The sequence below is a fragment of the Schistocerca cancellata genome, chromosome 1 (genome assembly GCF_023864275.1).
Source record: "Schistocerca cancellata isolate TAMUIC-IGC-003103 chromosome 1, iqSchCanc2.1, whole genome shotgun sequence".
Lineage (NCBI taxonomy): Eukaryota > Metazoa > Arthropoda > Insecta > Orthoptera > Acrididae > Schistocerca > Schistocerca cancellata.
In genome coordinates this window covers 860,589,263-860,877,620 of record NC_064626.1, presented here as the reverse complement: position 1 = coordinate 860,877,620, position 288,358 = coordinate 860,589,263, and the positions used below count along the sequence as shown (strand labels likewise).

The window sequence follows — 288,358 nt, the reverse complement described above, 5'->3', positions numbered from 1 at the left end:
TAGAGTGGCTGTCTTTTTCTTAAAAAACTTTCATGTAGTTATTGGAACGCAAATGGCAGTAATTATCTTTAAAATGTGCAGGGCACATATGTGTTCAGTCTAATAACAAAATTGATACACGTAAGTGAAATTATACGTGGTAACATAAGCTTTATATTAGATGTTAGACATAATAAATATATAATAACTAGGATCGTAGTAACCAGTGTTTAAATGTCCTTCATGATATAACTTTTACTTAATAACATTTTTTAATGTTGACCAATAGGCTCAGAGCTCTACAGATTTGTAACTTATTGTATGGCAATAAGATGGAATGGCATATACAGCACACTACAGAGACAACAGCCAATAACAGACAAGCTGAAGGGTTAGTGGGGAGATGGCGTAGTTTAGCTGGGAACTGATGTAAGATATGAAGGGTACTCGTTTGGGTACTTGAGAGAGTCAAGATGTCGTGTTTAGCAGGAGCTGCATATCCTCGACTGGAGGTCTTGTGTCTGAGACTTGAAATTGTCAAGACGTCTGGTTGAGGGACGCCGAGTGGCAATCGGCCGCACAGTGAAAGTTTCTGATTATTTCAAGTGTACATCTCAATTTGGTTTCTGAAAGTATTTGTATGAAGTGTAGCCATGTATGGAAGTGAAACATGGACGATAAATAGTTTGGGCAAGAAGAGAATAAAAGCTTTCGAAATGTGGTGCTACAGAAGAATGCTGACGATTAGATGGGTAGATCACATAACTAATGAGGAGGTATTGAATAGGATTGGGGAAAAGAGAAGTTTGTGGCACAACTTGACTAGAAGAAGGGATCGGTTGATAGGACATGTTCTGAGGCATCAAGGGATCACCAATTTAGTATTGGAGGGCAGCGTGGAGGGTAAAAATCGTAGAGGGAGACCAAGAGATGAATACACTAAGCAGATTCAGAAGGATGTAGGTTGCAATAGGTACTGGGAGATGAAGAAGCTTGCACAGGATAGAGTAGCATGGAGAGCTGCATCAAACCAGTCTCAGGACTGAAGACCACAACAACACATCTCAATTTAGAAGATTTACATCTTGTGTGATAGTAGAAGCTTTGATCATTCAGCAAGTTCATCTATACACAAGCAGTAAAGCTGTATTGGAAAGTCTGTTCATGCACATAAACAGTTCGAACAGTTGCTCGCAATTTGTGAACGGAACCTTGAGTTGACTTTGTGAACTGACTGTTGCTAAAGTGACAGAAATAATTAGTGCTAATAATAAACTAATTTTAGTAAATAAACAAGAAGAATTCAAACATAATGATTGTCTTGCTTAGCACATTTGGTAAAAAAAAGAAAAACAGCTCCAACTACATCCTTTTAACTAAAACACAGCTAACAAGTCCGCAAGGAAATTATAAACTTGTTATCATCTCAAAAGGAAAACTGTATTGCAGTGATGTGCGATTGGACTCTAGATGATAAGTGACAGGCAAAAATTCGGGTAAAATCCGATCCTACATTTATGTTCCCCTCTTAAGGAACAGTTTTAATACGCAATGAGCAGTCAAATCTCGCAGAAGAGGGCTCATCAATAATTTATTGAAATTTAGTGAACAGACCTGTGGATAGTAGCATGGAGCGCTTGGATGACTTTAAAAAACAAAAAAAGTGAGCGGCAGTAGACATCGCCTGGTGTCTGAGACACAACAACACTGCAGCCAACACAGCGGCTGTTCGAGATTTCGCATAAATGCAGTCATAATTTCGTCAGCACGAGACAACACTTCACTACAGTCATAAGTCCAGGACTTAACATTGTGTTCCAGTTCACAGAGGCAGTAGCAGACATCCAAACTCACTGATCCAGTGCCACGACCGGATCAGTGCTCATTTTGGAGGCTTACATCAGCACACACTGCAAGCTACCACGAGAACTTCTAAAAAAGCCAAATACAGGCAGCAACAGCATGTTGTGTATTGTGAGTTTGTGTTGTCAACCATGGCAGACTAACTTATAAAACGCCAAGTGAACGTTGTTCAGAGCAGGAACCTAGTGAGTTGTAACTTGTAGGTCGGGTATGGAAGAGCTGACTGAAGCTAATCCATGACATCTCAGTTTAAATTACGTGGGGATGTTAAATTCATGGCTTGGGTATAAAATCAAAATTTGAAGATTTAAATTCAAAACGTGAAGTTAAATTTGGAGAAATGATATTGGAAACGGAAGCATTGAACTCAAAATCAACACAAAATTCCAAGTGTTGGAAGTTTGGTTTGCTGAGGCTGCAAAGCAGTTTTCTGCCATCTTGGAAGCGTTCGAGGGAAATTTAAGGGAGATACGAGATGTAATAAGTAGCAGTGCGACAGCTTGGAGAAAGAAGTAAAATCTGCTGATAACAAGCTTAGCGTGATGTTATGAACCTCAGATCTGAATTAAAACATGCTGTGGAATCTCACATTAATAATTTTGATTCTAAGTTATCAAAAGTGGCAAGTCATGTCGAAGATACTGAAAGTTCTATATGCATTTGTATACCTAAGCTACTCCTATACCCCTGACGGCTGAGGTACAGTGTGCACAAAATACTGGGGCTACAGTGGGTGGGGGGTCAACAGTAGTAGCGAGTTTTCCGTTGTGAACGACCATCGCGCAATAGGGGAGTTGGTTTTGGCAGCTGAAACCTATGCACAGATGCGTAACTCGCATAACTCGTAAGCTATAGGTGGCGAGTGTGAAAATGACCATAATGATAGCGTTCGTCATTAGGACCAATACTCTAACAAATATAGATGTTGGAAGTCAATACTTTCTTGCTATTAGAGTACCGAAAAAGAAATGTTTATTTATTTGGCCTTTGGCAGCCAATGGCCATTTAACCCAACTAAAAGGTAAGTAACTGACATACAGTACGAAATGTAAACTGATGACATAATATGAGAGCAAACAGATACAAATTTAACAAAGGGATATGAAACACTGCTGTTGATTGATTTGCATGTAAGATACTGAACAATAAATTTACGTAATTTAAAGGAACAAATAGAAGAAAAATATGATAACATGAATGATTAGCAAAGGTGTCTGACATGCAGAGTGAAACTTTTGCAGAGTAATTTAGCAGAGTTAATTGTTCTGGTATCTCAAATTGAAGAAATAAAACGAAAAGAATAGGAACAATAGAGATACAAGCGTTCAGAGCTTAAATAGAATTAACTATACATATAAACATGAACGACTCTTGATATACACTACTGGCCATTAAAATTGCTACACCAAGAAGAAATGCAGATGATCAATGGGTATTCATTGGATAAATATATTATACTAGAACTGACATGTGATTACATTTTCACGCAATTTGGGTGCATAGATCCTGAGTAATCAGTACCCAGAACAACCACCTCTGGCCGTAATAACGGCCTTGATACGCCTGAACATTGAGTCAAACAGAGCTTGGATGGCGTGTACAGGTACAGCTCCCCATGCAGCTTCAACACGATACCACAGTTCATCAAGAGACTGGCGTATTGTGACGAGCCAGTTGCTCGGCCACCATTGACCAGACGTTTTCAGTTGGTGAGAGATCTGGAGAACGTGCTGGCCAGGGCAGCAGTCGAACATTTTCTGTATCCAGAAAGGCCCGTACAGGACCTGAAACATGCGGTCGTGCATTATCCTGCTGAAATGTAGGGTTTCGCAGGGATCGAATAAGGGTAGAGCCACGGGTCGTAACACATCTGAAATGTGACGACCACTGTTCAAAGTGCCGCCAATGCGAACAAGAGGTAACCGAGACGTGTAACCAATGGCACCCCATACCATCACGCCGGGTGATACGGCAGTGTGGCGATGACGGTTACACGCTTCCAATGTGCGTTCACCGCGATGTCGCCAAACACGGATGCGACCATCATGGTGCTGTAAACATAACCTGGATTCATCCGAAAAAATGACGTTTTGCCATTCGTGCACCCAGGTTCGTCGTTGCGTACACCATCGCAGGCGCTCCTGTCTGTGATGTAGCGCCAAGGATAACCGCAGCCATGGTCTCTGAGCTGATAGTCCATGCTGCTGCAATCGTCGTCGAACTGTTCGAGCAGATGGTTGTTGTCTTGCAAACGTCCCCATCTGTTGACTCAGGGATCGAGACGTGGCTGCACGATCCGTTACAGCCATGCGCATAAGATGCCTGTCATCTGGAATGCTAGTGATACGAGGCCGTCGGGATCCAGCACGGCGTTCCGTATTACCCTCCTGAACCCTCCGATTCCATATTCTGCTAACAGTCATTGGATCTCGACCAACGAGAGCAGCAATGTCGCGATACGATAAACCGCAATCGCGATAGGCTACAAACCGACCTTTATCAAAGTCGGAAACGTGATGGTACGCATTTCTCCTCCTTACACGAGGCATCACAACAACGTTTCACCAGGCAACGCCGGTCAACTGTTGTTTGTGTATGAGAAATCGGTTGGAAACTTTCCTCATGTCAGCATGTTGTAAGTGTCGCCAACCTCGTGTGAATGCTCTGAAAAGCTAATCATTTGCATATCACAGCATGTTCTTCCTGTCGGTTAAATTTCGCGTCTGTAGTACATCATCTTCGTGGTGTGCAATTTTAATGGCCAGTAGTGTAGTTCCCAGTATTTTGACAGCTTGTAAAAATGTAAAAAGCAGTTTATTATGTGTGGAATTACTCAAAGTAGAATGGCGGCGCTTGTAACAAACTCGACTTTCAGATGACTTAATTGTTGAAAAACAATAGTCTGGGCCTCTCCTCTTCTGCAGATGCAAAGAAGATGTGATTGACGTCACCTTCTGTAGCGTTTGTGCAGTCCGGTTTCAGAGTTGGAGTAATTCCAATGTGGCGATAGTGGAACAGTTGCATAAACAAAGGATAAATCAACACAAAACAAGTACAACCATACAAAGCCAAAAGGAAATCTCATAAAACAAGAAAGAAGTAAAATTTAGCTTAGTGGGTAATATTACATCATACAATACTGACAATGTAAAATAAAGAACATGTATCACACGGAAATTATACATCATTCCTCCAACAGTCCTTTCGGTAATAATACCTAAAAATAAAATTTCTTTCTCCTGCATCTGCATCTTTTATTTATAGTGATAATGTGGCAAGTACTTGTACGTACTTTTTGTTCCTAATTGTCTAGTGTCTTTACTGGGTGACTGCAATAACTAGTAGTTTCTGCAATCCTTTCAAGCATTCTTTTTGAGATTTTTACTTCCTCATTTGCCTCTCCTGACAAAAATTGAATAGCGTTACTTATAATCGCGCCTGAAAATGGTTCAAACGGCTCTAAGCACTATGGGACTTAACATCTTAGGTCATCAATCCCCTAGACTTAGAACTACTTAAACCTAACTAACCTAAGGACATCACACACATCCATGCCCGAGGCAGGATTCGAACCTGCGACCGTAGCAGCCGCGTGGTTCCGGACTGAAGCGCCTAGAACCTCTCGGCCAAAGCGGCCGGCTACGTGTGTCTGATTACAAAGAACTTTCGCTGCTCCTATGCGGCACAGAAGACTATGTGGTACATTGCTATGTAGTAAAGAGGCAATGGCGAGAGCACTCGGGGTTCACAGTTCGGCAAACGACAGTCAACTGTGGCGGACGCCCCTTCGGAACATACGAATGGACTAGTCCAGCGCTCACGACGAAAATGCCACGTTATTTAGCACTAGCCCTACCAATGGAACGTTAAGAGTAATTTCATCATTAGCGGCATTATTATTCCACCGAGCGAACTGGTTGACTAAACAACAGAACTGTAGCTCGAAAACTCTGCACAACCCTGTGATGTCCCGTAGTGCACATGCATTTTCAAAGTCGTCTAGTGCTCGTTGTTATCACCATACACTGTGTGGCGTAGAGCGCAACTGGACAGACGACCTCGCTTGTCACTTGTCTCTTGTCACTCAGCACCCAGAGGAAATGTAGGGCTCAAGCTAGTAGAACATAACATGCCAAGATATGCTGATAGCCTGCACCTCATAAAGTGAGGTACCGGCAGGAGACCTCTTGCAGACCTTAAAGACTTGCAAGGTTGCAAATTAATGTAAAAGCGATGACGAATGTGTGCCTGAAATTTGTGATAAAACTGCCACCATTGCTTTTTGCAAGCCCTCGAGTCTTAGAGCTGAGACCTGTTTGACATGTGAACAATGCCTCACCCATGTTTGATTGTCTCTGACAAACTGCAGTAACCTTAGGAAAGTTGCGATGTGCTCTTCGAAGACATACTGAGGAATCAACAGTTACACATATGTACAAATAACAATCAGTGTCGCTGTCTGTACTTCTATTGATGCCGAGAATGATTATTCGTTATTAGAATTTTCCGAAACATTTCTGTGGTTATTTTGTATTGAATTATCTGGAGATGAGGTGAAAGCTCACTTTGGCCATGAGAACTCAATGCATATTTAATATTGAAGCTATATTTAATCGAAACTGCATTTCATTGAAACTAGTGTTCACTAGCACTGTAGAAGAATTTAAAACTGCTGTCAGTCACAAGTGTGCAGGCAGAAGTGACCACATACGCACAGCTGGTACGCCTGGGAACAAGCCACGTACAATAGTTAGACATGTTTCAGTGATTTTGGTATAGTACCAGTGCTCCTTCGGGACAACTCTTCAGGTAAGTAGTTTCTAGAGGTTTCTTTGACTTTTCTCATAGAACAAACTTCATTTATTTTGGAAAATGTGGTTGTATAGCTTCTTCTATTGGTCATGCTCTCCACTGGTTTAGAAATATACATTATTTCAATTTTCTTGTCACATTTTTCAAAAATTTGAATAAGTAGTACCCACTGTGACGAAGTGCCACTAGGACCTTCGCAGTAGACTTCGATATTTAAGCAAACTGAGGATTACACACCCTGTACGTCTGTGCTCTTTAACATCTTAAGATGACTGTATAGACAAAACCGGTACCCCGTTGAAATAAACCAAAATGCGGCCGAGAATGTGAATTATGCAGTTTATTCAAGTACCAATAGCACCGAGAGCAGAAGTATTTGCTCCAGATGGCGAATGTGTCATCTGTTCTGAGAAAACAAGATCGGAGGTATGTGGCTGAGATCATCTCAGACGAAGAGTAGCTCAGATGGGAAATAATGCTGAAGACCTGTAGTGGCATCGACTGAGGAGATGCCAGGACCTTCGCGCATTAAGTTATACTATCTGATCTAAAGTAACCAGACACCAATATACAATACGGAAGTGACCAGCAGATGTCACGAGACACGGACTTGTGAGTATAAAAGAACTCGAGGAATACTGTGTTGTCAGTAGAAAAGTAGTAACAGCAGATTGGATCAGTCAGAAAGAGCTCAATGATTTCGAACTTTTAATTGGACGTCACGTGAGTAACGCCATCATGTACATTTAAACCCTTCAAGTCGACTGTTCAAATGGCTCTGAGCACTATGGGACTTAACATCTGAGGTCATCAGTCCCCTAGACTTAGAACTACTTAAAGCTAACTAACCTAAGGACATCACACGCATCCATGCCCGAGGCAGGATTCGAACCTGCGACCGTAGCAGTCACGCAGTTCCGGACTGAAGCGCCTAGAACCGTTCGGCCACCGTGGCCGGCCAAGTCGACTATTGCTGATGTGATTATGGAGTGGAAACGCGATAGAACAAACACAGCTAAACAAAGACCAGCCAGACCTCATGTACTGATAGGCAGAAACCGTCGAACATTGCGGGAGGTGGTTGTAAAAACGCATGAAATCTGTCTAAGGAATCACTCGTGAGTTGGAGAGTGCTACCAGCAGTACAGATATCACAATGATTGAGCGTAGGGAGTTGAATGGGATACAGTGGTGGAGCAGGTTCTTGCAAGCCACACGTTTCTCTGGGCAATGCTAAGTGATGCTTGAAGTGGTGTAAAGAGCATCGCCACGTGACTGTGGATGACTGGAAATGAGTGTCTGGAGTGATGAATCACACTGTTCCTTGTAGGAATCCGATGGAAGGGTCGGGATCTGGCGAACACCTGGAGAGTATTACCAGCCATTGTGTGTAGTGTTAACAGTAAAGTACAGAGTAGGTGGTGTTGTGGCACTGGAGTTTTCTTCGGGGTTACGGCGTGGTTCCCTTATTGTGGTCAAGAAAAAGCTATATATGGAAGTATATGTACATATTTTCGCACCGTTGTGTGCTGCGTGCAGCAGAGGAACGGTTCGCAGACGATGATTGCATCAACATGAGAGTGCACCCTGTCACATAGCTCCGTCTGTGAGTCAATAGTTTGTGACCGGTAACATTCATGGAATGGACTGATTTGCCCAGAGTCCCACCTTAATCCTATGGAGAACCTTTGGATGACTCAGAGCGCTGACTTCAGTCCAGACCACAGCATCCAACATCACTACCAGCTCTGGTTTCGGCTCTTAAGTGGGAATTTGTTGCCAATGCTTCAGGTGTTCAGACACATCACCGTAAGTTTTCTCACCATAGTTCAAATGTGGTGCTACAGAAGAATGCTGAAGATTAGATGGGTAGATCACATAACTAATAAGGAGGTATTGAATAGAATTGGGGAGAAGAGGAGTTTGTGGCACAACTTGACCAGAAGAAGGGATCGGTTGGTAGGACATGTTCTGAGGTATCAAGGGATCACCAGTTTAGTACTGGAGGGCAGGACGGAGGGTAAAAATCGTAGAGGGAGACCAAGAGATGATACACTAAGCAGATTCAGAAGGCTGTAGGCTGCAGTAGGTACTGGGAGATGAAGAAGCTTGCACAGGATAGAGTGGCATGGGGAGCTGCATCAAACCAGTCTCAGGACTGAAGACCACAACAACAACAACAGTTCAACACATCACAAAAGTTAAGACTGGACACACCCCATATTAGAGTCTATCAATAGGTTACTTGTGATCAGTATGCTTGACGAAGGCTAGAAAATAAGTAGACGCTGCTTTTGACGCCTACGGTCTGGACTATAAGGATTTTTCTTGACACTGCTGCGGTATGATGAAGACGCGTTGTTCGCGTGGCTCGTGGAGGCCGCTGCTGTTATGTTGTAGGGAGAGCGGCGCTGAGCTACAGCAGGGCTATCAGCTGCACCATCACCGCTCACAGCACGACGATGCTGGCTCCCGCACTGTTCCAGTTGCCAGCGCACGCTGCCGTAGGGGCGCTTAAAAGAGTCTGGCTTTTAGGTTGCCAGTTACTAAAAAAGCTGACAATGTGTTCTTGACTAACGGTCAAATATCTTCGTAGCGCTGTAGAGGACTCTGAGACAAGCAACTTGATATGTTATTCAGAGATGTTTGCCATGTGGTTTTATATAAAGCACATGTGGTCTTCAGTACGTTTTTAGCGACTACTCTGATGCTGTCTAAAATAACACGTCCTGCAAAGGCGTCTTTTAACACCTTGCAACTCTTAAACTCACTTCGCAGTACGTTTGCTCCTTAATGGTATCTTTTGTTGATAACAAAAACGAGTTTCGAGTGAACTGTCATTTGCACAATCACAGTACAAGACTGTCTGCTGCTCAGTGTGGAGCTAACGTATTCCGGCTTTCTCGTGCAGAAGCTGCCGGCCGTGGTGACCGAGCGGCTCTAGGCGCTACAGTCCGGAACCACGCGGCTGCTACGGCCGCAGGTTCGAATCCTGCCTCGGGCATGGATGTGTGTGATGTCCTTACGTTAATTAGGTCTAAGTAGTTCTACGTCTAGGGGACTGATGACCTCAGATGTTAAGTCCCATAGTGCTTAGAGCCATTTGAACAATTTTTTTTAGGGCAGAAATCTTCAACGAGCTTCCATCCTAAAGAAAACAATAAATTAAGACCCACTACCATTTCAAAAGAAAATCAGAAACTCACCTTATTAGCCAAGTCTTCTACAAGTTATGTAGACTGGTTTTAAAAAGTTCGGTTAAATTGGATGGCAAGAAAGAAAAAGAAAGATTGTGTGTAACGTCCCGCCGACATCGAGATCATTACAGACAGAAAACAAGGTCGAATGGTGTCAGGAATGGGAAGGAAACGTACGATGCCCTTTCAAAGGATCCATCCCGGCATTTGCTTGGAGAGATTTAAGGAAATCACGGAAAACCTAAATATGGATGGGCGGACGAGGTTTTGAACTGTCGTCCCCCCGAATGAGAGTCCAGTGTATTAACCACTGCGCCACCTCGCTCGGTAATTGGATGGAAGCATAAATGTGCATTGTATAGCTCCACGGCAAGTAATTATTGTAAACGGGCCCCTGTTGTTTTTTCGAAAACAGTGCAAATGTTTCCTTGTAAATACTAAGCTACCATTAGGTGATAAACAACAGCTTTTGAATAAAACTGAAGAAGCAGCAGGTATTATCCAAGTGGCAGCTTTGTGCTAACTTACTTGGTTAAACTTAATTGCAGTAAGCACATGCGGTATGAAGCAGAACACTGCCTCTTACTGTTAATACAGTGTACAGATTAAGTTTCTGAAAATTACTTTTTGTTATTATGTGCTCTGGATATTCTCCTTTTTGATGGAATCTACAGAATACAATGTACGAATGAATGAATGGATGAAGGAAAGTGAATGAATTAATGCTATGGTGCTAGACATGTTTCGTATGAGGGCTCCTGAGGCCCTGTAATCATACGTATGAAGTAGTCAACTACTCGCAATAATGATATTGCAGGCAGGCAAAACACATTACACGAGTAATTCGGCAATTTTCAAGAAAACAAATTTTTCATATAATACTGTTCGACCTCTCTTGTGTTATTGCACAACACTGTGTCGTCGAAGTAGTTTTTTAAAGTCTATCACGGAAATCGATAGAAGAGCGGCTCACGGACTGTTGAACACGCTCTGGCATCCAGGAGATTCGAGCGCAACGGATGCGACAACCCAGAGAACCATATCCATGTGAGTAACGCCTGGAGTCTCCAAAGGTTGTATATATTGACCGTGCCAGTCTACTGGTGTCTACTGACCACTCTGGCCGCGCAACAAGAGCACCGTGACCTAATTTGTCGCTGCACAGTGGGTCCATGAAGCTGGTCCGTTCACTGCGTTCTAGAAGGTCGGCGCACCGTCATGCTGTGACGACATAAGTACGCCTCGAAAGATCAGCGGCGCAGCCCTCAGGATTTGCACGAGGAACGTTTCAACGAATCTTCGTTAGATGTCTCCCTGCACTTATCCGCTGTCAGTGCGTTTTTTATACACTCTGTATGAAAGTGAGGGAGTGAGGGAGAACGGCAAATAAATGAAGTATGTTTTGCAATTGATACTGAAACACTTAGATGTCATCACACTCAAGAGCAGCTTTTATCTCAGAGATTAGTTGGGACTGACCGAAATTCGCGTTGCGTAATAGATCTTATTGTTGCACCTGAAAAATAAGATAGGAGTATGCCAGTGCGATACCAGAGCCAGAATGAAGTAGAGGCCCGAGCGATCAGCGCTGCTCAAGGCCATTCGACTGCAGAACTGGAGATAGAGATTTTTCAGCCAGCCATATGTTCTTGCTGTCTCGATACTGCTTCCCATGTTAACATCTCATAGAAGATCGCAGACACAGAAGTAACAGTTTCATCGTTCACCGACGTTAACGTACTTCAGACCTCTGGCTTTTCGGGCAAAATGTCCGGAGTCAGTTTGTCCTTTTCGGTACATATGCTCACAAAGAACAAGTAGTAGAGCCCTCTTGGCATGCGTAATGATTTAGATACCTGTATATTTAGAAAGCTCCAAGTCCAGACGACAACGGCCCCAAAGCGATCAGTAGGTGCAACTTGATGTAAACGAGAAAGTAGAGCTTAATCTTAACAAAGTTCTCATTCTACTCTACTGAGGGCTAAAACTAGCTATGCTAAGTGCAATTTATGCGTCTATACGCTCACACAATTTTCTACAACAAGTAAAGCCTTAACTGGTGATATGTTCCAAAAAACTGTCGAAATGGCCTCTCTGCGACGTTGATAATTTTCCATATTACCTTTGTTCGTCTTTCGCCTGCTTCTTTTATATGAAGCGTGAAGTTTGTGTTTGGCCAGCAGTGCATCTAGCTATAAGGTTACTACTCTTCCTGCATACTGCCTGTGAACTTATTTCGTGATTTCAGGTTAGTCTGCTTCTCAGCAATATGTGAATGTCGTCTGCGATGATAAAACCACCTTATCAGTTGGAAACTATTCCTCTAACTCACTAATCACAGCCTGACGACAATTTAATATACCATCCTGAGTCACCTTGCATAGCACATCATCTGAATATGTCACTAAACTAACACATTTCAGCAATTATGTAACTTCTGTAGTGCAATCTTCATGTGGGTTTCAAAAATTTAGACCATAAATTAGTCCCGGAACTAGCGTTTCCTGATATGCTTCGTTAACTGACATCGTAGACACATTAGCATTCCTTGTCCACTATGAAACAGCCTTTGAAGTAATTTAAGTTGTGGAAATCCGTCATTGTTGTGGAAGTGGGTCAGCAGCTGATGATATGAATAAAGATAACGAGACACCACAGCCATTATGACCCAAGAAATTTATTTCAGACAACCAGTTTCGGCGCAACAATTACGCTATCTTCAGGTTCACTATAAACCAAAAGAGTACTTTCATTCCTTAGCCCACGTGTCTTAGAAACCATATAATACTAGTTGTATGCAGTCCAAGACAACCAGTATTACATGAGTTGTGTGATACGTAGACCAAGGCGCCGAAACTAGTCGTCTGAGATAAATTTCTTTGATGATACGGCTGTGGTGGTTCGTTTTTTTTAAGTAATTGTACGACACTTCGAGGCAGTTGCATTCTTCTCGCTAGTCTTCAACATAAAAGCCTGTTTAATACATTGTTCAGAAAGTACAGCGGTCGAAAAAACATATACGTCTTATGGGATACTTGTCCTTCTCTGAAGCACAGCTTTCATCCCAGGAGTGGACACTGGTTTAGTGTGCAATCGCTTACCACCTGTTCCACTGGTCGTGTGGAGTGTAATTATTATGCTGCTTTGCATATCATTTTTGGTGAACAATTTGCTTTTTCCTCATTAAATCTCAAAGAACAACCCGAACGTAAAATAGAAGCCTACTGAGGGGAAAATAATTCTTCAGTTCGTTTTATCGTCTCTCTCAGTTACGTGGTACAGGGTGGAGAAAGACAACCCAATGGTAAGACCAAGTAGGAGAGTGGACATCCAATCCAGCAAAATTTTCCGGATAACCATAGGTGGAAAAGGCACCGTTGTGGAGCATTGGCCAGCAGACGACAGCCCATCAACGACAAATGTGCGGAAGTTTGTCCGGTAAGCGAATGTTATTCGAGTGTGTCTAGCAGTGCCGTTTTGCCCGACTAAGCGGCGTGGTTATCAGCCTAATGGCGATGTTGGAGGTACGAGTTAGGAGCATTTGTTGTGAAATACACTACTGGCCATTAAAATTGCTACACCACGAAGATGACGTGCTAAAGACGCGAAATTTAACCGACAGGAAGAAGATGCTGTGATATGCAAATGATTAGTTTTTCAGAGCATTCACACAATGGTGGCGACGGTGGCGACACCTACAAAGTGCTGACATGAGGAAAGTTTCCAACCGATTTCTCATACACAAACAGCAGTTGACCGGCGTTGCCTGGTGAAACGTTGTTGTGATGCCTCGTGTAAGGAGGAGAAATGCGTACTATCACGTTTCCGACTTTGATAAAGGTCGGATTGTAGCCTATCGCGATTGCGGTTTATCGTATCGCGACACTGCTGCTCGCGTTGGTCGAGATCCAGTGACTGTGAGCAGTATATCGAATCGGTGGGTTCAGAAGGGTAATACGGAACGCCGTGCTGGATCCCAACGGCCTCGTATCACTAGCAGTCGAATTGACAGGCATCTTATCCGCATGGCTATAACGGCTCGTGGAGCCACGTCTCAATCCCTGAGTCAACAACAGATGGGGACGTTTGTAAGACAAGAACCATCTGAACGAACAGTTCGACGACGTTTGCAGCAGCATGGACTATCAGCTCGGAGACCATGGCTGCGGTTACCCTTGACCCTGCATCAGAGACAGGAGCGCCTGCGATGGTGTACTCAACGACGCACCTGGGTGCACGAATGGCAAAACTTCATTTTTTCGGATGAATCCAGGTTCTGTTTACAGCGTCATGATGGTCGCATCCGTGTTTGGCGACATCGCGGTGAACGCACATTGGAAGCGTGTATTCGTCATCGCCATACTGGCGTATCACCCGGCGTGATGGTATGGGGTGCCATTGGTTAGACGTCTGGGTCACCTCTTGTACGCATTGACGGCACTTTGAACAGTGGACGTTACATTTCAGCTGTGCTACGACCCGTGGATCTACCCTCCATTTGATCCCTGCGAAACCCTACATTTCAGCATGATAATGCACGACCGCATGTTGCAGGTCCAGTACGGGCCGTTCTGGATACAGAAAATGTACGATTGCTGCCCTGGCCAGCACATTCTCCAGATCTCTCACCAATTGAAAACGTCTGGTCAATGGTAGCCGAGCAACTGGCTCGTCAGAATACGCCAGTCACTACTCTTGATAAACTATGATATCGTGTTGAAGCTGCATGGGCAGCTGTACCTGTACACGCCATCCAAGCTCTGTTTGACTCAATGATCAAGCGTATCAAGGCCGTTATTAAGGCCAGAGGTGGTTGTTCTGGGTACTGATTTCACAGGATCTATGCACCCAAATTGCGTGAAAATGTAATCACATGTCAGTTCCAGTATAATATATTTGCCCAATGAATACCCGTTTATCATCTGCATTTGTTCTTGGTGTAGCAATTTTAATGGCCAGTAGTGTACATGACATGAGTATAAAAGTGTTTCAAATTTAATGTCTAGTTTCTTTTTCACCATTGTTTAGATTACACTTATTAATCTACTGTACTCTTTACGATGAGGGTTCATTTATGCTCTCTGTATATTAACAAACTTTAAAATATGTCGCCTTTAGATTTAATTATTTGTAACATTCACCTCCCATCACCACATGTAGGATATCTTAATGCAGTGCCGTTTCTGCAGTATAGCTTATTATCATAACAGATGAATATTACGGTACTTGTAGAGTAGTTCAATTATCAGCTTTAACCAATAAATACCACAGAATATTCGCGTCAGCCGGCCGCTGTGGCCGAGCGGTTCTAGGCGCTTCAGTCCGGAACCGCGCTACTGCTACGGTTGCGGGTTAAATCCTGCCCAGAGCATGGATGTGTGTGATGTCCTTAGGTTAGTTAGGTTTAAGTAGTTCTAAGTCTAGGGGACTGATGACCTCAGATGTTGAGTCCCATAGTACTTAGAGCCATCTGAACCAATATTCGCGTCTAACGTAACAAGCCGAGGACAGGAATTTAAAGTGCGCTTAGCTTTTGAGTGTTCAGCTGAAACTACTGACTTCAGCGCGCTCGTCGCTGGCCGGATGTCATTTCATGGCCGCAGCTCCACTACGGTGCCTTTCCGGCCTGTGATTGTGTGAGAAATGTCCGCTTCGAGTCCCCTATCCTGTTCTGGCCTCACTGTAAAGTTATTCATTTTTTTACTTACTAAGGCATGTTATTAGAAATAGATACTCTCGATGTAGCGTAGCGACTCAAATCAATAAAGACAAATTCTCCGGCCCAGATTGTATGCCAGTTAGGTTGCTTGCGGAATATGTCGATGAAATATTTCCATACTCACCAATCACGTACAACCTCTCGTCCGACTAAAGATGTGTACCTAAAGACTGGAAAGTTGCAGAGGCCATACTCAAGAAAGAAAATGGGAATAATCCGCTGAATTACAGACCCACATCACTGACGTCGATTTGCAGCGGGATTTTGGAACAAATACTGTGTTCGAACATTATCAATTACCTCGCAGAAAACGGCTTATTGACAAATAATCAGCACGGATACAGAAAGTACTATTCTTGTGAAACTAGCTCTTTATTCGAATTAATGAGTGCTATTGACCGGGTATCTCAAATTGATTCCATATCTCTAGATTTACAGAACGTTATTGACACAGTTCATCACAACCGACTTTTAATCCAATTAAATGCTTACGCAGTATCACCTCACTTATGCGAATGACTTTGTGATATCCTATTAGAAATATCACCGTCTGTAGTAACAGACGGAAAGTCATCGAGTAGAACAGAAGTGATATCTGGTGTTTCCAAAGGAAGTGTTACAGGCCACCTGTTGTTCGTATTTTAAATAAACGATTAGGAGACAATCTGATCAACTCTCTTAGGGTGTCATTTACTGTCTCTTAAAGTCACCAGAAGATCAAAACCAAATGATTTAGACAACATACAATACGCATGGTGCAAAAAGAGGCAATTGACTCTAAATAATGAAAACTGTGTAGTCATCAGCATGAGTTCTAAAAGCAGTCCGCTAAATTTCGGTTACACGACAAAGTACACAAATCTGGGAAATTTGGAAATTGGTAAGTTCCTATGGGGCCAAACTGCTAAGGCTACCGGTCCCTAGGCCTACACCTTAATGTAATTTAAACTAACTTACACTAACGACAACATACACACCCATGCCCCAGGGAGGAGTCGAACCTCCGACGGGAAGAGCCGCGCGAACCGTGGCAAGGCGGCTGAGACCGCACGGCTATCCCGCGCGGCCTCAAATCTAACGTGTGCAGATCACGGATAACTTGAACAGGAACGATCGTATAGATAATGTTGTGGGGAAAGCAAATCAAAGACTGTTTTATTGTCAGAATTCCGAGAATATGCAACAGGTCTACGAAAGAGACTACCTGCACTACGCTTGTCCGTCCTCTTCTCGAGTACTGCTGTGTGATGTGGGATCCGGATCAGACAGGATTGCCGGAAGACGTCGAAAAAGTTCAAAGAAGGACAACTTGTTTTGTATTATCACAAAATAGGGTAGAAAGTGTCAAGATATGATACGCGAAGAGATTGGCAATAAAAAAAAGGCGTTTTTCGGGCCGCAGCTCGTGGTCGTGCGGTAGCGTTCTCGCTTCCCACGCCCGGGTTCCCGGGTTCGATTCCCGGCTGGGTCAGGGATTTTCTCTGCCTCCTGATGCCTGGGTGTTGTGTGATGTCCTTAGGTTAGTTAGGTTTAAGTAGTTCTAGGGGACTGATGACCATAGCTGTTAAGTCCCATAGTGCTCAGAGCCATTTGAACCATTTTTGAAAGGCGTTTTTCGTTGTGGCAGGATCTTTTCACGAAATTTCAGTTACCAACTTTCATCCTCAGAATGCGAAAATATTTTGCTGATGCTCATCTTCATACGGAGAAATTATCATCGTAATAAAATAAGAGAAATCAGAGTTCACAATCATAGATTTAAGTGTTCGTTTTTCCGCGCACTTTTCGAGAGTGGAACGTTACAGGAATAGCTTCGAGTTAACTACATGAACCCTCTACTAGAAACTTAATTGTGAGTTGCAGAGTAGTCATATAGATGTAGATTTTTCTCCACCCTATATAGTTACAACACAGGCGTTTTGCTTTCTACTTCCTAACCATCACTACTCTGCAATTACAAACGTGTCATTAACTTTCCATGGTTGTTTTGGATTGAAAAGTTGCATGTGTTTGTTAACTCTTCGGATCTGGTACAGTTAGCTTGGATTGTTCTTCATAAAGAATACTAGCAGCTTTTCTGTCCTTCCATTACAAGAACTAATCATTGTATTTGCGTAGAGTATGTATGGAAATATACAGCTTAGTTCATGCTGTACGTGCATTTAACATATAGTGTAGCATGAAACTGGTCAGACACTGTAATATTTGGCGAAATTCTCAACTCTTTAGGATCCAAAAGGCGTACTCCGCTGTCGTAAAAATGCATCATCAATTTAAGTTGTGCAAGAGACAGTAGCATTAACTCAATGAACTGTTAATCCTGATTTGAGGTCTCGGGTCATGAGCGCACGAAAATGATACGGAAGACAGCTTAAAAATTATACTTAACTGGTGTGTTGTGTATACTCTCCTATATCCTCAAGCCGGTGTACATGGGAGAGTGACGACATTTTATAAGGAAGGCCTTCTAACTGCAAAACAGTTAGTGAACAGATGAATCTAAAACGACGAGCCGGCCGGAGTGGCCGTGCGGTTCTAGGCGCTACAGTCTGGAGCCGAGCGACCGCTACGGTCGCAGGTTCGAATCCTGCCTCGGGCATGGATGTGTGTGATGTCCTTAGGTTGGTTAGGTTTAATTAGTTCTAAGTTCTAGGCGACTGATGACCTTAGAAGTTAAGTCGCGTAGTGCTCAGAGGCATTTGAACCATAAAACGACGAAAGTTATAACACTTGTGGTAAGGTCTTTTGGGACCAAGCTGCTGAGGTCATCGGTCCCTAAGCTTACACACTACTTAATCTAACTTAAACTTACTTTCGCTAAGGACGACACACACACCCATGCCCGAGGGAGGACTCGAACCTCCGACGGGGGGAGCCCCGCTGACCGTGAAAAGACGCCCGAGACAGCGCGGCTACCCCGCGCGGCGACGAAAGCCATGAACTAAAGTTATCACCAGTATACACAGGTGCTTGTTTTTGCTCCCACGGCTGCATCTAATTTTGTCTGAACTGCTGTATATGACAAAAGGTACTTTTGTCGTAGTTATTAGTCTGTTGAATTTTTCCTTGGCCTGCCCCGGGTCGTGTTGCCAACTGGCTTATCTGTTTCCTTGTTTACTTTTTATGTATTCAGCCCTTGGCATCAGTGCATTTAGAGGAAGAGCAGCGTCTCAGAGATACTAGCTAAGCTCTTTTTTCTTACTACAGTCGAGAAAAGTCGTTGGCAAGACATCTTGTAGGTTGAACCTAATTGTCGTGAACACTGTGTCTTCCATTCGTCTGATAATCTGGGTAGTATTAATAATATCAATTCGCGAAGGAAGTTTAGCCCGCCACGATGTGCGACTGCTATTAGCCTTCCCGCTCCATTCACAAATGAAAACGGAATAGATTACTTATATGCCTATATCCTTTTTTATATATTTACTCTGCATTACAATCTGTTGCCCAATATTCTACAGGCCGTATTTACTGTTACAGTTTTATTTCTACACTCCCTGTAAACAAAATAATAACGACTCGACGGTTAAAAATGCAGCAAATGTTATTATGGCTGTCGCCATCAGTATTAACAGTGCAAAAAGTACCAACATATTACTACTACTACATCAACCTTCTCCATTATTATCTGTGCTACTGTCATGATATTGAAAGGGTACAGTATCGCTCGACATTGAAAATAGGTACATTCTTCGTTATTCTTGTCAGTACAACATATTTTTTCTAATAATAACTCAATTTCAATTAATACAGCGAAGCCGGATACCAGTGTGGGAAAGAATGACAATTTATTTATTTAATTGATCACATGTGCACTCCCACAAAATAAATCCCTGCATCCAGTTTGGTGAGATCTGCGAAATGAATGAATGTATGGTCGTCTGCTAACGGCAGATAGTGAATGTGAATATATGATCATCTTTGAGACGGTTCTTTGGCCACCTTTGGTGGAACCAAAGAAGAGTAATTTGGAATAATAATTTCTCTATTTCAGGAACTTTTGTGGGGAGAATTAAATGTCAGACAGGTAATATTAAGGGGATCGTAGTAATCTTTGGAAGTGACCAACAGTCACAATGAAACCACGTGTAGCAATAAGTTGAAATACTTCCGAGTGCTTAAGTTAAGCTGAATTACTAGCGTGTGTACTGTAAGTTGGAAATATTTAAGAAATGGCGTGTGCAGTACTTGAAATTAGAGACGAGTACTTCCACGTGGTGAGTACTGTGTGAGTCTCAATCTGTGTATGAGACAAAGGATAAAGAGAAGTACTCGTCCATGGTATCAGTTGAGGACTCGCATGTGTGATGAATATGTTCTTAATATTACTTTGCGTGTTATGTTTCCGTGTGACGCTTGATTCAAACTATAATACTCTGAGAGAGAAGCAAGGTGAGTCAGCTGTCTACCCAGCAACACCACTTGGCTTGCATTGCGCATGAAGACGTGCATATATCCTCCAGAGTTCATAGTAGGAAAGAAAAATTACGAAGTGGGGCAGTGTCGTGTGAACCTGGGATAAATACTAATTGAAGTGGGGAAGCTGAAAGTGATGTGATTATAACGTTGTGACTATTCTTTGTATTGTATGTTGCCAGTGTGATGTATTTCATGAAATTTAAGTTTGTTTCGTTGGCATGGGAGAGTAACAAGATAGTTTCAGAGGCAGTGGGTTATGCATGTTCCTTTTTGTACCACTCGGTCTGGAGGAAATTTTCGTGATGATCGATGTGAGAGTCGAAGTGTGAGATATAGCAAAAGATCCACCATCCTATCCAGAAAGTGTACTGTAGCGTTAAATAATTACGAGACCATAAGATAGAGAATCACCAATGTAAAGCCATGCCCACTGGGCGGAACTTCTCATGTGTTATTGTTGTAGGTTATAGAATTTGTGTGTTTAGGTCTAACATCCTGCGTGGTATCTGTTTGTTCTATATCGTGTCTCCCTACCACTTTCGCGCAACGACGCTCTGAGCGTGTTTTTTAGGGAATTGACTAGTTTGAACCTGGGACCTGTTGCTGGTAAGGAGACGCCAGACCACACATGACATGTAGAGTTCAGAAGAGTTCAGTGAGACTAGCGATGATATAACCAAATACTTAATGATTTCAGCGTCAGCTCCACTGCACTCCCTGTAAAAGAATCTTAATACTAACTAAATTTAGTGGAAGGGGTTCAAGGCTTTCCTATTTTTAGTTAGCTCGTAAAATAACGTCGAAAAAGCAGTTAAGTTTACCATTGGAAATTTTATTCTACTCACAAAACATTGTTTATAAATTCCACTATTGATAATAAGAAATGTTATAATACAGGATGATAAAAACCAACTGTGTTCAACAAAAATGTGAAAGAATATTCCCTGAGTGGGTTTCCAAGTTCTACAATGGATCGAAGGATGACCTATGCCATATCACATCTATAATCTAGGTTTAAATTAAGTTTCACAAGAGAGAAAACTATCAAAATGGTCTACAGAGACCCTCAATTATCTTTAATTACTTATCTAACTTGTCGTAAATTACAGTGGCTGATGAAAAATCATCGCATTTCAGATTTTTACTTCAAGTGGCAAATGTGAACACCATGAGCTTTAATTGACGATCGACACTAGTATTATGCAAAAAGGGGGTGTAACAGATGAGACGTCTGCAGTTCTGAGTGAAGCTTTATGTGCTGTTATGCGACATTGCGTGCGTTCATTACCTTGTCGGTGTTCGTCAGGGGGCGGCGGGCAGCACAGCTCCGCTCACCTCGCAGTCTCGGAAGCAACTCTCTCCTAACTTCTCCTTACTACAATTTACCGAAGTTGGTTTAAAAAAAACTATCTGGCTGTGTTTTCATCTGACCAATCAGGGTCTCAATGTTAACCTTAAGCTCCGCCTACCAAAAATTCTGTCCATCCAATGAGAAACGTTATACTTTTCGTGGTGGGGCAATGTTTTTAAAGTTTGCAACGTAACAGAGACGCGAAAAAGTCTCACGCTAAAACTTGCAGCTGGTGTGGTCCTTTTAGTGTTATTGTAAGATCTATACTGTTCTTCTGGAGGGCTCTAGCTTTTAACATGGGCTGGGCGGTGGTCCTAGCGGTTAGCTGGCGACGTGGGTGTCCGTCCCTTATCGTAGGGCCTTCTAGCTTAACACGGTTCTGCTCTCGGCTTCTGTTCTCGTTTCTCCCCTCGGAACTGCGTCTGTCTCACGGTGGGACGGTATGACATGCATTTAGGCATTCTTGTGTTAGTCTGTGGTATTCCATTTGCTCACTCGTTACTCGTATTACTTTGGTTAATTTAATGTCACGATTTATTCGGAGCTATGTGACATACTACTGGATTTGCTTATCATGTCAGGGTTTTCATGGAAGGTGTTGGATTTGCCTGACACCTTACGTATCACCACCCTTCGAATTCAATTTTTGCACTGAAGTTAGGCAATAATTGAATCGTTGTCTAAGTCAGCCAAAAATTATTCTGTTGTCTAAATTTTGTTGCCTACTGTTCAGCCATGTTATTCTGTTCTATGCTAGTTTGTATTACTAATTTATATTTTTATATTCTTCCACATTATTATCAAAAATATGTTTATATTGACAAGGGAAGAATATTTTTATTCTATTGTAATTATTATTTTTAATTATTTTCTTTCTTAATTTAATTGTGAAGTTTGTTTTTTTAAGAAGTTTGTTATCGAAAGTGAGGAGTCTTTCACATCGATTTTCTTATAAATATTGTTTTTATAAATGTAGTAATTAAGTAAAATCTATTCCTAACACATTTTCTAAATATCATTTACAAGTAAAATGTTTTTGTTTGTAGACACTCATTTCAACATTGTTACACTAACAAATAATAATTATTTCCAAGAATTGCTTTGACAAAGAAATATACATACATAAGTATTGAGATATTATCCTAACAAATGGTACAAATGTTAAAAAAAAGGGATAACATCCAACAAGATAATTTTTTATTCTTTGTTTTTATAAGGAGAAAATAAGTAAAATATAGTTATTCTTTTATTTTTATGAGGAGAAAATAAGTGGCATATAGTTTTAGTGTTTATTATGCCTTACTTTTGTTCTTTATATACTGTCCATTTCAGAACTAATGACTTATTTTTATCGATAGTCTATTTTTTACTTAAGTCCATAGTCAGTGACTGTTACTTTTGTAGTTTATTAGCTGTAGGGTGTGCTTAACTTATTTAGTTTTTCACACGTTACTTTTGCACAATACCTACATCACATAATTTGATTTCACACATTCACGCAATCCTATGAATGTTTAAGCATGAGGTTGGCGAATGTTTTTGCATGAAGGTGATGGACTTGAGCGAGATGGATGTGGCCAAGTCTTCGATGTACAGCTTCGTTTGTCGTTCCTTGTTGGCTTTGCAAGTGTGTGTTGCTGTTGTGGAGGTCCCATAATGGAATGGAGCTGCGAGTGCTGAATCTCGTGGTTTACTGGCTTTGTATGCGTGAAAGTCATCGTTATGTGTCGCTAAAAGTGGTCGTTTTTCATTGTAATACTTCGCAGACGACTAGTTTACTATAGGATAGGGATTTGGGAAGGTATGTCGTCTATTCTTCACCCATCTTCTTTGTTGGTCTCAATCTTGCGAATCTTCAACTTCTGTTCTTCCTACTTTTTCTCTGCTTCTTACTTGCTTCTTGGTTCTTCTCTGGGCAGGATATGGAAATATTTATTGATAACTAGTTGCTTTGAAGTTCTCCTCTTAGTAAGAGTTTGATAAATTGTTTGGGCGTGTCATTTTTACTTTGTGGAATTTTTCTTCAGTTTCGTGCATCAGCGTGCTGTTTAATAGCAGTAGTGTGACTTATACACATTTTTTTTTTTTTTTTGCCAGTGGTGGCTTGCCCAAGTGGTCTTCTCGCGGGCCGTTTTTTGCTCGCTCCGCTGAGTCGGGGCGTTCAGAGACCCTTCTGGCATTCGGTGTCATGTCGTGTCTCTGCAGGGTTCTGCCACTGTGTGGTTCTGTGTTCTGTCCCAGCAGGGTTCCGCCACACTGTGGTTCAGCTTGGCAGCAGATTTATTTAGTGTCCACTTCGGCTACAAGGGCCTTCTGTTGGTCTCGCTGTCCTTTCCCTTCTCTCGACGCTTCTGCCTTGTAGGAATCGTGTCTTGCTAATTACGTCATTTTCTTTCTTGATACTTCTCACGTTGCAACTTGTGGGTCGTTGCATCTCGTCGTTGCTGGAGTTTTTACAATGGTTCTTACAAAACATTTTACTTATAATCATCTAACATATGTCTAGTACCTACATTCTTTTACATCTTCTTAAAAGCTTTACAAATTTCGGCGCCCTTTCCATGTTACAATTGTAAGATATTTTGAGTCTTAACGTCTACAAGAATCCTCAAATTCGTTTTTTATTTTTGTGTAGTGTCGTGGTGTATAGCATTTTCGTATTTCATGCTGTTAGACTATCTACGCTTTATCCCTTCACCTTAATCTATGGTACTATTGGTGTTATTTTTGTTTTTATTTTTATTGAAACTACTTTCTTTTTCCCTCCTTCCTCTCTCTTCATTCTTCTTTCTCCTGACGATCTTATCTGCAACACAATCTTGAAATATTGTGCTGATTATTTACCAGTAATAAAATTAATCTTCAAACTTTTTGATATGGCTCACATGGTGAAGTCCTAAGGTTTTGCCTGTTTTTGGGTTCATTAGTCCCACAGCATTATCATGAGCAATTCGGCTAATTATGACAGGTCCTTTGTATGCAGCGTAAAACTTATGTATTTTGTGTTTCTGTTTGCTGGAGAGATGGTGTGTTTTTACAAATACTTTCTGGCCTACTGAGAATGTTCTTTTAATTGCTGTTCTATCTCCTCTTTCTTTTCTTTTAATGGCTGCCTTTCTGATGTTGAAGAGTGCTGTTGCTATGACTTGTTTGTGCTGTCTACGTGGTACAATAGGAAATCTAACATTTTCTCTGGTTATGTTTGGGGGTTCAGTGTTTTTAAGTACAGTAACTGGAGGTAGTAGTGTAGTGCTATGTGGCATTTCATTTATTACTTCTTGAAAATCTTTAAGGTATATATCCCAAGTGTTGTGTCTTTTGCCTGCATATACTCGGCATAAAGTGCCTATGTCCTTCATAGATCGTTCTGCTGGATTTACGCTAGGTTTTTACTTAGATATGTAGATGGGTTTTATTTTGTGTTGTTTTAACGTGTTCTGCCATTACACTGATTTGTATTGTGGGCCATTATCCGAAATTATTCGTTCCACTCGACCTACTTGTCTGAGAAAATCTTGTCTAAATGCTTTACTTATAGTAAGACCTGTTGCCCGTTTTAATGGTGTCAAGGTAACATATTTAGAAGTAAGTTCCAAAACGACAAATATGAAAATATATCCATTTTTTGTGCGTGGGGGGCATCAAATCTGTTGCAGCTATTTGTTTTAATCTTTTAGGGATTATTGGAAACATAGATGGTTTGGTTTGGAAAGTGAGTGTTTAGCCCTCATACATTTTTTTGCATTTGACTAATACTGTTCTAATTCGTCTTTTCATATTAGGAAAATGGCTTGTTTGTTTTATTTTTAAAAAGCATTTCTTTGGTCCAAAGTGGCCATTACTTAATGTGTATACCATATGTACTTATTAATTAGTTCATCTGGGATATAAATTAACCGTTCATTCGTTGCAACATTTCGTCTAAAAAATAAAACATTGTTTTTTACGAGATAGTGCTGTCGAATGTCTGGAAAATCCTTTCTTGTCCACTTGTGTTTGATTCCTAGTATTTCGGGATCCTTGTCCTGTTCTTTGCCTATGTTTTTCAATGCTGTCGTAATGTAGTTTTCGAAAGGTTCTTGTTTCATATAGTACATTGTAAACTGGTCTTCTGCTGCTTCCAAACCTATGTTATTGGATGCACCCTGTGGACATCGTGATAAAGCATCTGCTAATACATTCGCTGGTCCTGGTATGTGTGTAATAGTGAAGTCAAATTCTTGTAGTATTAACATCCATCTGGCTAACCTCCCATGAGTTAGTTTGGCGGATAACAGAAATTCTAATGCTTTGTGATCAGCGTATACTTTTGTTTTTCTTCCGAATAGGAAGTGTCGAAAACGTTGGAAGCCCCATACAATGGCCAATGCTTCCAGCTCCGTGACTGAATAGTTTTTCTCGCTTTTTGTGAGTACCCGACTGGCAAATGCAATTGTTCTATATGATCTTAGCCCTGCCTGTTCGTATTCTTGGAATAAAACAACTCCTAAACCTGTTTTCGCGCTATCAGTGGCCATACAAAAATTTTGTGTTAGATCAGGATGTGCTAAAATCGGTGCTGTTGTTAGTGCGTTTTTCACTTTTAAAAATTCTTCATTGGCTTGTTGATCCCATACCCATGGCGTGTTTTTTCCAGTCAATGCACATAGGCGTGGTGTTACGAGAGAGTCGATCCAAATAAATTTTTTATAGAATCCGGTGAGACCCAGAAATCCTCTGAGAGTTTTCTTATTATATGGAGTCCAGAATTCTTTGATTGCCGTTAGTTTTTCTGGGTCGGGCATTACCACTTTCTCTGAAATTATGTGTCCTAGAAATTTGACCTCTCGCCTTCCAAATTTGGATTTTGTTATATTTACTGTGACCCCATGCCCTTTCATGAGCTGTAAAAACTGATTTAATGTGTCGTTGTGATGTTCCCAAGAGGGTTCTGCTATAATCACATCATCAACATAACACGTGATTTTTTGTAAAATTTCAGGACTGAGTATAGTATTAAATCCCCTAATAAACGCTGCTGATGATATGTTTAAACCAAATGGCAATCGTTTAAACAGGTAACATCTACAGAATACGATAAATGCTGTAAATTTTCTACATTCTGGGGCCAATTCTATTTGCCAGAAACTACTCCGTAAATCAATTGATGAAAATATCTGGGCGATCTGTCTCAGTGATTATGATTGTGTTGATCTGTCTGGAATCAAGCACTAACCTGATGCTCCCATCTCGTTTTTGTACAATATGGAGCGGGCTGTTATATGTGGAGGTAGCTGGATCAATAATATCATCATCTAACATTTTAGATATCTCCTGGAATACTTTTTTCCAGTAGCTTAATGGGATTGTATAGGGCGGCACTCTAAATGGTTTGTGCTGTTTTACTTCAAACTTGTACTGAAAGTATTTAATACTGCCAGTCATAGGTAAAAATACCTCTGCTTTATCTCGTAAAATACGCTCTAATTCTCTTTTACTGTGTTTCGAAATACCTTGAACTTCTTGCAATTTTTCGTCGATTTCTTTATGGACTAGTTGAGGCGATTCCCCATTTTGTGCATACCATTCTAATTTTTCATCCTCTTTATCTCGCGTCATTCTTAATTGTTTGTTTATAACTGGTATTTCTTCTAATTTTAGCTTTTGCTCAAAGAGAAGTGTGACATTCCCGAATGTTACGCTACCTTTCCCCATATCTATTATCGCTCGTCTCTCATTTAAAAAATCTGCACCTATAATCAAATCTACAGTTAGTTTAGGTATAATCACGAAGTTGGCTTCGATCTTTTGACCTTGACACGAAAGAGTTAACCTTGTTTGTCTCGTAACTTCCGCAGCATTGTTTCTAATAGGACCTCTTACTATAACCTTACGTGTTTTCAGAACTGGCAATTCCTCATTGGCATTACACTGCATGAATAAATTTTCTGAGATCGCAGTCAGTTCACTTCCGCTATCAATTACAATATTGACTGGGATATGCTTTACCATGGCCTTCACAATTGGTTGAATTTGAAAGGGTTGGTTCTGTTCTTCTTTTTCTTGCATCAACGAATCCTCCACTGAATCATACATGAGTCGTTTTAGGAATTTCCCTTGTGAATTCGAACTTTCTGTAGGATAAGCTTCGACTTCTACTTCTCTCTCTTTTATTTCCTCTTCTCTATTTCTTTCTTCATTTACGCTTTCTTCAACATCCTCTACTTTTTCCTCATCCTCGTCTATCTTCTCCTTCTTCGTCGCTACTTCCACATAATCGCATCTAAATGCTCTAATTATCGTTTCATAACTTCCTTCATTATATACGTTGGGTTGTGTGCCCACTCGTAACTTATTTTCAACTTCTGTCGACTGCGCATTATCCTCATTGAACTCGCTTTCCTTGGTTTCCATCTCAAATAGCTCTGCAATACTCATTACTTCGTCCTTTCCTCCTACAATCGTTGTGCATGCCTCTGGTAATTCATCTTCCTCGTCAGTATTCTCCCAATTAATTTCGTCCCAACACGATATTGTTATTTTCTTGTCTTCGTTTTCATCTGGTCCCTGCGGATTTGTTTCTTCCTTCTTCTCTTCTCGTGATAAGATTTTTACTTCTCTGTTCAAGGTGCTGCAATTGTCCTGGGTCGGTGCGTCATTCTCTTTGGCATGGGCGCTTAGCTATCAATTCGAACGTTTATCGGGGTTTGGTGGTCTTACCTCCACCTCTTCTATCTGTATTCTCTTTTCTTGTTCAGCTTGTTGATAGTGGTTTCTTTGTTGATAATTTGTCGGTCTATTGGTTCTCCAGTACCCGTTCCGGTTGTCGTTATTCCCTCTGTAATAGTTGTTGCCGTTCCTGGGTGAATTATAGTTATTGCCATATTCTCTTCTAAATCCATAACCGGTTCTTTGTTGAAATCTATTGTCGTTTCTTGGTGCGAAGTTATCACATGGTTCGTAATTATTGTTTCTTCGTACTGTGTCTTGTGGATTCCACTGCTTTTTGCTTTCGTTTTCACGTGCGCTTCGTCTTTTTCTTGCGTCATCTTCCGAAAATATGAACTCTAGTTCCCTTAGAATACCTTTAAATGCTTCGACGTCATTGCCTCCGCGACCTACTAATGATTGCTGGTATTTCAATGGTAGCTTCATCGCGCATAATTTAATCAACTCTCCGTCACTGTATGGTACATCTAAGCATTGATTTTTCTTTGCCATTAATTCGAAAAATTTCACGGGACTCTTCTCTCCTGAATTTTCAAAATATGGGTTCTGTAATAATTCGTACTTCACTCTGTTCTGTGCTTCGCTGGACCAATATCGTGAGAGAAACTTCTCTCTGAAATCTTCGTACGATCGGCATGTCGCTGTAACATTCTGCATGGTTCCTGCGACTGTTCCTGACATGTGTGCACATATAAAGTCTAATGTGGTTTCTAGCGTCCAGTGTTCTGGTAATCCTACTCGGAATTGATCAATAAAAGTTCGTGGATGTAATGAGTTTCCTTCTCGAAAGTGTAGAAATTTTCTGACTGTGAGGAAATGATCGTTGTCGTACTTCGTCATAGTTCCGTATGAAATTCGCGATTCTTCGCCACTTTTGTTACTGATCATTTCTCCCGTCGTTCTTTCCGGTTGTGGTAGATCCATTGGATATTGTCCACTGTAATTTTCGCCTACCCTTGCGTAGTATCGTTGGAGTGGTACGCAATAATTTTCTTCTATCGGTTGTGAACGTGTAGCTGAATGCATTGCACTGTACTCTTCGCGACCTGGCTTTCCATTGTCAGGTATTGGTTCGGTATCTTGTCTGGCTAACCTTGCTGCTTCATTGCACGATCCAAACTGTCTTGAAACATACATTTGTGGTTCCGCATGTGTTTGTGATGACGTTTGTTCATCAAGAATTTCGAAACGTGTTTGTTGCTGTGCAGGCTGTCTGATTTCACGTATGTTACTTTCCGCCTGTGACTGGAATCGCATATGCGTAATATCTTCCGGTGCTGTTACAGATACGGATGTGGTTGCAGACTCTGTGCTTGTTCGATTCTGTTCACTACGCTTTTCAATGGTTTGCAACAACTCTGTTCGCAATTTCTAAAATTGTCACTTCGTTTGCGCTTCTACACTCCTCGAAATTGAAATAAGAACACCGTGAATTCATTGTCCCATGAAGGGGAAACTTTATTGACACATTCCTGGGGTCAGATACATCACATGATCACACTGACAGAACCACAGGCACATAGACACAGGCAACAGAGCATGCACAATGTCGGCACTAGTACAGTGTATATCCACCTTTCGCAGCAATGCAGGCTGCTATTCTCCCATGGAGACGATCGTAGAGATGCTGGATGTAGTCCTGTGGAACGGCTTGCCATGCCATTTCCACCTGGCGCCTCAGTTGGACCAGCGTTCGTGCTGGACGTGCAGACCGCGTGAGACGACGCTTCATCCAGTCCCAAACATGCTCAATGGGGGACAGATCCGGAGATCTTGCTGGCCAGGGTAGTTGACTTACACCTTCTAGAGCACGTTGGGTGGCACGGGATACATGCGGACGTGCATTGTCCTGTTGGAACAGCAAGTTCCCTTGCCGGTCTAGGAATGGTAGAACGATGGGTTCGATGACGGTTTGGATGTACCGTGCACTATTCAGTGTCCCCTCGACGATCACCAGTGGTGTACGGCCAGTGTAGGAGATCGCTCCCCACACCATGATGCCGGGTGTTGGCCCTGTGTGCCTCGGTCGTATGCAGTCCTGATTGTGGCGCTCACCTGCACGGCGCCAAACACGCATACGACCATCATTGGCACCAAGGCAGAAGCGACTCTCATCGCTGAAGACGACACGTCTCCATTCGTCCCTCCATTCACGCCTGTCGCGACACCACTGGAGGCGGGCTGCACGATGTTGGGGCGTGAGCGGAAGACGAACTAACGGTGTGCGGGACCGTAGCCCAGCTTCATGGAGACGGTTGCGAATGGTCCTCGCCGATACCCCAGGAGCAACAGTGTCCCTAATTTGCTGGGAAGTGGCGGTGCGGTCCCCTACGGCACTGCGTAGGATCCTACGGTCTTGGCGTGCATCCGTGCGTCGCTGCGGTCCGGTCCCAGGTTGACGGGCACGTGCACCTTCCGTCGACCACTGGCGACAACATCGATGTACTGTGGAGACCTCACGCCCCACGTGTTGAGCAATTCGGCGGTATGTCCACCCGGCCTCCCGCATGCCCATTATACGCCCTCGCTCAAAGTCCGTCAACTGCACATACGGTTCACGTCCACGCTGTCGCGGCATGCTACCAGTGTTAAAGACTGCGATGGAGCTCCGTATGCCACGGCAAACTGGCTGACACTGACGGCGGCGGTGCACAAATGCTGCGCAGCTAGCGCCATTCGACGGCCAACACCGCGGTTCCTGGTGTGTCCGCTGTGCCGTGCGTGTGATCATTGCTTGTACAGCCCTCTCGCAGTGTCCGGAGCAAGTATGGTGGGTCTGACACACCGGTGTCAATGTGTTCTTTTTTCCATTTCCAGGAGTGTATTTTGACTATGCGGTTATCATATCTTTTCAGCGCTGCTTTTGTGATACATTTGTGTAACACACTGTTTTCAACAACTTCACGCGCTTTGCCTGCTGCTTGTCTAGTAATTTCGTTTATCTGTTTCTCTAGTGTCTTGACTTCTCCCTGGGTGTTGTTACGTAATGTTTTGATCTCGTCCTGAATGTCATTACGCAATGTTTGTACGTCCGCTTGTACCTTGTCAATGTCTGTTCTCAATTGATTGCGATTATTAAGTTTCCTATCACTTATCGAGATTCTTTTGCCTCGTCTTCAATATGACTTAGGTGTAACTGAATTTTTTTTGTTTTGTTCTTTAATCGCACGCATTTGTCTCGTGGTTTCTGCAGCCCACATAAGGTAACTGTCATCCGTTTGCTTCTTCATGGCCGACCGAGGTGACCGAGCGGTTCTAGGCGCTACAGTCTGGAACCGGGCGACCGCTACGGTCGCAGGTTCGAATCCTGCCTCGGACATGGATGTGTGTGATGTCCTTAGTTAGATTTAAGTTGTTCTAAGTTCTAGGGGACTGATGACCTCAGAAGTTAAGTCTCATAGTGCTCAGAGTCATTTTTGAAGCTTCTTGATGACGATTGAAGACCTCGGTGCAAAAAGAGGATAACTCACATTTTTCATGAGGCACAAAAAAGTAATTAAAAAAATGTAGAGATGGTATTTCGTGCTATCAAAAATGGTTAAAATGGCTCTAAGCACTATGGGACTTAACATCTGAGGTCATCAGTCCCCTAGACTTAGAACTTATTAAACCTAACTAACCTAAGGACATCACACACATCCATGCCGGAGGCAGGATTCGAACCTGTGACCGTAGCAGCCGCGTGGTTCCGGACTGAGGCCCCTAGAACCGCTCGGCCACCACGGCCGGCCTATTTCATGCTATCATTTGTACAAGTTGAGTAGGGGTCTAAAGCTTATTTTGTAGGCACAAAAGAAAGAAACGCAATTTTTTTCCTTTAAACAGCGTTAAAAATTGGTTTACGACAAAAATGGTGTTATCCCCTTCTAACACCGAGGTCTTCAATTCTCGGCAGTACACTTCAGGTGCAACGAAGACACTCCTGCAGCGTTTTCGATGGGACGTGTTTGATCACCCACCATACAGTCCTGACTTCTCTCCTGATTTTCAGCACTTCGCTCACATGAAATGGCTCTCAGCACTATGGGACTTAACTTCTAAGGTCATCAGTCCCCCAGAACTTAGAACTTATTAAACCTAACCAACCTAAGGGCATCACACACATCCATGCCCGAGGCAGGATTCGAACCGGCGACCGCGCTCACATTAACCGCTGGCTGTGAGAACAGCATTTTTCGACAGACAACGAACTACAGAACAGCGTAAGGAGTTGGCGGTAATCACAGGGGGCTGTCTTTTATGACGAGAGCACCGGGAAGTCGGTACCACGCTACAACAAATGTCTAAGTTCGAACGGTGACTAAGTAGAGATGTAGCTGGAAGGTGTACCTTAATTCTGCGAATGAAACGTTTTTTTATTTTAAGTGTGTTTTCCATTTCGCGACCGATCGGAGGTTGGAAACAAACAAACATAGCCCTCGTAGATCGAAACGATAGTTAAGTCTAAACAGAACTTGAAACTTTTATATCTCTTTAAAAACCCGCACGTCGTCCCTTACGGTTCAAGTGCCGGTAAAACACGCATCGCGAATGCTTAACGCAGGGTTGAACGGACTCGGTTGCTGCCTGTGGAAGACAAACAGTCCGTCCTCCGTGCCTCGCTAAGTGGTCGCCGGCAGCAGCGGTGAACGGCGCGCCAGACGGAGCGTGCGGCAAGAGGAGTGACGTCACGGCGGCAATGACCTCTGGCCGGGCGAAAGCGCCGGATGCGGAGCTTCCTGAGGAGGCGGGGGGGCGCCCACGCCCACTCCGTTCCCAGGACCAGCGAGAGCTGCGCCGTGACTCAGCCGCGCTCCCATTTCTCTGCTGTTCCGCTTACGATGGCAAGAACTGGCAGCGTGTACACGAAGCGATGCTTCATCTACAAGGTGACAGAGTGAGCCACTGTATGGGACGAGAACGGTTCACTTTGTGCATTGAAGAAGACACGAAAACGTAAGTGAAAGCTAGCCCACAATCAATACCGAAGGTTACCGACTATCTGGGAATCCCGCTTGGCTACCCTGTGCAGGAAAGGCGTGGGTGCTGGGTTCGGTTCTGGCGGTTGCAGTTTGCTACTACACTGCCCCCCTCCCCCCCTTTTCCTCACCAAATCTAACTTTTCTTCACACCCACTATTAACGTGATACATATGCCTTCAACTTTATATATACGACGGTTGGAACTTTAATAGTGGCAACTTTTCATTTACAGCTCGTACAATATAGATATGTGTTTCAAAGTTTTACTGACCTTCAAAGTAGTCACCGGCACTGTGTATAACCCGTTGCCAGCGTTGTGGAACTAGTAGGATGATACTCTTAGCAGTGCCAGTTGTGACAATTCGAGCGGCGCGGTCTATTGCCCGACGAATTCGTAGCAGTTCTGAAGTGAATGCCGTGAAGTGTTTCCTTCAGTTTAGAAATCGAGGGCGCTTAAGTCAGGGGAGCGCAGTAGGTGGTATAGCATTTAGCAGCCTCATCAGTCAAATAAATAAGTAACAGCTTGAACTCTACGTGGTTGAGCATTGTCCTGCAAAATAATGGTCAGGTCCCGCAGAAAGTGTCATCACTTCTGTCTCTAAGCTGATCGCAGGTTATGTTCCATATATATATATAGGGTGGTCCATTCATCGTGACGGGGCCAAATATCGCACGAAATAAGCGTCAAACGAAAAACTACAAAGAACGAAATTCGTCTAGATTGAAGGGGGAAACCAGCTGTCGCTATGGTTGACCCGATAGATGGCGCTGCCGTAGGCCAAACGGATATCAACTGCGTTTTTGTTTTTAAATAGGAACCCCCATTTTTTATTACATATTCGTGTAGTACGTAAAGAAATATGAATGTTTTAGTTGGACCACTTTTTTCGCTTTGTGATAGATGGCCCTGTAATAGTCACATACATATGGCTCACAATTTTAGACGAACAGTGGGTAATAGGTAGGTTTTTTAAATTAAAATACAGAACGTAGGTAAGATTGAACATTTTATTTCGGTTGCTCCAGTGTGATACATGTACCTTTGTCAACTTATAATTTCTGAGAACGTATGCTGTTATAGCGTGATTATCTGTAAATACCACATTAATGCAATGAATGCTCAAAATGATGTCCGTCAACCTCAATGCATTTGGCAATACGTGTAACGACATTCCTCTCAACAGCGAGTAGTTCGCCTTCCGTAATGTTCGCACATGCATTGACAATGTGCTGACGCATGTTGTGAGGCGTTGTCGGTGAATCACGATAGCAAATATCCTTCAACTTTCCCCACAGAAAGAAATCCGGGGACGTCAGATCCGGTAAACGTGCAGGCCATGGTATGGTGCTTCGATGACCAATCCACCTGTCATGAAATATGCTATTCAATACCGCTTCAACCGCACGCGAGCTATGTGCCGGACATCCATCATGTTGGAAGTACATCGCCATTAACCTGCCAAGATCGCTGATGTTCCACTTGTCGCAGCCATCGTGGATTTTCCGTTGCCCAATAGTGCATATTGTGCCGGTTTACGTTACCGCTGTTAGTGAATGACTCTTCGTCGCTAAATAGAACGCGTGCAAAAAATCTCTCATCATCCCGTAACTTCTCTTGTGGCCAGTGGCAGAACTGTACACGACGTTCAAAGTCGTCGCCATGCAATTCCTGGTGCATAGAAAGATGGTACGAGTGCAATCGATGTTGATGTAGCATTCTCAACACCGACGTTTTTGAGATTCCCGATTCTCGCGCAAATTTGTCTGTTACTGATGTGCGGATCAGCCGCGACAGCAGCTAAAACACCTACTTGGGCATCATCATTTGTTGCAGGTCGTGATTGACGTTTCACATGTGGCTGAACACTTCCTGTTTTCTTAAATGACGTAACTATCCGGCGAACGGTGCGGACTCTTGGATGATGTCGTCCAGGATACCGAGCAGCATACATAGCACACGCCCGTCGCCCATTTTGATCACAATAGCCATACATAAACACAATATCGACCTTTTCCGCAATTGGTAAACGGTCCATTTTAACACGCGTAATGTATCACGAAACAAATACCGTCCGCACTGGCGGAATGTTACGTGATACCACGTACTTACACGTTTGTGACTATTACGGCGCCATCAGTCACAAAGTGAAAAAAGTGGTCCAACTAAAACATTCATATTTCTTTACGTACTACACGAATATTTAATAAAAAATGGGGGTTCCCATTTTTAAAAAAAAACGCAGTTGATATCTGTTTGACCCATGGCACCGCCATCTAGCGGGCCAACCGTAGCGCCATCTGGTTTCCCCCTTCAAGCTAGACGAGTTTCGTTCTTTGTAGTTTTTTCGTTTGATACTTATTTCGTGAGATATTTGGCCCGGTCACCACCCTGTATTGGAATACCGTTGACATAAAAGTTTTGTAGGTATGGTGCTGCGTCCTGTTGTAAAATAACTGTCACTGGATAACACCGAAGTTTCAGACACGACTATAGTGACCCTCTTCTGGGTGAGGAGAATGCACGGTTACACGGCTGCAGTGGCCTTCTTCTGGATGACGGGAAGGCCACTGTACGCGTGGCTGATATGTCGGTTTTATCCACTGACAGTAATTTTACAATACGACGCAGCAACATAGCCAGAACACTTTTAAGTCAGCTGACTCTGCACGCGGAAGCATACGGAAGTAAGTACAGTGGTGTCCAGAACATAACAGGAAAGTAACTTACTCATGATGTGTCACTGCGAGGTAACATAGCTCGATGAAACTTGTATCATACATACAAGGGACTGCCACTGTATAGTACAGTACAGAAGGTAACTGAAAGAAAAAACGCAGTGAGACGAACAGAAATGACACTTATATTCAAAGCCAATACCTACACTGAAGTCACCACAATTCATGATGGCATCTGCACATTAAAAAGGCAGGACATCGTTCTTAATAAGGTGTGTGTTCACCACCGACAACAATGGACGCTTCCATACTGGCCACAAGATTAGTGAAGAGTTCTTGTGGTAGAGCGTACCATTCCTTCACTAGGGCAGTTGAGAGCTGCTAGATGGTCGCTGGTGCATGTGGACCTGTTGCAGTACTCCTCCCCAAAGCATCCAACTTCCGCTCGATGAGATTTAAGCTGGAGAAACGGGCAGGTCAGTCCATTCACCGATATTCCTATCGTTCCAATAGCTCCTACATTTGCGCCGTTCGTGGCGGTAGCACATTGTCATTCATAAAACTAACGCCAGGATAGATTGCATCCCAAAATTAAACACATGGGGAAGGAGTACAGTGTTACAATAACGTTGACCGGTTAGTTTTCTACACTACTGGTCATTAAAATTGCTGCACCAAGAACAAATGCCGATGATAAATGGGTATTCATTGGACAAATATATTATACTAGAACTGACATGTGATTACATTTTCAGGCAGTTTGGGTGCTTAGATCCTGAGAAATCAGTACCCAGAACAACCACCTCTGACCTTGATACGCCTGGGCATTGAGTCAAACAGAGCTTGGATGGCGTGTACAGGCGCAGCTACCCATGCAGCTTCAACACGATACCACAGTTCATCAAGAGTAGTGACTGGCGTATTGTGAAGAGCCAGTTGCTCGGCCACCAGTGACCAGACGTTTTCAATTGGTGAGAGACCTGGAGTTGTGCTGACCAGGGCAGCAGTCAAACATTTTCTGTATCCAGCAAGGCCCGTAGAGGACCTGCAACATGCGCTTGCGCATTATCCTGCTGAAATGTAGGGTTTCGCAGGGATCGAATGAAGGGTAGAGCCACGGGTCGTAACACATCTGAAATGTAACGTCCACTGTTCAAAGTGCCGTCAATGCGAACTAGAGGTGATTGAGACGTGTAACCAATGGCACCCCATACCATCACGCAGGGTGATACGCCAGTATGGGGATGACGAATACACGCTTCCAATGTGCGTTCACCGCGATGTCGCCAAACACGAATGCGACCATCATAATGCTGTAAACAGAACCTGGATTCATCTGAAAAAATGACGATTTGCCATTTGTGCACCCAGGTTCGTCGTTGAGTACACCATCGCAGGTGCCCCTGTCTGTGATGCGGCGTCAAGGGTAACCGCAGCCATGGTCTCCGAGCTGATAGTCCATGCTGCAGCAAACGACGTCGAACTGTTCGTGCAGATGGTTGTTGTCTTGCAAATGTCCCCACCTGTCGACTCAGGGATCGAGACGTGGCTGCACGATCCGTTACAGCCATGCTGATAAGATGCCTGTCATCTCGACTGCTAGTGATACGAGGCCGTTGGGATCCAGCGCGGCGTTCCGTATTACCCTCCTGAACCCCCCGACTCCATATTCTGCTAACAGTCATTGGATCTCGACCAACGCGAGCAGCAATGTCGCGGTACGATAAACCGTAATCGCGATAGGCTACAATCCGACCTTTATCAAAGTCGGAAACGTGATGGTATGCATTTCTCCTCCTTACACGAGGCATCATAACAACGTTTAACCAGGCAACGCCAGTCAGCTGCTGTTTGTGTATGAGAAATCGGTTGGAAACTTTCCTCATGTCAGCACGTTGTAGGTGTCGCCACCGGCGCCAACCTTGTGTCAATGCTCTGAAAAGCTAATAATTTTGCATATCACAGAATCTTCTTCCTGTCGGTTAAATTTCGGGTCTGTAGCATGTCATCTTCGTGGTGTAGCAATTTTAATGGCGAGTAGTGTATGTTCAAAGATTTGTGGGTCTGTATGCCGTGCAACATTATGCCTCCGCAACCATGACACCTGGATCACCAAAACAAGTATGCTATACAATGTTGCACATATGAAGAGAGGTAGGAACAGGTAATGCACCGACGAACGTTGTCTCGAATCTGATCGTTTTGGTGGTCCAGATGTTATGGTGATGGGAGACATTACGTCGCATGAGTGTACAGACCTCCTAATCTTTGACCACGGCACACTCACTGGTCGACACTATTGTAACACTGTACTCCTTCCCAATGTGTATCATTTCAGGTGTGAATTCAACCGTAATTTCATTTCTATGGAAGACAATGCGCGACCGTATGGAGCACCGCAGGTGAAGGAACTCATGGAAGGAGAGGATATTCGGCGAATGGTCTGCCTTGCTGTTCCTCCGACTTAAATCCCATCTAGATCGTATGGGATGTGTTGGGGAGACGTATTGCAACATATCCACATGCACCAGCAACCACCCAGCATTTGTTAAGCACCCTAGCGGCGGAATGGAACTCCCTACCACAAGAAATGCTGACCAGCCTTGTGGCCAGAGAAGGAGCACGTTGTAGAGCATGTACAGATGTCCGTGGTGAACACACATCCGCTACAGAAAAAAGTCCAGCCGTTTGTAGCGTCCAGAGGAGCTTTATGAATCATGGTGACTTCAGAGTAATTATTACCTTTGAATAAAAGTGTCTCTTCTGTTCGTGTCATTGCGTATTTATTTTAATTACCTTCTATATTATTCTATACAATGCTGTCGTAGTTCTTTCTTCATATGGTCCAGATTTCAAAGCGATATTTTATTTGGCAGTGACACATCATGCGAAAGTTACGTTCGTCCTTAACTTCTGCGTCTCAGTGTACCGGGTGATCAAAAAGTCAGTATAAATTTGAAAACTGAATAAATCAATGTAAATAGAGAGGTACAAACTGACACACGTGCTTGGAATGACATAGCATTTTATTAGAACAAAAATAAAAAAAAAAGTTCAAAAAATGTCCGACAGATGGCGCTTCATCTGATCAGAATAGCAATAATTGGCGTAACAAAGTAAGACAAAGCAAAGATTATGTTCTTTACAGGAAATGCTCAATCTGTCCACCATCATTCCTCAACAATCGCTGTAGTCGAGGAATAATGTTGTGAACAGCACTGTAAAGCATGTCCGGAGTTATGGTGAGGCATTGGCGTCTGCTGTTGTCTTTTAGCATCCCTAGAGATGTCGGTCGATCACGACACACTTGCGACTTCAGGTAATCTCAAAGCCAATAATCGCACGGACTGAGATCTGGGGACCTGGGAAAGTGGCGGCTGAGCGCACGATCATCACCAACGCGTCTAGCAATATGGGGTGGTTCTAATAAAACCCCATGTCATTCCAAGCATGTGTGTCAATTTTTACCTCTCTATCTACATTATTCGGTGGTTTATTAAGTTTTCAAATTTATACTGACTTTTTGATCACCCGGTATATCCGCTTAGCATAACTTCTGAGACATTGCAACTAAGAGAAATACAGTATTCGAAAAACACTTCTCAGAAAATGTCCGGAGTACATGTATAATGCAATTTATTAAATAGCAACAAGCACTCAACTTTGACAACCTCATAATTTTGAAACGTCCCCTTAGAAAAATTATACACGTGACTGTGCTTAAACTGACACACAATATTTTTTAGCGCAACGCAATCTGACTTTCAATAATCCCTACAAAACAATGGCCCTGACTAACATTAACCTATACCTTTCACAAATCACTTACCTCACAAAAATCTTCGTTACTCGAACTACTGCAATACAGCGAGCGCCACTACTGCCAAGTGAATAACAGATTCAAACTACGGAAGGCACTAACTACTGATAGGCATAGTTAGCAAATGAAAGATTTTAATAGAGAACAAACAATGTATTTACCTTAATATTCATAATTGACATCCAGGCTTACAAATTTCAAAACTCCGTCATCTGTCTCCCCACATCCACCACTGCTGGCGGCTCACCTCCAACTGCGCAACGCTACACGCTGTTAACATCCAGCTGCCCAACACTACAATGGCTGACAACAATGCAAACTGGACACAGACTGCACACAGCACAGCCAGTGATTTTCATACAGAGAGCGCTACGTGGCGGCGGCGTTACCAATATAAGAACCTAAACAGCCTACTTACATAGCCCCCATGCTCCCCACAAAAATTTTACAAATTGTTTTGGGCAGTGGCCAATAATGATTTGATAAAATTTTTCATAATTACAATAACAAAGAAATCAAATGCCCACACTTATCAATACAATGTTGGTCAAAGGCTAAAATTTTCTCACACTCCATAAAGATAGTTCTGATCATTCAACATAATAGTAATTACAGTTTTTTTCACGAAGTCTCATTAGTAAAAGAAATTTGCACACAGAAGTAGTGGATTTCCATGCAGTCATGAAGAAGTAGTGTTGTCCTTCCAACGGAAAGACAGTGCTGACTCTTGACATGCAGACAGGTAATGGGCCACAACTGACCAAACCCACAGCAGAGTCAGTCGAAGTTTTGAAGAATATTGGTAGGTAGGTCATCACAGAGTAGACCCACTGTAGTCCTGGTAGAGATTACGGTATTGGTGGGCCACAAGAGGTGCAGACCACTGCAGTCCTTGTAGAAATAATGGTACTGGTAAGTCAGCAAAGGTGTAGACCCACTGTAGTCCTTGTGGAAATAATGGTATTGGTGGGTCATCAAAGATGCAGACCCACTGTAGTCCTTGTAGAGATGGCCAGCACCCATCTGTTGCGACTGTGCAGGTGCACAATCACCATCGAAGAGTCTTGTGGAGAATATAGCAAGTTCATAAACCACCACTTGTCCACTCACAAAAATTTGTTTGAAATGTCCTTAGAACCAGCAATGCTGTTATCCAGTCCCTTGCTGAATTATTAACACACGTGGAAACACTATCAGTCCCTACTTCTCACGTATTGTCCATATACTATGACCAACAGAAAGGTGTGCAGTGAAATGTAACTTACAAGTTACTTAATTTGATGAACTGGTGTCAATTACAATTTTATAACATAAGAATACAATAACAAAGGTACAAAATACATCATTAAAGAACATAACAATACAGATAACATTTGTAGTAAAAACAGGCTTTACAAAAGAATAGAAATAGACATATACATCAGTGTTACAGGAATTATGACATAAGTAAATATATAAAAGATCAGAATAATTATTGAAACATCAACTTCACACATGAGCATTAAAACAAAACAGAATAAATAATGTCTAAACATCTTTACAAGGTAAATAACATATTATTAATGCCAATTATATTCGAGGATAACAGTATTCCTCATCATAGTGAATGTAGCTTAGTATTAGAAGAAGAAAAATTCTATGAAACTACACAGAGACAGGAAGAAAACAAATACACAAGGGTACACAAAAACATAGTGGGATAACACAAAAGGATAGGACAGGGTTTGTTTTCAGTGTAACATTTGGTACTGCAGTCGAACCCAAAACTTCATTCCATAGATCTTTTGTCTTATTTCAACCTTTGCTTCCACCAAAAAAATCCTATCCAACCATGCTTTCTGTATTTATTTCACATATTTCTTACCTCATTATTTATTTCCATGAAAATCCTACCTATACCTGTACTTTGTTCATACAACTTCTCAGTGCATTTCTTCAAATTCATCGCAACTCATTCTCTTATATAGCCTACCCCATCTTAAGCTAACTTAAATCTACTGAGCCCAGATGCTAAACTAAGGAACGAGGCAATGCAGCAGCACAAAACAATTAACACAAAAATCAATGACAAAAAATTCAAATTGGCAAAGCAATTGCAATATTACAACTAATATAAGGCACTGTGCAGCAAACAAGAAAAATAAATCAGTAGTAAACTGGCTTAGAAGAGTAACACAAAGTCAAATTCAGTAACATTATGCCTGGCAAACAGCAGCAGTAAATGGAAGAACTTATATCTAAACATGATATAGCTCAAGCAGAAAAAAACATTACACTAAAGACAACAGTGCAGACAAGGGAAATGTAAATTCACATCTTAATGTCTATGTAATTAAAGTGGTGCACCACAAATTATTCTACAAAAGAAATTACCAAGTACTTGAAAAGAAAATTATATATGCAGTTATTGTTATTAGTCCATTCTTATTGTTCTTTCCATTCCAAGACCTCCTTTTTCGAAGAATGTGGATCAGAAAATAATTATTTAATAGATCTGTTGACAGAAAATGTTCACATTAGCAAATGCATCTAAGTTGATTTTATAAAACTAATGCTGCAACACAGCTGGAAACCAGATATTAAACAAAATGAGCAATCTCTCAACTACAAAGACAATAGATGTAAAATGTTTCTGATCATTTCATTGGGGATTTTAGTAAATATCATAAATTAATAGCTCCACAGTGTTATCATGTTTTCAAGTTTGAGGGTGTCGTATTTACCATGCTTTCTACAAAGGAATGTCAATAGCGAGGATAATGGCCTCCCCTTTTTTTTTCTACCTGTGCCTCTGAAAAGGACACACTAATGGCTTTTTCTCCAGCCGTCTGACACAGCTGGGTGCCCACGACGTGCAGATGGTCACTTAACTTTCTTACGGAAATATTTACGACAGCAGTTTCCGCTACAGTGACAGTCTCATATAAAAATATTTCACAGGTCAAGAATTTGCGTTGCAAGTGTGTAGAAACAAAATCTTATGAATATAACAGTATCCAAAAAATTTTCGCCGGCATTGTGATACATTCACGCATATACACACACATTTCATAACTCTTAAAGTACGATTCTTGGTTTCCAACATCCTTTTTCACAAGTCAGAGTCCCTAACCACTACTCATTATTCCTTACCTTATTACACATATACATATTCGTCGACACTTCTTCAATATTTCATCATAATAAATACGTAGCATAATCAAATTCCTCATATAACATCGGCTTATTGATCATAAACATACCTCAACAGCATAATACACATCGTCGTCATAATAATAACATCATAACACCTCAGTCAAATCTCAAAATCGTCGTAGCTTCCTCCAATAATTTCAAAACCTAAAAAAAATTCTCTGCTCTTGTCAAAAGTGTCATCTGCCTCAAACGTACTTTAAAAATCGTGATCCCATACCAAATATATCATTCAAAGCTCTCATAATATCACAATGGTTCCGAAAAAATATGAGCAGTTCACAAAGTACAGACAAAATACAATTTCATAAGTGTGAAGTTATCCAACTGTGTAATTGTGTAAACATGTGTCACTGATGTAAAAAAAAAGTTTATCGCTCAGTTAAATGATCAGATAGCTATGTAATTTATGTGTTATAGGAATATGGTACCGATGTGTAAAGTTGTATAAGCAAATACCATATTAGCTAGGGCTCCTTGTGCTTGCCAAACACATGATACACAAAGTAAGCATGTACCCCACTGAGGATTAATGTAATTATACCCTCAGGTGTTACAGATTACAGCAATGGAATGAAATGTATCACGTAAAACTTTCTTTGTAATTCAAAAATCTTGAAAAATAAATGGTTTAAGTACAAAATTAGTCACTCAAATGCGTGTCCTGTAGCGCTAAATGTGCGTCTTGCTGTAAGATAATTCTGTGGAACTGTCATAGTTATCGTCCTCTGTAAGCAAAGTTCTGCTGAAGTCAATGTACTTACCTCATCACAAACGAAAGTGAAATGCTTTGCGTATGGATACCGTAGTTATTACATACCTTACTATGATCAAGAAAGTACTGTGCTGTAACGTATTGTTGTGCTACGGAAAAGGCAGTCTCATTGTAGCTATACCACTAAAGTTACTACTAAAACATGTTTTACTTTCCAGAATAATTCAGAAAAACTGTGAAGATATAAAACAGAAACACCGCAAAAGCAACATTGTAAATTGTCTCTCATTAGTAGCGTCGTGATGAAATTGTGTAGCTGTCACATAAACTAACCACTGTGTCATCTGGTATCTCACAGAAAGTACTTTAAATCCAGAATGTATTTTCAAGTGAACCAAAATGTTCCATTAAAATCTCATTAGTAGTACCAGTATATGTTCTAAGTATGTGAGCCTTATAGTCGTTACGTAATCGTGCAACTAACAAGCAAGAATGTACACACACAATAACACTGTGTCGTCTGTTCACTATAACAATGCATTTGTAATTACTGTTTAAATAAGTTCTCTTGGTTCTTGACTGGATATTTAACTTCAAACATTGTTGCATGGTAACAGTTTCTATGTCTGACAATGCATACTAGCAATGTAAAGTGAAACGTTTTATGGCAAAGACAAAGTTAAAAAGCAGATTATCTTTCAATAAACGGTTTTACATGTGAAATGTGGTGTAAATCTTTACTCTTCCTAGTACGCAGAGGTTCAACTTGAACGGAATTATCATGCGGTATTCGTCTGTAAAGAATCCTGGAATTTTGCTCAAGGGTAGCGTCAATGTTATTTTTCCCTGAGCCAGCAGGTGCAAGTGGCTGCCTGCGGTGCGAGTCATTGTCTGTTTCTTTGTTGGCGCGCGTCGTTATTGGGATTAGGAGACCTAACTTCTGCAAATTCGCCTTGCCGAGAGGTCCCTGCTCTGTTTGAATCCCGCCAGTTCTGATGCAATTCAGGTCTGTCGTTACGATCATATCGTCTGTCGTCATGTCGGTAGATTCCATAGTTTCTTTCTTGTCGGTCACGTGGTGGAGAATTTCTCCTGAATCGTAACTGCGCGCTGGACCGTTGTGTCTAAAGTTATTCTGTCTCCCTTGATAATAATTATTTTGGTTCTCATATTATCTGTTTCTCTGATTGTCTCTGTGATATTCATTACCACGGAAATGCGATCTTTCTCTGTAACTATTACTCTGCCAGTGGTTGTCATACGGGTGGTGTCTGTTTTGGTCACGATTTACGTTATAAGAAGAGCCTTGTCGTGTATTATTTCTGTCATCGCGGAATTGTGACGGATGTGATCTGTAGTGATTGTTTTCCTGTTTTCGCATCCCGTGACTGCCTGTGTCAATTTCTAATTCTTGTAACAGTCCCTGAAAAGCTTCAATGTCGTCTTTGCAACGTCCTGCCAAAATAATATGTCGTAAATGTTCAGGTAATTTGATTAAGCAAATGCGGATGAGTTCTGAGGGGCTGTATGGGTTTGACAGGTACTGATTCTTGTGCAACATGTCTTCAAAATATTTCACAAGACTGGAAAATTCAGATTGTTCGAAATGTTTCATCATTATGATGCTATGTTTTACTCGGTCTTGTGTAGTTTGAGACCAATATGCTGAGAGGAAGGCATGATAGAATTCTCCTTCACTGTGGCAATCGTGAATGACCGATCGCATTCTTACAGCTGGTTCATTCTCTAAATAGCCACACATGAATTCTAACCTATGCTCTAATGACCAGTTGGGAGGAAAACAATGAGAGAATTGATGGAGCCACGCTTGTGGATGAATGTCGTTGCTAGAATTCTTAAATGTTTTGAATTTACGTGTAGTAATGAACAGCTTATAGTCAAAATCATCATGTCGGCGAGTCACATGTCGGTCATTGTTACGTCGTTTTGGCGGTTCCATTTCAAAATTCGGTGCACCTTGCCAATTTCTTTCATAATCTCCAAAATGCCCTGTGTTATTATTTTGTGGTTGTTCCGTATTTCTATGTCCCTCTTCCCGTACTGGAGCGCGAGTGTCCTCTGAAACATGTAATTCTTGTATTACCTGCGTCAACTGATCTTGTACTTCCCGGATTTCTCTTTTGTACTGTGTGTTGATTTGATTTTGATTTTGTTTGAATTTTCTAATTTGTTCATACTCTTCTGTGTCAGTGAAGGCTACAAGTCTTGTGTCATTCAGAACATCATCTACCTTTGTAGATAAGTTAGTGACCTGATCCGAAAGTTCGGCTACTTTCTCCGATAGTGAACACATTTCCTCAGTGTGTTTTTCTGAACCAAGTTTCAGAGTGACCATTTGTGTTGAAATCGAATCTACTGTGTCCTTTAAGTTTTCCTGAGTTTTTGCAAGTTGCGTAACCGAATCGGTAGATGCAACTGAGTCAATTTCAGCCAACAAGGTCTCATGATTTTCATGAACAATGGTTTGCAGTTCTTTTATGGCTGCTTTGTGATTCTGTAATGCATTTTCATGCCGCGAAAAAATAGGTTGAAAATGCTCACAAATTTGTGTTTTTACGTCATTACAGACTTTTTGACATTTCGATTCAGTGTTATGTAACTCAGTAGTTAAATCTTCACGTGTTTGTTCAAGTGTGGTGTCTAACTTTTGAAGCCTTTGCTGTGTTTGTCTCTGATTTTGTTCCATTGTGTCTAACTTTTGAAGATTTTGTTCCATTGTGTCTAACTTTTGAAGCTTTTGCTGTGTTTGTCCCATTTGTTGTATTAATTGTAATAACAATGCTTTAGTGTCTGGAATCTGTTCCTGTATGCTTTTCGGCAGTGCATTTGCACCGGCTACATTCACATTTTGACAAGCAGAAAATGTGTCTTGACTTATTTGAGAAAACGGTGAGGACGCTAAACCTAAGTCTACAGTATTTGCAATATTGTGTTCTGTCATTTCGGATTCCTGAGGCGAGCTGTTGCCGACCGATCGATCGATAATGCTTCCTTGTTCACTACCTGTTTCACTGTCTACACCATTATTTGCCGCCCGCTCCATTTCGCTATGCACAATTACCAAATTACTACTTCGAATGTCTGTTAATTCACTACACAGTGGTGCTGATAAGCTACGCTCGTCATCACTATTATTTCTCAGTTTACTTTGGAGCCTAGTATTACATTTTTCACACGCCATTATTGTCACAATATTTCACACGACAACACAGAAAAACACAATTTGAAGAGCAAAAATAAGAGAACACATTAACATAGCACTGAAAATGATATCTAATTAATTGCAAGCGCAGCTACGAAATACTTGGTGCAAATTTACATGCGTGCCACACCTGTTTTACTGTACAACAATGAAAGACTGTAACCACAAAGGAGATTCTCTCTACAATTACGCAATAGCAATAAACAAAATCTACACTAATTACACAAACTACAAGAAAAAATCAGAAGATTCCAGTGAGGTATCCTAGGCTAAGGGTCGACATATGAAACGTCCCCTTAGAAAAATTATACACGTGACTGTGCTTAAACTGACACACAATATTTTTTAGCGCAACGCAATCTGACTTTCAATAATCCCTACAAAACAATGGCCCTGACTAACATTAACCTATACCTTTCACAAATCACTTACCTCACAAAAATCTTCGTTACTCGAACTACTGCAATACAGCGAGCGCCACTACTGCCAAGTGAATAACAGATTCAAACTACGGAAGGCACTAACTACTGATAGGCATAGTTAGCAAATGAAAGATTTTAATAGAGAACAAACAATGTATTTACCTTAATATTCATAATTGACATCCAGGCTTACAAATTTCAAAACTCCGTCATCTGTCTCCCCACATCCACCACTGCTGGCGGCTCACCTCCAACTGCGCAACGCTACACGCTGTTAACATCCAGCTGCCCAACACTACAATGGCTGACAACAATGCAAACTGGACACCGACTGCACACAGCACAGCCAGTGATTTTCATACAGAGAGCGCTACGTGGCGGCGGCGTTACCAATATAAGAACCTAAACAGCCTACTTACAATTTGTACGAAAAGAAATAGAAGTGTGCACCCATCATATTTATATTTCACTTAGCGCTAACACTGTGAACACAGGTCTGCAGAGTTTGACGATAAGAGTGGGTAAATGGTAGGAGTGCTGTTTTTTTGCCTTTGTTTGGTGAAGTCAGTCATTTTGCTATTTTTTTGTTTGTAGAAGTTGTAAATATCTGCTAGCCCCTTGTGGCCGAGTGGTTCTAGGCGCTTTAGTCTGGAACGTTCTGCTTCTACGGTCGCAAGTTCGAATCCTGCCTGAGGCATGGATATGTGTGATGTCCTTAGGTTAATTAGGTTTAAGTAGTTCTAAGTGTAGGGGACTGATGATCTCAGATGTTAAGTGCCATAGTGCTTAGAGCCATTTGAACCATTTTTGTAATTATCTCTTTCTGTCTTACCTTAATCAACATTCTGTACTTGTAGTTTATCCTTTCCATCTGTGGATTGAAGGGCCAAATGTGATATGCTGTTGGCAGCTGGTATAGTGAACCTGCGAACTGGCGTATTGATCTCGCTTGAATGCAATATACAGCTGACCAGGTGACGATCCCAGTCACATAGACAAGCCTCCCAGACAAGCAACTGGAAAGTATCCTCTATTAATCGTAACTTGTAAGTTTCTAGAACTCCTTTCTATTTTAGATACTCTGTTTTCATATTACTTTGTTTCCCGGAAGTTAGATGAGAAATTTGGGATGATATAAGTGAGAATATAAGCGCTTTTAGTAAAACGTTGCTTGGACGGTGGGGGGAGGAGAGCTCCCCTCTACCTCTTGGGTATGCACTTTGTACAAGTTTCTATAATGGAGATGATTTACTACTCCTTCCTATTATTCTTTTATGAAGTTATGTTTATCTCCGTAGTGTAGATACCTGGTATGAGTTGTGCACTGCTATGATGTGTTTCTGTGGGCGAGTGTGGTTTCAGAGCGATAGAGTACGTATGAGCCGGTTCCGCACACAGCCCTTCACTCCTGAATAACGCCAAGCATGTCGCTAGGCTTCTTCCGGCAACGCGGACGTCTTTGGTATTTGTCACAGGACTTCGGTATAGAAAAAAAATAATGCGCGCAAAATGCCGTGGCCGCTAGATGCGCAGTCGGCTGGTGAAGCGTGGGGAGAGTGGTAGTGGTGGGGGTCGCTCAGAGCGCTGTAGGGGAAATGGCGATCGCTGGAGGGAAGGTGCCGTTGTAAACTGAAACCTACGCTCACATTTTTTGTAACTATTAAGCGGAGACGCTTGCATGGTGACTATTCAAAATCATCTACTGTCACCTTTGATTTCGATAATATCTGAAAAGTATTCCAGCGCAAATGCACCTCTTTATTTTCGCCTGGCCTGTTAACCATTTGTAACTTTCAGAAAAGCGTCATGAATGGCGAATTTTCAGTAAAACCTACACATTTCTCCGGTCCATGTCAAAATTTGCTTCTTTTTCAAAACACAGTAGAGTTTACACCGTCTCACCTTACTAACATGGCCGGCCGCGGTGGTCTGGCGGTTCTGGGCGCTCAGTCCAGAACCGCGCGACTGCTATGGTCGCAGGTTCGAATCCTGCCTCGGGCATGGATGTGTGTGATGTCCTTAGGTTAGTTAGGTTTAAGTAGTTCTAAGTTCTAGGGGACTAATGACCTCAGATCTTAAGTCCCATAGCGCTCAGAGCCATTTGAACCATCTTACTAATATGTTGTGTAGGCACAACTGCGAGAGAATTCTGAAACAGTGGTTTATTAAGTGAGGAACTGAGGAAAAGCAAGGTCAGTAGCTTATGAAAAAGCAAATCCGCGGTATAAAAAAACGTGTAATGTCTTCACATATGTTGTTCCAAAACCCATAGCATTTTTCGTTTCACAAGATACCGATTGCCGTAAAAAATTAGTCTTTCTTCAAAAACGTCTGTTACTGGACTGACACGATGGATAATAAGTTTTACATAATATTGATATGGTAAAATACTCTCCTCTGTGCGCGCTATCATTTGCCAAAATCTCATTTCGATACCTGAAACCGTTTATGAAATATGAGGAGTGTTGTGAATATTTTACTCTGGCTTTATCGCTGGTGCGGCGCGATCACAAATGACTGTGCTACACCAGATCAGTTTTCTCGAGATCAGTGACAAAGAGATACCTCTGCCCAGATCTAAAGAAAAATTCAAAAAGCTAGCTAAATTTCATACACAACAACATAATGTGTAATATCACGAGACTCAAAATCATAACGACCTCTTTTTTCCATTGCATACGTTTCCGAACATCGCCCAGTGTCTTACTTTCACGTAAATATCGCAATAAGTATGACCATTAACGAAATGATGGACACATCATCATAAACCTGATATATAAAGGTACCAGTAAAGCAAAAATGATTTTTTTTTACGGACTAGTTTCTGTAAAATCGTTTACCGGCTGAAAAGTGGAAAACACTTAGCGGCCTCCCCTTCCGAACAAACGAATGAACTCGCCCAGCGATGTGGACGAAAACTGGTCACTGCGCATCGGCCACCGTATCATGCGCGAGCTGTACACAGTCGGATGTCAGGAGCTGTACACAGTCGGATGTCAGGGACTTGGCGTAGCCAACTCTCCTCCACCATCCGTCCAAATACTAACAGTGTTCTGCCCTCAATGACTCCAAATCGAGGGTCAGCGACCTAAGTTACTAACAAGTTTGTAGAAAATGGGAATTAAAAAATAAAACAGATACATTATACCGCCAGTAATGAACGGACATGTGCACAAAATCGCTTATTGCATATCTTACGACATCAGTACGACGTGTTCGCTTCTCTGAACTACCACAAGTGTTACTTTTCCGATTAGAATTTTCACAAAGCTGCCAACACAATTCGGTAGCTATTGTCATCTTTTAATCTTGCCAGACAATGCAATAGCGGGTTTTTGTCTTTTTGAGACGGCTGTGAACTAGCATTACACTTAATCACAAAACTGCCTGTCTTATTTGAAATACGCTGAAAACCTACACTATTTGAACAAAAGTATCCGAACATTCCTGCCGGCAGGAGTGGCCGAGCGGTTCTAGGCGCTACAGTTTGGAACCGCGCGACCACTACGGTCGCAGGTTCGAATTCTGCCTCGGGCATGGATGTGTGTGATGTCCTTAGGTTGGTTAGGTTTAAGTAGTTCGAAGTTCTAGGGGGCTGATGACCTCAGAAGTTAAGTCCCATAGTGCTCAGAACCATTTGAACCATTTTGAACCGAACATTCCTATGTAATGCATAATTGACCACTGGATGTCATGAGAGGCGGATCTGCCAATTTAATGGGAGGCGAAGAGTATTGCGTTCTCAGTAGAGTGGCAGTAACAGCAGAATGGGTCGCACAGGAAAGGTCAGTGAACCAGGCATTTGATGTCATCTGAGTAACAGATCCATTAGGGACATTTCAACTATTCTATAGTTGCCCAAGTGGACTGTTGGTGATGTAATTTGATGGTGGAGTGGAAACGCGAAGGGCAACCATAGCTTCATCAAGGTCAGGCAAACCTCCTTTACTGACAGACAGACTGTAGAGAATTGGAGTAAAAATCACATGAATCAGTCGAAAGAATCACAGTGCATTCCTGAGTGCTACCAGTTGTCGTCGAAAACAGTAATTGTGCTCCTCATAAGCCACACATTCCTATGGTCAGTGCTAAATGGTGCTTGAGACGGAGTAACGAGCGACGCCACAGGACGACGGATGATTTACACTGATGAATCACGCTTTACGCTGTGGAAAACAGGCGGGAGGGTTTGGGTTTGGCGAATGCCTGGAGAACATCACCTGCCTTCATGTGTAATGCCAACAAAGAAGTACGGAGAAGGTGGTATGGCGGTCTTGGGGTGTCTTTCGTGGTTAGGGGTTGGTCCCCTTACTGCGTTTAACAAAACGCCAAATGCGAAGAATACGAACCCATTTTTGATCATTGCGTGTTGCATACAGTAGAGGAACAGCTCCGAGACGATGATTGTATCAGCTTGACAACGGACCATAACATAAAGCAACATTTGTGAGGCAACGGATTTTGGAGCATGATATCATGAAATGGACTGCCCTGCCCAGTATCCTGATCTTAATCCAATGGAATATCTTTGGGGTGTTATAAAACTACGACTTTGCTCCAGACCCCAGCTTCCTAAATGAACCCTCCTCTGCTTTCGATTCTTGAGGCAGAATGGGCTGTCATTCTTCCACAGACATTCAGACACCTCATTGAAAGAGTCCTGAGCTGAGCTGAAGCTGTCAGAAAGGCTAAGGCTGAACACACCACATATTAATGTCCACTAATTCACTAAAGCGCCAAAGAAACTGGTATAGGCATGCGCATTCATATACAGTGAAGTGTAAACAGGCAGAATACGGCGCTGCGGTCGGCAACGCCTGTATAAGAAACAGGTGTCTGGCGCAGTTGTTAGGTCGGTTACTGCTGCTACAATGGCGGGTTAGCAAGATTTAAGTGAGTTTGAACGTGGTGTTATAGTTGGCGCACGAGCGGTGGGACACAACATCTCCGAGGTAGCGGAGTGGGAATTCTCCCGTACGACCGTTTCAAGAGTGTACCGTGAATATCAGGAATCCGGTAAAACATCAAATCTTCGACATCGCCGGGGTCGGAAAAAGATCCTGCAAGAGAGGTATCAATGACGACTGAAGATAATCGTCCAGCGTGACAGAAGTGCAAACATTCCGCAAATTGCTGCAGTTTTCAGTGCTGGGCCATGAACAAGTGTCAGCGTGCGAACCATTCAACGAAACATCACACATATGGGCTTTTCGAGCCGAATGCCCACTCATGTACTCTTCATGACTGCACGACGCAAATCTTTACGCCTCGCCAGGGCCCATCTTCACCGACACTGGACTGTTGGTTACTGGAAGTATATGGCCTGGTCGCACGACTCTCGTCTCAAATTGCATCAAGCTCTAGTGGATGGACGTATGCGGGTATGGAGACAACCTCATGAATCCATGGACCATGCATGTCAGCAGGGGACTTTTCAAACTGGTGGAGACTCTGTAATGGTGTGGGGTGTGTGCATTTGGAGTGATATGGACCCCTGATATGTCTATATACGACTCTGACAGGTGACACATATGTAAACTTCCAGCCGGCCGCTGTGGCCGAGCGGTTCTAGGCGCTTCAGTCCGGAACCGCGCTGCTCCTACGGTCGCAGGTTCGAATCCTGCCTCGGGCATGGATGTGTGTGATGTCCTTAGGTTAGTTAGGTTTACGTAGTTCTAAGTCTAGGCGACTGATGACCTCAGATGTTAAGTCCCATAGTGCTCAGAGCCATTTGAACCATTTTTTGTAAACGTCCTGACTGATCACCTGCATCCATTAATGTCCACTGTGCATTCCGACGGACTTGGGCAATTCCAGCAGGACAATGCGACATCCCACATGTCCAGAGTTGCTACAGAGTGGCTGCAGGAACACTCTTTGGACTTTTAAACAATTCCGCTGGTCACCAAAGTCCCCAGCCATGAATATTATTAAGTAAATCTAGGATGCCTTGCAACATACTGTTCAGAAGAGATCTACACCCCCTCGTAGTATTACGAATTTATGGACAGACCTGCAGCATTCATGGTGTAAGTTTCCTGCAGCACTACTTCAGATATTAATCGAGTCCATGCCACGTCATGTTGCAGCACTTGTGCATCCTTGTGAGGGCCCTACACGATATTAGGCAGGTGTACCAGTTTCTTTGGCTCTTCAGTGTAGTTGTCCAGGTACTTTTGGTTAGATCATGTATATAACCTTAAATCACGCTCGTTTCATCACAGCTCTCGGCAACGATTTTCGACTTATGAATGGGTGCACTATTATGTTTCACAATAAATTGGTCCGACGTTGGTTATTCGATAGACTAAATGGAGAGGACTGGGTTCACACCACCAATATAGGGCTGTGTCATAACGCTGGCTCAGGAAAATTATACAGTACTCAAAATGCCATCTGGTTAAGTATTATTCAGTTGGCAATCACCAGGCTCAGTTAGTCAATCTGATGCCAGAACGCATGGTATCGTTTGTCACTCTCTGTGACATTTGGCTACTGCTGTAGATTCTACAGGCGATGTGTATTGTATTTTTCCAATCAGTGGCGACAGTTAATTTTTGTAATACTTGAGCGATGTAGTCCAAGTACAAATGCTTCTCAGCATACAGTATGAATGCTAGATTTCACCCAGATGGCAATTGTATGCATGTCTCCTTGATTTCTAATTAAATTTGCTGGTCTGACTTCACAGTACATGGAAGACAACGTAAGTTATTGGACTCTTCTAATTGAGGATGTAATCTGAATATAAATCTCTGCTGTTCATAGTTCATTACTTCACCACACCATGTTCGAGACTTGTGAATCATGTGACCACTGATATGTAACACCAGACTTTACACCAATATTTACCTTCATTGTCGACAGTTTTGTGGTTAGCTAATTCTTTCAGATACCGCAAAGAACTTGGAAGATCAGTTGAACGGAATGGATTATGTCCTGAACAGAATTTGTAAGATCAACATCGACAAAAGTAAGATAAGGATAACGGAATGTAGTTGAATTAACATGGATGACGCTGAGAAAATTAGGTCAGAATACCAGACACAAAAGTAAGAGATGGAGTTTGTTATTTTGGCAGCATAATAACTGACGGTGACTGAAGTACAGAGGATATAAAAGGCAGAATTGCAGTAGCAATTAAAGCTATTAGAAATAGTGAAATCTGGTAACATCTGATATAAATGTATTAAGAAGTATTTTCTGAAGGCATTTGTCTGTAGTATAGTCTTATTCGAGAGAGAAGCATGGGCCAAAAACAGTTCAGACAAGAAGAGAACAGAAACTTTTGAAATGTGGTGCTACAAAAGGATGGTGAAGATTAGATGGGTATGTTGGGTAACTAATGAGGAGGTACTGAAATGAAATAGGGAGAAACGAAATGTAAGGTATAACTTGATCAAAAGAAGAAATCGATTGATAGGACATATAACGAGGAATCAAGAGATCGTGAATTTGATAATAGAGGGAGGTATGGGACGTAAAAATTGTGGGAGATCGAAGCTTGACTACGAAGGTTGAATGAAAAGTAATGCCTCCACCTTCGTTCACTGGGTTTGGATGGGAATATTTTAATAAATCAAACGCAGAAATAATCCTTAGAATGTGATATTTAATTACCAATATTCACATTTCCACACAATCACCAGCCAATTGGATACATTTCTGCCAACGGTGAAAAAGTTTTCTGAAGCCATCACGGAAGAAGTTGGCACTCTGTTTCCGCAACCACAGTCTCACAGTTCTCTCAGCGTCTTCATCCGTAGCTTAACGATGTCCCCGCGGATCGTCTTTCATTATTGGGAACAGAAGGAAGTCAGACGGCGCTAAATCTGGACTGTATGGAGGATGCCGTACGGTGGTGAGATTCAGTCTCTGTGCGCTTTCATTTCAGGAGTCAGCATTCAGGGTACCCATCATGCACGGATCTTCCGATAGCGAAGCAAAGCAATAATGTGACTCACACGTTCTTGTGAATTGCCGATTGTGTTTGGCAGTTTCTCTCTGAGTGATACGACGATCGTCCTGAATCAATCTGTCAACATTTTGCTAGTGAAAACTCGGTGGTTGATGTCACAGGACGTCCAACTCTTTGTTTGTCACGCAGGTCAGATGTTCCCACCTCAACATCTTTAAACTTACTCGCCCAATGACGCACAGTACTCACATCAGCACAATCACCATAGCCTACTTTCATTCTCTGATGAATCTCCTTTGGGGTGACACCTTGTGCTGTCAAGAATTTCATGACTGCACGTTGCTTAAATGGCATTGACCGACCGTCTACGCGGGGTTCCATTCTTTACAATGTAACAACACAACCGTTCAATGCTAAGGCTTCCTATCAACTGGAGCTGTAGAGAAGAGGTTGCGGAGCAAGCCAGTATCAGCCGCATAGCAATGCTGCCAACTGTTGAAGCGTTACGAAGGTAGAGGCATTACTTTTCAGCCAAGCACATTCAAATGGGTGCTGGGTGTCGGAGTTACGCAGAGATGAAGAGACTTCCACAGGGTGCATAGCGTGGAGAGCTGTATCTAACAGTTCTTCAGATTGAAGGCTACAACAACAACAATAAACTTCAAAACCACAAAAGCTTGTCCAGTTGTGGGGGCCGCACTTGAAACAAGACGCCATCTGAATGGTTCTGCAGAAAACTTTTTATGGTTAGATCCAGTAGGACGTACTGAATCATCTAACAGGCAGGGAATGAATCTGATTCGAACCTGAATATCTCACATTAAGAAGTGTGCACCTGAGCGATCCTAATTCGCCTGACAGGCCAGTTCTAGATACCAGTGTGCCACCACTCTGTACGTACTACATTTTAATGTTTTTCAGACAACCTACACTTAATGTAGGACTATTGCTAATAAGAAACAGCATGTGACGTAGAATGGTTTAGGTACCTCCCAGAAGATACACCCAAAATGGTACTTTACAGATTTGTGGTTTCGATTCCTGTTTTCTTGTCTCGTAGTATTTTAATTTGTGTCGAGTCTCTTTCCAGCGCATTTTCTGATGAATTTCTGGAAATTTTATTATGCGTTTACCTCATTTTCTCCAACTTTTAATTAAAAAGCAGTAACTGCATACAGCAACGTAGAAGAAGCAGTCTCATTGCACATACATTTCGTAGGCTTATTTATTAAGTACTGCTCCATAAATGGGCTGGCGTACCCCGAGAAAGCAAATGCTAAGTGGACTGAATATCTCTCATTACACAATTTGTTAAGTATTCAGATTCTCTGCGTAATTTATAGTGCCACAATTACGCAATACCGTAGCATATTGTCGAGACATATTTTTCTTTGCAGAGATCAAATACTGAGTGGAGATGTTATTCAGTTACTCAGGCGTGTTTGTGTTCTAGAAAAACGGATATTTCCCTGTATAAACTCAAGTAAAGTAGAAGTCGACGTCCTTCATCATAGCACCAGCTAGTGACTTAAACTTCTTTTAAAAATAATGAGAGTGTTTTCTTTCTCCAAATCGTTTTCAGTAACTACATTCAAATGAAATTAAAGTATGCCACTTCGGAAAACATATGACAATTAACTAGTGCTAATAAACAGCGAATTTGAAACATAGTGCTTGGCAGTGAATCAACATGTTGCTCACGCCGGGATCAACAATTCGCGTTGTTAGCACTTAACACGCAAACTAAATTTTCAGACGTGGGTATGTGTTAATGCTGAGTACCGTTTCACATTAGGACGTATAGCGGTATCCCTGGTTGCTTGCCAACTCCGCGAGGCATCTTGGTAGAGCATTGACTCGCAAGTCCCTCCATTGCTATCACAGCGTTCATTTTAAGCATTAACACATTCGAAACGTCAACATGGGTAGCAGAACCTCGTTCTTTTGCACGTTCCAATAGCCCCGCAAACAACGACCTTGTTTAATGGAATTCTGAACATGAAAAAGTTGCAGTGTCATACTTCGGTGCACGGATCCCTAGGTTGGTAGTTACGATGAATAAAGACCGATTCCCCTTGGGATGGATTTGCGACCCCACGTATGTATGTGTAAATGTTTTGATCGACCTACACTGGCGAGACGTACGGCATCGCGGATCACCCATCGAGTCGAGATTAGAAACTGAGAAGGAGATAGGTTGTGTCGTTTTCAGTGGAACCTTTCCAGCATTCCAAAAACCTAAATCTGTGCAGTTGGATTGAGATTTAAGTCCTGCTTCTTCCGATTTGGAATTTAGTATCTTAACGACAAAGCCAGCTAGTTCGGTAAACATTACAGTTTAGCATCTTGTCGAGGGCGTGATGATTATGGAAGGAGCACTATCTGGGCTGAGGAAAGAAATGTTAGCGAAGGAGAACAGTGTGCCATACGTAGTAATTTAGTAAAATAACGGAGAACGCAAATCAGGAAGTCCGGGTGCGAATTCGAATTTTGCTACTTCCTGGAGTGTAATCACTATCTTCGCCTCTGCGTCACCTTAGTCTTAAACACATAATAACTCTTGTTAAACGGAGACGGAATTTATAATGTAGATCAGCTGAATTTTCCATTTAATATAATTGAATCTCTCCCTGCAAGTCATAGTTAGGACTAGGTCCGTTGGAGAATGGTAAGAACGGAAAGTATAAAGTATGTTAGAATTTATGGTTTTATTTACAGGTCTGTCGGAGAACGACGAGAACAGAAAGTGTATTTTAATAAACAATTTCATTTGGTCCGGGATACCGTACGCGAAAAGTGAAAGGCAGTGATGGATTGGACAGAAATTGAAACTTGTAGGACACCCAAAGCAAGCTACGACATGTTTAGAATCAGAGAGAAGTAAGGTTTTCCTGAGCTAAGTAGCGGTCATAACTGTCGTTGTAGGTGCGTACAACCTTTTTTTCGTGAATTGCGAAAAATGTCGCAGTAATAACAGTAACTCACAAAGACGTGTAGAAATACAATGGCGGTCTTTACAATTTGTGTTTAATTTTGTTTAAACGTTCCGATTGAGAGGCCGGTAGTCGATATGCCCCGTCAGTCCACGAAGTTTTCAGAATAAATTGATACAAAATAGAGAAACTTTAAGATGTTGGTTTGAATGTTTGAGGTGTTCCAAATGGCCTCTCCGCCCCATTGAAACATTAAATTTGAGCACAGGACATAGAACGTTCCTACAGATACGTGAAACTGTCGGAAAAGTTCTTCTTTGGACGTTGTTTAACACAGGTGTGACAGTGGCTCGAATCGTATTGACAGAACCAAGTCTCGACACTCTTACGACTTTTTCCAAAAACGTATTGTCCGCGGTTTGCACGTCACCCACGTTGCAGCAGGCATCCACGCGTTGTTGTTTTTGCTCGGCAGTCAAGGCGTGCGGGGGAAACTTTGCACTGAAAACATTCTGGAGAATGCCTTGAACACGTGGTTTAGAGACATTGCTCCATTGCGAGTTGTGACACAACAACGTTGACACATTACGGTCGCACGCCCACATCGTAACACTACCTGCTGGTCAAATGCACATCTGTTGCTTACAGCTATTAGTTCAAACGGAACGTTTAGGAAAGATGGTGTACGATGTCTAAAGTTATTCACTCATTATAAATGCAGGACATCTTAAGCTTCCTATGCAGTTCCGAATGTTGTATCTCTGAAGACTTCGCCGGCAGACTGGGATGAAACTTTAGTGACTAATTTTAAGTACAGACCATGGCCTCTAAGCCTGGACGTTTTGACAGAAAATGTCTAGCGTTTGACACCATAGTTGATAATGTTAATGCTACGGTACTACTACACAAAACTGCCCCATACAAACCAGAATCATTCCACTATGTTCATAGTGGCAAAACATTAGGTTGGTGCATAAGTTCGTAGCTTTTCTCAATAAGTTTAGTAAACACAACAGATACATAGAATAGAGACTTTAGTCCTTCAATGTTTACAAAAGTATGCCAACCCTAGGGAAACTTTTGTATTCCACGACTGTAGAAACCACGTAGTTTTGAGGCGAAGAACTCATAGAGTGATGTTCGGAGTGCGTTTTCATCCAGAAAGGAAGTTCCTTGGAGGTTGTTCGACAGAGAGCGAAAAAGGTGAAAATATGAGAGCACAAGACCTGGTGAATAAGCTGGGTGCGGAGTGACTTTCCAACCCAAGTCCCGTATAGTACACTACTGGCCATTAAAATTGCTACACCAAGAAGAAATGCAGATGATAAACGGGTATTCATTGGTCAAATATATTATACTAGAACTGATATGTGATTACATTTTCACGCAGTTTGGGTGCATAGATCCTGAGAAATCAGTACCCAGAACAACCACCGCTGGCCGTAATAACGGCCTTGATACGCCTGGGCATTGAGTCAGACAGAGCTTGGATGGCGTGTACAGGTACAGCTGCCCATGCAGCTTCAACACGATACCACAGTTCATCAAGAGTAGTGACTGGCGTATTGTGACGAGCCAGTTGTTCGGCCGCCATTGACCAAAGCACTCCGTATTCAGGCCATAAGTGGCCCATCGGGACCATCCGACCGCCGTATCATCCTCAGTTGAGGATGCGGATAGGAGGGGCGTGTGGTCAGCACACCGCTCTCCCGGTCGTTATGATGGTTTTCTTTGACCGGAGCCGCTACTATTCGGTCTAGTAGCTCCTCAATTGGCATCACAAGGCTGAGTGCACCCCAAAAAATGGCAACAGCGCATGGCGGCTGGATGCTGCCATTGACCAGATGTTTTCTAATTGGTGAGCGATCTGGAGATTGTGCTGGCCAGGGCAGCAGTCGAACTTTTTCTGTATGGAGAAAGGCCCGTACAGGACCTGCAACATGCGGTCGTGCATTATCCTGCTGAAATGTAGGGTTTCGCAGGGATCGAATGAAGGGTAGAGCCACGGGTCGTAATGCATCTGATATGTAACGTCCACTGTTCAAAGTGCCGTCAATGCGAACAAGAGGTGACCGTGACGTGTAACCAACAGCACCCCATAGCATCACGCTGGGTGATACGCCAGTATGGCGATGACGAATACACGCTTCCAATGTGCGTTCATCGCGATATCGCCAAACACGGATGCGACCATCATGATGCTGTAAACAGAACCTGGATTCATCTGAAAAAATGACGTTTTGCCATTCGTGCACTCAGGTTCGCCATTGAGTACACCATCGCAGGCGCTCCTGTCTGTGATGCAGCGTCAAGGGTAACCGCAGCCATGGTCTCCGGGCTGATAGTCTATGCTGCTGCAAACGTCGTCGAACTGTTCGTGCAGATGGTTGTTGGCTTGCAAACGTCCCCATCTGTTGACTCAGGGATCGAGACGTGGCTGCACGATCTGTTACAGCCATGCGGATAAGATGCCTGTCATCTCGACTGCTAGCGATATGAGGCCGTTGTGATCCAGCACGGCGTTCCGTATTACCCTCCTGAACCCACCGATTCCATGTTCTGCTAACAGTCATTGGATCTCGACCAACGCGAGCAGCAATTTCGCGATACGATAAACCGCAATCGCGATAGGCCACAATCCGAGCTTTATCAAAGTCGATAACGTGATGGTATCAATTTCTCCTCCTTACACGAGGCATTGCAACAACGTTTCACCAGGCAACGCCGGTCAACTGGTGTTTGTGTATGAGAAATCGGTTGGAAACTTTCCTCATGTCAGCACGTTGAAGGTGTCGCCACCGGCGCCAACCTTGTGTGAATGCTCTGAAAAGCTAATCATTTGCGTATCCCAGCATCTTCTTCCTGTCCGTTAAATTTCACGTATGTGTACGTCATCTTCGTGGTGTAGCAATTTTAATGGCCAGTAGTGTATTTTTGTCAGTCGAGCAGAATGCGTGCTAATTTTATCGTGAAGTAGCATCACTTCACGCCATCTTTCTGGTCGTTGTTCTTGACTTCCGTCTGCAAGACGTGTCAGTTGTTGCCAATAAATGTCAGCAGCGATGGTTACACCTCGGGGAAGCAATTCGTAGCGCACCACACCGTCGCTGTTCACCAGCTGCACAACATTATCTTTTACAGATACGCGCAGGTCTTTTCTACAGGAGCTGCTGCTTTCTTTTCCATGTGCTAGCATAAAGACACATTTCTCGTCGACAGTAACGATACAGCACAGCAGGAATGGTCGAAGTTGTTCACGAACCAACTGATGACGAACATGCAAAAAATATGCAGATGTGACCATCCGCTGATTTGTGTGATATTGGTCTAGAGAGTATGGTTCCCATTACCCGATTTTTGGACCTCCATTGCATGCGAATGTCGCACTGTGGCGGAATGAACACGGTTCATCACATTTGCCAGTTCTCAAGTACACTGACGTGGATCATTGTGGATTCAGCAAACCCCGAAGGTGTTCCTCAACGCGGAGGGTCACTAATGTCAAAGCGACCCACCTTAACACGAGAAAACCTATGAAACGTCCCCTTAGAAAAATTATGAATGACTGTGCTAGTAAACTTCTACGTTATTTGATACAAAGACAGCTGAGTAAAACTGAACGTACCCAGACAGTTGTCTCTTTACTTATTCTAATCATCACTAAACTGACACACAATATTTTAGCGCAACGCTATCTGACTTTCAAAAATCCCTACAAAAGAATGGCCCTGACTAACAATAACTTATGCCTTTCACGAATCATTTACCTAACAAAAATCTTTGTTACTCGAACTACTGCAATACAACGAGCGCCAATACAGCCAGCTAAATAAAAGATTCTGACAACTGAAGGCACTAACTGCTGATAGGCAGAGTTAGCAAATGAAAGATTTTGATAGGGAACAAACAATGTATTTACCTTCATAATGTTCAAAAGTCATCATATATATATCTATCAATTCATGACATCCATCTCTACAAATTTCCTTTTCTGGCGGACACACGTCCAGGTCGTCCGCTTATAGTAACCTCTCAAAACTCTGGCATCTCTCTCTCCACATCCACCACTGCTGGCGGCTCACCTTCAACTGCCCAACGCTACACGCTGTTCACATCCAACTGCCAAACACTACACAAGCGAATATTCCAACAGTGAGTCCAACCGGCCACAGACTGCACACAGCACAGTCAGTGATTTTCATACAGAGCACTACGTGGCGTTACCAGCATAAAAACCTAAACAGTCTGCTTAAAAACCGTTTTCCTGCCGTCCTCTGTCCAATGGCATTATCCCCATACAGGGCGCAAATGTATCTGGCTGCCTCCCCTGCTGTCACCTCTCCATTGAAATCAAATAGAAGAATATGTCGGAAGTGTTCCGATTTGTCCACTTATTACTCTACTGCCCAGCGTCCACAGCTCCACTCAGTATCTCCAAACGACAAAATGACGATTTGTAAACTCAAATAGCAACAGTGAACTACAAATAAGAGATGACGTCAATAAATAAATACATAGCAGCCGGAATACCAATACCCTAATATGTTAGAGTATAGGACGGCAGTTTGCCTTCGAGAGTGGCGGACGACAGTTCTACATCTACATGGATACTCTGCAAATCACATTTAAGTGCCTGGCAGAGGGTTCATCGAACCACCTTCACAATTCTCTATTATTTCAATCTGTTATAGCGCGCGGAAAGAATGAACGAACACCTGTATCTTTCCGTACGAGCTCTGATTTCCCTTATTTTATCGTGGTGACCGTTCCGCCCTATGTAGGTCGGTGTCAACAAAATATTTTCTCATTCGCAGGAGAAAGTTGGTGATTGGAATTTGGCGAGAAGATTCCGTCGCAACGAAAAACTCCTTTCTTTTAATGATTTCCAGCCCAAATCTTGTATCATTTCTGTGACACTCTCACCCATATTTCGCGATAATACAAAACATGCTGCCTTTCTTTGAACTTTTTCGATGTACTCCGTCAATCCTATATGGTAAGGATCCCACACCGCGCAGCAGTATTCTAAAAGAGGACGGACAAGCGTAGTGTAGGCAGTCTCCTTAGTAGGTCTGTTACATTTTCTAAGTGTCCTGCCAATAAAGCACAGCCTTTGATTAACCTTCCCCACAACATTTTCTATGTGTTCTTTCCAATTTAAGTTGTTCGTAATTGTAATACCTAGGTATTTAGTTGTATTTAAGGCTTTTAGATTAGACTGATTTATTGTGTAACCGAAGTTTAAAGAGTTCCTTTTCACACTCATGTGGATGACCTCACACTTTTCGTTATTTAGGGTCAACTGCCACTTTTCGCACCATTCAGATATTTTTTTCTATATCATTTTGCAGTTTCTTTTGATCTTCTGATGACTTTATTAGTCGATAAACGACAGCGTCATCTGCAAACAACCGAAGACGGCTGCTCAGATTGTGTCCAAAATCGTTTATATAGATGTTGTTGTTGTCTTCAGTCCTGAGACTGGTTTGATGCAGCTCTCCATGCTACTCTATCCTGTGCAAGCTTCTTCATCTCCCAGTACCTACTGCAACCTACATCCTTCTCAATCTGCTTAGTGTATTCATCTCTTGGCCTCCCCCTGCGATTTTTACCCTCCACGCTGCCTTCCAATACTAAATTGGTGATCCCTTGATGCCTCAGAACATGTCCTACCAACCGATCCCTTCTTCTGGTCAAGTTGTGCCACAAACTTCTCTTCTCCCCAATCCTATTCAATACTTCCTCATTAGTTATGTGATCTACCCATATAATCTTCAGCATTCTTCTGTAGCACCACATTTCAAAAGCTTCTATTCTCTTCTTGTCCAAACTATTTACCGTCCATGTTTCACTTCCATACATGGCTACACTCCATACAAATACTTTCAGAAATGACTTCCTGACACTTAAATCTATACTCGATGTTGACAAATTTCTCTTCTTCAGAAACGCTTTCCTTGCCATTGCCAGTCTACATTTTATATCCTCTCTACTTCGACCATCATCAGTTATTTTGCTCCCCAAATAGCAAAACTCCTTTACTACTTTAAGTGTCTCATTTCCTAATCTAATACCCTCAGCATCACCCGACTTAATTCGACTACATTCCATTATCCTCGTTTTGCTTTTGTTGATGTTCATCTTATATCCTCCCTTTAAGACACCATCCATTCCGTTCAACTGCTCTTCCAAGTCCTTTGCTGTCTCTGACAGAATTACAATGTCATCGGCGAACCTCAAAGTTTTTATTTCTTCTCCATGGATTTTAATACCTTCTCCAAATTTTTCTTTTGTTTCCTTTACTGCTTGCTCAATATACAGATTGAATAACATTGGGGAGAGGCTACAACCCTGTCTCACTCCCTTCCCAACCGCTGCTTCCCTCTCATGCCCCTCGACTCTTATAACTGCCATCTGGTTTCTGTACAAATTGTAAATAGCCTTTCGCTCCCTGTATTTTACCCCTGTGACCTTTAGAATTTGAAAGAGAGTATTCCAGTCAACATCGTCAAAAGCTTTCTCTAAGTCTACAAATGCTAGAAACGTAGGTTTGCCTTTCCTTAATCTTTCTTCTAAGATAAGTCGTAAGGTCAGTATTGCCTCACGTGTTCCAGTATTTCTACGGAATCCAAACTGATCTTCCCCGAGGTCGGCTTCTGCTAGTTTTTCCATTCGTCTGTAAATAATTCGTGTTAGTATTTTGCAGCTGTGGCTTATTAAACTGATTGTTCGGTAATTTTCACATCTGTCAACACCTGCTTTCTTTGGGATTGGAATTATTATATTCTTCTTGAAGTCTGAGGGTATTTCGCCTGTTTCATACATCTTGCTCACCAGATGGTAGAGTTTTGTCAGGACTGGCTCTCCCAAGGCCGTCAGTAGTTCTACTGGAATGTTGTCTACTCCGGGGGCCTTGTTTCGACTCAGGTCTTTCAGTGCTCTGTCAAACTCTTCACGCAGTATCGTATCTCCCATTTCATCTTCATCTACATCCTCTTCCATTTCCATAATATTGTCCTCAAGTACATCGCCCTTGTATAGATCCTCTACATACTCCTTCCACATTTCTGCTTTCCCTTCTTTGCTTAGAACTGGGTTTCCATCTGAGCTCTTGATGTTCATACAAGTGGTTCTCTTATCTCCAAAGGTCTCTTTAATTTTCCTGTAGGCAGTATCTATCTTACCCCTAGTGAGATAAGCCTCTACATCCTTACATTTGTCCTCTAGACATCCCTGCTTAGCCATTCTGCACTTCCTGTCGATCTCATTTTTGAGACGTTTGTATTCCTTTTTGCCTGCTTCATTTACTGCATTTTTATATTTTCTCCTTTCATCAATTAAATTCAATATTTCTTCTGTTACCCAAGGATTTCTACTAGCCCTCGTCTTTTTACCTACTTGATCCTCTGCTGCCTTCACTACTTCATCCCTCAAAGCTACCCATTCTTCTTCTACTGTATTTCTTTCCCCCATTCCTGTCAATTGTTCCCTTATGCTCTCCCTGAAACTCTGTACAACCTCTGGTTCTTTCAGTTTATCCAGGTCCCATCTCCTTAAATTCCCACCTTTTTGCAGTTTCTTTAATCTACAGGTCATAACCAATAGATTGTGATCAGAGTCCACATCTGCCCCTGGAAATGTCTTACAATTTAAAACCTGGTTCCTAAATCTCTGTCTTACCATTATATAATCTATCTGATACCTTTTAGTATCTCCAGGGTTCTTCCATGTATACAACCTTCTATCATGATTCTTAAACCAAATGTTAGCTATGATTAAGTTGTGCTCTGTGCAAAATTCTACCAGGCGGCTTCCTTTCTCATTTCTTAGCCCCAATCCATATTCACCTACTACGTTTCCTTCTCTCCCTTTTCCTACACTCGAATTCCAGTCACCCATGACTATTAAATTTTCGTCTCCCTTCACTATCTGAATAATTTCTTTTATTTCATCATACATTTCTTCAATTTCTTCGTCATCTGCAGAGCTAGTTGGCATATAAACTTGTACTACTGTAGTAGGTGTGGGCTTCGTATCTATCTTGGCCACAATAATGCGTTCACTGTGCTGTTTGTAGTAGCTTACCCGCATTCCTATTTTCCTATTCCTTATTAAACCTACTCCTGCATTACCCCTATTTGACTTTATGTTTATAACCCTGTAGTCACCTGACCAGAAGTCTTGTTCCTCCTGCCACCGAACTTCACTAATTCCCACTATATCTAACTTTAACCTATCCATTTCCCTTTTTAAATTTTCTAACCTACCTGCCCGATTAAGGGATCTGACATTCCACGCTCCGATCCGTAGAACGCCAGTTTTCTTTCTCCTGATAACGACATCCTCTTGAGTAGTCCCCGCCCGGAGATCCGAATGGGGGACTATTTTACCTCCGGAATATTTTATATATTTATCATCATTTAATCATACAGTAAAGCTGCATGCCCTCGGGAAAAATTACGGCCGTAGTTTCTCCTTGCTTTCAGCCGTTCGCAGTACCAGCACAGCAAGGCCGTTTTGGTTATTGTTACAAGGCCAGATCAGTCAATCGTCCAGACTGTTGCCCCTGCAACTACTGAAAAGGCTGCTGCCCCTTTTCAGGAACCACACATTTGTCTGGCCTCTCAACAGATACCCCTCCGTTGTGGTTGTACCTACGGTACGGCTATCTGTATCGCTGAGGCACGCAAGCCTCCCCACCAACGGCAGGGTCCATGGTTCATGGGGGGGGGGGGGGGTTTATATAGATAAGGAACAGCAAAGGGCCTATAACACTACCTTGGGGAACGCCCGAAATCACTTATGTTTTACTCGATGACTTTCCATCAATTACTGCGAACTGTGACCTCTCTGACAGGAAATCGCAAATCCAGTCACATAACTGAGACTATATTCCATAAGCACGCAATTTCACTACGAGCCGATTGTGTGGTACAGTGTCAAAAGCCTTCCGGAAATCCAGGAATACGGAATCGATTTGAAATCCTTTGTCAGTAGCACTCAGCACTTCATGTGAACAAAGAGCTAGTTGTGTTTCACAGGAACGATGTTTTCTAAACCCATGTTGACTGTGTATCAGTAGACCTTTTCCTTCGAGGTAATTCATAATGTTCGAACACAATACATGTTCTAAAATCGGACGGAGAGCTTGTGCAAATGACAAACTATGGAGAAGTGTTGTGTTGTGGCAGATTGGAGGCAAATCAAACTCAAGCAGAGTTGACCAGACGGTTGACTGCTCGTCTTGTCTTAGATTGTTGGAACTATTTCCAACCACAGGTTCTGTATACTGAAGTTTTCGTGCAGGATAGCCGAGGACTGAGACACTCGTCTGTTGCTGTATTTGGTGTTATTCAAGAAAGGAATCCTTCTGCTTATTCTGGAGCTACCGTAAGTGAGGTATTGAAGACTGTGTGCGGAATAGTTTCTGAAAGTGGTTTCTATGCGAGGCGGTGAGCCACTCTGTGCCGCTCGGTGCTGCTCGTGGAGCGGTCGCGACAACGCACACACTTGAATACAAATCAATAGAGTCCCACTCTCTTGACGGACGAGCACTGCTTTAACATGCAAAAGGGGACACACGTGTACTGATTCGCCAGGAACTCGGAATATGTTACCATCCATCATACATTGCAAAAGCCTTCTGAGAACGCCGTGCCTTTGTGCGCCGTGCTTTTGTGCGGAGCGATAATTTTCAGGTGGACTCACAGATATCCACGTCTTTCGGCATGGAAACTGCAGCTGCGAAAGTAGGACACGCTTTCACTGTAAAGTACTTATGATGGTGGTACAAGACGACCACCTGTGAGTGTGCTGTACGAATATTTGCGATAGCAATGAATTCAGCATACGTAATGATTCACTCGCATCCTAAGGTGAATCCCATCGACTATCTTTGAGATATTGTTTAGAGGCTTTTGCTTCTATTACATACTAGACAGATTTGAATAAAAATAATCCGACATCATCCCCAGTAATGTGATACTTGAATATTTTTGCATTAATAAGTAGAATGGAAAGTAAAACAATGGGTTTTATAAAGGAAGAAACGATAGCCGAGTTACTGCAAGGTTTCTAGCAACAGTGACGACCCATAAATTTATTCGGCAGTTGAGTGGTGCTGAGGGTGTCATGGTCCCCTCTGGCAGACAGAAAGAAATACTTAGCCATTCGGTGACACGGAGACACAGCTCCAGCTTTCCTCTGGGAACACTTTCTCGGCAAACGCTTTCTAGAGACATTTTATATTCATTTCTCTCTCATATATATATATATATATATATATATATATATATATATATGTGTGTGTGTGTGTGTGTGTGTGTGTCAGTCTGCTTTCCTTGCTCCGTGCGCCTGCGTACTGGGTAGTAAAGTGCTTGCCTCCCATGCAGCGGGTCCAGGTTCGATTCCCGGCCGGGTTGGAGATTTTCTCCGCTCGTGGACTGGGTGTTGCGTTATCATCATCACTGGCACGCAAGTCGCTCAATGTGACGTCGCTGAAATGAAACTTGCACTTGGCGGCCGAACTTCCCCGAATGGGGCCTCCAGGCCAACAATGCCATACGATCATTTCATTTCATTTTTCCTTGCTCCTATTTATGTTTACCACAGATATTAGTCTGCAGAAAATGACGGTATGAACAAGGTAAATCACAGAAATTGTAGACGGGAAACTCTCTATTGGTTAATTTCAACTCTCCTCGTATTGAACAGTGCCTTAGATATGCAGTTGACAGTAGGGTGTATTAGCGCCTCGGGAAAGCAATTTGCTTATGTTTTCTGTTTCGTACGGGGCGCGTTTCGGTTTGAAACTGGTATACAGACCTGACTAATGATCATATATTTCACGTAATCGAAAATGAAACTGTGTGTCCTTGTAGTTGTGGCAGGCACCTCTGACCGAAAAGAACATCTATTTTAGTAGTGGTTTTGATACAGAAAACTGAAAACTGATCTCACGAAAAAGTATGGCTTTCATTTAGGCGTCGATATATTATTCTGGAAGTGGCGCCAGATGCCGCGAGCGGAAGTAATTGCAAGAAGCTTCGGGAAGTTACTTCACATTATTATCTTGATGCACAAAAGTCAAGGTGATGACTGCCCACGTCGATTCATGTCTGCAGATAAGAAAAGTGTTAGCGTCTCGCTACATTATTGAGAATAACTGGTTATCTATCCATGGCTTGAAAGCAATTGTGATGAAAGCTCGAGGCTTTTGCGACATTGTGATTATGATCTGTTTCTTCAAGATAAACATGTGCTTGAATGTTTGTCGAGACGCTGCTGATGATAAACGATAGTGTAATTTAAAACTACCAGCCACCACACTTCATACTGTAATCAATACATCCAGCTTTCATTCTACTGCATAGCAGCACGAAATTCTCTTTTACGTAATGAGGTGCTCACAATTTACTAATGAAATAGCATACAACCAAACTCATCTAGAGCAGCATGAACATTTAGGCAACAAATAAATACGACAGTTTTTAAACCACAGATGCTACAAAATTCATGGCAAACTTTTATTCTGTTAAGAATACTTTTATTCGGTTTATTAAAGTGTCAAGAGTTCGAAACCTGTAAGAATAACTAGTGGTGTATCTGTTACAGTTAAAGCCGTATTAAGTTAGAACGCATTCTTACTCGTTAAAACTAGTTTATACTGAGCCACTACGTCAAAAAGTCAGTTAAAACTAGTTTTAAAACTAGTTTTAACTGACTTTTCTTATGACCAGCAGTAAATTCTAGTTGTAACTAAGGCTATCAGTATCAACTAGTTTCATCCAGTAAGAACGAGGTCTAACTAAAATAGACAGAACTAGTTTTCACCAAATTTATTTAGGGGCAAATATTAAAATTAAGAGCAACTACGTGTTGATTGAAATAAAAACCAGCATTTTTGTATTGTGCAATGCAATATTTATTGAGAATATTGATCATACATCTAAGTCATTAATATTAACTATAGCAATACAAAAATAACCATACACTGAAGAAACATTTTAAGGAACATTACAGAGCCATATTAACAGTATTAGATACGAAAATGAAAACAAAATAATCATACAGTAGAAGTATATTAATTACTCATACATTTGACAAAAGTTGCTACAGTCTTAATAAAACAGAAAAGTACCAAAAAAATTTAACAATTGAATTTTGATTATTTGTTATTGCAAGGCAAACTGTTGTGACATTTTGAGTTACACAGGTTTCCTTTTTTCCTACAAAAGCACCTTGTTGAAATACATACCTTCTTACACACACAGCGAACAAATCCTTGTCGTGATTCTAAGGCTGCCATATTGGCAGCAGTTCTTAATGAAACCTTTGTCTCTGGCACATCATCCAGCAGTAAGAACTTCTCTTTGGACACGTCGAATTCGTATCTGGAAGAGAACTTTAATTAGCTTGTTTGAAAGGAGATTAGGTACTTAATACATATTATAAAATGTATTACAATTTATGTATTAAAATCTAAAATATTAATTAGTTACTTGGTAGTTAGCAACATTTTCAGAGCATTAAATCAATGAAGTAATGAATATGTCTGACATTTGTCCTTAATTATTGAAATCAATTCAGAAAAACATAACTGCAATACAATTTGTCGAGTATCTCATATTTCGGTCCAATCTTGTGCAAGCCCTGTTCATCTTTCTGAAGAACAACTCCAATAATATTGGGGAGATCTGCTTTTGCTCTGTCCATAACAGGAATCGGAATAATTATATTGTCACTGATTTCTACAGTGGCGTGTATTGAATCTGAAGCCATCTTCATTCTTTTTCTAGTTGAAACTAGTTGATACTGATAACCGTTGTTACAACTAGAATTTACTGCTGGTCAAAAGCGAAAGTCAGTTAAAACTAGTTTTAACTAGGGAAAAAGCGTTTGGGCGAAGTGGCTCAGTAAAAACTAGTTTTATCTAGTAAGAACGCGTTCTAACTGTAAACGGGTTTTGACTGTATCATACCCATGTGTTCCGCTTTGCTAGGTGAATTCCATTCAAATAATTTATACGTTTGGAGTCAGAGCCATGAACTTTGACTAGGACATATGTGTGAAGCCTCAATAATCGATACTGATAGAGCCGGCCTGAGTGGCCCAGCGGTTCTAGGCGCTTCAGTCTGGAACCGCGCGACCGCTACTGTCGCAGGTTCGAATCCTGCCTCGGGCATAGATGTGTGCGATGTCCCTAGGTTAGTTAGGTTTAAGTAGTTCTAAGTTCTAGGGGACTGATGACCTGAGATGTCAAGTCCCATAGTGCTCAGAGCCAGTTGAACCATTTTTGATACTGATAGATGAAAACCTGGGAAACCCGAAACCGTAGAATACTGAGATTTTCGGTAAATTAAGACGGATTCAGAGGACTACTACACAGCCTAACAATCTCGATGAATTATACTCAGATACACTAATAAAAAAAAGAAACGACGCACCTCGAAGGAATTATTCCGATGGGACGGAAATCGGCAGATGTGCGGTACATGTATAGACAAGCAAATGATTACAGTTTCGCAAAACTTTGCCGATTTGTTCAAGAGAAAGAGCTTGACAAACTGAGCAAGTGAGTAACGCGATAGTCCACATGTGGACCTTATGCAAGCAGTTATTCAGCTTGGCATTGATAGACAAATTTGTTTGATGTCGTCCTGAGGGATACGGTGCCAAATTCTGCCCAAATGGCGCGTTAGATCATCAAAACCTCGAGCTGGATGGAGGGTTCTGGGCATAATGCTCCAAACGTTCTCAATTGGGGAGAGATCTGGTGACCTCGCTGGCCAAACAGGGTTCGGCAAGCACGAAGCCAAGGAGCAGGAACTGTCTCCGCGTGCAGAAGGGCGTTATCTTGCTGAAATGTAAGTCCAGGAATGGTAACAAAACGTGGCGTCGAATATTGTCGACGTAACGCTGTGGTGGAAGGGTACCGCGGATGACGTGCAAAGGAGTCCTGCAATAAAATGAAATTTCACCCAAGACCATCACTCCTGGTTGAAGGGCCGTATGGGCGGGTGACAATCAGCTTGGCATCCCATCGCTGTCCGGGGCGTCTTCAGACAGGTTTCTGCTGGTCATCTGGGTTCCGTTCGAAGCGCAACTCATCACCGAAGACACTTCTAATCCAGTCAATGAAATTCCAGGCGCTGTGTAGTTTTTTTTTGATCTTAGAATGTATACTGATGCATGTTGTCTTCTTTGTTTTTCGGCCTCTTCTTTTCTGCAGTTGCAGATGTAGTAGTTGTACAGGTTTAAATACCGTCTTTCGAAAATGTAATGAAATTTTTATTAGGAGCAAACGCGTTTCGTTTTATTCTAAAACATCTTTACTGCTCATTGTACCAATGTGGTTTTTTTTTTCTTTTACAATTTTGTTTGCTGGCATCGTAAACAATTCGCATACTTTAACTTACTACTATAAGCAGCACTGAAACTTCCGCAGATTAAAACAGACTGCCGGACCGAGACTCGAACTCGGGACCTTTGCCTTTCGCGGGCAAGTGCTCTACCAACTGATATACCCACGCACGACTCAGAAACCGTCCTCAGAGCTTTAATTCCGCCAGTACCTCGTCTCCTACCTTCCAAACTTCACAGAAGCTCTTCTGCGATCCTTGCAGAACTAGCACTCCTGGAAGAAAGGATAATTGCGGAGACATGGCTTAGCCACAGCCTGGGGGATGTTTCCAGAATGAGATTTTCACTCTGCAGCGGAGCGTGCGCTGATATGAAACTTCGTGGCAGAGCACTTGCCCGCGAAAGGCAAAGGTCCCGAGTTCGAGTCTCGGTCCGGCACACTGTTTTAATCTGCCAGGAAGTTTGCTGCTGGCAGCAGTGGTCTTGATAATTTACGGTCGCAAGAAACCCGGGCTCCGGACGGCCGCGTGGCATTACCGAGAGAGACGACCATCGTGTTCGGCGTACGGCTCTGGGGCATCGTACTGAGTCTGCAGCAGCCATTTGTGTAGCAGTTGTCACAACAATGACACAACGAACTGTTACAAATCAGTTACTTCAAGGACAGCTCGGAGCCAGTTCCCTACTGTGGTCTGGGGTGCGCCTTCGTATGTTAGCAGGAGCACTCTCGTGGTTATCCCAAGCACTGTGACTGCAGATCTGTACGTGAGTCCGGTGATTCGAACTGTTGTGCTGCCATTGACGAACAGCATTTCAGGGGGTGTTTTCCGATAGTATAACGCTCCCTTACATCTTGCTGTTGTAACCCAAGTAGCTCCACAGAGTATCGACCTGTTGCTTTAGCCTGCTCGATCTCCAGATCAGTTTCCAATCCAGCACATATGGGAAATCATCGGACGATAATTGTAGCGTTATTCACAAACAGCATTAACCGTCTCTGTATTGACCGACCAAGTGCAACAGGCATGGAACTACGTCCCACAAACTAACATACGGCACCTGTACACCACAATGCATGCACGTGTGTATGCTTGCATTCTTCAACATTCTGGCGGTTACACCGGTTATTAATGTACCAGCAATTCACATTTACAATGGCTTATCTCACGATTACATTAATCTCTGATCTCGCAATGTTAATCGCTTCAATATGTTACCCAGGGAAATACATTCCTGAAATTTTATAAGTCTGCATTAATTATTTTTTGGTGTTGCGACATTTTTTCTCCGTCAGTGTAGTTTAAGAAGTTCCAGACACCTTTTAGGTCTTGATATTCATAATTTTTACCTCCCGTCGAGAGCAGAAATTTGTATTTTTTTTCTTCATATTTGGGCTCGCAGATGAAGTGAAGTATAGGTGAATACACGTACAGTATACCGCAGTCGTGTTCTTCATACTCCACTATAATCGCCCTACCGTGCAAAACTGAATGAAGTCTCATCAGGTCTTGAGGGGTTAAACGGAAACTTACTGTGCCTAAACGAGGTGACGGCTCTAACGAGATTTCGGGACGGTTGTCGGGCAGGCATAATGTACCCATATTCGTACAGCGCACACTCCGCTACAGAGTGAAAATCTCATTCTGGATAAGCAGCATTAGTTCTTATTGCTACTTGCGGTTTTTTTGTGACGATGTGAATTAATACTGTTTGTGGTAGTAATTTAAAGCATGTGAGGCGTTTGTGATTCAAGCAAAGAAAATTGTAAAAGCAATGGTATTACAGTAACTTCTGAAGATGCTTTAGAATACAGCAAAACGCCTTTCCTCTTAATAAGACTTTCTATACATTTGGGAAAGACGGTACTTAATTACACAACTTGTGTTGACGCATTCCGAACTTTCCCTTTTCTATACTATTATGTCTCGTTGTTCTAGTCAGAGAACAAGTAGAGTGCGTACCACTGGTCTGTGAAACACAGTCTTCCACGAAACGTAAGCACCTTTGCATAACTTCGGTAAACGAAACGTTGGTGCTCGTCTCCAACTACACCACAGATGCCGACACATTAACATAGGCGTCCGCTGCTTGCAAGGGATAACACAGTGGCTTTAGTAAATACACTCATGCTCATAAACTAAGGATAATGCTGATACATGGTGAAACAACGCTCTGGTGGGCGGTTTGCGGGTTTATATCACCTCGGGGTATGACCATGCGGTGCATTTAACCTGCTGTCGTCGCACGGTGGCGCTGGCAGCAGTCCAGACACGCAGAGGTGTGTTGGTGCACGTCAGAGTATGGTGCAGCGAGTAAGTGTGCAGGATTTTTCAGATTTGCTAATGGTGACTCTGTGTTGAAAATGGCTCAAGGAACACATATTCATGACGCTATGAGGGGTAGAATACTAGGGCGACTGGAGTCTGGTCAAACACAGCAGGTCGTAGCACGATTATGGCAACGATTCCAGCAGACAGGAAACGCGTGCAGGCGCTACAGTACGGGACGTCCACAGTGTATAACACCACAAGAAGACCGATATCTCACCATCAGTGCCCACAGGCGGCCACGGAGTACTGCAGGTAGCCTTGCTCGGGACCTTGCCGCAGCCACTGCAACATTTGTCTCCAGACACACAGTCTACAGACGACTGAACAGACATGGTTTATTCGCCCGGAGATCTATAAGGTGCATTCCACTGACCCCTGGTAGCAGGAGAGCCCGTAAAGCCTGGTGTCAAGAGCATAGTACGTGGTCATTGGAACAGTGGTCCCACGTTATGTTCACAGACGAGTCCAGGTATAGTCTGAACAGTGATTCTCGTCGGATTTTCATCTGGCGTGAACCATGAACCAAATACCAACCCCTTAATGTCCTTGAAAGGGGCCAGTATGAAGGTCGTGGTTTGATGGTGTGGGTGGGATTATGATTGGTGCACATACACCCCTGCATGTCTTTGACAAAGGAACTGTAACAGGTCAGGTGTATCGGGACGTCATTTTGCACCAGTATGTCCCCCTTTTCAGGGATGCAGTGGGTCCCACCTTCCTCCTGATGGATGATAACGCACGGACCCACCGAGCTGCCATCGTGTAGGAGTACCTTGAAACAGAAGATATCATCAAATGGAGTGGCCTGCCTGTTCTCCAGACATAAACCCCATCGAGCACGTCTGGGATGCTCTCGGTCGACGTATCTCTGCACGTCTTCAAACCCCTACGACACTTCAGGAGCTCCGACAGGCACTGGTGCAAGAATGGGAGGCTACACCCCAGCAGCTGCTCGACCACCTGATCCAGAGTATGCCAACCCGTTGTGCGGCCTGTGTACGTGTGCGTGGTGATCATACTCCATGTTGATGTCGGGGTACATGTCCAGGAAACAGTGGGGTTTTGTTGTACATGTGTTTCGGGACGGTTTTCTCAACATCACCAAACCGTGGAATTACAGATCTGTGTCGTGTGTGTTCCCTATGTGCCCATGCTACTAGCGACAGTTTTTTGTAGTGCCACGTTGTGAGGCATCACATACTGGAATTATCCTTAATATTTGAGCATGATTGTAGTGCATATTTGATTGTTAGGTTGCTCATGGGAAACTGTAGCGGTTGTTTGTCATCGTGACGTTTTCGCCGTTGTTTGAAAATCTTGGGGGACTTGTGTCTTTACAAAACATGGCCGAAACTGAGTACACTACCCCTTCTATGTCGGCTTTCTTCTACTGCACCTAACGAACTACTCAGTTGAGACAATTTAAACACCTAACAGTGTACGAATATGGCTGCATTATGCCTGCCCGACACCCGTCCCGAAATCTCATAAGAGCCGTCGCCTCGTTCGTGCACAATAAGTTTTCGTTTAACCCGTCAAGACCTGCTGAGACTTCATTTAGTTTTGCACGGTAGAGCGATTGTAGTGGAGTATGAAGAACACGATTGCGGTATACTGTACGTGTATTCACCTGTACTTCATCTGCGAGCCCAAATATGCAAAAAAATATAAATTTCTGCTCTCGACGAGAGGTAAAATTTATGAATATCAAGACCGAAAAGGTGTTAAGAAGATTGGCAGTCACGCCGAAATCCCTTTTCCCGAGGTTTGGAGATAGAAAACCTATCCAAAACTTTCCCGCGTTAGCCCATAATACAGGATAAGTACCAAGTATATCCCTCTCAAGCCACCTTTGCTGACATCCCTTTCTAAACTGTAACAGCACGAGATGGCGCAGTGGCTAGCACACTGGTCTCGCATTCGGGAGGACGACGGTTCAGACCAGCGTCCGGCGGTCCAGATTTAGGTTTTCCAAGAATTCCCGAAGTCTCTCCAGGCAAATGCCGGGATGATTTCTTTGAAAGGGCACGGCCGATTTTCTTCCCCTTCTTTAACACTATCCGAGCTTGTGCTCTAATGATCTCGATGTTGACGGGACTTAAAACTCAATCTTCCTTCCTTCCTTGTTTCTAAATTTCGTTAGTAAATATTGCGATGAGATCTTCTTGTAATATGATATCCGTTTCATTGCCACTGTATGGACTGATAATCCGCTGTGGTATTTCTGTAGTTACAACATTCTCAAACGTAGATTGAAAACCTGTGTGAAAGACATTTAATACTTGAACCTTTATGGAAATGTCACCGTTCTGGCAGTTTTAATGTAACAAATTGGGGCAATGGGCAAATTGGCTCCGTCCAACGTTTTGCTTCATTAGCCTAATTCTGGAAAAAGAATTTTAATAATGGACTTTGTTTTTATTGGTTAAAAACAGTCTTTGTTGCAATTTTTTTTTATTTTTCAACGACGCCTTTCGCCTTTATTTAGGCATCTTCAGGTTATCTTTTCTAGATGGACGCGAGGGGCACCAAGATCTGCATAACGCGTTCCCGTTCAGAGGAGTGAGTAACAGTAATGCGCTGTGGCGCATTATGCTTACTACTTGAGCCCCCATTTTACTGTTACTCACTCCTGTGAACGGGAACACGTTATGCAGATCTTGGTGCCTCTCGCGTCCATTCAGAAAAGATAACCTGAAGATGCCTAAATAAAGGCGAAACGCGTCGTTGAAAAATAAAAAAAACTAAACTTGCAACCAAGACTGTTTTTAACCAATACTGTTAAGCACTGGTTTGCTTGCCGTTATGCCACATATGGACTGGAAGAGGGACTTTGTTTTTCTCAAATTTCGACAGTCATCACGAAATCGCAAGTTAACTTCATTAAATTTACAAAAAGTGTGTTAAATAAGCATTGTTGTGTTTCAAATTTTATAAATTATCTTTCAAAATTAGATCTTTAGTATCCAAAAACTCTAAAACAGCCTCAAAAAGAGAGAAAGAGCTTGACGAACGTAAGCTTTTTGACAACCAGCGTGCTTCAGTTTGGAGGCGTAACTGCACAAATAACCTAGAATTCAACGCATTGCTTTTGAGTTTTCTTTACTGCTTTAACGACAGATTGAAGGGGGTAATGAAATCTGCCACTCAGAGTTTTAGCCGGTAAATGTTGTCGATGGATGCAAATATTACGAGTATATTTTTTTCTAAGTGGCTTTTAAATACACCATAGGGTCCAAACATGGCAGGCGGTTCATCTACAGCCACTGATATTAGGCCTGTACTTCATAAGGGGATCACTTTCTCCTTGAAATAATCTTTCAAAACATTAAGTACTGATCACGTTTAGCGTCTGTTGTCGCAGTTATCACAAAGACCAATTCTTCATAGATTTCTTGGTCCATAACAAAAGTAACATATGCCAATAATAATGCTTCATTTTCAGGTAAAGCTGACTCGTCCAGTTGTATAGAGAAATGCGTCGTTTGCGCCTAACTGCACAGTGTCATAACTCATTTCATCGACACGTCTCTGAACTGTGTTGTTGTTCAGAGGAATCCAGATGAGAAAATAATAAGCTGGTTTGTGTAGAACAGTTTTTAAAATCTGTTCAGTGGCTGGCAAAGTTAACTGTTCCCCAATAGTACGCTGTTTCCCAGAGTTTCCTGTAAAGTAATGTAAGACGCTTACAAACCATCATCATATCTTTGTGACATCGAAGCGGACGTACTGTCCACCGTTGTTCTCTTTTGAAGTGTTTCTTTTAAGTATTTGGAAGTATTTCCAATCTTTACCTGTTTTACCAGGATGACAACCTTTCAGATGATCTTCCAGCTTGGGTGGTATCATAGCGTAATTGCCGAAAGCTTTTTTCGACCTGCCTAAATGGAATCCTCTCTCGTGGACCTACGCCCACATCTAATGCACCCCCAGTTTTGTTTTTCGGTGACGTAGACGCTTGGCAGGTTGCAGTTGACCTCAGAGGATCGATTAGACCACTTTGGGAATCACTGCACAACAAATGCACAACAAATATTGCATGCAGCGAGACTGAACTCAGCAACTCAGCAACGGTACCAATATATACAGCCGGCCGGTGTGGCCGATCGGTTCTAGGCGCTTCATTCTGGAACCTCGCGACCGCTACGGTCTTAGCTTCGAATCCTGCCTCGGGCATGGATGTATGTGATGTCCTTAGGTCAGTTAGGTTTAAGTAGTTCTAAATTCTAGGGGACTGATGACCTCAGAGCCATTTGAACCATTTGAGCAATATATACCTGAAGGAGGAGCAGTAGAAACTGCACATACATTCCAGCACTAGCAGACGTCGCGCCGAGACAATCGTAGCGGATGTGGGCGGCACCGTTAGACTGGGCGTGTGTCAGGCGGGTGTGGGCTGGCGCAGCGAAAACAGCTACAAGGACGTGCCTCCATAGTGACGCACGCCAGGGAAAGCACCGTAACATCTTTCCTGACAAGTGTGCCGCGGATCACTCCTACTGCTTTGTGTGAGGGAGGACTAGGGGTGCGGTGTGCGCTGATCTACGTGACAGAGTAGGAAAAGAATCGGCGATATGTTTCCACTACCACGCAAGATCCTAGACCCTATACATTCAGCAGCACTGTCAGAGGCTATATTGTAACATCTACATCTACACAACACTCCGCAAGCCAACAATCGGTGCACGTGGGAGCGTACTTTGTACCACTACTTGTCATTCCTTTTCCTATTTCACTTTCAAATGGAGCGAGGCGAAAATGTCGATGTGCCTCCGTACAAGCCCCAATTTCCCTTGGCAGTTATTATGCGATATGTGCGTTGCTAGCAGTAGAATCGTTCTACAGACTGCCGCAAATGCTGGTGCTCTAAATGTTGTCGATAGTAATTCTCAAAAAGAACGTCGCCTTCCCTCCAGCGATTCCGTTCTGAGTTCACGAAGTGTCTCCGTAATACTCGCGTGTTGATCGAATCTACCGGTAAAGAATCTAGCAGCCCGCCGCTCCGTTGTTTCTATGTCTTTCTTTAATCCAACCTGGTGGGGATGCTGAACACTCGAGCAGTACTCAAGAATGGATGGCGCTAGTGTTCTATACCTGGTATTCTCTATAGATGCGCTACACTTTCCTACAATTAGCACAATAAACCGAATTCGATCATTCGCCTTTCGTACTATCATCCTTACGTGCTCGTTCCACTTCATATCGCTTTGCAATGTTGCATATTTAATTGACGTGACTGTATCAAGCCGTGCACTACTGTCGCTGAATTCGAACATTACGGGATTGTTTTTCCTACTAGGCGCTACAGTCTGGAACCGCGCGACGCTACGGTCATAGATGAAGGGTAACAGGCGTATTTCATACTGCTAGATTTCCGGTAAGTGTTTGACACAGTGCCTCATTGCAGACTGTTAGCCGGCCGGTGTGGCCGAGCGGTTCTAGGCACTTCAGTCCGGAGCCGCGCAACTGCTACGGCCGCAGGTTCGAATCCTGCCTCGGGCATGGACGTGTGTGATGCCCTTAGGTTAGTTTGGTTTAAGTAGTTCTAAGTTCTAGGCGACTGATGACCTCAGAAGTTAAGTCCCATAGTGCTCACAAGGGAACCTCCCCATCGCACCCCCCCTCAGATTTAGTTATAAGTTGGCACAGTGGTTAGGCCTTGAAAAACTGAACACAGATCAATCGAGAAAACAGGAAGAAGTTGTGTGGAACTATGAAAAAAATAAGCAAAAGATACAAACTGAGTAGTCCATGCGCAAGATATGCATCATCAAGGAGAGCGTGAACTCAGGAGCGCCGTGGTCCCGTGGTTAGCGTTAGCAGCTATGGAACGAGAGGTCCTTGGTTCAAGTCTTCCCTCGAGTGAAAAGTTTACGTTCTTTATTTTCGCAAATTTATGATCTGTCCGTTCGTTCATTGACGTCTCTGTTCACTGTAAAAAGTTTAGTGTCTGTGTTTTGCGACCGCACCGCAAAACCGTGCGATTAGTAGACGAAAGGACGTGCCTCTCCAATGGGAACCGAAAACATTTGATCGCAAGTTCATAGGTCAACCGATCCCTCCACAGGAAAACACGTCTGATATATTCTATACAACACTGGTGACGGCATGTGAGTCACATGACAGGAATATGTTGTCGACCCACCTAACTTGTACACTTGGCGAATGGGTAAAAAGATTCTTATACCTTTCCCGATTTAGGTTTTCTTGTGGATGTGATAATCACTCCCAAAAAAGTGATGAAAACATAAGAGTTTGTCACATAAACTGCAACAAATGAATGCAACAGTTTCACAGTCGCACAGTTTTCCCTGTGCTCTGTCAAAACATGTTTTTAACGTTTTCAAATTTTTCCGTGTGTAGACCGTCAAATACTGCATATGTCCAAGCAAATCTGAACATGTCCTGGAATTTTGGAGAGCGAAGTTGATTATATGTGAGTGCCTGAACTTTGATAATTGTCTGAAAATAAAAAATTAAATTTTTCACCCCAGGGTAGATTTGAAATAAGGACCTCTCGTTCCCGAGCTGCTCACGCTAAGCACGGGACCACGGCGCTCCTGAACTGACATTATCCTTGATGTTGGTTATCTTGCACATAGACTACTCAGTTTGTATATTTTGCTTATTTTTTTCATAGTTCCACACAACTTCTTCCTGTTTTCTCGATTGATCTGTGTTCAGTTTTTCAAGGTCTATCCGCTGTGCCAACTTATAATTAAATCTGAGGGAGGTGCGATGGGTAGGTTCCCTTGTCAGAACCATTTTTTACTACTCATCTGCATTAACTTACACTTTTCTACATTTAGAGCTAGATACCATTCATCACACCAACTAGAATTTGTCTAAGTCATCTTGTATCTCTACTGTCACTCAACGACGACGCCTTCCCCTGCACCGAGCATCATCAGCAAACAGCCGTCGATTTCTGGTCACCCTGTCCGTCAGTTCATTTATGCATGCGGAGAACCAGAACGGCCCTATCACTCTTCCCTGGGGCACTCCTGACGATACCCTTGTCTTCGATGAAGGCTCGCCTTGGCGGACAACATACTGGGATTTATTACTTAAGAAGACTTCGAGCCACTCACACATCTGGGTACCTATTCAGCATGACCGTACCTTCGTTAACAATCTGCTCTGGTTCTGAGCACTATGGGACTTAACATCTGAGATCATCAGTCCCCTAGAACTTAGAACTACTTAAACCTAAGTAACCTGAGGTCATCACACACATCCATGACCGAGGCAGGATTCGAACCTGCGACCGTAGCGGTCGCGCGGTTCCAGTCTGAAGCGCCTAGAACCGCTCGGCCACTCTCGCCGGCTAACAGTCTGCAATGAGGCACTGTGTCAAACGCTTACCGGAAATCTAGCAGTATGAAATACGCCTGTTACCCTTCATCTATGACCCGCAGTATATCACGTGAGAAAGGGTAAGCTGAGTTTAGCACGTACGATGCTTACTAAATCCGTGATGATTTACTTACATAAGCTCTTCTGTCTCAAGGAAATTTCTTACATTAGAACTTGCAATATGCTCAAAAATTCTGCAACAGACTGATGTTAAGGTTATTGGACTGTAATTCTGTGGGTTCTTTCTTTTGTCCTTATATACAAGAATCACCTGGGGTTTTCCCCAGGCACTTAAAACTTCGCGGTGGGCGAGAAATTCGCGATAAATGCAAGCTAAGTAAAGGGCTAATGCCAAAAATTGTTTCTGTAAAACCGAATTGGGATTTTTTCTGGACCTAGCGACTTACTTGTTTTCAACTCCTTCAGCTGCTTCCGAACGCCAGCGACGCCTATTACTATGTCCTCCACACCGGAGGCTCTTCGACGGTCAAACGATGGTACATCCGTGCTTTCGTGCTGCGCGAATGATTTTTAAACGCGAAATTGAAAACTTTAGCTTTCTTTTGGTGTCTTCTATTGCCACAGCGGACTAGTCGATGAGTGAGTGGAGAACTTAGCGATGTTCTCGGATTCTGGGCAACATCTTTTGCTAAGGTATGGTCGTGGAAGTTGTTGTACGCTTCACGCGTAGTTCTTTTTGTAAACGCACGAATTTCTACTAACTTTTATCGGTGGACATATCCACGTTTTTTGTTGAATCGCGATATCCCAGCTCTGCCGGTACCAGACGGGAGCTCTTGTGCGGCTGATACACTCTGAGGGTCAGATCCCCTGCAAATCAGATCCCCTGCCCTGATCCGAGACCGACTAATACTGGACGAAGAAACCCAAGCCCCTGTTAGCACAACCGATAGTACGGTGAAATCCTGGAACATCCAAGAGCGTAGTGTTTTCACAGAGGCCACGTTCTGTGATTACTTCAGTACATTACAGTTTCCGGCTAAACGCATCTATATTGCTCCTCTCTAATACTATTATTGCCCACGCACCTTCCATTTGGTTGTCACCCTGTCTTTTCTTGTCTGCTGGAATCCAGCAGAGAAGTTTCTTGATTCGTCTTCTGCCCTTTTAACTGAGTATACTCCGCGCCTGGCTCTAACTCATTTTCCTTACAGTCATAATTACGTCTTTCATTCCTCTGTTCGCTGATTCATTTGTTTCCCTGTGTCTGATAATAATACACAACATAAATGTTTCCATTATTCGGTGAGCAACACGCAGTTTTTTGAATGATTTTCGGATTGGAAATCCACGTCTCACTGTGACAAGTCAAAACCGGTGACAATTAATTAGTTACATTTTCCTTAGGTCATTTTTAAGATTTCTGTCGAGATGATGTGAACGTAGACTGCTCACATGCCACGTTTACGTGACTTGCTTGTCTATATGACTGCATACTAACCATTCGCAGATTCGTAAGTAGCATAGCGCCTTAAATTAAAAAAAAGAATATTATGCTTTTTTTCTCATGTTAAAAATGAAACACAAATTTAACAACAAAGTAAACTTCTTTATCTGCTATGCTATGTAAGCTAGCCATGTTTAATTAAATATTGGTCTACAGAACTGACAGAGTTGTTCAGAAGAAATGATTTGGATTATACACACATCAAAAAAAGTTTTGCATAACCTCGGTTCCGAGAGTTCCGGAACCTGTACGGAAAATTGAAATAGAGATCAACATAAACATCATTTCCGCCCTTTTTATTGCTCATGGAGAAAAACACTTTGCATGTTGTACCACCACACGGCGAGACCTTCAGAGGTGGTGGTCAGGATTACTGTACACCCCAGTACTTCTAATACCAGTAGCACGTCCTCTTGCATTGATACATGCCTCTATTCGTTGTGGCATAGTACGTCAAGGTACTGTCCCAGATTGTCCCACTCCTCAACGTCGATTCGGCGTAGATCCCTCAGAGTGGTTGGTGGGTCACGTCGTCCATAAGGGGCCCTTTTCAATCTCCCAGGCATGTACGATAGGATTCATGTCTGGAGAACGTGCTGGCCACTCTATTCGAGCGTTGTCGTTTTTCTGAAGGAAGTATTTACAAATGTGCACGATGGGGGTGCGAATTGTCGTCCATGAAGACAGATACCTCGCCAGTATGCTGTCGATATAGTTGCACTATCGGTCAGAGGATGGCATTCACGTATCGTACAGCCGTTAAGCGCCTTCCATGACCACCAACGGCGTACGTCGGCCCACATAATGCCACCCCAAAACAGCAGGGAACCTCCACCCTGCTGCACTCGCTGGACACTGTGTCTGAGGCGTTCAGCATGACCGGGTTGCCTCCGGGTTGTCTGATTGAAGGCATATGCGACACTCATCGGTGAAGAGAACGCGATGCCAATCCTGAGCGCTCCATTCGGCATGTTGTTAAGCCCATCTGTACAGCGCTGCATGGTGTCATCGTTGCAAAGATGGACCTCGTCATGGACGTCGGCAGTGAAGTTGCGCATCATGCAGCCTATTGCACACAGTTTGAGTCGTAACACGACGTCATTTGGCTCCACGAAAATCATTATTCTACATGGTAGCGTTGCTGTCAGGTTTCCTCCGAGCCATAATACGTAGATAGCGGTCATCCACTACAGTAGTAGCCCTTGGGCGGCCTGAGCGAGGCATGTCATCGACAGTTCCTGTCTCTCTGTATTTCCTCCATGACCGAACAACATCGCTTTGATTCACTCCGAGACGCCTGAACACTTCCCTTGTTGGGAGCCCTTCCGGGCACAAAGTAACAATGCGGACGCGATCGAATCGCGGTATTGACCGTCTAAGCTAGGTTGAACTACAGACAACACGAGCCCTGTACCTCCTTCCTTGTGGAATGGCTGCAACTGATCGGGTGTCGGGCCCCCTCCGTCTAATAGGCGCTGCTCATGCATGGTTGTTTTCATCTTTGGGCGTGTTTAGTGACATCTTTGAAAAGTCAAAGGGACTGTGTCTGTGATACAATACCCACGGTCAACGTCTATCTTCAGGAGTTCTGGGAACCGGGGTGATGCAAAAATTTTTTTGATGTTTGTATTTTAAATTTTCTTATCTGTGTCAGAAATTTTATGTTCTTGGGCATGTGATCAACGATTTTTGTTGCTCGAGCCGCTGACAGCTTTAATAGCAAATACCGATCGACGTTACTATTCTTCACACATTGCGAAAATTATTTGACGATTTCGTTAAGGAATTGCTCGCATTTGTGGAATCAGCATTTTATTTCCAACCAATGAATTAGTGAAGAAAATTATTCGATAAGAAATCAATAAGTCTAAATATGCAAAATATATTACGATGTTGCTTTCAGTTTTTTTCTAAAAATAGTAATTATGCTAATTGCAAGTTGCTGGACTTGGCTATTTGAGAAGCTCATTGATTTTACCTTATTCATTGGCTGTGGCTTATGTGCTTCATTAGAGAGTAATTATTGGTACTATTCCTTTTATGTATACAGAACTAAATATGACGTTTCTCCAAAACTGAATGAGATTTCAATTTCTTCTTATAATGTCTTTCTAACAGGGTTAATTATACAACTTGTACCGTCAACAAAATGTACCATCTCTGGTATGTGGAAGATCATTTACATATATAAGAAACTGAACACTATGGGATACCATTGTGATTTCTGTCAGGCCACTAAAATTTCCTCATTTCTTGCATTGTTCGAATTATTCAGCACTACTTTACGCATTTATTTTGTGAAGTATGGTTCAAGGAAGTTGTTTGTAACACAATTAGTTTCATAAAACTTAACAAGAAATATCAGGTGGTGATGATTTGTTACGTAGTTTTAAAAAGATTCAAGTAAGTTATAAGATAATCATTTAAGTTTTTCCTGCCATCTTCGTTGCACAGAGGTTTTCACACTGTCACCTTTAATTTGATTGGAAGAAGCCCCGACGTCAGTGATGCATCACATAAAAAAAATTGTAAGACATCAGTAATTCTAATGTTCAAAATACTATTCTAAACTACATCAACGCCATTTGAGATTTCGCTCGCGGAAGTGGCCACAGTAAAAACGTTGCCACACATTGTGTGCATTATGTGGTGACAGTTTAGTGAGCTTGTGCACCACTTGTTGTAGTGATAGTTAGATGCTGCAATGTATCTCATGTGATTTCTCCAGTGCTATCCAGGGTACCCATACTTACTAAAGGTTTATTTCATTAGCAGCTTTGAGGTGGCTCTGAAATTATACACTCCTGGAAATTGAAATAAGAGCACCGTGAATTCATTGTCCCAGGAAGGGGAAACTTTATTGACACATTCCTGGGGTTAGATACATCACATGATCACACTGACAGAACCACAGGCACATAGACACAGTCAACAGAGCATGCACAATGTCGGCACTAGTACAGTGTATATCCACCTTTCGCAGCAATGCAGGCTGCTATTCTCCCATGGAGACGATCGTAGAGATGCTGGATGTAGTCCTGTGGAACGGCTTGCCATGCCATTTCCAGCTGGCGTCTCAGTTGGACCAGCGTTCGTGCTGGACGTGCAGACCGCGTGAGACGACGCTTCATCCAGTCCCAAACATGCTCAATGGGGGACAGATCCGGAGATCTTGCTGGCCTGGGTAGTTGACTTACACCTTCTAGAGCACGTTGGGTGGCACGGGATACATGCGGACGTGCATTGTCCTGTTGGAACAGCAAGTTCCCTTGCCGGTCTAGGAATGGTAGAACGATGGGTTCGATGACGGTTTGGATGTACCGTGCACTATTCAGTGTCCCCTCGACGATCACCAGTGGTGTACGGCCAGTGTAGGAGATCGCTGCCCACACCATGATGCCGGGTGTTGGCCCTGTGTGCCTCGGTCGTATGCAGTCCTGATTGTGGCGCTCACCTGCACGGCGCCAAACACGCATACGACCATCATTGGCACCAAGGCAGAAGCGACTCTCATCGCTGAAGACGACACGTCTCCATTCGTCCCTCCATTCACGCCTGTCGCGACACCACTGGAGGCGGGCTGCACGATGTTGGGGCGTGAGCGGAAGACGGCCTAACGGTGTGCGGGACCGTAGCCCAGCTTCATGGAGACGGTCGCGAATGGTCCTCGTCGATACCCCAGGAGCAACAGTGTCCCTAATTTGCTGGGAAGTGGCGGTGCGGTCCCCTACGGCACTGCGTAGGATCCTACGGTCTTGGCGTGCATCCGTGCGTCGCTGCGGTCCGGTCCCAGGTCGACGGGCACGTGCACCTTCCGCCGACCACTGGCGACAACATCGATGTACTGTGGAGACCTCACGCCCCACGTGTTGAGCAATTCGGCGGTACGTCCACCCGGCCTCCCGCATGCCCACTATACGCCCTCGCTCAAAGTCCGTCAACTGCACATACGGTTCACGTCCACGCTGTCGCGGCATGCTACCAGTGTTAAAGACTGCGATGGAGCTCCGTATGCCACGGCAAACTGGCTGACACTGACGGCGGCGGTGCACAAATGCTGCGCAGCTAGCGCCATTCGACGGCCAACACCGCGGTTCCTGGTGTGTCCGCTGTGCCGTGCGTGTGATCATTGCTTGTACAGCCCTCTCGCAGTGTCCGGAGCAAGTATGGTGGGTCTGACACACCGGTGTCAATGTGTTCTTTTTTCCATTTCCAGGAGTGTACTTATTTCAAATTTTAAAATTACTTGCTACTTGTGGGTGAAAATGTGACGCAAAAGACAGCGAGTTACTGGTAAGTTAAGAAACAAGTTCAGGAAACGAAATGACTGTATCAGAGGCATGTGGTGTCGTTCGAAAAGTGGGCTCCCAGGCTACAGCTGGTACCTCACGAAGGCACCACAAGCTGAAGACAGTCACTACCAGATGCAGCCACGAATGAGAGATGTCAGCGTAGATTCGTTATCAGAAGGTTCTATACGCCGCCGCTACTGGAAGACTCCTTACGTCAGAGGGCAGCGCTGCTCACCCCTCTCTGTGATATTCAATTAAGACAGCAGCGTCTACCTAGGGCAGATACGGCGGAGCTGTGTATCAAACTTTAAAGATAAATGGTACAGTGATTTGTGACTGTTCTTCGTCCGCAGCTCGTGGTCGTGCGGTAGCGTTCTCGCTTCCCGCGCCCAGGTTCCCGGGTTCGATTCCCGGCGGGGTCAGGGATTTTCTCTGCCTCGTGATGACTGGGTGTTGTGTGATGTCCTTAGGTTAGTGAGGTTTAAGTCGTTCTAAGTTCTAGGGTACTGATGACGATAGATGTTAAGCCCCATAGTGCTCAGAGCCATTTAACCATTTGACTGTTCTTCGGTATTACTCAAGTACGAGGGGGAGTTGGAAAATAAGTTTCCCCTGTCGACTGTGGGCAGAGTTGTGTGATACGGGCGAAAAACGACACGGCAGATGAACGCGCACGTGCAAGACACCGATACACCATTGGGGAAGGTCGACCGCGATCAAGCAGATGGCGCTGTCGCAGTGCCTGCGCGAAGCGGAGGCCAGCCGCTCAGTCTTTTCCCGGAGCTACGGATAGAAGGTGCGTTTTGGAGTTGTGGTCGAAGGCAGAAGTGAGAGCTGTTATCCGCTATGAATGGGCACGTGGAGTATAAAGCACAGAAATTCATAACCGCCTTGTTGAGGTGTATGGGTCAGGTGTGCTGTCGAGGCAAATGGTGCGGAGATGGTGCCAGCAATTCAGTGATGGACGTCAGCAAGTGCATGGCATACCGAGACCTGGACGGACGCGCACGGCCACTACAGATGCAAATGTCTGTAAGGTGGACGACATGATTAAAGCGAACCGGCGTATCACCATCGACGGTGTAGCTGCAGAACTTGGAATCGGACATGAGCGAGCTCACAAGATCATCCACGACATTCTTCGATATAGGAAAGCGTCAGCACGATGGGTGTCCCGCCAACTGACCACGACATACATGGAACAACGCATGGTGCTCAGCTTGGAACAGCTCGTGCGTTACCGTGAATCTGGCAATGACCGTGTAACGCCGGAAATGCATATCCTCCTATTTCCATCTATTGTACTATAAATTTGTTTTCTTTATTTTTGTTACCTGAATATATGACATTTCTGTGTCTTTACATATTGTAATTGTTTTACTATTTGTATATATATATATTTATGCATTTTTGTCGATGTATAATTGGTTTGTTTCGTAAATATTATTTGTATTTTTACGCTGGGTCTTGCCTAGGGAAAACTGCTATCGAACGATTACATCGATAGGTCGTGTGAAGAATCAAAGTGTGTAGGATCTTTGGTAGTGTTAACTCTGCCGCGTGGAGCAGGTGTGTTGTGTGAAGCTTCCGCGAGTTGCCGCGCTTTCGGGGTTTGGCAGCATGTAATTGCGCTCGACTTGCGATGATAGTTTCTGACATGGTGTCGCGGACGGGAAGCATTAGCTGGCGCACATCAAGAGCCCGTTTCGTCTGGTGACCGTGTCGAGAAGAAGGCGCGCCGACATCCAGCTTCTGCAACAGCGACGGCCGACAATGAGTGACTGTCGCCACCTCCTCGATCGACGGCTTCAAACCTTCAATCAACCAACAAGGAAGACAGGAAGCACGTAAAGTTTTAGAACTGTATGGCAGACCTCAGCTTTTCAAACTTTTAAAATAGTTGCATCACAAAATTACAGCAACTTAGCATGAACCTTTGTTGCTCATTGTCCCAATTGCATTACCAAGCAGGGTCCCTTCCTTTTCCGGAATGAACCCGAGTGTCGTTCAAATTCAGACGCCAGCATTAAAATACAATCATTCCATTTCACTCCTTTAATTTCAAAGTTCAGTTAAAGTATTCATAGCTGGCTACAATACTTAGATTACACAAGCACAAATTAAGAGTGCTAGTTTTGTTGCCATATTTTAGCTTACCTGTGACTGCAGCTCAGCTTGGTACGTACTAAATTTTACTATTGTTAATTGTTCAGAATCATTTAATTCAAGTTCAAAGTTAAATCTCTTATTTCTAAATTGCGTAGATTCAAGTAGCTTTTGAAATGATTGTTGAGGTAGTCCAAGACTAACCGCATTTTACTGAATTTCGATGTGCTTCAGAAAGAAAGCTCACTATTAACTTCAGTCACTAAATTAACTTTCGATTTTCCGGTTTTATTAATTCTTTTGCTAAATTAAGTCAGAGTGTAGCGAAATTTATTACTTCTGACAAACTTTCAGTTTTCACACTACACTTGTCAACCTTCAGTTGCCACGCTTCTAGTGCTAATTATATGTGTAATAATCTTTCTTTTTCAGTTACTATAGTAATTGTCCTTAGGACTGGCGACCGTAATTTCCCCCAAATCTCAAATATCTAATTACCGCTAGTTGATTGTTAACGTAACGGCCGCACATTTACTTTCTTTATTAACTTTACCCCTATTTCAAAATTAATTTCCACCAGTTTCATTAGCATTTTTCCTTTCATTTAGATGTAACCCTTTCCTCCCTCTTTACCGACAAATTAACCTCGGTGACGATTGCTTTTCCCAAATTTCCATTAGGTACACGCGGTTTAATTTTTCACTGTCATTAAGGTCGATAAGTGAGGGGGAGGTTAAAACCGTCTGTTTAGGATTGTGACGGGGGATGAAAAGTAGGTCCACCGAATCGAAGGACGCATCCGTGGAGTGGAAACATCCGTCATCACCTGTCCGAAAGAAGTTCAAAAGCACTCCGTCTGCAGGTAAAGTGCTACTCACCGTTTTCTGGGACGCCAAAGGAGTTTTGCTGCTGGACTTTCTGGAGGATGCAACCATCAATGCTGCGCGGTACTGTGCCACTCTGTCGAAATTGAAAGAGGTGATTCGGAAAAAGCGGTCTGGCCTTCTCAGATCTGCCGTTCTGCTGCTGGATGGCAATGCGAGACCACACACGGTGACGGCAACGCAAAACCATATTGCAACTCTTGGTTGGGAGCGCCTACACCATCCGCCTTACAGTCCAGATCTCGCACCAAGTGACTTCCATCTGTTTCCTGCTTTGAAGAAGACTCAGGGCCGAAGGCGCTTTGGCAGCAATGCTGACGTCAAACAACCCCGTTCAACGCTTCTTCCGTATGCAACGCCATGATTTTTTCCTGGAAAGCTTTTTGAAGCTTATAAAGCGGTATGACAAATGTCTCAATGTACTTGGAAATTATGTAGAAAAATTATCTTTAATGTCTCACTCTCTTTTTTTTTACTTTCACACTCAACTCTGACCACAGTCTACAGGGAAACTTATTTTCCAAATCTCCCACGTATAAACAGTATTCTTATACTCAGTGACAGTAATAAATATCAGTTGTCATTCGAGTGTAAATGGACAGCATTTTGGTTCAGTATTTTATATTAATGAGTTACGGTAAAATGAACTAATATTTTGTGTGTTGAAGTAGCCGCTCGACTTCCTCCTGAACTAAATCTAGGCTTGCTACGTTACACAGGATCGCATATAAATAATAAAAGACTGTTGGAATCAGCAATCTAGGCGTTGTATCGAAAATGAGTGTACTTTGATAATACCGTGGTAAAACCGGTAAACACGAGATATTACGAATTTCTTCTCATGTTCAGTGAGTGTTATTGTTACAATCAGGGGTGTTTCTACCTTTAGTCAAGACTAGGTGGCCGCCTAGGGTGGAAAAATTTAGATGCGGCAAAGGGCGTAAAAATTAATTTCAAATCAGTGAAAAAACTGAGCAAATTAGGAGAAAAAGTGTAAAAGACGAAGAAATAAAACACCGAATTGTTTTCGAAAGCATACGGAGCAGTTATTTAATAGGTCTTTACTTACTCTGACGAAAGTGGATGCTGAAAAATATGAGATTTGCCTCCCAGTCTAAAAATATTTCAATTAAATCAAAACTAAATAACACCTCGATTATCCAGATGGCTTATTTTGATGCTTCGATATGTCTCCCATCAGTATAGCATAATTTCTAAATTCGAGGAAAAATTCATTCGCACCAGGAAATTGCTCCATACCTTTATTAGTCCTTTTTCTTCCAATTAAATAAAATAGGTAATAGGTGCCAAATTTAATTGCACTTGTGTGATCATTTGAGTTCTAGTTATCCAGCACATTCTTCCTATTTTAATTATTTCGGTAAATTTCAAAAACTTAAGAATAAAAAATTAGAAATTGAGGATATTTGTTGTCCCCAGCCAGTTTTAAATGAATTGAGGTAAAGCATGAAGACTAAGGACTGTACCCGAAAAATGAAGTATGGTTGCCATAATTTAATGATTGAAAGTATAATAGTAGATTAGCACTGTTGTGCCGTTGGATTTTGGTGGTGGTGGAGGGCGGCGGGTTTATCGGGGTGAGCGATGATAGTAAAAAATAGGTGGCGTCATTTTTCAGTTCTACCTAGAGCTGCAATAAACCTATCAGCGGCCTTGGATACACTCAATGACAGCATCACATGCTGCCAGGCGGGCAAGCACTGCGTGTGTGTGTGTGTGTGTGTGTGTGTTCAGCTTGCTGACACCAGTTGTCTGCAGCTCGTGACAGCCGTGTAATAACAGTCTGCTAATGCACTACACCAAAGGCTTCCGCTACGTTGCGGAAACGACAAGTAACACTTCTTAATTGTGCTTCAACATGATTCACATACGTATTCCACAGAATAGAGAACAGGGCATTACAGTATAGCATCGCGAATAATGTTGTGCAAAGAAATAAAGACTTCTGACAAGTAGCAAATCTTTTGAGCCACACTTTCTATCTCTTTCTTAACTAATGGAGAAGAGAATGAGAGATAGAGAGAGATTAAGAGAGAAATGTACTTCTTGTGAAACATAAGGAGGAGGTATGCGGTCTCCGTAGTGCTTGTAGAAATGACGATGGGGCAAGCACTAACATTGGAGGTTGGGTTGTTTGGGGGAAGAGACCAAACAGCGAGGTCATCGGTCTCATCGGGTTAGGGAAGGAAGTCAGCTGTGCCCTTTAAAAGGAACCATCCCGGCATTTGCCTGGAGCGATTTAGGGAAATCACGGAAAACCTAAATCAGGATGGCCAGACGCGGGATTGAACCGTCGTCCTCCCGAATGCGAGTCCAGTGTGCTAGCCACTGCGCCACCTTTTTTTTTGTTTTTGTTTTTGTTTTACTTTTTTTTACCAACTTTTTTTTGAAAGCCCCTTAATGAAATGGAACTAAAAAAAAAAAACCTAAGTGCCACCGCCACTTTTCATCCTATAACAAAAAAATCTGGTCCACTTCAGGCGTTGGCTCCTGGCTAAACCTACTCCAGAGAGCTGCCTATATACCAGGGGAAATATGGGAAATCAAGGTTAGGGCTATCCTTACAAACAACAAAATCTTCCTTTTTTTAAATTTTATTTTTATTTTTTTTATTTTGTTTTGTGTAGTTTTGTTGCGTATTTGATCAGAGGCCTTCTGCGCCCCGCTGGTAATATGTTGAGTCACGTCTTCTCGAAATTGATGTGTCCCGTTGAATTGTTCAGAAGTGTTCATTGGTTCAAACAGGAAACCTTCTTCTCTCTTGGCTTAACACATTCCAGCTGCGAGGCGGGTCGTGGAAAGCACTCCCAAGGAAGTTCGAGAAAAATTGTATTTTGGGTGACGGACAACGACATAATGACGGTCATTGAGGTATGTCCAAAAATCGAGTACAGAGTCTACAGTTTGTCCAAATAGGTAGTGAATGGCATGTCCGCGAATCCAATTCACAGCATTGGTCTTTGTCCGGGGAAAATAGTCACGCTCCGGAAATAATAATGAAAGGGGAGTAATCCGATCCGGAATGTCCCGTGTTAGAAAAGCCACAATACGTCGAACCAAGTGCCAAACCTCCGCCGCCGGTCCGCAAACAAACCGAAGTTCATCATTGTCTGGCACTCCACACGTGGAACATAGAGGTGATTGGGGGAGGTGGATACGATGAAGGCGAAATTGGTTGATTTGCTTACCATTGACAGTTAGGTACCAGACAGACTGAACATTCGTGTCAAGGTAACAGGCGAACACCGCGCGCCATACATGACGCCAGTCAACCTGGGGGAACTTTTGTTCAATCGGGTTAGGTGGACGACCTAATTGGAGGACATTGTATACTTCCTTTGTCTTGAGTAAAAGCGGTCTTGGTAAGGTGAAGCGTACATAACTGAGTTCAAGAAAGAAGTACCGTATATAATGGAACTGGGCCGGAACATCCGAGATCATCACTGGGGCTGACAGTGAGACCGGCGAATATGCTGACAGGAGGAGACCAGTGAGGCTCGTTGGGCAACGTGTCCATACCGTCATCTGGGAGCTGACAAATAGGGCGCGAGCTCTATCTGGCACGTGAAACAGACCTATCCCAGCTCGTTCACGGGGAAGAGTAAGGGCTGCATAGTTAACTTTGAACAACAGCCCAGAGCTGACGAAAGATGCCATGGCTGCCAACATGCGACGTGCCACAGTAAGCGGGAAAGGTAGAACTTGTGCTACATGGGGAACTCGGGATGCTATATATACACTCCTGGAAATGGAAAAAAGAACACATTGACACCGGTGTGTCAGACCCACCATACTTGCTCCGGACACTGCGAGAGGGCTGTACAAGCAATGATCACACGCACGGCACAGCGGACACACCAGGAACCGCGGTGTTGGCCGTCGAATGGCGCTAGCTGCGCAGCATTTGTGCACCGCCGCCGTCAGTGTCAGCCAGTTTGCCGTGGCATACGGAGCTCCATCGCAGTCTTTAACACTGGTAGCATGCCGCGACAGCGTGGACGTGAACCGTATGTGCAGTTGACGGACTTTGAGCGAGGGCGTATAGTGGGCATGCGGGAGGCCGGGTGGACGTACCGCCGAATAGCTCAACACGTGGGGCGTGAGGTCTCCACAGTACATCGATGTTGTCGCCAGTGGTTGGCGGAAGGTGCACGTGCCCGTCGACCTGGGACCGGACCGCAGCGACGCACGGATGCACGCCAAGACCGTAGGATCCTACGCAGTGCCGTAGGGGACCGCACCGCCACTTCCCAGCAAATTAGGGACACTGTTGCTCCTGGGGTATCGGCGAGGACCATTCGCAACCGTCTCCATGAAGCTGGGCTACGGTCCCGCACACCGTTAGGCCGTCTTCCGCTCACGCCCCAACATCGTGCAGCCCGCCTCCAGTGGTGTCGCGACAGGCGTGAATAGAGGGACGAATGGAGACGTGTCGTCTTCAGCGATGAGAGTCGCTTCTGCCTTGGTGCCAATGATGGTCGTATGCGTGTTTGGCGCCGTGCAGGTGAGCGCCACAATCAGGACTGCATACGACCGAGGCACACAGGGCCAACACCCGGCATCATGGTGTGGGGAGCGATCTCCTACACTGGCCGTACACCACTGGTGATCGTCGAGGGGACACTGAATAGTGCACGGTACATCCAAACCGTCATCGAACCCATCGTTCTACCATTCCTAGACCGGCATGGGAACTTGCTGTTCCAACAGGACAATGCACGTCCGCATGTATCCCGTGCCACCCAACGTGCTCTAGAAGGTGTAAGTCAACTACCCTGGCCAGCAAGATCTCCGGATCTGTCCCCCATTGAGCATGTTTGGGACTGGATGAAGCGTCGTCTCACGCGGTCTGCACGTCCAGCACGAACGCTGGTCCAACTGAGGCGCCAGGTGGAAATGGCATGGCAAGCCGTTCCACAGGACTACATCCAGCACCTCTACGATCGTCTCCATGGGAGAATAGCAGCCTGCATTGCTGCGAAAGGTGGATATACACTGTACTAGTGCCGACATTGTGCATGCTCTGTTGCCTGTGTCTATGTGCCTGTGGTTCTGTCAGTGTGATCATGTGATGTATCTGACCCCAGGAATGTGTCAATAAAGTTTCCCCTTCCTGGGACAATGAATTCACGGTGTTCTTATTTCAATTTCCAGGAGTGTATATTGACATATCGAGCTCGTTGGAGAATATCTAGGGATCGAAGGCGATGGTCCATAAGACCTGCTCTGATCATTAAAAGGAGGCGTCTGCAGTTGATGGTGGCTGAACGCCGGAGATCAGATGAAAAATCTATTCCCAAACAGCGAATGGTATCAACGGTGGTGAGAGGTGTAACACACTCCACGGGGAGTCCCGTGCCAATGAACATAACTTGTGACTTACGTACGTTTAAAGAGCTACCCGACGCCTCACCATAAGTCGGTACCCACGTCAAAATAGATCGAACCTCGTCGGCATTACGTAAACAGATGACTACATCGTCAGCATAGGCCGTGCAACAGAATCGGTAGCGATCTATGGACAACCCTACCAAACGTTGTCTTAGTCCACATAGCAAGGATTCCAAGGAAAAGGCGTACAAAATCGCTGATAGAGGGCAACCTTGACGTACGGATCGACCTATTTTTATCGGTGGAGTGAGTCTGCCATTGTACATAATCCTGGACGAGGCACCCCGCAGAAGGCGCATCACTACCGTGATAACGGCGACTGGGAAACCCATATGGTGGAGAACGGCCGTAAGGAACGAATGGTCAACCCTATCAAAAGCTTGACTAAAGTCCAAAGACGCAAGTGCCCCAGAGAGGCGTTGCGCCTGGGTAACGGCGATCATATCCCTGTAGCGGCATAAAGCCGTGCGGGTATTGTTATCCCCTCCCAAAGATGCTTGGTCTGGCGACACAACATATCGGGCAACCTTTTTAAGTCGTGCTGCCAAAAGGCGAGTGAAGATTTTCATATCACTGTTAAGGAGGGTGAGGGGCCGATAATCACTGATATTGTTGCCACCATGCGGTTTATGTACAGGAATAATAATTCCTTCCATGAAAGCGTCCGGCACAGGTACTTCCGGAGACATCAGTTCCCGAAAGATGGAGGTGAAGGTGGACTCCAACAAATCACGGAAGGTGCGATAAAATTCGAGGGGAAGACCGTCGGATCCTGGGGAGCGATTGATGGTTCCTGCCCGGATCGCATCGCGGACTCCCTCATCAGTCACCTCTGACATCAAGTCAATCGCCGCATTGCCTGGGATACCACCGAAGTTGAGCTGTATGACTTCCTCGATCAACGCTGAGGAATGTGGAATTGCGGCGTATAGCTGCTGGTAGTGGGCGCGAAGCACATTCCCTATTGCAGATTGGGTTACGTAGCGACGCCCTTCTTGATCTGTTAGGACGTGAATCAATTTTCGGCGTCGATTTTGGCGTTCTTGGATGATATGGTACATCGACGGATATTCATGAGGCATGCGATCAGCAGTACGAGATCGTTCACCTCGCTCGGTGTTAACATTGGTTTGCTCCATGACGTGTGATTACACGTACATGTGTACTCCACAAGTCATTCTAGATTGTATAGGAAAGGATACTCCTTATTGGCATTTGTCCCGCCTTTCCGTTTCCCTAGTAAGTAGAGTATAGGAAAACTTACGTTTGTTTTGCGTTTCAGGAAACTCAACATTAAGCTCATCAGCGCAAAAAAAACTTCCTGTATGCGCCAGTCCGGGCTATAAGCGCTCATACTGAAACGATTATTATTCAAAGTATAGAATGACTGCCAGATTCCACATTGAAATTTCATTGTGCAGCGGGGTGTGAACTGACTTGAAACATCCTGGCACACTGTAACTGTTTCCTCTACTGAGGCTAGAACCTGGGACACTTCCCTTTCTACCTACTAAGCTTTCCAAGCACAGGTTTCCTACAGCCAGTACCTCGTCTCCTACCTTCCGAAATTCACAGAAGTTCTCCTGCATGCCTTGCGGGACTAGCAGTCCTGGAAGAAAGGTACCTGGTTCGAGTCCTCGTGCAGCAAACAGCTTTAATCTACCAGGAAGTTTCGATTTTTGTACTGTTGTTTTACCGTCTGTCGAAAGTAGTTTTTTCTTTAATTTTGTGACAACATTATTTCACAAAAACGACAACATATATCTACAAAAGAGTTCCTCCTCTTAAGATTTCTCAGTAGCAGTCTCGCAATGCCTTAACTGCCCAGTTACAAATCTAGCAGAAGACTGTCGAATTCTTTCAATATTCTTTCACAGTCTTACTTGGTCATGTTCCCAAATAACTGATGAGTATTGAAGTACAAACCACCGAAGGATCTTGTTCGAGATCTTCTTTGTGGGTGCTTTTCTTTTTTGCAGAATTTACCCAGTGAATCCAATTCGCTCATTTGCTTCCCAGTAACTAAAGCCATGTTTTCGCTTCACTTCTTACCACTTCATAACGTCACACAGAGACACTCAACCAACTTTGCTCTGTTTTTGGACATTTGTATGACAGATGAGTAACAAAAGGAAGCTGCACCACTCCAGAAGGCACTGTCGTAGGACTCTCCTCGTCGCCAGTGAGACTGAACGTAGAGCGTCACGTGGGCAACATTTCGCAATCTACGTCCCATAAACGATGGAGCACGAACTGGATAGTTTGCACTTCCCTGTTTCCCTGTCCTCTCGCATAATCGTTTCGAGCACTATGTAACGTAACTTCTGAGGTCATCAGTCCCCTAGAACTTAGCACTACTTAAACCTAACTAACCTAAGGACATCACACACATCTATGTCCGAGGCAGGATTCGAACCTGCGACCGTAGCGGTGGCGCGGTTCCAGACTGTAGCGCCTAGAACCTCTCGCATAATGAGCACCTTCGAATTTCCTACACTTTCTGTGGTGTCACCGCCAGACACCACACTTGCTAGGTGGTAGCCTTTAAATCGGCCGCGGTCCGTTATTATACGTCGGACCCGCGTGTCGCCACTATCAGTGATTGCAGACCGAGCGCCGCCACACGGCAGGTCTAGAGAGACTTCCTAGTACTCGCCCCAGTGGTACAACCGACTTTGCTAGCGATGGTTCACTGACAAAATACGCTCTCATTTGCCGAGACGATAGTAAGCATAGCCTTCAGCTACGTCATTTGCTACGACCTAGCAAGGCGCCATTACCAGTTACTATTGATGCTGTAAAACATGTGTCAAGAGCGACGTTCACCATTTATGGATTAAAGTTAAGTATTCCACCTACTATGTCAGTTTTTTCTAAAGTCTAATTTCCTTGTCCTGTTCCAGACCTCACGCCAGCCTGAGTGAGCAAAAACGCGTGCCTTTCGGCTTCCTCTAGTATCACGATGTTGGCTCTCCTGCCAACCCACAACACTTTCCGCACACTGATCTCCAACCAGCCTATCGTCTCACCAACCCTCTCACAATACCGTGCTTGTGCTAAGACTTCGCTCAGCCTTACACCTACACATTATCTGCACTCTCTCCCAACGAAACTTGAACCTCCTCGCCCTGCCTGTGCACGATACGCACCCAGAGAACGTTAACGCAACACTCCTTTTCCTGTCAATGTCATGACCGTTCTTGTCCTCACTTTCCACCCTTCTTTTCACTGAGTTTTGCGGATCCATTCTCTTATATTTTCCAAAACAGTCTTTCACAAAGTCCATCACCTACTGGTCATTTTGCAGAATTTAGTGCAGTGAAATGAAATACTCCGTTTTTATTACAAAGGGTACCATCAATTTTTGTATTTTACAAGAGAAAATTATTTTATTTAACATCATCACCTGCATAATCATCGTTTTTAATACTTTAAAGAAACGTGCACATGATTTTCATCTCCGTTATTTCTTATACCTTGCTTCTATTGAGTGAAACAACAAGTTTACAATTACCAGTAACCATTTAATTTATTACCACAACGCGTTACGAAAGTTTAAGCCTCTATCGTCAGGTGGATTTATTTGATTTAATATAACGTGTGTGATATTTTACGACTTTGAGTTAACCTGTGGCACTGTCCCCAGTGGTGACAGGCTCCTTTCTCTGTCGTACTACGTCCTATATAAACTGACATACTTTGGGAACAAGGTTGGCGTGTTCGCCATCTTTGTTTACAAACTGTGACAGTTTATACACGCACGTGATGTAGGAAGGAGACTCTGATCGCTGGAACTGTGCCATAGACACACATGATGTCTCCACCATCTTTGTTGACAAAGTGTGGCCTTTTATATGTGATGTATTACGATGAAGGAAGGAGCCTGTGACCACAGGCAGTGCCACAGGTTACCCCAACGCCGTAAAACAACACACAAATGTCCCATTAACACAAATAAATACACATAGTGATGGGGGTTTAAACCTTTGAAACGCGTTTCGCAAACAAACACTGAGTGGTAACAGTGAAGTTGTTGTTTCGTCCGATATCAGTAACATTGACGGTAAAGCCTAAAATGTTTGTGTATGAAACTATTTTATAAATGTTTAGCTACCCACCTCTGTTTCATACGGGTAACACTGAGTACCTACGGCAGGATGCCTTATCCAGTGTAGCGGTAGTGTTATTTATAGGCCATTGTGAAGGGTTACGATAACAGTTTCGGTGCGAGCTGCGGACACTTGCCGTGTGTCCGACCCCACCGCCAGGCCACTGCGAGTTACATTTTCTGTTGGACCTTTTTCCTTGTTCTCCAATTCCCAGTGTAACTTCGCTACCAGGCACACTTTGCCATGAAACTAGGATGCCCTCGATGCCACGAAATATTGATAAGAAGCGAACACCGCTGACATGAAGCATCCTCTAAGACGCGACATTGGTACGAAACACCTTCTGCTATGCACAATCAGTACAGAGCACACCCTACCACGTAACACTGATGAGTCTATGTAATAGCGTAAGTAGGCTGTTTAGGTTTTTATGTTGATAACGCCACATAGCGCTCTGTATGAAAATCACTGACTGTGCTGTGTGCAATCTGTGTTTGGTTGGCATTGCTGGAATATTTGCTATTGTAGTGTTGGGCAGTTGGATGTGAACAGCACATAGAGTTGTGCAGTTCGAGGTGAGCCGCCAGCAGTGCTGGATGTGGGAAGAAGAATGGTTCAAATGGCTCTGAGCACTATGGGACTTGACTTCTGAGGTCATCAGTCCCCTAGAACTCAGAACCATTTAAACCAAACTAACCTAAGAACCCCACACACATCCATGCCCGAGGCAGAATTCGAACCTGCGAACGTAGTGGTCGCGCGGTTCCAGACTGAAGCGCCTAGAACCGCTCGGCCACCCCGGCCGGTGATGTGGGGAGAGAGAAGGCAGAGTTTTGAGAGCGGGCGATCTGGACATGTGTCCGCCAGAAAAAGGAAATTTGTAAAGATGGATGTCATGAACTGCTATATGTATTATGACTTTTGAACACTATTAAGGTAAATACATTGTTTGTTCACTATCAAAATCATTCATTTGCTAACTCTGTCTATCAGTAGTTAGTGCCTTCAGTAATTAGAATTTTTTATTTAGCTCCCCCCCCCCCCCCCCCCCCCATGAACCATAGACCTTGCCGTTGGTAGCGAGGCTTGCGTGCCTCAGCGACACAGATAGCCGTACCGTAGGTGCAACCACAACGGAGGGGTATCTGTTGAGAGGCCAGACATACGTATGGTTCCTGAAGAGGGGCAGCAGCCTTTTCAGTAGTTGCAGAGGGAACAGTCTGGATGATTGACTGATCTGGCTTTGTAACATTAACCAAAACGGCCTTGCCGTGCTGGTACTGCGAACGGCTGAAAGCAAGGGGAAACTACAGCCGTAATTTTTCCCGAGGGCATGCAGCTTTACTGTATGGATAAATGATGATGGCGTCCTCTTGGGTAAAATATTCCGGAGGTAAAATAGTCCCCCATTCGGATCTCCGGGCGGGGACTACTCAGGAGGACGTCGTTATCAGGAGAAACAAAACTGGCGTTGTACGGATCGGAGCGTGGAATGTCAGATCCCTTAATCCGGTAGGTAGATTAGAAAATTTAAAACGGGAAATGGATAGGTTAAAGTTAGATATAGTGGGAATTAGCGAAGTTCGGTGGCAGGAGGAACAAGACTTTTGGTCAGGTGAATACAGGGTTATAAATACGAAATCAAATAGGGGTAATGCAGGCGTAGGCTTAACAATGAATAAAAAAATAGTTCGGGTAAGCTACTACAAACAACATAGTGAACGCATTATTGTGGCCAAGATAGACACGAAACCCACGCCTACAACAGTAGTACAAGTCTATATGCCAACTAGCTCTGCAGATGACGAAGAAATTGAAGAAATGTATGATGAGATAAAAGAAATTATTCAGAAGGGAGACGAAAATTTAATAGTCATGGGTGACTGGAATTCGATAGTAGGAAAAGGAAGAGAAGGAAACGTAGTAGGGGAATATGGATTTGGGGTAAGAAATGAAAGAGGAAGCCGCCTGGTAGAATTTTGCACAGAGAACAACTTAATCATAGCTAACAATTGGTTCAAGAATCATAAAAGGAGGTTGTATACATGGAAGAAGCCTGGAGATACTGACAGGTTTCCGATAGATTATATAATGGTAAGACAGAGATTTAGGAATCAGCTTTTAAATTGTAAGACATTTTCAGGGGCAGATGTGGACTCTGACCACAATCTATTGGTTATGAACTGTAGATTAAAACTGAAGAAACTGCAAAAAGGTGGGAATTTAAGGAGATAGGACCTGGGAAACTGAAAGAACCAGACGTTGTACAGGGTTTCAGGGAGAGCATAAGGGAAGAATTGACAGGAATGGGGGAAGGAAATACAGTAGAATAAGAATGGGTAGCTTTGAAGGATGAAGTGAAGGCAGCAGAGGATCAAGTAGGTAAAAAGACGAGGGCTAGTAGAAATCCTTGGGCGACAGAAGAAATACTGAATTTAACTGATGAAAGGAGAAAATATAAAAATGCAGTAAATGAAGCAGGCAAAAAGGAATACAAACGTCTCAAAAATGAGATTGATAGGAAGTGCAAAATGGCTAAGCAGGCATGGCTAGAGGACAAATGTAAGGAGGTAGAGGCATATCTCACTAGGGATAAGATAGATACTGCCTACAGGAAAATTAAAGAGACCTTTGGAGAAAAGAGAACCATTTGTATGAATATCAAGGGCTCAGATGGAAACCCAGTTCTAAGCAAAGAAGGGAAAGCAGAAAGACGGAAGGAGTATATAGCGGGACTATACAAGGGCGATGTTCTTGAGGACAATATTATGGAAATGGAAGGGGATGTAGATGAAGATGAAATGGGAGATATGTTACTGTGTGAAGAATTTGATAGAGCACTGAAAGACCTAAGTCGAAACAAGGCCCCGGGAGTAGACAACATTCCATTAGAACTACTGACAGCCTTGGGAGAGCCAGTCCTGACAAAACTCTACCATCTGGTGAGCAAAACGTATGAGACAGGCGAAATACCCTCAGACTTCAAGAAGAATATAATAATTCCAATCCCAAAGAAAGCAGGCGTTGACAGATGTGAAAATTACCGAACTATCAGTTTAACAAGTCACAGCTGCAAAATACTAACGCGAATTCTTTACAGACGAATGGAAAACTGGTAGAAGCTGACCTCGAGGAAGATCAGTTTGGATTCCGTAGAAATATGGGAACACGTGAGGCAATAGTGACCCTATGACTTACCTTAGAAGCTAGATTAAGAAAAGGCAAACCTACGTTTCTAGGATTTGTAGACTTGGAGAAAGCTTTTGACAATGTTGACTGGAATAATCTCTTTCAAATTCTGAACGTGGCAGGGGTAAAATACAGGGAGCGAAAGGCTATTTACAATTTGTACAGAAACCAGATGGCAGTTATAAGAGTCAAGGGACAAGAAAAGGAAGCAGTGGTTGGGAAGGGAGTAAGACAGGGTTGTAGCCTCTCCCCGATGTTATTCAATCTGTATATTGAGCAAGCAGTAAAGGAAACAAAAGAAAAATTCGGAGTAGGTATTAAAATCCATGGAGAAGAAATAAAAACCTTGAGGTTTGCCGATGACATTGTAATTCTGTCAGAGACAGCAAAGGACCTGGAAGAGCAGTTGAACGGAATGGACAGTGTCTTGAAAGGAGGATATAAGATGAACATCAACAAAAGCAAAACGAGGATAATGGAATGTAGTCAAATTAAGTCAGGTGATGCTGAGGGAATTAGATTAGGAAATGAGACACTTAAAGTAGTAAAGGAGTTTTGCTATTTGGGGAGCAAAATAACTGATGATGGTCGAAGTAGAGAGGATATAAAATGTAGACTGGCAATGGTAAGGAAAGCGTTTCTGAAGAAGAGAAATTTGTTAACATCGAGTATAGATTTAAGTGTCAGGAAGTCATTTCTGAAAGTATATGTATGGAGTGTAGCCATGTATGGAAGTGAAACATGGACGGTAAATAGTTTGGACAAGAAGAGAATAGAAGCTTTCGAAATGTGGTGCTACAGAATTACGCTGAAGATTAGATGGGTAGATCACATAACTAATGAGGAAGTATTGAATAGGATTGGGGAGAAGAGGAGTTTGTGGCACAACTTGACAAGAAGAAGGGATCGGTTGGTAGGACATGTTCTGAGGCTTGAAGGGATCACCAATTTAGTACTGGAGGGCAGCGTGGAGGGTAAAAATCGTAGAGGGAGACCAAGAGATGAATACACTAAACAGATTCAGAAGGATGTAGGCTGCAGTACGTACTGGGAGATGAAGAAGCTTGCACAGGATAGAGTAGCATGGAGAGCTGCATCAAACCAGTCTCAGGACTGAAGACCACCACAACAACAACAACAACAACATTTAGCTGGCAGTATTGGCACTCGCTGTATTGCAGTAGTTCCAGTGACAAAGATTTTTGTGAGGTAAGTGATTCATGAAAGGTATAGATTATTGTTAGTCAGGGCCATTCCTTTGTAGGGATTTTTGAAAGCCGGCCGGGGTGGCCGGGCGGTTCTAAGTAACCTAAGGACATCACACACATCCATGCCCGAGGCAGGGTTCGAACCTGCGACCGTAGCGGTCGTGCGGTTCCAGACTGTAGCGCCTTTAACCGCTCGGCCACTTCGGCCGGCGCACTGTCTTGCATTTACCGACATTTAAATAAGACTGACATCACTATGTCTCGATGTATTACCTAAGACGTCCAGGATTTCGTGACAGCTGTTCAATGACGAAGCTTCCTATACGCCTCCACAAAAGAGTTTTCAGCAGACACGTTGAGTCACTCTGGAACACCTTTTCCACTAGCCTTTTCTGTACGGTGTATTTAATGAGGAAACAGACACACGTTACGAGGTGATAGTATAGACTATTACATAATCATGCGCTCGGTAATACCCAACGTGCAGCTGTTACGGACTAACGATGTTTACAATGTTGGTCACTTGAATTTCTCCATTAGATTACTATTTGTGCTGTTGGTTAGAAGAATAGATCTACCAGGGAAACGTGCGGACTAGGGAGGATTTAGTTGCTTGTTCTTTGAATACTTGTGCCAGCGTTAAAGAAGAATCTGTGTATCAGTCCTGTTTGCGACGCAGGATGGGTCTACACGATCTGCAGAGCGCGCTGAGGAAGACTGTTTATTGTAGTTTTGGGTATGAACTGTAAGATGGATCAAGTGTACTTTCCTCATTCCTGCCTGTTTCAAACAGCCGCATTTAGAAAACTTTGAGGGTAGAGCTCATGCATGTATGATATTCTCCATTCAGAGTGGTCCATACTGTTAGCTCTCCACAAACGCCCATTCGCTCCTGAAACTCGGGCATACTGAGAACAAAAACGGAGTTCCGATGCTAACTTGGAGAATCCCCGACGCTCTCTTTGTTTCTGACAAGTTCTCGTCATCGAAGATACAGTACTAATTGGGTTCTGAATATATATATTTTACTAGCCAATCACATATTGGCCATTACATTCTGTATGTTGTCCACCTCAGTAGGCAGTGGGGTACAGTCACGACTGTAGTTTGGCAACGTAAGGACATAGGCTAAAAATGTTCGGTTGTGTTCACGATTTGCGAGGTAATGCGTGTAAAAAATAACACCACACCTAACATACAGCGAATTGTTCGTGCATTACAGCAATGTGAGAAGCTGCATTAGACTTCAGCACGGTTCTTTATTGCTGTACCTTTTCTTACAGGAATCCAAAGTCTTGTAACATTGTAAGACAGCTAGATGAGTACCTGGCGTTGCTCAGAGATGTATTTATTCCAGTCTTCTATTAGTCCATCTCCTCCTTCCCCCTTCCTCTTTGTCTATTTCCTCCTCCTTCCCTCTATCAATTTCCTCCTCCGCCCTTCTCTCTGTCGATCTTCTCCTCCCTTCTCTGTTCTTCTGCTCTTCCCCCTTCTGTCCATCACCTCCTTCCCCTTCTAAGTCAATCTCCTCCTCTCCATGTATTCACCTCCTCCTCCTTCTCTTTGTCCACCTCCTCTTCCCGCCTCCCTTTGTCCATCTCCTCTTCCCCCCCCCCTCTGCATCCATCTCTTCCTCCTCCTCTCTATATCCATCTCCTCTTTCCTTTATCTGTCCATCTCTTTCTCTCTCTACCTCCTCCTCTTCCCTTTCCCTGTTCATTTAGTTCTCTCCTTCATTTTGTCCATCTCTCCTTTCTCCTTCCCTCTGTCCCTCTCTTCCTACCCCTCTCTGTGCATCTTCTCCTCCCCTCTCGCTGTCCATTACGGTCTTCTCCCTCCCTCTGTCCATCTCCTCCTCTTTCCTATCTGTGTATAAGTCCTCCTCTTTCCTTTCTCTGTCCTTTTGCTCCCCTCTCTCTATCCGTCTTCTTCTTCCCCCCTCTTTCCATCTCTCCTCTCTCTGTTCATCTTCTCCTCTTTCCTTTCTCTATCCACCTCTTAATCTTCCCTCTCTCTGCCGATCTTCTCCTCTTCCCTTTCTGTCAATTTCCCCCTCCCCCTATCTGTGTCCATCTCCTACTTCTCCCTCTGTTTGGCCAACTCCTCCTTCCTCCTTCTCTCTCCAAGTTAACTACCCTAGCCCAATAGGAGTTCGCTGATTCTTACCCCTACAGCATTTCTTTCCGGTTAGTAAGTAGTATGTGTACCAAGTTTGATTGAAATGAATCCATAGTGTAGGAGGAACTTTTTACCAATGGCTTTGGTCACGTATACAGGTCATACACAGTCACATATATTCACATGTGTTTAATAAATTTAACTAAGGACAGCAATTAATCGGAAAAACTGTTATTTATTGCAGATCTAGTTTTCGATCTTAACATAGTCATCATCGATACCTTTTCAGAAGACTCATACAGGCACCAATATGTCACAGTATAAGTCTGTGACAAATAACAACATTGCCGCCATGTAAAAGCTAGTGTCATTTGACACAAGTTTACGCTCTGACATGTGGTGTGAGGGGGGTAATGTCATTGTCGAAATCTAGATCTGCAATAAATAACGGATTCTTGCGACTAACTGCTGTGCTTAGTTAAATTTGAATGTTCAGCGATCGCTATGCACCAGGCATCCAATGGATTCCAGTTTAGTTATGTATTGAACACATATTTCTCATGTATCTCTAGCAAATTTCGTCCTGCAGTTTAGTTTCCATGCATCTCAGTGTTTGTAATGTTATATATCCTGAAATGTGCGTTTTACAATGATATAATTTTGCATTTACATTCTGTAGTATGTGTGAATACTGTATGCAAAATGTCATGAATAAAATTAGTAGTAAAGAGGTAATACATTAAAACGCCATGCCCGATGCAGAAGGTTTACCACATGAACAGCGAATGTGTAGTAAGCGGTACACGTTTTTTTCATTCATCATTGCCAGCGAGAAAAAGTTTCTTAATGGTTTGAAATTATGTGTAAAATTTGTTGCAAGTCGTGAACACATTAGTGCTCACATTCTCAGATACTGGACAAATAAAATCTCGGTATTTGCTCGTCGTGGGATACACTTCATTTTCACCCCCACCTCTTTATTACGCAGGTGGTTCTTACCCCCACACGGATTCCAGACAGTAAGTGATATGTGTACCAAGTTTGGTTGAAATAAATCCAGTGGTTTAGGAGGAGATATGGAACATACATACATACATACATACATACATACATACATATGTATTCACGTCTATCCATTTGTATAATTTGTATGGATGTAGATAGGCTCAGGGACTGTAGGAAAGGAGTAGACTGCAGTGATATATTGGCCCACGAAGCCTGCCCGCATAGCTGATTCAAAAGAGCACTGTGTGACAAAAAGAGGGATACATGTCGCACCGCCAATCTATGACACTCTCGTAAAGAGCAGTTTCAACAAGAACAACACTACTAGTTATAGATACTTGGTCTAGCATGAGGACAACATACTGGGAGATCATACAGTCTTCTGAATACCTTTTATTTGCATATATGAATGAAATACAGGATGCTTTTAAATGAAATTTGACTTACGCATAGTGCTATGAATTTTTATCTCCCAAAGAACGATCCGATTTGACTAGCATGCATTCGCATACGGCCGTGGGGTACTTTGAACTACTACGAGTACGTTTAGGATCAATGTTTTCTTTTACCTTTCACACACAGGACGCAGGACGAAGATCCACTGCATCGTCAAACTCGTCCCACACTTTTGAGAGCATGTTCGAAGTTACTGTGTTTATCGGTACTGCTATCACAAGGGAAAAAATGTTCAAATGAGTGTGAATTCCTAAGGGACCAAACTGATGAGGTCATCAAATGGTTCAAATGGCTCTGAGCACTAAGGGACTTAATTTCTGAGGTCATCAGTCCCCTAGAACTTAGAACTACTTAAACCTAACTAACCTAAGGTCATCACACACACCGATGCCCGAGGCAGGATTCGAACCTGCGACCGTAGTGGCCAAGCGGTTCTAGGCGCTACAGTCTGGAACCGCGCTACAGTCTGGCCGCGCTGTTCCAGACTGTAGCGCCTAGAACCGCTCGGCCATATCGGCCGGCGGTGGTTCAGATGGATAGAGCGTCTGCCATGTAAGCAGGATATCCCGGGTTCGAGTCCTGGTCAGGGCACACATTTTCAACTGTCCCCGTTGATGTACATCAACGCCTGTCGACAGATTAGGGTATTGATTTAATTATCATTTCATTGAAATCAGAATAGCCCCATGACTTAACCTAATGCTGTCAGCAATCGAATCAAACTATGATTGATTCGATATCATAATGCACCTATTGTGCGTCACCATGTTCATTGCATGCTTTGTATAGAAATCATTCAGAGCACCAATAAAGAAGTGAATATCAGAGGACTTTGGAGTTCAATGGTGCAACACGAGAGCCATACGCTCCTTCGGTGTAGGCTGTGCAATATCGCAACTCTCGACGAGAAGTACACGGCATAGTTGTGACTGAATTGTACCTGTAGAAACGGAGATTGCAACACCCCTTTACTTGCTGTGTTACTGCCACCTCGACTCGACGAACACTGGCTAATAAACGTGTGCGGCGGCTGCACCAGGTAGACCTTCACCAGCAACAACATGAATCAGCAACTTCAATCTAGAGCATAATCTGATTTGTTAGTTTTGATGCTCGACTTAAAATTTACTCCAAATTTCTACCTTCATTCATGTAGAGGATGTTGTTGTGTGGTCTTCAGTCCTGAGACTGGTTTGATGCAGCTCTCTATACTACCCTATCCTGGGCAAGCTTCTTCGTCTCCCATTGCTTTGATGAATTAAAGTCACCCAACCCAGTTGACATAATCTGCCTCTCTGAACACCATGTGACCACTGGTATAGGAACTAGCTCTAAGCACAATGAGAAACTCAGACAGGAGTGTACTGCAAATGTTAGAATAAGGAAAGGTTCACATAAAAGTATAATTAAAAATAATGTAAGTATATTTCATCAAAATATTGGGAGTTTAAAGAATAAAATAGATGAGCTTCTGGTTTGTTTAGAAGATTTAGAAGCTGAGGATGAAATAGATATACTATGCCTGTCTGAGCATCACATTGTTACTGATATGGATAAGGTAAATGTAAGTGGATATAAGCTCTCTGCACATGTAATGCGAGAAAATATGGAGAAAGGAGGAGTTGCCATATATGTCAAAAGTTATCATTGTGCAAAAAGTATAGAAACAAAAAAGTTTTGTGTAGAGAAACATATAGAAGCATGTGCCTGTGAGTTTAAATTAAATAAAGGCACATTTATAATTGTAACTGTATATAGGTCCCCATCAGGAAATTTTCATCTGTTTCTGAAAAATTTGGACTCCTTGTTGTGCTATCTGTCAGACAGGGGGAAGCAAATTATTATTTGTGGGGACTTCAATGTAGATTCTCTCAAAGAGGGTAATAGGAAAAATGACCTTGAAGTATTACTCAGTTCTTTCAATTTGACACCCGTTATTGATTTTCCTACTCTGGTGGTAAAGGAGAAACTCAGACAGGAGAGTACTGCAAATGTTAGAATAAGGAAAGGTGATAGATAACTTCTTTATAGACCAAGATAAGTTTAACCAGATAAATGCTCAACCTGTTGAGAATGGTCTTTCTGATCATGGTGCACAGCTAGTTACAATATATGGCATAGCTCCATTCAGCAATACTAAACAGTCCTCCAAAGTAGTACGTTCAGTCAACGATTTAACAATTGCAAATTTCAGGGAAAGCCTACAGCAGTTAGACTGGGATGAGGTGTACCGTGAACCTGATGCAAATTTAAAATATAATTTATTTCATGACATTTTTGTAAATGCATTTGAAAACTGCTTCCCCAAGAAAATAGTTAAATATACTCGTAAGAAACCTTGTAACAAACAATGGCTTACTAAGGGTATAAAAATATCTTGTAACCGGAAAAGGGAAATGTATCTGACAGCAAGAAAGAGTAGTGACCCAGAAACTATCAAACATTATAAAAACTACTGTGTTATATTAAGAAAAGTTATTAAAAAATCCAGAAGTATGTGTATCATGTCTGAAATCAGCAACTCTGATAATAAAATTAAAACAATTTGGAATATTATTACAAGAGAAACAGGTCAACCAAGAGCACAGGAAGACAGTATTACCATCAAATTGAATGAAAACTTTACGAACAAAAAGTCAGAAGTTGAAAATATTTTTAATAATCATTTTCTAAATGTTGTGGATATAGTAGGATCCAGGTGTTCATTAGAAGATGCTAGGCTGTTAATGGAAGAGGCCATACCTATGCAATTTGATACAATTGAAATCTCACCCACTTCTCCCTCTGAAATTAAGAAAATAATAAACTTGCTTAAAAGCAAAAACTCACATGGAATTGATGGCATTTCCAGCAAAATACTAAAAGCTTGTTCTCAACAGATAAGTAAGATTCTCAGCCACCTGTGTAATAGCTCTCTGGAACAGGGCATTTTCCCTGATAGACTGAAATATGCTATTGTTATACCTTTGCATAAAAAGGGGGATAGATCTGACGTCAACAATTACAGTCCAATCTCCCTTCTAACAGCTTTATCCAAAATTTTTGAGAAAGTAATGTATTCAAGAGTAGCTTCACATATCTGTGACAATGAAGTACTAACAAAATGACAGTTTGGTTTCCAGAAAGGTTTTTCAACAGAAAATGCCATATATGCTTTCACCAATCAAATTTTGAATGATCTGAATTACCGAACACCACCCGTTGGGATTTTTTGTGATCTCTCAAAGGCTTTTGATTGTGTAAATCATGAAATTCTGCTAGACAAGCTCAAGTATTGTGGCATGAGTGTGACAGTGCACAAATGGTTTAATTCGTACCTAACTGGAAGAGTGCAGAAAGTTGAAATAAGTAGTTCTCATAATATGCAAAGATCAGCACATTCCTCAAACTGGGGAACTATCAAGAATGGGGTTCAACAAGGGTCAGTCTTGGGTCCTTTGTTGTTCTTAATATATATTAATGACTTGCCATTCTATATTCATGGAGAGGCAAAGTTAGTTCTCTTTGCTGATGATACAAGTATAGTAATCACACCTGACAAACAAGAATTAACCAATGAAGTTGTCAATACTGTCTTTCAGAAAATTACTAAGTGGTTCCTCACTGAATTTTGATAAGACACAGTACATACAGTTCCATACAGTGAATGGTATGACGCCATTAATAAATATAGACCTTAATCAGAAGCATATAGCTAAGGTAGACTATTCCAAATTTTTAGGTGTGTCCATTGATGAGAGATTAAATTGGAAGAAACACATTGATGATCTGCTGAAACGTTTGAGTTCAGCTACTTATGCAATAAGGGTCATTGCAAATTTTGGTGATAAAAATCTTAGTAAATTAGCTTACTACGCCTATTTTCACTCGTTGCTTTCATATGGCATCATATTTTGGGGTAATTCATCACTGAGGAATAAAGTATTTATTGCACAAAAGCGTGTAATCAGAATAATAGCTGGAGTCCACCCAAGATCATCCTGCAGACATTTATTTAAGGATCTAGGGATATTCACAGTAGCTTCTCAGTATATATACTCTCTTATGAAATTTGTTATTAACAACCAAACCCAATTCAAAAGTAATAGCAGTGTGCATAACTACAATACTAGGAGAAAGGATGATCTTCACTATTCAAGATTAAATCTAACTTTGGCACAGAAAGGAGTGAATTATACGGGCAGTAAAGTCTTTGGTCACTTACCAAATAGTATCAAAAGTCTGACAGATAACCAACAAGTATTTAAGAAGAAATTAAAAGAATTTCTGAATGACAACTCCTTCTACTCCATAGAGGAATTTTTAGATATAAATTAAAAAATATTAAAAAATAAAAAATAAAAAAAAATAAAACACAAAAATGAAAAAAGTTGTTATATTAACTTAAGTATGTTGTTAAATTAACTTAATTATGTCATGTATTGGAAAATTTGACTCGTTCCACATCATTACGAAATATCGTATTCATTATCCATGGAACTAGTATTAATCTAATCTAATCTAATCTAATCTAACCATTACTTACTGCAACCTACATTCTTCTGAATCTGCTTAGTGTATTCATCTCTTGGTCTCCCTGTACGATTTTTACCCTCCACGCTGCCCTCCAATACTAAATTGGCGATCCCTTGATGGCTCAGAACATGCCCTACCAACCGATCCCTTCTTCTAGTCAAGTTGTGCCACAAATTTCTCTTCTTCCCAATCCTATTCAACACCTCCTCATTAGTTATGTGATCTACCCATCTAATCTTCAGCATTCTTCTGTAGCACCACATTTCGAAAGGTTCTATTCTCTTCTTGTCTAAACTATTTACCGTCCATGTTTCACTTCCATACATGGCTACACTCCATACTTCCTGACACTTAAATCAATACTCGATGTTACCAAATTTCTCTTCTTCAGAAACGCTTTCCTTGCCATTGCCAGTCTACATTTTATATCTTTTCTACTTCGACCATCATCAGTTATTTTGCTCCCCAAATAACAAAACTCCTTTACTACTTTAAGTGTCTCATTTCCTAATCCAATTTCCTCAGCATCACCCGACTTAATTCGACTACATTCCATTATCCTCGTTTTGCTTTTGTTGATGTTCATCTTAAAATCTCCTTTCAAGACACTGTCCATTCCGTTCAACTGCTCTTCCAAGTCCTTTGCTGTCTCTGACAGAATTACAATGTCATCGGCGAACCTCAAAGTTTTTATATCTTCTCCATGGACTTCAATACCTACTCCGAACTTTTCTTTTGTTTCCTTTACTGCTTGCTCAATATACAGATTGAATAACATCGGGGAGAGGCTACAACCCTGTCTCACTCCTTTCCCAACCACTGCTTCCCTTTCATGCCCCTCGACTCTTATAACTGCCATCTGGTTTCTGTACAAATTGTAAATAGCCTTTCGCTCCCTGTATTTTACCCCTGCCACCTTTAGAATTTGAAAGAGTGTGTTCCAGTCAACAGTGTCAAAAGCTTTCTCTAAGTCTACAAATGCTAGAAATGTAGAAGATAGTCTCGTAAAAGCAGTTTAATTTATTTGGAATACTCTGGATCGAACTAAATTTGTGTAACTGAACACAAGAGGTCGCGAATAACTAGAATTCATTGATGAAAGGCTTGCCGTATTGCTGCCGCCAAGCGTGCAGCCTCGCAGCAAATTCCAGCAGACGCGGCGCCAGTGGCCGCTGACCGCCCGCTGCAAGGACGACGGGTTGCTCCAATCCTGCTGCAGTGAAGACGTCAGCGGAAATCATTAAGTCGTTAGCTTCCAGTACGCAAGCGCGGGTGTGGATCATGCAAAGTATATTTTCGTGTGGAGACAAAATGACATATGAGACTAACTCGACTACTGTTAGAAGCGACGATTACCTTTATGACCACAGAACAGACCTATCCCGGTCGCATTAAAAAAAAATTCAGCACAAAGCGAGAGTCCCTCCCGCTTGCTTTCGCGCTTGCCGAACACTACCTTGGGCTGTGACGTAGCCGGATCCCTCTCCAACTGAGAAAGTTTGGAGAATTATTGGCAGGGTCTTCCAACCATCTGGAGATTTTGACGATCTATCCCGCCAGGTAGACAGAATGTGCCACGTTATCCATCAGGAGAACATCCAATAACTCTGTCAATTAGTGCCAAGGTAAAAAACTGCTTGCATAACATCCAGATGTGGGCCAATGCGTCATTGACACGCTTAATTTGTGAAGCTCTTTCTCTTGAATAAATCTACCGATTTCCGTCCCATTCGAATAATTTCTTCATATTGGTCATGTTTTTTTTTGTTTTAGAGTATTTTAAAGCTGATAAATTTATGTCCCAGAATTTGTTTATAGTTTGAAAGCTTAGGTTACAGCAAGAACCCTATCTAAAAGTCGTCCAAAATTATGTTTTCAGATACAGTAATGAGCCAAGACGTTATGACCTGTGACCTCGGCGAGACTGAATGACGCCGGATGCCGTTGTGGATTCCCGATGCGGTCAGGAAAGTATGTAAACGGAAGTGAGACGAAGGGAAATAATTTTAGCAGCGATAGCTAATGAGGAACGCCGCTGACACAAGCGACCTTGGCAAGGGGCATACTATTATGGCCCCCTGGGAACAAACATCTCGGAAAACGCGAAACTGGTCGTCTGTTTGCGTGATAGTGTCATGAGTATCTATGAAAAGTGGTTGAAGGATGGTGGAACCTCGGGCAGGCGATGAGGTGCTGGACGTCCAAGTCTCATCAAAGACTGTGGAGTTCGGAGAGTTGCCCGCTCTGTAAGGTCGCTTAGGCGGAGATCTGTGGCATATCTGATGGCAGAGCACAATGCTCGACAGGCGCAAGTGTTCGGTAGCATACTGTTGAGCCCATATTTTTGAACATGAGTCTCTGCAGAGGACAACCCATACGTGTTCCCGTGTTGACCGAATGACACGATCAATGACGAATTCATCTGGCACGGGATCAGCGAGATTGGACGTGGGTCACTCGAAACGTGTCAACTGGCCGGATGAATCACGTTTATTGTTACACCAGGTCGATGGTCGTGTCTGGACCTACCGTGAACAGCTGCTCGAAGACACAGGCCAATGGGGGCAGTGCTGTGCTAAGAGGGTTTGCAGGAGATACAGGGCAGTAACTGAAGGTACCACGGCAGCTGTGGATTACACGAACATTACTGCAGACGAACTGAATCCTACATGCTTGATGTCTTCCCTGACAGTGATAGCATCTTCCACCAGAATAATTGTTCCCATCACAATGCCAGAATCGTCCTACAGTGGTTTGAGGAGCAGAACAGTGGACTCACGTGGATGTGTTGCGCACCAAATTCGTCTGATCTGAACCCAGCGGCACACATCTGGCATACTGTTGGGGGTCATCTCTGCGCCCACAAACCTCGGGCGAGTAACTTATGGGGTATTGCTGACGTGTGCCAGACATCTCGTGCCACATACGTCCGGACACCTGCCAAAAACTTGTTTACTGCTCGCCATGCAAATCGCTGCTATTCTGCGTTCCAGAGGTGGGACAACTCGCTATCAAGCAAGTGGTCATAATGTTTTGGCTCTTAGTGTATGTAGTACGAACATATTGAAATCGAATCACATATGCGGGGCATTCAATAAGTAATGCAACACACTTTTTTCTCCGCCAGTTTCGGCTAAAAAAATGCGGAATTTGCTGAGGGACATCATAGAATATTCGCGCTTCAGCCCCAATAGTTTCATGAAATTTCGATGGGTGACGGCACTATACGTAGCCTTCAAAATGGCGTCTGTAACTGAGGCGTGTTCCCAGCAGATGGCTTTCATTGAGTTTCTTTTGGCAGAAAACCAGGGCATCGTAGATATTCATAGGCGCTTGCAGATTGTCTACGGAGACCTGGCAGTTAACAAAAGCACGGTGAGTCGTGATGGGCGAGACGCCTGTCACCATCGCAACAATTTCGCGCAAACCTGTCCTGTCTCCCGCGTGCTGGCTGACCGAAAACAGCTGTTCTGTAGGAACGTGCGGGCACTCATTTCAGGCGATCGACGGACCACGTTCAAACACCTCGCTGCTCAACTGGGCACCTCTGTTGGTAGTGTTAACACTTGGTGTACTCAAAGCTGTGTGGCCGCTGGGTGTCTCGTTGCCTAACAGAAGACTATCGAGAGAAACGAAGGACCATCTGTGCGGAATTGCTTGCGCCTTACACGGATGATGGGGAGATTATTGATGCAGCAAGACGTTGGCTCCGACATCGACCAATAGAGTGGTAGCATGGGGCCATAAAGACCCTCCCTGTAAGGTGGCGTAAGGCCGTCGCATGGAACGGAGTTTATGTTGAAAAATAGGGGAATAATATGGTGTACTGGAATCCTGAATGAAACCAATATGCTTTCAGGAAAAAAAAGTGTTGCATTACTTACAGGCTACTGAAGATGCTTTAGAAATAAAAGTAATTGTAACGTATGTAATAAACCTTTAAAAGTACTTCATGTGGCCGCAGGCATTGATCACATGAGTAAATAAAAATAAATCCACAAAGGAGAGTCTGTACTCCTTAGCTTGAATTATGTAGTCTCGTGTTTCCTTAATACGAGCAGTATCGTTAAATTTCATTTACACTGCATCTAGTTCAGCATTATCCGTTAAAGATGTATTACATTATAGAAATACTCAGATTCTTGCTAGGATTTATGCCCTTATAAAGTGTAAGTAAGTGTGTAATTTTCCATTACTGGCAAACATCTTTAATTCATAAAATATTTTAATGAGTAGTTACTCTTACCAAAGAAGGAGGCTGATTGATATGAGGTTATATTTGCTATGTGAAAACGTTTTATTGTCTTTGCATTTACATGCAGCTATACTGGGTAGCAGTAAAGAAAAACAGACAGTACAAAATTTTATCAATATTCCGCATGCTTTACATTTTTTTGTGAATTATTCTTCATTCAGTCTGCGCTGCAGGGTATCAAGAACCTTCTGGCAGCCTAATTCTGCCTCAGAGATGGCAGACTTGACAGATTCCAGTGTCTTCGTTTTGAAGCTTTTATCCTCGATGTTCTTCAGATTAATAGTTACGTTATAGCTGGCTCCTATTACAGCTGTTCTCAAGCACTGCGCTCCAACCTGTTGTGACAAAAACATTTGTAACTCTTTCGCTAAACCGAGCAACATACGGTATTGATTAACTAACTTAGAAAGTTCAAGTAGCAGTATACATCAGTTAGACGATAACAGAGACTTATAAAAGGAAAAAAAGGAATTTAAGATGAGGTGAGTAGGTATCAGTGAGAGAGAGAGAGAGAGAGAGAGAGAGAGAGAGAGAGAGTTCTAGAACAATGTGTAATACCCAGGAAAGTGATGGTATTTGCGATTACAGTGTAAGCAATGATCATATTCATGTGAGTCACACAAAGCAAGTAAAGAGTGATGTGCTTCGATTTTGTAATGAAAGGCTAGTTAAAAGTTCAAAAACTTATCTTTAAATCGTCCCCTGTTGCACTGTTACCAGTGGGGGACACACAGCACAGTAACAATTTTATCGGATGAGAGCAGTAAAAGATACACATAGTTTAATCAATACATCATTAAATCTGAAACAATCAAATTTGCATACTATATTTAGGTAGCAGAAAGGGGAGGTCTGTCATTACATCATACAAAGAGACCTCATACCTCCCCCCTTTTCAAAATGGTTCAAATGGCTCTGAGCACTATGGGACTTAACATCTGAGGTCATCAGTTCCCTAGAACTTAGAACTACTTAAACCTAAATAACCTAAGGACATCACACACATCCATGCCCGAGGCAGGATTCGAACCTGTGACCATAACAGTCGCGCGGTTTCGAAGTGAAGCTCCTAGAACCTCTCGGCCACAGCGGCCAGCTCCACCCCCTACCCCACCCCCCATTTTCATGTTTGACGAGAAGCTGTTCAAAAAATGGTTCAAATGGCTCTGAGCACTATGGGAGTTAACTTCTGAGGTCATCAGTCCCCTAGAACTTAGAACTGCTTAAACCTAACCAACCTAAAGACATCACACACATCCATGCCCGAGGCAGGATTCGAACCTGCTACCGTAGCGGTCACGCGGTTCCAGACTGAAGCGCCTAGAACCGCACGGCCACACAGGCCGGCCGAGAAGCTGTCAAATGGTAAGAAGAGACAATCAAAACACTGGATATATCATCAGTGCTCGTGTCTTAATGAAATATGGTGCCGTTTCGTATCTATAAGTTACATATCTCTTGTTGGCTCCACACAACACTTGGATGTGATACCTTAGGCTCTCAAGGTGGACCTTGCTAATTCTGCACTAGATTGCAACCCTCTGGAAACTGTAATGGCTGCACGCACATAGTTTCTCTACACTCATATTCTCCAAGCCAGTGACAAGTGCGTGGCGGAGGTTTCATCCAACTGTACCCGTTATTATGGCTTCTTCCAGTTCCATTCACGTACGGAACGCGGAATGAATGATTGTTTAACAACTCTGTACTGTAATTACTCTGATCTTATCCTCACGATCCCTGCGTTCGGTGTTGTAGTACATTCCTGGGTTTATCCCTTAAAGCCGCTTCTTCGAATTTTGATAGTAGCTTTCAAGAGTCTGCCATTTCAGTTTTCTCAGCATCTCCGTGACATTCTTCCGTGGGCCAAAAAACCTCTGACCATTCGCGCTGCTCTTCTTTATATACGTTCAGTATCCCCCGATAGTTCTGTCTGGTATGGATTGTACGCATTTGAGTACTGTTCTGGGATGTGTCGCACGAGTGTTATGTTAGCGATCTCCTTTGTAGACTGACTGCATTCCCCCAGTTTGTTATCAATGAACCGAACTCTGCCACCTGCTTTGTGTGCGACTGGGCCTATGTAAGTGTTCCATTTCGTATCTCTATAAGCTGTTAATCAAGTGATTATAAGTTGACAGAGTCCAGCTGCAACTTATTAATATTGTATTCAAGGAATACTAATTTTTATTTTTCGTTTTGTGACATACACAGTTTTACATTTGTGAATATTTAAAGCAAGATGCCAAACTCTGGACCGCTTTGAAAGCTTATCCAGATCCAAACGAATATATTTGCAGCTTTTTATAGACAGTACTTCATTGTAGATAACTGCATCATCTGCTAAAATTCTGAGATAGCTATTCATATTGTTCCACAAGATCACTTCTACATATTCGCTGAATCTCTGTCCATGGTAACATGCTGTGTCCTCTTTCTTTTTACCCCATGTGATCATATTGTTGATAATAAGCGTAGATGCGTTATTAAGTCAAATGCTTTTCGGAAATAGAGGTATACTGCATCTGTCTGACTGACTTGATCCAACGTTTTCAGCATACCACGTGAGAAAAGTTCTGGTTGGGATTCATATAATCGAGTTTTTCGGAATCCACGCTCGTTGGCCTGAGAAGATCATTCTGTTTGAAACACCTCACTATGTTTTTGGCAATTTTAGCTACATATCACTCCCTCTTGCATGTGCTGCGAGAAGTAAATTGGACCAATATTCCTGATTTTTGTTTTGTAAAGGAGCATTTGAATACGGCGTCCAGCATTTCTGCTTTTGCTTTGCATCTCATTTCAGCTCCTGTTTCGTCCATGAGCGTCTAGAAACTAACCTCTCCTGACACTGACACTCTTTACATACGACCAGAATTTCTTTCCGTTGATACTATTCTGTTACGATAATCGTTGAAGACGTTATGAATTGCCCTCCTGACATCCGTATGCATTTCATTCACATCTATTTTAGTCATATGCTTTGTTTTAAACCTACTCCAATTTAGCTGTTTCTTACTGCAGTAACTCCTGTAAAAGCGTGAAAATTGACCATCGAACATAGGGTCATACATGCTGCGAAAGTCATCCACCAGTAGCCGTGGCAATTAAATTTTCGAGTCATGGTCTTCGAAGCTTTAAGATAGTTCGTTCTTGTGGGACAATATGTCTTCTCTAAATCTCATACTGGCGTTTGTTAAGTGTATCTGCGGCATTCCACTTCTCACGAAACAAACGCGTGGAGCTGTTGTAAGTTTTTTCTGTCTGTGTTGTCAGATGTTTGGCAAAGATCCCAACAAGGAAGATAATTACTACTAAGTTATATTTATATAATAATAGCACCCATGTCAACATTTTCTCTTCATTGTCTTGTACAACAATACGCACAGCAGTAACTACTTGTGCGAGGGCGTGCTGAACAGTAAAACAGTAATACTTCCGAATTTTTTATTCTGTGCTCTATACCGATTGAGGTATTACATGTCATGCATATCACTCCGTCGACTTTCGCTCTTCGCTGATGCAAGTCGCAACCCTCTGTCGCTAGAGGGCTCAGAATTCTAGCGCGTAACATGGCGGTGTGTAACGTAACTATGTCGGTGCGTGAGGAACAGCGTGCTGTAATCAAGTTTCTAACCACAGAAGAGTTCGTCTGCATCCTCTCCTTCTACATAACAGTGCCAGACTACACACGAGCGCTGTGACATCTGCAACAATCCGACGCCTTGGGTCCAATGACATTGATCAGCCTCCATACAGTTCCGACATGCCCCATCAGATTTTCGTCTGTTTCCAAAACTTAAAGAACACCTTCGAGGACTTTACTTTCGCAGTGATGAAGCGGTGCAACCACGTGCGAGGTTGTGGCTCCGTCGACAAAGTCAAACATTCTACAGTGACGGTATCAACACTGGTCTTTCGTTGGGAGCAATGTGTTCGTCGCCAGGACGACTACGTCGAGAAATAAATATGTATATTTGAAGAGTGAAGATGTTAATAAAGTTTATTTTAGTTAAAAAACATTAAGAGTTTTCACGTAAAAAGTTCAGAGACATTGCTTTTCAGGAAGCCCTCGTATTCCGCAGCAACGAAGTTTATCTGTAACACTTAAATACTGGAACTTAACAATTTAAGTCTTAGGTTCACCTGTAAGTCTGATATTGTCGTAGAGTTTCCAACTTTAGCCAAGTCAGCAAATGAAGTCCACAGCCTGTTAGCATTTTGTATTAATATCTGAGGAATCTCAATGGCTTTCATTAGCCCTTTTTGCATAGCTGCTGCTCTTCCTTGAACTTCCTCTTCCGTTCTCTTAGGCAGTTTTAAAGCCTCCTGGAAAACAAATGTTCTCTATTAATGTGTCTAAAGAATCTAAGTCTTCACAATACACATGGATATTCTAGGCATTTCTTTTACTTTTTGGTGATGTTAAGAGACAGATATTTGAAACTAATTTATCCAATACAGCAAATTATTATTAACATTCCTGCAAAGTTTTATTTTATTGTACCTAGCAGGAAATTTGTTGGTAACAATTTTCTTTAAAAATCATCAACATATTCAAGTATATATTAAGATACTGATACCAGTAAAAGGATTGTACAAGTTTCCAATGTAAGTGAGAAAAAAAAGCTTTTTTCAAGGTGAAGTGTATATTGTGACAGTTAACTATAGGTCTACATCTAGCTAAAAAATAATACATAGTTCTTTAAATCAAAGCGAAAATGCCTTTGAAAATAACCAAAGAAAAGATTTTACTTTAACCTGTAACAAACTGATTACACATAATGTCAAACATTAGCCTAGAAAATGATGCAGAGTAATACTATATGAAATTAGCAATGAGATATTTATTGTTATGACATATCAACTAGAAGAATATAAAACTATTTTTTGCTGATTGTGTTCCATAGATTTGATAAATTATATAACAGCTATCATATAATACAGTAAGCTGCTGTTTAAATTATTCTTCTGTTACATTAAAGAAAAATAAACTAGCAGCCTATGATGTTACATGATGTCATTTCTACAATTAAGAATTTGCTTGCTGCTCGAAGTATGCAACTAATGTGTCATAGTTGCAGAATATGAAATAGATTCTACATGAAAGTTTAGTGTTGCAAAGTCTGTAACGTATAACATGCAATAAGTGACTCGAACACTGATGTTGGTTACATTCAAATTCATTGTTTAAGAATGCGTCATGCATATCTGCATGGGCACATTTACATTACCATGTAGGTGTCAAAAGCCTGGCTGTCCTTGTCAATAAGGGTAACAAATCCTTCAATGGATGCATGTATTGTTGGAACAATCTTCCTTATTTCTGCATCTACAGCTTCAAATTGTCGTTTTCCATATGTCAGTTGACCAACCATAGTTCCTAAGCCGGCAGCCTGTGTGATAATAATATGACAATAGTGAAAAATGCAAAACATTTTCTAATGAAGAGAAAATGACATTGTAATAAGATCTTCTGAACTGTATACTTCAATATCTCATCTTAAGATTTTTTTTTCTTTTTACAATTAGGCGCTGCTAGTGTTGCGCAGGTCAGAATAGACAGATGGCATGAGGACCATTCTCTCTGACGTATATTTCATTAAATATATGATCTGTGTGGTGTATACTAAAATAATTAATCAACGATGCGAAAAAATATTATTATTTAAATAAAACAGGTCAGAACCAAAAGTTACTTGATTTAATAAGAAATGTAAATTTTTACTGTATACTCGTATTTATATTTTCATCGTTCACTTGCTTACATACTGTATTTGTACTTCTATTGTTGAGGCTATTAATGAACAACTTTTGAGGTGATCAAACTCATGAGCACGTGAAGTACAACAAACTGTGTCAAAAGCAATCACATATAATCAGTCATATCTGGTGCCATTCCGATCATATAACTGAACAGTTCTGGTGGTGGTACTTGTAACGCTATACCCCTGGCATAGCACATATCTAGGGCGTCTCCTTTAAATTTCTTCTGCGCAACGGTATTTGCAAGTCTTTTCCATTTTTCCGATGACGATATTTGGATGTTCACTGTATGTTTTCGTGGAATCTTAATGGAACGCCAGAAGTTCGTAACGGTAGTTTCCACGTACCGTACTCTTTGATGTTCGCGCAGAGTGGCCATTATTGCTCTATTTTGTTTATTTCGCATTTGACGCTGATTAGCTAGTTCACGGTTTTTAAGTGAACTTAGTATAATTCGCACCTCTTCTTCTCTCCCTTAATGTTCGCTATTTGTTCTTCACTACACCTTTCTGTTACAGTATTTGTTGCACTCCTTCTTACAGTATTTGTTGCACTCCTTCTTACAGTATTTGTTGCTCTCCTAGAATTGTCCATTATAATTATCCGGGCTGTTATGCCGTGGTCGGTTGATGAATTCTGTGGTAGCGAGCAAGTGTGTGTGTTGGACCTTCCATCGAGCTACGGACCCCCCTTGAAGATGTCTCCCGCAGTCGGAGACGAAACGTTGGGAATCACCACAGAATTCATCAACCGACTACGGCATAACAGCCCCGATAATTATAATGGACATGATATTTCCGGCCGTGAAAGTCTACATTTTAGTATCTCCTAGAATTTTCATAAATCGTCTTTCCATTTCTTCTTCTGGCTTGTTTCTACGTGCAGCTCTTCTTCTTTGCGAATTAACATGCGTAAACACTTTTTTTGACACACTTTAGCTTTTGAATATTCAAAATATTTTTTTTTGAAACGCTTTACCATTTGAATATTCACTTTTTACTTTTTGGTATTTTTCTCTTTGATCCTTTCTTGATCGTTGTTAAAATGTAACCGACGAAAACGCTCTGAACTGCGACTTATATCGACGCTCGAAATTTGATATATTCTGTTTAGATATTCTATAACATTCAGGTGTATTCGAGTTCGGAAATTGAAGAAACTTCGCGAGAATTTAGCCTTATGCATCTTCAAGAATGGATATCTAAATTTTTTTAATATTTTAGAATTTTCTGTGAGAGTAAATTTTGGGACTTGCTAGAAAATTCTAAAAGAATTTAAAAAATTAAATATTTCTACATCTACATGGATACTCTACAAATCACATTTAAGTGCCTGGTAGAGGGTTCAATCGAACCACCTTCACAATTCTCTATTATTCCAATCTCGTATAGCGCGCAGAAAGAACGAACACCTATATCTTTCCGTATGAGCTCTGATTTCCCTTATTTTATCACGGTGATCGTTCCTCCCTATGTAGGATGGTGTCAACAAAATATTTTCGCATTCTGAGGACAAAGTTGGTGATTGGAATTTCGTGAGAATATTCCGTCGCAACGAAAAACTCCTTTCTTTTAATGATGTCCAATCCAAATCCTGTATCATTTCAGTGACACTCTCTCCCCTATTTCGCGATAATACAAAATGTACTGCCCTGCTTTGAACTTTTTCGATGTACTCCGTCAATGCTATCTAGTAACGATCTCACACCGCGCAGCAGTGTTCTAAAAGAGGACGGACAAGCGTAGTGTAGGCAGTCTCGTTAGTAGATCTGTTACATTTTCTAAGTGTCCTGCCAATAAAACGCAGTCTTTGGTTAGCCTTCCCCACAACATTTTCTATGTGTTCCTTCGAATTGAGCTATACAGGGTGAGTCACCTAACGTTACCGCTGGATATATTTCGTAAACCACATCAAATACTGATGAATCGATTCCACAGACCGAACGTGAGGAGAGGGGCTAGTGTAATTGGTTAATACAAACCATAAAAAAATGCACGGAAGTATGTTTTTTAACACAAACCTACGTTTTTTTAAATGGAACCCCATTAGTTTTGTTAGCACATCTGAACATATAAACGAATACGTGATCAGTGCCGTTTGTTGCATTGTAAAATGTTAATTACATCCGGAGATATTGTAACCTAAAGTTGACGCTTGAGTACCACTCCTCCGCTGTTCGATCGGGTGTATCGGAGAGCACCGAATTACGTATGGATCCAAAGGGAACGGTGATGGACCTTAGGTACAGAAGAGACTGGAACAGCACATTACGTCCACATGCTAACACCTTTTTATTGGTCTTTTTCACTGACGCACATGTACATTACCATGAGGGGTGAGGTAAACGTACACACGTGGTTTCCGTTTTCAATTACGAAGTGGAATAGAGTGTGTCCCACTGGACACGCGTGGACGTATGTGGTCTCAGCATGATGGTGCACCTGCACATTCCGCAATTAACACGAGGCTGACCCTTGACAGGATGCTCGACGGGCGTTTCATAGGACGTGGAGGACGCATAAATTGGCCAGCCCGTTCTCCTGATCTTACACCTCTGGACTTCTTTCTGTGGGCCATGTTAAAGGAGAATGTGTACCGTGATGTGCCTACAACCCCAGAGGATATGAAACAACGTATTGTGGCAGCCTGCGGCGACATTACACCAGATGTACTGCGGCGTGTACTACATTCATTACGCCAGAGATTGCAATTGTGTGCAGCAAATGATGGCCACCACATTGAACATCTATTGGCCTGACATGTCGGGACACATTCCATTCCACTCCGTAATTGAAAACGGAAACCACGTGTGTACGTGTACCTCACCCCTCATGGTAATGTACATGTGCGTCAATGAAAAAGACCAATAAAAAGGTGTTAGCATGTGGACGTAATGTGCTGTTCCAGTCTCTTCTGTACCTAAGGTCCATCATCGTTCCCTTTGGATCCATACGTAATTCAGTGCTCTCCGATACACACGATCGAACAGCGGAGGAGTGGTACTCAAGCGTCAACTTTTTATTCATAGGTGTTTTTAATAGTTATAATTATTAATAATTATTGATAATAATGTTATTTTAGGCTCTACAGATAATCTACCATCACGACCGCGAGAGGGTGACAGTGGGTGGTCATAGAGAAAAGTGTGTCTTCACATGCACACGCTTGCCTTTTATTCGTATATAATGATATGCTGATTAACCGCAGAAATAACAGAATTTCAAAATATCCTAAATCGTTCAAATGGCTCTGAGCACTATGGGACGTAACATCTATGGTCATCAGTCCCCTAGAACTTAGAACTACTTAAACCTAACTAACCTAAGGACAGCACACAACACCCAGCCATCACGAGGCAGAGAAAATCCCTGACCCCGCCGGGAATCGAACCCGGGAGCCCGGGCGTGGGAAGCGAGAACGCTACCGCACGACCACGAGATGCGGGCCCTAAATCGTTAATGTTGCAATTTCTCTCCTTTCAGGAGAGGTCTGGCAAAGTATAGAGGAGCAAATGATCTTTAGAAGTATGTAATATATAAATATTTTGTGCTTCCTTGAAAAGATTGCAGTCCTTTTCCTGGGCTTTGCCCTATATTCACGGGGTCGGCATATTAATTTCTGTATTTGGCAATGTTGTGGTAGAGGGTGACCGGATACCTCTCCAGTCGCCACCTCTTCTCTCTCCCCTCTACCGGAATTGGTGTACCCCCACCGTCTGCGTCTAGTGTTATACTATGAGTAAGTATACGGTCGATTTTTTATCGTTTGCGTACCATGCAACTGAAGCGAGACGTGTGTACCAGCCTGGTATTCACCAAGTCGAATGTGGGAAGCCGCCTAAAAGCCACATAAAGCCTGATAGGTGCCCCTCCCCGATCCCCGGAAACGGCGTGCTAGCGCACGCAACCATCGGGTCAGGATTTCGTGTTGAGGGTGTTTATGCAGACCATAATAATTACAGTCATTAGCTCTGAAGCTAAGTAAAAGAAATGTAAAAAAAATGCAACTATTATCATAAATAAGGGTCTCAGTGATATATCGCTCCAGCTTTTAGAAATGGATTAGGTTGTTGTGGTCTTCACCCGATGACTGGGTCCTTAGGTTAGTTAGGTTTAAGTAGTTCTAAGTTCTAGGGGACTGATGACCATAGATGTTAAGTCCCATAGTGCTCAGAGCCATTTGAACCATTTGAACCGATGACTGGTTTGATGCAGCTCTCCATGCTTATCCATCCTGTGCAAGCCCCTTCATCTCCCAGTACCTACTGCAACCTACATCCTTCTGAATCTGCTTACTGTATTCATCTCTTGCTCTTCCTCTACGATTTTTACCTCCACACTCCCCTCCAGTACTAAAGCAGTGACCCCTCGATGTCTTAGATGGGTCTTACCAACCGCTCCATTCTTCTAGTCAGGTTGTGCCACAAATTTCTTTGCTCCACAGTTCGGTTCAGTACCTCCTGATTAGTTACGTGATCTATCCATGCAATTTTCAGAATTCTTCTGTAGAACCGCATTTCAAAAGCTTCTATTTTCTTCTTGTCTAAACTGTTTATCGTCCATGTTTCACTTTCATATATGGTTACACTCCATACAAATTCTTTCAGGAGAGACTTCCTGACTCTTAAATCTATACTCGACGCTAACAATTTTCTCTTCTTCAGAAACGATTTTCTTGTCATTGCTAGTGTACGTTTTATGTCCTCTCTACTTCGGCCATCATCAATTATTTTGCTGCGTAAATAACGAAACTCATCTACTACCTGATTTAATTCAATCATCGACAAACCTCAATGTTCTTATTTATTCTCCCTGAACTTTAATTCCTTCTCCAAGGGAATTATTCGTTTGTTTGCTTTGTTGCTTGCTCACTGCACAGACTGAATACCACAGAGATTGTCTTAACACTGTCTCACTCCCTTCTCAACCACTGCTTCCCTTCCATAACCCTCGACGCTCACAACTGCCGTCTGGTTTCTGTACAAGCTGTAAATAGCCTTTCGATCCTTGTATTTTACTCCTGCAAGCCTCAGAATGTCAAAGAGACTATTCCAGTCAACATTGTCAAACTTCTCTAACTCTACAAATGCTGTAAACGTAGGTTTGCCTTTCCTTAACCTATTTTCTGAGAGAAGTAGTCGGGTAAGTATTGCCTCGCGTGTTCCTACGTTCCTCCGGAATCTAAACTGGTCTTGCCCGAGGGCGGCTTCTGTAAGTTTTTCCATTCTTCTGTAAATAATTCGTATTAGTATTTTGCAACCTTGACTTATTAAACTGATAATTCGTTGATATTCACATCTATCGGCACATGTTTTCTTTGTAATTGGAATTATTATATTCTTCTTGAAGTGTGAGGATATTTCGCCCGTCTCATGTATCTTGTTCACCAGATGAAAGAGTTTTGTCATGGCTGGCTTTCCCAAGTCTATCAGCAGTTCTAACGGAATGTTGTCTACTCCGGGGCCTTGTTGGATTTAGTCTTTCAGTGCTCATTCAAATTTTATCGCAGTATCATGTCTCCCACCTCATCTTCATCTCTACGTTCCCTTACATTTCTGTAATATTGCCCTCAAGTATATCTCCATTTATAAACCCTCTATATGCTCCTTTCACCTTTCAGCTTTCCCTTCTCTACTAAAGGCTAGTTTTCCATCTGAGCTCTTGATATTCATACAGTTGCTTCTCGTTTCTCCGAAGGCCTCTTTAATCTTCCTGTAGGTAGTAGCTATTTCTTCTCTAGTGATATATGCATCTCAATCCTTAGTTTTCTCCTCAAAGCATTCCTGCTAGCCATTTTGCACTTCCTGTTAATATTTTTTGGAATTTTTGTTTTCCTTTTTGCCTGCTTCATTTGTTACATTTTTATATTTCCTCCTTTCATCAGTTAAATTCAATATATTTTGTGTTACCCAAGGAATTTTACTATTTTATCTCTCCAATCTACCCATTATTTTTCTATCGTATTCCTTTCCCCTGTTCTTGTCAATCGTTCCCTAATGCCCCTCTGAAACTCTCAACAACCTACGGTTCCTTCAGCTTATCCAGATCCCATCTCTTTAACTTCTTTCCTTCTTGCAATTTCTTCAGTTTGTATCTACAGTTCATAACCAATAAATTGCGGCCAGAGTCCAGATCTGCCTCTGGAAATGTCTTACAATTTAAAACCTGGTCCCGAAATCTCTGTCTTACCACTATATAATCAGTCTGAAATCTTCCAGTGTCTTCATGTCTCTTCCACGTATAAAACCTTCTTTCATGATTCTTAAACCAAGTATGTGGGATGATTAAATTATGCTCTGTGTAAAATTTTACCAGGCTGCTTCCTCTTTAATTACTTTCCCCCAGTCAAAGTTTCCTTTTCTTCCCATCCCTACTATCGATTTCTCCACCACTATTAAATTGACTATCTGCATAATTTTTTTTTATCTCATCATACATTTCTTCAATCTCTTCATCGTCTGCGGAGCTAGTTGGCATGTTAGTTTGTACTACTGTGGTGGATGTGGGCTTCGTGTCTATCTTGGCTACAATAATGCGTGCACTATGCTGTTCATACTAACTTTTCTCATTAATTGTGAAACCTACTCCTGCATTACCCCTATTTGATTTTGTATTTACAATCCTGTATTCACCTGACCAGAAGTCCTGTTCATTCTGCCGACGAACTTCGCTATATCCCACTATACCTAACGTTAACCTATCCATTTCCTTTTTGTAAATTTCTTAACCTACCTGTCCGATTAAGGGATCTAACATTCCAAGCTCCGATCCACATAACGCCAGTTTTGTTTCTTCTGGTAACAAAATCCTTCTGAGTAGTCCCCGCCCGGAGGTCCGAATGGTGGACTATTTTATCTCTGGAATATTTAACGCAAGAAGATGTCATCATCATTTAACCATACCGTAGAGCTGCATGCCCTCGGTAAAGGTTACGGGAGTAGTTTTCCCTCGCTTTCAGCCGTTCGCAGTTCCAGCACAGCAGGGCCGTTTTGGTTTAAGTTACATGGCCATATCAGTAAATCATCCAGACTGTTGCCCCTGCAACTACTGAAAAGGCTGCTGCCCTTCTTCAGGAACCACACGTTTGTCTGGCCTCTCAACAGATACCCCTCCTTTGTGGTTGCACCTACGGTACGGCTATCTGTATCGCTGAGACACCCAAGTCTCCTTACCAATGGCAAGGTCCATGGTTCATGGGTAGGTACAAATGGATATGACTGAAAATGACAGCGAGAGTTCAGCGATAGTGTCGAAAATAAACATATAGGTAGGAGAGGAAAGTGGGTAGTGAAAAAGTGAGCTATCAGCTTAAATGATCGTCTAGATTCTTATGAAATCAGGAATTGTGCTGCCTGTGTGTATTATCTGCTTCATAAAGGCATGTTATTCAAAGATAATGAAATTTAGTGCATTAAATGAATTGTGTTTCAGTTGTGTTTGCATTTTGATTGTAAGTTGAGTACGGTCACTTGGTGATGTTCGCAGTTTAATGCCTTTAAGACCATTTGATCCTGGTTTTGAAGGGCAGAATCCTCAGACTACTTGAAAAATGTCATACACTGAGCGCAGTCTTCGTAGTGATGAGTGCTCTACGCAGTATCATTTCAAGATTTTGATTAAAATTCTGTAATGAAGGACACGTTACCCACAGGCAAAAAAGTCTCATATCAATAATAACCACTCCACAGTGAGATTGATATCTATGGTATTGCCCCACGAAAATCAGCAATGTCTGCAACATCACAAGAGGATTTGCAGTTTCTTGAAAAACTTAGTACATGAGAGTGAGAGCAAGTAGTAAGTACACAACATGTGTGGTAAACTAGGTTCTGCTCATAGCAGCGCAGAACCACCTGCATTTACTGGCACGTGTTGGGCAACGTTTGAGAACCAGACTGTAAAACCTTTCTTCAGTTATCGTCCTGTATCTTGTGTGAGAACTACAGCCGGTCAGAGTGGCCGAGCGGTTCTAGGCGCTACCGTCTGGAACCGCGCGACCGCTACGTTCGCAGGTTCGAATCCTGCCTCGGGCATGGATGTGTGTGATGTCCTTAGGTTAGTTAGGTTTAAGTAGTTCTAAATTCTAGGGGACTGATGACCTCAGAAGTTAAGTCCCATAGTGCTCCGAGCCATTTGAACCATTTGAGAACTACAGTGACAGGTTAAGGATGACTGCCACGTGCTTGGACCACTCTCCCCACAGTCCTCTCTCAAATGTACGTGATAAGCGACGGTAGTCGTAAGAAGTGCGCTCCACCAAATACAAAGGCTTGTAGAGTATTTATGTACATACAAACAAAACTTAAATAGGTTTATATATGGTACTTGACGATTAATGTCGAAAGCAGGCGGATAGCAGTGGTAGAACGGGCAGGAGCACTATATGACAAAACACAGGAAGCACGAAATGACAAAAAATAGTGAGGAGTGTATTATGAGAGAAGGTAATTAATATGAGACTTCGGCTACATGAAATTGTTTCCTGAGGAGCTGTGAAGAGAAAAGGCTTGGAGGTGTGATGCAGACGGACACACAAAGCATTCGGGCCCCTCCTGCGGCGTGGAAGTGGATGAACCGTTGCTGTGTGTGTATGTGTGTGTAATTGTATACTTCGAACGTAAGCACGATAAATGTAAATAGAATGGCGAAGCAATATAACTGGGACATTTGAAACTGATGATATTTACATATATGTACCATGTAATTGTGTGCTCATAAATAAAGAGGCTGAGATTTCCAAGTAACTTGTGAAATGGCGCAATGCCAACTGTCGCGTCTGAAAAAAGAGGGACATAGACATCACTTTGCTGCGGACTATAGCTTGGAGTACTTACCACATCTAATCTCACACAGAGATAATGTGACAGAGAAAGTACTTCATTTTCCACTGTCACTGCGAGTTCCAATATTATGAAACACACATTCATCTATTGTCACATCCTCGTGCGTGGCATTCTGCACCCATAAATGATAACGTCTTCGAATTTCCGTAAAGTTGCGTTAAGATAATTTTTTATTGTCCCCATTCCTTCATTTCTGCCTTAATGGGAGTGTTGTACTGAAGTTTAACGTATTTATGTTTCACCAGTATTCTGCTCCTAGCTTAGTCAGCGTTGCCAACATATTAACTAATAAAATCGGAAAAATCACAGTCACAGGCCTAGCTAACCCAAGCGCAACAGACTCCAGAATTCTCCACATAAATCCCAATCTCCAGTTGACACTGCCTCTTTTCTTCTGCTGGGTTGTGACATCTCTCCCATAGCGTCAAACAACCTCCAAGCCAGGGTTAAAGACACATTTGGTGAATCAAATAAGTTTCACCTAATTTTAACTTAAGCTGATGGCCTATTGTAGGAACAATTCAGAGCATCAATATAACTTACCTTCGGAGTCTCTCACAAATTACTGCTTCTGTTTGTGTACAAATCGTGTTTACAATATAACGACTGAATCGGTCTGAATTGGGGGAGAAGGGTGCGTGTGTGTAGGTTGAATGGAGGGGGGGGGGGGACGAGCTAGAAAAATACCACGTCGTAAAAAAGTGAAACGGACAGTTGTTGTTATGTGAATCAAACGAGTCCGTTTCCTAAGATAATTATGAAACTTGTAACGGAACATATTAAAGGCTTTACTGTACCGAAGTATGCGATACCCTCCAAATTCAACCAGTTTAACGAGTATTTATGATTATAGAAAAGTTATTGTGTATGTTAACAATGATTGCATAACATGTCGGCATAAACAGTCAACCCATTAAATTATACTGAGTAACTGACCCACACAAAAGTTTATATTACTTGATCACTGATACAGCAAATGTCATCATGTAAAAACACTAAGTTCATCTTAAATAATTAATATGAAGTACGAAAAATAGTGGCCAACTTAGGTATTTTGGATCTCCTTAAATAAAAATCACCCAGTGAAACCTATTTGTTCACTAGGAGCGTTTTCACTCAGTATTCACGAAATCAATCCTATTTTAGACGAAAACCAATGTAATTCTTAATAATTCATGTTATTTACTTATTTATGCAAATTAGAGAAGTCAATTGACAAACTTCTAAGAAACAGCCTTTTTGTAACAAAGAATTATTCTGTCAAGTCAACAAATCTGTCATTTTAATAACATGTTAAATTATGTCACTCGATGCAAATTAATAACTTTTCTGCACAAATTATGATAACAGATGTACATGTGACTTGTAAACTATATCTCTTTTTAGTAGTTCTTTGACAATGTTATAAATACAAGCAGCAAGAACGGTCGAGGGGCAGTCGGAATGTCACTTTGGTAAAGTGTGTTTGTGTGTTATTGTTTGAGGTGGATAAACAATGCAAAGAACATGTAACGGAAATACTACTTTGTGTTGTGTCATGGTCTCTGATGGACAGTGGAATTAAGATGGCCACCAGAGTAATAAATATTTGAAGTTTACATATTTGTTGGTTTCGCTCGTTCTTTATCATCAAAAGCACATAAAAAACACGGGACCTCATGTTTTTAACCCTAGACAAGCAGATTTAGAGCCAGCATCAGCATCGAGACACAGCAGCGATCCAGCAAGTAGCAGCGATTACCACAACACAATGCATTTTAATGGCGCCAACCTAACATCAAGTGCTAACAAGCTCCGTAAATGGGAGTGAAATAGTGTGATTATAGCAATTAGCAATATCTACGACTAGGCGACCATTACAAACTGAAACTGGATTTCGTCTGGTCAGAATATTAAGTGAATTGTCTATTTATCTTCATTGATGTTTCAATAAATTAGTAGCAACCAAAACCTCGTTTTTTACGCAAAACGTATCAGAATATTTGATCCCTTGCTTCTATTGAATAGCCTCAATTGCACGAAAAGGTTTTTTTTTTAAAAAAGGATCAAAATTAAGATGAGCAGCGCATGTAGATTACATTAGATGTACTTTTCATTCCAGTTGTTTCTTAGTAAGGAGACCTTGTGGAATGTGGAACATATCAGAAAACAATAAAAATTTACAGAATAAGAACAGATATGCTAATGCACCTGACACAAATACCAAATGAAATTGCCCTTGTGGAATTCGTAGGCTACTGCAGGACAAATCATCAAATAAAAAATGAAAACATTTTACAAAACTTATTTATAATGATTGCATCACTGCACAAAATTTGTACAGAAATCAGGGAGTACGCAGTATTCACATTATGCGATATTATAAACAACATACACGCATCAATCGCTTCTAAGTGTATCCATTACAATCTCGACGTAAGTTTGTGTAGTTTTTGCTTTATTACTTCGCCTCTGTAGTAGTGAATATAATGCTTGACGACGTAAATATTAAATCACTGGTGCGAATCTGTTTCCCACCGCTTGTTTTATCACTACATTTTGTTCATGAAAGAACGAACAATATGTTTCGGCTGCTTTCGTAATTGCTCATTTACTATATTTCTGGTTGGACTATTGACTTTGACCTTAGGGATTGAAGCCACTGCAGGACGATAAATAATTATTAATAAATAAGGCAATCTAAAAATCTTCACTTATTGATAATTTAGTATTTTGGATCCTACTGTTGCTAATCCGTTTTCTGCTGAAGTATTTTGTTATAGATTTTTCGTTGTGGCATCCAATGACATGTACGACCTACGCTGTTGCGAGAGATGTATTGAATTGTTCTTTTCGCACACCAGCGTTAATTAAGGAAGAACGGACCCCCAGCTTAATCTTCCGAACAATTGCTACGTTCCCATATCAAACATTGTAGGTTTAGTTCATGAGAGCTATCCCCCACAAAACCTATAACTTAACTGCCAATAAGAGGTGCTTCGGACTTGGAATACATGTTAGTAAAGCTGGGTGCAATTTTTAAAAGAGAAACTAAATACGAAAAGTTGGACCACATAAAGAAAGCTGATTAAACAAGTAGAAGGGAAGTAATCGATATGCGAAGGGGCGGGTAATTTCAAGCAGTTTCGTGTAACAGCTGAAAGTGATAACATCAGAACCAACTTTTATTACATAAAATTTTACTTTACACTTTATACAAGAGTTTTCATCTAAAGCAGTCGATTAGGAATAGATCGACTAGGCATGGTCGATCTCTGTTTTATGAAAAGAGCGGCGAAGTAAGTAGAATTATATAAATGTCGAGAAAAAGAGCCAAGGCTGAGGCTGTTGTGAGCTTACCAGAGCTGCCAGCAGGGCCGATACTGAACCACCACCCGGTGCTGGAGTTCTGGCCGACACTGAATTCACAAATTCTGTTAACGTCAGCTTCGACAGATTTCCAGAAATCTGTGTGTCTTTCATCCGGTATTCCAGTATTCTTTCCCTGAAAAACCAAGAATGAAAAAAGAAGTGCAACATTTTGCTTAGACAAGCAAAAAGCGTAAACACAACAGAGTGAAGAATAAAGAAAAATAGATGATGTGGAACACATATCGTCCTTCCCTGTTTTGGCGATCGTTCATCGTCGCCTTTCTGAAACCAGGAACCGAATCTACGGTCAAAACGTCATAGGCCTATGCATGAAAGCTACGTAAACGCTTTATACGGTATGTCGTGTCTGTCAAATCAGTTTTCAGAGTAATCGGCAATACGTTTCATAAAACGTGTCTGAAGCTTCTGTAGTGACACTGTTTTGATATTAGTTGTATGTTTCACCCGCTGTATTCACGATAACCATTTGTATGTGGAACATGTCAACGGAACACAGTTGCACGCATCTGCTTCATGCTATTGTTTTCAGGTTTCTAATTGGCTACTTAGTTATTACTCCATACTGCGGATGGTACTTGCAAAGAAAACCAAGTTTAATCGTTATGTAAAAGTAGTAAGACATTTAGTTTCCCACCGTATAGCGAAGAGTTCTATTGGTGCGTATTTCACCATGTTCTTTATGAATTCTATATAGTGGAGGCTAGTACAAATAACTTTTCCTTCAAGAACTGTATTTATGAATATCAGTATCAGTATCAAACTTGACTTGCTTGTATAGCTAAACGGAAAGCGCGAGAGCTTGCGGGGCAAGAAACTGAGCAAGATACAGATCGCCCATTGGTTTGCTACATCATCCAGCGGTTTTCCGCGTTCGTTTAGGAAAATGCAGGGCTACTATCCAATTTACGAATCACAAATAGGAACACACAAACAATTAAAATCGGTATCACACAGAACAAAGTTCACAAGGCGTAGCCATAAAGTTTTAGTTATCGCATCGGAAAGATAAAGTTACGTAATTAATATTTAGTTTATATGCGAGTACATGTCTGCAGTCCCGGCTCACACTGAAATTTCCTCACCGCAGTATCGTAGCATGCCGCTAGATCATTCAAAACAAAATGGCACACCCCATCTGTACATAACACTGTTGTAGGGCCTATCTCGAAATATCCATAAGCGTTCACAGAGGAAATAATTGTTCACAAATCGAACTACAATCCTCGAGTCCTGCTCCGCCACTCAGACGGAGGTATCAATTTGACATCAGTCTGAAGAAATGAACGAGCCGTTTGTTGTGAAATCTCAATCCTATTTCGCCATTCACCGTGAAACTACTGTGAATTGCACGCCCCCTACAGCTTAGGTCCTGACCACACTCTTGAAAATATCTTAAAATTTTTTTATGTTAACAGTTACAACTTCAGACGTGTGAACTATCCTAGTGAAAATTTAGTACAGCGCATTACTGCTGTTTATCTTCGGATTCCGATAAGATGAGGGCGGGCGGGTGTTAACGGATAATGTTGCTGACCGCATGCGAGACACGAGGAAGCGGCCGACGGTCGTGTATCTGCGCTGCACTTCCGCACGATAGAATTTCAACCCAATATGACGCACGTGCTGGGTTAACAGTGAAGCCACTGACAACTACGTTAACAGTCCAGAGAAGAGTCCGTTTTGTTGTGTAGAAGTGACTTCAACACATTGTGTGAAGAGCATAGTACATCACCGTTTCTATAAGTACTTTAAAGTAGCACGACGAAGGCCGTTTTTGGTCAGCTTGTATTTATCACGCTTTCTGTTTGGTCTACTGACCAGTTGAGCAAATACAGTGTCTGATCAAATGTTCCGGAGACCTAATAGTGGACATTAATATGGGTTGCCCCCCCCCCCCCCCCCCCATCATCTTTATCACGGTTTAAATTCTGTTGGCGACGCTTTCGATGTGTCTGAATGTCTGTGAAGAAATGACAGCCCACTCTTCCTCAAGAACCGAGACCTCAAGAAGATAGAGAAGATGGACGCTGGTGTTTGGAGTCAGTCCACTTCAAGACTGTTATTGTCCAAAAATCATTACCTCGCAGATGCTGTTTTATGAAAGGGTCCATTATCATTCCAATACAAACCACCATCATCTACGAACTGTTCCTGTGCAGTATACAGTGATCTAAATGTGTTCATAGTCTTCCAGATTTTGCGTTTCCTGAAGCGCAATAAGGGGTCACACCCTAACTACAAAGAGCTCTCGCATACCATAACACCACCTCTACTACACTGTCGACACTACACATGACAACAGGTAATGTTCTCCAAGTATTCACCAAAACCAATGGCCTTCGTCGTACTTCCACGGGGTATAGAGTGATTCATCACTCTAAATCATTCGTTTTCAGTCATCCACTGTCCAATGGTACTGCTCTTTACACCACCACAAGCGTCGCATAGCACAGACTATAGAAATGTGTGGCTTATGACGAGCTGGTTGACCACTATCTTTTTGACTCCATACACACAGCCATTTTGCTAGCTGGACTGCTGATAAGTGATTACAGAGAAACCGCGAAAAAATCTGTGGAACTGCCACTGAAATTTGAATTTTCCCAATTACTTTTCTCAGTCGTTAAGAGGCATTTAGTACACGGTATGTATTAACGCATTCACGATAAAGAATATTGATTATCATAAACGCTTTGTAACAACGAAATGGACACTTATCATAGTGTCTCGATTTTCACTAGTCTACACTCAAAATCTACCCCAGTTAAAAGCGGTTAATTCCTATTCATTTAGGTGCGAAATAAACAAAGACGATGTTTCACATGTTTACTTAGTTCTCATTCCCTCGGAAAAACAGGAATTAATTTTATGATAAGGCGAAATTTTGCAATGTTGGTAACATTTTAATTGTTGCAAATAATGGCATGAACCGTTAGTGGGGAGGCTTGTGTGCCTCAACGATACAGATAGCCGTACCGTAGGTGAAACCACAACGGAGGGGTATCTGTTGAGAGGCCAGACAAACGTGTGGTTCCTGAAGAGGGGCAGCAGCCTTTTCAGTAGTTGCAGAGGCAACAGTATGGATGATTGACTGATCTGGCCCTGTAACACTAACCAAAACGGCCTTGCTGTTTTGGTACTACGAACGGCTGAAAGCAAGGGGAAACTACAGCCGTAATTTTTCCTGAGGGCATGCAGCTTTACTGTATGGGTAAAATATTCCGGAGGTAAAATAGTCCCCCATTTGAATCTCCGGGCGGGGACTACTCAAGAGGACATCATTATCTGGAGAAAGAAAACTGGCATTCTACAGAGTGTATCGGGCGGGTAGGTTAGAAAATTTAAAAAGGGAAACGGATAGGTTAAAGTTAGATATAGTGGGAATTAGTGAAGTTCGGTGGCAGGAGGAACAAGACTTTTGGTCAGGTGAATACAGGGTTATAAATACAAAATCAAATAGGGGTAATGCAGGAGTAGGTTTAATAATGAATAAAAAAATAGGAGTGCGGGTAAGCTACTACAAACAGCATAGTGAACGCATTATTGTGGCCAAGACAGACACGAAGCCCACGCCTACTACAGTAGTACAAGTTTATATGCCAACTAGCTCTGCAGATGATGAAGAAGTTGATGAAATGTATGATGAGATAAAAGAAATTATTCAGATAGTGGAGGGAGATGAAAATTTAATAGTCATGGGTGACTGGAATTCGTCAGTAGGAAGAGAAGGAAACGTAGTAGGTGAATATGGATTGGGGCTGAGAAATGAAAGAGGAAGCCGCCTGCTAGAACTTTGCACACAGCATAACTTCATCATAGCTAACACTTGGTTCAAGAATCATGAAAGAAGGTTGTATACATGGAAGAACCGTGGAGATACTAAAAGGTTTCAGATAGATTATATAATGGTAAGACAGAGATTTAGGAACCAGATCTTAAATTGTAAGACATTTCCAGGGGCAGATGTGGACTCTGACCACAATCTATTGGTTATGAACTGTAGATTAAAACTGAAGAAACTGCAAAAAGGTGGGAATTTAAGGAGATGGGACCTGGATTAACTGAAAGAACAAGAGGTTGTACAGAGTTTCAGGGAGAGCATTAGGGAATGATTCACAGGAATGGAGGACAGAAATACAGTAGAAGAAGAATGGGTAGCTTTGAGGAAAGAAATAGTGAAGGCAGCAGAGGATCAAGTAGGTAAAAGGACAAGGGCTAGTAGAAATACTTGGGTAACAGAAGAGATACTGAATTTAATTGATGAAAGGAGAAAATACAAAAATGCAGCAAGTGAAGCAGGCAAAAAGGAATACAAACGTCTCAAAAATGAGATTGATAGGAAGTGCAAAATGGCTAAGCAGGGATGGCTAGAGGACAAATGTAAGGATGTAGAGGCTTATCCCACTAGGGGTAAGATAGATACTGCCTACAGGAAAATTAAAGAGACCTTTGGAGAAAAGAGAACCACTTGCATGAATATCAAGAGCTCAGATGGAAACCCAGTTCTAAGCAAACAAGGGAATGCAGAAAGGTGGAAGGAGTATATAGGGGGTCTATACAAGGGCGATATACTTAAAGACAATATTATGGAAATGGAAGAGGATGTAGATGAAGATGAAATGGGAGATATGATACTGCGTGAAGAGTTTGACAGAGCACTGAAAGACCTGAGTCGAAAAAAGTCTCCGGGAGTAGACAAAATTCCATTAGAACTACTGACAGCCTTGGGAGAGCCAGTCCCGACAAAACTCTACCATCTGACGAGCAAGATGTATGAGACAGGAGAAATTCCCTCAACCTTCAAGAAGAATATAATAATTCCAATCCCAAAGAAATCAGGTGTTGACAGATGTAAAAATTACCGAACAATCAGTTTAATAAGTCACAACTGCAAAATACTAACGCGAATTCTTTACAGACAAATGGAAAAACTGGTAGAAGCCGACCTCGGGGAAGATCATTTTGGATTCCATAGAAATGTTGGAATACATGAGGCAATACTGACCATACGACTTATCTTAGAAGAAAGATTAAGGAAAGGCAAACCTACATTTCTAACATTTGTAGACTTAGAGAAAGCTTTTGACAATGTTGACTGGAATACTCCCTTTCAAATTCTGAAGGTGGCAGGGGTAAAATACAGGGAGCCAAAGGCTATTTACAATTAGTACAGAAACCAGATGGCAGTTATAAGAGTCAAGGGACATGAAAGGTAAGCAGTGGTTGGGAAGGGAGTGAGACAGGGTTGTAGCCTCTCCCCAATGCTATTCAATCTGTATATTGAGCAAGCAGTAAAGGAAATGAAAGAAAAGTTCGGAGTAGGTATTAAAAGCCATGGAGAAGAAATAAAAACTTTGAGGTTCACCAATGACACTGTAATTCTGTCAGAGACAGCAAAGAACTTGGAAGAGCAGTTGAACGGAATGGACAGTGTCTCGTAAGGAGGATATAAAATGAACATCAACAAAAGCAAAACGAGGATAATGGAATGTAGTCGAATTAAGTCGAGTGATGCTGTGGGAATTAGATTAGGAAATGAAACACTTAAAGTAGTAAAGGAGTTTTGCTATTTGGGGAGCAAAATAACTGATGATGGTCGAAGTAGAGAGCATATAAAATGTAGACTGGCAATGACAAGGAAAGCATTTCTGAAGAAGATAAATTTGTTAACATCGAGTATTGATTTAAGTGTCAGGAAGTCGTTTCTGAAAGTATTTGTATGGAGTGTAGCCATGTATGGAAGTGAAACATGGACGATAAATAGTTTAGAAAAGAAGAGAATAGAAGCTTTCGAAATGTGGTGCTACAGAAGAATGCTCAAGATTAGATGGGTGTTGTTGTTGTGGTCTTCAGTCCTGAGACTGGTTTGATGCAGCTCTCCATGCTACTCTATCCTGTGCAAGCTTCTTCATCTCCCAGTATCTACTGCAACCTACATCCTTCTGAATCTGCTTAGTGTATTCATCTCTTGGTCTCCCTCTACGATTTTTACCCTCCACACTGCCCTCCAATGCTAAATTTGTGATCCCTTGATGCCTCAAAACATGTCCTACCAACCGATCCCTTCTTCTAGTCAAGTTGTGCCACAAACTTCTCTTCTCCCCAATCCTATTCAATACCTCCTCATTAGTTACGTGATCTACCCACCTTATCTTCAGCATTCTTCTGTAGCACCACATTTCGAAAGCTTCTATTCTCTTCTTGTCCAAACTAGTTATCGTCCATGTTTCACTTCCATACATGGCTACACTCCATACAAATACTTTCAGAAACGACTTCCTGACACTTAAATCTATACTCGATGTTAACAAATTCCTCTTCTTGAGAAACGCTTTCCTTGCCATTGCCAGTCTACATTTTATATCCTCTCTACTTCGACCATCATCGGTTATTTTACTCCCTAAATAGCAAAACTCCTTTACTACTTTAAGTGTCTCATTTCCTAATCTAATTCCCTCAGCATCACCCGACTTAATTTGACTACATTCCATTATCCTCGTTTTGCTTTTGTTGATGTTCATCTTATATCCTTTCAAGACACTGTCCATTCCGTTCAACTGCTCTTCCAAGTCCTTTGCTGTCTCTGACAGAATTAAAATGTCATCGGCGAACCTCAAAGTTTTTACTTCTTCTCCATGAATTTTAATACCTACTCCGAATTTTTCTTTTGTTTCCTTTACTGCTTGCTCAATATACAGATTGAATAACATCGGGGAGAGGCTACAACCCTGTCTTACTCCTTTCCCAACCACTGCTTCTATTTCATGCCCCTCGACTCTTATAACTGCCATCTGGTTTCTGTACAAACTGTAAATAGCCTTTCGTTCCCTGTATTTTACCCCTGCCACCTTCAGAATTTGAAAGAGAGTATTCCAGTTAACATTGTCAAAAGCTTTCTCTAAGTCTACAAATGCTAGAAACGTAGGTTTGCCTTTTCTTAATCTTTCTTCTAAGATAAGTCGTAAGGTCAGTATTGCCTCATGTGTTCCAACATTTCTACAGAATCCAAACTGATCTTCCCCGAGGTCGGCTTCTACCAGTTTTTCCATTCGTCTGTAAAGAATTCGCGTTAGTATTTTGCAGCTGTGACTTATTAAACTGATAGTTCGGTAATTTTCACATCTGTCAACACCTGCTTTCTTTGGGATTGGAATTATTATATTCTTCTTGAAGTCTGAGGGTATTTCGCCTGTCTCATACATCGTGCTCACCAGATGGTAGAGTTTTGTCATGACTGGCTCTCCCGAGGCCATCAGTAGTTCAAATGGAATGTTGTCTACTCCCGGGGCCTTGTTTCGACTCAGGTCTTTCAGTGCTCTGTCAAACTCTTCACGCAGTATCTTATCTCCCATTTCGTCTTCATCTACATCCTCTTCCATTTCCATAATATTGTCCTCAAGTACATCGCCCTTGTATAAACCCTCTATATACTCCTTCCACCTTTCTGCCTTCCCTTCTTTGCTTAGAACTGGGTTGCCATCTGAGCTCTTGATATTCATACAAGTGGTTCTCTTCTCTCCAAAGGTCTCTTTAATTTTCCTGTAGGCAGTATCTATCTTACCCCTAGTGAGACAAGCCTCTACAACCTTACATTTGTCCTCTAGCCATCCCTGCTTAGCCATTTTGCACTTCCTGTCGATATCATTTTTGAGACGTCTGTATTCCTTTTTGCCACATAACTAATGAGGAGGTATTGAGTAGAATTGGGGAGAAGAGGAGTTTATGGCATAACTTGACTAGAAGAAGGGATTGGTTGGTAGGACATGTTCTGAGGCATCAAGGGATCACCAATTTAGTACTGGAGGGCAGCGTGGAGGGTAAAAATCGTAGAGGGAGACCAAGAGATGAATACACTAAGCAGATTCAGAAGGATGTAGGCTGCAGTAGGTACTGGGAGATGAAGAGGCTTGCACAGGATAAAGTAGCATGGAGAGCTGCATCAAACCAGTCTCAGGACTGAAGACCACAACAACAACAATGGCTGTCAAAACTGAGTATGTCGTATTTCGTTCCTAGAGAGGCCACTGTGTTTACATGAATGTCCTTTATTCTGCTTAGAAAACCTATATCCTCAACTTTCTCAGTAATTTTCTGTTTTTGAAGGCTAATTTTCACAGGTAAATAAGAAATAAAGGGCAAAAGAGATACTAATAATCCAATTTTTCATTTTATTCTGTTTACATTTCAGATTAATATAAATTGTTAATCGTAAATGAGTTAACAATGTGAATAAATTTTGGTATGTGTGCGGTGAATGACTTCTGCTTCTCAGAAACCTTAATCAATTCCGTTAATAGAAACAGCATATCATAATTGCTTCGATTGTAAAGTAAATGAGGCTAAATGTTGGGAAAAATATGTGTTGTAATTCACGCACATTAAATCTCCGTTGTTGGTTAAACAAAACGGTTACATCCGTAGTATTCTCAGTTCCCATGACAATGTTGAGAATCTTCAAATCACATCAGTGATTTTTATTTTTGTATTATGCCCCCTCTTAAACATGGAATATCGGGAAAGTAAAAGCGGATCACCACATATCCAACTTCGACATCAGCTATACGACCTGTAACACATGGAGAAGGTCTGCCTGTTCCTATCTTTCTGGAAGACTTTGTTCTAGAATCTGATGAAATGGTGGTGGTTGAATGCAAACAACAGCCTGAGTCTTTACAGGAAGGTCCAGATTTTACGCCGGAATCGATTTCGTGCTGAAGGCTACATAAAATTTCTCAAGAAAAGCTTAACGGTTTAATTCATGTTCTGGGTCTGTCAAAATACAAGGCATCACGAAAGAGAAGCTTTCAGGTATTTAAAGAAAACATTTCCGCAGTTCAGGGGGGTAGCTGATGGCGGGGGGAGGGTGAGGGTGAGAGGGGGGGGGGCATAGGGTTTGGGGGAATGGAATATCGTTTAACAAAAGGAGGGGTGGGGTCCTCCACCGAGTAATTGGTAAAATTTGGTGTTGCTTAATGTAGTTTTTGGTAGCTGTTTCGGAGTTCAGGGTAAAAATGTGTCTACAGAATGTGTGTACCCGGGAAAATAATACGATTTGACCAAGATGTCCAGCGATTTAGAAGTTTTTGTCTGGTGTCAGGAGATTAAGTGTTGATAGGCATACCCGACTTATTTAGCTTTCTTGATTATTGTAAGTGGTACTCGTACATTAATACACATCCAATGTATATTAATAAATAATAAGACGCCCATTTTAAGTTAAATGATATTTATTGGTTTAGATAGTAAGCTATTTGCTGCTCTTATTCTTTTGTTAAAATGTGTTTGAAATACTTTGCAACCTATATTGTTACATAATTATGAAAAGAAATGATTGTTTCTGTTGAAGTAATATATTTGCTGATATCTCTAGTCTTTTATCCAGTGTAATATGATACTCCATTGGGTAGGGGGGGGACTATAGACCCCATGGCCGTCACCCCCCCCCCCCCCCCCCCAACTACCTCCTTGCCACCGCCCATGCTCAGGATCCACTCTTTGGACTCACATCTCGACTTCTTTCCAAGTAATGGTGGCCCCGTGAGTGACGAGCACGGAGAGTGCTTCCATCAAAACATTTCAGCAATGAAAGAAGGTATCAGGGCACGTGAACACATCTGTGTTTTCAGATTATTATTGGAATGTCGTGATAGACTCCCTAAGGATAAATTAAAAATGGAAAAAAACGCTCAAGTAAATAATTAAGTTGATAAAAGACCACAGGGAGAAGTTCCATACATAGGAGTATAGCCCTATCTTTGAATCAAAAGCTAACAAAAAAATTCTGTCGAGCTCAGTTTGGTTGGAATGGTTCTTTTTTCTGTTTTTTTTTTTTTTTTAAGTATAGAGACAACTTTATTTTTTTTGGAGAGAAGTTATATAAGATTGCTTAGTGGGTGCGACTGACGAAAATGGTTACACGCGAAATAGAATGTGATCATAGAAAATTACAGACATTTGTCGATGTATTAACAAAATCACACGAAGTACCATAGATTGACAACCACAAAATTGTACTAGACATGGTCTTGTTGATGGTGGTACATCTTTTGCTCTGTTCCAATTCTAAAACTACCTATTATCCAGCCAGTTGTTGCGAGACTCATTGTCAGTCATAGACGTTAGCTAGGGGGAGAGGAGTGAGGGAGGGGGGGGGGGGGGGGAAGGATGCATTTGCTCCCTCCCAACATCCACCTCCCTATAATCTGATGCACAGAGCTTTCATTTATATAATTTTTGGGTAACTCTGTGATATAATAATTTTTTTTGACGCCTATAAAATTGAAATCTTATGGTACAACATACCAATCAACTCATTTATATAAAAATGGCTATTTCTACCCCCCTCCCCCCCTCCTCCTTTAGAGTCTCTCAATTCCCCCACTCCGTTCTGGTGACAATAAGGGCCACAAATAGGAAAATCCACTAACATAATAGACTTCAACAAAGAGAAGATTGTAATGGCCTGATATCTGGGTACGATCATCTCAGAAACAATGAAGCTGGTATGCTGTTTGCATACTACTCGCGTCTATGGAAAGTAGTTGAAGGATGGTGAAACCATGAGCAGGAGCCAAGCTGCTGGTAATCCACACCTCATCATAGAATGTGCAGGTCGGTGGCTTACCCACTCTGTAAAGAAGAATAAACGGCAATTTGTGGCAGATCTGATGACAGAGTACATTCTGGTATGGGAACAAGTGTTTTGGAGCACATTGTTTAGCATACTTGGTGAAACATGGAGTGCTGCAACTGATGACACCTATGCCTTCCTGTGTTGATCCAACAATATCATGAGTTCCAATTACACTGGGTACAGGATCATTAAGGTTAGCCACAGATCCATGGAAACGTGTTGTCTGGCCAGGCAATCACGTTTTTTGTGACACCAGGTTGACGGCATATCCAGATATGCCATCATCGAGGCAAATGGCTGCTCCAAACGTGCATTCTGCCACAGACAAACACCAGTTGCAACAGCATTATCCTATGGGGAACACTGACCTGGGCTTCCATAGGACCTGTGGCAGTGATCAAACACATAGTGAAAGCTGTGGACTAAGTGAACAGTTTGGAGACCACCTGCATCCCTTCATACTTGACAACTTCCTTGATGGCAACAGCAGTAGGATAACTGTGCTTGAAGGCCAGAATCATGTTACAGTGGCCTGCGGAGTGTGATAGTGAACTCATGTTGATGTCTTTTCAATTAAATACACCTGATGTGAATTTGATGGAACACATATGGGACTACTGTTGTGGGCCGGGCAAATGCCCAGTGGGCACGACATTTATAAATGGGAATTTGCCGAGGAATTTGGCAAAAGTAGTTTGAAATGCACAAAATCCAGACATGTAATAAAAAGTACTTTGTAAAGTTATTATTGCCAGAATGTAAAATTTACCATTTAAAATAAGGGATGGGATGATAAATCTGACATTAAAAGTTATTAAATGTTTTCACTTAAATCTACATATCTCATTCATTGCCTTTATTTCTAAGAACAAAAGGAAAGAGGAGGGAAGATTTTTTTTCACTAGCATTCCAACTTGCTGTTCCAAGGAAGGGCGTATGTTGCTGACAGCAGCTTATCATTTATAATGTTTTCACTTAAATCTTCCGGGTTTATAGGCCATGGTCGAAGTATAAAACTCTCCCATTAAGTTTCATCTCTGACTGCGGGAGACATCCTCGGGGTACAGCGGCGGACTGCCAGTTCTGTTCTTCACTCTTGGTTTCTCTCTGTCTCTCTCTCTCTCTCTCTCTCTCTCTCTCTCTCTCTCTCACACACACACACACACACACACACACACACACACACACACACACACACAGACATTGCATTGGAACAACAGTGTAGTGAAAAGCCCGTATAAAAAAAACCATTGTCCTTAAATCATCACTTTGTAACGTAACACACTTTATAATCCATGCTAAATCTCTGAATAATACTGAATAATGATTATTGATAGCAAAATTATTACGGAATGTCATATCATAGGGATTTACTCACTGATGAGTATGAAATGTGTTTTGGTAGATTTTTTGGTGGCTAAATCACCCTATTCTGGAGCTACAGATTCTTCTGCAATAATGGCATAGGCAGTTGGTGTTGACTGAATGGTGTAATAGGTTTGTTCCTCTCAAATGCTCTTGTTTTCTTCTGTGATCTCTCTTCCTATTCTTCTGCAGTTGTCTCTGCTTTTCAGAATTAAGTGTTCCTTGTTGAACAATTTGTCGCCATTTGGATCTGTCTAGTGTTGCAGTTTCCCAATCATTTGTGTTTATTTAACATTTTGTCATATTTGACTTGAGGACATCTTTGTCGTTTTCTTTGCCCTCCCTTGCATTGGCCATTCTTGAATTGGGAGAACATGATTTGCTCAGGGAGATGGGAGTTTGGCATGCAGATGATATGACTAGCCCAGCGAGGTTGGTGTATGACAATTTTTGCTTCAAAGCTGGTTTCTTCCAAAATGCTGTTGTTTGTCCACTGATCGTGCCACTTTACTTTCAATATTCTCCTTAGACAATGTTGGTGGTATTTTTTGAAGGATTTTGATTCCAGGTTTCACATCCATAAAGAAATGTAGGCATGATAATGGCATTGTAGACTGTAAGCTTAGTTTTAGCACTCAAATCATGGTTATTTTTCTTTTCAAAAGACAACCATATGCAGCATTTGCAAAGTTTAGTTAGTGTTGAATTTCGGATTCTATGTTAGAATTTGCAGAAAGATGGCTTCCCAGGTATGGAAAATACTCTACAATCTCTAGAGGTGTTCCATCAACTGTGATTAACTGGAGCTGCTGCAGTGGAATTTGGGGCTGGCTGATAGAGGACTTCCATTTTGTTTGTGTTAAGCTCAAGACCAATGAATTTGTATGCCAGACTGAATGCATTGAGGATAGTTTGTAGATCCTCCTCTGTGTTTACCAGGATAATGTTATCATCAACATACTGAAATTCTATGACAGCTGTTGTGGTCATTTTGCTTTTATCTCGGAGTCTGCTAAGGCTGAATAGATTACCATCAGCCCTATAAGCTATTTCAACACCCACCGGTAGGTTTTCCTTAACGAGGTGAAGTATGGTTCCCACAAATATCAAGAATAGGCAAGGTGCAATAATACATCCCTGCTTGACTCCTGTGGTGATCTTAAACATTTCTCTGGGTCCATTGGAGCAAGGACAGTGGCATTCACGTTGTCATGTAGAAGCCAAAGTATTTTGATGTATTTTTCAGATCATACATTATGTCAGAATTTTCCAGAGTGCTTCCTGATTAACAGAGTCAAAGGCTTCAGCAGGGTCTATGAATACCATGTACAGGGGTTGGTTCTGTTCTTTAGGTTTTCCTTGCATTTGCCTTGCATTGAAAATCATATCTCCATGTCTCAATTAGGTCTAAAGCCACACTGAGCTTCAGTTATGGTTTTTTTCAGCCAGAGGAAGTAGTTGGTTGGAGACAATCCTAGCAAGAATCTTTCCAGCTATTGAGAGTAGTGATATGCCTTCGTAGTTTCCACAATGGATCTTATTGCCATTTTTGAATATAGTAATGATAGTGGTGCCACACAGATCAGCAGGTATTGTCTCAGTGATCCATATCTTGGTAATAAGTATATGAAAGTTTTTGATTAATTCGGTGCCACCATTTTTAAATAGTGCAGCTGAGATTCAATCCAGTCCATGGGCTTTGTCATTCTCCAGTTGGTGAATAGCTTCTTCAACCTCTTGAAGGGGAGCGGCATCACTCATTTGGTCTTGAATGGGTTTATATGGAATTTTTGTAAAAATGACCTCGTACACCTCTGAATCTCTGTTCAGAAATTCTTCAAAGTGCTCCTTCCACTGCAAGCCAATAGATACCAAGTCTTTAAAAAGTTGTATACCATCTTTAGATTGAATGGGGTTTAGGCCTCTTTTTGAGGGGCCTCAGATCGCTTTTGTGAGAGTGAAGAAGGCTCTGGAGTTGTTGGTTGCTGCTAAATTTTCCACTTCAGTTGATTTTATAGTCCACCATTGATTTTTGAGGGCTCTGGTTTTCCTTTGAACATCAGCTTTGACATGGAGATAAGCTTGTTTTTTGTGGACTGATGTTGGATCAGTTTGCCAGGTGTTGTAGGCCTTTCTTTTTTTTATCCAACATGCTTTGAATTTCATCATCATTTTCTTGAAACCAGTCTTGATGTTTTCTTTTGATGAATCCAGTTGATTCTTGGCAAGCCAAAAGCAGGAAAGGATGGTTTTCAGCACTGACTAGTGTTCTTCAACATTGTCAGGATACTCAGCAGGCAACTTTTGCTTCACAATGTTCTGGAAATTCTTTTGGACTTTTTTATCTTCTAGTCATTCAATATTTAGCAGATGTTTTGCTTGTTTCTTTTGCTTCCATCATTTGGGTGGCACTTGTAGAGCCATTACTGAACAGACCATTCGATGATCTGTCCATCAGTCATCAGCCTGAGCTACAGTTCTTGTGATCTTCACATCATGTCGATCTCTAGACTGCACAATCACATAATCTATGAGATGCCAGTGTTTTGAACTGGGGTATTGCCATGTGGTTTTAAACTTATTTTTCTGTCAAAAGAGAGTGTTTCTAATGATCAGATTGTGTTCTGAGCATTTAGTCAGAAGAAGGGTTCCATTGGAGCTGCCATTGTCTATACCCTCCTTACCAATAATACCTTTCCATAGGGAATAGTCTCTGCCAACACACACCTAGTAGAATAACTTTATCTGATTGAGGTATGGTTGATAAGAGTCAGTCTATCTGGGTGTAGAGCTCTTCCTTCTTATCATCCTCTGAGTCTAGGGTTGGTACATATGCACTAATTATAGTGGTGTTTTCGTGTTCACGAGTTTGAGACAAAGGGTCATAAGTTTTTCATTTATTCCAGAGGGTAGTTTGTCTAGATCACTGACAAGTTGATTCCTCGCAGCAAACCCTCCACATTGATACGAGGCTCATTTTCATCTTTCCCTTTCCAGTAGAAAGTGTAGCCTCTAGCTTGTTTTTGTAGTTGAGCCTCGCCCGCAAGTCTTGTTTCACTGAGGGCAGCAGTATTGGTATTACATCTTTTTAGTTCTTGTGCCACAATATCTGTTCTTTGTTGTGGTTGGTTGCTTTTGTCTGAATCAATGAGAGTTCGAACATTCCAGGTAGTAATACTTAAGTTTTGTTTCTTCCTTTTCTTTTGACCACATGTGGTGTACCATCTGGATGTAACCGTCCAGTCAGGTAGTTGGTTGGTTAGGCTGACTATGTTAAGGGCACCTTTCCAAGCCTCCTCCCTATGCAAGTTGAGCAGAGTGGATTCTGAATAGGCCTGCTCAATCACAGGTGCAGCACGAGTTACTCTACAGCCTCCTCGAGTAAAATGGCAATCAAACGCCTGCCACCTACATGCCGGTTTGTCACTAAGAGCTTCCAGATTACACAGTCCTGCTCCCACTGCAACTTGCTGATCACTACAGGGCTTTCCTGTATTGGACTGATGGTATTGTCCTCCAAATGATGCCTGTGCACATATTTTTTTAACATGTAAAAGTTCCTGCACAACAACAATGAAACTGTCCCTTACAGCTTTGTAATCTTAGTCCAGTGGTATAGTGACTATGATAACTGGAGACACAAAAACTGCAAATGCTTTTTGGGCCCCTGTGGTGGAAGGCAGGAGGGATGGGTGAGGAAAGGAAAGAAAGAAAGGGCATTGTAAGACACACTTGGTCTGGCTCCTCTGCTGAGCTCTGTCTGGCTAGGTTGGACCTGCCAGTAGCTACACTACTGCCTGCATAACTACCAGCTTCACTGGAGCACACAACCTCTCCCACCTGCACAGACAGTGCTATGGTAAGACGATGCCTCCTGGGAAAGATCACTGAATATATTGATGATAAATGTATTCTTAAATGTTAAACTGTTTTCATTGAAAAAACATAAAAAAGGCCTTTGTTGTCAGATGTAGTGACATTTGAGACAGATTATAGTTTTCTATTCTGTTCCTTTCTTTATCTACTTTCATATGACTACACTGCTGTGAAGATAAAATGAGAACACTAACATATATTTAAAAACAAAGAACCAATGCCCGCGTTGCAGCTAATCTTCTTGATCCAGCAGTAGAAGATAGTAACTTAAAGCCTATCAAGGTGCTTGATCTAATAAGCTTAGTTTGTGGCACAGCAAAGAACACTGGACTAAATGTCATTCAAGTTAGAGAGAACTTAGCTGATTATAGGGACAAACAAGGAATATGATTCAGACAATTTGTGTGGGAAGGGATGAGTCCTCACTCTCAGGTTGCCATAAAAATTCTGGGCCCACCAGTTACATCTGCTCCTAAAGAACATTCCTTCAGTACTTTTGGACGGATCCACAGTAAAAAAAGCAACAGATTCACATCAGAGAGCTGCAGAATTAAACTTTCTCTCTTACAACTGGATGTTGATGAATGGAGCAGGTAAATGACATAAGCCTATTGATCCCAAGGAAAATCTCACACCGAACAGTCCAATCCAAGACAAAATGGAGAAGAACCCAGTGGTCAGTGAGGAATCAGATTCAGGAGAATCTGAGGCAGAATCGGAACTTCATCATTCTTCTTCAACTTATGAAGATCAAGATAGCGACTGACATTTAAAAAAAAATTTTTTTTGCCGTAGTATAGTATAAGTAAAAATACAACCTACAAACTAGCTACTTAATACAAACTATACTTCATTTCAAAACTGTCCGCCCCTGGTAGATGAGTGGTCAGCTGACAGAATGTCATACGTAATGGCCCGGGTTCGATTCCTGGCTGGGTCGGAGATTTTCTCCACTCAGGGACTGGATGTTGTGATGTCCTTATCATCATCATTTCATCCCCATTGACATGCAAGTTGCCGAAGTGGTGTCAACTCTAAAGACTTGCACCAGACGAACGGTCTACCCAATGGGAGGCACTAGCCACACAGTGTTTCCATATTTTCCATTTCAAAACTTACTTTTAAACTTTAGTGCTCTTTTTTTTTTTGTTGTCCACTGCCCTAAGAATTGACCTCATTAAAGATGTAAAAAGTTATGTTTGCAGTCCAATTTATTTTCCTTAATTACTCTCCCCAAATTCACAAGCAATTTTATCAGCTTGGTTATCTGACCACAAAAGAAACAGTGTTGTAAAACACCTTTTCTAATTCAGAATATTAACTTAAAATTTTTTATTAGTGCCACTTATCAATTAATCTTTTAAATGCATAAATGCCTGGGCATTTATGAATTTTGGGGATTTGCTCAGACATTTTATCCTCGACATTTTCCCCAACTTATAAATGTCCGTACATTTTACACTATTATATGGGGCGCTATCGGGCACCAGCTCTGTGCCCTCAAACCCTCAGCCTGTAATTTACAAGAAATGCATGGCCTGTGTGTAGACATCTGGTGCTATGTACCTTTGAAAACCTACCGAGGACTTGTTGTATGCATGCTATGCGTAATAGCTGCTATATTGTGCTTCAAATGTGGACTAACACCTTATTAAGCAGGTCCTCATAATGCATTGGATCATTAGTGTGTAAGTGTTCAACCATACTGTCATGTAATTCATTACATGAAAGGATTTGTTAACAAAGAGTTATCGCATTACCGTATGTTAACATGCAAGGGTGGATCCTCAGCCTCACTATAAGTGGTCATCTCATCCTGGATTCGGAACGACCTGCTCTTCCTTTTAACCTTCACCAATTTATCCCTCTCCTCTCCCCAAGGAAGGAACTTCAAGTTATGAAAGCTAGGTAGATTGTCATTTTATGTTTGTCTGTTAGCAGTACTAAACATTTTTTCTCCAGTAAGTAATTGCTGCCCAGGAATTCTGTCTCATAATTTATTAATTTTCTCAACTGAATATTCCCTGATGCTGTTATCTAACTGCACTATCATTCATACTTCATAAATATATCCCCATATGCTCTATGGCCTACTATATTTTTAAATTCACCTTGATAACTTTTCACACTCCAAGCTATTTCAGTTCTCAGGTGGCGTTGCTTCACATGAATCAAGATAACGAATTACACTTTTCTCTGTATGTCCATCTTTCTACAGATGGCTATGGGACTTCGGCTGTTCAGTACGAAACGTCAAATGAAAACACCTTTCAACCATATAAATTTCCAAATTGTTATTTTATTGAGCAACCAATCTGAGCAATATATTACATTATCTTCAGGCCTCTTGACAAACATGTAGGAAGATTCCCACCTCTGATGCAGTCAAAATAGATGCGAGTATTCAATGACTGGTATCTGTAGTTTATTGAGACAGCAATAATTTCAGTCACCACCTGCTCAGTTGTTGACACACTTTTTATTGAAATATTTTGGACCCAATGCATAAGAGAGCTTATAATGGCCTGAGGAGCTATTTGTATTCAGGAGAATGAGCTTAGGAGGGAATACCTGCATCACAGAAATAAATGAAATTTTTTCTCTTGCTAACTTACTGGAGGCAAGGACTTAACTCAAAGCAGAAGCCAAAATAAAGCAAGTGTAGCCTGCATAAATATTGATGTTGGAAGAAATTGTCATCACCATTGTCTGGTTGGCAATTGGTAGTGTACATTTTCAGACTGTGCTGAGATGGGCTAGGTTAAATTTGAATCCTCACTGCTGAGTCTTATAATGAGGTATAGCAGTCAGCTAGTGGTGGTCTGACTGCTGCATGCTCATGTTGTTGGTTTTATGTGCAGAGACATTGAAATTGATATTCATCTTAGAATGTCCCAAAAAACTAGGTTATTTGTCAGCATTAAGAGTTATGGTTTCACTTCCAGTAATTGCATGCTCACCTCTACCAACATGAACTGCCTTATCCAAGAACTCAGTACTGCTATTGGTTTGACACATTAACCTCCGGCTGGAATATGTCAACAATAGACCTAGTCTGATAAGACCTTACAAAAAAAGAAAGAAATTCCCATGTTGTCTCCAAAGTTCATTACTGAGTATTTAACTTCCCTTCCCATTTGGTCACAAACTGAAAATAATGGAACCCAATCTGTACCCCACTGTGCTAAAAGAAAGGTACATTGAGGCTCTAAGACTGGAAGCTTTGTTTTTATCTATACGTATAGTGCTAGACCATACAGAATGCAAGAGACTGCTTCAAAATTTATCTCAGAATATGAAATGAATGTGTTGTACAGTAAAAGGAAGTAAAGCACATTATCAGTCTGAAGCATTATTTGAACATTACAGTGCTTTAACAGACATGATTCTGTTGGTGGTGTTATGCCTTTCTTCTCTATCAACAATGGAGCCAACTCTTGAGTCAGTTATAGAGGGACATAGCCCAAATGATGGCACACTTTCATTTCTTCATATTTGTGAACATGTATTAGAGGTGGAAGTCATGTGCAGTTACACAAAAGTCATAGAATGAAACAGTAATTGAACCTCAAATATTTGAACTCATTGTGTTATACTCGCACAGACACAAAGCCTTCAATATTTAATTTGATATCTTTTAGCTAGAGGTCACATGTACTAAGTCCAGCACATAGACATCACACACAGTAGTAAAAATATTGTGAAAAGGATAGTTGCTAATCACCATATATGGGAGATGCTGAGACACAGTTAGGCACAACAAAAAGATTCAAACAAAGCTTTTGGCCACACAGACCTTCATCAGAACAGACAACACACATACTCACGCAAGTGCAACTCACAACATACATGACCACAGTGTCTGGCTGCCAAAGCCAGTCTGGTCAACTAACCTGCGTGCTACTAAAGCAGTGACTGATGATATGCTGCAAGCTGGTATTGTTCCTTCGTCCAATAGCCCATGGGCATCAGCTATCAAATTAATACCAAAAAATGATGGCACTCTTTACCTCTGCAGTGATTACAGAGTCCTAAACATCAATACAATCCATGGCAGTTACCCAGTACCAAATATACAAGACTTTATTCATGCACTGGCAGGCATGTCCACTAAAGCGTACTTGACTGTAAAAACGAGTATTTGCAAATCATGATGCACACTGACAGTACCACAAAAATGGCAACCATCAAACCCTTAGATCTGTACAAGTACCTTTTCATGCTTTATGGGTTTAAAAATGCTGCATAAATGTGGAAACAATTTATTGACAACATCCTCTTTCACATCAATCATTGCTATGCATGCCTCAACAAAATACTTATTTTTTTCTGCCACCACTGAAGAACATCAGGTACACCTCAAGTAAGTTTTCTAAACCTTACAAGACAGTAGTGTGTCAATCGATCATGACAAATATCAACTATGTCAAGAAGAAGTCAATTTACTAGGACACGTAATTAGTGCCACAGGCATCAAACTAACATTAAACAGGGTAGAAACTGTATGACAGTTTCCACTACCACCAATTTACCATGAACTTGATGTTACCTTGGAATTTTAAATTTCTACTGATGCCACCTGCCACAAGCAGTTGCCTTGCAAGTGTTGCTCATAAATACTTTATCAGGTCACAACAAAAATGAAAAAAAGAAAAGTTGAATGGACTGAAGACATGTGAAATGATTTTTATAGCAGAAAAGTACATCTCGTTAATGCAGTCACAGTCACATATCCCATCCCAGATGCTCAACTGATCGTTACCACTGATGCAAGGTGCGGTGCTACAACAGTTGCTGGGCAGTGAAATCCAACCTCTCTGGTTTCTCTCTTGCAAACTGACAGCTTCCCAATCCAAATGGCATTCAGCAGGGATTTCTCATGCTTTGTGAGGCAGTTAAGTACTTCCACAAAGACACTGAAGATCAGAATGTCATTCTACTCATGGACCGCAAGCCACTTGTCGACACTATAGAACATCCATCAAAGGAAGTAAGTGCATGACATTTTCCACACCTGGCTTCATCTTACAGTCCTCAACAGACATATGACACTTACACAGCGCAGACTTCATTGCTGATTACATGTCAAAGGTTAATATCATACCGCTCCACTTCAACTATGAACACCAGGTTGCCACCTGACAAACTGACAAACTACTATTCAGCAATGAAACCAGCTTCAAAATTGAAAGATGCACAATCACAGCCAATCAAACATTGATCCTGTGTGAAATGTTTCTCAACAAAATTTCACAGCTTGTACCACTAACAATGTGACATGAAATGCTTAACCAATTGTACAACCTTTCTCATCCTGGCATATGCCATACAATCTGCCTAATCACTGAATGTTTTCTGTGGCCAAAAACGAAGAGAGATTGCCACACCTGGGTAAAGACATGTGAATATGACCAACTGCAAAAGGTCAATTCATGATACCCAGCCATATCATCACCCAGAGGATTCCAATAGCACCAAGTGACACTCACTTCTAACTGTCTTGCAGACAACCATATCCAAAGCAACACCATCTCTTGTCATCCAGCTCAATGTTGCCACATTTGATGCTAATGATGATTCCACCTAACTCTTGGACAACGGCTTAACTATAATCTCCTTCACAACGATCCACCTCCAAGCAATGCTGCATGTTTCTGATGAATGGAACAACTTATTCCCTTCCAGATGACACTGATTACACTGCCAACTCATCTGAAGGATCCGAAGACGCCGTCCTCATCTTTACATGCCCTAGGACCAATAGTCCACAAACAAACAACCCATCCACACCATACAATACATTGGATGCATCAGCAGGGAAAACTACACCCCCAACACCTCCTTTGCCTCTCAGGCACCCACCAACACCTAGGTAGGTGTGCATGCGATGACCCCCTCAACATTTGCAGCCATATCATCTAGTTGACATAAGCACCGCACTCTGCTCCATGGCACCTTCCATTGAGAAACAGTCGGACTGTGCCTTGCACCACTCCCAATCACGGCACAGTTGGTCCCAGGGGGGGGGGACTAACAAGTAAGAACTGTACTATCTGCAACTTGACCAAAGACAGCAGTGGGTTTTGAGCTGTATCTGTGATTGGATATGCTGCTTGTATTGTACTTGTCAGTAAATTGTGTTTCTATATTATCATTCGTGTCTCATTACTGGTACATTCCTACTGCCTCTTAGTGATTTCTACCAAAGCTGATATTCATCAAGCTCTCTTTGATGTGCTATCACCATTGGCAAAGCTCTGGCAAGCAAAAGATAGAGGAGGAAGACTGTTTTAAAATGGAATGGAAGGCCAAACATTTTTATTTATTATTGTTCCAGAGGTGCTTCCTGAGAGCTATTTATGTTTCTCACAAGTTGTGTCTTATCAGCTACTTCCCAGATGGATGACTGTGACAAAACCAGAAACCATTATCTGCATAGCTGTGAATTCTCATTTTGAGGTTTTCAAAGCCTCCTTGGTAGCCCTTCTTTAAGTAATGCATTCATCAGCTGGTACTTGTGTGATATTTTATTTATTTATTTATTTCTTGACTTTGCTATGATCCTTTCAGTGGTCTGCCACAGCTGATTTCACACTTTGTCTTAACCATGTGTGTTGTTTATACTGATTTACACACTTTTTAGGGTCCTCATTTACCTGCGGTGTATTTCATATGTCATCTGTTGTTATGCTGAATATTTACAAATTTTTAATGACAGCTCAACTGTCAGGATTTTTTTCCTTTTTGGTATGATATTCTTTGCATGTAAGACATATTAGTCCATTATATTAGGTGATTTGGAAATTTGTAATGGTACTCACCTTGGATTGAAGGTGTGTAGTTCTGAAAGGCCAAGTTTGTTAATAGCAAGTCGAACTTTTTGATCTTCTGTTAGTACAAACAGATCTTCCTTGTCTATATAATATTCTGCAACCTGTAAGGAAATAATTTCTTGGTATTGCTGTACATGTAACAACATTTCAAAGATGAATACATTTTTATTTCTGGAAGATTCTCTGCATAGTTGATGTCTGATGAAATGTAACATCACCTTTTCTTTTGCTAAACAAAATTAGAATTAGGATTTGGTAAAATAAATCCGAATTTTCTACTTGTATTTTTAGTTTCAAAGCAGAGCAGTTGTGAGGTTCAGTCAAAAAGTAATGGCTCCTATTTTTTTTTTAATTTTATTCGTCAAGAATTTCAAATGCAAAAACAGAGATAGAAAACCACAACATTGATGATTAATTTATGACTTTTCAATATAATCTCTATCCATTTCCACAGTTGTGATCCATCTTTTAACAAGACATGTACTCCAGTCTCATAAAACACAGGGTCCTGCTTCCGAAGCCATTGACGCATGGACATTTTCCTGACCTCCTCATCTTTAAAGTAAATCACACAATGAACTTCTTTCAACAGCCTGAAGAGATGAAAGTCTAATGGTGATAAGTCAGGGCTGGATGGGGGTGAGGTAAGACTTCCCATCCATTTTCACAATCTCTTCAATAGTGTGATGTGGTCTTGTATTGTCACACGAAAGAAAAACATCCCCAATAGCTTCTGTTGGACAAACTGGCTGAAGATATGCTTTAAGATGTTTGAGGATTCTGAAATATTGGAGAGAATTTATTGTGCATCCATGCTTCAAAAAAACAACCATAATCAAACCCTCTGCATCCCAGAATATTGTACCCATAACTTCCCCTGCCAACAGCACAATTTTTAACTTCTTCTTCTTTAATGAGTTTCTATGATGCCTTGACTGACTCTTTGATTCTGGTTTAGAAAAATGAACCCATGTTTCATCTCCAGTCACAATTTTTTTTAGAAACTCCTCTCCTTCCAAATGGAAGTGCTGCAAGAGTTCTGTGTAATTGTTTTTCTTATCTCTTTGTTTGGAGCGATTAACATTCTTGGTACCCAAGTTGCACAAAATTTTGAGTATCTCAGCCGCTAAACAATTTTCATCACACTGAGGGAGGTAATGTGACAAAAATCATCAGCAGTTACCTGGCAGTCACAATAAATGATGTCACTGACTCACTGAATATTGTGTGGAGTCCATGCAGTCACTGGCCTGCTGCTCCCTGCTTCATCGGCCAATGATATTTGCCTCTCAGATTCATTACAGTGACAAAACCAGTAATCCAACGGTGCTGGTATCCACTGTTGCATGACTGTACACATGTCATTTTTCAGTCTCTCATGAATGCAAATTTGCATTTCACCTTCTGCATACAAGAATTCTATCACAGAATGCAATCTTAACACATATATATGAAAATAAATGTTGGCCATCTTGCAAGTGACTGCAATACTGGCATCCTTTGATGCAGAAAGTTGCTACTGTAATGAAATGGAGAAAAGGTTTTGCAGAATGGTATGACATTCAAATTTTTGACTTACCAGTAAAAACAGTAAGTATTATTTTTTTGACTGACCATCATATAAAGAATAAAAAAATGAACAGGAATGACATATTCTGCTATTGCAAAATAGTGAGTAGGTACTTTTTTGCATTAAAGACTGAAATTTAATGTGTAGCTGTTACTAGTTGACAAGTCTTCTCAAAAAGGGCAGGTTCGACAATTACATTTTCAGCTTATCTGTTTCAGCCATTAATGAGTTACTGGTATTAAAATAATCCAGACATGACATAAGCTTGTACATTGCTCATATTTATTTGTCATCCTGACATTACCTGCAGAATTGCTTTCAGTGGAACAACTCCCAACAATTCTGATCCCACGACTGACACACGTAGAGCTGCTGCCTCTTTGCACACTTCTTCATAGGCTATATGAAGTGGAGTTACATCAAAGTCTGTTATGTTGAGTGACACTTGTGCTAGGTTTTCCTCCTCAAGCCACCATCCAATGCCCTGAACTTCTTTAAGACTTCCTGGTTGATCAGCACCTCGACCAGTTGTTCTTACATTCAATGCTATTCTGAAAAACAGATAAACTTATCTTCATAGTTTAGTTAATAGATTCATTATTGAATAAGTACTTGTTAATCATATTCTAGCACTGTAATTAAACAAAATGGCCAAGATCAAAATGAATCAGAGTTTCATAGTACACTTTGTATCAAGAATAATTTGAAGGCAGTGTGTATTCAAAGAATATGAGTTGAATTACCTAACTGTGTTGTAAGAAGTGGATCATATTTAGAAAAGGTGTGTTTATGTAGTTAACAATCATGTTTAGCTCACGTATACTACATTAAGTCAACTATGGTTTCCACAGTAAATGAAGTTTACTGGAAAGAGATTGACAGAAAGTGCAAAATGGCAAACAGAGTGGTTTTATATCAAAATGATGTGGAATGAGTCAGTTTACCAGATACCCTTTAGTGAGCATATGAGCATATTACGTTTCATTCCTCCTCATTGACTATGCCTCAAAACTAGGATTTTTATTTAAATAAAAATTCGTCCATGGAATAGAAGCAGTAGTCCAGAATAAAAGACTTTAGGTCATATTTAAAATATGCTTTGCTACGTGCTGGGCTTTTACATGAGGTAAATTTGGTTACTGCATATTTAATTATTTTCTGATCCAATGACAGCTTTTATAATGAATAATAAGGGTCACTTTTTCCTTTTGTCTAGAGGAGAAGTGCAAGGCTGTAGAAGCACATCTGGCTAGGGAAATAGAGATGCCACCTATAGGAATATTAAGGAGACCTCGCAGAGAAAATAAGCACCTGTATAAATATTAAGAACTCAGATGACAAAACAGCACAAGGTAAAGGGAAGGCTGAAAGGTGGAAGAAATGATTACATGGAAGGGCTATACAAGAGAAACAAACTTGAAGACAATATTGCAGACACTGCAAGAACAATTTCACAGATGTTTGAAAGATTTAAGTTGGAACAAACCCCCTGAAGTAGATGACATTCCCTTAGAATTATTCAGATCCTTGCCATCCCATACCATAAAAAACCTATTCTACTTAGTACACAAGATACTGATGTATGAAATAAGAAAAATACTCTCAGTCTTAAAAAAGAATGCAACAGTTCCAGCTTCACAGAGGGCTGGTGCTGACAGATGGAAATTGTCACCAGACAATTTTTGTGATCATAGACTGGAATAAAAAAAAAGAAATTCCTTATTTCATGGATCCCTGTTTCTATCTCTTCTGCATATAAAAATTTAAATTTGAGAGCAACCTAATGCTCAGTATTACATCTTTTATTGTTATTAAAAAGTAAAAATGAGAGCAAGCAACTATCTACCTGCTGATGAATAAAAAATGCTGCATAGGCACATTTAGACATTCATATATATTTTAGCTTTTACTTTTCTTTCAAATGAAGTGGAGACACCCACACTTGGACACCAAAGCAAGTGATTTATGGCCTGTTCTAATAATCTGTGTGCTGTTTCCATCTAGTAATTTTCATTATGATACAGTAAACTTTTGATATTCTCATTACTCTTCATGCCATTGTTGTCATTTGTTCAGTAGATATTGCCCATACAGAGCTTTTACTTATCATATGGGATATGGAAGTATAATGATGTAATAGTGGGTGACTTACGAGATGATGCTTGAATACAGCACTGTAAGCCACTATACTATAAAATTTAATAAAGCATATTCTTCAGCATTCATTCATTCTTTCATCACATTCCGTAGATTGTATCAACAAGGTATTTGGAATGAGCATTAACAAATAACAATCAAATCACACATTCTGATGGTAACTTTATAAGATGTTGAAACCAGCTATGGTATCATTTGCATGATATGATGCATACTTTTATTTAATACTGTTCTGTGGCATGAAGTCCTCAGGCAGAGGAGCTAAAGTCATTGTTTCATGGAAGCTCCAGACACTCACTTGTGAAGCTGAAGCCTACTTAAACTTCAGAAGGACATAAAGCTAGAGAATGTGAGACCTTTTAGGACTTTGGGAGGTTGTGTTAGTTCTGGAAACTTTGCTTGCCACAGTAATGAGTCATGGCTAACAATTACCCCTAATTTTTATCACTGAAGGCAGATCCTGATAATATTTCAAAGTGTTGCAAAGACTGGGCACTTGCTTTAAATCTTCATAAATGGAATCCAGTCTTATAAGAAAAGAAATTAGGTGATTTTATGTGGAATAGATGAGGTTTTAAGGAACATATGAAGAGTGAGACATGAAAAGGTACTAAGCACCAAATCTCACATTCTTCAGGAGAATGAAAAAACAATGTATCTCTCTTTGTACATAACTGATTTGTATCCAGAAAATTGAGACAGTATTCTGATACAACAAAATTATGCTGCTCACCACATCAACACAAAAAGTAATGTGCACATTAGAAAATAAATACTTTATTAAGAGCATTCAAAGTGCCACATCAGGGAATTGACTGGTTCTAGTTGGCAATAAGAAAGTTTTTAAAAGTTTATTCTTGCAAAGAAGAAAACAGCAATCAGCCACAGGTAATAACGCTATTTATTTATAAAAATGACGTCTTTACCAGTTTTGAACTGACAAGTTCATCTTAAGGTGGCTGTTATTGTTTATATTACATTTATATGTGAGAGTCAAGGTAGTTCCTGTAAGAGGCAGACAGACCGTGTTTGAAATGTATCTCCTGCCAATTATGACTACAGCTTGCTGTGTGGTTAACAAGGCAGATTTGAGCAAGTTACGTGCATGCAAAATAAAGTTTCTGGAGTCAGCCTTGCAGAAGACTAGAAAAGAAGATGAAGATGTCGTAGGAGAGATGTAAGTGAATCTGTCGTTGACTGAGAGACTGAGTGCTGCACAGCTCAAGAGGTTTGGACATTTGGAGAGGATGAAGGGTAACTGCCTGTCAAAACAATACTTCAATAGAAATGTGCAGGGGAAAAGACCAATAGGACAACTCAGAAAAAGATGGTCAGATCAGATTAAGGAAGACCTGAAGACTGGAGAAGAAAACTGGGAATCAATATCAAGCAAGAAGTATATCAAGACAGAGGAAGTTGGAAGCAAATGGTTCATGAACACCCTAACTGACTTGCTGGAAGGATACAAAGGTGATGATGATGATGTTGTTTACATTAGTTGTTGGCTGTTTTTTCCCCAACAACTAATGTAAACAACAGAAAACAAAATATAAACATGAAAAGCTATCTGAAGATTAATCTGTCAGTTGGAAACCAGTAATGGCAGTATTTGTCTAAATAAATTGCATTTTTAAAACTTCAGAGGAAAGCTAAGGGTGATACAAAGATCATGTGCCATCTATTAAGGCATATTTGAAAGACTTTCTCCATTATTTGGCACCTAGATCAGGTCTAGGGGCATGCAACAGAGTATCAGAACACAAAAGCACTGAAAATGTGCATACAGAGAATACTGACTAAAAGGAGGAACAGAATGATATGTCATTTGTTACATTTAGACATTAGGGAACAATTTCTATGGTACTAGAGGAAGCTTTAGAGGGTAAGAACTGACAGTGAACACATCCAACAAATAACTGGGGACACTGTGTGCAAATGGTAGCTTGAGTTGAAGAGGTTGGTGTAGGAGAGAAATTGTGGTAGGCTACATCAAACTAGTCAGAAGATTGATGAACCAGACACTTCAAAAATGGATAAGAAGTGTTGCATCCCATGACTATAATATCAATGGTTCACAACTGGAATCAGTAAAATGTTTGCATGTAGAAATTTGTGGGTATATGAAATGAAATCATTACATAGGCAGTCATAGGTAAAGACATCAGTTCACTGATAAAATATTGGGAAAGTAGAGACACAAGCTATAAAGGAGATTTCTTACAAAATACTTGTGCAAACCATACTAAAATACTGATTAAGTGTATGGGAGATGGGTATTGAATACATACAATGAAGGGTAGTGTGATGGCCATATATTTGTTTGACTCATGGCGGACCTTCACACAAATGCTGAAAAACCCCAGCTGGCAGATGTTTGTTTTTATTTTATTTATTGTAGGTAAATGTCAGTTATCCCTCAAAAGCCTGCTTTCCATTTTTCAAGAGCCAGTATTTAATGAGGTGTTGAGGAACATACTTCAGCATCCTATTACTCCCATTGGGATACAAAGATATGAATAGACTGATCAGAGCACACACAGAATCATTATTCCCATGCTCCATATGATAATATAGTGGGAAATATTGTGTGCCATACACTTTACAGTAGTTTGCAGCATATAAATGTGGAATAAACTTCACTATTTGGCCTTTAAAATTCATTTATGACAATATGTGAAATCTACAAATTTCTGTGTGTAGCAATGTGTAGGAATATGAAATGGAATGAGCACATAGGCTCAGATGTAGGTAAAGTATATGACAAACTTTGATTCAGTGGTAGGATATTAGAAAAATTCAGTGTCCACAATGCAAATTGAACTACATACTCAAGCAATCCACTATAGAATAATGGTGAAATGTGTGAGACTAAAAGGGAGTATTAAATGTATACTAAGAAAGGCAGCAAGGATGATTCCAGATATCAGTCATATTGACTATAAACTATTGGACTGCTTTAGCTGTTCACAAATAGTAAGAACAATGTATTTTAGGCGATGAAAATCACTAAATGACAGCCCAATCCCATAAATTTATCTAACTGATTTTATTTTATCTTTATGAACTATGTTACATACAGATAAGCTATTTATAGTAGTCCTACAGGAGAATTGAAAACTCTATAATTTTACTTCAGTAAATATAATGTAACTAAATAGTATAACTACTAGATGAAGTTGTAAATGATGATCATTGCATAAAGTTACAATATTATATTGTTTTTCTTGTTTTAAATTATCTTTGAACACCTTGGAAAATACCTTCTTCCTTTTATTATCCTGTAGTCTCCATGGTAAATTTTGTAATAACTGTATTTCTGAATGTTGAGGTACCATATGAATCATAGTTAGTGGTTATTTCTGATGAGTGGACAATAGACTTTTTAATATATATATATATATATATATATATATATATATATATATATATATATATATGATGTGACTTACCAAATGAAAGTGCTGGCAGGTCGACAGACACAAACTGTTGCCTCATCAGGAAAGAGGGAAGGAGAGCGAAAGACGAAAGGGTGTAGGTTTTAAGGGAGAGGGTAAGGAGTCATTCCAGTCCCGGGAGCGGAAAGACTTACCTTAGGGGGAAAAAAGGACGGGTATACACTCGCACACACACACACACACACACACATATCCATCCACACATATACAGACACAAGCAGACATCTAGATCTGGTATGAAAAAAGGCGAAAAAGTGTTGGTTAAGTTGATCCTGTGGTGAACTTGGGTTGGTAGACAGCGATGTGCATAAAGGTTAGGTGGTTGTGTTGCCGCTAAATCACGTTAAAGGACGGAGAAATTCGGGACAATTTCGAAAAAACGTATTAAAAGGAGTGGTGTTGTGGTGAAAGATTACGAAAATGGGGCTAACAATTGTCCGACGAAGAAATAATGACGTTAAAACCAGTGGGGAGCGGCTAAATTGACCAGTGATGTGCGAAAAACGGAAGTGGAAATAAAGTGAAAGTTATTAGAACTAGCCGAAATGGTTGTTTAATACGTGAAAGCAGCTGTAATGGAAGTAGAAACGGTGGATTTTATAGCAGCGGTAGTGTTGAAAGCGGAAAATAAAATTTTTTTGGTTATGTTTGGAAGTGGGTTACGTATTATTGAGCATATATAGGCGGGATAAAATTGTATAGTAGATTACGGTAAAAGGGGAAGGTGAATACAAAGTGAGACTACTGGTAAAAACAGAAAGAGAAAATAAAGAGAAAATAAGACGATAGGAAAGATTTCGAAATGCGACAGCGACAATAACAAACGTAATTGTTGGGTTCAAATTAATGATATGGTTATAATAGAAGGAAACATTCCACGTAGGAAAAATATACCTAAAAACAAAGATGATGTGACTTACCAAATGAAAGTGCTGGCAGGTCGACAGACACACAAACGAACACAAACATACACACAAAATTCAAGCTTTCGCAACAAACTGTTGCCTCATCAGGAAAGAGGGAAGGAGAGGGAAAGACGAAAGGATGTGGGTTTTAAGAGAGAGGGTAAGGAGTCATTCCAGTCCCGGGAGTGGAAAGACTTACCTTAGGGGGAAAAAAGGACGGGTATACACTCGCACACACACACATATCCATCCACACATATACAGACACAAGCAGACATCAACCCTCTGGCTCCTACCCTTGTAACCGCCCCCGGTGTAAAACCTGTCCCATGCACTCTCCCACCACCACCTACTCCAGTCCTGTAACCCGGAGGGTGTACACAATCAAAGGCAGAGCCACGTGTGAAAGCACCCACATGATCTACCAACTGACCTGCCTACACTGTGATGCATTCTATGTGGGAATGACCAGCAACAAACTGTCCATTCGCATGAATGGACACAGGCAGACAGTGTTTGTTGGTAATGAGGATCACCCTGTGGCTAAACATGCCTTGGTGCTCGACCAGCACATCTTGGCGCAGTGTTACACCGTCCGGGTTATCTGGATACTTCCTACTAACGCCAACCTATCCGAACTCCGGAGATGGGAACTTGCTCTTCAATATATCCTCTCTTCCCGTTATCCACCAGGCCTCAATCTCCGCTAATTTCAAGTTGCCGCCACTCATACCTCACCTGTCATTCAACAACATCTTTGCCTCTGCACTTCTGCCTCGATTGACATCTCTGCCCAAACTCTTTGTCTTTAAATATGTCTGCTTGTGTCTGTATGTGTGTGGATGGATATGTGTGTGTGTGCGAGTGTATACCCGTCCTTTTTTCCCCCAAGGTAAGTCTTTCCGCTCCCGGGACTGGAATGACTCCTTACCCTCTCCCTTAAAACCCACATCCTTTCGTCTTTCCCTCTCCTTCCCTCTTTCCTGATGAGGCAACAGTTTGTTGCGAAAGCTTGAATTTTGTGTGTATGTTTGTGTTTGTTTGTGTGTCTGTCGACCTGCCAGCACTTTCATTTGGTAAGTCACATCATCTTTGTTTTTAGGTATATTTTTCCTTCGTGGAATGTTTCCTTCTATTATAACCATATATATATATATATATATATATATATATATATATATATATATATATATATATATATATATATATATATATATATATATATATATATATATATATATATGTAAAAACAAAGATTATGTGACTTTGTGACTTACCAAAAGAAAGTGCTGGCAGGTCGATAGACACACAAACAAACACAAACATACACACAAAATTCTAGCTTTCACAACCAACAGCTGCTTCGTCAGGAAAGAGGGAAGGAGAGGGAAAGACGAAAGGCTGTGGGTTTTAAGGGAGAGGGTAAGGAGTCATTCCAATCCCAGGAGCGGAAAGACTTACCTTAGGGGGAAAAAAGGACGGGTATACACTCGCGCACACACACACACGTATCCATCCACACATGTGTCTTTTCCTCTAGCAAAAGTATACACATTAACACTCAAAAAAACCAATTCAAATGAATCCATTGCACTCCAGCACCTGGAATTGCCTTCCAGACAGCACCTCCTTATGTTATCCTGCTGACATCCTACTGCCATTTGGAGTTTTTGTACTCGTCAACCCCTCATACCACCCTGATGCTGCCTAGCTGACCTTTTCAACTTGCCATTGCCCCCAAAACTGCCTTTCAACACCCCACTAAATCCAGGGCTGAAACAGTCCCATAACAACGTTGTTAATCTTTCCATGAAAATCCCCAGACCCACAGAAGGTTGTCCTACCAAAGGTCCCACCTTCAGCTCTACACACAAAATTAGCAACGTTAGACTCATAAAGAGCTATTTTCCTTCTCCTGATCCGTACAGTGGAAACATTTCTTTGATAACAATCCCTCCAACCAAAGTCAACTTATACCTCAACATTGAGCCCTGCCTCTCCCAGTTCCTGCCACCATCCAACCTTGATCCTCTTCCCCTCCCACCAACCACACCTGGCCATCTTCTGGGAATTCCAACTTTGTCTCATCCTCCTTTCCTAGCTCCCTTCCTGAGAACACCAACCTATCAGCAGAAGAAAGGACAGCCATACACAGCCTCAAAACAGATCTTGACCTAATCATTCTGCCTGCAGACAAAAGTTCCACCACTATTATGAATCAAAGTGACTGTCAGAAGCCCTCCACCAATTGTTTAACTGCTTCACCTATAAATTCTGCCAGAGTGATCCCAGCCCAGAAGTCCAACATAGCCTCCAATCTCTGTCTAAAGCCTTAGGTCTTTCCCAGAATCTCTCCCATGAATCCATTTTCTTTCTCCCCCTATTAAACCCCACACACCCATATTCTACACGCTCACCAAAATCCACAAATCAAACAATCCCAGCTGCCCCTTTGTAGCTGGTTATTGTGCTCCCATTCAAGAATTTCAGTCCCCATTGACCAACACCTCCAACCTATTGCTCAAAATCCAGCCACCCACACCAAAGATACCAACCACTTCTTACAATGTATCTCCGCCATCCTCACCCCTTTACCTCCTAGATCCTTGCTTGTCATTGTTGAGGCTACTTTCCTATACATCAACATCCCTCATCACCATGGCCTTGCCACTGTTGAACATTACCTCTCCCATCATCCTTCAAATGCCAAACTCACTATCCGATTCCTCATACATCTTACTAACTGTATTCTCACACACAAATACTTCTCCTTTGAGGGGGGGGGGGGGGTATACAGAAAAATCTGTGGCACAGCCATGGACACCCTCCTATGCCAAGCTGTTTGTGGGCCATCTAGAGGAAATCTTCTTAGCCTCCCAAAATCCCAAACCCCTGGTGTGGTTCAGGTTCATTGATAATATCTTCATGATTTGGACTCAGCATGAGGACACCCTATCCTCATTCCCTCACAACCTCAATACCTTCTCTCCCATCTGGTACAGTTGGTCCTCCTCAACCCGGCATGCAACCTTCCTAGACATTGACTCCTCTCTCATGGATCCATCCACAACTCTGTCCATATCAGACCCACCAACCAACAACAGTAACTGCATTTCGATAGTTGACATCCTTTCCATACCAAAAAATCCACCCCATACAGCCTATCCACACAGGGATGGCATATCTTCAGTGACTGGAGCTCCCTTGCCCAGTGTGCGTACAAAGGTCTCACAAAGGTCCTCACAGGGGGGGGGGAGGGGGGGGGCACTATCCCCCTGACCTAATCCAAACACAGAATTTCCATACCATATTACCACACACTCACAATCCTCCCACCATCCCCAAGCTCCAGATACAAAGGAGCACCCCTTCGACACCCAATACCACCCCAAACTGGAACTAATGAACAACATCCTTCATCAGGGCTTTGATTATCTATCATCATGCCCTGAAATAAGGGAAATCATACCCAAGATTATTTCCACCCCTCCTAAAGTGCTGTTTCATCACCCATCCAACATCCAAAACATCGTAGTTCATCCCTATGGCAATCCCAACCCCTTGCCATAGGGACCATACTCCTGTGGAAGACTCAGGTGCAAGATCTGTCCAGTCCACCCACCCAGTGCCTCCTATTCCGGTGATGTCACAGGCTTATCCTACCCCATCAGAGACCTGGCCACCTGTGAAAGCAGTCATGTCTTGTACCAAATCTGCTGCAATCACTGCTCGGCTTTTGTTTTATTGGTATGGATACCCACCAGTTGTCCACCAGGATGAATGGCCACTGCTAAAGCAAAGTTGGCCATAATGTGGCACAGTATGCAGCTGAACGTAACATGCTCGATTTCAATGGCTGCTTCGCAATCCTGGACGTCTGGATCCTCCCCTTCACCACCAGCTTTTATGAGTGCACAGATGATAGTTGTCCTTACAACACATTCCCATTCCTGAAATCATCCAACCTCAACCTACGGTAACCTACTGTCGCCACATCCTCCATCCACTTACAACACATTCCCATTCCTGAAATCATCCAACCTCAACCTACGGTAACCTACTGTCACCACATCCTCCATCCAACAATTTCTGCCCTTTCTGGCTTTCTGTCCTGCTACCTCTTCACAAATCACATCTCACCCTCACTGTGTGCTGCTTTCTGATGATACACCCACAGGTCTTTTCCCCCTTTCCGCTCCTCTCCTTCCTGTTACCTGTTTGTCCCTACTCTCCCTGCCACACAACCTGCTGACACCGTGCCTGATGGTTCTGTCCTGCCACCTCTAGTCCCGTTTGCTTCACCAGGCAAGAATGATAACTCTTTGCCTACCCGTGCCCTTCTATACCTCACTCTTTCCTGCCCCACTCCAGATTGTTGCTCCCATTCAATGTGTTTCAGCTGCATTCTGGCCTGTGCAGCCAGAGATAGTGGTCATGTGTATGTGAGATGTGCGTGCGTATGTGTATGTGTGTGCATTTTTCATTTCTAAAGAAGGCTTTGGCTGAAAGCTTATGTGTAAAGTTCTTTTCATTGTGCCTGTCTGCAACTCAACATATCATCTTTATGGTGAGTGGCAGACTGTTCTTTAAATAATACTGTTAATTTAAGTAAGTTGGGAATATAATTTAAAGGAGAAAGAAAATTTAATCTGTAGTTTCTCTAATTCATAGAACAAACCACTTTCTTTGGAGTTGTTTTTGTTTAATTACCTATGTGCCTGTTCTTTAGTCCCAAGAATGTTGATGTTATAGGCAAGCAGAAATTTTCTTACACCAACCATAGTAGCTCCCCATTTGGGACAGAATGCAGCTGGTCCATAGTCAGGTTTCCACTGTGGATCTTCCAACTGAAATGAAGAGAGGCAATGCAATAAGTTTTCAAATGTCTAACAGTCCATATGTGTTTGTTATATACTTATTAGCAATAATACCTTAAACATTAAAAATATCTGTCTCTGTCTTCATCATTCTCTGTGCTGTTATTTACTTTGTCACACAGGAGCCCCTGTTCGGTTGATACGAGGTGTGGCTAGAAAAAAACCGGACTAGTACTGGTGAAACAATAAAACGAATGCAATAAGGCTGAAAGTCGCGTGGCCTGTCACGTGACTTTCGCTCGCCTACTGCTCGAGTTTCATCTGCCTCCTGCACTCAGTCTGCCCGTGGTGTCTGTTTTAAGTAGTTGACGTTTTGTCTGTGCGTCAGAAAATGTTGAGTGTACAGAAAGAACAGCGTGTTAACATCAAATTTTGTTTCAAACTAGGAAAATCTGCAAGTGAAACGTTTGTAATGTTACAACAAGTGTACGGCGATGATTGTTTATCGCGAACACAAGTGTTTGAGTGGTTTAAACGATTTAAAGATGGCCGCGAAGACACCAGTGATGACACTCGCACTGGCAGACCATTGTCAGCAAAAACTGATGCAAACATTGAAAAAATCGGTAAACTTGTTCGACAAGATCGCCGTTTAACAATCAGAGCAGAGCAGCGATGTTTGCATCAGTTTTTGCTGACAATGGTCTGCCAGTGCGAGTGTCATCACTGGTGTCTTTGCGGCCATCTTTAAATCATTTAAACCACTCAAACACTTGTGTTCGTAATAAACAATCATCGCTGTACACTTGTTGTAACATTACAAACGTTTCACTTGCAGATTTTCCTAGTTTGAAACAAAATTTGATGTTAACACGCTGTTCTTTCTGTACACTCAACATTTTCCGACGCACAGACAAAACGTCAACTACTTAAAACAGACGCCACGGGCAGACTGAGTGCAGGAGGCAGATGAAACTCGAGCAGTAGGTGGAGTGAGAGTCGCGTGACAGGCCACGCGACTTTCAGCCTTATTGCATTCGTTTTATTGTTTCACCAGTACTAGTCCGTTTTTTTTCTAGCCACACCTCGTATCTTATAGTTCCACACTTCTTTCAATGGACAGATCTCCTTTCTGATGGTACTAGTTATGTGAGTTGAAAGAGAGTTTGGAGTGAAGGCTGGACTTTAAGTGTGGTAGAGGGAGAGAGAGGGGGGGGGGGGGGAGTGGGGGAGTTGACTGAATTTTGTGGCTCATAAAAAAGGCAAAACTCAGTTTTACATCTGGGTAGTGTGAACAGTCAGTGATCATTCATTTAGTGATCACATCCATGCCTATATCATATTATAATCCTAGAAATAGGTATAGAATTTACTGTGCAAACTGCATAGATCAAATATTTCTTAAAAGGAATTTAAGTTGTGGTTTTCATTTCATAATTTATTATTATTTGGCTACTTATTTTCTCACATAATATATAGACTATTACAAGAACAAAATTTCATGAAGTCACATTCAGGTTTAACATTTCATATTGGTAAATAATGTTCACAACATTTAGAAAATGATTATTAAAAATATTTTCAACTTCTGACTTTTTGTTCGTAAAGTTTTCATTCAATTTGATGGTAATACTGTCTTCCTGTGCTCTTGGTTGACCTGTTTCTCTTTTAATAATATTCCAAATTGTTTTAATTTTATTATCAGAGTTGCTGATTTCAGACATGATACACATACTTCTGGATTTTTTAATAACTTTTCTTAATGTAACACAGAAGTTTTTATAATGTTTTATAGTTTCTGGGTCACTACTCTTTCTTGCTGTCAGATACATTTCCCTTTTCCGGTTACAAGATATTTTTATACCCTTAGTAAGCCATGGTTTGTTACAAGGTTTCTTACGAGTATATTTATCTATTTTCTTGGGGAAGCAGTTTTCAAATGCATTTACAAAAATGTCATGAAATAAATTATATTTTAAATTGGCATCAGGTTCACGGTACACCTCATCCCAGTCTAACTGCTGTAGGCTTTCCCTGAAATTTGCAATTGTTAAATCGTTGACTGAACGTACTACTTTGGAGGACTGTTTAGTATTGCTGAATGGAGCTATGTCATATATTGTAACTAGCTGTGCACCATGATCAGAAAGACCATTCTCAACAGGCTGAGCATTTATCTGGTTAAACTTATCTTGGTCTATAGAGAAGTTATCTATCAGTGAGCTGCTATCCTTTACCATCCGAGTAGGAAAATCAATAACGGGTGTCAAATTGAAAGAACCGAGTAATACTTCAAGGTCATTTTTCCTATTACCCTCTTTCAGAGAATCTACATTGAAGTCCCCACAAATAATAATTTGCTTCCCCCTGTCTGACAGATAGCACAACAAGGAGTCCAAATTTTTCAGAAATAGATGAAAATATCCTGATGGGGACCTATATACAGTTACAATTATAAATGTCCCTTTATTTAATTTAAGCTCACAGGCACATGCTTCTATATGTTTCTCTACACAAATCTTTTTTGTTTCTATACTTTTTGCACAATGATAACTTTTGACATATATGGCAACTCCTCCTTTCTCCATATTTTCTCTCATTACATGTGCAGAGAGCTTATATCCACTTACATTTACCTTATCCATATCAGTAACAATGTGATGCTCAGACAGGCACAGTATATCTATTTCATCCTCAGCTTCTAAATCTTCTAAACAAACCAGAAGCTCATCTATTTTATTCTTTAAACTCCCAATATTTTGATGAAATATACTTACATTATTTTTAATTATACTTTTATGAGAACCTTTCCTTATTCTAACATTTGCAGTACTCTCCTGTCTGAGTTTCTCATTGTGGTTAGGCCTAGTTGCTATACCAGTGGTCACATGGTGTTCAGAGAGGCAGATTATGTCAACTGGGTTGGGTGACTTTAATTCATCAATGCAATTACCTAGGACTGAGATACAACTTGGTGGAGATAAAATTTCTGGTGATTGGTGAAAGCAGTGTCGATTATTTTATTCCAGTGATATGTAGTCTTTCCATTAGGCCTTTTTTAAAATTATTCTGAGAGGCAAGTCTATGAAAAAGATGCAGTATAGCACAGTTGAAAGGATAGATTTCTACTCATCACATACAAGAGACGTTGAGTCACGGACAGGCACGATGAAAAGAATGCTAGAAATATTCAGCTTTTGGACTACATACTGCATAAGAAGACTGGAGACAACAATGGCCATGTGTTTGTAAATTGTACTTATGTGAATGTTTTGTGTTTTCTACTTCTGATGAAGGACATAGTCTGAAAGCTGAACAGTTCTACCATTCATTTCACTGTGCCTGTTTGTGACTCAACATCTCCTCTATGTGGTGAGTAACAATATATTCTCTCCACATTGTTGTTATTCCATCCAGAGCTTTCCATTGTTTGATATACTACAGTTGAGGTAGATATCAGCTAAATAAAATACTGCAGCCTGGTAAAATCCATTAACCTGAAAAACCACTCATTCAGTATCTTCCATCAAAACCTAAGGAATCTTATAAATAAAAAGTTACTCTCTAAAATAAATACAAAGGAATAAAAGGGCAAATGTACTATCAGTAGATGTACCATAGTTATAACACCATTTGGGAACAACAAAAATTGAAGAGATGCTGCTAAATGGGCACAGCCTAGCATTACACTATCACAGAAAATTTAAAAGAAAGGTGGAATGGCTATAAAATGGATGTTATGTTAGAAAAGAGGGTCCTGCATTCATACTGTAGACACTACTCATCATATATTCAAGAAAAGGCATATTAACATGTGTCTGGAAACAACTACCTGTTGAAATATGAGGTAGTTTACTTGTATCAATAATGGTCTGTAATCAGGAGTTTTAAGTAGTCTCCTTGTTGGTGACCATTACCCATTTCCTATTGGCTGCATTTCTGTGCATAGTCCCTGAACTGTGATTCTGTTTGTCAGGCATAATACTTACATTTCACTCCTGCATCAGTCATTCCACATATACAGGGTGTTTCAAAAACGACCGGTATATTTGAAACGGCAATAAAAACTAAACGAGCAGCGATAGAAATACACCGTTTGTTGCAATATGCTTGGGACAACAGTACATTTTCAGGCAGACAAACTTTCGAAATTACAGTAGTTACAATTTTCAACAACAGATGGCGCTGCACGTGATGTGAAAGATATAGAAGACAACGCAGTCTGTCGGTGCGCCATTCTGTATGTCGTCTTTCTGCTGTAAGCGTGTGCTGTTCACAACGTGCAAGTGTGCTGTAGACAACATGGTTTATTCCTTAGAACAGAGGATTTTTCTGGTGTTGGAATTCCACTGCCTAGAACACAGTGTTGTTGCAACAAGACGAAGTTTTCAATGGAGGTTTAATGTAACCAAAGGACCGAAAAGCGATACAATAAAGGATCTGTTTGAAAAATTTCAACGGACTGGGAAAGTGATGGATGAACGTGCTGGAAAGGTAGGGCGACCGCGTACGGCAACCACAGAGGGCAACGCGCAGCTAGTGCAGCGGGTGATCCGACAGCGGCCTCTGGTTTCCGTTCGCCATGTTGCAGCTGCGGTCCAAATGACGCCAATGTCCACGTATCGTCTCATGCGCCAGAGTTTACACCTCTATCCATACAAAATTCAAACGCGGCAACCCCTGAGCGCCGATACCATTGCTGCACGAGAGACATTCGCTAACGATATAGTGCACAGGATTGATGACGGCGATATGCATGTGGGCAGCATTTGGTTTACTGATGAAGCTTATTTTTACCTGGACGGCTTCGTCAATAAACAGAACTGGCGCATATGGGGAACCGAAAAGCCCCATGTTGCAGTCCCATCGTCCCTGCATCCTCAAAAAGTACTGGTCTGGGCCGCCATTTCGTCCAAAGGAATCATTGGCCCATTTTTCAGATCCGAAACGATTACTGCATCACGCTATCTGGACATTCTTCGTGAATTTGTGGTGGTACAAACTGCCTTAGACGACACTGCGAACACCTAGTGATTTATGCAAGATGGTGCCTGGCCACATCGCACGGCCGACGTCTTTAATTTCCTGAATGAATATTTCAATGATTGTGTGATTGCTTTGGGCTATCCGAAACATACAGGAGGCGGCGTGGATTGGCCTCCCTATTCGCCAGACATGAACCCCTGTGACTTCTTTCTGTGGGGACACTTGAAAGACCAGGTGTACCGCCAGAATCCAGAAACAATTGAACAGCTGAAGCAGTACATCTCATCTGCATGTGAAGCCATTCCACCAGACACGTTGTCAAAGGTTTCGGGTAATTTCATTCAGAGACTACGCCATATTATTGCTACGCATGGTGGATATGTGGAAAATATCATACTATAGAGTTTCCCAGACCGCAGTGCCATCTGTTGTTGAAAATTGTAACTACTGTAATTTCGAAAGTTTGTCTGCCTGAAAATGTACTGTTGTCCCAAGCATATTGCAACAAACGGTGTATTTCTATCACTGCTCATTTAGTTTTTATTGCCGTTTCAAATATACCGGTCATTTTTGAAACACCCTGTATCAGTTTGAGGTTGTGCTGGCATCAGAATATGAAATGTGGAGTGTGACTAACATAAAGACTGAACTAGAGTCCTGAAATTCTGTGCAGGAAATTACAGACATGGTGTAGTCATTGTCATTATTTAACAGGAATGAGCGGTGTATCTCCGACATCCACAATATTGCATACTATCAGGAAAAAAATGAGCAGAGTTTTTTCCAGTGACTTGCAAATATAGGATCTTTTATAACAAGGAGAAAGGACTGTGGCAGATGATTCACAATTTGTATGCTGAATGTGGAGGTGTGATTGTTGCAATGAGTAGAAGACAATCCTGAAACAAGTGCGCAAATAACTGATGCTGCTAAATGTATAAAATATGATATTGTGTGATTAATATTCAGTTGAAGGAGTATGCTAATTGGTCCAATGTTTCTTGTTGATCTTTCACATCACGTGCAGCGCCATCTGTTGTTGAAAATTGTAACTACTGTAATTTTGAAAGTTTGTCCGCCTGAAAATGTACTGTTGTCCCAAGCATATTGCAACAAACGGTGTATTTCTATCGCTGCTCGTTTAGTTTTTATTGCCGTTTCAAATATACCGGTCGTTTTTGAAACACCCTGTATATGTGGAATGACTGATGCAGGAGTGAAATGTAAGTATTATGCCTGACAAACAGAATCACAGTTCAGGGACTATGCACAGAAATGCAGCCAATAGGAAATGGGTAATGGTCACCAACAAGGAGACTACTTAAAACTCCTGATTACAGACCATTATTGATACAAGTAAACTACCTCATATTTCAACAGGTAGTTGTTTCCAGACACATGTTAATATGCCTTTTCTTGAATATATGATGAGTAGTGTCTACAGTATGAATGCAGGACCCTCTTTTCTAACATAACATCCATTTTATAGCCATTCCACCTTTCTTTTAAATTTTCTGTGATAGTGTAATGCTAGGCTGTGCCCATTTAGCAGCATCTCTTCAATTTTTGTTGTTCCCAAATGGTGTTATAACTATGGTACATCTACTGATAGTACATTTGCCCTTTTATTCCTTTGTATTTATTTTAGAGAGTAACTTTTTATTTATAAGATTCCTTAGGTTTTGATGGAAGATACTGAATGAGTGGTTTTTCAGGTTAATGGATTTTACCAGGCTGCAGTATTTTATTTAGCTGATATCTACCTCAACTGTAGTATATCAAACAATGGAAAGCTCTGGATGGAATAACAACAATGTGGAGAGAATATATTGTTACTCACCACATAGAGGAGATGTTGAGTCACAAACAGGCACAGTGAAATGAATGGTAGAACTGTTCAGCTTTCAGACTATGTCCTTCATCAGAAGTAGAAAACACAAAACATTCACATAAGTACAATTTACAAACACATGGCCATTGTTGTCTCCAGTCTTCTTATGCAGTATGTAGTCCAAAAGCTGAATATTTCTAGCATTCTTTTCATCGTGCCTGTCCGTGACTCAACGTCTCTTGTATGTGATGAGTAGAAATCTATCCTTTCAACTGTGCTATACTGCATCTTTTTCATAGACTTGCCTCTCAGAATAATTTTAAAAAAGGCCTAATGGAAAGACTACATATCACTGGAATAAAATAATCGACACTGCTTTCACCAATCACCAGAAATTTTATCTCCACCAAGTTGTATCTCAGTCCTAGGTAATTGCATTGATGAATTAAAGTCACCCAACCCAGTTGACATAATCTGCCTCTCTGAACACCATGTGACCACTGGTATAGCAACTAGGCCTAACCACAATGAGAAACTCAGACAGGAGAGTACTGCAAATGCTATTTAATTGATATGTCATTGCCAGGAGATCCTATGGATAGTCTGGCTGCCTGTAATCACTTTGTTCAATTAGCAGCACCCAGGAGGCATGTGTAGGGTGTTTTAAGGTTAAACCTATGGACGTGACCAGCACTACCTGTAGCGTTTGTTGATGTAACTGCTGCCTTCAATACTGTGTGGAGAGAAGGCCTTATCTATAAATTTCTCCACATCATACCCTGCAAAACAATGGCTCAACTGATTAACAGCATGCTAAGTGATTGGTAGTTCCAGATAATCACTGGAAGCAATATAAGTAAGGAGAGGAAGCTGAGCAACAGATTGCCTCAAGGATCAGTTCTCTCACCATTACTGCTCAACCTATATCTATCTGATCTACCTGACACCACATCTAGAAAATACTGCTATGCCGATGACCTGGCTCTAGCCATATGACACCAGGAAATGAAAACAACAGTAGAGATTCTAACAAATGACCTGTTGTCTGCATTAGATAATTACTTCAAAATCTGGAGACTCCAACCCAGTGTGAGTAAAACAGAAGTGTGTTGCTTCAATCTAAATAATTAAATAATCGGTTGGCGAACGTAGAATTGGAAGTAAGTTTCAGAGGCAGAATTCTTTGTTATAATTGGAACCCAAAGTATCTTGGTGTCATCCTGCAACATACACTATGCTTCAAACAACACCTTCTTAAATTAGCTCAAAAGTTGAGGACTTGAAACAACATCCTCCATAAGCTATGCAGAACTACCTGGGGATCTTCAGCAACCACCCTGCGACCTTCAGCTCTGGGCTTGGTGTACTCAAATGCTGAGTATTGTGCACCTGTTTGGATGAACAGTCATCATACAAGGCTTGTTGACACCCAGCTGAATACAACAATGCGCATAATATCTGGTGCAATCAGATCTACTCCAGTTTATTGAATTCCACTGTTAACCAGTACAATGCCTCATGATCTATGCAGATGTACTGTCCTTATGACAGAATTCCACAAGATCTCTAGGAATTCTAACCCACCCATGCACAGCAACCTGCCACTTTTAAATCGTAAGAGACTGAAATCATGCCATCCAACTCTGTACAATGCTGCTGACATGGTTGCTAAGGATTTCAAACCTCTTGAAGAATGGAAAGGTCGATGGGAAGCAATGACAGATGTGTGCATGCATAACATCTTCTCAGGTGCTAAACTTCCAAGTGCATTCGACCTACCATGCAAGATCTGAACTACTCTCAACAGAATTTGTACTGGCCATGGCCAATGCAGGGATGCTCTCTTTAAGTGGAAGAAGCTACCTAATCCAGCCTGTGACTGTGGGGATCCATACCAGACTGTTCACCACATTGTCAATGAATGCAGGGTTAGGGCATATCACTGTGCTGAAGAGGACTTCCTGCTATCAACTCCAGATGCAGTGCGCTAGATTGAAGGACTGGATATTCAGTTGTAAAGACAAACTTAAGTTTCTTGTGTGTCAATATGTACATATGTATTATGTAATTTAATTTTATGATATACCTGTATTAGCCATATGCTAAATAATAATGTGTGATTAATTATGCAGGAGCAGTCACTTTATTCATATCACTTAACAAGGTGTGCAAGCTCTCAGACCACAATACCACCATGCCAGACTGCAGCTCTGCAAAGAAGTTCATTTGCATTTTATTTATGAGTGAGGATGGTTTCACACAGATTGGGATAATAAATTACTTAGTTTATTCAAGGTCAACTGCCCCCCCTCCCTCCCCTCCCAACTCTTGAAATGTGTGTCGATGTATGTACGAAGACTGTAGTTTTGCTGCTTACCATAGGTGGCACACTGCAGCAGCACTTGTTCTGGCTTGCAAGTACAAAGGTGGGCATTGATAAGACAACATGTAAGCAGGCAAGTGTGGGCAATAGTGGACAGTCTGGTTCCTATGGAGAGAAGGAGTGACTGCCTCAGACATCAACAAGAGTTTAGCAGCCATATATTGGGAAACAGCACTAAATCACAGCTCCATGTTTAGTTGGTTATCAGAGTTCAGAGACAGCAGGGGCTGTTCTGTAAACAATAGGTACCCCTTTCTCTCACCATTGTGCAGAAACAGAAATATGTGGACATATATCAGATGGCAGTAGATACAGCATAGTTCTGTGAATGTCTTGTCACTTTCGATGAGTCTTGATTCTTCCAGAAGACTTCAGAAAAGAAATATCAGTCAATGGAGTGGATGCATACTGGGAGCCATAGTCCCAAGAAGTTACAGCCAGGACTATTCATGTTGAAACAAATGATGACTATGTTCTGGGACCAATAAAGAATGCTGCCAGTGGGCTGGCTCCCTCCCAATAGGATCCTCAGCAGTGACTAACACTGCAGTTCACTGCACTAACTCTGCTGATGCTTTCAACAATGCCACTATGAAAAATAGGGCCATAGCATTCTGCTGCAACATGACAATACACGGCTACATGCCAATCACTAGACAATTGCCACCATGCATTAACTGGGGCACCATGTAGCCACATCCTCTATATTCACCATATCTGACTCCTAGTAGCTATGCAGTGGCAGAGGTCATAAAGGATATTAAGTTCACCACCAGGGATGAAGTTCATGCAGTCGTCCAACAGCGGCACTGGGATAGGAACCAAAGAATGGTTTGATACACAAATACAGTAGCTGCCAGAATGATGGCATAGATGTTGGCAAGGAATACCTATAATGTAGTCTGTATTCTTTTGTTCAGTAAATAGTTCCTTTGAACACAATAAAATTATAGTGCTAATCATTTATGAATGTGTCAAGTATCACAATAACTGCATGTGGTCTGATGCAAATCCTCAAGCAATCATGGAATCAAATCATCAGGCTTGTCTCAGTATCATTGTATCTGCAACAAGTGCTGATGGCACACTCATAAGGCTGCATACTTAACCAGACAAATTGACAGGTGCTGTTTATCACCAGTTCCTGCCCAACAGAGTATCTAAACTATGGGATAATGCTACTCTTATAGAAGGACAATGGATGTGTTGTATGCACAACTAAGCACCACCCACCTCCCAATATTATATAACTCAAACAACACAAATGTTAATTGAACAGCGGGTTGGTAGAGGAAATCCAATAGCATGGCCATATTATTCACCTGACCTTAATCCTTTAGGTGTCTTGCTATGAGGGCATTACAAGATGTTAGTGATTTTTTGGAAAGGAGGGCTGAAGGACTTACTGAAGCATGTATAAGAATGAGTTGAACATATGTTGAGGATTTATTGTAGTGTGAGCAAATGAAGGACTATTATAAGATAGAAAGGCCCTTATCTCAACAGCTGTTTGTTTCTTGGCACATATTTATTGGACGGCTTTTTCTCATTTTGACCAATACTGTCTCCTACAAGAATATGTAATAATTTTAAGCCTTTATGTGAAAATGAATTTGGATGTATTTATTTATATATTCACTTACATTTTCTTTGCATGGAACCATTACAATGATGGCTTTTGCAAGCATAAAAAATAATAGTATAACAATACTTACACTTCCAAAATAAGTTGCATCTTTATTTTATATATTTATTACTTTACAGCTTATATTCTAGTGGTTCATGTCACTAGCAGTTTCTTAAAATTCATTGAAGAAATATTTTTGAATCATAAAAAATTTATTTTTGTGTTAAAATCGGTCCACTCACATGTTGTTAAGGAATTTGTAGTTTGTTAAACAAAACAAAATTATTGATATATGGGCTTCAAACTGCCATTTTTAATTTTATTCTTTTTCTAAGATGGTTGTATTTTGTTCTGGTGCTGTGACCATGTACATCAGTGCACTTTATTACTTCAGCTGGTTGACTCATAAGAAATGTAACTAATTTAAATATGTCTAAGGAATATATTCTTAACTATCTGAGCTTATCAAACACTTCAGCTTGTAATTCTCTATGGCCTATCCATGTATGACACTTATCATTCATTTCTGTGACAGCAGTATTCTTTCTAAGTGAACATCAGCTGCACACCTGCATTATTCAGTCCCATAGTAATGGGTTAGTGAATATTGTGATGGATAGATAGTTGAATGCTGTACCTTAATAGTGGGTCTGGAGTCACAAAAGCTACCGGTACTGACAGTATGCAGGTCATAAGCAGGAAATATCATGTTTCATCAAGCAGTTAGAAGAGAGAATATTAATAATGTTATGACACCTGAACTGGGGACTTGTTATCATGGCGACTTTAATACTGATTTTCTGTTCGATAGTACTAAGGACTCCTAAAAGCATTGATGGTCAAATGAGTATTCCTGTGCATCTCCAAATTGAAGACAAGATTTTTTTTTACCAAACAGAACCTCAAGCTTCCATTAAGCTGTTGATCTACTCTCTGCCTTGCCTACCACTTTAACCTTGAATGTATGCCAGCAATTTCAACATTGTTGTATGATATCAGGAAGTGGTTGTTGTAAAAAATAATTTTTATTAGCTGTTTGACTTCAGAGATCCCATGTCTAAACTGCATAGCAGAGTGTGTAATGGATAATGATATGTAACAATGTGGTTCAATGTCAAATTTTTCAGCGGTATGCAGGAATCACTATGAACACATTTCAAAATCATGGTTGTTTGGTGTGCAGCTTTGAGGAAATACGGAGTCACAGAAGCCAATGTTTTGAAGTGGCAAAAGGACAAAGGACTTCTGAAAAATGTAAAACCAACTAGGAAAGCTTTCAGTGGCCCACAGAATGGAAATTTCAAAAGTACTGAAGTAGTGGCATTTGTCTGTGAGAAACATAGTGAAGGAATGGCAGCTTCTTGTGATATTGTAGAAAATAAAGCACAGAAACATGGTGTCCAATTTAAGACCAGATCTGAGTGGTGTACAAGGATGATGCAGTGCAATGGACTTGTGCTGTGATGTGAAAGATTCTTTGCTCAGCAGTTGAGTTGAGTATTATCTATTCATTATAAGACTGAGAAAATGATATGCTTACCTCTTAGGGCAAATCAGAAATGCTAACAAGAACCTTGTTTACTTCAATATGCAGTCCAGTACAACAGTTGAAGAGAAAGGTGTCAAAAGTGTATTGCTAATTTTAGATAATATTATTGTGAAACAGTGTTCTGTTAGTTAAGTAAAATTAGTGGAAATCAGTCTCAGCTGCACAATCATTTATTAAAAATATGACCCATTTCGGTCTCTAGTAGTAGGCTACCTTCAGATAATGCACCATCAGACTGATGGTGATGATGCTTCGAACAGCTGGCAGTTTAGTGACTGTGGGTCAGCACAGCTGTTCCAGACATCGTCACTGTCAGCCAGGTGGTACACTATCTGAAGATGACCTCCTACTAGAGACCATAGCTGATCATATTTGTAATAAATGACTGTGCAATCGAGACAGTTTTTTACTAATTTTAGAAGTGTATTGGTTGACACTACGGACAATGAGAAATTGTGAATCACTGTGATGATGTGTGTGCTTGCCAATGGAATACAGATGTGACCATATGTCATCAGTCCTAAAACTATGCCAAAGAAAAGCTGCTGCCTGGTGTCATATTTCATTACAATGGTGAAAGAAGGGTGGATAATGAGTTGGTTATAGATTGGTTCTATACAGTCTGGAGCAGGAGGCCAGGTGCTCTTCTAAAGAACCATGGGATGTTGATCATTGATGCTTTCAAGGGACATATAACACCACAAATATAGGCAGGAATCCTAAAATTAAACACAGACCTTGTCAGTCCAGGAGGCTTGACTTCACAACTACAATTGTTAGATGTGGTGGTGAATAAGCCATTTAAGGACCATCTGAAGTAGATGTACAGCAGTTGTTTACTTCATGTTGGACAAGCCCTGATCTCTGTTGGGAAGCTGATGAAGCCTTCAGTATCTCTAATTGTGGAACAGATATACACTGTTTGGACATGTATATCCAGTGCATCAGTTGTGAGTAGTTTTAAGAAGCGCTGTGTAACAAACACATTAGGCAGTAGTGGAGATGATCTGCTGTGGGATGAAATGCAAGATAACCATGACAGTGGCAGTGACACGGCAGGTTCTGTGGACCAATCCAGTGAGGAGGGCCAACAAGGGAACATTCCCAAGTGTCAATAAATGATCATGATGAGACATGGCGGGCATGTAGAGGTGGCAAAATTATTCAATATGTATTTTTTTGTTCACGTCCAATTTCATTTTTAAAGGGTAAAACATACCCCCAAAAGGTAATTTTGCATTTTAGGTCTGGAGGGAATATCTTTGAAACAATGATATTAAAGATATTTTTCATACAAAAATTTAAGACAGAAAACAAATATAAGTAAAATAAATAACTAGACTAATATTGAATGTTTAGATAATATAATTAGGTATGTTGAAAATACTCAGACAACATGTTGTATACAGCTTAATTTTCAAAAATGGCGTTTCAGAAATCATCTTTATTACACATTGACATATGTAGCTTGAAAGCTTCTTTAACTTACATTGTAATGAAAGTTTTCATTTTTTAAAATTAATTAATGGTGGTGGAATATTTTGTAAAATTTCAAATTATTATAAAATCAAACAATGGAAATTCCAGGTAGGAATATGAATAACGTAGGAAAACACAGATTGCTATTTACTGCAAAGAAGACATGTCAAGTTGCAGACAGGCACAACTAGCATTCTGGCCCAAGATGTTGGAGTGGGTGGTCATGTGTGTGTGTGTGTGTGTGTGTGTGTGTGTGTGTGTGAAGTATACTTGCTTGTGTGTATGAATGGTGTGTGTTTCTCTTTCACTGATTAAGACTTTGGCCCAAAGCTTTATGCAAGTGTCTTTTAATGTTTTTTTCTTCAAGTTTCTTGAACACTATTTATTGACACTTGGGAAAGTTCCCTTGTAAGTCACATCTGTGTCTATAAGAGAGTTCTTTATTTAATTTTATTTGCTATATACTGTTGCATTTATTTTCTTCTTCAGTTACTTGTAATAAGATAACAATCTGTCAGTTTTCAAAATAAACCCAGTATGAGTATGCATGTTTCTTAGTAATCACTTGTTGAATAATGGGGGTCACCTTGCATTTGGAGTCATCTTGGATGCAGTGTATGGTATTTCACATGGTAAACTTCTCAACAAGGATTCATTATAAGCCTAAAGCAACATCCATTGACAACCAGTTCTTTAGACAGAAATAGATTAAGTGATTTACACTTCGAGTGTTGGTTTCCTTTAAAACAAACTCAAATCAGAAACAGTTTAAGAAAGTGAGGTATAAATAGTGCAGCACAGAAAATACTGCAGAATGAAAAAAACTGCCAAGTGCATATGTGAAATGAAGCCTTTCAGCACCAACCACTGTTAGCAAGGAGGGAAGGAGCAGAATATGTAAAGAAACACCAATAACCACACAATATGCTTTATAATCAAAAGTGAAATGCATCTGGTGTAATTCTTTTTAATGAGATTGCAGTCAGCTTAAGATGGATAACATATACTAACAGCATTGCACTTACTCTAGCAGACATTATTTTTGCTACAAATGGCAATAGCTTAAAAAATACAATCCTTGAAGAGATTGAAAAAACTAATACATCCCTAAGAAGCAGTGATCCTTCTGACAGAGGATAATGCTTCTAACAGAGAATTCCTTGTGCTGACTTAATGGGAATACTCTTGACCTATCTTTGTAATAAGACAGAATATTAAGCCATGTTTTCTAGCATATTTAAATAGGCAGTAGTGACACACATATTTGAAATTGGTGATAAGAAGTCACTAATACTGAAGACACAATCTACTACCTAAAGTCTCGTACAAAACTTTTGACAAAATGGCCTACAGTAGAATTTAGTTTCATTTTCACAGCATAACATGATGATAACCTCCCAACTAGCCTTTTGTAAGAGATTCTTCCCAGAGAGTTTATTATATGATCTCACAAAGTTCTGCAAATATAAACAAAGAAAATTGTCCAGTTTTGATATATTGTAATCCTACCAAGCAAGGCCTTTTATTGCGTAACCCATGCAAGTCTGTTGGGAAACTATCAATTTATGATATTATGGCATGCCTCTAGCATAAATAGAGTTTCCACTTCATTAACATATGCAGATACTCATGCTGCCAAACTACCCCAAAAGAATAAAATTTAACCCACAAGGGAAGAATGCAAAATGTTAAATCCCAGAAGGTTCAACATGGGTATGATCCTGTTTCTGATTTGCACATGTGACTTTCCAGTGACTTAGAGGGTTATTTAAAAGTAGTAGTATTTGCTCCTGACACAAGTGTATTAATCAAGGATGCAGAAGTATTGGTAGGAATAAATCTGTGAAGATGAGTCACAGGGGTGAGCTCGGATAGCTCAGTCAGTCAGTTCAGAATAATAGATACCGCACTTCAGAGTGAAAGATTCAGTGTGAAAAATTCTGCCCATGCTATGTCTAAGCCATGTGTCTATGATATTCTTTTGTGGCACCCATACTCCAAATATTCGTGAATGGACCAGAGCTTTTCACAGCTGGCACAAGCTAGCTTCATCAGGTATCCACTGGTGTGCATACTTAGCAATAGGCAAAATTCTGAAAACATGTGTGCAATAGTGCAGGTCAGTGAAAATCAACAGTGGTGCTAGCTGAGCCACCGTATGGTACAGACGCATTTTTCCAGAGTCAGTAACTGCAATCTGCAGACCTCTTGGGTCGAGCTTAAAGTGAGCTCCTTACTGATGCATATAGAAGTTTATTTGGTTATCTCCATTTATTTTCACTTTCATTTCATCATGTCTGCAAAATACACAGTACCAAACGATTGTGGGGAAAGTTCACTTTATTCTGGACATGCATCCATTGTTCTCCCATGGTCACATGATCAGACAATGCACTCATCAATGAGGAATTTGTCTGAGTGGGGTTACAGTGCAACAGCATTACCACAATTGTCAGCTAATAGACACTGTAATCAGAGTTTGTTTTTGTCAGTCATTCATTTTCACTTTTGAGTAGAATAAATTGTTTTTGGCAAATGTGTATTTTATCAAATTCCCTCACTACACTGTCACCATAACCTACATCTTAAACATAATACCTGGGTGCAGCAGTAAATCCAGCTCACTGCATGACTGACAAGCAAGTGGTGATACCCATGTGTTTCCACTTCACTTTCATTCACGAGTGCTACTTCAACCAAGAGTGAGGATAACATGTGTGAAATGTTGAAAGTAAGAGAATACGGAAGAATTTAAGCTATGAGGAAAGGTTATGAATCAGTGCTAGATAGTTTTGTTAGCAAACCCTATGTCTACAGAAGACCTTAGTAAAAGTAACTGACTCATACGTAAGTAACAGAAAACATTTTTTCACTGTATACAAGAGACATTCTTGATTGTTAAGACAGATGCATCTCAGGGCTCACTTCTTGGAGCATTCTGTTTATTAATAGTAATCAATGATTTGTAACATCATGTTCCTCATTCTGTGATCTACTCTGCAAATGACACAACTGTAATTACTGCCCACGAAAAACACACCTGCCTTAAAACAAATGTATCAGGAATATACAGAGACATCAAGGAAGAGGTTCTGCCTCAATAAACTACTTTGTAAACCAGGTGATGGTTGAGAATATCAAAATATATATTTCCTTCTCATCTCATCTGGTAAGTCTCCCCTGACACAGGGTTCTGGGTGACTTTTCTAAACTGCACCCCTTTCCCTAAACCTCTCCAGACCTCTTCCTTCCCTTTCAACTCTTCTACTGGAAGAAGGAGCTCCTGGTTCCAAAAGCTTGTGAAAGTTAAACCCCGTTGTGTAGGTATTCCCCTGCCACCGCTTTGTGAGTAGATTTTTTTCATCTGTCCACTTACATTATATTATCAGTAATTGATTAGTTTCATTAAAATGTATATGAAAAGGAAAGTTGTTACTCACAATATAGTGGAGATGCTGAGTCACAGATAGGCATGACAAAAAGACTCTCACAGTTAAGGCTTTTGGCCGTTAAGGTCTTTATCAACAAGAGACACACACACACACACACACACACACACACACACACACACACACACACACACACACACACATGCAACTTGCACACACAACTGCAGTCTGAGATAACTGAAACCACACTGTGAGCAGCAGCACCACTGCATGATGGGAGTGGTGACTAGGTGGAGGTAAGGAGGAGGCTGGGGCAGGGTTGGGGAGGGATAGTATGTTGGGGGGTGTTGGACAGTGAAGTGCTGCAGGTTAGATGGAAGGCAGGGGAGAGGTGGGGAGGAGGGGGGGATTAGTGGGAAAGGAGAGAAATAAAAAGACTGGATGTGATGGTGGAATGACAGCTTTGTAGTGTCAGAAAGGGAACAGGGAAGGGGCTGGATGGATGAGGATAGTGACTAATGAAGGTTGAGACCGGGAGGGTTATGAGAATATAGGATGTACTGCAGGGATAGTTCCCACCTGCGCAATTCAGAAAAGCTGGTGTTGGTGGGAAGGATCCATATGGCACAGGCTGTGAAGCAGTCATTGAAATGAAGGATATCATGTTTGGCAGCTTGTTCAGCAACAGCGTGGTACACTTGTTTCTTGGCCACAGTTTGTCTGTAGCCATTCATGCGGACAGACAGCTTGTTGGTTGTCATGCCTACATAGAATGAAGCACAGTGGTTGCAACTTAGCTTGTAAATTACGTGACTGGTTTGACAGGTAGTTCTGCCTTTGATGGGATAGGTGATGTTAGTGATCGGACTAGAGTAGGTGGTGGTGGGAGGATGTATGGGACAGGTCTTGCATCTAGGTCTATTACAGAGTATTGCAAAATTTTTTGGACATAATTCTACATTATTATGTGTAATTTTTCACACCATGGATCCTTGCTCCTTCCATCTGTGTCAATACAAAAAAGTTTCCTCATCCCTATCCGGATCCCAGTCCCACAAACTGTTCCTGCAGTGTTGGTTGGCTCATGGAATCCCACCTAATGACCTTACCATCAAATTACCCATCTCTGACTGCCACCCCTCCTTCCACAATGACCTCCACCTGTTCAGAATCTGCCAATCCTTAGCCCTCACCAACATAATCCTGAAAAACCATACTAACCCAGCTCAAACCTCCTTGCAGTACCTTCTCTCCATCTGCAAAAATTCTCCTGCTATGCAATCCGAAATTCCTGGAACCCATAACACACATTGAAACACTTGCCCTGCAGGAACTTGAGCAACTCGCACAGCACCACCTCCAAAAGCTCTCACTTCCTACTCCCACCTTGGAGTACTGCTGTCCACCACCTCTACAACAACCTTCAATCGTCCCCCATATCCCCTCATAGCTGAAAAATCCTGTCTTGTAGACCTAATACACTTACCCCAGCCTCCAAAAGTCCCTGCCACCACCACACAGCACCCAGAACCTAAACAACCACAACACAGTCATGAACCTATCCTCCAGAAGCCTAAGCCCCACAGAAATATCAATCCGTTCCAAAGGCCTAACCTTTTGCCCCACTCCCAAATTCAATAATTCCTACAGTGGAAACACTTTTTTGCCACCAACCCTACCAAACAGACTCAACCGAAGACCAATATTGAACCTTGAACTCAGTTCACTCCTCCATCTGACCATGATTCACTCCCACTGGCCCCATATCAGCCCCACTTTCAGGAATTTCTTAACCTTGGGAACCTTGCCTCACCATCATTCCCAAAATCCCTCAACATGCAAACTAACCTTACATCCGCAGAAAGAACCACTGTCCATCAACTAAAAACTGATCCAGACCTTGTAATCTTACCTGCAGCTTGCTGCTGTGGCCGTGCGGTTCTAGGCGCTTCAGTCCAGAACCGTGCTGCTACTACAGTCACAAGTTTGAATCCTGCCTCGGGGAGGGATGTGTGCGATGTCCTTAGATTAGTTAGGTTTAAGTAGTTCTAAGTCTAGGGGACTGCTGACCTGAGATGTTAAGTCCCGTAGCGCTTAGAGCCATTTGACCCATCCTACCTGCAGCCAAAAGCTCCACCATTGTTGATTTGAACTGCAAGGATCATCTGGCAGAAGGACTCCACCAACTCTCAGATACTTCCACCTACAAACCTTGCCACAGTGACCCCATTCCAGTAATCCAGTAGGACCTCCAATCACTGCTCAATCTCCCTACTCACCCCTACCACTCCCCTCACTCCTACCTTGTACGTCCTTCCTAAAGTCCATAAACCTAACCAACCAGGACACCCCATGGTGGCCGGTTACTGTGCCCCCACTGAGAGAATCTCTCCTCTCGTAGACGAACACATTCAACCTACTACCCAGAATCTACCCTCCTATACAAAAGGTATCAACCATTTTCTCCACTGACTCTCCACAGTTCCTGTCCCTTTATCACACGTTGCCCTCCCTGTACACTAACACTCCTAATGCCCATGGCCTTACCATTATTGAACACTTTCTCAATGCCCGACAGATTTCAGACCAACAACCTCCTTCCTAGTTGCCATGACCAACTATATCCTCACCCACAATTACTTCTCCTTTGAAGGCATTACCTACAAAAAATCTGCAGTACGGTTATGGGCACCCACCTGGCACCATCCTATGCCAACCTATTCATGGGCCATCTAGAGGAATCTTTTCTAAAAACTCAGAATCCTAAACGCCTCACATGGTTCAGATTCACTGATGACATCTTTGCTATCTGGATCGAATGTAAGGACACCCTACCCACATTCCTCCATAACGTCAACAACTTCTCCCCCATTTGCTTCACCTGGCCCTACTCAACCCATCAAGCCACTTTCCTAGATGTTGACCTCCACATCAAAGATGGCTGCATCAGTACCTCTGTCCATATCAAACCTACTAACCACCAGCAATATCTCCACTTTGACAGCTGCCACCCGTCCCATACCAAGAAGTCCCTTCCATACAGCCTAGCCACCTGTGGTCGTTGCATCTGCAGTGACAAGCAGCCCTCTCAAAATATGCACGGGGTCTCATTGAAGCCTTCACTGACCATGATTATCCTCCCAACCTTTTACAAACGCAATTCTCCCATGCCGTGTCCTTCTAGTCTCCCACCACCTGCCGAAGTCCCACCATCTGGCCACAGTGGAGCATTCCCCTTGTAAGTCAGTACCTACCAGGAGTGGAGCAACTGAATTAAATTCTCCACCACAGTTACAATTACCTCTCATCGTGTCCTAAAATGAGAAATGTCTGGCCAACTATCCATTCCACACCTCCCACAGTGGTATTCCACCGTCCACTCAACCTACACAGTATACTCATCCATCCTTACACAACCCCTACTCCCAATCCCTTACCTCATGGCTCACACCCCTCTAATAGACCTAGATGCAAGACCTGTCCCAAGAATCCTCCCATCACCACCTACCCCAGTCCGGTCACTAAAATCACCTATCCCATCAAAGGCAGGGCTACCTGTGAAACCAGTCATGTAATCTACAAGCTAAGCTGCAACCACTACATTGCATTCTATGTTGGCATGACAACCAACAAGCTGTCCGTCTGCATGAATGGCCATGGACAAACTGTGGCCAAGAAACAAGTGGACTGCCCTGTTGCTGAACACACTGCCAAACACGATATCCTTCATTTCGATGGCTGCTTCACAGCCTGTGCCATATGGATCCTTCCCACCAATACCAGCTTTTCTGAACTGCGCAGGAGGGAACTTTCCCTGCAATACACCCTACATTCCCGTAACTCTCCTGGTCTCAACCTTCTTTAGTCACCATCCTCACTCATTCAGCCCCTTCCCTGTTCCCATTCCAGCACTATACAGCCATCATTCTATCATCACACCCAATCTTTTAATTTCTCTCCTTTTCGACTACTTCCCTCCCTCCCTCCCCACCTCTCTCCTGCCCGTCATATAACCTGCAGCACTTCACTGTCCGCCCCCCCCCCCCCCAACATACTACCCCTCCCCCTCCCTGCCCCAGCCTCCTCCTTATCTCCACCCAGACGCCATTCCCATCCTGCACTGGTGTTGCTGATCGGAGTGTGGTTTCAGTTGCCTGAGACTGTGAGTTGCATTTGTGTGTGTGTGTGTGTGTGTGTGTGTGTGTGTGTGTGTGTGTGTGTGTTGTGTGTGTGTGTGTGTGTGTGTGTGTTGTCTATTGTTGACAAAGGCCTTAATGGCCGAAAGCTTTAACTTTGCGAGTCTTTTTGTTGTGTCTATCTGCAACTCAGAATCTCTGCTATATGGTGAGTAGCAACTTTCTTTTTCATAATTGTTACATTCCATCCTGGATTTTCCATTGTTTCATTAAAATGTACAGACAGATAAAGAATCTACTCACCAAGTGGTGGCAGGGGAACCACACACAATAGGTTTAACTTTTACAAGCTTTCAGAGCCAGTGGCTTCTTCTCCTAGCTGAAGTGCTGAAGGGGAAGGAAGAGGGATGACTGAAAGGGACTGGATCTCTCCAGCCTTTCCCTCCACCCCTATTCCTTCCTCTTCAGCTCTTCTGCTAAGAGAAGGAGCCACTGGCTCTGAAAGTTTGTAAAAGTTAAACCTTTTGTATGTGTGTGTGTTCCCCTGCTGCTGCTGCTTGGTGAGTAAATTTCTTTATCCATCCATTTACTTTATATTATCAACAATTGATAATATTGATGAAATGTATGATGAGATAAAAGAAATTATTCAGATAGCGAAGGGAGATGAAAATTTAATAGTAATGGGTGACTGGAATTCAATAGTAGGAAAAGGAAGAGAAGGAAACGTAGTACGTGAATATGGAATGGGGGTAAGAAATGAAAGAGGAAGCCACCTGATAGAATTTTGCACAGAACATAACTTAATCATAGATAACACTTGGTTCAAGAATCATGAAAGAAGGTTGTGTACATGGAAGAGACCTGGAGATACTGGAAGGTTTCAGATAGATTATATAATGGTAAGACAGAGATTCAGCAACCAGGTTTTAAACTGTAAGACATTTCCGGGGCAGATGGAGACACTGACCACAGTCTATCGGTTATGAAATGTAGATTAAAACTGAAGAAAATGCAAAAAGGTGGGAATTTGAGGTGAGGGACCTGGATAAACTGACAGAACCAGAAGTTGTAGAGACTTTCAGGGAGAGCATTAGGGAATGATTGACAGGAATGGGGAAAGAAATACAGTAGAAGAAGAATGGGTAGCTTTGAGGGATGAAATAGTGAAGGTAGCAGAAGATCAAGTAGGTAAAAAGACAAGGGTTACTAGGAATCCCTGGATAACAGAAGATATATTGAATTTAGTTGATGAAAGGAGAAAATATAAAAAAGCTGTAAATGAAGCAGACATGGTTCATGGTGTGGGTTCCTGTAGTCATGTCCTAGTTCATGAACCTTGGGCAACGTATGAGTGGCCAAGTAAGTGGTCCCGACAGTCGGGATACCAGTTACTTTGGAATAAGGCAGGGCATCTCGGACATATTCTGAGTCGTGGTCACCTTTGTGCTCATACGGCAAAGACTACCAAATCCACTGGTTACTCCCTCAACCGTTAGGGGTAATACCCAATGGGACTCAGGGCAAGTAAGGCTAGCAACCTGCTTCCCTGGTACTTTAAATATGATGCTGGCAACAATCAGAGCAAAATGCCTCGGACCTTTGGAGGTGACAGAGTCCCACCTCTAACTGACAAACCAGGGACTCCTAAGATACGACTTGGCAAACAAATGGTAATGAGATGGGGAGCTATTAATATCAATGGGGGCTACTCTGGGAAGAGGGTAGAGCTGGCAGAGGCTGCAAGTAAGATGGGGCTGGACGTTTTAGCTGTTAGTGACATTTGGGTAAGGGGTGAGAAAGAAGAGGAAGTGGGAGAATACAAGGTCTACCTGTCAGGAGACAAAGCAGGAATAGCACAATGGGGTGTAGGGCTTTACATCAGGAAAGAAATGGAACCCAGCATAGTTGCAATAAGCTATGTAAATGAACGACTGATGTGGATAGATTTGACAGTGTCTAGCAAGAAAATTAGGATTGTGTCAGTATATTCGCATTGTGAAGGGACAGATCAAGATAAGATGGATAGTTTTTATGAGGCACTCAGTGATGTAGTTGTTAGAGTAAAGGACAAGGACAGTGTTCTGTTCATGGGTGATTTTAATGCCAGGATTGGAAATCGAACAGAAGGGTGTGAAAAAGTTATGGGTAAATTTGGAGAGGATATGGAGGCCAACAGGAACGGGAAACAACTCTTGGATTTCTGTGCCAGTATGGGATTAGTAATCTCAAACTCCTTTTTTAAACATAAGAACATTCACCGGTATACTTGGGAAGGGGGGGGAACCAGATCTGTCATTGACTATATAATAACAGATCAGGAATTCAGGAAGGCTGTGAGGGACACACATGTATTCAGGGGATTCTTTGATGACACTGATCATTATTTAATCTGCAGTGAAATTGGGATTGTGAGGCCGAAAGTGCAGGAGGTCAGGTTCATATGTAGGAGGATAAGAGTGGAGAAACTTCAGGATAAGGAAATCAGGCACAAGTACATAACAGCGATCTCAGAAAGGTACCAGTTAGTTGAATGTAGTCAATTACAGTCATTGGAAAAGGAATGGACAAGGTACAGGGACACAGTACTAGAAGTGGCTGAAGAATGTCTTGGAACAGTAGTGTGTAGAAGTAGGAAGAAGCAAACAGCTTGGTGGAATGACACAGTCAAGGCAGCCTGTAAAAGGAAAAAGAAGGCGTATCAAAAATGGCTACATACTAGAACTCAGGTAGACAGAGAAAGTTATGTTGAAGAAAGAAACAAAGCCAAACAGATAATTGCAGCATCCAAGAAGAAATCTTGGGAAGACTTTGGAAACAGGTTGGAGACTATGGGTCAAGCTGCTGGAAAACCATTCTGGAGTGTAATTAGCAGTCTTAGAAAGGGAGGTAAGAAGGAAATGACAAGTATTTTGGACAGGTCAGGAAAACTGCTGGTGAATCCTGTGGATGCCTTGGGCAGATGGAGGGAATATTTTGAAGAGTTGCTCAATGTAGGTGATAATACAATCAGTAATGTTTCAGATTTCAAGGTAGAATGGGATAGGAACGATGATGGAAATAGGATCACATTTGAGGAAGTGGAGAAAATGGTCAATAGATTGCAGTGCAATAAAGCAGCTGGGGTGGATGAAATTAAGTTGGAACTCATCAAATACAGTGGAATGTCAGGTCTTAAGTGGCTACACAGGATAATTGAAATGGCCTGGGAGTCGGGACAGGTTCCATCAGACTGGACAAAAGCAGTAATCACACCAATCTTTAAACATGGAAACAGAAAAGATTGTAACAACTACAGAGGTATCTCTTTAATCAGCGTTGTGGGTAAAATCTCCTTAGGTATTGTTGACAGGAAAGTGCGAGTATTAGTTGAGGACCAATTGGATGAAAATCAGTGTGGGTTTAGGCCTCTTAGAGGTTGTCAGGACCAGATCTTTAGCTTACGGCAAATAATGGAGAAGTGTTATGAGTGGAACAGGGAATTGTATCTATGCTTTATAGATCTAGAAAAGGCATATGACCAGTTTCGTAATAGGAAGTTATTGTCTGTTGTATGAGATTATGGAATAGGAGGGAAACTTTTGCAAGCAATTAAAGGTCTTTACATGGATAGTGAGGCAGCAGTTAGAGTTGACGGGTGAGATTGGCTGGGTGAGATTAAGATATGTGAACACAAAATAAGCAGTCTTGCATATGCGGATGACTTAGTTGTGATGGCAGATTCGATTGAAAGTTTGCAAAGTAATATTTCAGAGCTAGATCAGAAATGTAAGGACTATGGTATGAAGATTAGCATCTCCAAAACGAAAGTAATGTCAGTGGGAAAGAAATATAAACGGATAGAGTGCCAAATAAGAGGAACTAAGTTAGAACAGGTGTACGGTTTCAAGTACTTAGGACGCATATTCTCACAGGATGCCAACATAGTGAAAGAACTGGAAGCGAGGTGTAGCAAAGCTAATGCAGTGAGCGCTCAGCTACGATCTACTCTCTTCTGCAAGAAGGAAGTCAGTACCAAGACTAAGTTATCTGTGCACCATTCAATCTTTCGACCAACTTTGTTGTATGGGAGTGAAAGCTGGGTGGATTCAGGTTACCTTATCATCAAGGTTGAGGTTATGGATATGAAAGTAGCTAGGATCACTGCAGGTACTAGTAGATGGGAACAATGGCAGGAGGGTGTCCACAATGAGGAAATCAAAGAAAAACTGAGAATGAACTCCATAGATGTAGCAGTCAGGGCGAACAGACTTAGATGGTGGGGTCATGTTACACGCCTGGAAGAAGCAAGGTTACCCAAGAGACTCATGGGTTCAGCAGTAGAGGGTAGGACGAGTCGGGGCAGACCAAGGAGAAGGTACCTGGATTCGGTTAATAATGATTTTGAAGTAATAGGTTTAACATCAGAAGAGGCACCAATGTTAGCACTGAATAGGAGATCATGGAGGAATTTTATAAGGGGGCTATGCTCCAGACTGAACGCTGAAAGGCATAATCATGATGATGATGATGATGAAGCAGACAAAAAAGAATACAAACGTCTCAAAAATGAAATTGACAGGAAGTGCAAAATGGCTAACCAGGGATGGGTAGATGAAAAATGTAAGGATGTAGAGGCATATCGTACTAGGGGTAAGATAGATACTGCCTACAGGAAAATTAAAGAGAGCTTTGGAGAAAAGGGAATCACTTGTATGAATATCAAGAGCTCAGGGAAGGGAAAGCAGAAAGGTGGAAGCAGTATATAGAGGCTCTATACAAGGGCGATGTACTTGAGGACAATATTATGGAAATGGAAGAGCATGTAAATGAAGATGAAATGGGAGATATGATACTGCGTGAAGAGTTTGACAGATCACTATAGGACCTACGTCGAAGCAAGGCCCCGGGAGTAGACAACATTCCATTAGAACTACTGACAGCCTTGGGAGAGCCAGCCCTGACAAAACTCTACCACCTGGTGAGCAAGATGTATGAGACAGGCGAAATACCATTTAAAATTTTTTCCCAGCGAATCAACTGTTCAAATAGATTTCGGGATTGGAGCTGGTCATTGTAAACTTCATTTCATGATATTTCGGCTAGACAACTGCAAGCCATCTTAAGGTGAGCTAAACGAGGCAGTCCTCACCTGAAAATGCCTTGCAGTTGTCCAGCTGAAATATCATGGAATGAAGTTTATGACGACTGGCTGCAATCCCAAAATTTCTTTGAACAGGCAAAATACCCTCAGAGTTCAATAAGAATATAATAATTCCCATCCCAAAGAAAGCAGGTGTTGACAGTTTAATAAATCACAGCTGCAAAAGACTAACGCGAATTCCTTACAGATGAATGGAAAAACTGGTAGAAGGCAAACTTGGGGAAGATCAGTTTGGATTCCATAGAAATGTTGGAACACGAGAGGCAATACTGACCCTACGACCTATCTTAGATTAAGGAAAGGAAAACCTACATTTCTGGCATTGTTAGACTTAGAGAAAGCTTTTGACAATGTTGACTGGAATACTCTCAAATTCCGAAGGTGGCAGGGATAAAATACAGGGAGCAAAAGGCTATTTACAATTTGTACAGAAACCGGATGGCAGTTATAACAGTCGAGGGGCATGAAGGGGAAGCAGTCAATGGGAAGGGAGTGAGACAGGGTTGTAGCCTTTCCCCAATGTTATTCAATCTGTATATTGAGCAAGCAGTAAAGGAAACAAAAGAAAAATTTGGAGTAGGAATTAAAATCAATGGAAAATAAATAAAAACTTTGAGGTTCAGCAAAGACAGCAAAAGACTTGGAAGAGCAGTTGAACAGAATGGACAGTGTCTTGAAAGGAGGATATAAGATGAACATCAACAAAAGCAAAATGAGGATAATGGAATGTAGTCAAATTAAGTCGGTGATGCTGAGGGAATTAGATTAGGAAATGAGACACTTAAAGTAGTAAAGGAGTTTTGCTATTTGGGGAGCAAAATAACTGATGATGGTTGAAGTAGAGAGGATATAAAATGTAGACTGGCAATGGCAAGGAAAGGGTTTCTGAAGAATAGAAATTTGTTAACATTGAGTATAAATTTAAGTGTCAGGAACTCGTTTCTGAAAGTATTTGTATGGAGGGTAGCCATGTATGGAAGTGAAACATGAATGATAAATAGTTTAGACAAGAAGAGAATAGAAGCTTTCAAAATGTGGTGCTAGAGAAGAATGCTGAAGATTAGATGGGTAGATCACATAAGTAATGAGGAGGTATTGAATAGAACTGGGGAGAAGAGAAATTTGTGGCACAACTTGACTAGAAGAAGGGATCGGTTGGTAGGACATGTTCTGAGGCATCAAGGGGTCACCAATTTAGTATTGGAGGGCAGCGTGGAGGGTAAAAATTGAAGAGGGAGACCAAGACATGAATACACTAAGCAGAATCAGAAGGATGTAGTTTGCAGTAGGTACTGGGAGATGAAGTAGCTTGCACAGGATAGAGTAGAATGGAGAGCTGCATCAAACCAGTCTCTGGACTGAAGACCACAACAACAACAACATCAATAGTTTATTATTTTCATTGTTAAATATGTAGAAAGTAAGTCAATTACAATTTTAGATTTCATGTTAAACTAGGGTGAATGTGAATATAAAAGGTCAAAATATTTTGATTTGTTCCAGTCTTATATTTATTGCTGACAGCAAATACGGGGACGCTATTCGCATATCAATAGTACTAGGAGCAATCAAAAGGCAGTGGGAATTTTTTAATTTCACAGGCTTTGTACATCCAATATTAAGAAAAATTATCTTGTTTGCACAAACATTCCTGACATCTATTTGTATTTTCAGCTATTTTGAATAATTAATTTATTCTTGACAGCCAAAATGGTTAAATGTATTTTTCAGTGCTCATCAAATTTTTACTTTTGAAGAAGATGGATTAAAGAATTTCCATTAAATTTTGCTTGAAAAATGGAATCAAGTGCAGCATCACATTCAAAATGTTGACTGTACATTTTGGTGAATCTGCTATGAGAAAGACAAGAATTTACGAGTGATATAAATGTTTCAAAAAGGGCCATGAAATTCATTGAATCTCCATCAGAGAGGTTGCTGATGATGTCAGCATTTCCTTTGGCTCATCCCAAGCAGTTTCTTTGGATGTTTTTGGCAAGAAATGTGTAGCACCAAAGTTCATTCCAAAATTGTTGAATTTCAACCAGAAACAACATCGCATTTACTGCACTCAGGAATTGCTGAATGAAGTTGACAATGATCTAGATCTTCTAAAGAAGGTTATAGCGGGTGATAAAACATGGCCATATGGATATGACCTTGAAAACAAGGCTCAATCTTCTCAATGGAAACTGGCCAAAGAAGCAAAGGAAAATAAATAAATAAAATATACAAGTTTGGCACATCTGAGTGTTCTCCTCACTGTTTTATTCGATTACAATGGGATAGTGCATCATGGGGATAGGGCATCAGTAGCTTCTGCCTTGTGGTCACATGGTCAATAAGAAACTCTAAATGGAAGCTATACAGTGTTTGCATGAAGCAATCTGAAGAAATAACCAGAATTGTGGCAAAACCAATTGTGCAAATTGCATCATGATAATGCTCTCACTCAAGTCTGAATTCTTGTTCATGATTTCTTGGCAAAAAAACAAAACTGTTATGTTGCCTCAGTCACAAAATTCACCAGACATGCCTCCTACAACTTCTTTCTATTCCTGAGGCTGAAGAGAACCATGAAAGAACATCATTTTTGCCACCATTGATGAGATAAAAGCAGAATCACTGAAGGAGCTGAACACCATAATGAAAACTGAGTTGCAAAGTGCTTTCAACATTGAAATAAGTGCTGGCACAAGTGTATTATGTCTGGGGAGGATTAGTTTAATATTGATGTATAAATAAAGGTTGTTTAAAGAAAACAAAAATTCCTATTATATTTTGATCACACCTTGTATACTAAAAAAACAAGAAGCAATCTACTATGGATCTACTGGCTGTATTAGCAGTGAGTTTGAAGACATAAATAGAAAGCTTGGTAATTCACTCTGCAAGAGTGGAGGAGGAAGTGAAAGAGAAAGGGGGGGGGGGGGGAAACTAATATTGCAGCATCAACTTATTAGAGATGGTAAAATGTTTCATTTAGACTGAATAAGTTCGAGAAATTCACTATGTTGAATAAACTGTTACAGTTCAGAGATCAATGAAGCCATTTAATAACCTGGGCCACCAAGCTACCTGGTGGCTCACGTAATTGTCACTAGCAATTCTAAAACCAGTGAAATTTAGCAATGACCTAGAAAGTTATCATTCCATTGCATTGCACAGTATATGCTATATACAATTAGAAAGTTTAATTTACAACAGAATATGCACAATTATTGATAGAATAGTATCTACAGATCAGATCAGATTCAAATAAAACTGATGCTATGTTCAGATCTTAGCTCTAACATCATTTATTGGAATTGACTTTCAGAGATCAGAAAAATTCCATATTTTTTGTTTAATTACAGCCTATGATACTATAAGGCTAGATTGATGACTGCTTCAGCTGAAACAAACCATATGCTGTCCTGTGATTAAACTGCTGGAAACTAAGTTTTAAAAATCAGTTGTGAAGATTCACTGTAGAAAATGTACAATTATATAAGATAAAAGTTGATTCTCACAAGGATCAATGTGGTCTCCCCTTTTATTTAAAAATGATAAGCTACATTTTCACAGACGTCTTGTCATGGAGATGAGTTTGCTCTAACAAGGCACTGTAAATTTTTTTAAAAAAAGGAGAAGAAACTTTCTTAGAGGATCTAGAAGCACTAAATAGCATGGGGACTTTATCTCCTATTCCATGTGAAACAAATGAGTGTGTGTTTGTGTTTGTGTGTGTGTGTGTGTGTGTGTGTGTGTGTGGGCTCGTGCGCGCGCATGAACGCACATGCATACACACACACGTATGCATGTGTGTTGTTGTTGCTGTTGTTGTCTTGAGTAGAAAGATCAGTGCTCCACATTAGTAATAGGATTGAACCATCCATTCCGCAATGCTGTTCAGTTGCATCACATTTCATAAGCTTCTAAAAAAAAAGCCTGAAGAAACAATATATATATGTGTGTGTGTGTGTGTGTGTGTGTGTGTGTGTGTGTGTGTGTGTGTCTGCTTGTGACTGTGTATGTGCGGATGGATATGTGTGTGTGTGTGTGTGAGTGTATACCTGTCCTTTTTTCCCCCTAAGGTAAGTCTTTCCGCTCCCAGGATTGGGATGATTCATTACCCTCTCCCTTAAAACCCACATCCTTTCGTCTTTCCCTCTCCTTCCCTCTTTCCTGATGAAGTAACCATTGGTTGTGAAAGCTTGAATTTTGTGTGTATGTTTGTGTTTGTTTGTGTGTCTATCAACCTGCCAGCGCTTTCGTTTGGTAAGTCACATAAATACAAAGATGATGAGACTTACCAAACGATTGTTTCATCAGGAAAGAGGGAAGGAGAGGGAAAGACGAAAGAATATATATATATATATATATATATATATATATATAGAGAGAGAGAGAGAGAGAGAGAGAGCATCATGTGTCTGCGACATCACCAGGTGGCATCCAACCTTTTGGTGGGCAGTGATCATAATGTTTTGTCTTATTGGTTTATACATAACAAAACATTATATAAACAGTAGATGAGTCTTGCTATTAGGGCAGCAACTGACAATAGCCAAAGCAGAGAGAATATAAACAACAGACTGGAAATATATATATATTTAAAAAGAAAGATGATGAGACTTACCAAACAAAAGCGCTGGCAGGTCGATAGACACACAAACAAACACAAACATACACACAAAATTCTAGCTTTCACAACCAACGGTTGCCTCATCAGGAAAGAGGGAAGGAGAAGGAAAGACAAAAGGATATGGGTTTTAAGGGAGAGGGTAAGGAGTCATTCCAATCCCGGGAGCGGAAAGACTTACCTTAGGGGGAAAAAAGGAAGGGTATACACTTGCACACACACACATATCCATCCACACATACACAGACACAAGCAGATATTTGTAAAGGCAAAGAGTTTGGTCAGAGATGTCAGTCGGGACGGAAGTACAGAGGCAAAGATGATGTTGAAAGACAGGTGAGGTGTGAGCGGCGGCAGATTGAAATTAGAAATTAGCGGAGATTGAGGCCTGGCGGATAGCGAGAAGAGATGATATGCTGAAGGGCAAATTCCCATCTCCGGAGTTCTGACAGGTTGGTGTTAGTGGGAAGTATCCAGATAACCCGGACGGTGTAACACTGTGCCAAGATGTGCTGGCCGTGCACCAAGGCATGTTTAGCCACAGGGTGATCCTCATTACCAACAAACACTGTCTGCCTGTGTCCATTCATGCGAATGGACAGTTTGTTGCTGGTCATTCCCACATAGAACGCTTCACAGTGTAGGCAGGTCAGTTGGTAAATCACGTGGGTGCTTTCACACGTGGCTCTGCCTTTGATCGTGTACACCTTCCGGGTTACAGGACTGGAATAGGTGGTGGTGGGAGGGTGCATGGGACAGGTTTTACACCGGGGGCGGTTACAGGGGTAGGAGCCAGAGGGTAGGGAAGGTGGTTTGGGGATTTCATAGGGATGAACTAAGAGGTTACGAAGGTTAGGTGGACGGCGGAAAGACACTCTTGGTGGAGTGGGGAGGATTTCATGAAGGATGGATCTCATTTCAGGGCAGGATTTGAGGAAGTCATATCCCTGCTGGAGAGCCACATTCAGAATCTGATCCAGTCCCGGAAAGTATCCTGTCACAAGTGGGGCACTTTTGGGGTTCTTCTGTGGAAGGTTCCGGGTTTGAGGAGATGAGGAAGTGGCTCTGGTTATTTGCTTCTGTACCAGGTCGGGAGGGTAGTTACGGGATGCAAAAGCTGTTTTCAGGTTGTTGGTGTAATGGTTCAAGGATTCCGGACTGGAGCAGATTCGTTTGCCACGAAGACCTAGGCTGTAGGGAAGGGACCGTTTGATGTGGAATGGGTGGCAGCTGTCATAGTGGAGGTACTGTTGCTTGTTGGTGGGTTTGATTTGGACGGACATGTGAAGCTGGCCATTGGACAGGTGGAGGTCAACGTCAAGGAAAGTGGCATGGGATTTAGAGTAGGACCAGGTGAATCTGATGGAACCAAAGGAGTTGAGGTTGGAGAGGAAATTCTGGAGTTCTTCTTCACTGTGAGTCCAGATCATGAAAATGTCATCAATAAATCTGTACCAAACTTCGGGTTGGCAGGCCTGGGTAACCAAGAAGGCTTCCTCTAAGCGACCCATGAATCGGTTGGCGTACGAGGGGGCCATCCTGGTACCCATGGTTGTTCCCTTTAATTGTTGGTATGTCTGGCCTTCAAAAGTGAAGAAGTTGTGGGTCAGGATGAAGCTGGCTAAGGTAATGAGGAAAGAGGTTTTAGGTAGGGCGGCAGGTGATCGGCGTGAAAGGAAGTGCTCCATCGCAGCGAGGCCCTGGACATGTGGAATATTTGTGTATAAGGAAGTGGCATCAATGGTTACAAGGATGGTTTCCGGGGGTAACAGACTGGGTAGGGATTCCAGGCGTTCGAGAAAGTGGTTGGTGTCTTTGATGAAGGATGGGAGACTGCATGTAATGGGTTGAAGGTGTTGATCTACGTAGGCAGAGATGCGTTCGGTGGGGGCTTGGTAGCCAGCTACAATGGGACGGCCGGGCTGATTGGGTTTGTGAATTTTGGGAAGAAGGTAGAAGGTAGGGGTGCGGGGTGTTGGTGGGGTCAGGAGGTTGATGGAGTCGGGTGAAAGGTTTTGTAGGGGGCCTAAGGTTCTGAGGATTCCTTGAAGCTCCGCCTGGACATCAGGAATGGGATTCCTTTACAAATGTCTGCTTGTGTCTGTGTATATGCGGATGGATATGTGTGTGTGTGCGAGTGTATACCTGTCCTTTTTTCCCCCTAAGATAAGTCTTTCCGCTCCCGGGATTGGAATGACTCCTTACCCTCTCCCTTAAAACCCAAATCCTTTTGTCTTTCCCTCTCCTTCCCTCTTTCCTGACGAGGCAACCGTTGGTTGCGAAAGCTAGAATTTTGTGTGTATGTTTGTGTTTGTTTGTGTGTCTATCGACCTGCCAGCGCTTTTGTTTGGTAAGTTTCATCATCTTTCTTTTTAGATATATTTTTCCTACGTGGAATGTTTCCCTCTATTATATTCATATATATATGATGTTAACAAATTTCTCTTTTTCAGGAACGTTTTTCTTCTTGTTGCCAGTCTGTTGTTTATATTCTCTCTGCTTTGGCCATCATCAGTTGCTGCCCTAATAGCAAGACTCATCTACTGTTTATACAATGTTTTGTTATGTATAAACCAATAAGACAAAACATTATGATCACTGCCCGCCACAAGGTTGGATGCCACCTGGTGATGTCGTAGACACATGATGCTCTATGAAACATATGTAAGCTCAGCAGAATGGGTGGTGGATCGCCCTAGCAAAGACAGGGGCTGTAAATGGAGAAATCTGTTGAGATAAGCAACTTTGTCGGAGAATAGATTTTTATTATCAAAGCCTGTGAACAATTATCTCAGAAGCAGCAAAGCTGGTCAAATGTTCACTTGCTACTGTCGTGAGCATTATGGGGTTCAGAGGCTTTTCTGCTCTTTAAAAGAAGATAGATCGTGATCTGTGGCATCTCTGCTGAAAGAGCATAATGCTGGTGAATGCACAAGTGTTTTGGAGCACACCGTTCATTGTACATTGTTGAACATGGAGCTCCACAGCAGACCACACCTACATGTTCACATGTTGACCCAATGACATCATCAATTGTGACTGTAGTGGGCACAGGACCATTGGGTCTCGACCGTTGACCAATGAAAATGTTGACTCTTTGTGTCAGTCACATTTTTGCTACACTAGGTCGATCGTGGTGAACAGAGGATTGAAATGTGCAATGCACCACAGACACAGGCTGGTGGGAGTTATGTTATGCTGCTGGAGGCATTTCTCTGTGCTTGCGTTGGTTGTGTGGTAATAATTGAAGACATGCTGACAGCTGCGAACCACCTGCACCCCTTCATGCTTGATGTTTACCCTGACGGTGGTGTCATCTTTCAGCAGTATTATTGTCCATGTCTCAGAGCCAGAACTGTGCTACAGTGGTTTGAGGTGCATTCTAGTGAATTCTCATTAATATCTTGGCAACCAAATCCACTTGATGTAAATCCTATGGAACCCATCTGGATCACCATCATGCACCATCACTGTGTATGCAAATCAGCGGTCTGTTATTTCACAAATTACATGACCTGTGCATAGACATCTAATCCTGCATACCTCCAAAAATCTATCAACATAATGTCAGACCCATTATACACAGAACCAGCGTTGTATTTTGATCCAAAGACGGACAAACAACCTATTGAGCAGGTGGTCATATTGTTTTCGCTCATCAGTGTATAATCTAATTTCCTTAGGATCACCTGATTAATTTCACTCCATTCCATTATTTTCATAACAATTTCCTTGTTTCTTAGCTTATAATCTCTTGTTAAGACATTATCCATTCAGATCAACTGATCTTCTAAGTCCTTTGCTGTCTCTGAAAGAATTATAATGTCACCAGAAAGGTGGAAAGTTTTTGTTTTCTCTCCATAAACTTTAACTCCCTTTACAAATTTGTTCTTGGTTTCCTTTACTGTTTACTGAATGAACAGATTGGATAACATCAGGGACAAGCTACAACTCCGTCTTACTGCCTTCTCAATTACTGTTTCCCTTTCATGTATTTCCACTCTTATAACTGCAGTCTGGTTCCTGGACAAGTCATGCATAACTTTTTACTTCCTATATTTTATACCTACTACTTTCAGAATTTCAAAGAATTTGTTCTAGTCATCTTCTGAAAAGATTTTTTGTAAAACTACAAATGTTGTAAATGTGGGTTTGCCTTTCTTCAGTCTATCATCTAAGATAAGTCATATTATTGGTATTGCTAGCTCCTACATTTCTCAGAAATAACCAAGGTCAGCTTCTACCAGTTTTTCCACTCTCCTATAAATAATATAGCTCAGTATTTTTCAACCATATCTTATTAAACTGATGGTTCATTAATATTCACAACTGTCAACACCTGCCTTCTTTCGAATAGGAATTACACTCTACTTGAAATATGAGGGTATTATCTTGTATCATATTATGACCAAGTGAAATAATTTTGTCATGGTATTTTCTTCCAAAGATCTCAATAATTCAAAGAAATATCTTATTCCAAGTAAATAACAAGTGTAAATGACAACTGCTCCCACAGGCAAGTGGAACATAGCTAAACCACAACCAACCATACTGAAATACCTTGATAAAGAATTATAACTAGAAACAATATTATCAGAAAGCTGACTCAGACAAAGTGTGAATGACAAACAGACACCATATAGACAACAGCATAATCAATTGTGTATTCTGATACAGTCCTGTGTTGCACACACAATCATGTCAACAGAATTAATGTCCAGCTAAATGACCTAACAAGAGTTGAGACTGTCACACTGAAATCAATAGTATTTTTTTGGTTTCATCTCATATCCAAGAGAGATCTACCAAATCTCATAGAACAGCAGGGTGAGGACAAAGATAGAGTAAGATGTGCAACTAACCAGTTCTTCGAAAGTTTTCAATCAGTCAAATTCTTTCTTACCTTCCACCCACCAGTTTCATATCTAGAAAGCTTCCTGTAATCTACTCTTTGTAATTTTGATGAGTCCTGGAGAGCCATCTACACGTTATTTTCCAGGCAAGACTTGAGAATCAGACTGATCCTACCATACAACCTATAGGCATGCAGTAGCAAAAAATGGTACTAGCCTCAACAATACCAGAATCAGGCATGTAAGAAGCAAAGATTTCCTTAACAGTTGCAGTATTTTACATAACCTAGTCTGTGACAGTAGGGGAATGAAGCAGACAGTAAAACCCAATTTTAGTGAACTCTCAAGAATAAGATTTCAGAGGCAATGGAATTAGTTCATAAGTACTTCAGAAAGGGCTGTTGCATGATTAAGTTCTCTGAACAGAAAGCTCTGATGGAACTGTGATATTAGTAACAGTTCTAAATCTTGTCATAATTTTATACTAGTTTACTAATACTTTTGAATATTTGTTTCATGTCTTATTCTTCTGTTTATTTTTACCCTGGGCAAACATGTTTGTATGGGTTTGAATTTACTTTTTTTTGTTTTTATCACAGCTGTTTTCCCATGCAATGCATTGAAGAGGACTTACTGTACTCATAATTTATGACAAACATTCTAATTTCAACCATTTAAACATTGGTAATAAAGTGACAAATTAAAGTGTAAGATAATAATATTATGAGAAGGATGGTTGCCACTCACCATATAGTGGAAATGCTGAGTCGCAGAGAGGCACAACAAAAAGACTGTCACAAAATAAGCTTCTGGCCAACATGGCCTTTTTGCCAGAAATAGACAACAGGGTAAACACACACACACACACACACACACACACACACACACACACACACACACACACACACACACACTCATGCAAGCATAGAGTGTACAACACCCATTTGAATAAATAAACAAAAATAAAAGACCACAGACTTTTGTTTAGACATGGAAGTTGTTCCTCAATAAACGTAGACATCCCCTATTCTTATGCTGATCATACTGTAAAAAACACAACACTCCAAAACTTGACAGTGGACTACATGTGAGATGCAACCTACAGCAAACAAGGATACTAAATACCCAATGAAAATGTAAAGGAATCTCAGTGATAAATAAAGATTGCTCAAAAGAAATTTAGAATCAGTTCTAAGAACCTCTAATAATAATAAGCGCTTACACAAGCAGTTATGAGAGGATGTGTGCAGAGTAGCCCAGCCCTAGTGTAGGATATACTGACAACACAAAACTAATATACAGAAAACCATCCTGTTGTGCATGTGCAGAAAGATACAAGCTGGTTAGTAAAGACATGTCACAATAGTAGTAGTAGCTTTATTCAACTGTAGATCTCTTTTTACAAGGATATAGGCCATGTCAAAGTATTTACAAGTTTAGACCAATTTAAAATAATCTAATTCGTATATGTATATACACTCCTGGAAATGGAAAAAAGAACACATTGACACCGGTGTGTCAGACCCACAATACTTGCTCCGGACACTGCGAGAGGGCTGTACAAGCAATGATCACACGCACGGCACAGTGGACACACCAGGAACCGCGGTGTTGGCCGTCGAATGGCACTAGCTGCGCAGCATTTGTGCACCGCCGCCGTCAGTGTCAGCCAGTTTGCCGTGGCATATGGAGCTCCATCGCAGTCTTTAACACTGGTAGCATGCCGCGACAGCGTGGACGTGAACTGTATGTGCAGTTGACGGACTTTGAGCGAGGGCGTATAGTGGGCATGCGGGAGGCCGGGTGGGCATACCGCCGAATTGCTCAACACGTGGGGCGTGAGGTCTCCACAGTACATCAATGTTGTCGCCAGTGGTCGGCGGAAGGTGCACGTGCCCATCGACCTGGGACCGGACCGCAGCGACGCACAGATGCACGCCAAGACCGTAGGATTCTACGCAGTGCCGTAGGGGACCGCACCGCCACTTCCCAGCAAATTAGGGACACTGTTGCTCCTGGGGTATCGGCGAGGACCATTCGCAACCGTCTCCATGAAGCTGGGCTACGGTCCCGCACACCGTTAGGCCGTCTTCCGCTCACGCCCCAACATCGTGCAGCCCGCCTCCAGTGGTGTTGCGACAGGCGTGAATGGAGGGACGAATGGAGACGTGTCGTCTTCAGCGATGAGAGTCGCTTCTGCCTTGGTGCCAATGATGGTCGTATGCATGTTTGGCACCGTGCAGGTGAGCACCACAATCAGGACTGCATACGACCGAGGCACACAGGGCCAACACCCGGCATCATGGTGTGGGGAGCGATCTCCTACACTGGCCGTACACCACTGGTGATCGTCGAGGGGACACTGAATAGTGCACGGTACATCCAAACCGTCATCGAACCCATCGTTCTACCATTCCTAGACCGGCAAGGGAACTTGCTGTTCCAACAGGGCAATGCACGTCCGCATGTATCCCGTGCCACCCAACGTGAGGGTTTAAGTCAACTACCCTGGCCAGCAAGATCTCCGGATCTGCCCCCATTGAGCATGTTTGGGACTGGATGAAGCGTCATCTCACGCGGTCTGCACGTCCAGCACGAACGCTGGTCCAACTGAGGCACCAGGTGGAAATGGCATGGCAAACCGTTCCACAGGACTACATCCAGCATCTCTACGATCGTCTCCATGGGAGAATAGCAGCCTGCATTGCTGCGAAAGGTGGATATACACTGTACTAGTGCCGACATTGTGCATGCTCTGTTGCCTGTGTTTATGTGCCTGTGGTTCTGTCAGTGTGATCATGTGATGTATCTGACCCCAGGAATGTGTCAATAAAGTTTCCCCTTCCTGGGACAATGAATTCATGGTGTTCTTATTTCAATTTCCAGGAGTGTATTTGCAGACTTCTAGTTAGACACAATCATTAGATTTACTCCTGGTATATAATACTTTTTTTTACAAATAACTTATTAAAATAATGTAATGCCACACCGTTCACTAATATTGATGCACACAGTACACGACACATTGTTTCATAACACTTCACTCACTACACACACACACACACACAAACACACACACTGGTGATTTCTGGTCCATTTTCTGTACTGCAACTTTCCATTTGCTATCCTGAAAAACTGAGTCAGCATCCCTCCATAATGAGCAAGATGTTGAGCTCAGAAAGAGGAAGAGGTGTTAGTATTGTGCTATGCATAGCTTGGGGGGAAGTATTTCTAGAAAGGTAAAAAGAAGGAAAAAAACATAAAGTGAAGGTGTTATGTGGAATTTTGGATGTTTTATAATTATAATTATAATAATTGATATGAATATAATAGAGGGAAACATTCCATGTGGGAAAAATATATTTAAAAAGAAAGATGATGAGACTTACCAAACAAAAGCGCTGGCAGGTCGATAGACACACAAACAAACACAAACATACACACAAAATGTCTGCTTGTGTCTGTGTACGTGTGGATGGATATGTGTGTGTGTGCTAGTGTTTACCTGTCCTTTTTTCCCCCTAAGGTAAGTCTTTCCGCTCCCGGGATTGGAATGACTCCTTACCCTCTCCCTTAAAACCCATATCCTTTTGTCTTTCCTTCTCCTTCCCTCTTTCCTGACGAGGCAACCGTAGGTTGCGAAAGCTAGAATTTTGTGTGTATGTTTGTGTTTGTTTGTGTGTCTATCGACCTGCCAGCGCTTTTGTTTGGTAAGTCTCATCATCTTTCTTTTTAAATATAATTATAATAATTATTATTTATTTGTACAACTTTTTTTTATCAAACCCCTACCCTGTTTTATCTAAGTAATCCTTCAATGTATAAAATGTATTGCATAACAGATACTTTTTAGCTGCCTTTTTAAATAAATGTATTTTTGCAATTTCTTTAATCTCTTTTGGTAATTTATTGTACAGTTTTATTCCTTGGCAGAAAATGCTGTTTTGAGTTTTATGTTTATTTTTTCTTGGTAAATGTAAGTTGAGTCTGTCTCTTGTTGCATGGTAATGGACAGGGCTGTTTGTGCAGTAATTACCAATGTTATTTTTGATGTGTATAACTGACTGGTAAATGTATTCACATGGAGCAATTGAAATCCTCGATGTTTTGAACAGATCCTTACAATGAGCTCAACTAGTATTTTTGGTTATTATTCTTATGGCTCTTTTCTGGAGTTTGAAAATTGTGTTCATGTTTTGTGCATTTGTTCCCCAAAAAAGAATGCCGTAACTAAGAACTGAGTGTACATATGAATAATATGTAACTAAAAGACAGTGCATGTTACACACTGATGATAGGATTCTAAGGGAATAACATTCTGATGACATTGTTTGCAAGTACCTTTGTGTGTTCACACCACTTCAACTGAGAATCAATATTCATTTCTAGAAATTTTGCATTTGTTACACGGTCTATAGAGATGCCATCTACATTTAATTTAACATTGACATTTTTTCTCTTCAAACTGAAAGTCATGGCATTAGTTTTCTTTAAGTTCAATGTCACTTTATTGCTTATTGACCAATCATAAACTTCCTTGAGAGTTTCATTTGCTTTCTCAGCAAGGAGTTCTCTTGTTTTCTCAGTGACTATAATATTTCTGTCATCAGCAAACAGAATTTTTTCACCATGAGTAACACTATTGGGAAAGTCATTGATGTGGATCAGGAATAGTATTGGTCCTAGTATGCTACCTTGCAGAACCCCTCTATTAATGTATTTTGGTTCTCATATGTGTTTTACTAAATGTTTAGATCTATTTGAAGTATGTGTTATCTCTGCTCTTTGTACCCTATCTGCTAGGTATGATCGAAACCAGTCATTAGCTACCCCTCTTATTCCTAATCCTTCTAATTTATTTAATAGAATCTTGTGGTTGACTGTATCAGACGCCCTGGAAAGATCCAAAAATATGCCTGTGACACACTGATCTTTATCAAGAGCATCAAGTACAACTTTTGTGAATTGTACTATGGCTGACTCCGTATTTTTGCCACTTCGGAAACCAAACTGTGATTCGCTTAAAAAATTGTATTTATTCAGGTAATTCATTAACCAGTCTTTCATAATTGCTTCTGTTATTTTTGAGAATGATGACAGCAGGGAAGTGGGCCAGTAATTTTCTATGTCTTCTGCATTACCTTTCTTAAGCAAAGGTACAACTCTTGCCTATTTTAACTGCTCTGGAAACGTCCCTGATGTGGAGGATTCATTTATTATATTTGTTAAGGGGCCTTGTATAATCCCTATACATTGTTTCAGTACACACATTGGTACTTCATCTAAGCTTACGGACTTTTTATTTTTTAGTTTTTGAACACTTTTATTGACTTTGTTCTCTGTGATTAGAAGTAACATCATTGTATTTAGTGCATCATTATTTACAGGTGTTATATTTGTTTTGGGGAATTTTTGCTATAACTTCTCTGCAATACTTGAAAAATGCTTGTTTACATAGTTTGCTAAGTGTTGTGGATCATTTATTAGCTTATCCCCTCCCTTAGCAGTATGTTATTCTGCAATTGTTTGCCTCTCCCCAATTCCTCTTTTATAACATCCCAGACTGCTTTACTTTTATTCTCTGCATTATATATTACTTTGTCATTAAATGACTTTTTTTCAGCAATCAGCATCTTCCTATAGATCTTTTTGTATCTGTGATAGAAACTTAAGAATTCTGGATATTTGCGAATCTTTTTCATAGAACTGAGGTGTTTAAGTGTTTGGGAGGACTTATTAATAGCTGCTGTTATCCATCTGTTTTTGTGAGATGTTGATACAGACATGCATACTTTTGGAAATGCCTTTTCAAAGTTCAATTTAAATAATGTGGAGAATTCAGAGAATTTCGTATTCACATTGGTTTCCTTATACACTTCATCCCAGCTTTGTTTTTCCAGTTCTTTTGAAAAATCTTTTATTTTGATTTCTGATAGATGTTGTTTGTAGGCTTGTAGTTTAGGGCATGATTAAATGCCTCATTTTACTGTCATATTTGACAGAGATGGTCTGATAGTCCGAGATCTTTTAGAGCTACATCACAATTTTTCCTATCCATATTTGTGGCCACATGGCGAATTACTGATGCAGTCATTGTAGTAACACTTGTTGCACTATTGACCAATAGAGACATGCCAAAACTTTGAAGGATGTTTAAGAAGGTGCTGCTGGATTCATTTATGATATTAGTGTTGATGTTAATGTCCATACACAGAATTAAGTTGACCTTTGTACTTGAGACTTTCTCTAGAACATCTGTTAATTTATTGAAAAAAGTATCCATACTATCATTGGGACATCTTTACACACACAAAATGATTAATTTCTTGGTGATGTCAAGCCCTTCTTGGTGATGTCAAGCCCTGTTAATTCAATAGCTGACATTTCAAAGTGTTTGTCTTCACTTACTGTACTAAGGTCATGTCTTGATTTGAACTGTGTTCCTTTTCTGATATAAATGCATAAGATATGGTACAGTACCTGTATAATCTAAATTAAAATTAAAAGTACTTCACAGAAATGAAGATTTGGGGGGACATCTGTTCTACAAAACTCTGATACAGAAAACATATTAATAAAAAACATGCAAGTTCTCCTAATGCTTTAGGTCAATTGTTTGGCACCTGAAGGTGTGACTTTAAAGTCATGAGACTAGCTGTGAACCAATAGGAGACCTATAAATCTTCGCATAGCAGCTGTTGCTGGTATTTACTTATTCAAATGGATTGACACAGCTGTGCCTGCCCCACTCACCAAGTGATCTGTAAGGTGTAAGATTTTCTATTTTGCACTTCTATGCTTATTTAGTTATATGAGACCTGTTAAATTTTTTCAAAATTTTTTTACATTTATAACTACAAAATAATTTACTGTTTTTAATCATTATTAAATAAGTACAACAGAGGTTAACTGATCACTTGTTTAAATATAAATCTAAGCTTACCTTTTCTTCCAGACCTTCATATTCACCAGCTCGGATCTGAGGCACAGTTTTCCGGTAATCTTGTGATGATGCAGCCCCATAGAGATATACAGGGATGTTTAACACTAATGATAAAGTCAATGCCAAGCGTTCAGCATATGAGCAACACTCTTCCTCAGTAATACCTTGCACGGGCACCAGTGGACATACATCCATAGCTCCAAGCCGTGGATGAGAACCTTTGGATAAAACTTTGAATTAATCAATGTGTTAAGTATCAACAGTCTAGGAAAAGAATGACTGCTACTTACCATGAAGATGACATGTTAGGTTGCAGACAGGCACAATTAAAAGATACTTGAACATAAACTACTGGCCACAGCATTCATCAGAAAAAGAAAGATAAACTGCCATCATTCATTCATACAAGCAAGCACACCTCAAGCACATAACCATCAATTCCGACAGCTCAGACTGGTCCAAGCTGCTGGAGTTGGTGGTTATGTGTGCATTTGGTGTGCTTCCTTCTGTGAATGTATTATGTGTGTTTCTCTTCCTTTTTCTGATGTGGGGTGTGTCCAAAAGCTTATGTGTAAGTGTCTTTTAATTGTGCCTGTTTGCAACTTAATGTTTCATCTTTACTGTAAGCAGAATTTTACCTTTCCTTCATTGTTGATATTCTAACCTGGAGTTTTCAGTGTGGTAAGTTTAATTCTACCGAAGAAGTTGGAATACTAAAAAAATATTACACTGATGTCAAACTAATTCAACTGCCAAAAGTAGTTTTATTTGCAAGGCTTCATATCCCTTGGGTGTAAGTGATTTTACTCTTCAGTCATTTGTTGTTCAACCAATCAACTGTAAAACTCAGACACCATGGAGATAAGCAGTCTAATCATTGTGCTCTGCATTAATCTGTGTGAAACAATTATATTTATGTGTAATGACATTTATGCCAATGTTCTCTTATGAAATGCACTGTCTCTGCACTCTTATTACCAAAACTCATGTTCATCAAAGAAATCTACTGTTTCTGTACCTGTGTGCGATGCCATGTCTATGTGCCGAGCTGCAGCCTTAGCAGCATTAACAGCTCCATCCACAACAGCATCTGGTGGTCCAACAAAACTTACAACTGTTCTGTTTGTAGAAATTCCAGGTTCCACTTCCAGCAATGTGCATCCCACAGTTGATTTGATGGCTTCAGATATTGCTTCAATTGTCTGAAAAGCATGCAGTATTTTTATATGGATAACTTCATTCACTATTATGAAAGTACTATTGATAATGATATTGATTTTCATTACTAATAATGTCTGCAGCCTTTTGAAAATCTGCTAAGAGAAAACAATAATAAAATAGAAACAGAAAAATTCGATATTAAGAACTCATAGGTGCAAAAAAGAACCTAGTTGATGGTAGCAGACACACAAAAGAAATGTGATAAAGTGTGCCTTAACTTTTTATGAAATATGCCATACCGAAAATCATAAATCACACTCCATACAATGCTGCAAGCAATGATCTGCACCTTGATCAATGAGTTATTCAAGCCAAAGAAGTCAATTATCATTCAAAAAGATGAGACCATTTTTCATTCGTTGTCAATGTTTGAAAGCAAATGGTTCAGTTTTAAAACTGACAATGACAAGTTTGCAAGAAATATGACATGATTAAAATTCAAATTTAAGTAGCAGCTATTCCTGTATGTGTACAACATTAATTGTTGATTGATATTCATCATAATATCTGACTGTAAAATCTGAATATGTTTCATAACTTTAATGGAAACATTTTGGTTTGTTATTGAATTTTGTCTGTATGCATTAATGCACCTGTAGTCTGAATGCCTGTTCAGTATCTAAGGGTTCAATTTAGGTAAAAGAACTACTAGACCATATTCCACATGAGCTGGGTAGTGGAAAGATGTTGAACTCCCATTCAGGAGGATCATCTGACCATCAAGAGTTAGGCATTTGTAACATCCTGTCAATATTAAAAGGAAAATGAAATGTATTGTAATATCTGTGTAATGGGAGTTTTTCATATCTTTGTCATATGTATACAATAATTGAACTGAACCTATTGTGTGTGTGTGTGTGTGTGTGTGTGTGTGTGTATGTATGCACTTTGTAGTCTATTTTAAATAAAAATCTTAACAGACTATGGGCCCAGACTGCTTGTGAACAGCTGCGAAGTAATTGTTGATTAAGATAACATTAATTTACTTGTTGTTTGTGTGTTAAATGAAAATGGCAGCTGGTGTTGGTGATAAGAAAATACCAGTGGAAAAAACTCGAAACACCTGAAGACTGGGCAAAGTGGAAATGGCATGTGTCGATGCTGTTGTGAACATATGTGCTTGAAGACATCGTAAACGGTACATACAAGTGTCCTGAATTGCTGCACAATGTGACCACGGAGGAAAAGGCAGCATATCAGCAGTGGCTGAAAGATGATGCAATAGCAGAAAATTTACCAGGAAGTGTGTTAGGAAAATCTGTTGCTGAGCTCATCATAACATTCTCCCATGCAAGTTAAATTTGGGATAAGTTACATGCACAATTCAAACAATGCAGTACACAACATCTGAACATGTTGGTAGAAGCATCTTTTCATGTTCAATGTGACACCAAAGAGGACATTAGCACACATGTCACAAAACTGCAGAAGCTTTTCATGGATTTGAATCGCAAATTGCAGAAGCAGATTTTTAAATGGTCGTATTCTCTCTGCACTAGGCAAAGCATATGACAATTTCAAGGACCTGTGGGACACAGTTCCATCTGAAAATCAAAGCATGAACCTTTTGATTGAAAAATACTGCACAATTGAATTGTGTGATCAAAGTATTGTTGAAACAGCTGTGTCTGTTACACATAGTTGCCCTAAAAAGAAAGTTCAGTGAAATAAAAGTGATGATATCAGTAGTGAAAAATCGAAAATGAATATTCAACACATGAAACAAAGATTTCCTTGTCACAGATGTGGGCAGGTAGGCCACTGGCAGCAGAGTGTCCCACAAAAAAGGCAGATAACATTCGCATCAATCGTTCTGAAAAGAAGATGGAAAAGAATGCTGCATTTTTCTCATGTATTTTCAGTGCTTCAGTCAAAAACTGTGTTGGAATTGACAGTTGTCACTGTGACAGTGGTACCACAAATCACATTGCTGCAAATAAACAATTTTTCATATCATATACAAAATTCGCCAACACTGAAAAGATTTCTATTGGGAAAAGAGGTGTGAGAATGTTGGCTCATCGACAGGAAACTGTGAAAATTCAAATGCAGTTGAATAGTGACAGAAAAATCAGTGAATTGAAAGGTGTACTTTATGTTCCTGAAGCAAGTGCTCACTTGTTTTCCATCAAAGCAGCTGTGTGAAGAGGTTTTTGTACTAGACTTGATGACAAATGTGTCGAAATTGAAGACAAAGTGACTGGGCAAACAATGCTGACTGGTCATGTCAGCCACGGTCTCTATGTTCTTAACATACATGTTGTTAAACCAGTAGAGCCAGCTCTAGTGAATTCAGTGACATTGTCAAATATGCTGCAAGTTTACTGTGAGAGATTTGGAGATCAACACAAACAACACATGAAATGCATCTTGAAGCAGATGAACTTCAATGTGCATGGGTGCAAAGAAGAATTCTATGATGGACATACACTCTGAAAAATGCATACACTGCTATTCAGGAATAGAATGAATCGACAAATCGTTACAGGAGAACAAATCCAAGCTGATATAAATGGACCTATGCTTCCAGAGTCTCTCAGAAAAACTCTCTTCTATGTAAGATTCAAAGATGATTTTAACAAGTTCTGTAAAAATTTCTTTCTTAAACAGAAAAGTGAAGTCAGCACAGTCCTGTAACAGTTCTTAAATGAAGTCAAGACAAATGGTCATGTTGTCAAACAATTCAGGTGTGGTGGAGGAAAAGAGTTTGATAACAAGAAAGTCTCAGAATTGCTGGCAAGCAGAGGAATAGAGCATTGCATCACTCCACCTTACACACCACAGCAAAATGGTGTTGCAAAAAGAGAAAACTGCGCTATTGTGGAGTGTGCACAGTCTATGTTGAACCCCAGTAAACTATGGAAGGAACTGTGGGCAGAAGCATGCAATACTTCTGCATAACTTTTAAATCACACTGGGAAATCCTCTATTGAAAACAAATTTCCATGTGAACTGTGCTATGGATGACCAGAAAGCAACCTAGATCATCCAAAAATGTTTGGCACAGAATGTCATGTGTATGTGATTTAGAATTTTCATTCAAAATTTTGACAATAAAGCTGTGCTTTGACATCTGGCAGGGTATGTAAATGACAGAGACGGCTGTAGGATCTGGATTCCATCTCAAATAAAAGTTGTGCTAAGTCATGATGTAAACTTCAAGACTGAAGCTGTATGCAATCTGTACACCAGTGCTGCTGAATTTGAAGTTATTGGTGAAGACACTGTTCAACAGAGTCAGCCTAATCAAACTTCTTATGGGAAAAAGGAATCAGAAGCTGCCAGCCATGATGAGAGAACAGAATGGGTAAGTAAAGTGGAAGAAGACTTGGAGACAACATCGAGTTCTGTAATAAGGAGGAGGAAGATTTGGATATGGTATCAAGTTCTGGAGAAAGCAAAATTTTGGGTGATGAATGAAGGAGCAAACACGAGAAGAAGAAACCAGAATGGGTGACCAGTGGAGATTATGTATACATGGCTGGAACTCCTATCATCAAGAATGAGGATCCAAGCTCACATGCAAATTCTTTGCAGTCTAGCAATAAAAATCAGTGGCTGGAGGCCATTCATGAAGAATTAAAGTCCCTGAAAGAGAATAATACTTGGATATTAGTTGAGCATCCAAGTTGTGTACAGATTTTGCATAATCGATGGGTCTTACAGAAGAAAAATGCGGAAAATGGGAAAGTTCACTTCAAGGATCCTTGTGGCCAAAGCACATGTACAAAGACAAGGAATTGATTATGAAGAAATGTTCAGCCCTGTCATACATTATGATACAATTTAAACTCTATTGGCAGTGGCTGCTGCAGTGAAATTGAAGTTCGACCAGTTTGATATCAAAACAGCTTTTCTAAATGATTTACTCGAAGAAGATGTATACATGGAACAACCTGAAGGTTTGAAGATGGTACTGGGCATGTTTGTTTGCTAAAGAAAAGTCTGTATGGTCTCAAACAGGCATCACATTGTTGAAACAAACGTTTCCTAGACTACATGACAAAGGCTGGATTTAAAAACAGTGATGCTGATCCATGTCTCTTCTACTGTTGGAGCAATCTATGTTGATGATGGTTTAGTTGTGGATAGTAAGAGAGCAGATATTGAAGAGTTCATGAAAATGTTGAAGCTGGAGTTTCACACAATTAGAGGGTCTCTAATAACTTTTTGGGTATGAAGATACAGCAAAATGAAGACAGATCAATAGCAGTGAACCAAGAAGACTACACAAAGGAAATTGTGAAATGATTTGGAAAGGATGAGTGTAATGCAGTTTCGACTTCAATTGGGCATGACAAAATAATGTCAAAGAGAAGATCACAGCCAAAGTTCTGTATCAAGAGTCAGTGGGTTATCTAACGTATTTGACTACATTTTTATGACCAGACATTGCAGTGAACAAAACAACTAGAGCGATGGAAGATCTTACAGTCTAGGACTGGTATTAAGTAAAATAAATGCTTAGGTACTTGAAGAATACGGTGGACTATGGAATTAAGTACAACAACAAAGAGAGGTTGAAAGTTTGCAGTGATGCTGATTATGCTGGTGACAAGGACACGAGATGTTTGACAGGTGTTGTCACAACTATGAGTCATGGATATGTATCATCAACCAGTCAATTACAACAGACAGCTGCAGCATCTATTTTGGAAGCAAATAATATCAGCCAGTGAAGGAGCAAAGGAGCTGATCTGGTTAAAAAGGTTGTTGTATGAATTGATTGCAACTAACAAATAAGTAAAATCACCTACACTGTATGTTGATAATGCAAGTACACTAAAACTGTCCGAAAATTCAACGTCGTCGTCATCGTGGTCTTCAGTCCTGAGACTGGTTTGATGCAGCTCTCCATGCTACTCTATCCTGTGCAAGTTTCTTCATCTCCCAGTACCTACTGCAACCTACATCCTTCTGAATCTGCTTAGTGTATTCATCTCTTGGTCTCCCCCTATGATTTTTACCCTCCACGCTGCCCTCCAATACTAAATTGGTGATCCCTTGATGCCTCAGAACATGTCCTACCAACCGATCCCTTCTTCTGGTCAAGTTGTGCCACAAACTTCTCTTTTCGCCAATCCTATTCAATACTTCCTCATTAGTTATGTGATCTACCCATCTAATCTTCAGCATTGTTCTGTAGCACCACATTTCAAAAGCTTCTATTCTCTTCTTGTCCAAACTATTTACTGTCCATGTTTCACTTCCATACATGGCTACACTCCATACAAATACTTTCAGAAATGACTTCCTGACACTTAAATCTATACTCGATGTTAACAAATTTCTCTTCTTGAGAAACGCTTTCCTTGCCGTTGCCAGTCTACATTTTATATCCTCTCTACTTCGTCCATCATCAGTTATTTTGCTCCCCAAATAGCAAAACTCCTTTACTACTTTAAGTGTCTCATTTCCTAATCTAATACCCTCAGCATCACCCGACTTAATTCGACTACATTCCATTATCCTCGTTTTGCTTTTGTTGATGTTCATCTTATATCCTCCCTTCAAGACACCATTCATTCCGTTCAACTGCTCTTCCAAGTCCTTTGCTGTCTCTGACAGAATTACAATGTCATCGGCGAACCTCAAAGTTTTTATTTCTTCTCCATGGATTTTAATACCTACTCCAAATTTTTCTTTTGTTTCCATTACTGCTTGCTCAATATACAGATTGAATAACATCGGGGAGAGGCTACAACCCTGTCTTACTCCCTTCCCAACCAATGCTTCCCTTTCATGTCCCTCAACTCTTATAACTGCCATCTGGTTTCTGTACAAGTTGTAAATAGCCTTTCGCTCCCTTTATTTTACCCCTGCCACCTTTAGAATTTGAAAGAGAGTATTCCAGTCAACATTATCAAAAGCTTTCTCTAAGTCTACAAATGCTAGAAACGTAGGTTTGCCTTTCCTTAATCTTTCTTCTAAGATAAGTCGTAGGGTCAGTATTGCCTCACGTGTTCCAGTATTTCTACGGAATCCAAACTGATCTTCCCCGAGGTTGGCTTCTACTAGTTTTTCCATTCGTCTGTAAAGAATTCGTGTTAGTACTTTGTAGCTGTGGCTTATTAAACTGATTGTTCGGTAATTTTCACATCTGTCAACACCTGCTTTCTTTGGGATTGGAATTATTATATTCTTCTAGAAGTCTGAGGGTATTTCACCTGTTTCATACATCTTGCTCACCAGGTGGTAGAGTTTATGCAAGTACACTAAAACTGTCTGAAAATTCAACATATCATCGAAAATCAAAGCACATAGAAATCCGTCACTTCTACATCAGGGAAAGGTTCCTGAATGGGGGTCTTGAATTAGAACACATTGACAGGACCAACCCGTTAGCTAATCTACTTACCAAGCCACTGGAAACAGTTTGACTTGAGATGCTGCATGAAAGAATTGGAATGCTGAAGATTAAATACATGTGAAACTCAGTACTCACCTCTTATTTTTCTTTGGAGGAAGTGTCAGTATCGGAAGAAAAATGAAATGTATTGTAACATCTGTGTAATGAGAGTTTTTCATATCTTTGTCACATGTGTGCACCTGAATCTTTGGACAGCAGAATCAAGGGTGCTTGTCTTTGTCACAAAACTGAACCTATTGTGTGTGTGTGTGTGTGTGTGTGTGTGTGTGTGTGTGTGTGTGTGTGTGTGTGTGTCTAACAGTGTATCTGTGAGGAACCACGTTTTTGTAAATCTTATGCACTTTGTAGTCTGTTTTAAATAAGTAATCTTAACACACCCTATTAATTTAATGTAGCATTTCTTGGGAGGATAACGTCTACAAAATCATTCCACACCAGAAGTAGTGCACATAACAGTGTACATTCACAAACAGCAAATATTGTTTAAAGTAATGATGCATTTGTATGTTATCTGTTTCATATGGTGTATGTTATCTGTTCCATATCTAATTGGCATTTGGAGTGACAGTTTGTGGCTGTTATGGAAGTTACAAGCTTGTCAGCTACAGAGGATGTGGTATATTGTTGGAAAGACAGTGAAGTAAGCAGTCACTGTGACTACAGAAAGCAGAAAAGGTGGACCAGAATGATTTATTAAACCATAAAATGGTCACAACTGGCCCATTATTCAGATGATGTAATACTTAACTGCATTGTTGTAAGAGTGCAAAGCATTGTCCAATTTGACCTAATTAAAAGTTGAGAAAGTTGCCTATTGTCTGACATCTAGAGAAGATGTGTATTCAGCAAACACTCAGTCACACAGCTGTAGCCTTTTTTGCAGTAATATATAGAGTTTGTTGCATCTGCGTTGATTGATTTGTGTAACATATGTTTGGAATGAGATTTTTGAATAGACAGATCATACCTGGAGACCAGAGAGGAAAAGTAAAGTGTGAGTTTTTCTTTCTTTTTTCTAGAAAAATGGCACGTTTGATTAGAGATCATTTTTCTTACATTATTCTGTAGGACAGCTACACAGCAAAGGCAGCAGGTAGAACTGAGAATAGAATTATTTTATCACTCCAAGTGCAACATTACAACTGCAGATGAAATCATTACTAAATACATTTTTTATATTAAGTGCCAATGCTAAACTTTTAATAATCAGATAGTGACTATGAACATTATTATTACTGATTTCATAAGCAATATAGGCTATCAATTGTCTCTGGATGAATCTGATGTTGTGATGTGAAATAAAAAATTATGTAATGGTAATTTAGAGATTTAGGAACCAGGTTTTAAATTGTAAGACATTTCCAGGAGTAGATGTGGACTCTGACCACAATCTGGTTCTACGGAGTTTCAGGGAGAGCATAAGGGAACAATTGACAGGAATGGGGCAAGTAAATAGAGTGGAAGAAGACATTATGACACCATATGAGCACCTAGAGAATGTTGTTGTTGTGGTCTTCAGTCCAGAGACTGGTTTGATGCAGCTCTCCATGCTACACTATCCTGTGCAACCTTCTTCATCTCCCAGCACCTACTGCAATACCTACTGCACACTACATCCTTCTGAATCTGCTTAGTGTATTCATCTCTTGGTCTCCCTCTACGATTTTTATCTTCTACGCTACCCTCCAATATTAAATTTGTGATCCCTTGATGCCTCAGAACATGTCCTATCAACTGTTCCCTTCTTCTAGTCAAGTTGTGCCACAAATCTCTCATCTCCCCAATCCTATTCAAGACCTCTTAATTAGTCATGTGATTCTTCTGTAGCACCACATTTCGAAAGCTTCTATTCTCTTCTTGTCTAAACTATTTACTATTCACGTTTCACTTCCATACATGGCTACCCTCCATACAAATACTTTCAGAAATGAGTTCCTGACACTTAAATCTATACTCGATGTTAACAAATTTCTCTTCTTCAGAAATGCTTTCCTTGCAATTGACAGTCTACATATTATATCCTCTCTACTTCGCCACCATCAGTTATTTTGCTCCCCAAATAGCAAAACTCCTTTACTACTTTAAGTGTCTCATTTCCTAATCTAGGAAATGAGACACTTAAATTTCCTAATCTAAGAAAGAAAACTGGCGTTCTGCGGATCGGAGCGTGGAATGTCAGATCACTTAATCGGGCAGGTAGGTTAGAAAATTTAAAAAGGGAGATGGATAGGTTAAAGTTAGATATAGTGGGAATTAGTGAAGTTCGGTGGCAGGAGGAACAAGACTTTTGGTCAGGTGATTACAGGGTTATAAATACAAAATCAAATAGGGGTAATGCAGGAGTAGGTTTAATAATGAATAAAAAAATAGGAGTACGGGTTAGCTACTACAAACAGCATAGTGAACGCATTATTGTGGCCAAGATAGACACAAAGCCCATGCCTACTACAGTAGTACAAGTTTATATGCCAACTACCTCTGCAGATGATGAAGAAATAGATGAAATGTATGACGAGATAAAAGAAATTATTCAGGTAGTGAAGGGAGACGAAAATTTAATAGTGATGGGTGACTGGAATTCGTCAGTAGGAAAAGGGAGAGAAGGAAACATAGTAGGTGAATATAGATTGGGGGGAAGGAATGAAAGAGGAAGCCGCCTTGTAGAATTTTGCACAGAGCATAACTTAATCATAGCTAACACTTGGTTCAAGAATCATGAAAGGAGGCTGTATACATGGAAGAAGCCTGGAGATACTGACAGGTTTCAGATAGATTATATAATGGTAAGACAGAGATTTAGGAACCAGGTTTTAAATTGTAAGACATTTCCTGGGGCAGATGTAGATTCTGACCACAATCTATTGGTTATGAACTGCAGATTGAAACTAAAGAAACCGCAAAAAGGTGGGAATTTAAGGAGATGGGACCTGGATAAACTGAAAGAACCAGAGGTTGTAGAGAGTTTCAGGGAGAGCATTAGGGAACAATTGACAGGAATGGGGGAAAGAAATACAGTAGAAGAAGAATGGGTAGCTCTGAGGGATGAAGTGGTGAAGGCAGCAAAGGATCAAGTAGGTAAAAAGACGCGGGCTAATAGAAATCCTTGGGTAACAGAAGAAATATTGAATTTAATTGATGAAAGGAGAAAATATAAAAATGCAGTAAATGAAGCAGGCAAAAAGGAATACAAACGTCTCAAAAATGAAATCGACAGGAAGTGCAAAATGGCTAAGCAGGGATGGCTAGAGGACAAATGTAAGGATGTAGAGGCTTGTCTCACTAGGGGTAAGATAGATACTGCCTACAGGAAAATTAAAGAGACCTTTGGAGAGAAGAGAACCACTTGTATGAATATCAAGAGCTCAGATGGCAACCCAGTTCTAAGCAAAGAAGAGAAAGGAGAAAGGTGGAAGGAGTATATAGAGGGTTTATACAAGGGCGATGTACTTGAGGACAATATTATGGAAATGGAAGAGGATGTAGATGAAGATGAAATGGGAGATAAGATACTGTGTGAAGAGTTTGACAGAGCACTGAAAGACCTGAGTCAAAACAAGGCCCCGGGAGTAGACAACATTCCATTAGAACTACTGATGGCCTCAGGAGAGCCAGTCATGACAAAACTCTACCATCTGGTGAGCATGATGTATGAGACAGGCAAAATACCCTCAGACTTTAAGAAGAATATAATAATTCCAATCCCAAAGAAAGCAGGTGTTGACAGATGTTAAAGTTACCGAACTATCAGTTTAATAAGTCACAGCTGCAAAATACTAACGCAAATTCTTTACAGACGAATGGAAAAACTGGTAGAAGCCGACCTCGGGGAAGATCAGTTTGGATTCCGTAGAAATGTTGGAACACGTGAGGCAATACTGACCTTACGACTTATCTTGGAAGAAAGATTAAGAAAAGGCAAACGTACGTTTCTAGCATTTGTAGACTTAGAGAAAGCTTTTGACAATGTTGACTGGAATACTCTCTTTCAAATTCTGAAGGTGGCAGGGGTAAAATACAGGGAGTGAAAGGCTATTTACAATTTGTACAGAAACCAGATGGCAGTTATAAGAGTCGAGGGGCATGAAAGGGAAGCAGTGGTTGGGAAAGGAGTGAGACAGGGTTGTAGCCTCTCCCCGATGTTATTCAATCTGTATATTGAGCAAGCAGTAAAGGAAACAAAAGAAAAATTCAGAGTAGGTATTAAAATTCATGGAGAAGAAGTAAAAACTTTGAGGTTCGCCGATGACATTGTAATTCTGTCAGAGACAGCAAAGGACTTGGAAGAGCAGTTGAACGGAATGGACAGTGTCTTGAAAGGAGGATATAAGATGAACATCAACAAAAGCAAAACGAGGATAATGGAATGTAGTCAAATTAAGTCGGGTGATGCTGAGGGAATTAGATTAGGAAATGAGACACTTAAAGTAGTAAAGGAGTTTTGCTATTTAGGGAGTAAAATAACCGATGATGGTCGAAGTAGAGAGGATTTAAAATGTAGACTGGCAATGGCAAGGAAAGTGTTTCTCAAGAAGAGAAATTTGGTAACATCGAATATAGATTTAGGTGTCAGGAAGTCATTTCTGAAAGTATTTGTATGGAGTGTAGCCATGTATGGAAGTGAGACATGGACGATAACTAGTTTGGACAAGAAGAGAATAGAAGCTTTCGAAATGTGGTGCTACAGAAGAATGCTGAAGATAAGGTGGGTAGATCACGTAACTAATGAGGAGGTATTGAATAGTATTGGGGAGAAGAGAAGTTTGTGGCACAACTTGACTAGAAGAAGGGATCGGTTGGTAGGACAAGTTCTGAGGCATAGAGAGATCACAAATTTAGCATTGGAGGGCAGCGTGGAGGGTAAAAATCGTAGAGGGAGACCAAGAGATCATTACACTAAGCAGATTCAGAAGGATGTAGGTTGCAGTAGGTACTGGGAGATGAAGAAGCTTGCACAAGATAGAGTAGCATGGAGAGCTGCATCAAACCAGTCTCAGGACTGAAGACCACAACAAACATACATTCCTAATCTAATTCCCTCAGTGTCACTCGACTTAATTCGACTACATTCCATTATCATTGTTTTGCTTCAGTTGATGTTCATCTTATATCCTCCCTCCAAGACACTGTTCATTCCGTTCAACTGCTCTTCCAAGTCCTGTGCTGTCTCTGACAGAATTACAATGTCATCGGTGAACCTCAAAGTTTTTATTTCTTCTCCAAGGATTTTAATATTTACTCTGAATTCTTCTTTTGTTTCCTTTACTGCTTGCTCAATATACAGATTCGATAACATGGGGGAGAGGCTACAACCCTGTCTCACTCCCTTCCCAACCACTGCGTGCCTTTCATGCCCCTCGACTCTTATAACTACCATGTGGTTTCTGTATACATTGTAAATAGCTTTTTGCTCCCTGTATTTTACCCTGCCACCTTTAGAATTTGAAAGAGAGTATTCCAGCCAGCATTGTCAAAAGCTTTATGCAAGTGTACAAATGCTAGAAACGTAGGTTTGCCTTTCCTTAATGTGTCTTCTAAGATAAGTTGTAGGGTCAGTATTGCCTCACATGTCCCAATATTTCTACGGAATCCAAACTGATCTTCCCCAAGGTCAGCTTCTACCAGTTTTTCCATTCATCTGTAAAAAATTTGCGTTAGCATCTTGCAGCTGTAACTTATTAAACTAATAGTTCAGTAATTTTCACATCTGTCAACACCTGCTTTCTTTGGGATTGGAATTATTATATTCTTCTTGAAGTCTGAAGGTATCTCACCTGTCTCATACATCTTGCTCATCAGATGGTAGAATTTTGTCAGGACTGGCTCTCCCAAGGCTGTCAGTAGTTCTAATGGAATGTTGTCTACTCCCGGGGTCTTGTTTCGTCTTAGGTCTTTCAAACTCTTCACGCAGTATCATATCTTCCATTTCATCTTCATCTGCATCCTCTTCCATTTTTATAATATTGTCAAGTACATCACCCTTGTATAGATCCTCTATATACTCCTTCCACCTTTCTGGTTTCCCTTCTTTGCTTAGAACTATGTTTCCATCTGAGCTCTTGATATTCATACAAGTGGTTATCTTTTCTCCAAAGGTCTCTTTATTTTTCTGTAGGCGGTATCTATCTTATCCTTAGTGAGATATGCCTCTACATCCTTACATTTGTCCTCTAGCCATCCCTGCTTAGCCATTTTGCACTTCCTGTTGATCTCATTTTTGAGATGTTTGTATTCCTTTTTGCCTGTTTCGTTTACTGCATTTTTATATTTTCTTCTTTCATCAATTAAATTCAATATCTCTTTTGTTGCCCAAGGATTTCTACTAGCCATCGTCTTTTTACCTACTTGATCCTCTGCTGCCTTCACTATTTAATCCCTCAAAGGTACCCATTCTTCTTCTACTGTATTTCTTTCTCCCATTCCTGTGAATCATTCCCTAATGATCTCCCTGAAACTCTCTACAACCTCTGGTACTGCCAGTTTATCCAAGTCCCATCTCCACCGTTTTGTAGTTCCTTCAGTTTTAAACTACAGTTCATAACCAATAGATTGTGATCAGTATCCACATCTGCCCCTGGAAATGTCTTACAGTTTAAAACCTGGTTCCTAAATCTCTGTCTTACCATTATATAATCTATCTGAAACCTTCTAGTATCATCAGGGTTCTTCCATGTATACAACCTTCTTTCATGATTCTTGAACCAAGTGTTAGCTGTGATTAAGTTATGCTCTGTGCAAAATTCTACCAGGCGGCTTCCTCTTGCATTTCTTAGCCCCAATCCATATTCACCTACTACGTTTCCTTCTCTTCCTTTTCCTACTGTCGAATTCCAGTCACTATTAAATTTTCATCTCCCTCACTACCTGAATAATTTCTTTTATCTCATCATACATTTCACCAATCTCTTCATCATCTGCAGAGCTAGTTGGCATATAAACTTGTACTACTGTAGTAGGCATGGGCTTTGTGTCTATCTTGGCCACAATAATGCGTTCACTATGCTGTTTGTAGTAGCTAACCCGTACTCCTATTTTTTTATTCATTATTAAACCTACTCCTGCATTACCCCTATTTGATTTTGTATTTATAACCCTGTATTCACCTGGCCAAAAGTCTTGTTCCTCCTGCCACCGAACTTCACTAATTCCCAATATATCTAACTTTAACCTATCCATTTCCCTTTTTAAATTTTCTAACCTACCTGCCCGATTATGGCATCTGACATTCAACGCTCCAATCCGTAGAATGCCAGTTGTCTTTCTCCTGATAACAGATGTCCTCCTGAGTAGTCCCCACCCAGAGATCTGAATGGGGGACTATTTTACCTCTGGAATATTTTATCCAAGAGGACACCATCATCATTTAATCATACAGTAAAACTGCATGCCCTCGGAAAAGTTACGGCTGTAGTTTCCCCTTGCTTTCAGCCATTTGCAGTACCAGCACAGCAAGGCCGTTAGTGTTATAAGGCCAGATGAGCCAATCATCCAGACTGTTGCCCCTGTAAATACTGAAAAGGCTGCTGCCCCTCTTCAGGAATCACACGTTTGCCTGCTCTCTCAACAGATACCCCTCCGTTGCGGTTGCACCTACGGTACGGCTATCTGTATCGCTGAGGCACGCAAGTCTCCCCACCAATGTCCATGGATCATGGGGGGAGGATCTAGAGAATATGCTACCTTTAATTATATGGAGCAGCATAAAGTTTTTATCCTGTCTATGCACAGAACAACAAAAAAGCTTGATTTAAAGTACTATCATATGATGTCAAAAACTATGTAGAGGACATCTCAAAATTTCAGAAGGACACCGTAATAAGACATTCAACTGGATACCTAGCAACTATCTCCAGCATTCCTTATATCCTCTGAGGGGATGTTCAGCACAGCTTCTACTTAGAGAGGTGAATTCAGATTGTTTTCAGCCGAGGAGTTGGTACTGATGAATTGGAATACTTTTCCATGTGCACTCGAGCACATCTAACAAATAATTACTGAAATGACATGTTGTCATTATGAAAGCTGACAGCATACACGGTTGTACATGTTTTCAAGCAGGTGCCAGCAACACTAATGTGAAAGGCAGCTATTTGTTATGAGACGTAAGCAGTTTACAAACATGTGTGCCATATGAATGACTTATGACTTTGTACTGTTCATCTGAGACAGGGGCACTGTGGGGAGTGCCCCACATAAGTGTGGTAGGACCAATATTATTTTCTATGTACATAGACCTGGCGGGCAGATTGGGTATCAATCAGTGAGTGTTTTCTGAAGTTGCTGTCATGTACGGGTAGGTGTCGAACCTGAGTGAGTAGGAGGATACCAGATGACTTAGAAAAAATTTATAGTTGGTGTGACGAATGGCGACTAATCCTAAATGTAAAAAAAAGTAAGTTAATGCATACGATAAGGACAAACAAACCCTTAACATTTGAATACACCATTAGTAGTGTACTGCTTGACCCAGTCATGTCATTTAAAAAGTTAGATATAACATTGCAAAGTGATATGAAAGGATTATGGTAGGGAACGCCAGTGATGGTCATAGTCTGTAGGGAGAATTTTAGGAAACTGTGGTTCATCTGTAAAGGACATTAAATATAGGATGCTAGTGTGACCTGTTCTTGAGTACTGCTCGAGTGTTTAGAATCCATGCCAGATCGGATTATAGGAAGACATTGAGGCAGTTCAGAGGCGGACTTTTAAATTTGTTACCAATAAGTTTAAACGACATGCAAGTATTACAGAGATGCTTGGTGATTCCCAGAGGGAAGGCAATATTATTTTCGATGAATACTATTGAGAAATTGTAGAGAAGCTGACTATAGGACTATTCTAATGCTGCCAACATATATTCTGCAAAAGGACAACGAATGTAAGATACACACAAGAAATTACTGCTCATATGGAGACATATAGTCATTTTCCCTTGCTCTATTTATGAGTGTAACAGGAAAGAAATGACTAATGGTGGCATGGGGTAACGCCTACTACGTGCCGTAATGTGGTTTGCAGATCTAGATGTAGATATCTGAAATATTCATTATCTACTAGTTGCTCCTTATCTCGAAATGCTCAGCTTTGGATTCTCTATTAACTTTTAATTTGGGATACCCTGCTTAGTTGTGTCTGATGGGGTGACACCTGGTCAGTCTCATATTTTGAGCAGCTATGTGCATAACATCAGTACACACAAGCCAAAGGTCAATATACAGAGTATTCTTTAAAAGAAACTGTCACATATTCCTATAGGAGGTAGTACTGGTCAAACCTAGAAGAAAAGTTATCATAACATTATGTCCAGAAACCAAATCACGCTGAGATATGGGCCATTCCCACTTGTCTGTTACCTAGAAGCAGATATTATAGGCAGTGTTGTCTGTGGTTTTCATAAGTCCTGACACATCATTCAGCGTTTCTTCACCGTGAATCACACACACTTTCAAATGCACCTGAATCCATTCAGTTTGTGTCACATGCATTGGTGACATGCTCCTGTAATGTCTGTTGATTGTCAATGGGTTGGAAAATCACCAATGCCCTTAAATGTCCCCAAATCCTGAAATTCATTGGATTCATGTTTGGTGAACGGGGAGGCTTTGCTTCTGGACCTCTTTGACTAATGTGTCACCCACGAAATATTGTGGTGAGGTACTGTTACACAGTTCGTAGAAAATGGGGTGCTGCCCCGTCATATGTGAAACACAGTCGCTGTATTCCTGCAAGGGCCTTGTCATCCAACACTAATGGTAATTCATCGTGCAGAAATCAATGACACACAGCAACTGTTACTCTGTTTTGTAAAGTGTATATATGTCTCATGAGTCTGTCAATGAGAGATCCTGCCCACACATTGATACTGAAATGATCCTAAAGCCTCCGTGACCGTTAGAGGATTTGTATCTGCCCACACAGGCATATTGTGGTAAATTACTATGCCATTGCTGGTGAATCCTGAAAATACTACACAACTGCTCATCAGAGGTAAAATGGTCGGTATCTCAACAGGAATTGGTTTCAGCCCACACAATAATAGGAACTTCTCTTCCAGTTTTGGCAAAGCACCAGTAGGAATATATGACACTCCTATTTAAACACTGTGGATAACATGTCACTGTGGACCACAGTGCATGTTTTTGGAACAATAACCATGAGTTAGTAATTGAAAAGGAATGCTGACTTACTGCTCTAGCAATTAAATTTGTGGTAGCAAAATGGACATGTTAGTGTAGTCCGATCCTGTTCAGTTGCCATGTTATTGATTAGGTTAGGTGCCTAGAGCAAGAGACTGTCGGGAGATATATACTATCTGATCATAAGTACACAGACTCACCTATGTAATGGTTAATTGACCACTAGAGGTAAACCTGCCAGTTTAAAAGGAGCCAGGGAGTGTTGTGATGTTAGCAGAGAACCTGTAACAACACAGTGGATCGGTCAGGAGAAGTCACTGACTTTGAACATGGAGTAGTCACTGTATGTCACCTCAGTAGCAAATACACCAGGTTCATTTGAACCCTTCTGTAGCTGCCCAAGTCTACTGCTGGTGATGTGACTGTGAAGTGGGAATGCAAAGGCACAATCACAGCTAAACCAAGACCAGCCAGACCCCATGTACTGATGGAAAGGGACAATCAGGCATCAGTAAGGGTGATTGTAAAAACTCACATAAATTAAGTGGAAGGAATCACTCATCAGTTCCAGAGTGCTATCAGCGGTCCAGCTAGCATAACAACTGTGCGTAGGGAGTTAAAAAGAACGAGATTCAATGGTCGAGTAGATCCTCATAAGCCACAAGTTTATGCAGTCAGTGCTAAGCAAGGCTTGAGGCGGTGTAAAGAGCGACACTGTTGGTCAGTGGAGGACTGGAAATCACGCTGTAGCCTATGGCAATCCGATGCAAAGTTTTAGTTTTTGAGAATGCCTGGAGAACGTAAGTTACTATCAAGTATAGTGCTACAGTGACGTACTGAGGAGGTGGTGTCAGGGTATAGGGGTGTTTCGCGGATAGAGTGTGATTCCCATATTTCACCTGACGTTAAATGCAGAAGGGTTCAAAGCTATTTTACAGCATAGTGTACTGCGTACAATAAAGGAACTGTTTGGAGACAATGACTATTGGTATCAGGTTGGGAGTGCACGGTGTCATAAAGCACTATCTGTGAGGCTGCACTTTGTGGACAATAACATTCCTGAAATAGACTGCCCTGGCCATAGCTCCGACCTGGACCCAAATAAAACCTTTGGGACGAGTTAGAACGTCGTTTTCGCTCCAGGCCCCAGTGTCTACCATATCTATCTTCTCTGGTTTAGCCTCTTGAGGAAGAAGGGGTGCCCATTCCTTCACAGACATTTAGACTTAAAAGTGTCCCCAGTAGAGTGTAAGTCTTCATAAAGGCAACATATGGAGAGACATCATATTAATGCCCCTGATGGGTGTCCAGGTATTTTTTTATCAGTGTATCTCTGTGATAAGTAGACCTATAGACTTAAAAGTTTCCTCAATAGAGTTTAAGCCTTCATAAAGGTGAAAGGTGGAGATGCATCATATTAATGTCCCTGATAGGTGTCCAGGTATTTTTTATCAGTGTATCTCTGTGATAAGTAGACCTACTATTTTCGTCAAGTAGGCTATGTAGCTGCTTTTGTGTTCGTTACACGTCCTCCGCGACCTACCATATACGGAGACACAGCTGCTCAACTGATAACAGTGACTTTCTTTAGTTGTGAGAATGCACCAATATCACTTATATCACTTTGACTCACTTAAAGAGCCATCAACAATCGTAACTTCAAATATGGCATCCTTTAACAGAATTCCTACAGTATTATTCATTTAAGAGTATTGTGCTACGAAGGACACCTTACATATTCGATAGTCATTTGGGATGGCAAAGTACAGATAAAATATTAGAGGTTTATCGTGATAACTGGGCTTCAGAGACACCACCGCAAGGCACTGTACCTTTCCAACATACTCACCATTAGACACTGCAGCTGCAGATGTGGCTCGCTCTTTCTTCCTTAACAACTGTCAAAGTGTTTTCACGTGATTAGGAAGACTTTCCAGATATAATGACTAATAATACTCTTCTTGGATATTCAGCTGGATAATATAGTTATCTTGACACAATATTTCAGTGAGCCAACTGGTCATCATCTTCAGGTGAGTATGTTGATGCACAACCATGCTGGAAATGAATTTCCACCAGAATATGCAGTTCCTTTATACACCACGACCAATTCTGTTGAAAACTCAGTTCCGGCGAGATTGTGCATCAGCATACTCACCTTAAGACTGTGGACAGTTGGTTCGTTGAAATATTGTGCCGAGATGACTACATTATCTGGCTGCATTTCCGAGAAGAGCATCATCAGTTTATTTTCAGGACATACTACAATTAATAGCAATTCTGTTGAAAACTCAGTTCCAGCGAGATTGTGCATCAGCATACTCACCCTAAGACTGTGGGCAGTTGGTTCGTTTAAATATTGTGCCGAGATGACTACATTATCTGGCTGCATTTCCGAGAAGAGCATCATCAGTTTATTTTCAGGACATACTACAATTAATAGCAAAGAATGGCAAAGGAAAAAAAACCTTTTCAGTAGACAAGAGATAATTACGAATTTGTGTTTACGAACCATCACAGGCTTCAGTATGAAACGTTGTGCTAATCAGTGTAATGTGTTTGAACTGTAAACTCTGCGATTCAGTCCACACTTAACTGGACTCAGATTTCACCCATCGCCACAAAGTACAATACTGCTTCAGTGGGTTACATGATAAAATTTAATGTACACTGGTACCTGTTGAAGGAAGTGTTGCACATGCTGTTCTCGCATTTGGATGCAATACTGCACTCATCTCTGCAGTGAGTTGTGAGGTCTTTCACGCACCAGCGGATCAGTTCGCAAAGCTTGACAAGACTGTGCACATCGCTGTTTCAGCTCTTTAACTGTATCAACAGGAGTGCTGTACACTCATTTCTAACATGAACCTAGATAGCAAAATCCAAGCCCCAGTTCCACCTATCCATCTTGTACCTAAATTGGCGCGTTAGATGTCGACTTACATCAGTAGCAAAATGTGCCGGAGCTCCATCATGCATCTTTCCTTAACAATGGGTCATGGGTGAAATTTGAGCCCTTTTAGGTGGTGACTTAAGCGAAAAGTTTACCTTAAAAAAAAAGGAGAAAAACACGAAGAAATTATTCAAATGAGACGGAAATCGGTAGGTGTGAATTACAGGTACAGACAAACAAATGATTACAAGCTCAGAAAGTCTGAAAGTTTATTAAAGAGAGAGAATTTCACAAGTTCAACAATAAAACAACACATTCGTCTTCCTCTGGCCCTTATGCAAGCAATTATTCGGCTTCGCATTGACTAATAGAGTTTTTGGATATCCTCCTGAGCGATATCGTGCCAAGTTCTGTACAACTGGCGCGTTATGTCGTGAAAATCCGTTGTTAGTTGGAGAACCCTGCCCATATTGCTTCAAATTTCTCAACTGGAGAAAGATCGGGCGATATTGCTGGTGAAGGTAGGGTCTGGCAAGCACAAAGACAAGCACTGGAAACTCTCGGTGTGTGCGACATGTAAGCCCAGGATGGCTTGCCATGATGGGCAACAAAACGGGGCGTAGAATACCGTCGACGTACTATTGTGTTGTAAGGCTGCCCCGGATGACAAAGGGCTGCTGCTTTGAAATGAAACGGCACCCTAGACCACACTCCTGGCTGTCGGACCGTATATCAGGTGACAGTCAGGTTGGTATCCCACCGCTGCCCAAGGCGTCTTCAAATACGACTTCGCTGGTCACTGAGGCCTGAAATATTATCGATTGGAGTAGAATTGTCTTCAGTGATGAGGTGTCGCTTTGAACTGAGCCCCGATGATCAGCAAAGACGTGTCTGAAGATGCGCTGGACAGCGATGGGATACAATCTGACTGTCGTCTGCCATACTGCCTGACAATGAGTGATAGTGTGGAGTGACATTTTGTCTCATAGCAGGACCTCTTTGGTTGTCATCTGCGGCATCCTTACAACACAGCAGTACGTCCCATTTTGTTGCCCTTCATAGCAAGCCATCTTGGGCTTACATTTTGCACATGGCGAGAGTTTCTACTGCCTGTCTTTATGCTTGCCACACCCTACCTTGGGCAGCAAGATCACCAAATTCTCCCAAATTGAGAACTTTATGTAGCATTAACATGCTCGGATTTTGATAGTCTGATATGCCAGTTGGATTGGACAGAATTTGTCACGATATACCTTCAGAAGGACGTCCAACAACTTTATCAATGCCAAGCCGAATAACTGCTTGCATAAGGGCCAGAGGTGGACCATCGTTATTGACTTGCTTAATTTGTTAAGCTTTTTCTCTTAAATAAACCATCAAATTTTCTGAAACTGTAATCATTTTTTGTCTGCACACGTACGTCAGATCTATCAATTTCCGTCCCACTCGGATAATTCCTTCGCAGTGCTTCGTTTTTTGTTTTAGAGTATATTATCTAGGGCAATATTTTGTATCGAAGTCACTGGCGGCTTGTAACCACATATTGGCAATTATCTCTCAAACAGCTCACTTGCCGACCCACGTTTACTGGACGTTGTTTCTTGTATTGTTGTAAAACTTGCATGCACGTAAGTTTTCCTATTCATTATGATACACCCTATGTTAACGGTTTGCCCGCATCTCGTGGTCGTGCGGTAGCGTTCTCGCTTCCCACGCCCGGGTTCCCGGGTTCGATTCCCGGCGGGGTCAGGGATTTTCTCTGCCTCGCGATGGCTGGATGTTGTGTGATGTCCTTAGGTTAGTTAGGTTTAAGTAGTTCTAAGTTCTAGGGGACTGATGACCATAGATGTTAAGTCCCATAGTGCTCAGAGCAATCTGAACCATTTTGTTAACGGTTTAAACTGTCGTCAAACAGCGGTAGCCTATATTCTATGTTACTGACGATTCTTAGACATTCGTGCAGCTTATTTTTGCTCTTAATCGACGGCTGTCGTGCCTTCCATGGACTGGAAAGACTCATTTTGTGATATCTGGTTCGTGAGATCTTGACCTCATATAAGAACTTGTAATTTTTTTTCACGATTCGATTTTTGTAAGGCGATTCAAACAAACACCTGTGCTCACTTTAGCCTGAAAACATCACTCACAGGCCAAGCCACAAATAGGGCAACTGAACGTCGCAGTGAGCGTGTGTTGTAGAACAGCCTTCTCTTCTCAACAATGAGAGTCTGTCATGGTGCACTATTCCTCCATAGTGTGCACAGGGTGGACAAAAACAACCTGATATCAAGGTCTGAGCGAGGTAGGCGACACTGGGTCGAACAAAATTTTCCAAATAACCATACTTCGGAAATGCACCGAACATGCAGAAGTGTGTGCATTCAAAATGACTTGCCCCGAATAATACCCGTTAACTTAAATCGCGTGGTTATGCATTAAGTTACCTGAAAGTAATGGTATCACGTGAACAGACAAAGCTAGGCACATTTTAAGTTCTTACCCATTGATGGTTACGTTACACAAAATTTACTGCGACGTTTATTGGGTAGAACTTAGCTATTGAATGAACTTCGGTAAAAGTATCGTAATGACATTAGTTACTTAATGTAATAATCTGTACTTCAGTAAGATAGTCGCACTGCTAGACACACCAAAACACGCTCGCATACTGTACAGTCTTCAACGCGCTTGTCGTAGACTGGCTATCATTTTGTGGTCGTATCCCCACAACCGTGCATTTCCGACCTGTGGTTATCTGGACAATTTTTCTATGTTCTACTTCTCATTCACTGCTCTGACCTTATAACCAGGTTGTTTTCCTTCGTCCTGTATGCCATGACGTGCACCGTCCCTGCCCGTTCAGATGTCGTCGTCGCTTTAAGGAATGTTTTCATGATTGCTATAGTCTAGTGTACACCAAGTCTTGGAAGGAGGCCCATTTGGCACTGGTGTGCTCCCTGCTCAAGGCAAACCACTGGGGCGCAGACTGCCCGCCACTGGTTCTACATGTTTTGCAGTTTCCCATCCCCAGCTGCTACAAACAGGCTCCAGACATTTTCGTCTCAGATTTAACGATCTTTCTAAAATTTTCTTGAAAGACGATTTTTTAACCATTTTTTGATCTACACAAGGAATAATGACGAAGATTTTGTTTTACGTAGCGAATTTTCTCGGATACTTTTAGGTCCGCAGTGCTAATAAGAAGACAGACGTTCAGTCACAGTTAACTTTGCGAAATATCAGTGGCCGATTAATTTGGGCGATAAGGAAGAGATAAAAGGAGTTAGCCTGAACTTAAGGATTATAACTTAGTTTGCCGCAAATGCGTAATGGTAGACTTGATTTTGTTTGCTTGACTAACGCAGTAATTTATCGTCAAATGTACGTTTACATCCAAAGTCTACGTGCATCCTTATGGTATATGACGGAGGGTCTCTTGTGTAGCAGTATTACGGTTGCCAGATTAAATTCACAAAATTACCGAACACTGGCATGTATGAAATCTTATGGGACTTAACTGCTAAGGTCATCAGTCCCTAAGCTTACACACTGCTTAACCTAAATCATCCTAAGGACAAACGCACACATCCATGCCCGAGGGAGGACTCGAACATCCGTCGGGACCAGCCGAACACTGGCATGGCGAAAGAATCTGTAGAGCTGAGGGTTGAGGGTGAACACAATAAAACACTTAGTAGACATTAAAAATTATATTTATTGTTGCTAGTTACAGCTTTAAACTAGAGCATAATTCTGTTTTTATTATGTCGACACCCAATTTTTTTTCTAGCGTCACTTTCCGTTAGCTTTTCTGTGACGCTCTCGCGATGACTGAACAATCAAGTGATAAATTACGCACTTCTAATTTGGATCTTCTACGTCTCGCCAGTTAATTCAACGTAAGAAAGATCACAAACTGACAAACACTTGTACAGCGTCGGTCTGACGACAGTTTCGAATGCGAATTCTTTCCGTGAATCTCACGCCCGTCCACAACTAGTCTTTACGTGATCACTTCACTTTAAAATAGCTCCCGAACGATATCTTTAGACACTGACGGAAAAAATCGCAACATCAAAAAATTATTAATTTAGAGTAATGAAATTTCTGGAATACATTTGTCTAGGTAACATACGAGTATTTAAGTGATAAACACTACAAGGTCGCAGGTTACTGTAAGCGCGAGATAAGCCATTGCAAACGTGAAACGCTGGTACATTTATTACGGGTGTATCTGCCAGAATGTTGAATGCAAGCATGCAAATGTGAATTCGTTGTGTTGTACAGGTGCCTGATGTCAGTTTGTGGGTCGGACGTCCATGTCTGTTGTACTTGTCTGGTCAATAAAAGGACAATTAATGCTCTTTGTGGGTGACGCCGGAGTTGTCGTCCGATGATGTCGCATATGTGCTCGATTGAAGGCGAATCTGCTGATCGGGCAGTCCAAGGCAATATATCGACGCCGTACAGGATGTTGCGTTGCAACAGTGGTATGTGGGCGAGCGTTATCCTGTTGAAAAACACCCCCAGCAATGCTATTCCTGAATGGGAGCTCAACAGGTCGAATCACCAGACTGACGCACATATTTAGTCAGGGTGCATAAGGTAACCACGAAATCGCGCCCCAGACCATAACTCCAGGTGCAGGTCCAGCCTACGTTCGTTAAATACCGTTCCGAATTTATCCGCAATACATTACGTTTGCTTATGTTAATAGTCATCTGACAGTTTTTCACCTAGCTTTCTACATCTACATCTACATGAATAATCTGCAAATCACATTTAAGCGCCTGGCAGAGGGTTCATCGAACCACCTCCACAATAATTCTCTGTTATTCCAATCTCATACAGCGTGCTGGAAGAACGAACACCTATATCTTTCGGTGCGAGCTCTGGTTTCCCTTATTTTGTTGTGATGATGGTTTCTCCCTACGCAGACCGGCGCTAATAAAATATTATCGCATTCGGAGGAGAAAGTTGGTGATTAAATTTTCGTGAGATGATTCTGCCGCAACGAAAAACGCCTTTGTTTTAATGATGCCCATCCCAATTTGATGATTTGCAGGTGTTCTCGCATTTTTCGATACTCCAACGATGTGACTACTGTATACAAAATCCTGACTCCTGTCAATAACCTGAGATAGCTAGCTGTGATATCTACCAAGTCGGTTGTAAAAATTCGTGGGCATTTAAAATGGAATGATCACTTGCGGCCAGTAGTAGATAAAGCAGACGGCAAACTTCTGTTCATTTGTAGGACACTGGGAAACTGCAATAACTGTGGAGGGACATTGCTTACAAAACACTCTCATGATCCATCATAGAACATTGCTCAAGTAAATCGGACCTGTAGAAAATTGCACTAACGGAGGATACGAAACATGGTTGCACGAATGACCACACGCTTGTTGGACACATAGGAGAGTGTCACGGAATTTCTGAAAAACTTGAACTGGTAGCACTTGAAGATAGGCGTTAACAATTCCGCAAAAGCCTATCTAGAAAGTGCCAAGAAACAACATTGAATAAGGAATTTACTACAGACTCTTACCTATCGCTTCTGTACACAGGGCAAGGACATGATTAGATTATTTACAGCACGTACAAGGCATTTCAGTATTCATCATGAGTGTCTGTTTACAGTGACCAAAAGAGAAAAGACGCGGGATGTACCGGATTAACTTGACTGCTATGGTAGCTAAGCATCAAAAAGAAAAGAAAAAGAAAATAGCCACACAAGCGAAAAAAAGTGAGGTATATGTTCTAGACCACAAAATTCTAACATCATTTCTTTTTTATAGACAGGTTTTGTGTCTAAATAGATAGTACTGTGCCACAGAGATTATACCGGATTTCATGTTCATGAAATGGCAGGCGTGACAGCCCGAATACAGCGACTCATACAGAAAATAATGTGACAGGAATATGACGACGCTATCTTTAAAGTATTTCATTAAAACGTGTCATAATGGTGAATGAAAGTGAAATATGAAATCTGAAATAGCAAATATTTCCTTACATTTGAGTCGAAATAGCAAATATTCCCTTACGTTTATTGTTTACGAAATGTAACAGGAGTATGAAAAAGTTCTTTTATTATAGGAGAAAATTTCATGTCATTATATTATTTCATTGGCGTCAACTAAGGCCATTTTTAAGGTGTCTGGAGTTGGCAGTTCATTTAACTTTCTTTTGTGCCCATAATTAATTGATGGTGCGCAGTCTACCCCGCTGTCCATGTTCGTCTCGGATTGTTGTTTGTCTTTCTTTGTTTATCCCAATGGCCCACTACCTTTTGTAGTCAAGATTCTGGGGCAACTTCAGATTTAGTGCCTAGAGTTCGTCTTTGCAATAAATATTAACAGGATTTGGTTTTTATCGAAAGGGTTAAAGATCTTCTCCGTCAATTTGATTCTAATCATTCTTTTTAAGTGAGAGTAAGATTTTCCCACCTTATGTGGGGCGTTCTTTTGTTTTTTTTTTTTGTTCATTTTATTAAGTTTTTCTTTACTTTATGACTGACTTTCACATAGATCTATCCATTAAGTCACAATAAAGAATGAAGTACGAATGTACGAACTTCGGCAGATAAAACATTGAGTAGTTTACAGAATATTAAATAGGAGAACACTTGCTAACATTCTGAAAAATTATATTTATTTGGCTACAAACCGGCTGTCGGCTTCTTCGGCCATCTTCAGGTGACAACTGAATGTTGCAATGCAGGTAAAAATGATGTGCTCTTTACACAGATATTATTTGTGCAGAAGATACTAAAATTACCGTTACGTATTTTGAAGTAACGTTCCGATATATAAACATTTACCACTGAACTTTAGGTTGTGTGGCCGTTAACTTCTGTTTTCATAATCTCCTCTACAGTTAACTACACTTTTTAGCACACTTAATAACATTAACTGAACTTTCCGTCGGTGCTTGAGTGAACATGATAATAATATTAAATAGCAAAACACTTTCTAACGTTCTGTTTGGTCACAAACCGGCTTTCGGCTTCCTAGGCCATTTTCAGGTGACAACCATCATTACTCTTTTCTTCTGTCTTGGCTATAAACCAGACTGGCACAGCATCCCATAAACATTACAGCCTGAAAGGATTTTGGTGGCTGTGAAGAGCTATAAAAAAGGCCTCGGAATCTTTTTAGGCCGACTTACTTTGGGAAAATAGACCTGTCAGACTACCAAATTGTGCCGGCAGGACTCCATTTACTGCAAGCTGAGACCCTCCTGCATCACGGTTGCTGACGGCCTCGTTGTGGGATAGAGAGGGAGTGCTTACCTTAGCGTCGCGACCCTCCGAGAAGTTGGGGACGCAGAGCACAAGCCTGTCCATGGTGCGTGCGGCGGCTGCTCTAGCAGGCAGGTGTGGCGACTGCGAAGGCCAGATAGCGCGCGGCAAATAAATGTCTCCACACCAGCCACATTACATAATTCTCACTCGGAACGGGTTCTGTTTGTTGTGAACGTCTCCTCTTGGCGCAGCCTAGCTCAGAGCCAGCTCCTACTTTTAGGGCCTTCATGGAGTAATTTCTCACCACCTTTTACCTACAGAATGGCATACAGAGCAATGATTAAATATCAGTTGCCTTTGTATTTACTTAAGGTCCTCAGTTCTATTTCACATTCTTCGGAAACTTTTCCAAAACATTGGTAAGTGTTTCATTTCGTCGCTTCTAACTAATGAATGAGTACACTATCTGATCAAAAGAATCCGTACACCTATTATTGAACGTTGTATGAGGTGTGTTCATCCTCCGCCTTTTTGACGGCTAGAAACTCTTTGAGAGAGGTTTCTGAATGTCTGTGGAGAAATGGGAGTCCATTTATCCTCAAGAGCCAAAATCAGAGAACGCAGTGTTGGTGAATGCTCGGGCGTGAATTGAAGTCGACGTTCTAACTCAACCCATATGAGTTCCATTAGGTTCAGGTCCGGACTCTGGACAGGCCAGTCCATTTCAGGAACGTTACCATCCACTAATCATTGTCTCAGCGACGCTGATTTATTATACGGTGCTTTGTCATGTTGATATAAACAGTCTTCGTCTTCGGACTCTTACTCTACTGTATGTAGCGCACAATGCTGTGAAATGAGTTCGCAACCTTCCACATTTAGCGTTTCGTTGAGCAGAATCATACCCTAACCACGAAAAACATCCCCATACCATAGCACCACTTCCTCCATACTTCACTGTTGACACTTATGGTAACATGGCGGTAGGTAACGTCCTCCGGGCCTACGCCAAATCCAAAACATTCCATCGAACTGCCATAGGATACAGCGTGATTGATCACCAGAATCACTCGTTTCAAGTCACGCACATGGATTCTCTGCGAATCACATTCAAGTACCTGGCGGAGGGTTCATCGGACCACCTTCACAATAATTCTCTATTATTCCAATCTCGTACAGCGCGCGGCAAAAACGAACACCTATATCTTTCCGTGCGACCTCTGACTTCCCTCACTTTATTGTGATGATCGGTTCTCCCTATGTAGGTCGGCATCAACGATATAACTTCGCATTCGGAGGTGAAAATTGGTGGTTGAAATTTAGTGAGAAGATTCTGGGTAACGAAAAACTCCTTTGTGTTAATGATGATACAAAACGTGCTGCCCTTCTTTGAACTTTCTCGACGTACTCCGTCAATCCTATCTGATAAGGACCCCACGCCGCGCAGCAGTATTCTCAAAGAGAACAGACAAGCGTAGTGTAGGCAGTCTCTGTAGTAGATCTGTTACATTTTCTAAGTGCCCTGCCAATAAAACGCAGTCTTTGGTCAGCCGTCGCCACGTTTTCTATGTGTTCCTTCCAATTTAAGTTGTTCGTAACTGTAATTCCTAGGTATTTAGTTGAATTTACGGCCTTTATATTTGTCTGATTTATCGTGTAACCGAAGTTTAACGGATTCCTTTCAGCATTAATGTGGATGACCTCAGACTTTTCGTTATTTGGAGTCAAAAATGTGTGTGAATTCCTAAGGGACCAAACTGCTGTAGTCATCGGTCCCTAGACTTACACACTACTTAAATTAACTTATGCTAAGAACAACACAGTCACCCATGCCCGAGGGAGGACTCGAACCTCCGGCGGGAGGGGTATTTGGAGTCAAGTGCCTATTTTTGCACCATACAGATATCTTTTCTAAATCGTTTTGCGATTTGTTTTGATCTTCTGATGACTTAACTAGTCGATAAACGACAGCATCATCTGCAAACAACCTAAGACGGCTGCTCAAATTGTCTTCTACGTCGTTATACAGATAACGACCAGCAAAGGGCCGATAACACTACCTTGGAGATGTTATCCCAAGCGTCCCCAGGCACTGGCTACAGAAATGTGTAGCAAATGAGGAGCTGCTCGTCCATTGCACCCTATTCTTTTTAACTCCCTGCACAGAGACATTGGTCCTAGCTAGACCACTGGTAGGATTTTGGAGCTCACGAGTGATTCCTTCTGTTGATTTCGTGCAGTTTTATGCCCCCCCCCCCCCTTCGCAATACTGAACGGTCCATGTACGTCGGTACGTAAGCCTAAGTTCTACCTGGTCCTGAAATAGCTGTGGTCGTTCCTATTTCACGACCACGTCACCAACAGCCGACTTGGCCATCTTCACAAAAACGAAATGTCGTGATGGGTGTGATAATCAGGTGAGATCCAATGATTAGTCCACATTCGAAGTCACTGAACTCTCATGACCGACGCATTTGCTGTTACTGCCTCTCTACTGACAACGCAAGTCTCCCCGCCTCCTTTTACACTGGCCAGCCCGAGCCTCGTGACATCTAGTACTCAACTCCACGTTACAATCGGGTGTCAGGATACTGATCAATGGCGTGGATTCTGTGTGGAAGTTCGCTTTCGAAGTAAAGGGCAATATCTGAAAAGACAAAACTTCATTCCCTTCCAAAAAATTACGAGAGGAAGAGTGGAAAGCTTTTGGCTAATCATTGAAAAACTTTTAGATCAACACAAACTGTCGGAAGATTTCAACGGAAGTTTCAGTTTCTTAAGTGCAATCCTGAAAGGTCTGCAAAATATCAGTCTAGGATTGCCATAAGCTATTGACTAGCCTCAAAATGTTTCCTATCCACAAATTTTGTCACATGAGGCGATACGTGGAAATAAAAGATTGCCACAGTTGTTAAAAAATGTACTTTCTCATTGTTAGAACACCTTCAACTTTTTTTCCATTTCAGGCCACTTCTCACGCAAAAATATTCGTCCAGATGGCGCAGAAGTTGAGCATGATGTACCCCAGTCACTGTTCTACCCGTTCATGGTAAGCCATCGGAATAATGATGCATGCATCTCAGAAAACACTGGTCATAAAGTTCGTGGCAAATGAAATCAACTTAGTTTATTCTGATTCAATAAAGGAAATAATTTTCTTTCACAAGTTATACTTTTACTTTGAAATAAAGGCTTTATTTCATCACTTAGTAAAAAGGTAATTTCACTTGTTTGAGCGCTGTAGTACTACACCACAATAAAAAGGAAGCTGTTATGCTTGCAGCGTGATGCATTCCACACACTAGCGTGAGAGAATAGAAACATGTGATGGTGGTAGGGCCTCTCGCCTCCACCTATTGTTTTGATTGCTGTTTCATTTATATACGGAGGTAAATGGGCCCTGGGCTTGCATTTGGGAGCATTGCGTTTCAATTCAGAGGTCTGGGAATCTTGATTTCGGGTTTCCGTGGTTTCCCTAAATCGCTTAAGGCGAATGTAGAGGTGGTTCCTTAGAAAATGAGACGGCGGACCTGCTTCCCCATCCTCTACTACGTTTCGTCGAGTTGACATCAAACCCTAATCTTGCTTCCCTACTAACCTTCCCTCGACCATTTTTCACCCACAGTAGCACGTCGACTCTCATCACTAGTTAGACTCATTTTCTAAAAAATCGAAATATTACTAGGAATTCACCTCTCCATTCGCTTTTGGGCAACATTCAACAAAACTGTGGCTCCCGTCTTGCAAAATCTTTTTTACATAGGCATTTCTACATGTAAAATGTACTAAACAATTTTTCTGGATGTACATATGTCGTCAGTTATTTCACACCCCTTTAATAGCCGACAACCGAATACCATGGCGTGAACTTTTTCCATTCAGCTGTGATTCAATTTTTATGAGGTTTCTTAAATGAATATAATAGCAGGGGGATCGAGGGGGAGTTGGAACACCAGTTTGAAATTGGAGCTACATTACTGGATCAAGTTCTCTAATCGAATCTTTTATTCCACGATTTTGGTCACCACGAGTGAAGTGTTTACCATTGTTGCATTGCCAAACAGAGATAATAATACACTCCTGGAAATGGAAAAAAGAATACATTGACACCGGTGTGTCAGACCCACCATACTTGCTCCGGACACTGCGAGAGGGCTGTACAAGCAATGATCACACGCACGGCACAGCGGACACACCAGGAACCGCGGTGTTGGCCGTCGAATGGCGCTAGCTGCGCAGCATTTGTGCACCGCCGCCGTCAGTGTCAGCCAGTTTGCCGTGGCATACGGAGCTCCATCGCAGTCTTTAACACTGGTAGCATGCCGCGACAGCGTGGACGTGAACCGTATGTGCAGTTGACGGACTTTGAGCGAGGGCGTATAGTGGGCATGCGGGAGGCCGGGTGGACGTACCGCCGAATTGCTCAACACGTGGGGCGTGAGGTCTCCACAGTACATCGATGTTGTCGCCAGTGGTCGGCGGAAGGTGCACGTGCCCGTCGACCTGGGACCGGACCGCAGCGACGCACGGATGCACGCCAAGACCGTAGGATCCTACGCAGTGCCGTAGGGGACCGCACCGCCACTTCCCAGCAAATTAGGGACACTGTTGCTCCTGGGGTATCGGCGAGGACCATTCGCAACCGTCTCCATGAAGCTGGGCTACGGTCCCGCACATCGTTAGGCTGTCTTCCGCTGACGCCCCAACATCGTGCAGCCCGCCTCCAGTGGTGTCGCGACAGGCGTGAATGGAGGGACGAATGGAGACGTGTCGTCTTCAGCGATGAGAGTCGCTTCTGCCTTGGTGCCAATGATGGTCGTATGCGTGTTTGGCGCCGTGCAGGTGAGCGCCACAATCAGGACTGCATACGACCGAGGCACACAGGGCCAACACTCGGCATCATGGTGTGGGGAGCGATCTCCTACACTGGCCGTACACCACTGGTGATCGTCGAGGGGACACTGAATAGTGCACGGTACATCCAAACCGTCATCGAACCCATCGTTCTACCATTCCTAGACCGGCAAGTGAACTTGCTGTTCCAACAGGACAATACACGTCCGCATGTATCCCGTGCCACCCAACGTGCTCTAGAAGGTGTAAGTCAACTACCCTGGCCAGCAAGATCTCCGGATCTGTCCCCCATTGAGCATGTTTGGGACTGGATGAAGCGTCGTCTCACGTGGTCTGCACGTCCAGCATGAACGCTGGTCCAACTGAGGCGCCAGGTGGAAATGGCATAGCAAGCCATTCCACAGGACTACATCCAGCATCTCTACGATTGTCTCCATGGGAGAATAGCAGCCTGCATTGCTGCGAAAGGTGGATATACACTGTACTAGTGCCGACATTGTGCATGCTCTGTTGCCTGTGTCTATGTGCCTGTGGTTCTGTCGTTGTGATCATGTGATGTATCTGACCCCAGGAATGTGTCAATAAAGTTTCCCCTTCCTGGGACAATGAATTCACGGTGTTCTTATTTCAATTTCCAGGAGTGTACAATACCACTGCGCGCACTCTCATACACACACACACACACACACACATAACTAAGTTTTACTTATTGTGCGTTTACAAGACAGTAGGAAGAATACCTGACTAAATCTGAAGGTGATTTGGGCGCAAAATCTGGCACATCGAGATAACACCTCTGAAAGCTACAGTAACTCTAACGGAAAGGGGTAACAAATCTAACTAAGCTCGGACGACAGATATGGATCCAAAGTTCAATGCTATTTAAGCTCTATGCCAGAGTTTATTATTCGTAATAGTTAGCGAGTGGCGGAGTGCTATCTCCCGGTAACCCATGACCGAACGATTTCAACTGGTGAGAGATCTGGAGCACGTGCTGGTCACGGTAACAGTCGAACAAGCTCTGTATGGATCAAGGGCAACATGCGGTCTTCTGAAAACTTGTTGACAAATAATGTCACAGAGACCTCCAGATAGGGCACTGCCAACAGTCCTAACACATCTTAAATGCAGTGGCTGTTGTTCAAAGAATAAGATACGCGAACCACAGCTGACCGGTTTTGCACGGATTGGCATTTCATACCATCAGCCTATGTGCTGGACCGATATGATGATGACAAATGCTATCTGGCACATTCGTTTCCATCGGAATCTCCACAGTTGGATAGGTAAATTCGGATACTATACACAGAAAAGGCAACATGGTCTCACCACTACGTCCTGTAAGTAGTGGAGTACTGGGGGCGCTGGGACACTTATGGTATGCAAATTAATTAAATTGAGCAATTAATTACCATCTCCAACCATGCCCACCCCCCCCCACCCCCAGATGATGTCATGTGTTTTTCTAAGTTCGCTGGTGGGTCCCAGCCCCCTTCCCCTCCCCTCCCTCACCCTAACCAATTGGGGGAATTTCGAATTTTGGCGGGAATTTCTTTGTCGCAGGGCTGTGCTGACGTACCACCCCATCTCTCCGCCCGGGAATTGGCGTCAAATTATAATGGTGGAGCCATTTCCGGGACTCGAACCCTGATACTTCTGGACAGAAAGCCCAAGTACATCTTTAAACACATGGAAACCGCCCAGATGCAGAAGAGGAAGGTTAGGTTAGTGTACTTTGTTTATTTTGAATTAAGATCGATCCTAATTACGTAATTAGTCATAAATCTCGGGCCTAATTGCACAACTATATGCACAGTACTACTCAAGGACAGCCTAAAATCACAATACAACTAAAAAATTGACGACGGCGCACATGTGTTATCCTGCTGGGAAAAAATTTTACAATGACATTCAAAATTAATGGCAGACGCACTCAGACTCTACCCTTCACCTACAAGCTGTCAGGAAAATGGATGGCGTGTAAGATACTATCTTCATATTTTGTTTCTTTGGCGGGAAATACAGGGTGATTATAGTTAAAGTTAAACTTTCAAAATGCTGTAGAAATAACACCACTAGTCAGAATGACATAAAATTGCAGTGGAATAGTGTTGGAGAAGGGGGAAAACGTATGGCAGAAGAAAGAAAAATAGTGTGAAAATGGACCAATAGATGGCGCAGTATGCGTCAGAGTACGTAAATGAAAACACCTGTCATGCGCACGATCCATTGAAGTTGGTATAAATACGCCGGGTACACGGCTTTTATTCCTTTGGCGTCTGCACGTTTGCCACGACTGTCTCAATGCAGGATTACAAGAATGATGACTGTGCACATGTCGCTCTGCAGAAGTTCCGGACACTGAAGGGTTGAAAAAAAGCGTTGGTTTAATGATTGTCGTGGATCTGGAGAAAATGATTCGGAAATTCGAAAAAACGGGCTCTTTTTTTGTGCAACCTGGTAGAGGAAGGAAACGAATTGATTCAGCGCCAGTGGAAGCAGTCGCCACAGCAAAGTAGGAGGAGACGAGCGGTGGTGTGCAAACGGGTAGTACACGGAGAGTTGCCTGACCATTGGACAAACCCGTGCACACGGTGCAGAAAATTCTTTCCTATCCATTAAAAATTACCCATGTGCACAAGTTGCTTCCTGTTGACCTGCCAGCGAGAGAGAGCTTTGCTTTAGAATTTATAGCTCATATGGACGCGGACAATGATTGTCTGTCGAAGATTTTGTAGACAGACGAAGCCCACTTCCAACTGACAGGATATGTCAATGCACAGAATTGTCGAATATGGGCAACGGAAATTCCACACGCAAATCAACCAGTACCACATCATCTTGAAGAGGTCACTGTGTGGAGTGGGTTAACGACCTCATTTATCCTAGGGCCATATTTTTTCGAAGAGTCAGGTGCTTCCAGTCCTGTTAACTCTACCATCACTGGTAAGCGCTATGAGTGTCTTTTGTGCAACCATGTCATTACAGACCTCCAACAGTGTGGATCTGCGGACGGGATCATTTTTATGTAAGATGGCACACTTCTGCACATTGCAAATCCAGTTAAGCAGCTGCTGAAGTGCCATTTCGGAAATACTGGAATTATCAGCCGCCATTTCCCTATAGCCTGCCCATCCCAATCACCTGATCTTAATCCATGTGACTTCTTGCTGTGAGGCTGTCTGAAAGATGTTGTGTTCAGTGTTCCGATTGCACACTTAGCTGCATTGAAGGCACACATTGCGCAAACATTCTGCACATGACCCTAGAAACACTTCGATCAGTTGTGGAACATGCTGTTTCTCGATTTCAACTTGTTGCAGAAAACGGCAGACAGCATATTGAACATGTTTTATGTCAGTCACACGGAAATTAATAATCTGATTTGATTTTGATTAATGTTTTTTATGCGGTTTTTGGCCTCAGAATAATTAAAAACCGATTTGTCCCATCTGATGTGATATGACCTTGCCGTGGTGGATGGGCTTACGTAAGTAACATCATCACACCTCTACACCCATGCACACTGAGTAGTACAGTCTGTTTAACGTCAAACGTACACCTTAGGCATTGCTGTATGTTTCATTTCTCATTTGTAGTCAACCACTATTAAGTTATGATGCTTACAGCATTATCTATTGCTACATTTTGTAACTATTTATTTTTCTACTGCATTCAGTATTGGAACAAGGCGAGTTCTGCTCCAAAGTACCATAATCCAAGATGGCGGCGATGATGTCATCCAAAATGCCTGCTGTGACGTCAGCTCATGACGCAAGTACCGTTTTCCAAGATAGCGGATTTTGGAGGGAAGTTTGAATTTTGGCGGGAAAGTACCACACCCCCTCCCTCAGAAAAATGGTGGGAAGTTCAAATTCCAAGAGGATAACGCACCAAACCACGGTTATCTCTACTAATCAAAGAAAATCGTGGGAAGATAGCTCACTTAGCCTACCTCCACTAACCTAAGTCATCCGACCGCCACCTCCTCCTACAAACTGGCGCCAAGTTTGAATTCCAACAGTATAATGCATCACACCCCGGTTATCTCAACCAAGCAAAGAAAGTCGCTCGGGCTACCTCCACTAACCTAAGTCACCTCCACTAACCTAAGTCATCCGACCGCCACCTTCTCCTATGATCTGGCGCCAAGTTTGAATTTTGGTGGTAAACAAAGGTCACTTGTGGTTTCACTGCTAAGAAAATGGCGCGAAAGAAAGGATACTTGTTCCAACTTCAGTCGCCCGGTCATCACCTCCTCCTAAGGATCTGTGGGAAAAAAGGACTTGGATATAAGGATTTATTATTTACCCAATTTCATGCAGATATGCTCGCCACGAGGTCCAGAGTCCAACTACCTTAGTACACATCGCCACCAGCAGAGGGTGCTCTCATCTGTGACGTAATCCAAGATGGCGGCATCCAATGTGTTCACCACGAGGTCCAGAGCTCAACTGACTTAGTACATTTTATTGCTGCCAGAGGGCGCTAATGTGACATCAGGTGATGACGCAAGTACCGTTATTCTAGATGGCTGCATACATTTTGTTCGCCATGTGCTCTAGGACGCAGCCACTGCACAATCCCATTACGTAATCCAAGATCGTTTCCTTCCTCTCTCACGCGTTTATAACAGGATGCATGGCGCGTGTACAGCCAGCGAGCGGGCGACTGCTGACATTACAGCCTCCAGCCCGCACTTTCATTCTTGTGCCACAAATAGTCTTCTCGAAATATCCTAACGAATGTAACTGAACACATGTGACACCCATTGCTTGCATCTAACTTATTAATTACCTAAGTACTTAATTCCATTTCAATTTTAATCATATTCAATAACTGAATCTACCTTTTCAATATTCAATAATCAAATGAGAAGTTGCACATTTTCCCACTAGGAGCGCAGTGTTCTTTTATGACCTAGCACCCCCCACCCCTAGAATGCTGCTCTCCTATTGGCTACTGCATTAGTCACGTGATTCGACGTCATTGGAACTTATATAAACCAAACAACAACCCACCTCACCCTCAGTGTGCTCCTGTACTTGTTCCAGTGCTTTTAAAGTAACTATACTTTATCTTTCACAATAAAGCGAACAGAATCCGCCAGCAGCAACGACAGTGGCAGTGGCAGCAGCAAGCGCTGCCGAATAGACGAAGTTCAATTTCAGTGTTCAAATAACTCTTTTAGCCACCGTCCACTGACTGCTGCATCCTTTAACTCCTTGTATTCGTGTTATATCTGTTTTTGAGCGCACTCTATACAGACTGCTGCGTCATTTAACAGATTTTATGTGTGTGTGTTCAATGCTGGCCGCGGTGGCCGTGCGTTTCTAGGCGCTTCAGTCCGGAACCGCGGGACTGCTACGGTCGCAGGTTCGAATCACTGCCTCGGGCATGGATGCGTGTGATGTCCTTAGGTAAGTTAGGTTTAAGTAGTTCTAAGTTCTAGGGGACTGATGACCTAAGATGTTAAGTCCCATAGTGCTTTTCTTTGCCTCGTGATGTCTGGGTGTTGTGTGTTGTCCTTAGGTTAGTTAGGTTTAAGTAGTTCTAAGTTCTAGGGGACTGATGACCATAGATGTTAAGTCCCATAGTGCTCAGAGCCATTTGAACCATTTGAACCCATAGTGCTCAGAGCCATTTGAACCATTTGAACCCATAGTGCTCAGAGCCATTTGAACCATTTTTGTGTGTGTTCAATGTCTATGTGTTCACTGGTTCTATGTTATATATGTTTTCACTGCACTCTACCCAGACTGCTGCCTCCTTTAACAGACTGTGTGTGTATTAAATGTCTTTGTGTTCAATGTCTCTATGTTATATCTGTTTTTGGACCGCACTCTACACAAACTGCTGCTTCCTTTAACGGATTTTGTGTTTGTAAAATATCTGTTTTGGACTGCACTCTGTACAGAAAGCTGCGTACTTTAATGGATTTTGTGTTATGTGTTATATCTTTTTTGGATCGCGTTCTACCCAGATTTCTGCTTCCTTTAACGGATCATATGTCTATGTGTGTTCAATGTCTATGTATTTATTTACTGAGATGGTATCTGTTCTTTCGGACATGTCTGAATAGCTGCAGCACCACCGGCGATTGAACCTACCGCTGAGAGGGCCGGGATGGGAAAAGGAATAAAACCGCCGGATGTCTTGGGTATTGGTAGAACTCGATGTGCTTTAAGAAATCCTCTTCTTCCCGCATTTTTCTGATTCAGTGCATTTTTAGCTGCAAACACCGCTGACAGGAGACAGTTCTTCAGACAACCCTTCTTGTTCTTCTTCTTCTTGTTTAGTGCTTAACGTGCAGCGTTCATAACTCGTTTGAAATTCGTCACTCCTAAACCCAACTTGATTTTTCCACGCATTGTTTTATCAACTGTAAATGCTGCGATGCGTTGACCTATACCAATATCCTTTCTTCTCCGTATCGCCTTAGCCTTATCAGCTAAAATACTATCTGCAATGTGACGACTTGATAGATCTTTATTTGCAGCGTATGCAATGTCGTGTTCCATACACGCTTCGTGGAGCAGATTAACTCCCTTATCGCCTCGCGCCAAGCGTTTCTGAATCTTTGTTCCGGGTCCACACCCAGGGATGTGTAACTCCACCGGTAGTTTGTCTAGAATACCACCATCTCCTCTAATGTGTCTCCCAGCACGCATGTTACACTACTGTGATGGTTGTGGACAATGCACGCCCATTATATAGCAAATCGCCGGCATCAATCCAGCTGTTTTGTGTAGCATGAAAACCAAGCCATTTGACTAGCGCTTTATTTCCCCGACGCCTTATGACTCTCTCCACGAGAAAAACACCCGGTTCTGAGCTTTTCTGCATCTCCTCGGTGTAGAAGCAGCCTGCAATTTCTCCACCTTTATTATCCTTCAATATATAACTTCTAGGATTCAAATGGTTCAAATGGCTCTGAGCACTATGGGACTTAACATCTGAAGTCATCAGTCCCCCAGAACTTAGAACTACTTAAACCTAACTAACCTACGGACATCACACACGTCCATGCTCGTGGCAGGATTCGAACCTGCGACCGTAGCGGCAGCACAGTTGAGATAGCCAACCTAACTGAAGTAGTGTTCATGTTTCTTAGTTAAAGCAATCAAGCTGATTTCGAGGAAGATATTTGCTACCTTGTTGTATCTGACTAATGAGTTTTTCTTGTGTGCTTGTTTTCGGCAGTTGCTGTACGTGTTCTAGGAGACGTTGCAGAACTAATGGGCGGCTGTGTTCATGGACTCAGTGTTCCTGTAACGTGGCTTGTGTCTTTACCACTAACAGATTAGCGGCAGCATCTGTACGAACGAAGCCGGTTGCTGTCGTAGACTAGGTACCAGAGGATGACGAGTGTCATAAAGATGATGGTATTGACAGCCAATAATAGTTTTGCGATTTTATAATCTGTTCAATGTAGTAGGACATGAAGTTGTGGTAGTTTTACGTTTTTCATTGTATGTCCAAGGTAGTTTGGTTAGTGGGACGGTCGCTCTGAGTGTTTTAGAAGTAGGGAAAGTACTTAGAACTAATTAGGCAATGTGGTGTGAAATGATGTGTGTCACCTTCCTTGTGCTATCTATATCCAAACCGAAATGTGATCACATTCCTTACCCCTATGTGAAAATGAGATGTTGTTGCTGTCATAGAATTGACTGTCCTCCGGACTAGTTAAGCGTTTAATAATAGGACATTGGTCTTTGTTTTGTCGAATTTTTTAAAATGTCATGATGTTTCAAGTACATAAAGCTCTTACCTAAACTTCTGGGACACACTGTCCAGGAATTTCTTTTTATCATGATTAATTAATGCTCAGTTAGGGGAATATTTTATATTTTTTTGCCTGTTTTATAAATCTTACTAGGCACATAGTTTTAAGTAAACCCTATTATTATTGTTGTATTTTTGCCTACTTTATAAAGCTCACTGGGAACAAAGTTTTAAGCACAACTTCCTATTATTTTTTATTTTCTTGATTGTCTTAGAGTTAAATTTTGTCTTGAATGATGAAACATCAACACAGGACATTTTCAGTTTTGAACTATCCTTGTAAAAAAGGACACACGCTCGAAAAGGTATTCCCTTAATTTTTGTTTTAATGTTGGTGCTGTTGTGTACCGTGTAACGCACAAATCAGTTGTCATAACAGATATCTCAATATTGTGACTCTGCGAGTAAAAAGGATACATCCCACTGTTTTGAACTATCCTTGTAAAAAAGGACACACGCTCGAAAAGGTATTCTCTTAACTTTTTTTCTTAATGTTGGTGCTGTTGTGTACCGTGTAACGCACAAATCAGTTGTCATAACATATATCTCAATATTGTGACTCTGCGAGTGAAAAGGATACATCCCACTGTAGCAGTAATTAGGGTTTCTTCCTGTTTCATTCACGTATGGAGCGCGGGAAGAATTATTGTTTGAATGCCTCTGTGCTTGCAGTAATTATTCTAATCTTATCCTCACGATCCCTATGTGACCGATACGTATGGGGTTGTAATATTCCTAGAGTAATCATTTAAAGCCGATTCTTGAAACTTTGTTAATGGATTTTCTCAGGGTAATTTTGCGTCTATCTTCAAATCTTCCAGTTCAGTTCTTTCAGTATCTCTGTGACATTCCCCCACTGATTAAACAAACCTGTGACCATTCGTGCTGCCCTTCTTTTTACATTTTCAATATAACCTGTCAGTCCTATCTGGTACGGGTCCCACACACTTGAGCAGTGTTCTAGAACCGGTAGCGCGAGTGATTTGTAATCAAATTCCTTTGTAAATTGATGGCACTTCCCCAGTATTCTACCAATAAACCGAACATTGTCGCCTGCTTTACCCACGACTGAATCTATGTGATCATTGCATTTCATATCACCACAAAGTGTTACACCTAGGTATTTGCATGAGTTGGCCGATTCCAGCGTCATAGGCCGGAAAGCCCCTTGCGGGACAGGTCTGACCGCCTTGTTGCAGGTCCGTAGGACAGCAATCCGTCACGCTGACCACTCAGCTATCGGGACGGACAAGCATTCCGCTCAGGACACAAGTCTAAAGGTAGCCGTTTGTGTTGTGGTGTTAACGGCATCCTACGCGTGGGATGGTAATTCCCTTGTCCGGCTAATGCTATGGTGTGGAATGGCACAGAATGTTGTAGGCTGTCCGTAGCTTGTAGCTTGTTGTCGGATGGCAGGTGCAAATGTGGAGGGGTTAGTATACACTTGGTGCACAATGTGGCGAATTTCCATTGTGGTGGTCGGACGTGGTCGATCGGAACGACGATGAGGATTATGCCTGGCCTCAAGTTCCCATGCAGTCCAACATCGGGGCACTGTCACATCCGAACGCCCGACAAATTTGGTAGCCCACCATTGGACGAGCCGGCCAAATGGATACCCACAGTATGGCCCCTCTGAAACTCAGCCAGGGTCTAATAACGTTGTCTTAAAAGAGTACACATGTCTCCGTGTCCTTCACACTGATCACTCAACACATGACGCTATTCAAGTCGGTTATATATCGTACCAGGCCCGGTAACAGCACTTTTCACAAGTGACACTAATGCGTTCTGGTGATCATTTTACCTGTCACACAGAATTACAGTTCTACTCATTTACACACCCACTAACAGTATGTGTGTGTACTGAGTTACATTCACCTCTGATCATGCCTCCCGGATCCTTCACCTATTTTAGCAGGCAGCGTAATTCTGCTCAACTCGCCGCGCTTTTAGTGAGCGCGAAATCAATTGCGACCGATCGACGTATTCCAAATTGATTGCTTTAAATGAAAACTGCTTTGTTCGTCGCAGCCTAAATTCTATATAGTAAAAGTTAGTTCTAATGTAAGATAAGTGACACTTTCAGCCTCTACACAAAACTTCTTGAAATTATGCGTCCCATTTCATATCGATCCTTTTGCCTACAGTTATTTTATCAGTTTTGTTCGTGTGCTTTAAGTTTTCCTACTTTGTTCATGGTCTAGAGATTATCTCCAGCGTTACTAACAGGTGCTGGAAGTCAGAACTAGCTCTTATTTCCACTGACATAATAGGTTTTATGGTGCTGGATTCCATTAACTAATCATGCAAAGCCTGATGTGAGACGACTGCTAATTCTGTCTTTGACTCTGTTTTAGAAATGCCTTTTGAAGCTGTTAATGTTCTCTCTACGAGAAAAAAAAAACGACGCAACACGAAGGTTTTAACCGAAATCTGAATGGGACGTAAATCTGTAGACATGATGAATATGTACAGACAAACAAATGATTACAATTTCAGAAAAATTTGATGATTTCTTTAAGAGAAAGACCTCCAGAAATCGAGCAAGTCAATAACGTGTTGGTCCACATCTGACCTTTATGTAAGTAGTTACTCGGCTTAGCATTGATTGATAAAGTTGTTAGGTGTCCTTCTGAGGGATACCGTACCAAATTCCGACCAATTGGCGCGTTAGATCGTCAAAATCCCGAGTAGATCGGAGAGACATGCCCATAATGCTCCAAACGTTCGTAGTTGGTGAGAGATCCAGAGCAGCGTTTGGCAAGCACGAATACAAGCAGTAGAAACTCTTGCCGTGCGTGGGCGGGCATTATCTTGCTGAAATGTAAGCCCAGCATAGCCTCCCATAAAGGGCAACAAAACGGGGCGTAGAATATCGTCGACGTACCACAAGGCTGTAAGATGCTGCACGTGGCAATGAAACGGTTCTTGCTATACAAAGCAAAAGGCGCCCCAGACCATTACTCCTGGTTGCCGGGCCGATTACGGCCAGGTTGGCATCCGACCACTATCCGCGGCGTCTTCGGCCTGGAATCTCATTGAATGGAATGGAATGGTCTTCAATGATGATTGCCGCTTCGAAATGAGCTCCAGCGAACAGCAAAAACGTCTGCAAACTCCCTGGACAGTATTGGAATATCTACCCGACGCTCGCCCGCCATACGACCAGCCAACCAGGTGTGATGACCTGGGGGCGCATTACGAGGGGCGTTTGAAAAGTCAGTACAAAAATAAAAAACTACTTACGTGTTTGGGGTAAACCTTTTTAATTTTTCGATGTAGTCTCCTTTTAGACTTATACACTTCGTGCAACGCTGTTATAATTTGTTGATCCCTTCCAAATAATAGGAATTGTCTAAGCCTGCAAAATAGCTATTAGGTCCTGCAATCACCTCCTCGTTTGAATAAAATCATTTTCCCGCCAGCCATTTCTTCAAATTGGGGAACAAATAGTAGTCCGAGGGAGCCAAGTCTGGAGAATAGGGGGTATGTGAAACGAGTTGGAATCCTATTTCCAATAATTTTGCGACCACCACTGCTGAGGTGTGGGCTGATCCATTGTCATGACGGAAAAGGACTTTCTTGTGGTCCAATCGCTGGCGTTTTTCTTGCAGCTCGATTGTCAAACGGTCCAGTAACGATGGTTAATATTCACCTGTAATAGTTTTACCCTTTTACAGGTTGTCAATGAGGATGATCCCTTGCGAATCCGAAAAGACACTCGCCATAACTTTTCCGGCCGAAGGAATGATCTTCGCCTTTTTTGGTCCAGATTCTCCCTTGGTAACCCATTGTTTAGATTGTTGTTTGGTCTCAGGAGTATATTAATGTATCCATGTTTCATCTACAGTGACGAAACGACGCTTAAAGTCTTGCAGATTCTTCCTAAACAGCTGTAAACCACCTTTGCAATACTTCACACGATTCCGTTTTTGGTCAGAGTGAGCAACCGCGGAACCCACCTTGCGGATAGCTTTCTCATATCCAAGTGTTCATGCAAAGTATTATGTACCCATTCATTCGAGATGCCGACAGCACTAGCAATATCACGCACCTTAACTCTTCTGTCATCCATCACCATATCACGGATTTTATCAATGATTTCTGGAGTCGTAACCTCCACAGGGCGTCCAGAACGTTCAGCATCACTTGTGGCCATATGGTCACTCAGAATATTTTGAAACGACTTACAAACTGTCCTAATCGAAGGTGCAGAGTCACTGTGATTTTATCAAGCTTCTATTTAGTCTCCTAAGGCGTTTTGCCATTCATTAAGTATTTATTTATTTATTTATTATCATCCCAATGATCACATTTGTGATATAGGATTTGTCAAGGTACATTTTAACAACTATATAATATCTTTACAAAATTTTTATCTGTGCTGAATTCATATGAATCTATTTTACGTTTAATACAATATACAACTAATAAGTGTTTTCATAACATAATTTCTTATGTGCTTGACAGACATATTCACTGATGTAATTTCATTTGTCACATTAACTTAAACATATATTCTTATACAGTTGCGCAGAGATATTCACTTATGCTGTAATAACATTTGTCAAGCATGTGGTTCCTTATTACAGTTTTAAATTTATCCTCATTTTCCAGCTCTTTGATATGTTTTGGTAGTGCATTAAAAAGTTTGAAGCCTTGATTACATACATGTTTCTGACTTCAGGTCCTTGTTACAGCTTGTATGTGGAGATCTTTACATTGCTGTGTATTGTTATTATGGTAGCCTGTATTGGTTTTCATTTTGTCCTGGTTTCTTTTGATCACCAACAGACATTTCACAATGTATAATGATGGAATTTAAAATTTTCAATGCTTTTTAAAAGGGGCCTACAATGTGTTTGAGGTGGGGTCTGGGTCATTATCCGAATAGCGCGTTTTTGTAATTTGAAAATCTCATTTAGACGACAATTTGTTTTTCCCCAGAATACTATCCCATAGGATGCAATGGACTGAAAATAGCCAAAATATACTAATCTGGTACAGTCATTACTACAAACTCTTGAAATTATTCTAAGTACAAAACATGCTGAATTTAGTTTTAGTGCTAAGCACACCACATGGTCCTTCCAGTTAATCTTCTCATCAATGTGCATACCCAGGAATTTTGCACACTGTACTCTTTCAAGTTGTTTGCCCTCCATGGTGGGATTTAGGTCGTCATGTTCACTTATTTTTCCATATTGCACATAATTAGTTTTTTGCATTCAGTGTTTAATCACCATACGAAATTCTTTTTCGTCAATTTTTTGACTATCACTCGATTTCCCTGATTCACACAAATGCCATACACAAAGAAACAGTCCAATATGGCTGAAACTTGGTGTGCATTCTTTCCAAAGATGCTACTAACTAAAAATGACCGCAATACGCGTCGGTGGAGCCATCTCTCGGACTTTGCACGAACTTTTCAAAGGCCCCTCGCACTTTTCATTACAGGATCGCTTTTGGTTGTCATCCGCAGCACCCTTACAGTACAGAGATACGCCGACGAAATTCTACGCTCAGTTTTGTTGCTCTTCACGGCAAGCCATCCTGGGCTTACATTTTAGCAAGCTAATGCACACCCGCGCTCGGCGAGACCTTCTGCTACTTGTCTTCGTGCTTGTCAAACCGTAGCTTGGCTAGGAATGTCGCCAGATCTATCCCCGACTGAGGACGTCTGGGGCATTATAGGTAGTACTCTCCAACGATCTCGGGATTTTGAGGATTTGGCGCGCTAATTAGACAGAATTTTTCACGATGTCCCTCAGGAGGAGAACCAACTCTATCAATCAATACCGAGTCGAATAACAGGTTGCATTAGAACCAGAGGCGGGGCAACGCGTTGTCGACTTACTCAGTTTGTGCTGTAAAGGTAGCCAGTAAACTCAATTAGTTCTTCCTTCAGGTCCTCGTAATCTATAATTTTTTCTTGCTAACATGTTCCTTTGCCCTTCGTGAGCAAGTGCTCTACCGACTATCCAAGCATAACTCACGAGCCGCCCTCACAGCTTTACTTCTACATGATTTCTCTGCAATTCATAGTTAAGTGTCTGGCAGACGGTTCATTGAACCACCTTCAAGCTATTTCTCGAAGACCGCGCGGGAATAACGAGCATTTACATCTTTCTGTGCGAGCTCTGATTTCTCTTATTTTATCTCGGTGATCGTTTCTCCCTATGTAGGTGGGCGCCAACAGAAAATTTTTGCACTGGCAGGAGAAAGCTGATGATTGAAGTTTCATGAGGAGTTCTCGCCTCACCGAAAAACGCCTTTTTTTAACGATTGCCACTCCAGTTCGCGTGTCATATCCGTTGCATTCTCTTCCCTGTTTGGCGATAATTCCTCCTTCAACCCTATGTGATATGGATCCACAACGCTCAGCAATACTCCAGAAGAGGACGAACAAGCACAGTGTGCACAGTGTCTTTAGTAGACTTGTTTCTTTTGCTAAGTGTTCTCCCGATAAATCGCAGTCATTAGTTCGCTTTCCCCACATCATCTGCGTGATCGTTCCAGTTCAAGTCATTCGTAATTACAATCCCTAAGTACTTGGGTGAATTCACAGCTTTTAGATATGTGTGATTTATCGTGTAACTGAAATTTAGCGCATTCCTGTTAGTACTCGTATGGATGGCTTACCACTTTTCATTATTTAAAGTCAATTGCCACTTTTACATATCTTTTCTAAATCATTTCGAAATTGGTTTTGATTACCTGATGACCTTACAACACGGTAAACGGCACCATAATCTGCAAACAATCTAAAATGGGTACTCAGAGGGTCTCCTATATTATGACTGTTCAGATTGTCTCCTAAATCATTTACATAGGCCAGGAACAGCAGAGGGCCTATAACATTTCTTTGGGGAACGCCAGAGACTACTTCTGTTTTACTCTATAGCTTTACATCAGGTACTGTGAATTCATTACTTCATGTGAATAAAGAGCTAGTTGTGTTTACGAAGAAGGATATTTCCTGAATCCGTGTTGACTGTTTGTAAATAAATCGTTTTTTTTCGAGGTAAGTCATAATGTTCGAACACAGCGTATGTTCCAAAATAGTACTGCAGATCGGCGTTAGTGCTATGGGCCTGTAATCCAGAGGATTACTCCTATTTCCTCTCTCGAGTGTTAGTCTGACCTGGGCAACTTTCCAGTCTTTAGGTATGGATCTTTTGACTAGCGAGATGTCATATATGACTGCTAAATATGGAGATATGATATTAGCATACTATGAGAAGAACATAACCTGGAATGGAGGCCTTGCCTTTATTAAGAGATTTAAGCTGCTTCACTGGACCGAGAATATCTACGTCTAAGTTACTCATGTTGGCATTTTTTCTTGATTCTAATTCTGGAATATTTATTTCGGCTTCTTTGGTGAAGGAATTTTGGAAAACTGCTTTAGTGGCATACTAACATTACCATTGTTATGAGTATGTGAAGGTACTGACTGCGTCTTGTCACTGATATGCTATATGACCAAAATCTCATTGGGTTTTCTGCAGATTTCGAGACAGTTTCGTTGTGGAAACTGTCAAAAGCTTTTGACACTGAAGATCGTGCCGAATTTCATGCTTCTCTAAAACTTCACCATTCTTGGGGATTTTGCATGCTTTTTAATCTGACTTGCTCTTTTTCTTTGTTTCTGTTAGTGCCTCATCCGAACTTCGCAGAATCTTTCCGCATACCTTGCAGGACTAGCACTCCTGGCAGGAAGGATATTGCGTAGACAGTGCTAAGCCATGGGACTTTGCCCTTCGAGGGTTAGTACTTCACAAAAGTCCAGAGTTCGCGTCCTGATCCGGCACACAATTTTAATCTCCTAGGAAGTTTCAAATCTGCGCACACTCCGCTCCAGAGCGCAATTTCTGGATATATGATTGATTTTGCGTTCGAATCTAGAACTGTTACGGTCTTTGATCTTGGATGCCAGATTTTCATGTCGTGTGTAGGAATCAGGCACCCCACATTAAACGTCCGATGGTCCTGCCCACCTGGTGAAATCTTCCGCTTTGAGAACGCTCGTTAGGCTGGGCTAATGCTTTTACGTCTACTGGTTCACAGTAAGCTTTTCATAATTTACTTTTACCCGTTACGTAAATAAAATATCTGCATGTGTGGTGTGGCCGAAATGTCACACAGTCGCTAAGCAGTTGATATACCAATCACATACACTTCAATCATTTATCACCAGCAAAGTTTGACGAGAGGACACTTGGTTACTTTCCTCTATCGGAAGCTAACACGCTACGTATTAGGATACACAAGCAGATCTACATCTACATACACACACAGCAAGCCACCGCACGATGCATAGCGGAGCGTTCCCCTACCATTGTATTGTATGTTAACCGGGGACCTAGAAACGACGGAGAGGCTCCGTCCCCGCTGCAGCCGCAGTGGTCCACAACCCCACGACGACTACCGCAGTCCACTTCACCCCTCCACCACCCCAAACCGAACCCAGGGTTATTGTGCTGTTTGGCACCCAGTGGACCCCCCCCCCCCCCCCCCCAGGGAACGTCTCACAAATGGTTCAAATGGCTCTGAGCACTTAGGGACTTAACATCTGAGGTCATCAGTCCCCTAGAACTTAGAACTACTTAAACCTAACTAACCTAAGGACATCAGACACATCCATGCCACAGGCAGGATTCGAACCTGCGACCGTAGCAGTCGCACGGTTCCGGACTGAAGCGCCTAGAACCTCTTGGCCACCACGGCCGGCGAACGTCTCACACCAGACGAGTGTAACCCCTATGTTTGCGTGGTAGAGTAATGATGGTGTACGCGTACGTGGAGAACTTGTTCGCGCAGCAATCGCCGACATAGTGTAACTGAGGCGGAATAAGGGGAACCAGTCCGCATTCGCCGAGGCAGATGGAAAACCGCCTAAAAACCATCCACAGACTGGCCGGTTCACCGGACCTCGACACAAATCCGCCGGGCGGATTCGTGCCGGGGACCAGGCGCTCCTTCCCGCCCGGAAAGCCGTGCGTTAGACCGCACGGCCAACCGGGTGGGCTTCCCCTGCCATTACTACTCGTCATCTTTCCTGTTCCACTCGCAAATACAACGAGGGAAAAACGACTGTCTGCATGCCACCAAACGAGACTTACTTCGCGGTCCTTACGCTGAATTTATATTGACAGCAGTAGAATCGTTCTGCCTTCATCTTCATGCCAGTTTTCTAAAAGTTCTCAGTAGCGTTCTTCGAAAAGAATGTTGCGTTCCCTTCAGGGATTCCCGTTTGCGTTCCACGAGCATCTCCGTAATAAATGGTTCAAATGGCTCTGAGCACTATGGCACTTAACTTCTGAGGTCATCAGTCCCCTAGAACTTAGAACTACTTAAACCTAACTAACCTAAGGACATCACACACATCCATGCCCGAGGCAGGACTCGAACCTGCGACCATAGCGGTCTCACGGTTCCAGACTGTAGCGCCTAGAACCGCTCGGCCACAACGGCCGGCTCTCCGTAACACTCGTGTGTTGTTCGAAACTACCGGTGAGAAATCTAGAAGCCCACCTCTGAATTGCTTCGATGTCTTCCTTTAACCCGACCTGATGCGGTCCCAAACGCTGGAGCACTATTCAAGGATATTGTAGGTCGCACTAGCGTTCTATAAGCGCTCCCCTTTACAGATGAAGCACACTTTCCTAATGTTATCCCAATAAACAGAAGACGACCATTAACCTTCCCTATCACAATCTTCACACGCTCATTCCATTTCATACCACTTACCGCGTTACGCCCAGATATTTAAAAGACGTAACTGTGTGAAGCGGGGTTGGATACTTAAACCTCATACGTGTCAAGCGGGAAAGTACTAATGCTGTATCCGAACATACGGGTTTGTTTTTCCTACTCACCCACACTAGCTGACACTGTTCTACATTTAGAGCCAGATGTCATTCACCACACCAATTAAAAAATTTGTCTAAGTCATCCTGTATCGCCCTACAGACACTCAACTTCGATACCATCCCCTACACCACAGCATTATCAGCAAACAACCGCAGATTGGTACCCACCTTGTCCGCCAGATCATTTACGTGCATAGAAAATAATTGCTACCCTATCAGCCTCCCTGTGTCTGCCCCCGGTAGCTGAGTGAAGCCGGCATGGTAGCTCAGCGTGTTCGGTCAGAGGGTTAGCTACCCTCTGTAACAAAAAAACTGAGTGAATGGATCAACGACGAACCTAAACGGGTGTCATCGGACGTCCGCCCCGAACAAATTCAACGATCAAAATAGAACAAAATGAGTTAAATAAAAAAAAAGTAGTCAGCGCGACAGAATGTCAATCCTAAGGGCCCGGATTCGATTCCCAGCTAGGTCGGTGATATTTTCCGCTCAGGGACTGGGTGTTGTGTTGTCCTAATCGTCATCATTTCATCCCCATCGACGCGCAGGTCGCCGAAGTGGCGTCAGCTCGAAAGACCTGCACCCGGCGAACGGTCTACCCGATGGTAGGCCCTAGCCACATGACATGACACCCTTCCCCGTGGCTCTCCTGTCGGTATCCTTGTCTCTGATGAACACTCGCCGTCGATAACAACATCCTAGCGTCTATTACTTAGGAAGTCTTGGAGCCACTTACATATCTGGCAGCCTATTCCAGATGCTCGTACCTTCGTTAACACTATGCAGTGAAGCAACGCGTCAAATGCTTTTCGGAAATCTGGGAATATGGAATCTGCCTGTTGCCCTTCATCCGTAGTTCACAGGTTATTATGTGAGAAAAGCGGACTTTGCGCTAAGCGAGAGATTCGCGATAAATGCAAGCTAAGTTAGGGGCCAGCGGCGCAGAGTACTGTTTGAAGAACCGAACTCGGATTGGGTCCGGAATTGGCGTCTTATTTGTTTTCAGTTCTTTCAATCATTTCTCTACGCCAGGGAAGTTCAGTATTACGTCGTCCATACGGGACTTTGTATGACGCTCAGATGACGATATGTTTGTACGATTCTCCTGCGTGAACGACTGGAGCCACGCGACTGATACGGTCGCAGGTTCGAATCCTGCCTCGGGCATGGATGTGTGTAATGTCCTTAAGTTAGTTAGGTTTAAGTAGTTCTAAGTTGCAGGGGACTGATGACCTCAGAAGTTGAGTCCCATAGTGCTCAGAGCCATTTGAACCATTTGCGTGAACTATTTCTTAAACCTGAAATTGAAAAATTCGGCTCTACTGTGACACCAGATTGGTCAACGAGTGACCGGATGGAAAGCTTTAGCGATTTTACACTGGACCAGAAGTTTCTCGGGTCATATAATGTACATTTTCTGGAAACTTTTAATTACCAGTGTGTTTTTAGTAGTTCTCAACTTAGAAGCCTACACGCTGTTTCGAGTTTTCGATTCAGTTACGAACGTGTATATTGAGATTTGATTTTAAGGAACCAAAGAAGAGACAGAGAAGTACAGATATGTGCTATATAAGGTTCACATAGATGGCATTTCTGTCTAACGTGTCTTCACTTAAATTTAACACCAAAACTCTTATGATACAAGGCAGCCGTTCTTGATCACGAAAATGTCTACTCTTAACATTCCGAGAGCGAATGTTTCGAAGTTCATGCTATACACATATAGCATATTGACCTTGATGGTCAAATTACACAACTTCGTATTATCGGAAGCAAACGGCCAGTCTTTCTTCCCGCTCACGCTCCTCTGATGGAAGTGGATATAGACACATGGAGGAGATTGCAGTGATAAAATGTGCACATTCCGCCACACGGTGCTACGGCTTGCAAAGTACGAAGTAAAATACAGCGACAACGGCAGCGGCAACGCTGCACGTCACAGGCAGTGTTCAGTTGCCTGAACTGCCGCTGTCAACAGCAACTTTTATCTTAAGGAGGAAGTTGTCCGGCCGATATCGCTCATGTTCTGTGAATACTTTCCTGCTGCTGCCATTAGGTCAACAAGATAGTGTCTGACCGCTAGACGCTACGGAGCCTTCCCCTTGTAGGCCCAGTAGATGATAAACGGCTTGTTCCCTGGCCGGCCTTCCCCGTCTAGACACACAGTTGTCTGGTTCAAATGGCTCTGAGCACTATGGGACTTAACATCTGAGGTCATCAGTCCCCTCTACTTAAACCTAACTAACCTAAGGACATCACACACATCCATGCCCGAGGCAGGATTCGAACATGCGACCGTAGCGGTCGCGCAGTTCGAGACTGAAGCGCCTAGAACCTCTCGGCCACAACGGTCGGCACACAGTGGTCTGGCAACAGCTGCACTCACAAGAGAAAGGCATTAGACACTGCCAACCAGCTCTGCTCACATTTGGCAGGTGTTTACAGCCCAACATGAAAGACTACTAATTTGACTCAGTATCCTGTGGTTTTGAGAAAACTGCCCCTCAAGTTCATAACGCGCAGTCGAATCAGATTCGACGGGATCGATACGATTGTCAATCGAAAATTGAGCATTTCTCATCAACATATATGCTGTCCGCAAAGACATATTTTCCTTAAAACCGGAGACATAAATCTTTACGACTGACGCTAGCTTACCCGTAATGAAGGCGCTGCTATACAAAAATACCGCAGGCGTAGCGACTGAGGCATCAGGTTAGGAAGCATAGAATCTGCATTCGATTCCCTGTTGCATCCTGCAATTTTTTTTCATTTTAATTTTTTTCTGCATCGAAACTAGTAGGAATAGGACGCTTAAGCAAATCAATAAGGAATCATTATACAGTAGGCAGATTTCTCAATCGACTTGGATTAGTAAAGAATTAAAATTTTAAGCCTCGTTATATGAAAGCAACTTCGATTAAGATGGCTACCCAGACAAGCATTCGACGCACCTTATAGAATAAGGGGAAAAAAACAAGGACTTGTCGCAGGTGGTGGTGTACACAAAATAACGCATTCGTAAACGGTGCACTATTCCATCACTGCGTCTGGAATATTGATGCCTAAAGTTTTCCCGTGCTTATAAGAAAGTAATGATTAATTTGTTCCTCTGGGTATAGAAGAGGCCAATAGTTTAATCGACTCGCCAAAAATTTCTATGTCACTAGCTCCAAACCTATGAAATCGACGAATTCACTTTATAAAAATATCTTGTGAACATTTTAAAACCATATGTTGCTGATAACAAATTTTGTCTGATACTGGATTTCAGGGGTCGACAAATAAACACCGTCACGTCTGATACCATGGTTATGATGAGAATCAAATCAAATGGTTCAACTGGCTCTAAGCAATATGGGACTCAACATCTGAGGTCATCAATCCCCTAGAACTTGGAACTACTTTAACCTAACTAACCTAAGGACATCACACACATCCATGCCCGAGGCAGGATTCGAACTGCGACCGTAGCAGCAACGCGGTTCCGGACTGACGCGCCTAGAACCACTCGGTCACAGCGGCCGGCTATGAATCAACCAATTTACACGGTAGAAGTAATACCGCCAAAGTGCACACTTGCGTGCTGGCCATGTATTGTTTATTTTTATCGTCAAGTTAAAAACTCTGTTTCATCGTTTCAAAATTATAATCTGCTTCTGGAAATCCTGCCGGAATTGCGCAACCAAGCGGGTGCAGTAACGATACACTGCATAATTCATGATAACTTCATCATTGATATTTCAGACAATGTCATCCTACGCACGGTAGTCATCAAAATAATTCCCGAAAAAGAAATATTTGAAATGTAAACCAAGTTTGTTTTCCTCTGAATCTTCGGAAGGAACGCTCTAGATGCGACATAACAAATACCATCAATCTAGCTGTTCGAACGAAATTGAGCACATGTAACAGAGTGAATGAAAGAGACTTTGTAAATCGACCAAGATTAAATTTTTAATTCCTTGCTAAGGCAAGTCGTTTGAGAAATTTATTCACCTACTTTATTATTATTCTTTATTTATTTACTTACTTTACTAACCCTCCAACGTCTGCCAGTTTAAAAAAAAAAAAAAAGTTCAAGTGTGTGTGAAATCTTATGAGACTTAACTGCTAAGGTCATCAGTCCCTAAGCTTACACACTACTTAACCTAAATTATCCTAAGGACAAACACACACACAACACCCATGCCCGAGGGAGGACTCGAAACTCCGCCGGGACCAGCCGCACGGCCCATGACTGCAGCGCCTAAGACCGCTCGGCTAATCCCGCGCGATTGCCAATTTCGAAACGGAAAAAAATACAGATAGAAAGAACTGCAGAATACGACTGGAAATCGAACACAGGTTCTCAGCTCCGTAGCCAGACGCCTTGGTCGCTGTACCAGCGATACTATCATTGAACTGTTCTTACCTTATTGGGCACATAAGCGGTTGTCAAATATTATTTCCTCGACTTCTAGAAAAATATGCGTTTGTGGACGCCTCATATGTCGCTGAAAAAGGTGGATTTCCTGTTTCTATCGATCCCCGATCTTCTCAGTTCTGAGTCTGTTGCGTGTCAGTAAACGTAGGGATGGTCAGTTAAAAAATGTGGGATTGTTGAGCCAAAATATCTCAGTCTTTCATTTTATGTTGCGCTCTAGCGACCTGCCAAATATGAACCGAACCTGCTGGCCGTTTCAGAGACCTTGCCCTTTTCAGTACGAGCAGCGTGTCGCACAAAAATGGCCTGCATTTGTTTCGTATGCAAGTGCCGCTCTTATTGTTAGAAGCTGTGAACTGTGTTCAGCCATATATACGATCTCTCTCTCTCTCTCACACACACACACACACAAACTAAATCTATGTACACATTCTGCGAGCCACCATATGGGAAATGGCTGAGGCTACCTTTCACCATTACTAGTCACTTCCTATTCTGTTCCTTTCGCAAATAGAGCGAGGGCAAAATAACTATCTATCTGCCTGTGTAAGAGCCCTAATTTTTCTTGTCTCAACGTCGCGATCCTTACGCAAAATTTAAGTTGGTTGAAGCAGAATCGTTCTGCATTTAACTTCAAATGTCGGTTATCTAAATTATTTCAACAGCATTCCGCGAAAAGAAATTCGTCTTCCCTCCACCGATTCCCAATTGAGCTCACGAGCATTGTAATATAGGGTGTATCAAAAAGAATCATTCGATTTGGCACGCCTATATTTCTGAAACTAATAAACATATACAATGAATTTTGTTTTTTGATGAACAGGAAGCTCAAAAAGTTTTTTTCGTACCTTTTCATAGGTGTTCAATTTGCCCCCCTTGAGATGCACAGCATATGTCAATGCGGCATTCTAAATGTTTCCACAGTACAGCGAGCATGTCTTGAGTTACTCCTTCCACAGCAGCTGTTATGAGATGTTTGTGTTCATTCATTGCTGTTGGTAACGGAGGCACATAAACAGAATGTTTTATAAGCCCCCACAAGAAATAATCACATACAGCCAGGTCCGGTGATCTTGGAGGTCAGTAATGTAAGGCTGAATCGTTTGGTCCAGTGCGACAGATCCATCGTTCAGCAATCTTTTTATTTAATAATTCCCGCACTTCCAGATGCCAGTGAGGCAATGTCCCATCCTGTTGGTAAATGAAGTCCTTCGAATTAGTCACCAACTGTGGGAAAAGAAAGTTCTCAAGCATATCGAGATATGTGCTTCCTGTAATAGTGTTCTCGGCAAAGAAAAATGGACCATACGCCTTTTCCCGTGAAATTGCACAAAACATATTAAATTTTGGACAGTCCTTTTCACGTTGTAAAACTTCATGTGGTTGGTCTGTACCCTATATTCTCACAATATGGCTGTTCACGTTTCCATTTAAGTGGAATGTTGCCTGATCACTAAACACCAAGCATAGAAGAAAACTGTCATCCCCCAACTTGCCAAGAATGCAATTACAGAACTACAGACGTTGTTGTTTGTCACCTACACGAAAATCTTGCACCAGCTGAATTTTGTATGGTTTCATGTGTAAACGTCGACGCAACACACGCCAGACGGACATCGGGGGCAATTGAGCTGTCGACTACACGGCGAACGGATTTCTGCGGACTCCTTGTGAACGTATAGCGGATGGGTTCGACGTATGTGTCAGACACTAGGGGAAGGCCCAGCGATTTGCCTTTACACAAACAACCTGTTTCTCGGAATTGTTCATGCCATTGTCCAATGATCTAGGCTGTAGGAGGATCCACACTATACCTCGTACGGAAGTCACGCTGAACTGTTATTACTGACCGGCACTGCACGAAATGTAGTACACAAAACTCTTTCTGTTGTCTCGACACCGTTTTTACAAGAACTAAAGTGGCCGCACACTGCTGCTACCTAGCGGGGACCATGTAAAAACTCGAGAGTCTGCGCCGGCCGCTGTGACCGAGAGGTTCTAGGCGCTTCAGTCTGGAACCGCGCGACCACTACGGCCACAGGTTCGAATACTGCCTCGGGCATTGATGTGTGTGATGTCCTTAGGTTAGTTAGGTTTAAGTACTTCTAAGTTTAGGGGACTGATGACCTCAGATGTTAAGTCCCATAGTGCTCAGAGCCATTTGAACCTTTTTTTCCGAGAGTTTTCTCTTTCCAACATTTATGTTGTCCACGTACATATCTCACGTGCTTATCGAAACTACCGGTAAAAATTCTAGCAGTCCGCCTCTGAACTGATTTGATGTCTTCCTTTAATTCGACCTGTGGGGATCTCAAACATTCGAGCAGTACTCAAGAATCGGTCGCAGTAGTGTTCTATACGTGGTCTACTTTACAGTTGAAACACACTTTTCTGAAGTTCTCCCAGGAAACCTAAGTCGACCGTTGGCCTTCCCTGCTACCGTCTTTACGTGCCCGTTCCATTTCATATCGATTTGCAAAGTCACGTCTAGACATTTAACTGACGTGACTGTGTCAGGTAACACACTACTAATGCTGTATTCGAACGTTACATGAGCCTTATTATTACTCATCTGCGTTAACTTACAACATTTTTTTTTTACATTATAGCAAACTTTCATTCATCACACCAACAAGAAATTTTGTTGAAGTCGGCTTGCATCCTCTTACAGTCGTTCAACGGCGACACACTACACTACAGCAAACAGCCGCAGATTGTTGCTCACCTTGTCCGTCTAATAATTTACGTATATGGAGAACAAGAACGGTTCTATTACACTCCTAACGACACCGTTGTCTTTGATGAACATCTGCCGTCGAGGACACCCTACCGGGTTCTATTATCTAAGAAGTCATCGAGCCACTTACATATCTGTCAACCTACTATATATGCTCGTGCCTTTTGTTAACAGTCTGCGAAGGGGAAGCTTGTCAAACTCTTTCCGGAAATCTAGGAATACTGAGTCTGCTTGTTGGCCTTTATCCATGGTTCGCAAGATGTAATGGAAGAAAAGGGCAAGGCGAATCTCACGTGATCGATGCTTTCTAAATACGTGCTGATTTTTGGATAGAAGCTTTTCCGTCCCAAGGAAGTGTATTATATTGGAACTGAGAATATGCTCAACAATTCTCTGACACACCAATGTTAAGGATATTGGTCTGTTATCTTGGGTACGTTCTATTACCCTACTTAAATACGGGAAAAACCTGCGTTTATTCCCAGCCGCTTGGAACTTTACACTGGGAGAGAGATTTACTGTAAATATGGGGCGCAGTTTAATAAAAACTGAATACCTGCCACAACGGGACCATGGAATGGTTTCATTCAAAAGTAATCACAACACGTGTTAAGACATTTATCCCGCAGGGAGATTTCACGTTCAATTCCCTTTTGTAGAACGCGGTCGGCTGCTGACAGGTCCACAACCGCCCCCAGTCTTTTTTCAGGTCGCCAGAGGTATGGAAATCACACGGTGAAATATCAGGGCTGTACCGAGGATGCTGCTGTGCTTCCCAAACAAATCGCCAAAGCGCAGCCCTTGTTCGATTGGCAGTGTGCGTGAGGCGTTATTGTCCAGCAGGATGATTCCGTCCGACAGCATTCCCGGGCGTTTTGACTTTGTGGCTCGTAGCGGTTTCTGCAAAGAGTCTTCATAGTGCTGCAGATTGATTGTGGTTCCCCTCTCGAGGAACTCGACGAGCATAGGGCCCCTGCATCAAAGAAGGAGGTCATTATGACCTTATGTGGTGCTACCATTCTGAGTCCGAGGCTAAACGACAAAGTCAACAGGGGAAAATCCGACGTCTCCTTCTCCAAAGAAATCGACGACTGCTCACACAAGTTCCGTAAGTTTCACGATAACTGCCGCCCGCACACTACCAATCGGATAAATGCTACGCTGCAGCAGTTTGGTTGGGAAACACTGCAACAGCCTCCGTACAACCCAGATCTTTCACCTAGCGGTTTTCACATTTTTGTCGGCCTGAAGAAGGCCTTGCGTGGACAAGGTTTCAGTCGGACGAGGAAGTGCAAGAGTGGATGAGGTTGTCGGTTCGTCACCGCTCGACAGCAGTCTACTGAACAGGTTCAAATGGTTCAAATGGCTCCGAGCACTATGGAACTTAACTTCTGAGGTCATCAGTCCCCTAGAACTTAGAACTACTTAAACTAACTAATCTAAGGACACACATGCAACCATGCCCGAGGCAGGATTCGAACCTGCGACCGTAGGGGTCGCGCGGATCCAGACCGCAGCGCCTAGATCCGCTCGGTCACCTCGGCCGGCTACTGAACAGGAATTGATCGCCTTATTTCCGTGAGGGATAAATGTCTTAAATGCGTGTGCTCATACCACTGCACAATCAGAAATTCTTCTTATGAGTAGAAGTTGTCAACCACATACGATTTCAGTTTGTGTTTAAAGTTAACTTTATTCTCTATTGAATTCTTTACGTCACTGGGTGGGTGCTCAAAGATATTTATGGCTGACTATCTCTCAACTTACTAAGCCACACTGCGCATTATTGCCGTACCGATTCCATTCGCCAAAACTTACAGCCGTGAAAGCAGACTTTCGACTACCGGTGTGGTAGCAGCTAAAGCAAAAGTGAGAAGCCGAGTGACCTTCGAAGATGTCTTTCGATGTCCGTTGGCGGGCACCAAACCGAAAATAAAAAAGTATCTTTAGTAACAGCTAGTGTAAAACGCCTCACTGAACTATTAATTCCTTAATTTAAAAAAACCTACAAAATTGTGTTAGTTTTATTGTTTGGATGTTACTGAATATCGTTTACTTTTTGTCATTTTGGAAACAGTAGTAGTCTTTTTGCTATTCAGTCTAGGTGCCAAACATTGTTGGGGGGAACTGGCTGTCACCTGTTCTCGTTCAAGATTTATATCATTTATTTTCTCAGAATGATTGGTAACCACAGCTATAGGCAAACTAGGCACTCACGCAAGGCACCGAAACAAACAGTTTTGCTGTGTGTTTACGTTGTTAGTCGTTTTGCCTCCCCAACAGCATAATATCAAAAAACACTGCTGTTGCGGCCACGATAGAAGCCGCTAATGCGATCAACAATGCGCCAGACGTTTGTACTTGCTCACAGTGCGTCAAATGTATAAACCTCCGACCCACCCTTTCCCAATAATAACGAAACACTGAAGTAAAATGAAGGAGAAAAAGGAAGGTAAAAGCTAAATTGTAGAAGAGACAGCATTCTGATCGTGCCTCGTGCTCTCCACTTCACACGTAGTGCTCCATACTATCCTGTGCTTACGCTCACAGACGTGAAAAGTGTGAAATGCAGTCACTAAGTTTTATAAAACTTTGTTTACAGATTTAAACGTAGGCCTATATCGAAAGGATTGGCTAATGAAAATTGGAGATGGTGCAGACAAGGAACTCAAAGCCACCGAAATAGAAATTAAAGCTGACTACTTCTATCACCCACCACTCACCGACAGGTGCAGCCCCAAACTTTAGAGAACATTTCAGTTTGTTAATATGTAAGTTCTCCAATAATGTTGTAATCATCGAAGGAGATATTAAAAATCTATCAATCAATTGGGGTAAAGTGTTTAGTTAGAGGTGGGTGTGGCGAGACATCTTAAGCCACGCAGACAGAGTGAAACTCCTGGCTATACATGGTATGGGGCTCTTTAGAAGAAAATACATTGAATGACATCAGAATGATATGAATTTGCATAGTGACTTTATCAGTCAGCACTAAACAAATCAAATATCAGTGATTCGTTCCGCAAATTGGACTTACATTCAAATCAATGGTTTCTTTAGAGATTTCCGAACTGCAAAATTTTCATTATGTCCTCAACGTCCAGTTTCTGAAGGATGTCACTTTCCATGCGCATGACTGGTACATGTAGTGTGGAGCACAGCAATAAAAAAGTTTATTTTGAATGAACACATCAGAATGTACATTTTTTTACTAACTTTATCGATTGTTACAGTTAGCATTATACAAATCAAACGCAAATGATTGCTGTTCTGCAAACTTGGCATACGTTGATATTAACGGTTCTTTTGAGTTTTACAAAGTGCAGAATCTTCTATTACGTACTCAAAGTTCAAATATTGAAGGATGTCACAGTCTATGCACATGACTAACAAATAAGTAAGTCGTTCCTGTAACACAGTCGTCATTTTTTATTCTCTTCAGTTGTGAAAATGAACGCTCTCCGCTGCAATAATTGCATTAGACAAAGAAATATCCTGTTAGCAATTTCTACATTTGGGAAAGTTTATTCTGTTTTATCTGCCTTTATTTGGGAATGTAGGGCTGAAATACACAATTCCGGAGATTCATTTGTAATGTTTTTCAAGTACTGCCTTAAATGGTAACATTCTGATATAAGCCCATTAGCATTAATATCTTCGTGATAGAATTCTGCAAATTCTTTGCAGCTATTTCTCAACCGATCAGAATCGATTCGTTTTAACTCAGAAACGAAACTGAAACGTTTGATAACCTCCTCGTATGATTCCGAACGTTGATGTAAATGAGCATCCAATGTGTCGATTACAGGCTGAAAAATTTCTGCATGAAATTTTCTTTCTCATTCAACTGCACAATCACTGTTGATTCTTCCAAAAAGTGATGCGCACGCTGCGAATTCTTTTCCTTCGGGAATTACTTTATAGTCAGCGCTTGGGGTTTTACTGTGGTCTCTTCTGATAAAATCGGCAAGAGTTGCAAAACACTTTATTGCAACGTCCATTATAATTATGCCTGTAAACTTATGCTTTTCTTATTGATAATTCTGAGTTCATTCCATGTCTCCGTTAGGAGAATGGCCTCCAGCTTTTCCATTTTGTTGGCAAGGCTTTGAGCTTCGTTCTTGTTTCCCCTAGTTGGTCGGTGTTTCTAATAATTGACTTCAAAGCTTCAAAAATATGATGGTAGCCATTATGCAAAGCATTAATAGCATAGGCGCGTGCATACCGTCTACTTTCAGAGAGGGACTCCAGAACTTTATTTGCATTTAAAATTCTGTCAAAATTTGCCATCAGTCGTTCGAACCCGAAAAAAACGTGGACAAACTGGAAGTATGCTACTGCTTCTGAAATATCCAACAGCCTGAACACCTACTAAATTCAGTGAATGTGAGCCACACGGGACAAGAGTAGCAAATTCATATTTTGATTTTATTCTTGCCCGAAGATCAGAATACTTTCCAGCCAAATTTGCTACATTATAATAGTTCTGTCTATGACAATCTTTTATTGAAATGTCAAGGCTATCGAAAAAATTAAAAACATATCTGCTATATTTTGAGCCCCTGCTCCTACATAGGCATATATCTCAAAAATCTCTCAACAGGTCGACCCTCTTTTACGTACCGAACAATGAAAGTCAGCTGGTCAACATGGAACAGCTGTGCTGAAGAATCTACGCTTATTGAATAGTATTTGGCTGCTTTTAGTTCGTTTACAATCGGACCTGAGACTTTGTTAGATTATATTAATAAATTCATTGCAAATATTCACAGACAAATATGATGTATTTCCTTTGCCGCGATTGCCGTAGTTTTGTGTGTTATCAGTACAAAAAGGGCCAACCACGCGTATTCTACGCATCCAGAATAATTTCCCTTATTGTGAGGCTCCAAAATGTTGTCATCTCCATGAAGCCCCTACCCCTGAAGGCAAAAATTTCACAACTGCAACAGTTCCTTCCGGTGTGCTTTTCTAATAGTTGACCTGAGCATTAAATTGGGAAAGCGGTACACTATCCATTTTTCCAGCAGTTTTGCTTCTTGCGACATAATTCGTCACTGGTTCTCTTTGCTGTAAGCTGTTCTCATGCTCCCTTAATAAGTTATTTATATGCTTCCAATCTTTGTGTCCACTGGAAGAACTCAAATTATTGCCCAAAGTATTATTAAATAGAGGGCAATAACAACATACATGGATTTCTTCGACACACACTCACCATTCGTCAGTTTGGGAGTGAAAACACTCATAGTTAACTTTATGGTTTTTGTTTTATCGCTTACATCAGAAAAAACGTGTAGAAGTTTTTCATTTTTAAAAACTCTGGTCCTTTGAAAATCCAAATATCGCATACTTCTTCCGTTGAAATTTCATCTCAGCGCTTACCAGAGTTGTGAGATATACTTTCTAAAATACTTCTATTTGGTGAGTCGAAGTAGCTTGAGCTGGAAGATCCACGCTGTGATATGAGGGCAGCTGTCTTCATAACGGGAACGTAAGAGCTCGAAACACAAATGTCATCCTCTATGTTTCTTAGATTTCCACACATTCACCATTCGTCAATATGCGAGAGAAAATACTCCTAGTTAATTTCTGGTTTTTGTTTTACCGCTTACATCACAGATATCTTAAGATGATGAGGTGGATCGATCACTCTGCCTGTTAGTTTCTTCAACTGTAAAAAATGAAGATAGTTTAGGTAGTCTGCTGATACTTTGCTTTTGAATTGCAACTTTTTTCCTTTTTTCTGAACCACTTAAGAATATTCTTTTCGGCATTATTAAACCAGTCTACAAAATTACACAGATACACAGACTTTAAGTCACTCTCAAACAAATAGCTCAGTCGAGAAAGCGAATCCTGTACAACCATGTCGCTTCACAAGCATTCCCAACAATACCGAATTCAGTTGGACTGTAGCAATGCGCCTCACGCCATATTGTTAACTCCGGACCAGCGTACTGGCCTTCAGGCGATGCTCCAAACTGTTGCAACGATGTTACACGTTTTTACGTTCTTCGATTTATTGCCTTGCAGTTTCTCATCATGAATGCCAATCTAATTTACCGTCGTTAGCTAACTCGAATGAAGACGCCTTTTAGACAGTTGCTATGTACGCTACAAATTTAGTTTGCGGTAATGCCACATCACTTTTTTTGACGTATTAGCATAAACAAATATCTGTAAACTACCTCCCTGTACGAAGAGAGATGCACTGTACTATAAATAAAAATTACGTTACAGGTAGTGTAGCCTATTACAAATCTCTTTGAATGTTATTTACGGGACATAATGCATCATCCCACTTTACAAGGATTTCTTTCGAAATTTTTTTTCGCTTAACGAATGATTGGTATTACTAGTAAGATTCAGAAACGAATAATGTCCGTTAAGCCAGGTACTACGGTTAAACTTATTGCAAATAAGTGCGTTTACATAGTACTCGAAATTGCGACCTAATCACTGAGAAGTAGGTACAGACGTATTTTTTGATGGACAAGCTGACTTTTTTTGCTTATGAAAATACCGTAAGTAATTTAAGGTTTACACAAGGGACGAAAATCTAAAAACCAGCGAGTCCTCCGATTAGGGTCATGGGCTCTTTCCTTCTTTCTCGTTTAGTGTGTGGAACCTATAAAATTTGAAACTAACGTTCTGAAAGCGTGAGAAAGGCTTGTAAACTTTGAAATAAATAGTAATTATTTATTCTTCAATTCCAAAATTTCACTTACAAAAAGAAGCAATTGCTCAGGAAAAGAGGAACTGAATTTCGGAATTCTGGAGCTCCCATCGTGCTGGGGACCGTTGGTTTGTCACACACATGCCCCTAGGGTAGAGACGGTACTGCATCCTGTGCAACATTACTGCAGTTTGATTAAAATTACTTGATAGTTGAAACTTCACGCACTGGAACTGGTTTCCTCCAATCAGAGCGCTCAACGCCACGCTCAAACCGTTCGCTGTTGCCAAAATAACACAACAACTGACCAGTTCACATTGAATTTCTTGTCCGGCATTATTTTTCGTTGTGTCTGGATCCAGAATCACGGGTCTGGCACTTTTATTTAGCATTTCATCACACATGATAACCACATTTCACAATAAAAACAACATATGAACACAACGATTTTAATGAAATACACGTTTCGTACACAGCACTACTGCATACTTCCACACAAGACGCGATTCCGTGTCACATAAACAATTATCTTAATAACAAAGATCGGCATACATTAGATAAGCTTTGCTTGACATTGTGTGAAGCTGAATTTTTAAAGGCCGCAATTCGTCGTTGCGACTGCGTCATAAGTAAAAGCACTGAATCCATCGTTATGCGTAGCACAATGGTTGCTGGCACGGTATCTCATCGTGTTTCGTCGGAGGGCTGTAATAAAAAAACTGACAGTATAAGACTCACCGATGAACGTGACATCCACCCATACCAAATACAACGAAAAAAAAAGACAATGGTTAGCATGTAATCTTCACATGCAGAAGGTCGCAGTTCGATTCTCCTCAAATGTTGCGAATTATTATTTTTTTCTTTAATCTAAACAAAAGGGTTTGATTAATATTTTCATTTTATTTCTAATTCTTTGCCCTGTCTTTTTCATCATCATCTTGATTTTTTTTTTTTTCGTTCCTATAATTCATTTTTCGTTTGAAATCTGCCTGTGTCGCCCATACTCTGCAACCAAATGTCAATGAGGACTGTTCATCGGTTGGTAACGCGGCAGCTCATGCAGCCAACGTGGTCCCGGGTAACCAATAATAGCGAGAAATCACAGTTTGCTTTTTGCACTAAAACTGATTTTTTTTCTGTCTTAAATTTGCTCGTAGGGGTTAGCCTTAATCGGCCGTGAACAAAGGGATCGTGATTTGAGTTCTGTCACAGACCGCCGTTTTTTCGGATACATTGCACGTCACAATGTTGTGGTTAGCTTAGGACATGAGTTTGAATTCGGTGCTTAAAAACGCGTCGTCTGTCGCAGTTCAGTCATTGGTCACTTAAACAGCCACTTCCAACTTTGCGCCGTGTTACACATTAACAAAACTTACCAAGATTAGAGCAAAGTCTACAAAGAAGCCATGGATTACCCGAGGAATACGGGTATCTTGTAAAACAAAAAGAAAACTGTATCTGTCAATCCGAAACATTTCCAATGTTGATGCTATAGCACATTATAAGAAATACTGCAAAATATTAAAGACTGTAATACGGATGTCAAAGCAAATATATTACAAGGAACAGATAGTCATATCAGATGACAAAATAAAGACAATATGGGATGTAGTGAAGGAGGAGACCGGTAGAACCAGACATGAAGAGGAACAAATAGCATTAAGAGTAAATGATACATTGGAGACAGATGTGTATAGTGTTGCAGAACTTATTAACAAACATTTTATAACTGTTACTGAAAAGATGGGGTTGTCAGGTTCGGTAGATGCTGCTATGGATTACCTTAGACCATACATTTCAAGTAACTTCCATAATATGAATCTGACCCTCAGTACCCCAACAGAAATAATGTCCATCATAAAATCTTTAAAATCAAAAACATCTAGTGAAACATCTAGTGAAATATCAACAAAGTTAATTAAAGAATGTGATTCTGAGCTAAGTAACATATTAAGCTATCTGTGTAACCAGTCGTTTATCAGTGGAATATTTCCTGAATGGCTGAAATATGCTGAAGTTAAGCCACTGTTTAAGAAGGGAGATAAAGAAATAGCATCAAATTTCCGTCCAATTTCACTGTTGCCAGCATTCTCAAAAATTTTCGAAAAAGTAATGTACAGTCGTCTTTATAACCATCTTATCTCAAATAACATACTGTCAAAGTCACAGTTTGGATTTCTAAAAGGTTCTGATATTGAGAAGGCTATCTACACTTACAGTGAAAATGTGCTTAATGCATTAGACAAAAAATTGCAGGCAACTGGTATATTCTGTGATCTGTCAAAGGCATTTGACTGTGTAAATCACAATATCCTTTTAAGTAAACTAGAATATTATAGTATAACAGGAAATGCTGCAAAATGGTTCAAATCTTATATCTCTGGCAGGAAACAAATCGTGTTATTAGGAAAGAGACATGTATCAAGCTATCAGGCATCATCCAACTGGGAACTAATTACATGTGGGGTCCCACAAGGTTCCATTTTGGGGCCCTTACTTTTTCTTGTGTATATCAATGACCTTTCATCAGTAACATTACCAGATGCCAAGTTTGTTTTGTTTGCTGATGATACAAACATTGCAATAAATAGCAAATCAAGTGTAGTCTTAGAAAGATCAGCCAATAAAATATTTGTGGACATTAATCACTGGTTCCTAGCCAATTCTTTGTCACTAAACTTTGAAAAAACACACTACATGCAGTCCAGAACTTGTAAGGGGTGTCCCAAGAGTATATGTCTAACATACGATGACAAGAAGATAGAAGAAGTGGACAGTGTTAAATTATTGGGATTACAGCTTGATAATAAATTCAACTGGGAGGAGCATACCACAGAACTGCTGAAGCGTCTTAACAAATCTCTGTTTGCAATGCGAATTTTGTCAGACATAGGGGATATAAAAATGAAAAAGCTGGCATACTATGCTTACTTTCATTCCATAATGTCATATGGGATTATGTAAAAAATGTAACGTCAACATGGCCTCTAAAGTGCATACCTTAAGAGCTATAAGGAATTGTTTATATGCGCTTCTGTGGAACCTATGGCTTCTACTGAATAAGTGTTCGTAGCTCCTAATGTATGCATTTGCAGTATTTACCTGACAATTTTTCCTTGTTTTCGTCCATACAACGTCTCAAATATGGAGAGCAAAGACCTTGCACTAGAATCTAGATTTGTTTCTGTGGGGGTACAACAGGAGCAGATTAAATGGTTCTGAGCACTATGGGACTTAACGTCTATCGTCATCAGTCCCCTAGAAATTGGAACTACTTAAACCTAACTAACCTAAGGACATCACATAACACCCAGTCATCACGAGGCAGAGAAAATCCCTGACCCCGCCGGGAATCGAACCCGGGCGCGGGAAGCGAGAACGCTACCGTACGACCACGAGAGGAGCAGATTACTCTACGGCCTTAAGGCGTGTGCCCACAAGCGTCCACTAACAAACAATTTCTGCAAGTACTTGCCACGGAAAAAAAGTCAAGCCTTTTCACCAAGAATTGGTTTTTCAATTACCATTCGATTTTTAGCAGCCGCTAAGAGAGTAAAACACTTAAATGTAAAATAAACGAAGTATTTATTGAGAGCAACTACATGAACACTTACTTATTTTTTACAATTTCAGGACATCCCTTCCACACGCTCCCGTAGTCCATCTTTTTCGTGTCCCTGTTTGCACGATTTCTTCTATCGTTCTAGACTGCTAAGAGGCTGTGTATGAATGTTTGAAAAGTGAGTGTTTAAAGTTAGTACTTAGATATTTCATAAGGTCATTCAAATAATTCGCCTAAGCGGAACACTTAAAAAAATAAAAATGACCCACTTCGGCGGCATCAGATTAAACACCATCAGATTGAGTGTACTCGTACATTGTAGAAATAAAATTTTTATCGCCATATATCCAAACGTAGCAAGCATCATTCTCTGCCATAATTTCCAATGTCTACGTTTTAAATTTTTTTATTTACCTCTTGCTACAATGCTTGAAATTCATCAACTGGTTTCTGTATCATTTCCAAGGCATTTTTTAAAAAATAGCGTCACTATCTGTGTCAGTTTCTTCTTTTTGCAAGGCTTCCTTTTGCCTTCTGTTTCCACACACTTTTCCTCTAAAATAGTAGGCCTATTTGTGTCAAATTTATTTTCTTTGCTACATGAAATAAATAGCATAATCTATTATGTTTCTCACTACACATATGCGTAAATTTCAGATATAGTTCTTGATTTCCTTGGGGGTACGGGAGCGAAACATAAATTTCAATGAATCGAAGTACTCTCATTTAATTGTGTACATATCATTCACACTCTGCCCACGTTTTCGTTTTCTCATTTTGTTCGCGTTTTGTCATTAATCGTGTGCGCGAAGTATGAAATTTTTTGCGTCTGTTGTTAAGAAATCTTCCGCAATATTTATGAGAGCGATCTGTATTTTTCATTCTGGTCTTAAAGTCCTCGGGCTTTACCTCCAACAATTCTAGGAAGCACTTAAGTTTTTGGATTATTAACTGCGTCTTGTCACCGATACTAACATTTTCGTATCTGATCACAACACAAAACTTCCGCAAGCTGAAGTAAAGCTTCCAGCAACTGACAAGTTCGGCAAGTAGTTGCTAATTAGCACACCACACTACTGTGCACGTGCTTCATGTTCTCAATTTCTATCGTATGCACCCACCAGTTGTTTCGAAATAAAAAAAAAAGTTACAGTGCTTTCGTAAATAACACGGCATCAGGAAGTTATTTTCAGACTTTTTTATGGTCTTAAACGCAAACTGGTATAGTGATAGGTCTTACAACACATTTCCCATCGTTAAGGTAACTTTGTGTTTGTTATATGTTTCGAATAACCAAGAAGCGAAGTATATGGTATGAAAAGCTGCTTTCGTAATGCAGCATTTACCTTTAGAGGAAAAAATTCTGAGAACATAATTTGCTATATTTGTTCGGTTATCGATCTTTCCTTCTCACAGCGTTCAACCAGAGAGCTTTTCAAGTTGGACTGACAGAAAATGTAAAAAAGTAAACAGAGGAAACAAAAGTCGTGTAGAAAATATCGCATGAATGAAATGTGATTTGTTTTTCACATTAGACTATAATAGAAGGATTAATACTCCCGTAGGCCTAAATGATATAAACTGGCATTTTTCGTCAAAATGCGTTCACCAGAAGCTAATGTTAGGGTCAAATGATACGGCGTACGTAGGTTTCAAGTTTTTGACACCATGACAACTTCACTTCTCATACTTCAAAGTTCCTTTCACAATATCGTAGATAAACAACTGTTCACAGCTGTTAAATGGCTCTGAGCACTATAGGACTTGACTTCTGAGGTCATCAGTCGCCTAGAACATAGAAATACTTAAACCTAACTAACCTAAGGACATCACACACATCCATGCCCTCAACAGCTGTTAAGGTACGCATTTCAGAGCCACTGTTGCCTAGGCTCTTTTGCTTCAGATGATCATTCCTGTAATATATTCCGAATACTGATCATTCCTCCTGGAACACCCTGTGTCTAATGGCAACAAGTAAATCCGACACCTTTGAAGATATCCACATTGAACCTGGTATCAGTGACTACTAGGAAGTTGTAGCAACAATGATTAATGAAGTACAAACAGCAGTTAAAACAAGCAGAAAGAGTTATACCATCAGCAAATTACACTACCTGACAAAAAGTGAAGCACCTCAGAGGAGAGGAGGGAGCTATGAGTAAATGAAACTTCACAGGTTGAGGGGGTACGAGGCAAATATACACATAACTTGGCACTATGAGCCTACTAATCAGTATGACATGTACCCCTTCTGGCCTAGTTGCGAAGGGTGCCATCAAGATGTTGTATCCTGAGACAAGTTGGCCTACAACTGTTGTAAATAGCTCTTGGTATCCTGGATATGGCACTGGAACAGAATTGACGTCCAGGCTGGTCCCACAGAGGTTCTATCAGAAACGAATTTTGTGATCTTCCTTGCCACATGTGCCATGTATAGACGACCATTGTCCCATTGAAAAATGGCACTATGATAGTGTCTCATATCACATATCACATAAGGACACAGAATGGCCGTGACATACCATTGTGCTTTCAGAGTTCCCTCAATCACCATCAGGCTTAACCTGAAATCATACCTGGTCGCTGATGTCAGGAACACTTCTCCAAAACATTGGAAGAATAGGACCTTACCACAGGTTGACACGATACTTGCCGACAATGGTCATTGTGGGTAGTGTAGAACCGTGATTCATCTCTGAACACAACATGATGCCCTTCTTCAGCAATCCGTGCTTCCATGACATGGCACACCTCAAATGCAGCCGTTTGCATTGTGGTGTTAATAGTGGATTACACATAATAATAATAATAATCATAATAATTTTATTGTCTTTAAGCCATTACTGCAATAGACAAAGTCATACACATAATACAATACAGTACATACTATAAAAGAACAGAATTGTTATTAATGTTGCAGTTTAATATCACAGGTCATGAAATCCTTTATATTGTAGAATGGGTTTACCACTAACCAGTCATAAAGTGTTTGTTTGTATTGTTGCGCTGGTAAATTTTATATAGCTTGTGGAAGTTTGTTAAATAATTTGTGGCCCATAGGATCATAACTGTTAACTGAGTTTGACAGTCTGTAGTAGGGCGTATAGATACAGCTGTTTGTCCTAGTGTTGTAACAATGTATATTTGCCCTGCATTTTACTTTAGGTAAGTTCTTTTTTGTGTAGATTAAAACATAAAAAATACACAGGTTTATTACTGTCATGATTTTTTGGTGAGTAAACAAAGGTTTACAATAAGCCTTGTATGGTGAGCCTGTAATTATCCTAATAGCTTTCTTTTGCAGCAATAATATATCATGCACACAAGTGGAGTTTCCCCATAAAATAATACCATAGAATATGATGCTTTGGAAAAATGAGTAGTAAGATACTCTAACATAATTTTTAGGTACACAATGCATTAATCGTCTTAACAAATAGATTACCCAAGACAATTTACCACTAATATACTTAATATGTGGATTCCAAGAAAGTGTATCAACCAAATATACCCCCAAAAATTTAACACAACTAGGATCATCTGATGGAAAGTTGTCTTTTAAACTAAATACCATCTGCTGGGTTTTACTTTCATTAAGTAAGAACCCATTTGCTTTAAACCAGAGTGAAGCTTGCTCAGTTGCGTCTGTAACACATGTTTTAAGGCTATTAAGATCATTACTGCTGTTCAGAAACGTTGTATGATCAGCATAGAGTACTGTTCTGGATTTAATAATTGATGGCAGGTCATTTATCATTATTAGGAAAAGGAAAGGGCCCAGCACAGATCCCTGCGGAACACCTACCTTAACTTGTTCTATACTGGACATTTCTTTCCCAACACAGACGGCTTGCTTACGGTTTTGTAAATATAGCTTAAGACAGTTACCTTTAACACCATAAAAGTCCCTTTTTTCGAGTAGTAGTGTATGTTCTACACAGTCAAAGGCTTTGCTTAGGTCACAAAAAGTCACTTGAGCAAAGTATTTATCTTCAAATACTTGATGGATGTATTTAACAACGTTGTCTATGGCATCAAGGTTGACAGGTTTTTCCTAAAGCCGTACTGTGATCCACTTATTAATCCTATGTTATCAAAGTGAACAGATAATTGTTGGTAAATTATGTATTCTAGAACTTTTGAAAAAACTGAGACTATAGATATTGGCCTGTAATTTGAGACAGAATTTGTATCTCCTTTTTTATGTGCTGGAACTACCCTAAACAGTTCAAGCTCATCAGGGAAAAAACGCTCCAGTATACACTTGTTCATACAATATGTTAGGGGGTACACTATACAGTCTATTACTTTCTTCAGCATGTTACAAGACAGGTCATATATGTCTACACTGTCTGATGATTTTAACTGCTTCACTATTCTTAACACAAAACCAGGTGAGACCTCAGAAAAATTGAAAGTACTTGTGTTTGTTGATGACCTAGCAACATTTTTTGACAGTAACTGTGATGAGCTGATTTCCAGTTTAATTATAGCACTTCCTACTTCCTCAACTCATTTAATAAAAATGTCATTAAATTCCTGGGGAGAGATACTAATTTTGTCACTTCTTTTATCTTTGGCGACACTATTTATTAGTGTCCATGCTGCTTTGCACTTATTGGTGGATTTCTCAATACTTCTGAGATTGTGTGCTTGTTTGGCTTCCACAATTGGTTTTTTGTACTCATTCCTAGATCTAACATAGGCTAATTTAGCATGGTTGGTTTTCAGATTTCTATAAATATTGTACAACAACATAACTTGATTTTTCATAGTAGACAGCTGGTTTGTATACCATGTGTCTATTTGGAACTTTTGCTTTTAGGACTGTGTCAGTTACTTTGCATTTCATTATTGGAATGCAGTCGTTAAAGTGTCCCAAAAATGCTTTAAGAAACCTATCAAATAGTACCTTTGCTGGCAGATAATTGCTTAGAGTATAATGTGTGTCATCGTAACACAGGCCAAACCAATCTCTGTTAGAAAGGGATGTACAAAACCTGTCAAATTTCTCATCTGTGACTGGTCTAGTGACCACAACTTCTCGGACAGGCTTATTTACGTTACTCTTATCAAGAGGGAACCTACTTGTATAATTTAAAGATACTGAATCATGATCAGAATATGGAAATATTGTCACAAAACATGATTCTTCTGTTTTAAAATTTACAAAAAAATATTGTCAAGACATTCATGTTCTCTTGTAGGCTTGTTATTGACTGAATGTAAGTTGCACTGTCTTAGTAGGTTTTGGAGTTCAGTGACAGTACGTTTTTGTGTTGTAGCATTGAATTCAGCATTCACATCTCCATCTATCACAATATCATAATGTATCCATCTAGTATCTGTAAGTACATGTAACAGCAGGTCCAGTTTTTCTAAAAATACATTGGTTATACCCTTAGGTGACCTGTACAGGGAAATTACAACTAACTTAAAACTGTCTATTACTATACCAGCAGCTTCAAAGTTTTGTTCATCTCACAGAAAATCTAGATCTAATCTACTGACTGTGCTGTTAAGTGACTTGTTAGCATAGATTGCCACACCACCTCATTAATGCAGTTTTATGCAGTAGCTACTGGCTAGATTATAATTATCAAATTTAATAAATGTAAGTTCACTCTCACTAGGCCAGTGTTCACTTAAACAAAAGATATCAAACATATTTTCTAATCCAAAGTCATTGACAATAAATTCTTTATCCCTTACTCCTTCAATGTTAAGATAACAGATTATAAAATCAAACCTGTCTTTCTTTACAGATGTACTATGTTGCTGAGTGGTTATTAAATCTCTGGCACTATTTATCTTATGGGCTTCTTCCCCTTGCTGCTTCTACTAAAAAATCATTTAGACATAATGGAGGTACAGTTTTCCGTTTGGCCGCCACTCTTGATACTGCTTCTACTCTTGGAGGTCTCTTCTCTTCTTGTTCATGACATGATCTAAGTGGCTGGGTTCCCACTGTTGGTAGTTCAAATGTTGCTGAAGAATGGACAGCTGGATCGCCTGTTGGTACACTTTTTGCTGAATATGCTGCCACCTTTTCTGTTTCTATTATCTTAGTTCCTGAATGGGGTCTTCTACCTGTTGCAACTGTAGTTACAGCTTCTTCTCTCCCAACACATTCTTTTGTAATCAGTGATACCTGATGTTGTGTTACTGCTGCAACTGGAGTACATGGTAGGGAAGATACTTTGCAGGTGTCCTTTACCAGTGGTAGTGGGATAGGATCACTTTTCTTACATCTAGGAGAAACACTATCCACTAACATTTTGATCTTTTGACTGAGCAGCGATTTGCCCCATTTATTTAAATGCATTCCATGTGTTGTGAAGTGCTGTCTTTCAAGATCGTCAATACTGAGGAAAAACGCATTTGAAGTGGTCTTGCAGATCTTTTTATACACCCTGTTTGCTGTTTGGATTTCTCTGTTCACACAAGAAGATTCAGTAAGGTCATGTCTGTGTGGTATGTCTACAACAATAACTTTTTGATCCTCTGTTGTACATAGCGCATCTCTTAGCACTCTGTTTGCTACTATTAGTCCATTCTTATACACATCGTTTGCGCCGCCCAATATTACAATGCATTCACTTTGTGTCACGTAATTATTGTTTTTATAGTCTTTCAAAACTTCTTTTAGGCCTGCTCCAGGTTTCACAACACTTGTAATATTGAGATCCTGCTGTAAACGAAGAATTCCTGCAATTCCTCTTCCGTGGCTGTCAGCAAGCAAAACTGCAGGCCTACTTTAGGAGTCACTTTGTTTGCAACATCGAGACAGTTACGTTTTATTGACTTATAGAAGGATAATGCTCTAATCCAGCTGGTGCTGGTCTCTGACCAGTATTGCAGGACAACACAGACGTTGCAGGGAGACCATTTACTTGTTTTCAGATGGCAGGTGCAGATGTGAAGCGACTGTGATGTACTTGCTGAAATGTGGTCAGCCAGAACCTTGATGACGAGTACATCTGTTCCTGTGCAGTCATAGATTGTGTCACTGTCGCATGCAAATGCCCCACAAATTTAGATATTCCATGATGTGACCAG

General features: G+C 41.5%; 1 protein-coding gene across 1 annotated transcript; it reads right to left on the bottom strand.

Moving 5' to 3' along the window:
• Positions 1-116,988: 116,988 nt before the first annotated feature.
• LOC126189230 (formimidoyltransferase-cyclodeaminase-like) lies at positions 116,989-241,522 on the bottom strand. Its single transcript, XM_049930925.1, has 10 exons — positions 241,421-241,522; positions 214,525-214,708; positions 213,507-213,724; positions 170,457-170,593; positions 159,534-159,780; positions 157,648-157,760; positions 134,920-135,064; positions 122,207-122,368; positions 121,119-121,301; positions 116,989-117,307 (listed from the first exon to the last, which is right to left on the bottom strand). Exons 1-10 carry the CDS (start codon positions 241,472-241,474, stop codon positions 117,119-117,121), a joined length of 1,632 nt encoding a protein of 543 aa, XP_049786882.1. The 5' UTR covers positions 241,475-241,522; the 3' UTR covers positions 116,989-117,118.
• Positions 241,523-288,358: the final 46,836 nt, after the last annotated feature.

Bases quoted from the DNA above. Each gene is read 5' to 3' on its own strand.
- LOC126189230 (XM_049930925.1), bottom strand. From the start codon at position 241,474: ATGGACAGGCTTGTGCTCTGCGTCCCCAACTTCTCGGAGGGTCGCGAC. The intron at 157,761-159,533 runs GTAATGTCAGGA...ATTTCCTTACAG, and splicing joins CACTGAAAGCAATTCTGCAG to GTTGCAGAATATTATATAGA. The intron at 117,308-121,118 runs GTGAACCTAAGA...TTGTCACAACAG, and splicing joins CGACAATATCAGACTTACAG to GTTGGAGCGCAGTGCTTGAG.